This window comes from Felis catus, chromosome A1 (assembly GCF_018350175.1).
Source record: "Felis catus isolate Fca126 chromosome A1, F.catus_Fca126_mat1.0, whole genome shotgun sequence".
In the NCBI taxonomy this organism is placed as follows: domain Eukaryota; kingdom Metazoa; phylum Chordata; class Mammalia; order Carnivora; family Felidae; genus Felis; species Felis catus.
The window spans coordinates 1,758,089-1,977,637 of record NC_058368.1 but is presented as its reverse complement, the minus strand read 5'-3'; the positions used below and the strand labels follow the sequence as shown (position 1 = coordinate 1,977,637).

General features: G+C 41.4%; 3 protein-coding genes and 1 long non-coding RNA gene across 15 annotated transcripts; 2 read left to right on the top strand and 2 right to left on the bottom strand.

Moving 5' to 3' along the window:
* The first annotated feature begins 42,552 nt into the window (after positions 1-42,552).
* XPO4 (exportin 4) lies at positions 42,553-158,815 on the top strand. 6 transcript variants are annotated; one of them, XM_019817077.3, is made up of 24 exons: positions 42,668-42,920; positions 45,537-45,580; positions 71,823-71,928; positions 77,296-77,437; positions 82,175-82,313; positions 92,548-92,664; positions 93,404-93,557; positions 114,444-114,556; positions 119,572-119,729; positions 119,980-120,154; positions 131,715-131,891; positions 132,511-132,653; positions 133,169-133,314; positions 134,118-134,295; positions 139,992-140,151; positions 140,631-140,800; positions 142,438-142,612; positions 145,190-145,483; positions 146,546-146,726; positions 148,137-148,255; positions 149,756-149,886; positions 150,433-150,550; positions 150,980-151,072; positions 154,113-158,815. In XM_019817077.3, exons 3-24 carry the CDS (start codon positions 71,835-71,837, stop codon positions 154,308-154,310), a joined length of 3,375 nt encoding a protein of 1,124 aa, XP_019672636.1. In that variant the 5' UTR covers positions 42,668-42,920; positions 45,537-45,580; positions 71,823-71,834; the 3' UTR covers positions 154,311-158,815. The 6 variants fall into 6 exon arrangements, with proteins under 6 accessions (XP_019672530.1, XP_023105206.1, XP_003980302.1 ...); XM_006927154.4 differs by lacking the exon at positions 45,537-45,580 and adding an exon at positions 77,029-77,185 and having other exon boundaries at positions 42,903-42,920; XM_019816971.3 differs by lacking the exons at positions 45,537-45,580; positions 114,444-114,556 and adding an exon at positions 93,991-94,003 and having other exon boundaries at positions 42,553-42,920; positions 93,404-93,582.
* A 4,574-nt stretch (positions 158,816-163,389) lies between these two features.
* On the top strand, positions 163,390-205,451 carry EEF1AKMT1 (EEF1A lysine methyltransferase 1). Of its 7 annotated transcripts, none has more exons than XM_045039144.1 (5): positions 163,390-163,527; positions 177,003-177,165; positions 180,996-181,078; positions 185,763-186,043; positions 188,103-188,388. In XM_045039144.1, the coding sequence occupies exons 2-5, from the start codon at positions 177,022-177,024 to the stop codon at positions 188,243-188,245; spliced, it is 651 nt and encodes a 216-aa protein (XP_044895079.1). In that variant the 5' UTR covers positions 163,390-163,527; positions 177,003-177,021; the 3' UTR covers positions 188,246-188,388. The 7 variants fall into 7 exon arrangements, with proteins under 7 accessions (XP_044895079.1, XP_044895204.1, XP_044895095.1 ...); XM_045039269.1 differs by having other exon boundaries at positions 163,464-163,566; XM_045039160.1 differs by lacking the exons at positions 163,390-163,527; positions 188,103-188,388 and adding exons at positions 164,224-165,745; positions 192,912-198,158.
* Positions 166,685-187,742, bottom strand: LOC109494068. The gene is made up of 4 exons (XR_006586640.1): positions 186,537-187,742; positions 180,529-181,243; positions 170,526-170,644; positions 166,685-167,559 (listed from the first exon to the last, which is right to left on the bottom strand). It is a non-coding gene; the product is annotated as an uncharacterized LOC109494068 (long non-coding RNA).
* IL17D (interleukin 17D) lies at positions 194,298-212,662 on the bottom strand. Its single transcript, XM_023249208.2, has 3 exons — positions 212,356-212,662; positions 211,710-212,005; positions 194,298-194,616 (listed from the first exon to the last, which is right to left on the bottom strand). Exons 1-3 carry the CDS (start codon positions 212,368-212,370, stop codon positions 194,298-194,300), a joined length of 630 nt encoding a protein of 209 aa, XP_023104976.1. The 5' UTR covers positions 212,371-212,662.
* Positions 212,663-219,549: the final 6,887 nt, after the last annotated feature.

The following is a 219,549-nucleotide window of genomic DNA, read 5'->3' as shown; positions in this document are numbered from 1 at the left end:
GTAATCCTCCAGAACCGTGTGAAGTAATGAGAAGTAATGAGAAGCATGTGAGAAATACATAAACCTACTGAGGAGTGAAAACGGAACCCCTAAACAAACTACTATGAAAGAACTTAATCTAGCATAGATGTCTTAAATTAGTGGTACATAGAGGATTTTAAAACAGCAATTTTTAACAATACCAATGGACAAAGAACGTACTTGCAACAATGCTAATGGAAGAAAACACCCCCTACCTCTCTAATGACTGCAGATAAACACAGCGTGCGTTTATTTTTGCAAAACCTTATGATTTTTAGGCTAGGTTCCATTTATAACATTCAGAGGCCTGAAAGTATCCGTGCTTAAAAACTAGTTATAAAAATTATGTAATTCGAGGATAACATTGTTATCTTAAGTCTCAGGGAATATTGTAACTTGCTTACATGTATTCCTGGATTGGAGTGGAAATATCTAAATGATCTTCCGCTTGGAAATAAATGGCCATGGAGAAAGGTTTCTTAGCTGTACAGTGTCAGATAAAGAGCAATTTGGCAATATACTGCTTCCTGGTGCCATTTTTAACATTTTTCTTTATTTTTATTTTTGAGAGAGAGAATGAGTGGGGGAGAGGGATACAGGGAGACAGAGAGACAGAGACAGAGAGAGACAGAGAGAATCTTAAGCAAGCTCTATGCTCAGCATGGAGCCCAATGGGGGCTTGATCCCATAACCCTGGGATCATGACCTGAGCCAGATTCGAGAGTCAGATGCTCAACTGACTGAGCCACCCAGGTGACCTCCTGGTGCCATTTTTATACAACGCGGCAACAACCTTGCAGGAAGATAAATAGTTTAATACTAAAACATTTAACTTCTTCGTTAATCGTGTTTTTTCTTTTGCTGTTGATATTTCATTGAGTGACCCTGTTAGTATTGGTGAAAATGCTAATTGTAACTTACGGAAAGTTATTTTTTAAGAAGAAATTTAAGCCATTACAATGACAAGTTCCAAGAAAATGTTCTAAATAAATAAATAAATAAACAAAATGTCATTGCCGTGCCTCAGCTCACCTAGGCTTCCTCCTGTTCTAGGGCTTTCCTAATTTCGTGTTTTACATTTAGGTTCACGATTTTTTGTGAAAATATTCTTTGTGAAGGGTGTAAGGTGTGTGTCTAGAGATTCTGCCTGCAGATGTCCAGTGGTTCCAGCACCATTTGTTGAAAAGATTATCTCTGATCCAATCATCTTTGTTAAAGATCAGTTTACGATATCTATGGATTTATTTCCAAGGTGCCTATCTTTTTACATTGATCTGTTTGTCCACTTTTTTGCCAGTATCATACAGCTTTGATTACTGTAGCTTTATAATAAGTCCTAAATTCAGGTCGGGTCAGTCCTCCAAATTTGTTATTCCCCTTCAACATTGAGTTGCCTATTCTGGGTCTTTTACCTCTCTATGTAAACTTTAGAATCAGCTTTAAAATACCCACAAAATAACTTGCTGGGATTTTGATTTGGATCGTGTAGGTCCTCTAGATTAAGTTGAGAAGAACTGACACCTTGGTAACATTGTCTTCCTATTCACGAACATGGAATATTTCTCCATGTATTTAGTTCTTTCATCAGACCTGTGTAGTTTTCCTCTGCAGCTCTTGTATATGTTTTGTTAGATTTATACTTATGTACTTCATTTTTTGTGGTTCTATCGTAAATAGTAATGTGTTTTTAAATTACAAATTACAGTTTACAAATTATGCTTGTTCATTGCTGGCATATAAGAAAGTCACTGACTTCTTTTGAGATATAATTGATATATATGCATATATATAATTGACATTTATACATTGTATTCATTTTAGGTTACAACATAATGATTTGATATAGGTATATATTGGGAAATGATTAACACAAAAAGTTTTGTTAATATCCATTACTACACGTAGTTACAAATGTTTTTCCTTGTGATGAGAACTTTTAAGATCTATTGTCTTAACAGCTTTAGAATATTCAATATAGTATTGTTAACTATAGTCACCATGATGTACATTACATCCCCAAGACTTATGTATGTTACAACTGGGAGGTTTTTACCTTTTGCTCACCTTTACTCATTGACTTTTGCATATTAACCTCGTATTCTGCAAACTTCTGTAATTACCATTAGTTCCACGAGTATTTGTATAGATTTTTTTTCAGATTCTCTACATAGACCATTGTGTCATCTGTGAACAAATACATTTTTTTTTCTTCCCAATCAGTATAAATGTATTTCCTTTTCTCATCTTTTTGAATTAGCTAGAAATTTTAGTATGATGTTGATAACCAATGGTGAGAAGAGATACCCTTGACTTGTTCCTGATCTTAGTGGGAAAGTTTTGAGTTTCTTACCATTAAATATGATGTTAACTGTAGGTTTTTCATAGATTTTCTTTATCAAGTTGAGGAAGTTCCCTTCTATACCAATTTTGCTGAGTGTTGTTGTTGTTTTTATCGTGAATGGGTTTTAGATTTTGTCAAGTGGGTTTTTTTTTTTTTGCATCTATTAATATGATCATGTGATTTTTCTTTCTTAGCCTGTTTGTGTGATAGACTACTTTAATTGATTTTTGAATGTTGAAAAGGTCTTGCCTACCTGGAATAAATCACACTTAGTTGTGATGTATAATTTTTTATACATCGTTTGATTTAATATGCTAATACTTGTTGAGAATTTTTGCATCTGTGTTCATGAGAGATGCTGGCCTGTGTTTTCTTTTCTTGTAATGTTGTTGTCTTATTTTGGTATTAGGGCAATGCTGGCCTCATACAATAAGTTAGGAAATTTTCCTTGGTTTCTATCTTCTGGAAGAGATTCTAGAGAATTGGTATAATTTCTTCCTTAAATGTTTGGTAGAATTTACCAGTGAACCCCTGTGGCCTGGTGCTTTCATTTTTGAAGCTTAACTATTGATTCGATTTCTTTAATAGATATAGACCTATTCAGATTATCAATTACTTCTTATGTGAGTTTTGGCAGATTGTGTCTTTCAAGGAAATGGTCCATTTCATTTAGGTTACCAAATGTATTCTTTTAATGTCCACCCTCTATTGATGTCCCCTCTTGCATTTCTGATATTGGCAATTTATGTTCTCTCTCTTTTTGTCTTAATTACTCTAGCTGGAAGCAAACTGATTTTATTAATTTTTTTTTCAAATAACCAGCATTTGGTTTTGATTTTCTCTTCTGATTTTCTATTTTCAATCTCACTGATTTCTGCTCTATCTGGTACTTATCACTTATTTTCTTCTGCTTACTTTGGACTTAATTGCCCTTCTCTTTCTAGTTGCCTAAGGTTAGGTTGTTGGTGTTATACTTTTTTCTTTTCTAGTTGACACATTCAATACTACACATTTTCCTTTTGCAGCCTCCCACAAATTTTGATAAGTTGTATTTTCATTTTCATTTACTTCAAAATATGTTTATATTTCTGTTGAGATTTCTTCTTTGATGTATATGTTATTTAGAAGTGTTCTGCCTTATTTCCAAGTATTTTGGCATTTTCCAGCTATCTTTGTGTTACTGATTTCTAGTTTAATTCCATTGTGGTCTGAGAGTTATGATTTCTATCTATTATTTTAAATGTATAAAAGTCTGTTTTATGGCCCAGATTGTGGTCTATTTTGATGAATGTTTCATGCTAAAATAAAGAGAATTGGCTGAAGGTTTACATTAAAAGCTACCCACATCATGTTTCCAACTACCCTTCCCCCAAATGGAAAATGTCAGAAAATTATTCTCTGAGTATGACAAGCTGGAACGTTGTGAGGTTACAAGGCGTGGTTTTGGACAGAACCATGGGACCGTCCACAGTAGGATGAAATGGATGTATGTCCTGTTCTCATTCGGTTCTCCAAATACTGGCCACGAGGCCATTGTCCTCTGGGCAGGAAATTGGTGGTCTTCTCCAGGTCCTCTGAACAGCCTGGAAGGAGAGACTTGAAAATATTTATATCAAGATTCTCCAACCAGAAAGCCAAGCCAGATTACAAGGAAGCTTCACCACACAGAGCTTCCAGTCAGCATTTTAGTGTTTAGCTCTCAGGTACGAACCTTTGAAGAATAATGTGAGCCTGAGGAAAGCTTATAACTTGGAAGACGCAGACAAAAACACACAGATGAAAAGGCAGCCTAAATAAGAGCTTGTGTGAAGAGAAAAAATTTTCAATAAACTATCACTAGTATTTTCAAAATGATGAGAAAAGATCTTGCAACCTTGAAATAAAAACATCATACTATATTTTTTAAAAAATTCAGAGAATAAAAGAGACCTTTTTGGAATAAAAAAAAAAATAAGAATGATAGCAAAAATTTCAAACTCAGTAGAAAGTTTGAACAATAAAGTCAAGGAACTCTTCCAGGAAAAAAAAAAAAAGAGCCCAAAAATGAGGAAATGGAAAATAAGAGTGAAACATAAGGGATTGGAGGATAAGTCCATGTCTAATTTCTGGATCATAGGAGTTCAGAAAGAGGAAAAAAAATGTTTTTAATGGAACTGAGGAACTCCTCAGTGCAATAATTTAGGAAATTTTCCTAGAGCTAAACAATATGCTTCTAGATTTAGAGGACCTGAAGTGCACAGAACAATGGATAAAAAAGATCTATACAAATGTACATCTCAAAATTTCAGAATATTTGGAACAAAGTGGAAATTCTACAAGCTTTCAGAAAGAAAAAATAGTTCATATACAAAGGATCAAGACTCAGAATGGCTTTGGGGTGCCTGGGTGGCTCAGTTGGTTAAACATCCCACTTTGGCTCAGGTCATGATATCACAGCTCTTGAGTTGAGTCCCACGTTGGGCTGTATGTTGACAGCTCAGAGCCTGAAGCCTGCTTCAGATTCTGTATCTCCCTATCTCTGCCCCTCCCTCACTCGCACTCTGACTCTCTCTCTCAAAGTAAATAAACATTTTTTTTTAATTAAAATAAATAAATAAATAAAAAGAATCAGGGGCACCTGGGTGGCTCAGTCGGTTGGGAATCCAACTTCGGCTCAGGTCATGATCTTGTGAGATGGAGCCCCACATCGAGCTCTGTGCTGACAGTTCAGAGCCTGGAGCCTGCTTTGGATTCTGTGTCTCCCTCTCTTTCTGCCCCTTCCCCACTCACAGTCTGTCTCTCTCTGTTTCTCAAAAATGAATAAACATTAAAAAAAAAAAAAAAAGAATCAGAATGACTTTGACCATAACAACAATTCTAGACATTAGAGAATAATGGAACAAGGTCTTCAACATTTGTAAATTAATTGTTTCCCATTTTAAATTTTATACCCAGATTATTAATCTAGTGTGAGGGTAGAATAAAGACAGTTCAGATAGTCAAGCATTCAAAAGGGGAGGGGCCAAGATGGTGGAGCAGCATGGAAATTCACTGCTTCTTTCATCCCTGAAATGCAGCTAGATCGGCACCAAACCATTTGCATACATAGAAAATTGATCTGAGGACTAACACAACAGTCTGCATAACTTAAGCCACAACTCAGGTATATGCAGAGGAAAGGTGAACTGGGGGAGAGAGAAGCCACAGAGGGTAGGAGACTGTTTTTGTTTGTGGAGAGAGGATGGAGACAGGAGGGGAGAGTTCAGGAAGAGCACTCCCCCCAAAAGCAGTCGGAGAGAAAAAGAATGGAAACACCCACAAGGAACTGAACAAGAAAGGGCGAAAGGAGAAGGGAGAAGGTTTCATTACCATTAGAACTCTATAAACAGATGAGCACAGAGTTGGAAACTCCTAGCTCTGTTGGGAAGGGTGAATCCCCAGGAGAAGACAGCGAGGTCCTCGGGGTCCTCGGGACACACGGTGAGAGGCAGTTCCCTTGCCAGGAGGACATTTGGTAAAGCTATACATTTTACCCACACGAAAAGGTCCCAGCAGACTCCAGATTACAGCCATGTTTTCTGGTGTTGGAACAAAGATGCAAGGATGTGGTGAAGCCTGGTGCCAGGTGTGTATTGTGATTTTCCATAGTCCCTGAACTGCTGCTGCTGCACAATCACACAAAATTTTTCTGAGGCGGGCTGGCACCCAGCCACAGTCTCTGGGCCCCTGCCGTGGCATGGTTGCATGAGCGCTCCCAGAATGGTCTGGCACCCAGTCATTGCTCAGGGAGACCATCCCCCAGATGGTTGTAGTAGGTTCAGCCGGAGGGCCTTCAGAAGTGAGGGGTTTGGAAAGAGAGCCCCATCTGAGATAAAATTTGGGAGGGAGGTGCCACTTGGCTAGCTGACCGTTTGGTTGTGGACAGTATAGAATCGGGGAGAAGATGGAGAAGCTGAAGACAAAGGAAGGGTGCTTGATTGCTGGCCAGGAGAGCAGAGTTCTGATACTACAGACTGGGTAGCTGGGTGCCGCCATTTCCACCTCCCCTGCACATGTGCATACAAGCACATGCGCACCACGCTGATCCACCCCAGTAAGCTATACAGTGCCACCTAGTGGAGAACGGAGCCATTACACCAAGCCCTGTACAACTGCGCCAATCAAACCCTAAAGGACGACCACAAGTCTCCTTCATAGTTTGTGAAGTGCTTCATAGTTTGTCTCCTAGGGGAATCTGGATGTAATTTCAATCATATTTCATTCTGTTCAATCGTCCATATATTCTTTCTTTTTTCTCTTTTCTCGTTCTTGGATACAGAAAGAGAAAAAACATTTTCTGTTTCTATAAAAAAGATTTTTCCTCATTTTTCTAACATATTTTAAAATATTTTTGTAAATTTTTTAGTCTATTTTACTTTCTTCATTTAATTTTGTTCTATTTTATTGTATGCTTTTAAAAAATTTTTTAATATTTACTTACTTTACTTTTCTCCCCCCCCCCTTTTTTTCTTTTCATTTCTTTCCCTTTCTTCTCTATTCTATCAAGCGTCTTTCAACAAGCAGACTAAAACACACCTTGGATCTTGATTCCTTCATTTGAATGTTTTTGTGTTGTTTTTAATTTTTAAAATTTTACTTTTTATTCTATTCTTTTTCTTCCTCCAAAATGATGAAATGAAGGAATTTACCCCAAAAGAAAGAACAGGAAGAAATGACAGTCAGTGACTTAATCAACACAGATACAAGCAAGATGCCTGAGCCAGAATTTAGAGTCACAGTAATAACATTATTAGCTGGGGTCGAAAACAGGCATAGAATCCCTTTCTGAGGAGATAAAAGAAGTAAAATCTAGTCAGGATGAAATTAAAAATGCAATAACGGAGATGCAATCTCACATGGATGCCATGGCGGCAAGGATGGATGAAGCAGAGCAGCAAATCAGCGATATAGAGGACAAACTTATGCAGAATAATGAAGCAGAAAAAAAGAGAGAGACTAAGGCAAAAGAGCAGATCTAAGAATTAGAGAACTCAGTGACTCATTAAAAAGGAACAACATCCAAATCATAGGGGTCCCAGAAAACGGAGAGAGAAAAAAGGGTAGAAGATTTATGTGAATAAATCATAGTGGGAAACTTTCCTAACCTGGGGTAAGACACAGACATCAAAATCCAGGAAGCACAGAGAACCCCCATTAGATTCAACAAAAACTGACCATCAACAAGGCATATCACAGTCAAAATCACAAAATACACAGACAAGGAAAGAATTATGAAAGCAGCAAGGGAAAAAAAACCTCCTTAACCTATAAGGGAAGACAGATCAGGCTCAGAGCAGACCTATCCACAGAAACTTGGCAGACCAGAAAGGAGTGGCAAGATGTATTCAATGTACTCAATCAGAAAAATATGCAGCCAAGAATTCTTTATCCAGCAAGGCTGTCATTCACAATAAAAGGAGAGATAAAGAGTTTCCCAGACAAATAAAAGTAAAGGAGTTCATATCCACTAAACCAGCCCTGCAAGAAATTTTAAAGGGGACACTCTTTAAGGGAGAAAAGATGAAACAAAACAAAAAAGACTAAAGCAACAAGGACTAGAAAGGACCAGAGAACACCACTAGAAACTCCAACTCTACAGGCAACACAATGGCAATAAGTTCATATATTTCAGTACTCACTCTAAATGTCAGTGGACTAAACACTCCAATCAAAAGACAAAGGTAGGGGCGCCTGGGTGGCTCAGTCGGTTGGGCAACCGACTTCACCTCAGGTCATGATCTCATGGTCTGTGGGTTTGAGCCCCATGTAGGGCTCTGTGCTGAGAGCTCAGAGCCTGGAGCCTGCTTCAGATTCTGTGTCTCCCTTTCTCTCTCCTTCCCCACTCTTGTGTTCTATCTATCAAAAATAAACATTTTAAATTTTTTGAAAAAAGACATAGGGTAATAGAATGGATAAGAAAACAAGATCCATCTATATGCTGTTTACAGGAGACCCATTTTAGACCTAAAGACACCTTCAGATTGAAAGTAAGGGGGTGGAGAACCATCTATCATGCTAATGGTTGCCAAAAGAAAGCTGGAGTAGCCATACTTATATCAGACAATCTAGATTTTAAAATAAAGACTGTAACAAGAGGTGAAGAAGGGCATTGTATCATAATTAAGGGGTCTATCCACCAAGAAGATCTAACAATTGTAAACATTTATGCCCCCAACATGTAGCACCCAAATATAGAAATCAATTAATTACAAACATAAAGAAACTCATTGATAATAATACCATAATAGTAGGGGACTTCAACACCCCACTTACAGCATGGACAGATTATCTAAGCAGAAAATCAACCAGGAAACACTGGCTTTAAATGACACACTGGACCAGATGGACTTAACAGATATATTCACAACATTTCGTCCTAGGGAAGCAGAATACACATTCTTCTCAAGTTCACATGGAACATTCTCCAGAATAGATCACATACTGGGACACAAATCAGCCTTCAACAAGTACAAAAAATTGAGATCATACTGTGCATATTTTCAGACAACAACACTATGAAACTTGAAATCAACCACAAGAAAAAATTTGGAAAGACAACAAATACTTGGAGACTAAAGAACATCCTACTAAAGAATGAATGGATTAACCAGGAAGTTAAAGAGAAAATTAAAAAGTACATGGAAGCCATTGAAAATGAAAACATGACAACTTAAAACCCCTGGGATGCAGCAAAGGTGGTCATAGAGGGAAGTATATAGCAATTGAGGTCTTCCTAAATAAGGAAGAAAGGTCTCAGGCACACAACCTAACCTTACACCTAAAAGAGCTGGGGAAAAAAACACAGCAAATAAAACCCCAAACCAGCAGAAGACCAGAAATAATAAAGATTAGAGTGGAACTCAATGCTATCAAAATAAAAAACAAACAAACAAACAAAACACAGTAGAACAGATCAATGAAACCAGGAGCTGGTTCTTTGAAATAATTAACAAAATTGATAACTCCCAGCCAGATTGACTAAAAAGAAAAAGGAAAGGACCCAAATAAATAAAATCAAGAATGAAAGAGTAGAGATCACAACCAAAACTGCAAAATACAAACAGTAATAAGAGAATTTTATGAGCAATTATATGCCAATAAATAGGGCAATCTGGAAATGGACAAATTCCTAGATACACATACCAAAACTGAACCAAGAAGAAATAGAAAATTTGAACAGACCCATAACCAGTAAAGAAATTGAATTAGTAATCAAAAATCTCCCAAAAAACAAGAGTCCAGGCCCGGATGGCTTTCCAGGGGAATTCTATCAAATATTTAAAGAAGAGTTAACACCTATTCTTTTGAAGCTGTTCCAAAACATAGAAATGGAAGGAAAACTTCAAAACTCATTCTATGAGGCCAGCATTACTTTGATTCCAAAACTAGACAATGACCCCACTAAAAAGGAGATCTACAGAACCATTTCCCTGTTGAACATGGATGCAAAAATCCTCGACAAGATACTAGCCAACCGCATCCAAGAATACATTAAAATATTTATTCACCATGATTGAGTGGAATACCTGGGATGAAGGCTGGTTCAACATCCACAAATCAATCAATGTGATACATCACATTAATAAAAGAAAAGACAAGAACCACATGATCCTCTCAATAGATGCAGAGAAAGCATTTGACAAAATACAGCATCTTTTCTTGATAAAATCCTCAAGAAAGTAGGGATAAAAGGATCATACCTCAAGATCATAAAAGCCATATACAAGAGACCCACTGCTAATATCATCCTCAATGAAGAAAAACTGAGAGCTTTCCCCCTAAGATCAGGAACACGACAGGGATGTCCACTCTCACCACTGTTATTCAACCTTATATTGGAAATCCTAGCCTCAGGAATCAGACAACACAAAGGAATAAAAGGCATCCAAATCTGCAAAGAGGAATTCAAACTTTCACTCTTTGCAGACAATATGATACTCCATATGAAAAACCCAAAAGATTCCACCAAAAAACTGCTAGAACTGATCCAGGAATTCAGCAAAATGACAGGATAGAATATCAATGCACAGAAATCGGTTGCATTTCTATATACCAATAATTAAACAACAGGAAGAGAAATCAAAGACTTGATCCCATTTACAGTTGCACTAAAACCCATAAAATACCTAGGAATAAACCTAACCAAAGAGATGAAAAATTTATACACTGAAAACTATAGAAAGCTTATGAAAGAAATCAAAGAAGACACAAAACAATGGAAAAATATTTCATGCTCATGGATTGGAAGAACAAATATTGTTAAAATGTTGATACTACCCAAAGCAATCTACATGGGTTTTAAAATTTTTTTTTAACATTTATTTATTATTGAGAAACAGAGAGAGATAGAGCATGAGCATGGGAGGGACAGAGAGAAGGGGAGACAGAATCTGAAGCAGATTCCAGGTTCTGAACTGTCAGCGCAGAGCCCAACGTGGGGCTCTAACTCACGAATCATGAGATCATGACCTGAGCTGAAGTCAGATGCTTAACTGACTAAGCCACCCAGGCACCCTCAGCAATCTACATATTTAATGCAATCCCAATCAAAATAACACCAGCATTCTTCACAGAGCTAGAACAAACAATTTTTAAATGTGTATGGAATCATAAAAGACCCTGAATAGCCAAAGCAATGCTGAAAAAAAAAAAAAAACAAAGCTGGAGGCTTCACAATCCCAGATTTTAAGATGTATTATAAAGCTGTAATCATCAAGACAGTATGGTAATGGTGCAAAAACAGACACATAGATCAATGGAACAGAATAGAGAACCCAGAAATGGACCCATAAACGTATGGCCAACTAACCTTTGGCAAAGCAGGAAAGAATGTCCAATGGAATAAAGACAGTGTCTTCAGCAAATGGTGCTGGGAAAACTGGACAGTGACATGCAGAAGAATGAACCTGGACCACTTTCTTACACCATACACAAAAATAAACTCAAAATGGATAAAAGACCTAAGTGTAAGAGAAGAAGCCGTCAAAATCCTACAGGAAAAAGCAAGCAAAAACCTGTTTGACCTCAGTCACAACAACATCTTAATACATCTCCAGAGGGGAAAAAGCAAAAATGAACTATTGGGACCTCACCAAGATAAAAAAACTTCTGCACACAAAAGGAAACAATCAACAAAACTAAAAGGCAACTAAAGGAATGAGAGAAGATATTTGCACAGGACATATCAGATAAAGAGTTAGTATTCAAAATCTATAAAGAACTTACCAAACTCAACACCCAAAAAACAAATAATCCAGGGAAAAAATGGACAAAAGACATGAATAGACACTTTTCCAAAGAAGACATTCAGATGGCTAACAGACACATGGAAAGAAGAGTTAATACCTATTCTTCTCAAGCTATTCCAAAAAATAGAAGAGGAAGGAATGATTTTATTCTTCATGGCCAGCATTACCCTCATACCAAAACCGGACAAAGCTAATACAAAAAATAAAATACAGGCCAATAGCCCTGATGAACATAGAAGTAAAAATTCTCAACAAAATATTAGCAAGCTGAATTCAACAATAAATCAAAAGGAACAGTCATCATGACCAAGTGCGTTTTTTAGTCCAAGGATTCAAGGATGGTTCAACATCTAGAAATCAATCACCATTATACATCAAGTTAACAAAATAAAGGACGAAAATCATATGATAACAGTGGGTGCAGAAAAATCATTTGACAAGATTCAACATATATTCATGATAAAAAAAAAACTCTCAACAAAGTGTATATAGAGGGAACATACATAATATAGAGGGAACATACATATATAGAGGGAACATGCATAATAAGGGCCATATATGAAAAACTCACAGCTAACATCATATTCAACAGAAAAGCCAAAAGCTTTTCCTCTAAGATGAGGATCAAGACAAGGATGCCCATTCTCACCACTTTATTACACATGGGACTGGAAGTCCTGGCCACAGCAATCAGACAAGAAAAAGAAATAAAAGGCATCCGAATTGGTAAGCAAGAAGTAAAACTTTCACTTGACATGAAACTATATATAGAAAACCCTAATGACTCTAGCAAATAACTACTAATACTGATAAATGAATTCAGTAAGGTCACAGGATACAAAACCAATATACAGAAATCTGTTGTGTTTCTATACACTAATAATGAAGCAGCAGAAACAAAGTAATAAAGTAATCCCATTTACAATTGTACCCAAAATAATAAAATACCTAGGAATAAACTTAACCAAGGAGGTGAAAAACCTGTACTCTGGAAACTATAAGATTGTTGAAAGAAATTGAAGATGTCACAAGTAAATGGAAAGATATACCATGCTGTTGGATTGGAAGAATTAATATTGCTAAAATGCCCATACTACCCCAATCAACCTATGGATTCACTGCAATCCCTATCAAATAATCAGTAGTATTTTTCACAGATCTAGAATAAAGAATCCTAAAATTTGTATGGAATCACAATAGACTTTTAATAATCAAAAAAATCTTGAGAAAGAAGGACAAATTTGGAGGTATCACACTCCCAGATTTCAAACTACTACAAAGCTATAGTAAACAAAACAGTATGTTACCGAAACAAAAATAGACACATAGATTAGTAGAACAGAATAGAAAGCCCAGAAATAAACCCACAGTTATACAGCCAATCAATTTATGGCAAAGGAGGCACAAATGTGGGAAAGACAGTCTCTTCAATAAATGGTTCTGGGAAAACTGGACAGCCACATGTGAAGGAATAAAACTTGACCACTTTATCACACTATATACAAAAATAAACTCAAAATGGATTGAAGACCTAAATGTATGACCCCACACCATAAAACTCCTGAAAGAAAACATAGGCAATAACTGTTGGACATAGGTCTTAACAATATTGGGGTGCCGGGGTGGTGTAGTCAGTTGAGCCTGTGACTTTGGCTCAGGTCATGATCTCATGGTTTGTGAGTTCAAGCCCTGTGCTGGGCTCTGTGTTGACAGGTTGGAGCCTGGTGCCTGCTTCAGCCCCTTCCCCACTCGTGCTCTGTCTCTCTCTCTCTCTCTCTCTCTCTCTCTCTCTCTCAAAAATAAATAAACATTAAAAAAATTTTTTAAACAATATTTTTTTGGATCTGTCTTCTCAGGCAAAGACAACGAAAGCAAAAATAAACAATCAGGACTACATTAAACTAAAAAACGTTAACACAGCAAAGGAAACCCTCAACAAAAAGGCAACCTACTGAATGGGAGAAGACATTTGCAAATGATATATCTGATAATGGGTTGATATCCAATATATATAAAGAACCCGTATGACTCAACGACAAAAACAAACAATCCAACTTTTTAAAAAATGGGCAGAGGGCCTGTATAGGCACTTCTCCAAAGAAGACATACAGATGGCCAATAGATACATGAAAAGATTGAAAAGATGCTCAACATCACTAATTATCAGAGAAATGCAAATCAAAACCACAACAAGATGGCACCTCACAGCTGTCAGAACGGCTTGTATCAAAGAGACGAGAAATAACAAGGTGGACAAGAATGTGGAGAAAAGGGAAGGCTCGTGCACTGTTGGAGGGAATGTGACTTGGTATAGACACGGTAGAAAACAGTATGGAGTTTCTTCAAATAACTAAAAGTAGAAATGCTGTATGATCCAGCAATTTCACTTTTGGGTATTTACCCGAAGAAAACAAAAACACTCATTCAAAAAGATATATTCACCCCTACGTTCATTGCGGCATTATTTACAGTAGCCAAAATACGGAGGCAGTCAGAAGGATGAACAAACAAGACATACAGATCTGTATATGGTATACAGATACAAAGGAATATTATTCAGGCCTTAAAAAGAACCCATTCTGACACATGCTATGAAAATAGATGGAATGGGAACACATTATGCCAAAAGACAAACACTGTGTGATTCCACCGATGTAGGTTACCTATGGTAGCCAAAATCACGGAGACATAAAGTAGAGTGGTGGTTGCCAGGGACTAGAGCGAGGGGACATGGGGAGCTGTCCCTCCCTGGGTACAGAGTTTCAGTTTGGAAAGATGAAAAATTCTGAAGATGGATGGTGATGATGGTTGCATAACCACGTGGGTACACGTAAGAGGACTGAACCGTATGCTTACAAATGACTAAGGTGGTGAACTTTATATTATGTGTGTCTTACGACAAGTAGAAATAAAATAAATAAATAACCCTCCAGGGGACACGGGTCTGGAGGAGGACTTGAGGCCACCTGCTTATGGGCCACGCTCGTCAGGAGCCTTCAGTGGGGTCCGGTCATCCCGGGTCAATGTGTCAGCGTTGCTGGTTTCTGGCGTCTGACACTGAAGGGTCACGTCTTTCTGAGCTGCTCAGTCCCACGCCCAGGCCCCTTCAGAAGCTCAGACCACATTTGTGCAAGAGCCACGCAAGGGAAGTGTCTCACACCACTGCTCATGAATGGGGACCCATCTGCTGTGACTTCATCAGGATTAGTGGGCAGCAAGGGCAAGAAAAGTGAGCAGAGAAGATATGCACGGGTGAGAGTGTGCTTTACGCTCAGGCAAAGGCTATCTCAGTCTGTTTACCTTCTTGTTTTTCCCAGTCAGGCAGTGCCTATTCTGACTGCAATACCGGAAAAGTCTCTCTACCTCCTCGCTTCGATCTTAGCATCCAACTGTCCAGCCATCCTTCCTCAGTCTCTCCTTGTGTCCTCTCCTCCTTCTTTGGGGTTGATCTCAAGAGAGCAGCCTGTGCTTAACTGTGTGTCCTGAGAGGCAATTATTAAGGCTGTGTCTGTGTACAATAAAGAAGGCAGCATTTTCCTTTTCTAAACAAAATTATTGTGAAAGACGTTGGAACCAGGATATTTTGACTCAGATCTCAGATCTGCCACTTACTCTGATGCTAAGGGAATCACTCTATTATCAGAATTTTCTGTTAGCATTTCTGTTCATTTTATTGCTTCTTTAAAATATCATTTTAAGGATATTCGTGTTTTCAGTTCAGTTTAACAAGCGCTTCATGATCACCTACTATGTGACTGGCATCACCCAAGGGAAGATGTCCTCCCTTCCTTTCTTCATTCATACAATAAATATTTTCTTGTGTGCCTTCTATGTGCCAGAAAGAATGCTATATATTGAGGACACCCATGAAGAAGGCAGATGTGCTTCTTGTCCCCCAGGATGCACAGTGGAGTGAAACATTTAGAAAATCACAATGGGACAGTCTAAAAGGTGTGACGGGGCGGTACAGGCTGCTGTGGGAGCACCAACAAGAGGTACCTGGCACCTGAGCCAGACTGGAGAGGTGAGAGAAGGCAGCTCAGCAGAAGTGATGCCCGCGCTGAGACCTACTAACAACTAGATGATCAGGTAAGGGGGGCACGACAGGTGGGAGGCATTACGGCGGATTATAGCTGGAGCTCTAGGGTGCCAACGGAGATTTAAGGCCAGAGACGTAGGCAGGCCCGGACCCTGCAGGGCGGTATGAGTTTTGTTAAGGGAACTGGGCAGGGTTCGCCAACACTGGTTTGTGTTGCAACTCAAGAACTCTACCAGATTCAGACTGAGTCATGGATTCATACATCTCAAAGCCAGAGAGGAATTCCAGACATCGTTGGTTTGGAACGCAGCCTTTGGGCAGGTAGAAACGGAGGGGATGGCTCCAGCAGAGGAAACGTATGTAACCCGTCCCACGTCACAGTGAGTGAAGACAAAAACTCGGGCCCCAGTGGCTCAGGATGGAGTGCCTCCCCCCACCGCCACCATTTATTTATCACATGTGTTTTCCAGGACAATACCTTGCTCTGACAGAGAATCATTTTAGTAGAGATAGTAATACAGAATTTAAGCATTATTTTCAACTGAAAATAATAGGAGAAAAAAACCACATTCGCTGGTAAGAGAGAGAAAGTGCCAAATAGTACTTATTTGGAACAACATTTAGAACAATATTTAGAACAACACTTTGGAATTTTTTTTACGCACTACCCACCCTCCGCACCATGTTAAAAAGATAGTTCTAATCTTTCTTAACTTTCCTTTTTTTTTTTTTTTTTGAAATTAATGCCTCCTCATAACCAAAAGATTCTTTTCTTGCGTTGAACCACCCAAAGAAAGTTACCTTCAAAGGACTTCAGCAGCTTATGCACCGCGAAGGAACCAAAGGCCCGGGGTGGGTCCATCTAGAAAAGCCCGGGCTGGGAGCCACCTTGTGGTCAGAGTAGTGCAGAACATGGCTGTTTAACGAGGCAAACGTTTTTGGTTTAAAAAAGGAACAGGCTGTAAAGCTAAAGCATTTTTCAAAGTAATAAAAATGTTCAAAGGAGTTGTGTGGTTTATAGCAACTCCCAGGACACCCTTTTTCAGACAGAATTAATCTCCAGTCTCTGTTGAGTGCAAGCAGTATGGATTTCTGCTAAGAGCATTGTATGACTGAACAACTCGTGACTTAGGCCAGAGCAGTAGTTCTCAGAGTGGGGTCTGTGGGACTCAGGAGGTCCACGAAGTCACCTTCTCTGACTACATTTCAACTATGTCATCAAAAAAAAAAACATATCACAACAGGTTGAAAGTGGAGGAAGAGGGGCGCCTGGATGGCTCAGTTGGTTAAACGTCCAACATCAGCTCAGGGCATGATCTTGCGATTCGGAGTTCGAGCCCTGTGTCAGGCTCCATGCTGACAGCTCAGAGCTCAGAACCTGGAGCCTGCTTTGGATTCTGTGTCTCCCTCTCTCTCTGCCCCTCCCCTGCTCACACTCTATCTCTCTCTCTCTCAAAAATGAATAAACTTAAAAAAAAATTTTTTTTTAAGAAAGTGGAAGAAGAAATAAGAATCCCGCTGTCTTCAATTAAAGCAGATATTTCAAGAGATTTGCAAAATGTAAAACAATGATACGCCATCACCATAACTTTTGAGGGTTTTTTTTCTTGGAAAAGATAATTATTTTGCAAAAAGCATGTTGTTTATGGTAACACGTAATTACTTTTCAATTAACAAATACTTTTTAAATTTCTAAGTTTTAATTTCTACATGATAAACATTGATAGACATAACCCTGCTGCACTCCCTCACTCCACACCCACAAAGTTCTATGGGGTCTTCGCCAATGGTTAAGAGCGTCAAGGGGTCGTGAGCACAAAAAGTTGGAGACCAGCTGGAATAGAGCAACAGGTCGTCCTGAGCATTCAAAACACCACAGAACGTGGACGGGTGAGTGACTCTTAACCGCATAAGGGTGGAGAATCAGGTTAACTTGCACTGGTCTTTCCATCAACCTCTGCTTGAAGGCCCAACATCTCCTGCTTGTGAGGTTGTAGGAGACACCTTCTGTGTCCCTCTAGATGTTTGCCCTTCACTGTCTCTGGTGCCTTCGGGCAGGCGCTTCCCCTGCACCGCCACCAGGAGACGGGCTGTGTGTGGACTCCACGGCCCCATGTGGCGCCACCAATGGCCCTCACCTCACACCAGCACCCTGGGACTTCTGGCCCCCGCACTGGGAACCCAGGAGGGCAAGGAAGTTGAAGCCTGTGGGGTCAGCCTTGGACCAATGAGATTTGGGAGCAAGCAGACGTGTCTCTCTCCTCCCTGCCTGCCACGGGCCGTGCTGAGGCCCAGCCTTCTCTGCAGCCCCCCCAGGAGCCGGAGCAGTGAGGTAGGTGCGCTGGGGGCCAGTGGCGACTAGCTCCTTGGCCCTTGCGGTCAAGGTCTCTCTCAAAACTGTAATTCTGTGAAGCGAGGCCCGGGCAGAGTTGGCCGTTTCCCCATATTCTCAGCATCCACCAAATGATCTTCAAAAGAGAGCGGCACTTCTCGTGAGTTATTTTGCCATTTCATTGGACTCGGAGCCACAAGATGAAGTCAAAGCAGCCGCTGCCAGCACCGCAGTCTCCCGAGAACGAAAGCCTCAGGGTTTCCCAAAGTGACGTTCTTTTCTACTATGCAAAATGTTATTATTTACCGCGCAGGGTGTTCAGGCTCTCTCAAAGCTCTCAAGATACAGGGGCGCCTGGGTGGCCCCGTCAGTCAAGCGTCCGACTCTTGGTTTCAGCTCAGGTCATGATCTTGTGCCTTGGTGGGTTTGAGCCCCTCATTGGGCTCTGTGCTGGCAGCATGGAGCCTGCTTGGGATTCTCCCTCTCTTCTCTCTCTGCCCCTCCCCCACTCGCATTGTCCCTTTCTCCCTCAAAATAAATACATAAACTTAAAAAAAAAAACTCTCAAAATATATAGTCTGTATGTCTGTATCCTTAAAGGAATTTGTGTAAAATTGTTGTATTGACTCAAGTTCATCTACTACACGTTACATAATAAAGGAGAAATCAGGAATTCCCTCTTTTTGAGTTTTTACTTATCCCATTCAAATTTTTTGAAACCTTGAGATGTAACTTACATAATTGTCATGTCATAAAATTCACACTTAAAAAATATAGCACTGAGTGCTTTTTTTTTTTTTTTAATTTTTTTTTTCAATGTTTATTTATTTTTGGGACAGAGAGAGACAGAGCATGAACGGGGGAGGGGCAGAGAGAGAGGGAGACACAGAATCGGAAACAGGCTCCAGGCTCTGAGCCATCAGCCCAGAGCCTGACGCGGGGCTCGAACTCACGGACCGCGAGATCGTGACCTGGCTGAAGTCGGACGCTTAACCGACTATGCCACCCAGGCGCCCCCACTGAGTGCTTTTAAGTAAGTGTTTCTACTGTGCAACCATTACCCCAATCCAGTGTTAGGATATTTCCGTTACCCTAATGAGATCCTTCACACCCATTCACCATTATCCAACCCCAACCCCACCCCCAGGAAACCACTGATCTACTTTCTGTCCCTATGGTTCACCCTTTCCAGACATTGAAATAAAATCATACAACATGTGGCCCTTTGTGACTGGCTTCTTCCGCTCAGCCTAACATTGTCAAGGTCCATCCGTGTCGTCTATGTCACAGTATCGCCTTCCTTTTTACTGCCCAACAGTATTCCATTGTGTGAGGATATCACATTTTGTCCCCTCACCAGCTGACGGATATTTGCGGGGTTTTTTCCTGCTCTTTTTGGCTATTGGGCATAATGCTGGCTGAATATTCGCATGTGAGTCTGTGTGCGGATGTACGATTTCATCTCTCCTGGGAGTGAAACCGCTGGGTCGTTTGGCGGGTTTATGTTTAGCCTTCTAAGAAAGTGCCCAACCGTTCTCCAAAGTGGCTGCATGTGTCATTATTTTTAGCTAATCGCCTTCGTAGTCTTACTGCCGTCCTCACAGCCTCCTCAACTTTACGAATCAGGATGCTGTGTTCAATAGCAAGCAACCTGGCCAATTTTCAGTGCAAATCGCAGTCTTGCCAGGAAAACAGAGGTGAGCTGAAGAAGCTGCGGCCGGCTTGCATGACAAAGGGGACGTGGTATTTACTGTCTCACGAGGGGTTCGAGAAGGGAGAAGGGAAGTGTCATTCAGAACGACGCCACCACCGGCCGGTGTTTCTTGCTTTCTCCTCCCCAGCCCTTTCACCTCCAGGCCGGCCGCAGTCCAGGGAAGGGTCGGTTCCCATGAGCACCGAGGACAGCTGCGGGGGCTGTGGCCGCCAGAAGAGCTGTCTCTTAAGACTCTTCAAGGTCACTTCCAGGTCTGTGTCTTGGATGCTTGCCTCAGCACCAATGAGCCTACTCCCCCCTGTGGTTGGAGAGCCTGCGTCCCTTACCGATGCCCCAAGGAGTAGAGTGCCCTTCTGGCTGACTCAGGTCGGCCTCTCCCGGTCCAACTGCCGTGTGCCAACGCACCCCCTTCAGTAAACGGTGACTCCCTGGTGGGCTCAGCCATCCAAGACCGTTTGCTGGACAGCCTTGCTCAGTCCTCAACAGGCCCACTTTTTCTTGGAAAATAATTCATTCCTCTCCCCCTTCTCCGTCTTCCTGCTCCTCCTCCCTCCTCTGTTTCCCCTCTCTGCACTCCCCCCCCTTCCCCACTTCCTTCTCTCTTTCAACAAACCTGCACAGAGCACCCACCAGTGACAGGCCTTGTGCAGGAGACAAGAAAAGAAAATAATTAAGGCACGGTCCTGCCATCAGGGAGTTCACACTGTAGAGAAGACAAACACATAGACAGCTACTCTTTTTTAATGTAATAAATTCTGGGATTAAGATAATCAGTCCAGGGGCGCCTGGATGGCCCAGTTGGTTAAGCCTCAGACTCTTGGTTTTGGCTCAGGTCATGATCTCACGGTTCGTGAGTTCCAGCCCCACATCGGGCTCTGCACGGATAGTGTGGAGGCTGCTTGGGATTCTCTCTCTCTTTGTCTCTTTCAAAATAAATAAATAAACATTAAAAAATAAATAGATAAAATAAAAGAACCAGGCTTTTATGGAGAGAATGAAAAACATTTTTAACATTTTGTGATTTGCCTTTTAATTTTTATTGGAAGAATAAGTGAATAATTTTTTAGTATACAAAAATTTTAGATTTTTTATAAAGTCAAATGTGACATTATTTCCTCTGAGATGTTTAAATGTGTGTTCTCATCTATCCAGAAATTGGCTATTAATCTTTTTTCATTCTAGTGTTGCTTTATTTTCATGTTTACATTTCACTCATTAATCATCTGAAACATATTCTCATGTATGATGTGAGAAGACACTCCGACTTAAATTTTTTCTAAGAGCTTATGTGTTTAGTATGCAATGAACACCTACAAAGTGACAAGAATAATTGGGACACCTGGGTGGCTCAGTCGGTTGAGTGTCCGACTTCAGCTCAGGTCATGATCTCACCATTCGTGGGTTCGAGCCCCGCATCAGGTTCTGTGCTGACAGCTCAGAGTCTGGAGCCCACTTTGGATTCTGTGTCTCCTTCTCTCTCTTCCCCTCCCCCACTCATGCTTTGTCTCACTCTGTTTCTCAAAAATAAATAAATGTAAGAAAAAAATTAAAAAAAAAAAGAATAATAACAGCATCCTGATATGAAAAATGGGTGAGGATTATGAACAGGAAGTTCACAGAAGGGAAACAAGGCACCAATAATGTATGACAGATACTTCACCTAATCTCCACCATTAGGTGAACAAATGCAAATTAAAATACTGAGGTACCATTTTCACCTAACACTATGGCAAAGACTAAAAACGATGACGTTCTGATATGGTTACATTGAAATGGACACTCCTGTGCTGTTGATGAAAATAAACATGGTTACAACTCTTCTAGAGAATGATTTGGCGATCATTTCTAAGGAATCAATGAAAACTGAGGACAAACATTTATGCACACAAGTATTTATTTTAACACTTTTATAATAGTATTTTTTTTTAATTTTTTTTCAACTTTTTTTTAATTTATTTTTGGGACAGAGAGAGACAGAGCATGAACGGGGGAGGGGCAGAGAGAGAGGGAGACACAGAATCGGAAACAGGCTCCAGGCTCCGAGCCATCAGCCCAGAGCCCGACGCGGGGCTTGAACTCCCAGACCGCGAGATCGTGACCTGGCTGAAGTCAGACGCTTAACCGACTGCTCCACCCAGGCGCCCCTATAACAGTATTTTTAAAAAGCAATTTTATGTCCAGTAATATGATGACAATGAACAATATTATGATCTAATTCTACTGCCATATTGACATTTTATGAATCTTTAGGTATCTTGTTTCCAAAGAGGTTTTTTTTTAATTTTTGCTTAAAGTCTCTTTTTTTTAATGTTTATTTTTGAGAGAGAGAGAGAGAGAGAGAGAGACAGCACAAACAGGGGAGGGGCAGAGAGAGAGGGAGACAGGCTCCAGGCTCTGAGCTGTCAGCACAGAGCCCGATGTGGGACTCGAACTCACTAACTGTGAGATCATGACCTGAGCCGAAGTCGGGTGTCTAACCGACGGAGCCATCCAGGCACCCCTATTTTCCAAAGAGTTTTTAATGGCAAGCTAAATAATCAATATATAATGTTAAGTTTAAAAATGCTATATGTATTTATTTATATGTAAAATAAAGCTATATGTATACTGTGATCTCAGTTATGGAAAGTAGAGAGAAAAAGAAAGTGAAATATATCAAAATTCTAAATGTCTGAAAAGAAATACGACAAAGTTAAAAAATGGTTGCCTTTTTGGGGTGGTGTAATCGTGGGTGCTTTTTTGTTCCTTCTTCTTTATATTTTCTATATATTTCTAAATTTTCTGCAATGAAAGTATGACGCTTTATATAATTATAAGAAGGTAAAAATGTGGGGCGCCTGGGTGGCTTGGTCGTTGAAGTGGCCGACTCTTGATTTCAGCTCAGATCATCGTCTCTCCGTTCAGATCATGATCTCTCCGTGAGATCTAGCCCCGAGTCTGTGCCGTGCTGCCAGTATGGAGCCTGCTTGGGATTCTCTCTTTCCATGTCTCTCTCTGCCCAGCTCACACTTGCTCACCCTCTCTCAAAATAAATAAAAGGGGCTGGGCTCTAAGGTCACTAGGTTACTTTGAGCTATAATTCACAGTGTATTCTTTTTTTTTTTAAGTAAGCTTTACACCCAATGTGGGGCTCAAACTCACGACCCTGAGATCAAGAGTCACATGCTCCACCGACTAAGACATCCAGGCGTCCCCAGAGTACATTCTTATCACTAGGTTTTTTTGACCTCCCCCCCTCCCCCCGATTATAACTGAGTATATTACAAGTTTGCAGTGTTGTTCTGGGATGTCATTGCCTCAGATTTCTAGATCTTGGACAAGACTTCGATGCTGTCTGTAGAACTTAAGTGCAAGATTGCGATCTTTTAAGAAGTTTGTCAATGCTGCCAGAAGACGAATCCTTAAGATAGTAATACGAGTAGAAGATGATAAAGTTTTACTTATAAATGTGACATTCCCGGTAATATAACAGTTAATGCAGCCATGAATCATCCAAGAGACGTCTTGATTTTACTACATTATAATAACACGTGTAATAATTTCTTTAAGACAAGGAGATCAACCCAGTCTGCTCAGAATGATAAACAACTAGGTAACACTAGTGCATTTGGATGTGTGGCCACGTGCCTGTCACGCCCAAAGTCTCGTCCTTTGTTCCCTCCTGGGGAGAAGGTGTCCAGAAGCAGGGAATGGGGTGTCTTACCTCTGGGCCTGCCGTCTGCTCCAGGGAAGGGTAGGAGGTCCCCCAGCTGGCGAGGGAACTGTCTGGGGCATAGTCTCTGGCACTTAGCTGCGGGGCAGACATTCCCTTCTCTGGGCCACTGTGGGAAGAAGTGGTTGAGGCCCTGGGCTGACTCCCCAGAGTGGCTCTTGCGTAAGTCAAAGCAGGGCATTCGGTCAGGTCCTGGTGGGTTTCAGGTGCAAAGCCCCTCAAGTTCTTGCCTATTGTCCCTCACAGCGATGCCGCTCTTCGCCACCACATTCAAGAGAGTGGGGGCCCCTTCTGGAACAAGTGTCCAGGTTTGTGTCCCAGGCCTTTGGTGACCCAGCCCAGCGATTCCTGATTTGTTCCTTCTCTCTCTCCAGCTGTCCCATCCTTTTGTATCTTCCTACACAAAAGGCCCTTTCTTTGTCTTCTTTCACAGCAGTCTTGTAGATGATCCCTTAAAACCAGAACCCAAATCTCCTACAATCCCCTGCCATGTCCCCGCCATGGGTTCCTCTCTCCTCCTGAGCAAAGATGGCTCAGTCCTGTGGGCACATCCTTTGTGATAGGTTGGTACTTACTGCTACTCAACCCAAGGTTACAGCCTAGCGTGAAGGCACAAGCACCCTCTGTGCCTGTCCGGTGGTTCCCTACTGAAGCCCGGGGGGCCCAGCTCACCGCCGAAGACTGGTCTGTAGCTCCCACTGCTCAGGCCACTGGAAAGGTTGGCTGTTCTCCCACAGGCTCTTAAGTAGAAAACAGAAGTAAGGGTAACAGAAAACAAATACTTTCTAAAAAACAGAAAAAGGCGTATCTTTGTACACAAATCTTTTTCTGCATCTCTAATTATACCCTTAAGAACATTTTTAAGGCCCTTGGCACATATTTTCAACTTGACTTTCCAGAGGGATTGTGCCGATTTATACTCCCATGAGAGTGTTGACTCGATAATATCTCTTGTGAATGTTGTCTTTATCTTACTCTTTAAATATTTCATTTCTGGATTTTGAATATACACAACATGTATATACATGAATATATACAACACGATGTTTCATGTAGGCTTTTGTTTTTCATTCTGGAATTGCGGCTGACGCCCAAAGCCATGCACAAAGGATGCTAAGAACTCCACATTCTATGTTCAGGGAGACTTCGAGACCCCTCTGGACTTCCTGAGAAATGCCAGGGGACAGCCCACCCCATCACCAGTCAGCTCTCCAAACCCTCTCACTTCCCCAGTCAGGATAAAGCTTTTTACTCACTCGTTGGACTTTGGCTCAGCCGGAGTCGTTGCTCATCAGGAAACTGTGTCATCTAAGCAGGGAAGGACACCAGGGAGGGGATGAAGGGTGAAAGAGGGAAGGCAAGAAGCAGTTCACAGTAATCACGTGGCTAGATTTCTGCCCTTCCGTGAAGTAAGATTGTGTGAGTTGAGTGGATGCCGTGGGTGAGAGCCGTACCTGACAAGCCGAGCCAAGAAGGCCACCCGTTGAGCCAGGTGTAGCAGGTGTGGAGGGCCAAGGGGAGCAGAAGCCTGTACAACAGGCCAGATAGGAGCTGGACCTCCCAAGTCAGGGTCTTGTCCAGATTCACTGCTCCTGGCGTGTGAATCTCCCTCCACAGGTCCCCTCCCATCTCCCACGGAAGCGCCAGCCTTGGGGGACAACCTCACAGAGCTCATGTCAATCAGGACTGGCTAGAGAGACAGGGATGACCAACCGAAGGAGGAACTTAGCAGGAGATAACCAAGTGAAACCCCAGGGCCCCTCACCTGCATAAGCCCATTTCAGCTTTAGTACTCAAGTGTCTCCAACGTTTCATACATTTTTATAAGCTTTAGCCCTAAATCCTGGGTCTGCACCTGACAGGCAGTCACATAAGGAGACCTCTGTCTCTTACACTCTTTTTTCTTTCTCCAGCATCAAAGATGCCAGGAAGGAGGAAAAGGTGGGGAGGTTGATTTACCCACCACCCATTTCAGGTTCCAAGGCATTTGTGCAGCCTGCATTGAAAGTAAAGAATCCGCCCAAAATGTCTTCAAGGGAATAGCTACCTGGTGGGAAGGGTAACTTGATTTTGGAAAAAACTGCTGGGGGAGAGGGATATATACTATATTTTATGTTACATTCTAATGGATTTAAATGAACTAGATTCAAAAGTTACGAAAAGTTATAGGGGCGCCTGGGTGGCTCAGTCGGTTAAGCGGCCGACTTCGACTCAGGTCACGATCTCGCGGTTCGTGGGTTCGAGCCCCGCGTCGGGCTCTGTGCTGACCACTCAGAGCCTGGAGCCTGCTTCGGATTCTGTGTCTCCCTCTCTCTCTGCCCCCACCTGCCACTCACACTCCATCTCTCTCTCCTTCAAAAATAAACAAACATTTAAAAAATTAAAAAAATGTTAAGTTATGAAAAGGTGTTTAACTGTGGTTCTCAAACTATGTGTTGAGGTACCCTGTGCACAGTCAATGCACAAGGGCAGTAAGAGATGTTCTAATCTTTTTCCCTTTAATTCACAAATTGATAGGAAAACAGAAGTAACCATTCTACTAACTCCGGGGAGCTCATAGTTTCAACATCAGATCACACTACTTTCCTTGCAATGACATATTTCTTTGCAAAGCTGGGATTTTGTGGGTGCCATAAAAAGCAAGTACCTTGTGAAGATCACTGCGGAATGGGAAAGGAGTGGCAACGGCATCTGGTCTCGTTCCGGGATTCGCGGAGTTGTGCAGTGCCCAAGAAGCACACACATCCGATTGGCAATTGCGGTCACTTAAGGATAAAATAAAAATTGCATTTTTTCTTTCAGTTTAAATGAATTTTTTTTTCAAACGACTACTAGGTTTTTGGGACACAAATACTAAGTTGCTTAGAACTAACTATATAATAAATGGAAGTCTCAGGTGGTGGTTTTGGCATCGGAGCCCTGAGAAAATATTCCTGCGACACTAGAATACGCAGACCAGAATGTTCAGTAGTAAGTAGGTCTCCCTCTCTGCCAGTAAGTTCCCACCCAGGGAGGCAACTACAGACACTTATTTCTTGTATGTCCTAGAGATATTTAATGCACATAATAGTAGCTAACATTTATTTAAATTTCACTTTGTGTCAAGCACTCTTCTAAGCTTTGCATGTTTTAATGAACTGAATCCTCTAGGATACAGATGCTGTGATTACTCCTGTTTTATAGACGAGGACACTGACACTCGGAGGTTAATTAACTGCCCAAATCCACACTCTCAATCATGCCTTCAGGGTCAGAGCTCTTAGATTTACTCTATATTACCTTTGGGCCAGCTTTAGATATTTAGGATTTTATTTTATTTTTTTTAATTTTTTTTTCAACGTTTATTTTATTTTTGGGACAGAGAGAGACAGAGCATGAACGGGGGAAGGGCAGAGAGAGAGGGAGACACAGAATCGGAAGCAGGCTCCAGGCTCTGAGCCATCAGCTCAGAGCCTGACGCGGGGCTCGAACTCACGGACCGCGAGATCGTGACCTGGCTGAAGTCGGACGCTTAACCGACTGCGCCACCCAGGCGCCCCTAGGATTTTATTTTTAAGTAATCTCTATACCCAACATGGATGAGACCCAACCCTGAGATCAAGGGACACATGCTCTACTGACTAAGCTAGCCAGGCACCCCATGTATATTATCTTTATATATATATATATATATATATATATATACACACACATATATATGTGTATATATGTATGTATGTACATATATATACATATATATATAATTGTTAAAAAGTGTCAATTTGATAGGAAAAAAATACCAGTTGTCTGAATATTAGTGAAGGCAAGCATTTTTTGTACATATGTTTACTGGTCATTTATATTTATTCTTTCCATGACTTTCCTTTTATATGAACCTCTTTAAGCTTTCAAAATGTCACTTCTTCCTAGGATGTCTCTAAAAAACTTAATGGGTTAATTATTTTTGAAGTAACCATTCAGACAGAAAGGCCAATTATTGTGCTAACTGGAATCTTCTGCTCTTCTAAATTTCAGCAGGTCAGATTCATTTTTTAAAATTACAAGCTTACTTTCAGCACCTGGGTAGCTCAGTGGGTTGAGCATCCAACCCTTTGGCTCAGGTCATGATTTCATGGTTTGTGAGTTTGGGTCCCGCTGTCAGGCTCCATGCTGACAGTGCGGAGCCTGCTTGGGATTCTCTCTCTTCCCTCTCTCCTCTCTTTCTCTCTCTCTCTCAAAAGAAATAAACTTTAAAAAAATAAAAAAATAAAATTAGAAGTTTACTTTGTAGGGACACCTGGTTGGCTCAGTAGGTTGAGCTTGTGGCTCTTGATCTTGGGGTCATGAGTTCGAGTCCCACGTTGGGTATAGAGATTACTGTAAAAAATAAAATCCCAAAAAAATGGTTTTAAAAAAAGTTTACTTTCTAGAGACCTAATCTTGCATCTTCCTTCATCACTTCTAGGTTAAAATGGTTATTTGAGAAAAATAAAGAGAACAATCTAACTCATAAAAGAAACCTCAAAACGTTTGTGTCTGACAATCGATGATTGCGAATGCTACAGAAATCACTTAATGCTACCTGTTTCTCTTTTTTTTTTTTAAGTATGTATGTGTGTATGTATTTAGAGAGAGTTTATACCAAATAAATACAAATTGATAACTGCTGCAAGTCTTTTTTCTTCACGATAATAGTTTACGTTATGTGATCACAGCTGAAACAAAAACAGATATTAAGATAATAAGAATACATGTGGAAATACTCTTAGGCAAATATATTTAGTGGTTTGATTTCCTTTAGAATAGAGTACAGAATATACTGATAATGATATACTTGTCTGTGCCTAAACTAGTAGACAATTTATCCTGAATTCTATTCATTATTTTAGCCGATACTTAGGGGTACTCAGTCCCTACTAAGTACCATAGCTTCTCGGAGTTCCAAATCAAACCAACAAACAGCAGAGGGAGCTGGTGAAGTACTTTTGCAAGTGAGATCTGTTGTTCACTCCAAGGGTCCATAAAATTTCTTGGCAAGCTATTTTCATGGAGAGGAAAATAAGAATTCTTTGTCAAATCACCTGTGAATTGCAATGTTTTCTTTTAGGTTTTTCCTTCTATATTTATACATTCCAGGAAGGTGCTGTTGAAGCTACATAGTCAGAAACAGGTTTCTATAATGTTAAGGCAAATCTGCAGTATATGCAACCCCCCCCCCCAAAAAAAACCTGGAGAATCATTGAGGGACCCTTGAATGGCATGACTTACTCTGTTCTTGAGCCATTAGGGACACCTAATATTTGTTCATTCCATACTGAGTCAACAAAAATATACTGAGCAGCATTATGTCCAATGTAGGTATTGAGCATCACTTTATACAGATTGATTGAATGCTTAAAATCAAAGCTTGAATGTAAAATCCCTGGGCATTTCTACATAAACTTATCATGAGTCTTTGCAGAACAACACAATAAGGCAGGTAGGATTATCTGATTCCATTCATAAGCTCTAAGGTCTTTACTTTCATCAAAGTGGAAATTAGTAGGGGCACCTGGCTGGCTCAGTTGATACAGCATGTAACTCTTGATATCAGGGTTGTAAGTTCAAGCCCTGTGCTGGGTGTAGAGATTATTTAAAATAATTTTTGGGGGGGGGGCGCCTGGGTGGCTCAGTCGGTTGAGTGACCGACTTCGGCTCAGGTCATGATCTCACAGTTTGTGAGTTTGAGCCCCGCGTCAGGCTCTGTGCTGACAGCTTGGAGCCTGAAGCCTGCTTCTGATTCTGGGTCTCCCTCTCTCTCTGCCCCTCCCCCTCTCATGCTCTGTCTCTCTCTGTCTCAGAAATAAACATTAAAAAAATTAAAAATATACATATTTTTAAACATTGACATTTGTAGTAAGTAATACCTTCCAGATTTAGATGAATTTAGAACTCTGAAGAGAGAATTACTTTAAGATTACAGAAAGAACACAGTTTTACTTCAGATATGACTCTTTCTTTCTTTTAAGTAAATGTGTAAGGAGGACTGGTTGGGGCAGTCTTTGACAAGAAGTGGGCTTGAGCTTTGTTGGAAGATAAATAGAAGGAAAATCATTGCAGGAGACAGGATCCTATTACAGGTGAGGCGACAGTCAGAGGGCAGAGGCCCAAATGCAGCTGCTGTGGCTGTTCTCTAAGACAGGGGAACCAGCCTGGCTGAGGTAGATTATGACTTCTGTAGTTCAAAAACAAGCAAACCAGCTCTTGCCAAATACTATGTTCCTTTGCCCTAGCGTCAGAGGATGCTATTCCAAAGAGATGCATCCTCTAAAGCAGCGGTTCTCAAAGTTTTTGTTTTGGAACGCCTCCACATTCTTTATTATTATTATTATTATTATTATTTACATTTATTTATTTTTGAAAGACAGAGTGAGACAGAGCACGAGCAGGAGAGGGGCAGAGAGAGAGGGAGACACAGAATCCGAAGCGGGCTCCAGGCTCCGAGGCATCAGCACAGAGCCCGACGCGGGGCTCGAGCTCACGGACAGTGAGATCATGACCTGAGCTGAAGTCAGACACTCAACCGACTGAGTCACCCAGGCGCCCCTAACGCCTCCACAGTCTTAAAAAAAGTATTCACAAGGGACCCACTGAAAGCTAAGAGGCCCTCTCTCCACTGAAGAGATTGCTTACAGAAGCTGAGGGGTTTTCCCCACTCTCCCGCAGGCTGTCCATCAGAAAACTGATAACAACTGCTCTGTGTTCCTGTTGTTCAAAGAACCCTGTCTTTGTTCCAGGTCCTTCTCAGTGCCTAGGTGACCCGGAGGCTTTATGGACCAGGATATTTTAGGACGCTTGGCAAAAAAGGTGCCATCAATAACAATACGTTCTACTCAGGCCCACGGGGTCCAGGTGCCAGTGTTCGTATTACGCACTTGGGGCAGAAGGTGCTTTCTGGGCCACGCCGCGTGACGACAGCATGCTGGAGGCCGCAGAACCACCTGAGGCGTCTCTAGGGGCAGCCACCTACTGCGGCGGCTGCTCGAAGAAGACGCACTGCTCGTGTGTACACGAATCTGAGGACGAGGCCAGAGCACCAAGAGCATGAACAGAAGCTGCGGGAAGAACTTCAGAAATTAATCCCACTTTTCTGTGACCATCCACGGGTTTAAATGTTAAGAATTAGGGCAAAGCAACATCACTGCAGATTCTCCCTTACAGGGAAGTGACAGTCCCCACAGACATCTGACAGCGATATAGGCCTGCACTCGCCCACTGGTTTATCAAAATCCAGCCCGGTCATTCCTCTCAGCTCTTGCGGCCACGGAGCACGGTCCCCTTTGTGGGGAGGGCAGAGACAGAGTCACAAGAGACTTGTCGCTCTCAGACAACCCAACCTTATCCCAGGCGAGCTTCCTCCTTTCTCCAGCCCTCCACAACATCCAGGGACTGGCCTGTGTCACCTCCTCACAGAAGAAATTGTGTCCCTATCAGGGGCGCCTGGGTGGCTCCGTTGGTTAAGCGTCTGACTCTTGGTTTCGGCTCAGGTCACGAAATCGCGGCTTCGTGGGTTTGAGCCCCGCATCAGGCTCTGTGCTGGCCGTGCGGAGCCCGCTTGGGATTCTCTCTCTCCCTCTCTCCCACTTGTGCCGTCTGTCTCTCTCAAAATAAACAAATAAGCTTTAAAAAAAAAAAAAGAAAAGAAAGCATGTCACTATCATCCTCTGCCCGCTGGCGAGCAGCTCTGGCTTGGATTCTTCTCGACAACCAGAGGAAATCGCAGGATTTCATCCCCTTGATGTGACTCAAAAAGGCTTAGCAGGCTTGCTTGAGAGGAATTTCCAGGCCAAGAACAAGCCGTCCTTTTGCCCACCCCTCTTCCAAACCCTCTCACGCTCCACAACCGCCAATGGCCCAGGATCTGGATTCTGACACGCTGCAGCATCCGCTGACACCCCCTCTCTCAACGGCACCTTTCCAGTCTTGCCACAGACGCTCCGTTTCAGCAGCTCAGGGCTGTTTAGAAGTCATTCCGTTTTCCAGGTCGGGATGCTCCTGTTGGGGAACGTCATCAAAGAGACACGACTGCCAATTGACCTATGAGCTGGGCCCAGGCATCCCTCCTCCCTCCTCCCCTGCCCTTGGAATGTGGGTTCCACTTGCTTTTCCCACCCCCAGAGGCTGCTCCAGGGATATAGCCTTGAAATGATTTGGTGCCGAGAACAACTGCACCATATACCTGACAGAGCACTTAGAAATTTTTTTTAAATGTCTATTTATTTTGAGAAAGAGAGAGAGGGTATGTGTGAGAGAGAGCAGAGGAGGGCAGAGAGAGTGGGAGACAGAGAATCCCAAGCAGGCTCCAAGCAGTCAGCATAGAGCCCGACGTGGGGCTCGATCTCACAAAGCGAGAGATCCTGACCTGCGCTGATACCGAAAGTCCTTCTAGGGGCACCTGGGTGGCTCAGTCGGTTGAGAGACCGACTTCGGCTCAGGTCATGATCTCATGGTTTGTGAGTTCGAGCCCCGTGTCGGGCTCTGTGCTGACAGCTCAGAGCCTGGAGTCTGCTTCTGATTCTGTGTCTCCCTCTCTCTCTGCCCCTCCCTCACTCATGCTCTGTCTCTGTCTGTCTCAGAAATAAATAAACATTAAAAAAAAATAAAAATAAATAAACAGCTCAGTGAGTTGGCTTCTCAAAAAGCAAAAAAAAAAAAAAAAAAAAAGTCCTTCTAAATACTTTTAAGATTTGGCAGGTGGGTATGGAGATCCATGTGTCTTGCTGCTGCCCAAGACAAGCCTTGAATGTAAGTTCCCTTTGCTATTATTAAAAGTGCTACCAGCTCAGGTCATGATCTCACGGTTTGTGAGTTCAAGCCCCATGTCAGGATCTGTACTGACAGCTTGGAGCCTGGAGCTTGCTTCTGATTCTGTCTCCTGTTCTCTCTGCCCCTCACCTGGTCTCTCTCTCTTTCTCTCTCAAAAATAAATAAACATTAAAAAAAAAAAAAACCCTATCTACCAACCCTGAAGTGGCCTCCTTTTTCTTCAGTCTCTCCCTGCCCTCTGCTTATGGGGACCAGTTTCCATCTATATCAGGAAAGCTCCTGAGAGTGCTGCGAACCCAACAGCCCCCTGCCCTTGCATGGCCTGGCTGTAGCATCATGCACTTGAACTGCGCAGCAAACCCCACGTCAGCTAGTAACCTCTTAGACTTGAGTCTGCCATCATGTCACAAAGCAGTTCTAGGAGGGGTCTCTTGCAGCAGGTGGGTTCATTTGGAGCCCGTGAGAGTCTGTGAATAACTCATGTCTTCAGGTTGGTGATAGGGTTAGTCCCAGAAAGTTCTCTGGAAAAATATAAAAGGTCTTTATCACAATCTCAGAAAGTTTTGATTTGATGGATGCTTTCTTCTTCCCCTTCCCCTTCCCCTTCCCCTCCCTTCCCTATTCTTCCTCTTCTTCTTCCTCTTCTCCTTCTTCTTCTTCTTTTTTAAACTAAGTAAACTCTACCCCCAGCCTGGGGCTCGAAGTCACACACCCAAGATCAAGAGTTCCATGCCCTAGGGACTGCCCTAGCCAGACACCCCTAATTGACGGCTTCTAATATTGAGCTCTACATACAAGCAATGTGGAGTGTTCTATCCGGTTATTGGTTAGAAGCATTTTTCTTAATAGGGGAGTCACTAAGTTTTTATATAAGTGAAGAAAAAAAGAAAAAGAAAAATAAACTACAAAATTATTGTACTACAGAGGTCAACGGCAGGAGAAAAGTCCTGATTTTGCATTCTACAAGTTAAGTTGGTTCAAAAGTAAATTTCGGGATGGTAGGTAGTGACCCGAGGAGGGATACAGCCGCTCTCCAGATACTTCTTGCTGATTACTCACATGCACACACACCAAAAATGCGCTGTATCTTAGTAAAGTATTTAATATTTGAGAACTCCAAATATTAACATTTCACAGACACATGATATATGCAGAAATACGCTTTGTGTGGAAAAGAAATATTTTAAAGAGATGTTCCCCTTTGGTCTATCATGTTTTTATTTCTGGGGAAATATATTAGGTTCCTATAAATTTGGTACTGTAACTCTTCTGGTTCTGTACTGCTGCCTTCAAAGTTTTCAGAAATTTGAGTTATAAGATCCCTTAACATTTTCTGGATCAAATATCTTCTATATCAAAGGGAATCATTTTTATTAAGTGTTCTCATTTAATTTGGACTTTACAGATAGATACCTGCTAAAAGAGATTTTGTTCTTCTCTTGATTCTCAAGTAAAATAGTATAATCCCTCTGTTGCATAATTCATGTAATTCATCTATATTTCTTTTTTTAAAGTAATCTCTATGCCCAATGTGGGGCTCAAACTCACGACCCCAAAATCAAGAGTCACACGTTTTACTGACTGTGCCAGCCAGGTGCCCCAATTCATGTGTATTTCTCATCAGGGCTTTTTTTCTTTTCTTTTAAATTTACATCCAAATTAGCATATAGTGCAACAATGATTTCAGGAATAGATTCCTTAATGCCCCTCACCCATTTAGCCCATCCCCCTCCCACAAACTCTCCAGGAACCCTCTGTTTGTTCTCCATATTTAAGTCTCTTCTGTTTTGTCCCCCTCCCTGTTTTTATATTATTTTTGCTTCCCTTCCCTGCGTTGATCTGTTCTGGGTCTTAAAGTCCTCATATGACTGAAGTCATATGATATCTGTCTTTCTCTAATTTCACTTAGCATAATACCCTCTAGTTCCATCCACATAGTTGCAAATGGCAAGACTTTCTGATTGCCGAGTAATACTCCATTGTATATACATACCACATCTTCTTTATCCATTCATCCATCGATGGACATTTGGGCTCTTTCCATCGTTAGGACTTTCATATATAGTAGGGCACAGTGCTATCCTAATGATATGCCTCTTCACTGTGAATGGATTACTTACTGCTACTTGTTAGTGACTTACACCAACAGGGCATTCTCTGGTTTTTAGTTAGGTCAGTAATGGCTGTACGGACATCCGTCAGAATTCCTGGCTCTATGCCCCTATGACCTACAGCGCTGCATTTGCAAAACAAATAGCTGGATCTACAGCTACATCTACACGGTGGCTCTTCGTAGAGTGAGGCCAACTTACATAAGCCGTTTGGCACCTGATGTGGCGATGTGCACAGCAATGGGACAGGGACGGGTGACAGTTATGTGATGATGAGAGTTGGCAGCTGGTCCAGAGTGGTCTTCCCAAGATTCTCTTTCATTTGGAAACACTTTAAGTGTTCAATTCCTTTATTTTTCATGACAGCATATTAGACTATAATTTTTGTCTTATTTTAATCATTGGAAAATGCATTTTAATTTTAAAAAGTTAAAGGGCACCTGGGTGGCTCAGTCGGTTAAGCATCCGACTCTTGGTTTTAGCTAAGGTCATGATCTCACGATTCAGTTAGTGAAATCGAGCCCTACAAGAAGAGCCTGCTTGGGGCTATCTCTCTCCCTCTCTCTTTGCCCCTCTCCCACTCTCTCTCTCTTTCTCTCTCTCTCTCTCAAAAATAAACATAAAAAAAATTTTAAGTTAAAATTATGCTCCCCTCAATAATCTGAACATTAAAAAAATCAAGCATTAAACCAATTAAAATGAAAGGGAAAAAAACTTAATGATGATTCCAAAGAGTTTTGTACATGTGAATTATATTTATTGGTATCTACTATGTAAAGAAATTAAAATTGGCAAATTAAAGAAATAATAATTTATTTAAATGAACAATAGTAAATCCATTACAAGGTCACATTACACATTTTTTGTGAAAAATAAGTATTTTAAGACAAAAATTCAGTGAGATAAGTGGCATTGTTTTTACATTTTTGCAGTTTTCTTTAATGTTTGTCTTAATGGAAGACAACTACATTCTCATATGTGTCTTCATACTCAATACATGGGGACATCATGTATCATGCAGCCTTTGGAAAACCCCACTGTCCACACTGAAAGAAAGAGAGTAAAAAGGCAAATAATATCTTAGTTTTATTATGAAAATAATTTTCCAATTATTTTATTTAAGCAAAGTCATCAAATTTCACATGAAAAATGGGATGTTTATATTGATTTTTTATTTTTTAATTGATTTTTTTAATGTTTATTTTTGAGTGACAGAGAGAGACAGAGCATGAGCAGGGGAAGGTCAGAGAGGGAGACACAGAATTGGAAACAGGCTCCAGGCTCTGAGCTGTCAGCAGAGTCCGACATGAGGCTTGAACTCACAGACTGTGAGATCATGACCTGAGCTGAGGTAGGACACTCAACTGACTGAGTCACCTAGGCGCCCTATATTGGTCTTTTAAAAAAGAAATTGGGGTGCCTGGGTGGTTCAGTCGGTTAAGCGTCTCACATCAGCTCAGGTCATGATCTCGCGGTTCCTGGGTTCAAGTCCCACATTGAGCTCTGTGCTGACAGCTCAGAGCCTGGAGCCTCCTTCAGATTCTGTGTCTCCCTCTTTCTCTGCCCCTCCCCTCTCATGCTCTATCTCTCTCAAAAATAAACAGTAAACATTAAAAAAAAACCTTTAAAAAGAAAAAGAAAAAAATTTAATTGTGGAAAAAAAACACTACAGTAACATAAAATTTATCCTTTTAGCCATTCTTAAGTATTCAGTTCACTAGTGTTAAGTATATTAACAGTGTTGTGCAACAGGTCTCTAGAACTTTTCAATCTTAAAAAACAGAAACTCTATGCCCTAACCATCAGGCAATCATCATTCTACTTTCTATTTCTATGAGTTTTTCTGTTTTAAGTACCTCTTATAAGTGGAATCAAACAGAATTTGTCTTTTTTTTAAACTGGCTTATCTCACTTGGCATAGTCTTCAAAGTTCATCCATGTTATACCATGTGTCAGAATTTGCTTCCCTTTAAAGGCTGATTGATATTCTATTTTATGTCTGTGCTACATTTTGTTTAGCCATGCATCCACTTTCTTCTAAGAGTTTTATACATTTGGTCTTCAATCCATTTTAATTTTTGTTTATAGTGTAAGAAAGGGTCCCCCAGCTTTATTGAGATATAATTTACATATAACGCTGTGCAAGTGTACAACATGGTGATTTACATATATATTGCAAAAGGATTACCACAATAAAGTTACATAACACATCTATCCCTCACATACTTATAATCTGTGTGTGCATGTGTGTGCCTGTCCAACTTCCTTTTTTTTTTTTTTTTTTTTGCATGTTTCTCCAGTTTATCCAACTCCATTTGCTGAAAATACTATCCTTTCCGCATTGAATGGTCTTGGTACTCTTGTCAAAAATCATTTGTGCATATGAAAGCTCATTTCTAGCCTTTCTGTTCTATTGTGTTGGTCTATGTGTCTTTATGCCAGTACCACACTGTTTTGATTACTGTAGCTTTGTGATAAGTTTTTAAATCAGGAGTGTGAGTCCCTCAACTTTGCTCTTCTTTTTCCAGATTGTTTTGGCCATTTGGGGTCCCTTGAGATTCCAAATGAATTTTAGGATGGATTTTTCTATTTCTGCAAAAAAAAAAATCCCATTGAGATTTTCATAGGGATTGCATTAAATCTGTACATCACTTTGGGTATTACTGACACTTTAACAATAATAGATCTTCCAATCCATGAACATGGGCAGTCTTTCCATTTATCTGTGTCTTCTTTGCTTTCTTTCAGCAATGTTTTGTAGTTTTCAGAGTATAATCTTTAATTTCCTTGTTTAAGTTTATTCCTAATTATTTTATTCTTTTTGATGTTACTGTAAATGAAGTTGTTTTCTTAATTTCCTTTTCAGGTAGTTCTTTATTAGTACATAGAAATGCAACTGATTTAACTTCTAGTACTATGTTGGGCAGCAATAGTGAGAGTTGGCGTATAGTTGGATCCTGGTTTTTTGTTGTTGCTCGTTTGTTTTTAATTCATTCAGCCAATCTGTGTCTTTTGATTGGGGAGTTTTATTCACTTATATTTAAAGCAATTACTGGAGCGCCTGGGTGGCTCAGTCGGTTAAGCGTCCGACTTTGACTCAGGTCATGATCTCAGTTTGTGAGTTCAAGCCCTGTGTCGGGCTTTGTGCTGACAGCTCGGAGCCTGGATTCTGTGTCTCCTTCTCTCTCTGCCCCTCCCCCACTTGTGCTCTGTCTCTCTCTATCAAAAATAAATAAATAAAAATAAAGTAATTACTGATGGGGAAGAACTTACTATTGCCATCTGAAAATAGTTTTGACCTATAGAGCCTCTGAAAGGATCTTAGGGACCAACTGATATTCTGGAACCTACTAGGTGTCCCCAGGCCACACTTTTGAGAACAGCTGGTATTTCATCTGTGTGCTTATGTAGACAAGATGGTTATGACTTGACAAATGGTTTTGCAAAAACACACGATGGGCCCTTGGCAAACACAAAAACAAAACAATATGCATGTTTCATTTATCGTGAAAAGGTTAAAAAATGCAAACACTATATTACGGATTGTATAGACATAAGGAATCTGATAGTGGTCCTACATTACTTTGCCATATTTCGTGATTTTATCTGAAAGACTCAGATAATGTACTAAGCTGCAACAAGTCAACTTTTTCACAGAGGGTATAAATTTGAAGTTACTGAATATCTGAGCACTCAGTACTGCACTATCAATGGATACAGCAAATTTCAAGACATTTCTAAAATAAGCTTTTAAAAAGGAAAATCTTCAGACTTTCTATAGGCAGTTTTACTCTACTTCTTATATATTTCAAGTATGACATAGATTTTTAATACAGTCTTTACAGTATACATAACTGGAAAAGCTGGCATGATAGCTTGAAATTTATCTCCTTAAGCTATAATAATTCCAAGTGACTTAGTCTTTACCTGGAAGTAATAGCCTAGAGTTAAAAGCATGGAGTATGGGGCTAGGAAGGCTGGGCCCAAATCCCAGTTCTACCATTTCTGAGACAAGTACTTAAGTTGCTATATGCCTCAATTTCCTCAATTTGGGATAATAGCATAATTATATTGGGAGGATGGAATTAGTTAATAGATAAAAACAACTTAGTGTCCTTCGTGTGGTAATTGTGTGTAAACATTAACTATCATTTGGTAGTATTCTCAAATTGATTGGAATGTTCACTATTTTGCAATATGCAAATTCTTATATTTAAATAATCCATGTGCTGATCTGATTCTCAGACACCAACTGTGTCCTACCATTCAATTCTGACACTAACTACTCTACAAATGAAGGGCTCGGTCCCACAAGACTGCTTCCACTTTAGATGCCTGTTTTGGAATGCCTGGATGGCTCAGTCAGTTAAGCATCTGACTCTTGATTTTGGCTCAGGTTTGATCTCCCAGTTTATGCGTTCAAGCCCCATGTTAGGCTCTGCGCTGACCGTGCGGAGCCTGCTTGGGATTGTCTCCCTCTCTCTCTGCTCCTTCTCTGCTCTCTCTTCAAAATAAATAAACTTTTAAAAAATCGTAGATGGCTGTTTTAAGTGTTAGGAACAACCCATACTTCTGACCCACTGGCTATAAATCAGGGATTGCCACGACCCCCTGCTCACATTTGATCATTTGCTAGAATGGCTCATAGACCTCGGGAAAACACTTTCCTTACATTTTCCAGCTTATTATAAAGGATACAAAAAACCAGCCAGATGAAGAGGTACATGGGACAAGGTCCGGAAGGGTACCAAGCCCAGGAATCTCAGTCTCAGTCTCTCTGCAGGTGGACACATTCACCAACTTGGAAGCTTAGCAAATCTCATTATTGAAGTTGTTAACATCTCCAGCACCCCTTCTCCTCCCTGGAGGTTGGAGAGTGGGTCCCAAAACAAAGGAACCAAAGGTTTCTACCCTTTGCCCTTTCAGGAGACCAGCCCCATCACGGGCCATCTGGGGGCCCCACCCTGCTACCTCATTAGCATAAACTCGGTGTGATTGGAAAAATCATCATTGTTATGATTAACGAAAAACACTCCTATCACTCAGGAAATCCAAGGGTTTTAGGAGCTTTCAGATTGCCAGGAACGAGGAAAAAAGACCAAGTGTATTTTTTATTGTACCAGACTTGGAAAGGAGAGAAAGTTGTTATTTTAAATACATAGTCATATCTTTTCAAGTAGCCCTCAAATTCTTCAGAAGCAAATACCAGGACTTCAATTTCAATTGTCCTACAATATCAAGCATGGTGCGAGGTAAGTACTCAATGGTCACTGTACTACCTTGCATTCATAGAATGCTTCGTAGCTCTACAAAGTCGTCTCATATGAATTATCTTCTTTGAATCTTACACACTTGTGATGGTCAACATTTTACAGATGATCAAACTGAGGTCCTGAGATGTTACGTTACTCACCCCATAACATCTTTTAGAAGAAGCAGAGATACAATACAAACTCAGTTCTTCTGATTTAAATTCTAGCCTTGTCCACTTCACCACAAAAGATATTAACCTGTAAGATAGGTGACTGTTCTATCTAACTTGGTCCTAAAATCATCTAATTTCTCTGGGTCTTATTTTCTCCATCTGAGAAATGGGATTAAAGGATTTTCATTTCCATATCTTAAGATTCTATAATCTCTAAATTCCCTTCTACTTTTATTTTAAAAAAAATTTTTTTTTTCAACGTTTATTTTTTGGGACAGAGAGAGACAGAGCATGAACGGGGGAGGGGCAGAGAGAGAGGGAGACACAGAATCGGAAACAGGCTCCAGGCTCTGAGCCATCAGCCCAGAGCCCCACGAGGGGCTCGAACTCACGGACTGCGAGATTGTGACCTGGCTGAAGTCGGACGCTTAACCGACTGCGCCACCCAGGCGCCCCCCCCCTTCTACTTTTAAAATATCATTACCTGTGATCCACAACAGTTGCTTTTTCTTTTGCACTGGAATGTCAACAGTGGAGATAATCAGCAAATGTATTTTCACTTAACAATGTTCTTAGAGGGGCACCTGGGTGGCTCAGTCGGTTAAGCGTCCGATTTCAGCTCAGGTCATGATCTCGAGGTTCACGAGTTCAAGCCCCACATCGGGCTCTGTGCTGACAGCTCGGAGCCTGGAGCCTGCTTTGGATTCTGTGTCTCCCTCTCTCTCTGCCCCTCCTCCAACCACACCCTGTCTCTCTTTCAAAAATAAATGAACATAAAAAAAAAAAAACCCACAATGTTCCTAGAAAGCCACTAATTTAGGAAAGATATAACATTTAGTGACATTGGCTATATGACAAATCCCACTGGTTTTCATTAAAAAAAACCAAACATCTATGTTTCTAAAGAAGAAAAGTATGTAATATACTTTACTAATTAATTTTGGTGAGAAATAAGAAGGAATAATTTTGACTCCCATGACATCGTATGTGTTAAAGAAGTACTCTAAAAGTAGACGGTATGTATTTGTAAAATGTTCTTGATTTCAGGAATATTTCAGCCAGGTATCTACCTTTTCTTAGACAATTAACATTTCTCTCTTAGAAATTATTGGAATTTGCACAACTTCCTTCTATTCTACTCCAGGATAGGAAGAACATGTGGGTAGGCTGGAATACCACTTCTTAACCCTCCCCAGGAGAGTGTTATTGTTGAATAAATCAAGAAATAATAGTCAGGTATTGGAGGGGAGGCTAAATTAGTAGGTAAATTCTGTTTGCCAACATTGAGATTTCACACCTTCATTGTTCACCCTACCCTAAAATTCAAGGCTCCCAGTTAATGTGAGATGTCTATAACTCACTTTATAAAGCCTCTAAATTCAAGAAACTTAATTTGAAAAGAAGCATACTCAACACATTTGATAAAATACTTTTTCTTCTTTCCCTCTTAAAAAAGTATTTAGATGAAACGTTCTTATGTAATTACACAAATCTTTTGAACACAAGGCCCAATCTGAAGCATTATAGGCCTCAAACATTTAATGTCATAAGCTATTCATTCGACTACACTTTTGCAGATACCACTGATCAGCAGTAATTACTCTTTGTTGCAGCTACATCATTTTGCAGATTGCTATCCTCAGTCTAATATTTATTCAGTGCCTACTATATGTCAGGCACTATGCTAATTGTTTAGTTTCACACAATTCTTAAAAAAGGTCACTTACTGCACTTTGGTTCACTTTACCCTTTTGTAATGAAATAAAAGGTACTTTGTTACTCAAGCGGTGTAAACCTTGTTCCTTCACTTTTTCAAGTTGTAGAGACATCAAATACAAGACACAGCCTGATCTTCAATGGAGAAAATAATGCCTTTCTGTTGCAGTGACATTAAAACACACACACACACACACACACACACACACACACACACACCTCAAAAGTATGGCTTACTTATAACTAGGAAGAATAAATACAGATTTCAGCAGAGCAAATTTAACAAACACTGAAATGCATCGGACTTTCTGCGTAGCCCCAGGAAGCCGACCAGCACCAAAAGGCATGTTATAGGAAAGCAGACGTCAGCTCAAAACAACCCCCCTCGTCCAAACAACTTTTCTAACAGTTAAAGCTGGTTTGAATACTGAAATAGCTGCTTCAGGAAGGACTGCCTGCCTGGAATGCTGCTGTAAAGGAGACGGCGGCACTGGAGGGAAAGTCGGATCCCTATACACTCTAAAGAACCTGTCAACATGGATTCCAAAATTAGCATTACTGTGATGAATTCCTTAAACCCGACAAAACAGGCGGCAATGAGTTCTTTCTGAATTCAAGAAGTCTGGCAGTCAAGGTTAGGGTTCCTGCCTTTTCTCTCTCCAGTCTGATACAGCCCTTGGGAAGAGCTCGCAATGATCTGCCGGCTAAAGACATTCGGACGAGCCTCCTGCGGGACCTCCATTAGGAGAGTGAACCGTTCTATCCTGGAATGCTCCTTTTTATCGCAAGGAGGGACAGAGACTTGGGGCGCCGAGGACAGTGATGTTCTGAAAGGAGGCACACTCTCGGGAGAGGAAATGGGGAGAGCGGTTCCGAGTGAGGTCCTACCCAGCGTGGAGCGTGGAAAGGGAAGGAGGGGCCGGGGTGCACACGGTGAGGGTCAGAGAACAGAGAGCCGAGCGGCGTCCAGGGCAGTGCCCGGTGACGGGGCGGGGTGCGCGCACCGCGGAGGGAACCGAGCGGGTCACGGGCACGAGGGCTGAAGTGGCCGAGAGGCCGGGGCGCCGGACAGCACGCATGCGCGGGTCCGGAGCCCCGGGGGCCCGCCCCGCGCGGCCGTCGCCGCCCGGGCCGACCGCCCAGGCCTCGCCCGGTACGGGACGGCGGGCGCGCCCCCAGCCCTAACGAGGTGGCCCGCCTCACGCTCCTCGCCTTCCCACGGCCCCAAACCCGGCGGCCAGGTCAGGCCCGCGGGGGCCGCGACGCCGGCGTCAACCGCGGCTGCGACGGCCTCTGGGAGCGCGTGAGGCTCCGGGGTCGCTGCGGCGATTGGCCGGCCGCGGCGCCCGCTCCCATAATGCAGCGCATGGCGCGTCATTGAAGAGAGACCATGATGGCGGCGGCGCTGGGGCCCCCAGAAGTGATCGCTCAGCTGGAGAACGCGGCCAAAGTTCTGATGGTGAGTACACCGCGACCCCCGTACGCCAGCATCTGCGGGCCTCTGGCTGGCCTTGCCGTGCCAGGCCTTCCCGCCCGCTGGGCCGGCGACCGGCCGGGGCCTCCAGGGAGCCCTGGAGGTGGCGGTGGCGGTGGCGTGGCGCAGGATTCTCCATCCTACTTTCCTCTTGCCTTCGTTCCCCCCGCTTCCCGGGGCTGTCCTCGTGGCCCAGGTGTCTGGCACCCCAGCCGGGCGACGGAACGTGGTGCCGTAGGAAAGAGGGTTTCCTGTGCCACGGTCTTCACCGTACGCCCTGCCCCGCAGACTGGGTCGAGAGCGAGGCGCGGGGAGCGAGGTCCGGGTCATCCCCGCAGGGCTTTGGTCGGGGGCAGTGCGTACGCCGCTGGGGAGTTGGTGCCACAAAGGAAGGGATAGCCCAGCCCAGGTGCTCTTGGCAACGCTGGTTTCCTCCGAGCCTTCGGGTCCTCAAGCTCTTTCTCTGACCTGCCACCTCTGGGGTAACCGCAGCCGCCAGCACGTGGGAGGACGGGGAGGGAGGGAGGGGAATCTTTGGGACCAAGGTCATTGGGGCAAAACTTTATTAAGTACCAAGCTCCCTGTGGGTCGCACGTTGAGGAGAGCTGAATCTAAGGTGCTCGTTGACTTCGTTCTTACAGTGTACAGTGAACAGCTTGATGAGTAGGTTATTTACCCAGGGCGTTTGAGGAGGCTGAGTAAAGGGATTTAAAGAAAATAATCCACGCAGGGAGTAGAAGTAAGGATAAACCATATTCAGTTACTCGTAAACTGCGTATGCATTTTTTGGCTCGGTTTTGTTTTTGTAAGTTTTGATCTCCGCGTTTGTAGATGTTTGTTGGAAGTTAGAGGCTCAGTAAATTGCTTGAATTGATCCAGCCTTTCCAAGAATCTAACACAGCCAGATTCGTTGTTTTTTTGAACATTTTTCCTTTCGGTTTAGTGCTTGGATTATGTGTTCGAACATCACATTTAAAAGTGTTTGAACTAATTCTAGCATAGTTTCTAGTTGGATTTATAAAGTTTTGTTTCACACGCAACACCAGATAGCGCATGAAATTTAGCTAACGAAATTGAGAAGTCTAATGAAAGTAGGATATATTTGCTTCATTATGAGCAAAGCTAAGTGAATCTTTTAGTCACAGAACTGAGTAGATAAAGTTTTCAGACTCTTGTAAGTTAAGTCCAGAAAAAAACTAGCTAGTATTCCCCCTTAATACAAGGTTCTTAAAATCCCTGACGTGGTGTTTCCTGAAACATCTGAAAAAATTTCTAAGAGCCAGGGACTCTATTTGTATTAGGCTCTGGAAGGAGTATGTGACCCCCAAAAGCATTGCTTTAGTTCTTACATTGATAAGATAAAATTAGTGTCTTTCATCACTGGCCTGAATATTAATTAGCATTTGTGTTTGCTAGTACCTGTCCTCTTCCTTGGCAAAGCTAGTTTTATCATCTGTAACGGAGTAGCTGAGAAGAATAGTAATAAGTACTGTTTATTGAGTGCATACTATATGCCAGATACTGTGTTTGATGCTTTACATACTCTATTAATCCTGGCAACAGCTTTACAGGGTTGAGAGAGAAAGTTTAAGTGGCACAGGTTACATAATAACTGAGTTGATGATTTAGGTTCAGAACTCAGATCTGTCTGGCTCTAAAGTTGGGGCTGTTTCCACTCTATCTCACCACTTCTTATATATGTTGTGTAGATACCTGTTTACATACTTTTTAATCTTTCCAGAGTAAAGTACTGAAAAAAAAGTTATTAAAATTAGGAAATTTGTTTTGGGAAGCTTCCACTTACTATTCACAAATGTGTAAGTAACAATTATGGCGTTATTTCTCAACACGAAAGCTGTATTCCAGTTTATTACTAGTAATAACAGTTCACTTTATTAAGTGCTTACTGTGTGCGAGGCACTATGCCAAGCGCTCTACGTACGTTAACTTTAATCGTTACTAACTATGAGGTGGTTATTATTACTTTCATTTTCCTTTTATAGATTAAGAGGCTCAAACATGCTAAGTAATTTACCCAAATTTTCGAGGAAAGTGGTAGAGTGGGAACTTTAACTCAAGTCTGTCTGTTACCAGTTTGTGGTTCTTAATCTAAAGGGAAGTGGGACTAGAAAGCTAATATATTAATTCATTTGGGAATAGTTAAGATTGTTAAATCCTCAACTGTTAAGCATGAAGATACCTTTTAAAAGGGTGAATGGTTTTAGCATTTATCCATCTGAAGAAATATCGCTTATAGGAAATTGCTATATATTTTAGTTGTTACTATGTTTTGGGATTCAAAGTAATTAGTGATGTCTTTCACAATCACTTTGCTTAGTTTTTTCATTTGGTAGTCCATAGACTTCTTTTATGAAAATTGGCATCGAATTTTAGTTTGCAGAAGAATCTCAAGACATCTTTATTTAGTACACAGGTCTTAGAGAGTCCACAATGGCTATCAGAAGGAAATTAAAACAAATTTTTTGATGCAAACATACGTTTTTGGTAATAGGGTTTATAGATTTTTATCAGCTTTTCTAAGGAAGTAGAGACCCTGAGCAATAAGCACCTAGTCTAAGCATTCTCCCTTCCATTCTACAGATGGGGAAACTGAGGTTCAAAGAGGTAGAAGTGACTTGCCAAAGGTAGGTCACAGAACAAATTAGTGATAAGAGTGATTCAGAACCTAGATCACTCCTGTTCCAGAGCTTAAAATTTTTTTTTTTACTCAATCATGTTGCTTCTTAAAGTCAACGTATTTATAATACCATAAATGTTACATTTATTGCTTGGTGGGAAATTTTGAAATGTGTTTTTGGATATTGCAGTTGCTTCTTTGTAAACATCTATATTCAGTCCTAATTAGGTTATTGGATAAGCTGCCAAATCGTGTATTAGACCTTTAGAGGGAAAAATGCATTCATTGATCTTATAGATCTCACCATAAAGAGTGATTTTCCTCTGTCTCAAATAGTGATAGGGAGCATTTTCTATAGATTCTTGTAAATACTGCTTAATCTTCTGATTCAAGCGAGGTTACTTGCTAGAAAATAAATTTGAAGGTGAACAAACTAGAATGAGGATGGACTTTTGTAGGTTAGTAACTGTGCAGGTGAAGTTATTCTGAAAACATTGTGCAAATGGAAAGTTATGTAAGTAGGTGCTGAACGTTTCTTCCCCAAAAAAGATTTCAGTTACCAGCTTTTTGTTTAAGATACCCAACCCTGAATTTTTGAGAGGATATTAAATGCATACTAGAGTAAGTAATGTGGATCATACTTCTGTGCTAATAACATTCTTATCAGTAAGAGTCTTATCTCTGACTGCATGAATTTAGCAGGTTACATTGCAGACCTGAAAATGTGATGTTGTAGACACATTTTCTGTTATTTAAAATTATAACAGCAGTACTGGAACATATTATTTTAAAATATAGCAACAGCACACAAATACACAGAATAACGAGTCTCTTCTTCCTTTCCCCACTCTCAGTCTGCCTCCTTAAGCAGTCCATATTAAATTTGAATATACCTTTTTTCCTGTGCTTTTATAATACCCATTATATAGTTTTTCCTTTTTTATGTTAATGAGAATGCTATAAATATTCTTAATTTTAGAAATCTTGGAGATGCCTTCTGAATAGTAAAAAATTCAAGCTGCGCAGAAGGGTGTATAGGGGAACGTAAAAGTTCCCTAAGCTCCTGTTCCATCTCTTCAGACAGTTCTGTTTCTTGGGTGCATATATTAGAAATCTCTGAGCATAGGGACACCTGGGTGGCTCAGTCGGTTGGGCGCCCGACTTCGGCTCAGGTCATGATCTCGCAGTTGGTGGTTCGAGTCCCGCGTCGGGTTCTGTGCTGACAGCTCAGAGCCTGGAGCCTGCTTCGGATTCTGTGTCTCCCTGTCTCTCTGCTCCTACCCCGATCACGCTCTGTATCTCTCTCTCCAAAATAAATAAACATTAAAAAAAATTAAAAAATAATCTCTAGGCATATAAGAGCGTAGTCATGTTTATTTTTTATTTTTTTGTTTCTTTTTCAACATGTAAATATTTATTTGTGGGTAATCGTAAATCAATGGGACCAGCACAAGACTGACACAGCCTCTATAATGCTGATAGCAATTTTACGTTTGTAGATGCATCCAGCACGCAGGATGTGTAGAACTGGTAGGCCCCAGGGTTAACAGAATCACATCTAAACCTTGTAGCTAGGACCAAGGGGTGACAGGGACCATGTTCTGAGGCTGCATAACTCTTCCCTCCCACCTCTCCCCGAAGAAGGACACATATCATTTTTTAAATGTATTTTTAAAAAACGGATTGGGGTGCCTGGGGGGTGCAGTTGGTTGAGCGTCCAGCTCTTGTTTTTGGCTCAGGTCATGATCTCACGGTTCATGAGATTGAGCCCTGTGTTGGGTTCTGTGCTGACAGTCAGTGAATCCTGCTTGGGGTTCTCTCTCTCTCTCTCTCTCTCTCTCTCTGTGCCCCTCTATGCTCATGCGTGCATTAGTGCGCTCTCTCTCAAAATAAAAAAAGTATTTTTTTTTTACATCAGTGAAAATTGTACAATCCATATGTTCCTGTGCTTTTCTCTGTTCACTTCATTGTAAATGAATTTTAAAGGAAGTTTGTTTCCGTTTTGTGTGTGCGCATGAACAGATATAAAATGTAGGGTGTGTTTTGATTTTAGAGACATCCTAATGGAAAATGTATTCTTTTAATATTAGTATCACATTCATTTGAATAATAAACCCGAAGAGTGCTTTATTTGTTTATATTCTTGAATTTCCTTGGTTTTGTTTTCCTGGCTCACTTGAGCTCTTAGGGATTGCCCTTAGCGAGTCTGCATAGCGCTGACATAAGAAAGTATGGAGTACATATGTTAACTGATACTTCATAGAAAAATAATTTACTATATCTTTTTTAAACCAAAATGGATTTAATAAATATAAATGCAGCTTTCATTAGAGATTCATGACTGGTTTTCATGGTTTTTATTGTGGTGGAATCTAGTTAGTATTTTGAAAGCATCTACAAAATTGTAGTGCGATACCAAAAATTCTTATCTGATTCTCACATCAATCCTGTGAAGGAAATAGAAGAGATATGAAGCTTAATAAAGAAAATCTGAGATTCAGAGATGGTAAGTGATTTGCCTGTGGTCACAGAGCTACTTTGGATCTGGAATTAAGTCTCTGGCCACTCACCCATTCTGGAGCATTTCTTCAGTATGTGTTTGCTAGGCATAATGCTCTGTGTGCTAAGGAGATAGGAGAAAGACCTGTCTAGAAAGGAGCGTATAGTGTAATGAGGGAGAAAGGCAAAACGATCAGCAGCTGATAAGTAACGTAATGAAAGGCTAAATAGTGCTCTGTGAGAGTACAGAGGAGGGACAGCTGTCTCAGACTGAGGTGGGGACCTTGGGAAGGGCTCTTGGAACAGGTAATCCTTAAGCTGAGTTGTCAATGGCCGACAGTTTGGAAGTTTCCAGTTGGATAGTGGTATCTCAGGTAGAGGGATACATTTGCATGAAGGTCTGACAGAACCAAATGCCGTACTTCGGGAATATTTGAACATTTGTTTAACAGTTGGTGTTTCCTGAGCCCATCCTGTGTATCAGGTACAGTGCTTTTATTTTTTTCTGATCAGTGATGCACATGTCATAAATTTAAGAATTTTGATTGTAGCATTTACTTTTTTTATTGGAAAGATGCTTTATATTGAGTAAGCATTTTTATTTATTTCAGTTTTGTCTGCTGTGGCACTGGATATTAGAATACTGGCACTAGTATAATTCTTTTTTAATATTAAATATAATTTATTGTCAGATTGGTTTCCGTACAAAACCCAGTGCTCATCCCATCACCCACTAATATAATTCTTTTTTTTTAAAAAAAAACTAGTTAGTGGGGAATTTTTATTTAAAATTCAATTAAGTGTGTATTTTGCAGTTGGATTTGTGTTAAACCCCACTAATTGGAACATAGCCAGTGATCTGGAGAAATGTGAAAAGACCTTTGAAATCATAGATACCCCAAAGGCAGTTGATAAAGTTTAACAGCATTTTATGTAAAACTTAATAAACTAGGAATTGGGGGAAAAAAGTACAATAAAAATAGTGGTGATATTCTTTTTTTTAGAGGTTTTTTTTTTTTTTTTTAAATGTTTATTTTTTGAGAGAGAGACAGTGCGAGCTGGGGAGGGGCAGAGAGAGAGGGACACACAGAATTCGAAGCGGTCTAACTGCTCATGAACCGTGAGATTATGACCTGAGCAGAAGTTGGACACTTAACTGACTGAGCCACCCAGGCACCCCATGTATGCTAAACTTTTAAGAATGGCTGTCTAGAGAATGGGATTGGAAGTGGCAAGAGTCCTTTCTATGTTTCCATATAGGTTGAATTTTTTACAATATAAAACATTGAATCACATATAATTAATGTCATTCTGATAAGATTGAATATTGCATGTGTTTTTAAAATCTGTGACTGCCTTCTTGACTGTTCATTTTTTATCTCAAAGAAAATAAAAGCTGTATCATGGCTCAAGGTGAATAAAATTTGATTTATAAGTCAGGCCATCCCATTTCTGCAGATGTGTTTAATGGGTGCTAGTTAAGCATAATCTTGCTAGCAAATAAAATTGGGCTTTGAAACACAAGTTCGGAAATAAAATCATTAAGAATTTCAGGACGGTGACAGCTGAGTGTCACATTAAGCCAGGGGCCCTGTTGAGGGTTGGACCCTGTGAGACTGCACAGGTCACACATCCAGGAAGCTGGCCTTTGGCTATAGCATGCTGGGCTTCAGGCCATCACATTTGATACTTTCCTTCCAGGCCCTTAAGTGTATGTCTTCTCTTGGCTTGGAACACCCTTCTCCTTTTTCTGCCTAGTTAACGTTTAATTCTTCAGATCTTAATGTAGTTGTTTATTTTATCAAAGTAGCCTGACCACTCTTAGGGTACATTATTTTTTCATAGCTTCATCCACTTTAGTGATATTTATTACACCTGCCATTTTATGCTATTTATTTGATTATACAATTGACTACTGGATTGTAAGCTTCACGAGGACAGGGCTTCTGTTTGTTTTTGCTTATCATTGACTCATGGTTGTGTCTGAACCACATTGCCTGGCATATAGTGAGCATTTGGTAATAGTTTATGGGCTGAAATAATATGAACAGACTGCTGTAGGGGAAGGCAGATAACATAGTAGTAGGTTTCAGAGGCAGATTACCCAGGTTTGAATTGAGGTTTTATTAGTGCTTGCTCTTTGCAAGGCTCTGAGTAAGTTTTGTCTTTTTGGCTTCTTAGAAACCTTCTGCTTTTTCTCTGCATCAGCCATACTTGTTCTCTTTCAGTCTTTCTCCTGTTCTTCATTCTGCCTCAGGACCTTTCATATATCTTTCCCTCTGCCTAGAATATTCTTCACTTTCATCTAAGCCTTCAGGTCTCTCCATGGTCACTTTTCCAGGAAGGCCTTCTTCAGCTTCCCTGAAAGGTGAGACTTACATGTCCTACTCTTAGATAACTGTGTAGTTCTTTCATAACACCTAGCACATTTGAGATTTTACACTTATTTGTGCGATTAACAAATAAATGTTGGTCTCCTTTGCTAGACTCTAATATGTGTTAGCTTGTTTGCACATAGTATTTGCTCAGTAATATTTGTTGAATGAAAAAAGTGTGTACAAATAAATGAGGAAGGGAGTACTTTGTGATGAGCCTAGGGAAGCAGGCAAGGGGCTGAGTTATCTTAAGGCCTTATTTGCCAAAATAATTCAGCTTGAATGTCCCCAGTAGTGTGACTTGTCAGATCTGTGGTTCCATATGTGAAAATCTGACTGAGGGAAGCAATGTGAGGTAGGAAGACCAGTTAGGAGGCTGTTAAAATTGTGCAGCAAAGAGATGATGAGATTATAAGCAAAAAGCTGGGAGGAGGGGTGGGGGACATTAATATTCTAATATTAAAAAAAGTGTTTAACGCCACAGTGACTCTTATGGTAAAGGAGAGTGAATATATATTTCAGGGAAGCTGGGAGTATCCTGCAATAGCTTATAGAAGCCCCAAATTTCTCAACTTTTTCCTTAGAAGTTAACAGAAATTTCATTGTGATTCATAATGTCTCTGTTTTAATATAAAATTATTTGACCTCACTCTGGATAAAATTAATAATGTTAGAAAGCTGGTCTGTCTTTATTCTGTGGTTTGTGGCTGGGCTAGAGGACTAATTAGATAACAGTAGTAGTGTGATAGTAAGCTACTTGGATGAGATATTAGGAAAGTCACCCTGTTGCTTTATTAGACACATGAGAAATTGTTGAAATTTAGAAATTGAGTATAACACAGCAGCTCTGGAGCCAGACTGTTTGGATTCTTCTTGGCTCTAACCTCCAAGTAGCTGTGCGACATCTGGCACGTCAGTTAACCTCTGTGGATCTGTTTCTTCGTCTCTACAATAGAAAAATCGTAATATCTATCTCGTGCAGTTAATGTGAGAATTAAACGATTTCATTTACATTAAAAGGAAGTGTTTAGGGTAGTGCCTGGCACATGTACTTTAATGTATCGGATAGCATTGCATCAAAGCACATGAGTCAAGGTAAGCTTGTAAGTTAGCACTCGGGAAATAGTTGTTCAGTTGATTAAATTTCTTCTAGAGTAGTGCCGGCAGAACTTCCTGGGTTGATGGAAATGTTTTGTACCTGCACTCTCCAGTACAGTAGCGGCTAGTGACATGTGGCCATTGAGCACTCGAAATGGGACTAGTGGCATGGAGGAGCTAAAATTTTAATTCATGTCATAGCCACATGTGGTGGATAGTGACCTCCATATTGGGCAGCACACGTCTAGAGTGTGGCCCTGTGTCTCTTTGCGTTCTTCTGATTGGTAAATACCGATTCCAGATTTCATGTAATTCTCATAGGTTCTGTCATTACTTCTGGTTATGGCATTGCCACTGTTAAAATGCAGTAGGTGCTGATGCTAGATGTCAGATGCTGTATCTTTAACGGGTTTTACCTTGTAGTTCTGATCCTTGCTCTAGAATCATCAAAACAGATACTTTTGCAAACGTTGGTGGCACAGAACATTGATGAAGAGAAGGTGACCGTGTTCCTTTGCATCATAATTATAACTTTTTTAGGTTTGTAAACGCTAATTAGAATGATCAAGACAGTGAATTTTTCATCACCTTTGTATACACACCTGCCTTGTTACACTTGCCCACTTAACAAACTCCATCAAGCAATTTTTTATGCAGACCTCGTTAAAGAGTAAGAATAAAAAAAAGTGTCACATATCCTCTGAGCAGAACAAGTTGATCCATGTTCTCATTACAGAGTATTGGGTAATGAGGTGATTCTTGTGTAATGACTGACGGGATGAGGATACTATCATTTCCTTCTTGTTCTTGGAAGTATATAGTTCATTCATTGATTCTTGTGTTCTCTAGAAAACTAGGACAAGGTTTCTCATCTTTGCCACTGTTGACGTTTTGGGCTGGATAATTCTTGCTGTGGTCTGCTGTGTGCATCAGGTATTTTTAGCAGCATCCTTAACCCTGGTTCACTAGTTGCCAGTAGCACTTCCCAGTTGTGACAACAAAAGTGTCTCTAGACATTGCCAGACATCCCCTGGGGGATCAAAATTGCCTCAGTTGAGAACCAGTGGTCTGGAACATTGTCATCTATAGACACAGGGTCTGAGATTTTTTTTTTTTTAAGTTTATATGTTTATTTTGAGAGTGCATACAAAGGGGCAGGGAGGGCAGAGAGAGAGAGGGAGGGAGGGAGGGAGGGAGGGAGGGAGAGAGAGAGAGAGAGAGAGAGAGAGAGAGAGAGAGAATCCCAAGCAGGCTCTGCGCTCTCAGCACAGAGTATGATGTGGGGCTTGGTCCTGTGAACCCTGAGATCATGACCTGAGCCGAGATCAAGTCCAGACGTTTAACCGACTGAGCCATCCAGGTGCTTCTGAGATTACATTTATATGATCGATTTTATCATCATTAATGGAGTCTGTCCATTAGAATTTTCTGCAGTGATAGGATTTTCTATATCTGTGTTGTCTAACGTGATAACCATTAGTAACACTTGGCTATTAAACACTAGAAATGTGGCCAGTGCACCTGAGGAATTAAATTTTTAATTTAATTTAATTTAAACTAATTGAAACAACTGAATGTGGCCAGTGGCTCCTGTGTTGTGCACATCTAGAGTGCTGTTCTTTTGTCTTTGTGCATCATCTTCTGATTCACCTCATAATTGTGTCTTGTCAGTTTTCTTCTCTTTCTCATTATGGGAGGAAAAGAAAGAATTCTGAAATCTCAGCACTATTCAGCGAAACCTAAAATAAAATAAAGACTATTAAAATGCTGTTTCCAGGTTTCTTTTATACCTTTCTTGAAAGGTCATGCTTTACTCTGAGCAAGGTAGTAAAAAAAAAAAAAAAAAGAAAAAAAAGAGGCTAATATAATAGTGTTGATTTATTTTGCTATTGCATTACTTTTTTTTTAATTTGCTATTTATTTGCTATTTATTTGCTATTGCATTACTTTTCTAGGCGATTTAATCATTTCTTTCTTTTAAATTTTGTTCTTATTTTAGCCTTAACATAGTTGGGAATAATTGATGAGTTCTGATGACATAGTCCTTAGAATGGTGAAAGGACAAAATATTTCAAGATATTTAAAAATATGATTGCTGGGGCGCCTGGGTGGCTCAGTCGGTTAAGCATCCAACTTCGGCTCAGGTCATGATCTCGCATCTTGTGATTCAAGCCCCACGTTGGGCCCTGGGCTGACAGCTCAGAGCGTAAAGCCTGCTTTGGATTCTGTGTCCCCCTCCCTCTCTTCCCCTCCCCTGCTCTCTTTCTCTCTCTCAAAAATAAACATTTAAAAAAAGTAATAAAAATAAGATGGCTAAGATCCCATTATGAATCTTAGAAAAGGGTTTAGTAGGTTCATAAGTGACTTCAAATTAGAATGAGTTTATTCTAATTTTTAAAAAGTAAATTTTCTATTTATTCTTTGAAATACCTCTAAGAGGGGCGCCTGGGTGGCTCCATCAGTTAAGCTTCTGACTCTTGATTTCAGCTAGGTCGTGATCTCACAGTGTGTAAATTTGAGCCCTGCATGGAGCTCTGTGCTGACAGTGTGGAGCCCGCTTGGGATTCTGTCAGTCCCTCTCTCTCTGCCTCTCTCCCACTCACACAGACTCTGTCTCTTTCAAAATAAATAAACTAAAAAAAAAAAAAAATTTTTTTTAATACTGTTAAGAAGAAACAAAAATTACAAAATAGCCAGCATTACAAATAGTTCTTAAAAAAAAAAAAAAAACCAAAAACTTGCTTATTAGGGGCTCCTGAGTGGCTCCATAGGTTAAGCCTCCAGCTCTTTTTTTTTTTTTTTTAATTTTTTGTAAGTGGTTATTTATTTTTGAGAGAGAGAGACAGAGTGTAAGCGGGGGAGGGGAAGAGAGAGAGGGAGACACAGGAAGCAGGTTCTAGGCTCTGAGCTGTCAGCACAGGGCCTGACGTGGGGCTCGAACCCATAAACCGTTAGGTCCCGACCTGAGCTGAAGTCAGATGCTACACTTAACTGGCTGAGCCACCCAGGGACCCAACTCTCGAGGTCAGCTCAGATCAGGATGTCACTGTTTGTGAGATCCAGTCCTGCATCGGGCCCTGCACTGGCAGCACGGGGCCTGCTTGGGACTCTCTCTCCCTCTCTCTCCGCCCCCTCCTGCCCTCTCGCGGTCTTTCTCAAAAAAAAAAAAAAAAAAAAAAAAAAAAAATTTTTTTTTTAATAAAAAATAATTTAAAAAGAGTGTTCTTTAAACAAAAAAATGAGTCCACAGGACCCTGATGGTATACTAACACTTGTGGATAGTTTAAGGGAATGCCTTTATTGTCTCCACGTTAGTGTGATGTTTGTTATGGTTTTTTTGTGAATTCTTTTTATCTGGTTAAGGAAGTTTCCACTTATTCCTACTTTGTGAAAAGCTTAGCCATGGGTCTTATTAAACATGTTTCTGCATTTTTTGTGATGACATATCTTTCTCTTTTAGTATGTTAATGTGGTAAAAGACATCAGTTTTCTAATGTTAACCCAGATTTGTAGTCCTGGGATAAAGTAACTTGGTCACAGTGTACATTATTATTTTTATTTTTTTAAAATTCCATTGTTGTATTTAGTATGTGAACTCTCAAGATTTTTCCATCTCTGTTCATGGGTAAGGTTTGCCTGTAAGTTTCACGTTGTTCTCATCTGATTTTGGTTATCTGCATATTTATGATGATATGCTAACTAGAATGGGTCAAAGAGTGTTCTGTCTTTTGTATTCTCTGGACATTTGTGTTGTAGGATTGGAATGATTTATTCCCTGCTGTTTGGTAAAATCATCTGGATCAGGAACTTAAAGGAAAAACTATTTTAAACTGATTTGATTTAATAGTTGCAGGACTGTTCAAGTTTTCTATTCTTTTCTTTCTTTTTTTTTTTTTTTAATGTTTACTTATTCTCAAGAGAGAGAGACAGAAAGAGACAGAGTGTGAGTGGGGGAGGGCCACAGAATCGGAAGCAGGCTCCAGGCTCTGAGCTGTCAGCACAGAGCCCGACGCGGGGCTCAAACTCACGAACTGTGAGGTCATGACCTGAGCCGAAGTCAGACGCTTAACTGACTGAGCCACCCAGGTGCCCCTCAAGTTTTCTATTCTCAAGTTCATTTTGTTATATTTTTCTAGGAATTTGTCCATATCACATATGTTTTTATGTTTATCACTATACAGTTTGTTATTTTTTCACTATCTCTTTATTGTTCAAGACCCAGGTAGTTACAAGCTTTTTTAATATTGCCTGTTTATAAATTGTGTTCTCCCTCCCTTGATTAATCTTGTTTTATTAATTTTATTAGTCATTCCACAGAAGCAACTTTTGTTTGCTTTATTTTTTATTTTTTATTTTTGCTTTTTTATCTTTATTGTACATATTGTATATATAATTTCTGTTTCATCATTTTCTACTCTCTAATATTTCCTTCATTCTGTTTTCTTTGAGTGGGTTCTGCTATGGTTTCTAAGTTCTTACATTGGAGGTTTAGCTTGTTGGTTTTAACCTTCTTAATTTCCAGTGCAAGCATTTAAAGCTATGCATTTTCCTCTTGCACTCAACGTGCATATCACAGATTTTTGCTACACCATATTTTGGGTCAAGGGTGGCTCAGTGGGTTAAGCATTTATTTACTCTTGATTTTGGCTCAGGCCATGATCTCACGGTTTCATGAGTTTGAGCCCCGCATCAGGCTCCGTGCTGACAGGACAGAGCCTGTTTGGGATTCTTTCTGTCCCTCTGTCTCTGCTCCTCCTCTGCTCACGCTGTCTCTGTCTTTCTCAAAAATAAATAAATAAACTTAACAACAACGAAGTATTTTTGGGGTCATTTTTAATGTTTTCCATTATTGTTTTTTTCATCTTTGAATTTTTCTAGTTTTTGTTTTTAGTCAGGTTCTAACTTAATTGCTTTGTGAGAACATGTTACGTATGTATCAGTTACTTAAAATTTGTTAGAATATGCCTTATGGCCTAGAATATTCTCAGTTTTTGTTCAGCATATATTTGAAAAGAATGTGTGATATCCAGTTAAACATGCAAGTTATGTATGTCCCTTAAATTAAGCTTGTTACATCTTTTTGTCTCCATAAGCTGGCAGTTACCAAGAGAGACATTAGTGGATTTGTTGGTAGTCCTCTCATTTTTGCTTAATTGATATTTGAGACTGTGTATTATTTACATACTACTTCAGTGAACCCTTTAATGATTATTAGATGACCCACTTCTCTTTAGTAACATTTTATCTTAAATTCTTTTTTTTTCTTTTATTTTTTTAACATTTATTTTTGAGAGACAGAGACAGACAGAGCAGGAGCAGGGGAGGGGCAGAGAGAGGGGGAGGCACAGAATCTGAAGCAGGCTTCAGGCTCTGAGCTGTCAGCACAGAGCCCTACATGGGGCTCGAACCCACGAACCATGGAGATCATGACCTGAGCTGAAGTCGGACCCTTAACCGACTGAGCTACCCAGGCACCCCTCTTAAATTCTGGGTTTTTTTTTCCTGCTGTTATCATAGTTATATCAATTTCATTAACTTCTCTTGATTAGAATTTGCTTGGTACGTCTTTTTCCAGCCTTGATTTTCAGCCTTTTTATGCCTTTGGTTTTTTTGTATGCATGAAGTTGGATTTTTTTTATCCAGCCTGACAATCTCAGTTTTTTAGCTACAGTTTAGTTTATCATATTTATTTGTGATTACTGATAAATTACATATTTTTGTTGTCTTTGTGTGTGTGTGGTTCTTCCTTTGCCTTCTTTGAGAATTCGATGATCTTTTGTTCCTCCTTCCATCGTTTGGGTGTCTAATGTGCATGTTCTTTATTTTCTATTTTTATTCTTTTATTGACCATGGCAGACGTTTTAGCATGTGTACTCCATTTAAAGTTAATCTGTATATACTGTCTCAGAACAGTGCAAGAACTTACCACCTCTCCTGACTTACATGGTATATATTTTCCAGAATCTTAATCATCTTTTTTTAATTAAGTTTATTTATTTTGAGAGAGAGAGAGAGAGAGAGAGAGAGAGACAGCGACAGCATGAGTGGGGGAGGGGCAGAGAGAGAGAGAGAGAGAGGGAGAAAGAGAATCCCAAGCAGCATCCACACTGCTAGCACAGAGCCCAGTGTGGGTCTGGAACTCAGGAACTGCAAGGTCATGACCCAAGCTGAAATCAAGAATCGGACGCTTAACCGACTGAACCACCTGGGTGCCCCTTAATCACCTGCTTTAATTTCACAAATTAATCACTTAAACAATATCAGTATTTGCTTAGATTTATTCACATAGTTAATTTGTCTATAATCCTTTGCATTTAAGGCTTTCCATCCGGTATCATTTTCCTTCTTCAGAATTTCCTAAAGGAAGTGTGTTTCGGTAGTAAAAGTTTTTATTTGGAGGAACATATCTTCAATTATATTTTAATCCTTGAAAGATGTTTCCTGGATCTACATTTCTAAGGTAATAGTTACTTTCCAGCAGTACTCTGAAAATGTTATTTTGTTTTCTCTCTAGTCTGGTTTCCCCTTAGGAAGTTGTACTTTTAGTCAGTTACTTCTTTGAAGGTAATCTTTTTTTCCTTTGGCTGCTTTTAAGATCTTTTGATTTTTGAACTCTTCAGTTTCACTGTGGTATCAGTAATACGATTTCTTTTTTATTCTGTTTGAATTCATTGGGTTTTTAGTGTTTCTCATCGGTTTTGGAATTTTACAAACTTACAAATTTGGAATATTTCCTGGCATTTTCCTTTCTAATCTTTATTTTTCAAAGTTGTTGCCGGATGCTGTATCAGTCAAGATCTTGGCAGAGGAACACTCAAAGGGATAATTGAGGAGAGTTAGTGAAGGGACTGTTGACAAAGGTTGGGGAGGATGCGGTGTAGGGGAACCACAGAGGATGGAGAAGTCATTGTTGGGGCCTGAATGGGCAGGGAGGGAGAGTGGAGAATCTGAGAGAGCTATAGCTGTAGGAGAGAGCAGCCTGACAGGCTTTTGGTGGAGGAAAGGAGCAGTTGGGGCTGCGGCAAGGAAGCCTGGAAGATACAGTTTCTATAGGTTAGCTTCCTGGGGCTTTCACCTTCACTTTGTTGTCCAAGACTCTTAGTATTTGTGCCTTTCTGCATTCTTCATAATTTTTTGTCTTTTCAGTTTTCTCCTCAGTGTGTTTAATCTGCCTTTTAATCTCTCCATGGAGGTTTTGCCATTTTGGGGGGCATATTAATGTACAATAACATTCACAGATCTTGGGTGTCCAGTTTGACAAGTTTGGACAGTTGTGTGTATATCCCTGTAGCTACCCTCTAAAGAAGATTTATGTCTATAAATACTTAAGTTTCTTTTGTTATGTTGATCCTAAGAGATCTGTTGTGTTATCTTGCTGCTTTTACTACTTTTAAGTATAGTAAAACCTTGGTTGGTGAGCATAATTCATTCTGGAAACATGCTTGTAATCCAGCAAATTTCCCCATAAGAAATAATGGAAACTCAGATGATTCGTTCCACAACCCCGAAATATTCACATAAAAGTGATTGCAATACTATAATATAATACAAAATAATAAAGACAGTACAAAATATAGGGGCGCCTGAGTGGCTCAGTCAGTTGAGCGTCCAACTTTGGCTCAGGTCGTGATCTCGCAGTCCATGAATTCAGGCCCCGCGTCAGGCTCTGTGCTGACAGCTCGGAGCCTGGAGCCTGCTTTGAATTCTGGGTCTCCCTCTCTCTCTGCTCCTCCCCCACTCATTCTCTGTCTCTGTCCCTGTCTCTGTCAAAAATAAATAAACATTAAAAAACATTAAAAAGAAAGTACAAAATATAAAGAAAAACAAATTAGCCCGCACTTACCTTTGAAAACCTTCGTGGCTGGTGTGAAGGAGACAAGGGAGGAGGGTTATTGTGTAGGACGACTTTGACTATCACTACCAGAATCACTGCTATCTGTTGGCTCAGTGGAATCTTTTTCTGCACGGGGCATTGTATACACTCGCATGGATGTTGACTACAGCACAGTACTAATGCACTCTTGTCATGTACTGTATTTAACGTAACTGGCAATAAGGCAGCAGAGGAAAGGGTCTATATCGCGCTTGACCTAGAATGAAGCAAAGCATCCCTAAGCTTTCTCTTGTCTGGAAAAGCAAAGGACTGTTTATAGGTGCTTTGAAGTGACAAAAAATAGACTAGTGCCAGTTGTGGGCGCCTTCCAAGCGTTCTGAAAAATCACTGATTTCTGCCAAACACCGACGCCTGAGACCTACATCCGAGCGTGGGAGGTGATCGCCCACAATCCCATAGTGAGAGACAGACAGACAGACAGAGAGAACCATTGACTCAGTATTGATATGTGACATTCGGCATCACATACTATTAGCCCTGCAAGATATGGCTTGTTTATCAAGTTAAGGTTTTTTAGAAATGTTTGCTCACCTTGGGGAACACTCAGAGAGCAAGTTACTCACAATCCAAGGTTTTATTTACTGTACTTTCACATTGTTGTACAACCATCACTGCTGTCTCCAAAATTTTCCCATTATTCCATGCTAAAACTGTATAACTCGTTAAATAATAACTCCTTATTTCTGCCCCCGCCCCACCCTAGGTAACCGCTTTTTACATTCTTTTTCTAGTTTATTTTAGGTACCTCATGTAAGTGGAACCCTGTGGCATTTATCTTATGTCTGGCTTATTTGCCTTACAAAATGTGTCCAATTCATACCTGTGGCAGCATGTTTCAAAAATTCATTCTTTCTTAAGGCTGGATATATGCCATTGTTTGTGTATATTTATTACCTTTTGTTCGTTCGTCAATGGGTGTGGTTGTTCCATCTTTTTGGCTATTGGGAATAACACTGCTATGGATATTGGTGTGTGGTCTCTTTGAGCCCTGTTTTCAGTTCTTTTGAGTATCTTCCTAGATGTGGAGGGCTGTCTTGTGTGATAATTCTGTGTTTAATTTTGTGAGGAACTGTCATACTATCTCTCACAGTGGCTGCATTAAAAAAAAAATCTGCATGTTTTGCATTACCACTAATAATGGGCAAGGGTTCCGATTTCTCCACATCTTTGCTAACAACTGTTATTTCCTTTTCTTTCTTTTCTATGTTAGTCATTCTCCTAGTAGATGTAAAGTAGAATGTCACTAGTTTTGATTTGCATTTCCCTAATGATTAGTGTGATGCTGGGAAGGAATCTTTATATTTGCTTACTGACCATTTGTATGTCTTCTTTGAAGGAATGTATATTCAAGTCCTTGCCCTTTTTAAATTGGGTTTTTTGTTTTGCTGCTGAGTTTTAGGAATCTTTATAGATTCTGGCTATTAATCTCTTATCAGATACATGATTGGTAAAAAAATTTTCCCATTCTGTGAATTGACTTTTAAAAAAAATTGTTTTTTTAACATTTATTTATTTTCGAGAGACAGAGAGAGATAGAGAACGAGCAGGGGAGGAACAGAGAGAGAGGGAGACACAGAATCCGAAGCAGGCTCCAGGCTTTGAGCTGTGGTCACAGAGCCCGATATGGGGCTCGAACCCACGAACTGTGAGGTCATGACCTGAGCTGAAGTCAGTCGCCCAACCAACTGAGCCACCCAGTCACCCCTCTGTGAATTGACTTTTTATTCTGCTGATAGTATCATTTGATATGTAAAAGATTTTATTTGATTAAGTCTGCTTCATACGTATTTAGGTTTTTTAAACATTTTGTATCATGTTTCTGAATATTTGTGAGTTTTGTTGATTTGATTCTTTAATGTGTGGTTCTGCAGACCCATGGTAGCTTGTTTCTTCATGTGTTTAAACATTTTTGAATATTAGCTCTTGGAAGTGTTTCTGGAAAAGTCTGAAGCCTGGATTATGGTGCATTACTCCAGGTGCCTTAGGTGCATGACCAACATAGGACTACTTTAAGTTTATTGGCTTGAAGTTTTGGGACCACATGGGTCCTGTTGAGATGAGGCCGGAAACCTATTTGAAGGCCTGTTCTTGGTTATCAATTGTCTGAAGTAAGGTTCCTTCTCATCTGTCATTAAGATCCAAACTAGCAAGTTGCTCTCTCCCTCTCTTCCTCCCTTTCTCCCTGTTTTTGTTTTTTAATGCTTTATGCTTACACTGAGGACCCCAGCTTTATGTGGAGGGGTGTCCTATTAGATCCCCACCTTAGGAGGGCCCTGACCATATATCTTATGTCTTCTGTACTGCTCGGGTAGCCATCAGAATGGAAACTCAAGGTCACCTGAAGTTGACAAATGTCTCTAGGGTAAATGCATGAGTGCCATTTTTTATCTTTGGATTCCTGCTTTGGTTTTTCTTTGTTTTTTGTTTTTTGTTTTTTTAGCTTCTGAGGATTCCTTAATTTCTTGTAAGCTCAGCAATACATTTAAAAATGTAGAAGTATTTTATCCACATTATTTGATTTGATTTTAGCAGAAGAGTTGTTCTGGGCATCCAGTCAGGAGAGCTGTGAGGAATGGCTCATTTTAAAAAATGCACAAGTATGAGAACAGTACAGGTCATAACCATGATCTCATCTCCTGGGCTAGCAAATGTGAATGTAACCATTTTGCGTACAGACTTAAAAATAATCTATTGAAGCTGCCTTTGGGTCCCTTTTATAAGATTTTTTTTTAATATTTATTTTTGAGAGAAAGACCTGGGGAGGGGTAGAGACCGAGGAAGATCTCAGGCGGGCTCTGTGCTGACGGCAGAGAGTGAGCGCCACGCGAGGCTCAGACTCATGAACCGTGAGATCACGACCTGAGCCAAAGTCAGACACTTAACTGAACCATTCAGATGCCCTGGATCCCTTTTAGGTACCATTCTCCAGACTCTGCTTCTTCATCTCTAAAGAGAAGCATGCTTTTAAAATGTTGATCCTTGGGGCGCCCAGCTGGCTCAGTTGGTGGCGCACGCAACTCTTGATCTCAGGGTTGTGAGTTTGAGCCCCACTTTGGTTGTAGAGATTGCTAAAAAATAAATCTTTAAGACATTTTTTCAAAGGGGCACCTGAATGCCTCAGTCGGCTAAGCATCTGACTTCGGCTCAGATCATGATCTCACAGTTCGTGAATTCGAGCCCCGTGTCGGGCTGTGTGTTGACAGCTCGGAGCCTGGAGCCTGCTTCGGATTCTGTGTCTCCCTCTCTCTCTGCCCCTCCCCTGCTTGTGTGCTCGTGTACCCCCCCCCCCTTCTCTCTCTCAAAAATAAATAAACATTTTAAAAAGTAATAAAAAAAAAACAGTAAAGTAAAATTGTTTTTCCTTACCTTCCATGTGTTTACACTTTGTCCACAAAGAAAAATAAAAATACCATACTTTTGCGTTTTTGAAGTTTTACCTAGATGATATGTTGTATAGGTTCAGTCATTTGCTTCACTCAGAATAATTTTCAGTTTAGCCACTTTGGTAAATGTCGCTGTAGTTTGGTCTTTAACTGTATGACTGTACTACGATATATTCCCTATTGATGGAATTCAAATTGCTACTCTTTTTTATTTGTCTGTTATGGTAGTGCTGAGGAACATCTTTATGTGAGCTTTCTTTGTGTGGGGGAGAGGTGCTCTAGAGAATAAATGCCTAGAAGAGGACTTGGGCATACCTTGCTGTTCAGGGCCATCAACTTTTTCTAGGTAGTTCCAATATTCCAAATTAATGTTCCATTTTTACATTGGAAAAATGCAGGCTTACAGCTATCTACAGTACTCCCAAACTTCTTAAACTCTTGTTTTTGTACTAATTTTTTTTTAATCTACATCATTTTTCATTCCCCCTCAGAAACGGTAGCTTACTGTTTTAATTGCATTTCAGTGGTTTCTAGTGAGGTTGAGTATGTTCTTAGGCTTATTAGCCATTTTTACTTTCTTCTCTGTGACTTGTCTAGCCTGTAGTTCATTGGCCATTTTTCTATTACATTGTGTAATTGGTTGGATTGGATTAGGCAGCACGTAACCCCAAAGTCCAGTAACATTGTCTTTTTGAAAAGGATGATTTTTTCTCACCTAAAGTGTGGAGATAAAGTGATCCGACGATGGTCTGATGGCTTCCAGGATAGCACCAGGGGCTCATGCTCCTGCCGCTGCTTTCTTCTTTCCGTTTCTGTGTTTACAGTTCGTAGCTGGTGTCTTCCTGTGGTCCGAGATGGTCAGTAGAGCTACAGCCACCATATCCATTTCCAGGGGGTAGGAAAGAAGATCCATGGGCAAGAGAAAAATGTGTTTCCGCTGAATCAGCTGCCTTTAGGAAGTCCTGCCCCAAGCTTTGTTGATGTCTTATTGGCCAGCACTTAGTCCCTAGTCCCGCAGGGCACTAAGAAGTGTTATTCAGCGAGGCGCGGTGCCTCATACTCAAGTTCTTGACTGAGGAAGAAGAGGGGGAGCTGTCAGTTTCTGCTGTAAGTTGTCTTTTGTGGGAGTTTTTATATTCTGAGTATTAGTCTTTTGTTAATTATATTCAGTGCAGTTATTACTGCCTCCTAATCTGTGTCGTCTTTCCACTTCCAGTTAATGTTGAGAAGGTTATACTTTTAATATAGTCAAATAAAAAGGATTTGTGCCTTTTATTGTTCAAAAAGTTCTTCCGCACTCTGACATACTCTCCTATGTTTTCTTCTTAATATTCTGTTAAAAACTTTAAAAAGTTTTTGCTTTTCATCTTTCAGTCTTCCATTCCCCTAGAATTTATTATATGTATGATATGAATTAAATATCTGACCTTTTGTTTTTGCTTATAAATAGCCAACTTTCTGGTGCCGTTTGTTGTACAGTCTAACGTTTCCTCACTATTTTGTCATATGTCCTGGGTCTGTTCCTGGGAAGTCTCTCTGCCCCCTTGTTTGTTTCTCCTGTTCCAATACTACTTTTAAAAAAATTATTACTGTGCCTTTGTAAGTGTTTATATCTGGCTCTGTAAGACTCGTATTCTTTCTTTTTTTAAAGTTTTTGTCTAAATTCCAGTCAGTTAACATACAGTGGAATTTTAAGTTCAGGTGTACAGTCAGTGATTCAGCACTTCCTTATCACAAGTATTCATTACAAGTGTGCTCCTTAATTTCCATCACCTATTTAACCCGTCCCTCCACCCTCCTCTCTTATTCTTTCCTCAGGTTTTTAATAGTTTTTTTCGAACCTAAAATTACTCATTTTATTCATTTATGACCTATAATACCTATAATATATTAGTAGTTTCAGATGTACAGTATAGTGACTCAGTATTTGTATATATTGTGAAATGATCACAATTAATGCCTGTTACCGTACGTAGCTACTGAATCTGTTTCTTATGATGACAACTATTAAGGTCTACTGTCTTCGTAACTTTCAAATACACGGTATGTTATTATGAATTGTAGTTACCATGCTATACATAACATCCTCTTGACTTATTTATTTTATACGTGGAAGTTTGTACCTTTTGACCCTCTTCACTCTATCATCCCCCTCTTCCTTAGAACCCCCAGTCTGTTCTCTGTATCTAGGAGGAGCTTGGGGTGGGTCATGTTTTTTTTTGTTTTTGTTAGATTCCACATGGAAGTGAGATCTTTATAAGTGAGTATCTTTCTCTCTTTCACTTATTTCACTTAGTATAATGCTCTCAACATCCTTTTTTCTTACTTAATTTAACTCTTTTTGACCTTTTTCTTACATGTCTTAGGACCACCTTGTCACCTTCTGAAATGAACCTTATTGGGATTTAAAGTGGAATTGTATCAATTATTGTAGGTTAATTTGGGGAGACCCATATGTGTATTTTTAACTGCGGTTCTCATACCATTATGAGATGCATTCATTAGCATCATCAGCTGCTAGGGACCCTGACTTGCCTGGAGGTGTCTTTGCCTGGAAATTTCCTAACTATTGTGCTGCAGAGATGGGATTAGAAACCAGGTCGTTTTGATTTCGGTATCTTGTTCTTTTAATTAAAGGGGACCGTAAGATTGTTTGGAGGGATTTTTAAGGTAGGGTAAACCTGTTTGTAAGCAGAAAGCAGGGCGCCATTACTAAGTATAACTTTAAGAGAAGCTAAAGAGAGTGAGGGGGCGCATGGATGGAGTGACTCTTGATTTCTTCTTAGGTCAAGGACTTGGTCTTCATGGGTTTGAGCCCCGTGTCAGGCCCCGCCCGCACTGACAGCGTGGATGGAGTCTGCTTGGGATTCTCTCTCCCCTTTCTCCCTCTCTCGCTCTAACCCTCATGCTCTCTCTCAAAAGTAAATAAACTTAAAAAAAGAAAGAGAGTGAGAAGAGATGAGGGAAGAAATGGGGTTGTATGTGAGGGGGAGCCAGGAGGGCAGGGATGGGAGGAGGATTTCGAGTTCAGAGAAGGTTGAGGGGAAGGGAGTATTTTGTTAAGAAATTGGAGAAGGGGATAGGAGAACCTTCCTTTTGAAGAGGAAGTCACATAAAGGAGCTAATCATGCAAGAAGGCTTTCACTTTGGGAAAGTAAAAATAAGGTCATTTTGTGAGAGACTGGAGTAAGGGGTGTCATGAGATGAGAGGTTTGAGAGGAAAATAGATTTGAAAAGACAGCTTTTGGGGATATGCTGTGAAATTGCAAGAGATTAATTAATTAGGGCACATCTTTCAAATTTGTTTAGCTGAAAAGGTCCAGTAACTGGAACTTACTCTTTGTGGAATACTATGAAATACTGCTATGATACATTAAAAAAAATTTTTTTTTAATCTTTATTATTGAGAGAGAGGGGAGCAGAACGTAAGCAGGGGCAGAACAGAGAGAGAGGGGAAGACACAGAACCTGAAGCAGGCTCCAGGCTCTGAACTGTCAGCACAGAGCCTGATGTGGGGCTCAAACTCAAGAACTGCGTGATCAAACTCATTAACTGTGGGATCACGACCTGACCTGAGCTGAAGTCGGACGCTTGACTGACTGAGCCCCCCAGGTGCCCCTGGTATGAAACATTTAAAGTAATAAAATATATCATTTTGTGTTACGGATTTAAATTTAGGTAGGAGCAGTGTTAAGTTCCAAAGGTTTAAAAGGAAAGGTTATAGAGAGGAAACTAAAAATTGAACAATTCGTGATTTTTTTTTCATGTTTATTCATTTTTGAAAGACAGAGAGAGACAGAGCACAAGCAGGGGTGGGGCAGAGAGAGAGGGGGACACAGAATCAAAGCAGGTTCCAGACCCTGAGCTGTCAGCACAGAGCCTGATGCGGGGCTCAAACTCATGAACCGTGAGATCATGACCTGAGCCAAAGTCGGACGCTCAACCGACTGAGCCATCCAGGCGCCCCAAAATTGAACAATTCTTAACTTAAAATTTTCCGTGAATGAGTCAAAAACTACTGGCAAACATGTTTTTGGGTAGTACATCTGTGATTTTCTAATTTGAACATTAAACCATGCTCTCTCTCTAAAAGATGAGGGAGCCTGCTGGAAGCTGGAGGGTGCTGGGTCCCTGGGTAGTGCATGGAATTCTAGTTTTCCTTCCTCCTTTCTCTGTATATTGGGCTCAGAGATTTCACTGTGTCTCTATGTGAATATGGACAGTTAGCATTTACCAACATGTATCTGTCTACTTTCTCTTGTTTTAAAAAAAGAAAAAAATCTTTAAAAAATGGGGTTATAGGAGGTCAGCAAAGTTTGAGACGTTTGGGTGGGTTCAGTGGGCATTTTGACAACGTGGCTTCTCCTTCGGCATGTTTAATTGTCATGTTTAATGGACATCCTTGCAGTTGAAGATGACACTTTTAAAATAGAATTCTCTCCTGATGATGACTTAAGCCCTGCCACTCGCAGGGAGAATCAGCAGAACCTGTAGGATCTTATTTGGAATTGACCTTCTCTTGTAATTGTGTTCCTGTTTATTTTTCCGTTTGCTTTTTGTTTCACCGGAAAGGAAAGATGCTCAGTTTTAAACGTTGAAAGTGTACAAGTGGCTTTGTTACAATACTAAATGTGTACACACGCACACAAAAAGGAAAGATGGGCGAGCGATTAGAGCGAGGAAAATTTTTATTATGAGTTGTGTGGCATGGACTTCCAAGTTTGTTTTCTACTTTTGTAGCTTGTTTCCTATCTACAAGTCGTGCCTGATTTTTCAGTCTGACTTTCATATCCTTTTTTCATGGTCCTGTAAACGATATTTATAGTAAGCCTAGAATATTGTTTGAATTTCTTTGCGAGTTATCCAACAGAAATTAGCCTACTCAACCATGTCTCCTCGTTAGTAATACTTAAGAGAGTCAGATCAGGGGCTTTGGTGTTACACAGACTTAAGACCAAATTCTGCCTTTGATACTGTGATCTTGGGTATGTGACAGTCGGTGAATCTGAGTTTCGCCATATGTAAAAGAGAGGCAATGATTCGTACAGGGATGTTGCGGTGATTAAATGAGACAGCGTATGCAATTTAGCACTCTGCATGAGGACTAAGTGGTGCTGTTGTTGTTCGTCTTAATAAAAGTTCTCGTAGCTCTCCAGAGAAAGAAAGAGTCTATAGGTCTCACAGGATTTGGCACGTGGAATTTCTGACGTTTTGAGGACAGGTTTGCATGATGGGAGAAGCTAGAATGCGGTTTGATAGACTCATAATTATTTGTGTGATTTGATTAACGTATGTCTTTTGTAAGACTCAGAATTCCATAAGGGCGGAGATGGTTCTCTCTACTTTGATATCCTTAGCTTCTGACATGCTGCTTAGATTATAGTCAGCCCTCAGTAAACAAATTATTTGGTACTTCTGGTTCTCCTGATGCCCCCCCCCCAAAAAAAACCCCTCATATTAAATATGTCATTTAATCTATTTTTCAGTGAATCTTGAGCTCCAGCTTCAGATGCCCCTAGCTGTGCACCACCAATGGTGTTTCTTGAGGATTTTTTGTAAATTGAAGGGGGTCCGGCCAGGCTGGTGGAACAGCATGGGCTGTGCCAGAAACACCAGCATGTTGGGCTAGGGCTTTGTGAGCTTCAGATCTCCTGCTGGTGCGACTCCTTAGAAACACTTCTCGGGGCGCCTGGGTGGCTCAGTGGGTTAGGCATCCTACTCTTGACCTCGCCTCACGGTTCTTGAGATGGAGCCCTGCATCGGGCTCTGCACTGACAGCATGAAGCCTGCTTGAGTTTCGCTCTCCCTTTCTCTCTGCCGCACCGCCCCCCCCCCCAATAAATAAACAAACTTAAAAATAAAAAACACCTTTCAGTTTCTTCCTGTTACTGCCTTTCTTTTCCTGAAGACACCTGGAATTGCTCATCTGTTGTTTCCTGTCTTCCATCAGGCACTCTGCTTCCGCCTGATTCCAGCTCTTCTGATTCATTTGACTGTACCTTTGAAGTGTGAGCTCTTTTCAATCTTTTGCTATTAGGGACAACGAAAGGACATAAACAGGCAATACAAAAAGGCTTTTTTACTATTATTATATCTTTACTGAAACTTCTCAAGCTATGTAAAACACTAATGTCTGTATCGGGTCTTAGAGGAGGACGTTTACGAGGGATTTTCTTCCTTTCTATCCCCTTGCTTTAAGCATAATAAGTCTTACATGATCCTGAACCACCTAAGTGTAGTTTCTGTTGAAGAGTTAGGGCCCTGAGGTCAGTTTCCACCTCTGCTTCCTCCCTGACCTTTAGCAGATTGATCACTCCATTCCTCATCTGTAAAATGGGAATAATAATAGTTTCTACCTCATAAGGTTATTAGGATTAATGAGGTTATATATCTGTGTGCCTATCCATCTGTTGAAAATAATGCCTCGTAACACTAAGTACTCAGTGAATGTTAGTTTTGGTGGTGCTGCCTCTCTTTTGGTATGTGCAAGGCTCTAGGAATTTAGAGATGAGTAAAGTAAGGTTTCTGGTATCAGAAAAATCATAGTGAAAAAGAGAAAGGGGCAAGCAAATACATACAGTACATTATGGTAAGTTGGGTTGGTAGAGATACATGTCTAGTGCATTGCCCGAGGTGAGATGGAGACGTTTGTGTTCAGGCCGACGGGGAGAAGGTCAGGAAAGGCTGACGAAGGAGAGGCTGAAGCAGTTTGAAGGATGAGTTCTGATTTCTGAGCAGGAAGGAGTTCCACAGGTAGAGGTATAGGTATATAAGTCAGTACTAAGCAGGGAATTTTGTGGGAAAGATGCATGTTTTTGACGTAGAAGCTGAGCCTGTTAAGTCTTTGGGGCTGGGAATCTTTTCTTTTTCTTTTTAAACAAAAAATCTTCTCAGAACTCGCTGATGCACATAATTTACTATTTGCAAACCATTGCCAAGTCATTCATTTTCAAAAAGAATTAAAAGTTTTGGTTTTGGGAAACTAAAGTGAATACCGTGTTGCCATCTAATGAATCAATGGATGATTTTATTGTTTGTATGATCATGTTCAACCAGGTGGTTAATATAAACCAACTTTTACATTATACTTCGTTACTAACGAAATCTAATGATATTTTATAAGTGAAATATTCTGTTATATTAAAGTTATCTTGAGGCCTGTATTTTATGAACTATGTGAATATCAGGATGTCCAAAGATCATTAGCTTTAAGAACTATTTTTGTTTGCAGAATAACTGGCATAATTAATGACTTGCAAAATTACGTATGTGTACTCCCTTTCAAGGGTGATGAGAAGAAAGAATATATAAATCAGAATCACCTGGGTCATCCATACTCGTTGCCTTATATTCGTAGCAGTATAACATGTTGTAATAGTGTTTACTGATATGCTGGTTTTGGGGGTATAGTCAGATATTAATGATGAAATATCATGTAAAAACACAAACTTGTTGAGTTAAGGAAAATGGTGAGAATGAAGAATTTGCAAATGGAAGGACAAAAATATTTATATTTAGCATAGTTAGTTGTTCATAGTAACACTTTTTCAAAAAATGTACTAAAGAACTTAACACAATTTGGGGCACCTGGGTGGCTCAGTTGGTCATGCGTCCGACTTTGGCTCAGGTCTTGATCTCATGGCTCGTGAGTTCGAGCCCCACGTCAGGCTCTGTGCTGGCAGCTCAGAACCTGGAGCCTGTTTCAGATTCTGTGTCTCCCTCTCTCTCTGCTCTTCTCTTGCTCATTCTCTCTCTCTCAAAAATAAATAAACATTAAAAATAAAAAGAATTTAACACAGTTCTTTATAATGAAAATATTTTCGTTTTTATCTAGAGAGCTGTAGAGGGTGCTGTATCATTAGGAATAGTAGTCTGGACTGGTTTTGGCTAATTATAAGAATACCTTTAGGCCAGGCTATCAAATTTGGTTTTATTATTATTTTATTTTAACTAAAATTATAGTGACTAATGTTGCATAATTGATACAGCTTAAGATGATGATACATAATTGATACAGTTTATAGTTTATATTAATATATGGTTTATAATGTACTTGGTTTCAATAATATAGTTTATAATGTACTTTGTTGCAAAATGTTTTTTATCTTTCAGATTGTTTAAATATAGTTGAAATTTTGATTTCCCCATTTCATATTGGTCACAGTAGCGAAGGTTTATTTTCCTACCTCTCCTCTCTCAAATTGAGAATTCTGCTATTTAATTGGTAGGCTGCATAAGCAATCTCTTCTCTTCAGATGGGTCTCAGTGAGTCAAAGATAAGGAAGCCATGCAATGAGACTATGTATTTTAGGTGGCTATATTTTAGGTTCAGAAGAATATTATCTTTAGAGGAAAGATTGTTAGAACAAAATGGAATTTAAAAACCTGGCAGACTTTAGAAGTTGTTTTTGTTAAGCCAGAAGTCTGACTTTTCCACGGATTCATTTATTCAGATAGGAGTTTTATAACTTCCAACTCCACTGTTCTGTACTTTTTCTGGTTTAATGGTGATTTTAGGAAACTTGAAGTAGAATTAATTATCTGATAATATTTTTATTGTAAAGCATTGCTGTGAGAAATCAATTTTTAGTGACTTTGGATTTGGTTGCACCAGTGCTGGAAAATTTAGAGATAATTTTCACTTAGTCAAGTTAGATGAAGTGGTATATTTTGGAATAAAACGCAATAAGTTAGCTGTGTTTAAAAGATACAGAAAATGTTATATAAGCATCTGTCTTCTAAAATGTAGGCAACTTTGAAACCTTGCCAGGAATTTCTTCCTTTTTCCTGAAACCGTATTTTAAATATTTATTACGAAGTTTTATACTTCAGTTTCTGTAAAATAACAAGCAGGAATTTGACGTCCCAGTGCCCCCGCCCCCCGAAAGTGAAAGTGTTTTCTCTTATTGCGGGTAGAAGGTTTGCTGTTGTTCAAGCTGTCTTATTAAACAGGTGTACTCTGTTTTTTGTTTTGTTTTGCTCCTCGTTTTAACCCTCAAGGCGCCACCTTCCATGGTTAATAACGAACAACGCCAGCATGCAGAGCACATATTCTTATCGTTTAGGAAATCAAAGTCACCATTTGCAGTTTGCAAGCATATTTTGGGTAAGTATTCACTTTTAAAATATTTTTGCAGAATCAAATATAGTCTTTCTATCCTGGATGTTAGATATTTTAAATGCCTTTTAAAACAAGCAGGTGTGTGTAATTACAATTTTCCATTAATAGTCATTCTGTTGAAGTGGCTTTAAAGATAGTCCATAAAGCCAGATAGAAGACTGTTTCTACTTTGACTTTTTTTTCCCCCAACTATGGTAATTTATAAATACAGCAAGTTACTAAATATAGTAAATATGTATAATTTATTACTGACCAAAACATGAAATCTGTTAATGGTGGGGGGAAAATCTAATATTTTTTCAGTTCTCAAGAGTGCTATCACTTGTTATAGGAAATGCACTATAATATATCTTACTCTAGTGTTTTGAAATTATGATTGTTTTTGGAGGTTTCAACAATTTTTCTTTCGTGCAAAAAATTTTTTTAACCATATAGTTTGTATTCAGCTTGCTTAGCAAATATTAGTTCTATGTAGATGATCGCTGTGTATTGTAAAATGAAACATTAATTTTTACTCTTGTAAAAATATTTTACAAGTACCTTTTATCTGACATGCGTACAGAAACAATCTCTTTCCTTTAAAAGTAATCACAAAAGTTGTAACTCTTGTCCAGAGATGACATTTTCTAAGTGCACACAGACACAGACACAGACACAGACACACAGTCTTCTGTCTCTTACGTATTTTTCAGTCATAGTAAGAGAGATTTCATTGGTTATTGTTATTTTAAAACTTAATTGTTTATTAACTCTTTCTTAATTGGAGCCATTTTTTGTAACCCACACTTGAGCCTCTGAAAGGCTATTTGAGTTATTCTTGACCATAAAATTGGTTAGTTGCATATTAGGAACTAAAATATCTGACCTTTTATTCTTATGCTTTTAGTAAGACTTATCTGTTAGCCACCAGCACTCTCTGGTTTCCAGATTGAAATAGCCTGCAATTAAATTTAAATGTTAAAAATGCTTTCCGTATAAGGGCTTATGAGTGCGTTGTTAGGTTGGAATAGAGAGAGCACTGCTGTAGGACCTGTGAGGTCTATTCTCCATGGTATCAACTTGAGGAAGTCACTTAGCCTCTCGGAGCCTGTTTTCATCTATGAAATGGGAACAGTGGTACCATTTTCCTTAATGGGCTTCGTTGACTTAAGTTGTCGTGAGGCACAAATGTAGTAGCCACATATAAAACCACTCTGTGAACGGTAATGCGAGGAGCCCCGTTACCTGATTTCAGATGGCGTTTTAAAAATAAGATAACCTTCACAAAGTGCTCTGTTCTGTTTGCAAGGAGCTCGCAGAGGTGGTTGAAGGTGGCCCTGTCTCATTCAGGAGTCAGGTTTTTCACTAGAGGAGCAGTCAGTTTTAATAACCACCTTTTAAATTCTACATGAGGCAGTTTTTATTGATTTTATTTTTTTAGTGGTCAGGTGTCATACTTGGGTGAACTTGTTTCTGGCACTAAGAAAACCTGCTATCATGCCTGTGGAGAATATTTAATTCAGAGTTAAATCACAAGAAGTAAAGCTAAACATCAGCGTTAAGAATTCAAGGGAGCTTTCGTCTTCACTGCCTTGAAATTGTTCAGCGTTAGTAGTTTAGGAAACCATTGTGTTAAACTAGTCGCCTAACATAATTCGAGTCTGGTTTTTATCGCATACGCCTTAAGTACGTTAATTAGGATCCATCAGTTTCATCGGATTTTCTATTGTAATGCAGTTGTCATTCAGTACTAGTTGGGAAATAGTTGATCTAAGTTGTAAGTATGTTATTAGAGTGTATTTGTTTATACGACTCTTTCCTTTTTAGAGTATGTATATTTTATGAAGTACTGTTGCTTTGTTACGATTTGAGCTTGTCTGGAATACGTTTGTTTTCCTGATAAAAATGTCTAAAGAATAGTATTGCTAGTTCTGGCTGTGCTTTTAAAACCAGTTTGGGTTTTGAGATATTAACTATTTAAAAGGTTGAGTGCATGTATTGTAATCTAATCATTAATGTACTGCAAAGCCCTGTGTTACATTAATGTTTACATCTAAACTTCACAGAAAATCTTTCAATTCCTTACTCAGTTGCCACCAGCACAGAAGGGTTAATTCCTCTAAGAAGACTTCTCATACAAGTGGCAGTCAATCGCAATTCAGAATTTTCACATTCTTAGCTAGGGATAATATGTCATTTTTATACAGTGTCTGGGTGATATATTCTAATAAAGGGGAGACTTTCTCTTTGATGCTTCCCTGTTCTGGCCTCTTAAAATTCTTCCTTCCCACTTCTGACCTAAGTTTTTATTACGTTTCTAGTTTTCCTCATTTCCTTCTCTTCTTATCCTTTTGTTGTCATTCTGGGTGTGCTTTTTCCACTCTGTGTGTGCGCGCGCGCGCATTTGCGTGTGCATGTTGCACGCCCCGGCGCGTTTTGTCAGAAGGGTACTTTTGGATTTCTGCACCTCAGACAGAAGAAGTCTTTGGCATTCAGGAAGGTGTTACTTTGGTTTGGTCAAATGTGCGTTCACAAATCCTGTGAGTTCTGTTCTTGTTAAAGATACACCCCGACCAGCGCTTCCAGAACTAACTTTGTAGCATTCTTCTGTCCTTCTCCCAGGGAGAAACGGGTTTCTTCAATTTCTTGTCTCAGAAGTGGTTGGAGCAAAACAAAGCGAAACTGAGACTTCTTACCAGTTGGGGTGCCTGTGTACACGTGTGTATCCACGTGCTCTGGAGCCTGTGCTTTGGACAGAAGTCTTTGATGCCAGAGAGGTGGTCGTGGTAGCTGAACATCTGGGCCTTGACTACTGTGGTTTTAGTTTTCTTTTAAAAATATTTTTTGACCAGAATGTGGTGCTCTGCTTCTCATTGTTTCCTTCACTTCAATTTTTGTCTTCATGGCCCTGTGTGGGTTCAGATGGCTGACGTGATAGAAATGAATTTTGTTTACATAATTATTAAAGTTACCGTGGTAAAAAGGGGCAACTTGCTGCCGAAGTGGCCTAAAATAATTTATTCTCTAGACAATGCCCTGGTCAGTGGAGAACAACTGAAAAGTATCAGAAATTCTAGATGACTTGGGAGTTCCTCGTGAAGACCTTGCCATTTCAAGCATCTTTGGAGCAGAGAGCAAGGATCAGGCTCATCTATCTATCCACGTGAAGGCCCAATCTTCTGCTGGTAGCTTCGAGAGTTCCATGGAGCACCTTTTGCACATTTATATCGTGTTGAAGTGCGGTTTATGAAGGCTAGTGACAGTTTCGTGAGAAGGTGTAGTGCGATCCATTAGGTTAGGAGAATTCCTTCCTTGAAATTTGGAATTTCAGGTTCCTCCATTCTTAGAGAAGCTTCTTACCGGAGTAGGAATGTAGAGATGCCCAAACAGAGGCATCTAAGAAAGAGTCACCTCGGAAACTGTTGAATGTCTGTCATTCACCTTCTGCAGTTAACTCCCTCCCTCGTCCCTTGCAAAAAGGAGGGGGAGGCAGGAAAAACAGCTTGGCTGTAAGCACAGGTAGTTAGAAATAAGCATGTTTTGTTGCTTCTGGAAACAGAAGGAGCTCGTTTGGTCTTCTCTTCCTTGGCACGTGCGTTTCGGGGTGGCTTAGTGTCGCTCCAGGAACATTCACCGGCCACGTGATCCTGAATTCTTTTCTCTTAGTCCCCTGGTGCGTCAACACTTTCTTCAGCCTTAAAAGGCAGGAATTGAATTAGGTGACCTTTGGAGTTCTATGTCCAAAATTCTGTGAGTCCCTAAGATTTTGCTTCTTTGTTAAAATCCATAACTAAGGATCTGGGGTTTCTTGTCCTTAAGATTTTTACTATGGCAATAGAAAGTGAAGTTAGGCAATCAACCATCGTTTACTTTATAGAAGAGGTTTATAATAAGAGATTACTTGAATCACCTTTATGAAGCAGTACCGTATTTCTCCTTACATGATCTAAATAGATATAGCTAGTTTCTGTTTCAGTTCCTCTTACACTTACTTTTTTTTTTTCCTCCTGGAACTTTAAACACATCTTTTTATGATAGGTTTACGTTTTTGGAAGCTGTTGCTTTCTTTACTGATAATATTTTAAGGTTTCTAAATTTTTGTGAGTTCTGATGATCATCTCACTTAGAATTCATGTTAAGAAAGCAAGGAATAATCAAACTTTTTTAAAAAGGTCCAAATTGGGTCCTCTTTTTGGTTTTGTTATGTTCAAAACTCCTATTTGGTAGTCTAAATTGATGGAATTTATATAGGGTGTACCTTTTTTTCACCCATTTTTATAGCGTATTGTGTCAAGATCACTCAAGATTTTTAAATGACCTGAGCTTGAGTAGGAGAGAAAATGATGTGCCTCCCTATGTCTTCATGCTCTTCTGATAAATTCTTGAAGGTGCCATTCTATGCCTAGAGTTAATTTCTCAGGGCTCTCGGATACTCATGTCTAGTGATCTTGGCAAATAACCTGCAATCTAATCATAAACTTTCATGGATTTCACATGATGGTTATTTTTCAGAACTTCAGAAAATTTCTACTTTTTCTTGACTTCATTTTGACTGTTTCTCCCTTTTGATAATGCTGTTTGGAAACTGATTGTAGTGGTATTGGTGAATAAAAGAAAAAATAGAAAATTAAAATATTTCTTAGGTGTGTTAATTTTCTGTTTTTTCTTTCCCTCCTGATTCAGTTTTTAGTTCAGATACTATAACTTGCTAGTTAAGGCTGGGGTTTTCTAAGTGTAGCTTTGGAATTTTACTCAGTTTGATCAGTATTGCAATCAGAAAATTCACAAGAACTTCTCACCTTGGGTAAATGTGACTCCCATTTTTTTTTTTTTTTTTTTTTAGCATTTTGAGAAAAATAACCTGAATGTGATTGTGTTTATTTCTGAACTTGCTATTGGGGATGGGCCATCCTGCTGAAAGCTTAATTTCTTAACAAATATTTTAACAGCATGGCTCACCACAAATAGTAACGTTCAAAGACGAGTTTATTAAGATATTTTGCAAACGCAAAGCTCTATTTTGCACAGGGTGAGAATCTCTTAGGAAATTTTCTGATTGCTTTATATTTTTATTTTTATTTTTTTTAAAGCTGTGTTATTTTTTAGTTCTTCATGCTTTGGAAGTAACAGTTGAAGAGAGGTGAGGAAAGTTTGTGAAAATTGTGATCGGTGATTAGCTGCCACCTGCCTGGGGTGTCTTCTGAGAGGAACTAACCTCTTTGTGGTGCTAGAGCAAAAGGTCACTGGATTAAAAAAAGAACAGGTAACCATCTTATTCCTTGTCTGAAAAGTTCCGTTTTTAAATTAATAAATGCAAACTGTTCGAAGAAGGAGGGATCGCTGTTTAAAGAAAGTTTCCGATTTTCTCCTCAGAAACAAGTAAAGTGGACTATGTCCTCTTTCAAGCTGCCACAGCCATAATGGAAGCAGTTGTCCGAGAGTGGATTCTCTTGGAAAAAGGTAGCATCGAGTCACTGCGAACATTCCTTTTAACGTATGTCTTACAAAGGCCTAAGTAAGTACATGGCGGAGGCGCTGCTCAAATACCTGCGCTGCCCTTGTCTTGTCTTGTCTCGTCCCCTCCCTTCCCTTCCCTTCCCTTCCCTTCCCTTCCCTTCCCTTCCCTTCCCTTCCCTTCCCTTCCCTTCCCTTCCCTTCCCTTCCCTTCCCTTCTCTCTTTTCCTTTTCTTTCTTTCTTTCGTTCGTTCGTTCTTTCTTTCTTTCTTTCTTTCTTTCTTTCTTTCTTTCTTTCTTTCCCTTTTTCCTTTGTGTTTTTAACGATAGATGTTTATGGTTAAGCTCTGCTTGGGTTCATATTTTAAAAACTCACACACACACGTGGTTGTGGGTTGTTATACTGCTTAATGAAATACGACTTTGTATTTAAGCTTATGATACAGGGTTTTGTTTCTTGGAAAAGATGGTGCTGGATATTAAGGGTTTTTTGTGGACGTTTAGTTCCAAAGAAAGTTGATCTTGGACTCCATGGAAAGTCCTTTGTACATAGTCGTTCTTCTTTCGGTGTTTGGTAGCATCGTAAGACATAGGTGAGTATTCCAGGACACGGGTGCAAAGGGTGGTCAGGTGCCATTAAAACACCAAGTGTTACACATACATGTGCACGGAAATGCACGTTAGGAAGGTTGTAGAAGAGAAAGCACCAAATTTGTTCAATACTTTCTTTTGGAAAATGGATCAGTTTTAAGAAGTAGGGTAAAAGTGAGTTTTCTTTTTGTGTTATGTTCGTTGTATTGTTTGACCATTTTACAAGATTTGTACATTCATTGCTTGTGTGATTTTTTTTTTTTTGGTAAATCCCTCAAATACCAAGTCGTCTTTTAGGAAGAGGCACTGCACACCGCACGTTTGCCATTTGTGCAGTTGAACAGTTGAATCCTTTTTCCATACACGTACACTTTCAAATTCAGTGAACAAATGCTCTCTAATTGGAACTCCTGGTAACTAGGCATGTCGATTAATGGTGATCAATATGCATGAAGCTTTAAACATAATTTAGAGCACACCTTTCTTTCCACGGATTGTTCACTCGCGGTCTTCTGAGCTCATAATATTTAACAATAATTACTGGCGTGAATTTAGCATGCAGGTAAGTGCCAGTTGCTTTGCCTAAAGAAAAATGCTTAAGAGAAAAAAGGCAAGATTTCCTTAGCCTATAAACAAACGTTACAGGTGTAATGGGTAATACTTTCTGTAGATGACTGGATAGAGATGTATGTAAAGGGAGGGTTTGGCTTGTTTTTTCTGGTTTTAATAGAATAAGGGGAAATTGTCCCAATTTCAAACCTTTGTCTTCTCCTTCATGCTGATTTTCTTTATTTAAATTTTAATTTGTTGTTTGATGAGGCCATTTGGGTGTGCTCCTGGAGCTGCTCATTGGTCCCAGTTTTTCTCCACCCTCCCCAAGTTGGAACTGCTGAACTCTGGAGAGTTTGATAGACTTAAATGTGTGGTAGATTTTGATTGTGTGTGTGCGCGTGCGTGCGTGCATGCACACATGCACGTGATCTCTTCTATTATCCAAAACAATCTCATTCTTCAGTAATTTTCATTAGTTCAGAAGCTATTTTAGAGTTGATTGTAAGGTTCCACACTGAAATAGTTCACTTACGTATTTCCCCCCAAACACTAAAAAAAAAACAACTTTAAGCAAAGTTGAAAGAATAATACAATGAACACACACACACTCTTTTCCTAGTGGAGCCTCAGTTAACATTTTGTCACATGTGATTTCTCTCACATATATGCATTTTCCCCTGAATCACCTGAAAGTATGCTGCAGAAATTAGGATACTTCATCCTTTTTTTTTTTTTTAATTTTTAATGTTTATTTATTTATTTATTTTTTTTCAACGTTTATTTATTTTTGGGACAGAGAGAGGCAGAGCATGAACGGGGGAGGGGCAAAGAGAGAGGGAGACACAGAATCGGAAACAGGCTCCAGGCTCTGAGCCATCAGCCCAGAGCCCGACGCGGGGCTCGAACTCACGGACCGCGAGATCGTGACCTGGCTGAAGTCGGATGCTTAACCGACTGCGCCACCCAGGCGCCCCATTGTTTATTTATTTTTGAGAGAGAAAGTGTGAGCAGGGGAGGGGCAGAGAGAGAGGGAGACACAGAATCTGAAACAGGCTCTAGGCTCTGAGCTGTCAGCACAGAGCCCGAGGTGGAGCTTGAACTCACCAGCCATGGTATCATGACCTGAGCCGAAGTCACAGGCTTAACCGACTGAGCCACCCAGGTGCCCTCAATACTCTTGATATCATTGGCATATTAAATTAACCTAATATAATTTTGATCCTATATTCTCATTTTCCCAGTTGTCTGAATAATGCTATTGATATCCTTTCCTCCTTTATAAGTTATTTGTTTGATCCAGGATTTAACCGCAGATTATACATTGTATTTAGTCACTTTACTCTGTTTTAATCTAGAACAGTTCTGTCTTTTTTTGTCTTTCATGACACAGACATTTTTATCTTGTAGAATTTCCTACAGTATGGACCAGAGTCAAGTGAAAACTGTTGGTATACCGCATAGGTAGAATACATACATAGTAGAATGCATACATAGTGTTGTATACTTCTCGTTTGGTACACAGAACTTTCTCTTTTCTAGTTTTTTCCTCCTAATTGAGATAGCATTTTCACAGAGTGAAATGCCAGGCGCACCTGACAGTATAGCAGGGCGGTTGAGAATCTACTGCTGCCACTGTGTGCACGGGCAGATTGCTTGCCCTCTCTGTGCATTAGTTTTTAAAATTATTAGTATTCAGTTAGCTATTAGAGTTAATAATAGTATTGTACTCAAAAGGTAGTTGTGAGGGTTGAATGTATTAACTTTTGTGAAGTTCGTTTATAGCCTTGCATAACATAAACACCAACCAATGTGAGCTATTATTTATTTTCCTAGTAATTTATAATTCTTGCCAATGGAGGTCGTTAAAACTAGCTTTATGTACACTTCCTAGTAGGAGTCGGTGTATTTGAAATTATCATGTCCCCCGAAATGTACAAAAACTCCTTTTGGTTAACTCACATTCCTCCTGTTCTTCCCGTACAATCTCTGCATTTATTTGCTTATGAGTGCTTCAGGTGTGTCTTGAAGGAATATTTTTCACTTCAGTCTTGACATGGGCATGTATGTTTGTATGTCTAATAGATGCCTGTCATGTGTCGGGGGAGCCCTCCTTAGTAACGGCCCACCATGTTCAGGGAGCTTCAGGGAGTCCCCTCTGGAGAAAGGGACATCACAGTCTTAGCAGAGGACACAGACGTTCAGAGGTCTGTGCATGGCGCCAGGGACTGAGAGAAGCTCAGCGTGTCTGCAGTTTTGAGCGAATGTGGAAGGCGGGGATCAGAGAGGGCAGGACCGTGACAGACTGTTGAAGTGGGTGACCGTATCAGTTATGTCCCAATGGGGACACTTTGCAGGGGATAAGACAACAGGCAGATTGGTAGTGTCCAAAGGGGGCTGGGTTGGGTCTCACTGCTTGTAAGCCATGTTAAGGAATTGGGGGTTTATTCCAAAGGGCACATGGTTGGTGTATCCTTGTGGCATTCTAGAAGCCGGATTATAAAGTTATGTTATCTGAGCCTTACCTTTAAGCAAAGGTTGTGACAGGACAGCTAAATCTCCGTGCCCTGGCTGGTGGTCTAGTCTACTTTGTGTACTTTGTAGAATTCCTTCACTTGGGATCACTGCTTCTGCCATCCCACTGAAGAGCACAGTTTAGATAAGGAATTTTAGAACTTTTTTTTTTTTTTAATTTTTTTTCAACGTTTATTTATTTTTTGGGACAGAGAGAGACAGAGCATGAACGGGGGAGGGGCAGAGAGAGAGGGAGACACAGAATCGGAAACAGGCTCCAGGCTCTGAGCCATCAGCCCAGAGCCCGACGCGGGGCTCGAACTCATGGACCGCGAGATCGTGACCTGGTTGAAGTCGGACGCTTAACCGACTGTGCCACCCAGGCGCCCCAAGGAATTTTAGAACTTTAAAAAAATTTTTTTCTAATGTTTATTTGTGAGACAGTGCGAGTGGGGGAGGGGCAGAGAGAAAGGGAGACACAGGATTTGAAGCAGGCTCCAGGCTCTGAGCTGTCAGCACAGAGCCCGACTCGGGGCTCGAACTCACGGACCGCGAGATCATGACCTGAGCCGAAGTCGGCCGCTTAACCGACTGAGCCACCCAGGCACTCCAAAATGTTTTTTAAAAATGTGTGTGTGTCCATAATATATTTTGGGTAGCTAGCCTGTTGCCTTTTCACATTAAAGGGAGTGGGTTTAAGATTATACTACTGGTTGGAGATGGATATTAGATCAGAATTTCTTTTTATTGGTAGAATCATAATCTGGCTCTCAGTGAACTGACTTAGATCTCTTGAACACTGCCTGAAGCAGCTAACGTTTATGTAGCACTTAGTATGCACTGGGCACAGTTTGAAGAACATTTGATCCTAGTCACAACCCTGTTAATGTTACCCCCATTTCACAGATGAGGAAACTTAAGGCTCTGAAACTGTCTTGCGTACCCGGGTCACCAAGCCCATAAGTGATGAAGCATGGATTCAAGTCGAGATCTCCTGGCTCCGGAGACAGGGCATAACCAGTAGGCTGTGCTACCCTCCGATGTGAGCCGTGTGATTAGTAGCGTCAGGCGTAGGGAGAAACTTGGGACTATTTTTATATTGGGATCATGTAAAGGTGTTCACAATGATCTTTCTGTTTTACAGCCTCCAAAAGTATGTTCGGGAACAGATTCTGTTAGCAGTAGCAGTAATTGTAAAACGAGGATCCTTAGATAAATCAATCGACTGCAAAAGCATTTTCCATGAAGTCAGCCAGTTGATAAGTAGTGGCAATCCCACTGTGGTAAGTGTGCTATCTGTATTTATAAACGGTTAAAATTTTTATTCTGTAGTTTGCAAATAATACAGCAATACTAACGTCTACATTAAAGAAAAAGTGCACAGTCTGAGAATCGAGCAGTTTTCATTCGTTCGTGTTTTCTTTTAGTCCCTTTTTATATGTTCACATACTCTAGATGTAATGGACTTTGTTTTTTCGTTTGATTCTGTTTTTCCATGTTGCCAGTGTTCACAGGCATCGTTAGAATGGTGTAAAATACTGTAAGCTAACACACCGTAATATATGCAGCCATTTCTTTTCCTCCATTTTAACAAGCCTTCGACAACTGCTAGTGATAATAGAGATGTTTGAATAAAGTGACACGTAACGTAACGGATTATTTCACGTTGCTACAGTAATGGGCCAAGGGATACTTGGACTACCTACCAGGTGTTAAGTAAACGAATTTGGGAACCATTGTCCGTGGTGGAATTACTCCGGAGAGCCCGTTTCCCCCCCTTTCAATCTCCTGTCTGCCTTTTGAGAACTAGTCGTGCCTAGGAGAGTGACTGGTGGTAGTCCCTCTTCAGAGTTGGAGCTGGTGTTGAGTGATCAGCTGTGGTCCTGGGGAGAACTGTGGGCTGTTAATCAGCTGAAGGATATTGTGGGATTGGAAATGGTAATACCTGGCTGTCCTGATTTTCAGGTATTAAGTCTTTAAATGTTTTGGGTAGTTTTTTTTCATTCTCCCAGTTTCTCTTCTTTAATCATTTGGAAGATACCTGTGTGCGACTGTGCACCTTACAACCCTTTATGAATTACTTTACATCTTTCAGTGGCCCCTCAGTGAGCGGTGTGAGTTTAATAATTAACTTGACAGTTTGAGGATAGGTTGCGGGTACATTTTTGGAGGAGCCCACGCAGCGTCCCTTCATTTCCATAGTGTGCTGGTCCTCCTGCCCCGCACACCTGTACCACGGGCAGACCCGCACTCTCCCCTTTCTCTAGCCATCTGCCCTCCAGTCTGGCTGATGTAGGAGGGTCTCACCCGAGGGACCACAGAAGCGAGTTGTCAGGATTTTGGACCTTCCTCTACATACCCAAAGTACGTTTTGTTTTTCCTTTGGAATATGCCAGGGGTCATATATCTATTCTTTTTTTCCTTATCATCTTTATTGAGGAATAATTTACATGTATTACCATATCCATTGAAGATGTACGTTTCTAGGAGTCAAGATACAGAACATTTCTTTCTTTAAAAAAAAAAAATTATGTAATTTTACTCTCTCATATCTAACGTGGGGCTCGAGCCGACAACCCTGAGACCGGAGACCCAGTCACATGCTCCCCCAGCTGAGCCAGCTGGGCGCCCCAGAGCATTTCTATTCCTGTTTTGATTTTTAATTGTACGGATACTGTGTTGTTTGCCATTTTGGTGGCAGATTTCTTCAAGAGTACTGCTCTCCGATAGAATTTTCTGTTTTGATGTAAATGTTCTAGATCTGTACTCCAATATGTCACCACTGTGCCAGGCACGTGTGGCTTTTGAGCATTTGAAATGTGGCTGGTGTGACTGAGGAACTGAATGTTTAATTTTAATTTCTTTTTTAACTGAAATTCAAACAGCCATACATAGCTGGTGGCAACCATATTGGACAGTGCAGTTCTAGGCGCTTTGATGCTCTGAAGGTCTGATTGTTATGTCTGTTTGGTTTCTGTTTTTGTCTTTTTCACTTAATCTTAGTATTTAGTTGTTTGCATAAACTAACAACTTTAAAAACGTGCCTGTTTTGGGGCTCCTGGCTGGCTCAGTGGGGCAAGTGACTCCTGATCTTGGGGTTGTGAGTTTGAGACCACGTTGGGTGTGAAGATTACTTAAAAACTTAAAAAAGAAAGAAAGTAAAAACGTGCATGTTTGAATCATTGCGTTTTAGGAGTCATTTTGGCTTTGTTTTGTGTAGTGAGAAGCTCCCTTGAAAATAGTCCTCAAGGTTCCATTTAAAATTTTTAGATAAAAGTGATTGGGAAGCTACTTTTTACTTCTGTTAATCTTGTGTTAGTAGGCATGGTATCCGTTTCTGATGAAGAGCTTTGCTCTTGACATGCTGATGCCTCAGGGTTGCCTACGTCAGTTGCATAATGGCAATCTTGTCATTTGCATGGATTTTTGTTAGCATTTGTTGCCTGATTAATGGCCATGGCCAATGGTGGCTGTCGTTGATGCTTGAAGGAAAAGCAAGTGGACATAAGTAGCCAGAAGTAGTAGGGAAAAGGTTTGGAACTGAGGCTGCTACTGAGAGATGTTATCCTAGCCCCTTACTGTTCTGAATCAAGTTACTCTTCCTATTTTAGATTCTACTTAAGGACACACTGTTTCATTTGCCAATCTGCAGTAAAGGAGTTTGCTTCTTTGTGGCTGACCAGGATTTAAACTTTAGGAACTTAACTAGTAATTCTGAGATCTATATGTTTATGACTAACGCTCTTTCCCTGGTTAGTTTGGCGATCACATCAGCTGGGATTTCAGCGTTAAGGAAGAATTTCTGTGGCTTGTCCTCATCCCCCACAAGTAGCTTTATGGCTCCGGACGCAGAAGGCAAAGGATCAAGAGTCCCTTGCCTCGCAGGAATGAACACATTCTCAGGAATTGTGTTCTTCCCTTTCTTTCCCCTTGGGTAGTTTGACCCACCACAGAAAGTATTCCCAGTGCAACCTGGCATTTTGATCTTTTTGAGTCACTGAAATAACTGATGTTTTGACAATGATAGAACAGATGTAACTCTTGAGTTAGAAAAGATTTTGTTCTGTTCACAGTGCATACACTCTGAGAATAGTGGATAAATTTAATATCCTCATGAAATATTCCAAAACAGAAAGTTTTTTTTTGTTTTAAGTTGAATTTCTACTAGCAGGGTTAAGAACTTTTATAGTTGTAGAGAATGTGTAGTGGGAGATAGAATTTAATTTCAAGATTGCTGGATGAATTTACATCGGGGAGCACGCTGAAACATTTAACTAGAAAAGTACTTTCACGTTGACACAGCAGGTGAAATGCCCGTGTGGCAAAAGGCCACCGCGTGGCCGTCCCCACTTGTCCTTGCCCAGCAGCTTGAAACTAGCTCATTCGGCAGATCTAAAACAATGAGGTTACGGACCAGTAAAACATTTTGCTATGTATACTTCTCTGTTTTCTTCTGAGACCATTAAGTTTGTGGGAATGCTTTAAGAATGTACTTAAGATTTTCTTAGTCTCAGAGACATGAATACCAGTGGGAGAACATTTGATTTAAAAGAGTTTGAGAGAGAGTTGGAGGGGCAGAGAGAGAGAGAGGGAGAGGGAAAATGAGAGAGAGAGAGAGAGAGAGAGAGAATGAAGGAATGAATGAATGAATGAATGAATGAATGAGAATGAATTCCAAGCAGGCTCTGCACTGTCAGCACAGAGCTGGATGTGGGGCTCAAAGTCACAAACCATGAAATCTTAACTGACTGAACCATCCAGGTGCCCCTGAAATTTTCTTTATACGGGTGATTTTAAGAGAAGAGATTTTAAGAAGAGATACATGACTGATGGTTTTCGACAGATGACAGGGTTGACCTTATGAATTACTAAGTTAAGTAAGTAACTTTCCCATCATACCTCTTCTAGAATAATGCTCCCATCAACCTTCATTGGTCAGAAACTGTTTGTAGTCTGGCTCCCCCTCTTCCCTTTCTAAGAGTATATTTTTTTTGGTGGTCCATCCCCTTGTACTAGCGTAAAGTACATGTTCAAATAAGTTTAGGGGCAGTAGAGTATAATAGAACACCGATTCTGATTTTGGATTCACATTTAGGCGTAAATCCCATCCATCTCTGCCATTTACTACCTTACTAACTTGTACAAATTATTTACCATCTCTAGGCTCTGCTTTACTAATACTGTTTGTAAAATAAATTTAATAATGTCCATGTCTGGGGCTCCCCAGATGAGGCAAGGCAATGTTAAGTGCATTTAGTGAGCATTCAGTGAGCGTGCGTTTCACCTCTGTGGCAGCCTAACACCCTTTGGCTTATAGAACTTCGGGACGCACGCTACATTACGTCACTTCTTTTTCTGTCAGGTAATATTTTAAGTATTAAAATCAGAAGAAAGTGTTCATGCTTTTATTCATGAGTGGAAAGTGCATTTTTTAAAAATACATGTAACCAACATAATAACTTTTCGTTTAAATGCTTTAAGTTTCTTACAGTGTTTGTTCTTATAGTTTTATGGGAAAATACTGATTCATAAAGCATTTCCTAAGGAGGTTATATTTTTAAATACGGTACATTTTCCAGGTATCATGATATATTTTCAGAGTAATTGTGTTTGTGCAATTATTAAATAATAGTTTCGTGCGTGTCTTTGTGGACAGGCTGTTTTCCTTCTGTGGTTATAAAAGTTGCTGTGGTTACCTCGTCATACTTTGTACTAATGTCAGACCCACTCTACTAATTTGAGAGGGATAGAAATGGAGACTTTACTTCCTAAAAAAATTAGCTAAATTTTTTATTTTAAATTAACATTTAAGCTGAGTTTTTCCACCTATTTCACGTTTATTTCCTTTGAAAGTACTAGGCGTATATTAAATCACTTTTAAAGCTCTTTAATTTAGTATTTAAGCCTCTTGTCTTCCTCTTTCCTGTGCTAGAGAGAAGTGGGTGAGAAATTCACTTGTCTACAGCAGTGCTGCCCCTGGATGTGATAGCCAACCTAATCTCTCTTATCACAAGTCTCATTGATGTTTGCTTAGAAGAGCAGCTGGAAGTCTGCTTTATGTATGGCAACCTTTCATAAAGTTTATTCTTGGTAATAAATCTCCTGGGGTAAGAGCCAGGCTATTATAAGAGACAGTCCTCTCTCTGAACAAGAGTATTTTATTTTGTCAGCTGGAGTTAGTGTTTGAATATCTTGTGCTTGTGACAGTAAGCTGATGAGTAAGGCAGGCCGTTTCTGAAGGGTATTTTTTTCACTGCCATGAAATTAATGGCTTTCACTAGAAATGAGAATGCTGCTATAGGACTTGTAATGCGAAGACAACGGTTACGTTAGTGAATTGTGAATTTCCAGTACTTAAGTGAAAGAAAACATACTAAAACTCATTTATAACTTTGAGAGCTCATTGAATGTCTTCTATTTGTTTTACATATTTAAATTTTCATTTTGAAATTCGCAAGTGCTAAAAGAATAGCGAACACATCATGGATTCGTTTTCCACTTTCCTTTTGTTAATAGATTCATTAATCCAACGAAGATTTACTGAGCATCTACTACGTTGCTTTAGTGGTGCTTCAGTTACGACTTTCTTTTTTTTTTTAATCGTAGGTTTTCTTGTGACTTTGATTTCGTAGAATGTAGATAATCAAGAGGTGGGACCAAAAAAACCAAAAAAGGTGTTTTTTATGATAATGATAAAAATACTGTTGTTTTACCTTCTCATGTCATAAGCTGCTACACATATATAATACTTTTACCTGCATTATCTAATGGGAAGCTTTGGACAATCATATGAATTAGGTGGGGCAGAGGGTGTTAACCCCCCTTATAGATGAGAAAACTGAGGCCAGGACAGATGAAGCGGTTTGCTCCCAGTTACTTGAGGTGGTAAATTTTGCACCATTAGAACCCATATTTTCTGACTCCTTTGTCAAAACAGTAAGAGCCTTGGACTAAGCCTCCAGAAAGTCATGTAGAGTCTTTTAATTTAGAATTTCTTCTGGACATAGTTGTAGTACATTTTCTTACTTGGTTTCTAACATGTTGAAACGACGATGATCAGTTCGGGACTGCTCGTTAGTGCTGGTCAGATTGCCGGCCGCAGTGAGTGGTGGACACCAGCAAAGAAACCGGAGCAAACACGAAACAAAACGCACTGACTCCGGTGCACTTTGTCAGGGGGCGTGAAGCCTCATACACTTTAGTAGATAGATTCCAAGTCGTTCCTTGATTACAACATCATATAATAATTGCCTTAGAAATAATAATTTTGGGAAAATTTACATGGAGGAAGTTGCATTAAAAATGTTTGCCGGGGGGCGCCTGGGTGGCTCAGTTGATTGAGCGTCCGACTTCGGCTCAGGTCATGATCTCACAGCTGGTGAGTTCAAGCCCCGCGTTGGGCTCTGTGTTGACAACTCAGAGCCTGGAGCCTGCTTTCGATTCTGTCTCCCTCCCCCTCTGCCCCTAACCCACTCGCATTCTGTCTCTGTCTCTCCCAAAAATAAATAAACTTTAAAAAAATTTGTTTAAAAAAATGTTTGTTGGCTGTATTTGGAAAATTAACAGATATTAACTTAATTCTCTATAATCTGGGATAAATGAAGCATTGCTATGTTAACCTCTTGCACTTCGGAGATTTGTACTAATGGTATTTTATACTGGTCTCATCGCTGTTTGCTTTGGTATGACAGTCTTAGTATACTCCTCGTCAATCAGCTTTGATCTGATTTCATTGAAATTCACCACTCTAAATTATTCACAACAGCTTTTGTTTCTGACCCTCTTAAGTATCAGAGTCTCTGTCTCAAGCACAGAAAGAATGTCTAACCCTGAATATGACAGAGTGCAGAGAGGCAGCACTTGAGGGTACTGATCAGTAGAGGGGGAGTTAAGAGGGAATGCACTTGGGATGACCATTGAGACCGAAAAGTCTGAAGGGAGCAGACAGGGACCTTCTACAAGGGTAAGAAAAACAAAAATTTGTGATCTCTCAGAGGCAGATTTGATGCCCCCCCCCCCCCCCCCGCCCTTTCCTCTGTTTCTTTGTCCTGAGAAGGAGCTGTCCTCGTTTTTTCCCATAGGATTTCAGTTTTGGCTTGCTTCCCTAGCTGTCTTCATTACAGTGCAATGCACCTACTGTGAAGGTAACTTGACTGTAATGAGACTTGATTGATAATCAAACACTGAAAATGAGGAACCATATTGGGAATTGAGTCCTGGGCACTGTGATATGTGGTCTGTGAATAGGGAGAAATACTGTGTTGACATGTGTGGGAGTGCTTCGTTCTCAGTGCTTAGTTATCCATCGTTCTCCAGGAATCTCTGTTAATTTGGCCCCATTGAGCCGTAGTGCTATGGGATATTGAATGTTTATGATGCTAATCTCAAATCCTTACAGGACTTCCAAATTAAGGAGCAGTAAAACAAATCTTTTAATGATGAGACTGTCTTACTGAATTATGGTTCTTTGAAAGCTGGTAATTTTAGGTACGTTAACACCAGAATATTTGGTTTCTGGTATACTTGTAACCATGCTGCATAATTTGTTTTTATGTATTTCTTATGTCTTTGGCAGTAATTTGAAAAGAACTTACTTTTAAAAATTTGTCTTTTTATTTCAAAAGTATAAAGTGGAAAACAATACATACGGGTTGCTAGAAATGGCATATAAATGATGTATACCTATGTATTAAAAATTAGAAAGCTGTGAACAAATGTTTACAGTAATAATCTCAGGATGATAGGATTGTGGGCAGCTTCCTTTGTACTTTCCTGTACTTTCTAGTTTTTCTAAGATTAAGATCTTTTTATGGGAAAAAGTTAAAAACAAAATATTCTTATGTTCGGAGAACTGAGTCTATATATAGTAAGACTGTTTTATTCTTAATTATCATGTGTTAAGAATATACTTTCTTTTATGGGTGAATTTTACGTCATCAGTGGGAAAGTTTGCTGTCTTGGAGAGATGGTCTTTATTGCCACTCACGAAGCCTTCCCATCCCACTGAGGGCTCCTTGTTTGTGTCATGAGGTTGTAGTTACAAGAGACTTATTTTTAAAACGTCTTCCTTTTTCTGAGCAGCATTAACCCCAGAAAGTCCTCAGCTCTCATTGCTCCCGCCCTTTTTCTTCACTCATTTTTCCTATCTTGACTTAAAACACACGCGTGTATTCTTAGGAAGTGTTTATTTGACATAAAAATGAAGCTTCATCGTGAGCATGTATTTCACTAATTAGAGTTGTGTTATTGAAAATTTGAATGTGGTCATAGTTTAAAAATATGCCATTTGTGGTGAATAGAGGTTGACACTAACAGTTTGTGGTAAATTACTTGTGGAAAATTACACAGATAATAATAATCTATTTGTGAGAGTGATAAGTTTGTGTTTACTGAGAGCTTCTGGGTTCATAATATTCTATTCGCTGAAGTCTGACTTAGAAAGGAGAGAAAAGCCAAGGCTGAAAGATAGAAAATATAGGATGTTGTAAAATGTTTCCAGAATCAGGATCCATGTAATCCATTGTGTTAGATCTCTCTGTGTGCTAATTTTTTGCTTTGAATTTTATTAATTTGAATTTAATACCTACTTTCCCCCACTAAAGCCTAGGTATGTTTAAAAATCTTAAGTTTTTAAAATGTTCCTAGTTGGTCCCAGTGTTATTTAAATGTATCTGTGAGGTTTTGATTGTTGGTACTTTAATCGTCAATCACCATTTTAAAAGAAAGCCATATTTTTTTTTTTTCAACGTTTTTTTTTTTATTTTTTTATTTTTGGGACAGAGAGAGACAGAGCATGAACAGGGGAGGGGCAGAGAGAGAGGGAGACACAGAATCGGAAACAGGCTCCAGGCTCTGAGCCATCAGGGGAGGGGCAGAGAGAGAGGGAGACACAGAATCGGAAACAGGCTCCAGGCTCTGAGCCATCAGCCCAGAGCCCGACGTGGGGCTCGAACTCACGGACCGCGAGATCGTGACCTGGCTGAAGTCGGACGCCTAACCGACTGCGCCACCCAGGCGCCCCAAGAAAGCCATATTTTAAGCTACAATTTTTTTTTAACTAAAAAAAGAAAAAAGAGGGAAGGTACAAGATGAATTTCTAAGATCCCTTTAATGTGTAGAATGAAGTGAGTATGTGACAGACTGTGTTCTCTATAAGAGGCTCTTTAGTGCTTGGTTTCTCAGACCAGGTTTCTTCCTCATATGCCTGGGGCCATGCAGAGGCAGGTAAGCTTGTACACTTCTCCTGATGATTTGGGGAAGGGAGGACGTTTTTATAATAAAAGAAATGTATATCTTGAAGTAAAGTTACAAAGAGAGAGAGTGTGTGTGTGTGTTTAAACTAAACTGGGCGTATTAAGAGTACTTTTACCATTGTTGAAGGCAGCTTGGTCTATACCCGAGATTCCCGAGGGAATTTGCATATATTCTCTATTATTAAGCTTCCCTAGTGTGAAAAAGTCTAAAAACTGCTTGAATGTATGAGCTAGTGTGCCATCCATAAATATTAGTTATACAGACATGCATGTTTATTTTAGTTGAGATAAAGAGGCAGATAGGAATTTAATTCTTTTTACAGTTTTTAGAAGAAAGTCTCAGACATGTACAAAAATAGACATAGAGTATATTGGTCATCCATGTAATCATCCTTCATTCAGCGTTAGCAAATGTCAACTCATGCCATTAGGAATTTAATTTTATGTATATTTGCTAAGATTTGCCAAGATAAGCATCTGTAAGGTCAAGGTACTGACATCAGAAGCATTTCTGAACAAAGATGTTGCAGTTGGTGGGCGGGTAGAACTGTGTTCAGCTGTTGTATAAGCTCGCATAAATAGTATCATCTTGACTTTAATCTTTCGGTTGTTCCGAGGTAGTGTGCATATTTCTGTTTAACCCCTGGAAACTTGCCAAAATAATTTGTATCCTCTCCATCCTTGGCACCTTGACTCTAAATCTAAATAGTCTATGAATAAAAGCAACAAGTTGATATTAGGAGCCTGTTGGATAGAGCCATTAAGAACGACCATCTTCAGTTTTCATTTAAAAAACTTTTGTGAACTATTCCATTTAATGTTCTGGATGCTATAAAATCTGTTGCATTTTTCATCTATGCACTTTATAGACATGAGAACATAGACAGACCTGGATTCAAATCTCAGCTGGCCTTAATTACTTACCTCTCCAAATCTTACTTGTTCAACTGTAAATGGGGATATGGATTGTTGTGTGAAGTGAATGAAGTGATACATTCACCATTGATAATCTTGAAATGTCATTTGCACTCCATGATTGAATACATGTATGTCCCGAGTTCAAGTCATAGATGGATTTGTATAACTGAAGTTGATTACTAGGCTACTTAGAAAGAAGAGCTATCTTTACTTTGTCATGTCTAGTTTTGTGACTGGTAGGTGTAAGATCTAAAGATAGAAAATGTTCTTTAAACAAATGCTGTATTGAAGCAAAACATTGGGAGAAAATAATGCCTTACAGTTGTTTCTTATCAAATAATTACAGCAAACTTTGGCCTGTTCTATTCTAACTGCACTATTGAGCGAATTCTCAAGTTCAAGTAAAACTAGCAACATTGGACTCAGTATGGAATTCCATGGCAACTGCAAAAGAGTTTTTCAGGTATTGGTATTTTTGTTTTTACGTTTTATTAGATTGTTAACACAGTCTTTTCCTAATGGAGTAAGAACACTTATTTTGTCTAGTTGAGTGATGGCCTCTACTTGAAGATTTGTGTTGCAATTTCATAGTATTTAGTAAAGGATAAAGGATGGGATAGGATAGAGACTTGGTGCACATAGCTAACAATTTAAGATTTCTTGTTAATTCTAGTCTTTAAACAAAACAAAAAGGAAATACCGCTCCAAACATCCTTAGATTAGTTACGCTGTTCTTACTGCGTTCAGATACAACTAATTCAATTGGTAGGACTCCGCTGGCCTTAAAATAGGCCTGGCAGAATGCCAACGAGGGCCATGTAGTTAAAATGTTATTGCAGATGGTGTGGGCTCTTTGTCTCATATGTATTGTTTGGCTCTGAAGTAAAGTTATGTGAAGGCATTGGCTTAAATCCGAGGGCTCTGCACCAAAGCAACTGACCCCCTCCAGCTCTGTAGTAGCTGTCAAAGACTCGACTTCTCGAGCATTTGTATTATAGTAGATGCGTTCCGACCGGTGTCACTGGGAAGCATACTGTGCTATAAATTATGAGCAGGCCTAAAAATGGAAAATTTTCTTAAGGAGGTAGTGGTTTCCATCGGAAATTTTAGGGGTTTTGTTTATTTTGTTTTATGGTTCTTAAATGGGAATACATTTTGAATAAGCTTTTGATCGAAAAATACGTGTGATTTATTTATTACAGGAAGAAGACCTTCGTCAGATCTTCATGCTAACAGTTGAAGTTCTTCAGGAATTCAGCAGGCGGGAAAACCTCAATGCTCAGATGTCTTCGGTATTTCAGCGTTACCTTGCCCTCGCCAATCAAGTCTTGAGCTGGAACTTTCTTCCTCCAAATTATATCCTTTTAACAACTGAATTGTGGTGATTTTCATAGATTACTTAATTATGGCTAAAAATGTTTTATCTTTGCAGGTTTGTAAAGCACATTGTTGAAAGAAAATACGCTTTTTTTAGAAATGGAATTTAGTTTTTTTCTTTTTATAATATACAATGTAGTGGACGACTTACAAGATTTAAAATTTCATTCACAACTTTATAGAAAAGAGTTCAATAAATGAAAGCATTTAGTGGATAGTGGGGCTATTGCTAACTAAGGAATAGCAGTGTTTCTTAGGAAGGAAAAGGAAAAAGGTGGGAAGCGCATTTCTATCAAGAAACTGAATCATTTTCTCTGTGTAACATGTAATTATGTTGGATTTTTTTGGCTGACCTTAAAGACTAATTTTTCATGCTCTAATTTGATTTTTATGGTTGACGGTATTATTCAAGTGTGGATAACAAGGTAAGTAATACAGTTATTCTTTGGTGACCTTTTTTAAAATAAAAATCTCAAACTTTTATTTCTAGCTAATTATTAGTAATATAAAATAAGTTTAAGTGAGTTGCATTGTAGGTACATATATCTGCTTTTTAAAAAATCAGTTATTGAAGTAGAGAAATTTGTATTTTATAAAGCAGGTTCTTAGTTTAAGGTTTATGATTTGCTTTCTAGAACATTTACTGCCTGTTGATAGATTGAAAGCAATACTACCTAGTGTCTCTTAATTTTTTCATAGCTGAATCAGACAAATTCTTAGCTGATGTTAGGCAGATTACTTAAAGTCTCTGAGTCTCAGTTATTCCAAATATAAAATGGGGATATGGATAGTTAAGTGAATTTAAGGTAGTAATACATTTAAAACTCTCAGGAGTTAGCTACTATTCATTGAGCTTGTAATAGCTTCTTTGAATAAAGAAGTTCATCAGCTAGCTGTCTGCGTTATGCTCTTTTTTCTTGATCTGATATATAGGAAATCTAATCTGTTGTATGTGTCTTTAATCAGTCTCCTCCTGGGGACCTGGATGAGGGGGAGAGGGAATCTGTTTAGGAGAAAAAAGGCGATAAGCAAACAGGAAATACGTATTCAGCCGTATCAGAGATTTAGGATGAGACCCCTTTATCCCAACAGAGCCGAGGGTTGTTACATTCACATACATAGAGATCACCAAATGTTTTTGGCTGGTAAAATTTTAAATTTTAAAGGGGTCAGGTAGGGTGAAGTACAGTGTTTTCTTCTATTTTCAAGTTAACACATTCATGTAGTAGAAAACTAACTATGTGTTGTATACAGGGTGTTGAGTCTGTGACTTAGACCCTGAGTTCTCCAGTTTTCTTTCCCCAAGGCAGTCCTAGTGAGCTGCTGCTTTATGGGGCAGAGCTCACAGTGACGGTAATTACTTTCCCTTTTTATCCTTGCTCTTTAATCATTTTTCTACAAGTAATTTATTTTATGTCTTCAGTATATTCTTTTTGGGGTTGTTAAAAGGCACATATTTTAAGTTTGCTTTTTTAAAAATTTCCCCTTTGAGTGTTGCAGTGTAAGTTTTGCTCCAGTTTTTGTTAGTAAGAAAAGGAAAGATGTTGAAAAACTTAGAGACAGATTTAAAAAGTAACAGACCATATGGAGCTATCAAAACATTAATTATAAATGTAGGGAAAATCAACAAAAGTTACACTGCATATATTGGAGCCAATTTTAAAGTCTCTGCGTTAGGGGGAAATGTAGTTGGCTGAAGAGTGACTGTTTTGTAGAGGGAAACAGTGCTCTGGGAGTTTGGAAACAAAGTTTGTCTAAAGATACACACACATAAAATATTTTTATAAAGTATTTAGATAAAGCTTTGGAAAACCTGTCATCTGAAAATAATAAGCACAGCTACAGTGTTCCCAAAGGAAATAATTCCTTGTTTAAAGAAAAGTAAGTCTCCATCTTGACCTTTGGATATTCTACTTCGTGACTTACAAATGAATTCTTTCGTGAGCGTAGTTCGCATAGTCGCCATTTGTTGGCTCCCTAGTCCTTCCTTTAAGTGGGTTAGCTTTAAGTGTAGGAGAAAGAGCATGGCAGTGGAGTTAAACTAAGCTACATTTTCAGTGCTAATTAAACGGAATCCAATTCTGATATAATTTCTAATTTTGGGAATTTCTTGGTGATCTATTCAGTCAGTGGGGAGGGAATTGGATATTAAGCTTTGTACCTTTAAGAGGGCCTATAGAACAAGTTTAACCTAGTTATATGTATTAAGTGGATGGCTTTTTACAAATGATTTATCTTTTAAGATAGATGAGTAGCAAGTGGACCTTGTAAAATATGTATCTTGTAGCATATATATATATTAAAAACAATTTTTTTTAATGTTTATTTTTGAAGGAAAGAGAGAGCATGAGTGGGGGGAGGGCGGAGAGAGAGGGAGACGCAGAATCTGAAGCAGGCTCCAGGCTTCATGCTGTCAGCACAGAGCCTGATGTGGGGCTCAAATTCACGGACCGTGAGATCATGACCTGAGCTGAAGTTGTATGCTTAACAAACCGAGCCACCCAGGTGCCCCTGTATCAAATATATTTGATCATTTGCAATGATATCATGTTAAATGAGGCTGTATTAAATTGTCAGTATCAATCCTTATTCATAATTTTTTATAATTTGCTTCTCTTTTGCATCTTTTTATTTTGATGTAATTCTAAACATTCAGAGATAACTGTAAGAGTAATTCAAAGAATTGCTGTATGCCCTACTACCAAGATTCACCAGTTGAAAACATTTTGTCCCTTTCTTTTTCTCTCTTTCTGTCTCTATATATACATAATTTTTTGTCGTAAAGATATGCCACATTTTTTATTTATCCATTGATCAACTTATTGACGGGTGGTTTCAACTCTTTGGTTACTGTGAATAATGCTGCTGCTGTGAGCATTCATTGTAAGTTTATGTTTGGACTTATGTTTTCATTTCTGTGAGATATACCTAGGAGTAGAATTGCTGGGTCATATGGAAACTCTGTGTTTAACCTTTTGAGGAATTGCCAAGCTGTTTTCTGGAGTAGCTGTACCATTTTACATTCCCACCAGCAGTATATGAGTGTTCCAGATTCTCTACATCCTGGCTAAGACTTCGTAATCTGTGTGTCATAGCCATCCTATTTCGTACGAAGCAGGATCTCATTGTGTTTTGATTTGCGTTACCCTGATGGTTAATTTATTAAACATTTTATGTAGGTATAGGCCATTGTTTATCTTCTTTGGAAAACTGCTATTCAGATCCTTTGTCTATACTTTAATTGGTTTGTCTGTTTAAAATTGAGTTGTAATAGTTCTTTTATGTTCTGGATACAAGTCTCTTAAATACACGATTTTCACGTATTTCCTCCATTTCTGTAAGTCGCATTTTACTTTTTTATGTTGTCCTTTGAAACACAGAAAATTTGCATTTTGATGATGTCCAATTTATTTTTTCATTTGTTGTCATATCTCAGAAATCATTGCTTTATCCAAGGTCATGAAAATTTATGCCTGTGTTTTCTTCTAAGACTGGCTTCTTACATATAAGCTCTTATATTGAAGACTTTGATCTGTTTTGGGTTAAGTTTTATGGGTGATGTGAGATAGTGGTCCAGCTTTATTCTTTTGCATGTGGATATCAGGTATCCCAACAGATGTTTGACCATTGATTAGAAAGGTAGAAGAGGTGGGATGCGGGGAGGGGGGGGCGGGATCAGTTAGTTAAGCGTCCCACTTTGGCTCAGGGTATGATCTCACAGTTCATGAGTTTGAGCCCTGCGTCAGGCTCTGCTCACAGCTTAGAGCCTGGAGCCTGCTTTGGATTCTGTGTCTCCCTCTCTCTGCCCCTCCCCTGCTCATGCTCTTTCTTGCTCTCAAAAATAAATAAAACATTTAATAAATAAATAAATAAATGTGGAAGAGGCTGGGGAAGTAGGAAGTACCTGATATATGTCATGGTGGTGAATGATTACTGTGTCTGTTAATGTGTGATTTAGTTGCCCTAACATCAGTTTCTAATTTGGAATACCAAAAGAATTGATAGGAGAAATTATTCATATGAATAAATGATCTATAGGGTTAGATATGCATGCTCAGCCTACCAATTTTATATTTAGTAGGTATTACATAAATATTTGTTGATAAATGAAAGGACATGCTTATAACCTGAAATATATATTAGGTTGCTTGGGAGGAAATTTTGAGTAACTGACTGCTGAAGCTTTTGGAAATTTCTTACAGAGAAATGTGTAAATTATGACCTAAAAATGTTATTGTGAAGCCAGTGGACACTGACTCAACAGTGGAGCTAAGATGTGCAGAGAGATATTAATGAAAAGAATACACGGATTGAATATTGAGATATTTATTAGTATTTAAGACTGTTAGTCCTGTCATAATTAATTTGCAGTGATCTTGGGTCAAGATTAATGTGCATACAGTGTTTCGCTAAAGAAATCCTAACTCTACAGCAGGGGTTCTCAGTTGGGGTGATTTTGCATACTTGGGACATTTGGCCATGTCTGGAGACATATTTGGTTATCACAACTAGGGGAGTGCTACTTAGGCAACTGGTGAGTAGAGGCCGGGGGTATCACTAGACACCCTAGAATGCACAGGACAGTTCCCACGAGAAGCAGTTACTGTGCCCAAAAGGTCAATAGTGACCCATACAAAAACTTTTATGTGAATGTACTTAGCAGTATTATTTATAATGGGCAACAAGTGGAAGTGAGCCAAGTAGCCATCAGCTGATGAATGGATAAATGTGGTTTACTCACATAGCAGAATATTATTCATCAATAAAAAGGAAGGCTGGTACTGATACATGCAACAAAATGGATACATCTTGGAAACATCATACATCTTAAGTGAAAGAATTCATTCACAAAAGACTGCATGTTGTAGAATTCCATTCGTAGGAAATGTTCAGAGTAGGCAGGTCTGTGGAGACAGACAGATGAGTAGTTACCTAGGGCCAGGAGGTTGGAGGAAGTAGGAGATGATGGCTTAAGTGCATAGAGCTCCATTTTGGAGATGAAAGTGTTCTAAAATTATATCATGGTGACAGTCGTATAACTTGAAAAACCGTTGAGTTGTACAGTCAATGAGTAAATTGTGTAGTATGTGCATAAAGTCTCAAGTCTTTAAAAATATCAGTCATGTCAAGGGTTAGAAATCGTGCCATATGGATCAACTGCCTGTTGTCAGGGTAAGTTATAGAGGAAGATTAAGGGTGAGGATAAAGTTTTGGGAGATATTCCTGTTATGGAGCCACTGAAGTAAAGGGAGTGAGAAAGATCAAAGAGAAGCAGAGAAGATCAGTGGTAGCATCTTTGGCTCCAACAGTAGTAAGAACCAGGAAGAAGCAAAAGAGATTGAGCAGGGCAGTGGGCAGTTTAGATAAGCAGAGGGGATAACCAGGTGAGTAGTCTGGGAAGCAAAGATACGTGGGCGTTTCAAAAAATAAAGGTAATAGACATACTCTGATACTGACAGGGAAGACGTAGATTGGGTATCAGGACATAGATAGTCATGTGAAGAGCTGTTTATGCATTGCGCAAAAGCCATTTCAGTGAATGAGTAGTGATTGGTCATTGATGAGGTAGAAAGTGTAGATATTCCATAGACCATGAACTGTGAGGAATGGAATGAGGATTTGAGACACATGAACCTTTCGTTTGGGTTTGTACTTTGTACTTTGGAGAGATGAACCTATTTATTGCCGAAGGGAAAGAAGTCAGAATTGAAGCAATAAAATGCGATCTTACACGTACTAGATAAGCCAATGATGTGGATTTTTAGATAGCCTAGGATGCAGTTCAGGTAGTGAGGAAGATAGTAAGCTTTAGGATGCATGGCATGCCTGCCACCTAGACCCAAGTTTCTTAGCTCTCAAATGCTGTTTTGATCAGCTTTGTCCAGGTTTGTTCAGAAGTAGGGAGCAAAGTGGTAGACATCAGTATCTGATAGAGTCAAAAAAAAATTTTTTTTAATGTTTATTTATTTTTGAGATAATGTGAGAGAGTGTAAGCAACAGAGGGCAGACAGAGGGAGACACAGAATCTGAAGTGGGCTCCAGGCTCCGAGCTGTCAGCCCACAGCCCGATGCGGGGCTCCAACTCACGAACTGTGAGATCATGACCTGAGCCGAAGTCGGACGCTTAACCGACTGAGCCCCTCAGGCGCCCCACTGATAGAGTTTTTAAGTGTGTGTGTGTGTGTGTGTGTGTGTGTGTGTGTGTGTGTGTGTGTGTGTGTCTGTGTGTCTGTGTGTGTGAGAGAGAGAGAGGGAGGGAGAGAGAGGATGTATAAAGCCATTACGAAGTTTCTTCTTCAATTCTTTTTTTTTTTTTTTTTTTAGTTCTTCCCCAAACTGTTCTCTATACTGGTATTATACACTTTAAAAGGAAAGTCGATCTGTAAAGTCATTAACCAGTGTATGAAGTAGTTGTATTATCCTTCCAGGTATATTTCTGCTTTATAAGAAACATATCCAGGAGGAACCAGCCAGAAGAATTTCTGACTTCAGGCCATTAGAAGGAAAGGTTATGTCGAGAGTAGTCCTTCAATCTTAGGTTACGATTGATTATGCTAAATTATGTGTTCACTATACTGTAATATTTTGAAAAATATTTTGTAGTTGAACTTTGAACTTGGTAGTTCTTATATCTGTTTTCTTGCCTGTGATATCCCCCTAATGACTTGCAGTTATTATCCCATTATACATACTGTAGTTACATATAACTACCAGAGACAGTAGGGCCTTTGGCTGTAGGAGACAGTTAACAAAACTGATTTTTGATGTCAACCTGCAGGTGGTTGGAGAGTGAACAAGAGGATGCCCGCTAAGTTCTTTGCTTCTGCATGAACAGGGCTGTGCAGTTTTATTTTCTCTTCGTGAGCCCATGGATTTTTCACTTACTACTTTATGTAGTTCGAATCCATACAGGAGCAGGGAGGAATGGATTGAGCAGTAGAAGAAGTCTCCCCAAGAGGAAGCTTAACTTTTTAACTCTCTTAATTGCTTAGTAGTTTAAGGCCACAGGCAACTTAACAGTCGAACCCTGTGTGCCAAGAGCAGGGTCTTTGGTGCCCCTTTGGCTCAGTAAGTTAGATCATTTATGTAGGTGTCTGTTGGGCAGATCTGACTTAATTCCTTTAAATGCAGGATTTCTCATTAGAAAATGACTTTCTTTAAAATTACTTAATTATTTATAAAGGAATCCATTGAGTTCTTAATTCCGTGAACTGTCTAGGTTATCAGTTCCATAAATTCTTAATGAATGCCGCTACTTACATGGTAATCCTGTGCTGTGCTCTGAAGTATCGAGTTTAAGATTGTATTATTTGCAGAATGATATTGATGGGAAGATGGTAAAAGAGCTCCACTAAATCCATGTTTTTCCCATGTGTTAGGTTTGAGTGAGTAGTGAATACTCAAGAATTACAATTGTATATAGGGTTTTTGTTTATTAATATCTACAGTAAATTCTTGAAGGCCTTTCTATGCATTTTAATTTTGATGGGAGGGTTTTTTCATTGGTTTTAGAAAGCTGTGGTTTAGAGAGAGCATTAAGACCATGTGGGTTTAATCTTTTTATCGGTTAAGTAAACTGCTTTTGCCATGGGTAGAACTGTACTTTCTACCCTGATCATTTGTCTTTTAGCAGATTTGACCATTATTTGCACTGGGAAAAAAAGTGTGTGTGCGAATCTGTAACCAGTTAATGCAAAGTCACTGTTCTACTGACAGGGGGCTGATAGGGTGATCTTTATATATGAAGATTACACAACCACCCACCCTAGACAGTTCTGGTGGATATACCAGTGACTAATATTATTATTGTGATTCTGCAGCTCAGCCTTGAATCGGATTTTTAAGTTGCTTGTTAGAGGGAATTAGGCCTTTTCTCTCTCTTCACATCTGTTTTGATGGCTAATCCTACACTAGGATAGGTAAGTAACCAACATATTGGAATGGAATGCAAAAAAGAGCTAGATAACCTTTGAAAGTTCTCTGCCCTAACCACCAAAACATTTATCCACATCTAAACGTGTAGCATTAACTGTAAGAAAGTAATGGAAATGTAATCTAATTGGGGTAAACATGATATACTATAGTCTTTTGCATTTTTAATCTTAGGCGCGTGCGCTCTCTTTTTAACATTTATTTATTTTTGAGAGACAGAGTGTGAGAGGGGAAGGGACAGAGAGAGGGAGACAGAGAATTCAAAGCAGGCTCCAGGCTCTGAGCTGTCAACACAGAGCCTGACTTGGGGATTGAACCCATGAACCATGAGATCATGGCCTGAGCCGAAGTCAGACACTTAACCCACTGAGCCACCAAGGAGCCCCCAGGGTCTCTAGTTTTTAATGCACTGAGGATAGTAAATATTCCTCATTATATATCAATTTCCTTCACAAAAAAGAAGGAAGTGGGGAATTGTCATATATGGAAGACTTTAACATTTTAAACCCATGTTTATAAGTCATCTAAAATGTCTACTTGGTACATTATGTCTTGTGGTTTCATTAAAAGTATTCTTGGGGCACCAAGAATAGAACATATGACTTTTTTTTTTCCTTAAAAATAAAAAAAAGGTTTTTTTAAAATGTTTGTTTATTTTTGAGAGAGGCAGACAGAGAGATAGAGTGCTAGCAGGGTAGGTGCAGAGACAGGGAGACACAGAATCCGAAGCAGGCTCCAGTCTCTGAGTTGTCAGCACAGAGCCTGATGCGGAGCTTGAACCCACAAACTGCAAGATCATGACCTGAGCCGAAGTCAGAAGCTCAACTGACTGAGCCACACAGGTGCCCCCATGAGACTCTTGATCTTGGGTTTGTGGGTTAAAGCCCCACATTGGGTGTAGAGATTACTTAAAAATAAAATCATTAAAAAAACAAAGTCTTGGGGCGCCTGGGTGGCGCAGTCGGTTAAGCGTCCGACTTCAGCCAGGTCACGATCTCGCGGTCCGTGAGTTTGAGCCCCAACGTCAGGCTCTGGGCTGATGGCTCAGAGCCTGGAGCCTGTTTCCGATTCTGTGACTCCCTCTCTCTCTGCCCCTCCCCCGTTCATGCTCTGTCTCTCTCTGTCCCAAAAATAAATGAACATTGAAAAAAAAATTTTTTTTTTTTTAAAATAAAAAAACAAAGTCCTACAACTGTATTCTTAATTGAGGATTCATATTTAAAAACTTAAGTTTGGGGCGCCTGGGTGGCTCAGTCGGTTAAGCGGCCGACTTCGGCTCAGGTCATGATCTCGCGGTCCGTGAGTTCGAGCCCCGAGTCGGGCTCTGTGCTGACAGCTCAGAGCCTGGAGCCTGTTTCAGATTCTGTGTCTCTCTCTCTCTGACCCTCCCCTGTTCATGCTCTGTCTCAAAGATAAATAAACGTTAAAAAAATTTTTTTTAAAAGAAAATAAAAAAAATAAAAACTTAAGTTTGGAATTTTTTAGAAAAAGATACATGTGGACATAGCATACATTTTGAGACCTAAGATATATTGTTTTTTTAAAAGCATTGTGATATAATTCACATACCATACAAGTCACACATTTAAAATGTACAGTTAAGTGTTTTCTTTAAAGTTTACTCAGAGTTGTGCAACCATCACCACCGTTGATATAAGGAATATTTATCACTCCAATAAGAAACCCCATAGCATACCCTTTAACATTCCCACCCTGCATTCCCACTCACCTCCACTCCCTTTTAATAGCAACTGCTAATCCACATTCTGTCTCTATAGATAATTGTTATTCTGGATGTTTTATTTAAATGGAACCATACAGGGGTGCCTGGGTGGCTCAGTCTAATGTTAAGCATCTGACCTCAACTCAGGTCATGATCTTGAAGTTCATGGGTTTGAGCCCCACGTCAGGCTCTGTGCTGATGGCTCAGAACCTGGAGGCTGCTTCGGATTCTGTGTCTCTCTTTCTTTCTGTCCCTCCCCTGATCACGTGTTTGCTCTCGCTCTCTCTCTCATTCTCTCAAAAATAAATAAAACATTAAATAAATAAATAAATAAATAAATAAATAAATAAATAAATAAATGGAACCATACAATACGTGGGTTTTTTGTCACTTTTATGTGGCATGTTTTTGAGGTTTGCTCATGTTGTAGCATATATCCATATTCCATTCCTTTTTATTGCCAAGTAATATTCCACTGTGTGCATAGTACTGTGTTTTATTTCTCTGTTCATCTGATCAGTCGATAGTCATTTGAGTTCTTTCCATTGTTTTAAAATAATTTCCAGTACAGAATGCTGCTGCTGGGAACATCTTTTTCCATACTTGTGGATGTATGTTTCCATTTCTCTTGGGTGTATATGCAGGAGTGGAATTGCTAGGTCATATGATAACTGTTATTTAACATTTTGAGGAACTATCAGACTGTTTCCCACAATACCTACACTACTTTTGCATTAACATTGTAGTATATGAGTATTCCATTTTGTCTGCACCCTTACCAACATTTGTTTCTGTTTTTTTTGTTTATAACCATCTTGTTTCATACAAAGTGGTATCTTGTTGTGGCTAAGAATTGCCTTACCCTATTGATAAATGCTATTGAGCATCATTTCATTTGTTTTTTGTTTTTTGGTTTTTGGTTTTTTTGGTCATTTGTGTATCTTTAAAGAAATATCTGTTCAGATCCTTTGTTCATTTTTAAATTGAGTTAGTATTTTTTTTAATCTTTGAGTTGTAAGAGTCCTGTATATATTATTAAAATCTAAAGTAAGTCTCCTATTTTGTTGGTTGTCTTTTTTACTTTATTGGTAATGGCCTTTGAAACATAGAAATTTTTTAATTTTGATGATGTCTGATTTATCTGTTTTTCTTTTGTTTCTGCTTTTGGATATATTTATAAGACAGCTCTGTATATAACTTAAGGTCAGAAAGATTTTTTTTAATTTTATTTTTTTAAATTTATATCCAAATTAGCATACAGTGCAACAATGATTTCAGGAGTAGATTACTTAATTCCCCTTACCCATTTAGCCCATCCCCCTCCCCGCCCACTCCCTCCAGTGACCCTCTGTTTGCTCTCCATATTTATGAGTCTCTTTTGTTTTGTTCCCCTCCCTGTTTTGATATTATTTTTGTTTCCCTTCCCATATATTCATCTGTTTTGTCTCTTCTTGACATCTGTTAAGTCCTCATAGGAGTGAAGCCATATGATTTTTGCCTTTCTCTGACTAATTTCACTTAGCATAATACCCTCCAGTTCCATCCACGTAGTTGCAGATGGCAAGATTTCATTCTTTTTGAGTGCCGAGTAATACTCCATTGTGTGTACGTATGTATGTGTGTATATATATTATATATGTACAGTATGCTACATATATATTATATGTATGTACGTACGTACACATGTATATTTTATATATATTTACATACACACACACACACACACACACACCCCACATCTTCTTTATCCATTCATCCATCGATGGACATTTGGGCTCTTTCCTTACTTTGGCTATTGTCGATAGTGCTGCTATAAACACGGGGTGCCTGTGTCCCTTCGAAACAGCACACCTGTATCCCTTGGGTAAATACCTAGTAGTGCAACTGCTGGGTCGTAGGGTAGTTCGACTTTCAGCTTTTTGAGGAACCTCCATACTGTTTTCCAGAGCGGCTGCACCAGCTTGTATTCCCAAGAGAGATTTTTTTTTAATAGACTTTTTGAAGAGGAATTTTAGTTTCATAGCACTATTGAGCAGAAGGTACAGAGATTTCCCGTATCCTTCTTTCCCCTTAAGTTTTAGCAGTAATGGCTCCACGTGCATTTGCAGGTTTTTGTGTGAACAAAAATTTTCAGCTCCTTTATGTAAATGCCCAGGAGCACAATTGCTGGATTGTTTGGTAAGAGTATGTTTAGTTTTATACGAAACTGCCAAACTGACCTCAAAAGTGGCTGCACGGTTCTGCACTCCCACCAGCAAGGAATGAGTGTTCCTTCAGCCGCACGTCCTTGTAAGCATTTGGTGTTGTCTGTTCTAGATTTTGGCCAAAGGGGTAGGTTGTACTGGTATCTTACTGTTGTTTTAATTTGCATATATCCCTGGTGACCACGACATGGAGCATCTTTCCACGTGCTTACTGCCATCTGTATATCTTTGGTGACGTGTCTGGTAAGGTCTGGCCCGTTTTTTCAACCAGGCTGTTTTTCTTATTGTTGAACTTTAAAGGTTTTTGTGGGTTTGGGATAGTATAATAGTCTTTGACCAGAAATATCTTTTGCAAATATATTCGACTAATCTGTGGCTTACTGTCTTATTCTGTTAACATTTCCTTCACGGAGCAGAAGTTTTTAACTTTAATGAAATTCATTCTACCATTTTTTTCTGTCCTGGATCGTGACTTTGGTATTGTATCTAAAAGGGCATTGTCAAGTCATTGTTCGTCTAGATTTTCTCCTATATTCTAGGAGTTTTAGTTTTGTGTTTTACATTTCGGTCTGTGATGCGTTTTGAGTAAATTTTTTTTTTTAATTTTTTTTCAACATTTATTTATTTTTTTGAGAGAGAGAGAGAGAGACAGAGCATGAACGGGGGAGGGGCAGAGAGAGAGGGAGACACAGAATCGGAAACAGGCTCCAGGCTCTGAGCCATCAGCCCAGAGCCTGATGCGGGGCTCGAACTCACGGACCGCGAGATCGTGACCTGGCTGAAGTCGGACGCTTAACCGACTGTGCCACCCAGGCGCCCCTTGAGTAAATTTTTGTAAAGGGTGTAAGGTTTGTGTCTAAATTTGCTTTTGTTTTTTTGTTTTTTTTTTGCATTAAAGGTCCAGTTGTTCAAACGTTATTTGTTGAAAAGAGTGTCTTTACCCCATTGTATTACCTTTGCCCCTTTATTAAAGATTATTTGACTATATTTATGTGGGTCTGTTTCTAATCTCTTTATCTGTTCCATTTATCTATTTGTCCATTCTTTTTCCAATACCACACTGTCTTAATTATTGTAGCTTTGTAGTAAGTTGGATTGTGTCAATCCTCTGACTTTGTCCTTGTCCTTTATTTTTAGAATGCAGGAGCAAGGGAGAAGGGAGTTGGAGAGAGAGAGAGAGAGAGAGAGAGAGAGAGAGAGAATGAATATGAATGTCAAGCACACTTAGCATAGAACCCAATGTGGGGCTCGATCCCGTGACCCTGGGATCATGACCTGATCTGAAATTAAGAGTTGGGATGCTCAATCAACTGAGCCACTCAGGCGCCCTAACTTTATTCTTGTTCTTAAGGTCACAAAGGTTTAATCTTATATTTTCTTCTAAGAGTTTTATGGTTTTTTAGCCCATACAGTTAGGTCAGTCATACATTAGGTCTGTCATCATTTTAAGTTAGTTTTTGTATATGGTGAAAGGTGAAGATCCAGTTTCATTTTTTTGCTGAATATCCTGTTGTTCTTGTATCATTTGTTGAAAAAAAGTATTTTCCAGTTGTAAATGTGACAGTATGTTTCTGGCTCCTTATTTCTGTTCTGTTGGTCTTTATGTCTGTTACTGTGCCACTGCCACAGTGTCTTGATTATTATAGCTTTGTAGTAAGTTTTGAAATCAGGAAGTGTGAGTCCTCTAACTTTGTTCTTTTTTGAAGATTATTTTATCTTCTCTGTGTCCCTTGCATTTCCATATGAAATTTAGGATCGGTTTATCAATTTCTGCAGGAAAGGCAGCTGGGATTTTGATATAGGTATTGTGCTAAATCTGTAGATGAATTTTGGGAGTATTGTCATGTTAACATTGTTAAATTTTCTGGTCCGTGAACATGGGATATCTTTCCGTTTATTTAGATCTTTAACTTCTTCCAACAATATTTTATAGTTTTTGGAGTAGAACGTTTGGAATTCTTTTGTCAACTTCATTCATGTATATTTTATTCTTTTTAATTCAATTATAAATGGAGTTGATTTTAAAATTATTTTCATATTCATTGTTAGTACATAGGAATACAGTTTAAAATTTGTTTCTAATGTTTATTTGTTTATTTTTGAGAGAGAGAGAGAGAGAGAGTGAGCGAGCGAGCAGGGGAAGGGCAAGGAGAGAGGGAGACACAGAATCCGAAGCAGGCTCTAGGCTCTGAGCTGTCAGCACAGAGCCCGAAGCGAGGCTTGAACTCAAGGACCGCAAGATCATGACCTGAGCCGAAGTTGGACATTTAACCACTGAGCCACCCAGGCACCCCTAGAAATACATTTTTAATGTTAATCTTGTACTATGTAATGTTGCTGAATTTATTAGCTCAAATATTATGTTTAGTGGATTAAAAATAGTATTATATATACAGTGTCATCTACAAACCCTTATTTTTATTCAGGACTTATTATATTTAGGTTTTACATGTGTAGAAGGTGATTTATGAAAGTGTCCTCCACCCCAGGCTGGTGGAGCAACGTATACTAGGCTCCTGGGTTGTGGTAGATGTTAGAATCACCCCCTGCCCATTGAGCTAATCATAATTACTCAGCCATTGTGCCCCGATCTCAGTCTGCTGAAGGAAACTGAGACAGAATCCACCTGCTTTTCATTCTGTTGCAGATCACTCCTGTCCAAAGAAAGCGTCCCTAGTCCTGTGATCCTCTGTCATGGGATCATCCCAATTTAAAAACGGGCTCTACGGTCCTGGGTGGTTTGATTTCTGCCTCTTTCTCAAAACTCTTGTTTGCTCACTTGGTGAAGCTGTTCTCTCAGGCCGTTTCCTTTCTGCCATGGCACCTTCTCACATGGGTTTTTCTGCCTGGACCCCTCCCCTTCGCCTGATCACCTCCTAAGTGTGCCGCAGTTGTGTACCTTTAATCAGGTTTCTTTTGCTGTGGTTTCTCATATGCATGTTATATGTGATTTTCTCCCCTTGGCTCACTTCTCAGCTGTAAGTTTTCATTTGTAGCTTATTTGAGTAGATCTGTTTACTCATTTAGAAGTTCATGAGAACATGGGTCATGTTTTTTGTTCACTGTGTTGTTTCAGCACCTTGCACAGTCTGGCATGTAGTAATAGATGCTTAACAAATATATGTTATTTAATTATTGAGGTAAGGTGATTTGATTCTGAAGTGTTATTTCAGTTCTTGGATGTTTGTTTTTGCTGCTAAGATTATTTAGCTAGTAGTTCACCTGGTGTCCATAAATGCTTAAGGGTTTTGGCAACGCTAATCATAAATGACAGTATCATTTGTAATAAGAATGTTTGGCAGGTATGTTTGGTATGTTGGCTTTAATACTTCTTGTTTTAGTTTGGTTACACTGCCTTTTATTGATATTCTATTTTTGTGGATCTGATTTGGTTTTGATAAAAAAAAATTTCAACTCTGTCTCTTGGGTAAAGCTAACTGGATCATAAAATAGTAATGGGATATAGAAGCCTTCACCTCAATTAGGATTTCCAGTAAAGCCGATGTTACTATTTGCAGGGAAGGCTTGGGAAAACATTCAGGTGAGGTCAGTTCTCCTTTATTTCAAAGGACTTTTGGTTACTTGGACTGAATGCTGTCTTACTAAGCCTGGGCTCATTGGTTCTGTGTTGTGCCAGAAAGAGAAATAACCGTTTTTGTTGTTAGAAGAATTTATAGTGACAGAGGTTAAATATTTAAGAAGAAAAACTTGGCTTCCCTTTGCTTCTGAAGCTTGGTTTTACAAATGAGGTAGCTTAAAAAGAATATGGGAAGATGGAGAAATGAGAGTTTTTATTACTTTTGTAAAATGTTCATTGTTGCCACAGGATCTTCCTATATCATGAAGTATTTATCAGAATAGGCTGTGGGAATTTTCAGACCCTCTGCAGTTGCTTGAGGATGGTTCGCAGTTACTGTGTAACTCATCGACTTTTTACAGTCTGCTTCCGCCACAAGACGATACCCTTACTAAAGATGTTAGACCAACAAGAACTTATTTGCATACATAAGGACCCGTGTATTTCCAAAGATGACTTTTCTCCTCTCATATTAAGATATGTGCTTACTGATAATACCGTTTGTTGTTTCCAACCTCAAGACTTGTTGCTCGGGACTCCGGAGACTCTCCGTAGCAGGGTGGGATTCGATTCTGTCCTTCTGGCTCTTAGCCTAGTGTGTTTGTCTCCGGTCATATAGTTATAAAATAGGACAGGTGGTACATGTATATGCCTTTGAGTTCTTAGAATTTGCTGAGCTTTCCCTAAGAGAATTTTAGAGCTCGATAGGATCGTTGTGAAGAGAGGGTAGAGAACATAGAGTTAATACTTCACTGTTCTGAGGTGCAGTTGAATTTACATCTGACTACAGCCGATTTTCTAGAGGGTTAAGATAGTGTTGAGCTTAGATGACTGCTTGGGTTTTAGCACTTCAGAATTTGAACCCTTGCGGGCTTCTATTTGGTACAGTGACAGAGACATCGTTGTCCTGTAACTCGTGATTTTTGAATCTGGTGAAAGTATGGGAAGGTAAAGTAAGATTAGATGTGGATGACAGATTTTTGAAAAGACATAGGATCATTAAAAGACTAAAAGCAGCTCTCTGTATGGCTGTCTTACTGCATTTTATTTTCTTTGGTTACAAATGAATTATTCTGATACAAAATATAAATTATTGGGGCGCCTGGGTGGCTCAGTGGGTTAAGCGTCCGGCTTCGGCTCAGCTCATGATCTCGCAGTTCGTGAGTTCAAGCCAGATTCTGTGTCTCCCTCTCTCTCTCTGACTCTCCCCCATTCATACTCTCTCTCTGTCTCAAAAATAAAAATAAACGTTGAAAAAAATATTTTTTTTAATATAAATTACTTGAGTTCGGTATTTATTGTAGATAAATGTTTAAAGCCATAGCCCAAGAAGATTCTCGATTTAGAATCTGATGCAGATTTTGGTAAATGATAGCTATTTAACCAGTATCAATCTGTTGTGACTTATACGTCTTGTAAAACCTGACAGGCGTATAAAATGTATCATGAATGATTAATTAGTAAATAATCATTTCATTGTCAGACTTCTCTTTCATTAGTGACACATTTGGATAAAATAGATAAAGCAGTATAATGCTTAGATATTATGACACGTTAATGTAGTGGTATAAATCGAAACTTTTGAAAAGGAAACTGTTGTTTTTGAAAGAAACTTTTGCTTTACTTAAACTTGACATCATTTTTTAAATTGTTGTCTTAAGAATAGAAATGCTAGATAGATCTCTGAATTTTAGAGGTAGTCTTTGTTTTGTTTTTAAAGTAAGCTACACTATGAATTATCTGGAGAAGTGATATTTTGGGGTGTCATATATATATATATATAGATACATACATATACATACATATACATACGCATACACACACACACACACACGTACACACAGAAATAGTGAATTGGCAGTAACAAATTAAAAATTGAAATACCTGAATTTTTTACATTTTGAGTGTACAGATGTGGTCCAGATCTGTATATGACTGTTCTTTTCACACTGTGATGTGCTTCTCACTTTTTTTTTAAGTTGCAAAGTAATACTTGTACATCCATAGTAACAGTATTTCAAGTACTCGGAAGGACCCTCAGAGCCTCTCATTCAAAGGCAAGCACTTCAGCAGCTCACAGCACAGTCTGCCACCTAAAACATGTCTTTCTTGTCTGAATAGCTCTGTTCTTAAAAATTTGCTCCATCCATTATTATGACACTGCTTTGTTTTTGTTTTGTTTTGTTTTTCAAGTTTTTATTAAAATGCTTTTGGGAATGGTCACATGGATACATGTGGTTGTATCTTACTGTACCAACGGGAGTATATGTGCACTTTTATTATGATGAAACGGTGTTAGTGGCTGTGCCGGGCTGACTTAAAAGAGAAGGTAGTTAAGTTTGCAGTGTTGTAGAGCAATTCTTCAAAGAACAGTTAGGGTAACCTCTTAGCAAAGTGTGTTATAAATGAGCTTTCTAGTAGAAGGCAAATATCATGCCAGAGATAAAAGTCCCTTCTAGGTTTGGAGTTGGAAAACAAAACTCAAATGAAATTTAAAATAACTGGGGGGAAAGGTATTTCCTGACAGGTGTCAGATATTAACCTCACAGATCTCCATGTGCTGTTAGCAAAATGTAAGGAATTAACATCATTTAAAAAATACGCTGATTGTCAGCTTTTAGAGCAAATTTGGCCATACATACGAGGCACCAGGAAAAGTATGCTTAAAACAGACCAAGATCAGGGAAGCTGAAACCAGGATTTTTAAAAAATTAAATATTTGAAGATGATTTTGAACCCTATGTTTAGGTGAGCAATTGCAATTATGTCCATTTCATACCTGGAAAAAGCCCTCGCTTGAATGTATGTCTTTCCATTTTCTCTTAATATAAATCTTTGATATCCAAAAGAATTTATGGAGCATATACATTTTCTAAATCAAGGGTAGAAAAGAGAATTAAACAAGTATCTTGGTTTAGGTTTTGTTTCCTTTTGCAATACTTACTAATCTTTGAAGTTTTCACCTTCCACTCACTGAAGAACAGTGGCCAACCCCTTGTCGACTAGAACTGGCCTAGTTAGGATATGGGAGATTCTTTACCCTCTTGGAATGAGATTTGCCTTATTTCCAAGACTAGCAAACTCCGTAAGTATTGCTCCCTTTACTTTTGCCAGTATTCTCCCTCTGTGCTTAAACTGTCTGTGTAGCGTTCTTCGGGGTTATAGATTTTAACTTTCTCTGGCAGTTGACCAGCACCTGAAGTATTTGCCTTTCTTAGAGCAGCTTGCGTTTGCTGGCTGCCTGGGTGGCTGTATTGACAAGAAAATGGGCAAATGGTCTCCTTTGAGACTAACCACTTTACTATGGTTATGTGAATGTGTCTCATATCCCCCTAACTTGAAATCTATACCTTATGTAAGCATATAAATTATTAATAAATTGTTATTTTTCTCGGTGAAAATATTTAGTAAAATTATACACCTGTATTTAGTGTGTTAGATCTGGATATTCAGCAAAATAACAATTTGTTACCATTTTAATGTAAGATTGCAAACTCCTAAAAAATTGGAACTGGATTGTCACGATTTTCTTTATCCATCTCTGCTCAACATAGTACTTAGCATAAGTAATAAATATTTTCCATTAATGAACAGTATATATCAAAATCATTACCTTTTTATTAATAAAACGGGACATTGAAATTTAAGGGGAATAAAACTGGAAAAGATGAAGTGAAACCGGTTTTATGAAGCGCAAAGAATTTATTGCCTTACTCGGGTACTTTATTTCCTATGCTCAAGCCTCCTCCTTTTTTTATGCTCCAGCCTTTTATTGTGGAAAATTTCAAAGATGTACAAAAATAAATATCCAGCTTCAACAGCTTTAAATTCTTGTTTCATCTGTACTCTTCCGTCCTTAGATAATTGTGAAGCAAATCCTAGACATTATGTGGTTTCATCCACGAATATTTCATTTTGTTTCTCTAAAAGATAATCAAGCCTTTGTTCTTAGACATGTTAAATAAAATACGTAGTTTTCAGTCCGCATATTCTGAGTGCACAACACACTGTGAATAACGTGAGACCAAAATAGGTGCCTGGTGAGAAAGTGAAATCATTTTAATAACTATTGACACACTAAAGCTTAGCATTTGTGGGCTGATTTTTTTTTTCGTCTTTTCAAAACCCAGGCTTACTCCATTCCCAGTTCTAACAGTTCTTCTTGTGGCTTCCAACCTGTTCCCTGCACCTCCACAAGGTGGCAGATGAAGGAAGAGAAAAGTGAAACTTGAGTTTCGCTTTTACTCATCAGTCAGATGGAGTTGCAGAACGTTTTTGGAGCAGAAATATTTTTTCAGAAACAAGCAAGCAGACTTCTGAAACAATTCGCCGTTTCCCCCTTGCTCTACAGAGACAAAATATTAGATATTTCAAAAGAGAGTTAAGTAATAATCTTTTATAAAATAGTTTCCACAGCATTATCACGGTCTTTTAATATTCTCTGTTAATGATTTGGGCTTTAATGAAAATACAGCATTTGAACTTGTGTCTGATTTTTGGAAGCTGCAGTTTTGGATAACTGTTGGTGAAATTTCTCATTGAGTGATGCAAATGTTGCCTTAGTTGATGTACTTAGCTGGACATTTGTTACCAGTGCAGTGGCATAACTACTGTGTTTATGCCCAGACAGCTCTCCCTTTCCTTAAAACCTCAGTTCCTACATCAGTGTCGTTGAGTGAATTATGTTCGCGCACACTTAGAAATATGTGATGGTTACTGGTTAACTTCTATATGGCGAAGATGCTATTCTATTTGGGGTACGTTTGATGTTGAAACACTTGAGCACCAGCAAAGTGGCTTTTTAGTCCATGGGAATTGTAAATGAGCACCTGTAGAGTTGTCTGTAAATTAGGTATTTGTCTGAAAGTGGTGTTTGCATAATCTAATATGTGGGAGTTTTTCTGCTTCAGTATGCTATATATTCTTGTTCTTTTTTTGTTTCCTAAATAATATATTTCTTGTGGAAATGCTGTTTTTCCAGGTAGTCTATTGTGAGACTCATTTTGTATATGTGGTTTGAGCTGTTTTAAGATATTGGGGGGAAATGGTGGGATAAATATGCAGAAATTGATTTTCCTTTTTTGCTTGTATTTTGACATCTGTTTTACATGCATGTTTTTCCTTCTGTTGCCACCATTAGCATCTCTGATCATCGAAGTTTTTATATCCCTGCAGCATGACATGTAGTTCTGATGAAACTGTTACCTTATATTTCTGTAGAGTTCTTTCTTTCTTTTTTTTTTTTTTTTTTTTTTGAGCACTTAATGCCTTTTATTCCTAAGCTTCATGCATGAATTATGTAGCATATGTGAAGAGGCTTAAACTGTTTCCATTACATTCTTTCTGGATGGCTCCTGTTATATTTAGGATATACTTATACTTTAGACAAAGTAAGAATGTTATTGTTGTTGACCTTGACACCAGATAACTGGGCAGACATTATATAGCTATGTTTGAATCTTCACAAAATGTGCTGTTAAAGCCAACAGAGTCCTGGCGGGAGACTCTTCTGGATAGCAGAGTTATGGAGCTGTTTTTCACAGTAAGTCTTGCTTTTCATTTCTGGTGGTGAAGGCCAAGGAAGAGTGCCACTGAAAAGAGTACATGCTTCTGTGTTTGTCTTAAGTAAAACAGGACAGGTTGCTTTTCTCCTTTAAACCCTTCTCTCCTAATCGATACATCTGCTTAAACAGAAATTACAGAGAAATGTTCTTGGTAATTTATAAAAGTGTTATAGAAGTATGACTATCTTGGAGCTGATATTCTCAGACTTTTTGATCTCAGAAGACCTTTACATTCTTAAAAATTATTGAAGACCCCGAAGAGCTTTTGTTTATGGGGATATAACTACTAATATTTACCACATTAAAATTTTAAACGAAAAAGTTTAAAAAATGATTTGTTGATTCATGTAAAAGTAGCAATGGGAGGGGCATGTGGCTGGCTCAGTCAGTGGAGCATGTGATTCTTGATCTCAGGATTGTGGGTTCAGGCCCCCTGTTGGGTGGGGAGATTACTTAAAATCTTAGAAAAAAAAATAGTACTCAAACCATTACATATTAACGTAAATAACATTTTAATGAACAGATAGCTGTATTTTTGGAAAAAGAAAAGTTTACTGAAGAGTGGCGTTGTTTTATATTTTTGTAAAACTCTAATGTCATGCTTAACTGAAGACTGATTCTCAGATCTGCTTCCACATCCAGCTGGTTGTAATATTACAGGTCAAGTAACCTGGAGGAAACTCCACTGTATACATGTGTGACAGTGTGTTAGTACCAGTGTGGAAACAGTTTTGCCCTTACACACAACCTGACATGGTCTTAGCAATGTGTCAGGATCCCTGGACGACACTTGAAGAACTGCCATAACAGAGTAGAGTGTACTTTATGTGCTCATTTATCAGTCATGGGTCAAGGTAGTGTTTTTGAATAGCAATTTATTTCGATTATAACTTCACATGGTCTTGTTTATTATTTGCTAGAAAGAAGTAGGCTCGGGGCACCTGGGTGGCTCAGTCTTAAGCGGCCGACTTGGGCTCAGGTCACGATCTCGCGGTTCCTGAGTTCGAGCCCCACGTCGGGCTCTGTGCTGACAGCTTAGAGCCTGGAGCCTGCTTCGGATTCTGTGTCTCCCCCTTCCTCTGCCCTTCCCCTACTCACGCTCTGTCTCTATCAAAAAATTTTAAAAAAGAAGTAGGCTGTACGTTCCCATGTTTGTTCATGAGGGTCCCCACCGTAATAGTCAAAGGCTGGTGAAAGAAATGTGTGTGTGGAGGGGAGAGGGATGTTGATTTCCTGTTAATAGCCTAAGCACACAAGTTAGATGTAATGACTGGGGCAAAAGTCCAATAAAGACCAGTTAAGAAGAAAAAAATGGAAGCTGTTTTAATCCCAACCATTTTAGTTTCTCACCTTTTTATTCGTTTGAAAAATATTATTTACTATCCTTACAACTGCCTTCCCTTCTCGATTGAACCATTTAAAATATTGTAGTTCTATGGTACGTATTTTAAAATACCTAGAATAAGGTTGTTCGTCCATGGTTGTATACATAAAAATGTTTTCTATAGAAATGCTGGGACTTCATTACCTTGCAGTATATTCTGTAAATCGGAGCAATGGTGACCGAAAGCATATCAGTATCAAAGAGGCAGTTGTAACTAAATTAACAGGTTCTGGCGCTGCCGTATCTGACAGAAATTGTTTCGATACGTATCCGAGTTCACTTCTTTGTGTTGTTCGTTTGACTGAAAGAAGAGCCCATTCCAGCAGTTTTTGAAAAGGTGCAAAACTTGCTGGCGGTACTGGAAACAGCTACCCCGAATCCGAGCAGCTGTCTAGACAAAGCAGACAGCTGTTCCTGTCAGCTGTGAACCACCACACGCAGATGGCTTCTCAGCCTGAAAGTTAACCCTTTTTGCATTGTCATTTTAGCAGTTTTGTGCCTGGGGCCTGGTACTTTCGTTTGAGGAGTTGATAAGCAACTTTAGTTTGTAAATTGTTACAGAGATGACAGTGGGGCTAATCTTTTTATTTCGTTCGGGTTTTGTTAAACTTATTTTCAATCGTGAGTTCGTCACCGAACAGAAAGCAGTGTTCCATTGGTTATCCTCGTTTCTCTAGATTTGAGTATATAGACATAAATACACTATTGAACGGAATTAAAAGTTTAAATATGTTGGTCACATCTGAATCGAGAAACACTCGAGGTGACATTCTGCCCCTCGGAAGTTTACAGATGTTTCAGTTTTTCTTTCTTCCACAAGGTATTGGAAAAACCACTCTGGTTAGTTTTTCCTCCTACCTTCTTGGCTGATCCTTCTTGACCTCATTTATGCTCTCTGTTTTTCTCTGCTCATTGCCAAACTGCTAGTGTTCTGTCTCAGTTCTCAACCCTGCCGACTGTATACACTCTCCTCGGACTGTCTCTTCCACACGTAGGACTTCAAGTGCCACTTCTGCACCGATGACTCCTAAATCTATATTCAGCACAGGCTGCTCCAAAGTTCCAGAGCCTTATAATCCAAGTGCTTACTGGATGTTTTAATTTGGAAGGCCTACAAACATCTCAGATTCAGCATGTTCCAGTAGAATTTATCGTCTTACTGACTTGCTTCTGTTTATTCTTGTCTTGCTTCACCATTCACCTCTGTGGGTGTTCTGTTAGACTTTGCCTTTCCTTAGCCCTCTGCTTTCCCTACTCAGGTGATGAATTCAGTTTTTAATTTGTGTCACATGGTTCCGTTGCGGAAGAACTCCTTTGTAAGGCTGACATTGGAAGAAGGGCAGGAGTCTACTGTATTATGCAAGAACTAATCATTATGTATCATGAGTTTTATATGGTTCACATTTCAGAGAACATAAATTAAGTTTGAACAGTACATGCAGGCTCTGTGGTAGTTCTTTATTTTTATTTGATTGTATTACATCATCAGATTAGCCATTTCACTCATCATTTCTTTTGATTCCTCACTTCTGGACCAGTAATGAATAACCATTTGGCTCTCTATTGGTAGAAAAGAAACCCTCTATTGTCCCAGATTGCATTGTATCCATTGGTTGAATGTACCCCTGGATAACATGCTTAAATGTTGATTAGGTTAAACAGCATGATGAAATTGAGTTATACTTTTCAGATAAGGAACTTAAAAATGAGTTGTGTTCAAAAGTTCATGAACTGGACAATGTAGATTATATGAATTTGTGCATTATACTTTTACTACATAAAACTTAAAATGTAATAGAACATATTTCGGGAAACATTTGTGTTATTCTAGACCAGGCATTGGCAGACTTTTTCTGTAAAGGCCAGGTAGTAAACATTAGGCTTTGCTGGTCACCTGTTCTCTGAGGCAGCTGTTCAGCTCTGCCTTTGTAGTACAGAAGCCTTTTGTAGTGCAGAAGCAGCATAGCTGATACCTAAACAAACAAGCGGGGCAGTGTTCCTGCAAAACTTTTGTAACAGCCATCAAAATGTGAATTTTGTTTAATTGTCATATGTCTTGAGATTTTGTTATTCTTTGGTTTTGTTCTTCCCAACCATATAAGTATGTAGAAACCATTCTACAGGCCATACAAACATGAGCAGGAGGCCAGATTCGGCCATCGGCTGTGGGTTTTCCAGCCCCTGTTGGAGACCAAAGAGGGTGGTGTATTTCAAGTGTCTCAATGAACTTTGTAACTCTTTAGTATTTTAAATATCTTAGAGCCTTAAGAAGTTCAAGGTTTAAAGAGTAATGGAATCAATCAGTGAATAAGGGTTTATTACCTGTTTGCTGTGTGCCTGGGTACCAAAAGTGTACCTGTGAATATTTATAAGAAATATTCTAACTGCAAGTAATTTATAAATGATTTCAGAGTTGAAGTGAACATAACTTGAAACAAATAGAGCACAAGTGTTTAAAATTTTGTGACATTCAGAAAGCAAAGAAATTTGTGTAAGAAAAGAAGGGCTGGAGAAGTCAAATGCTTGTGGAAAATAGAAGATGGTTGCCATCAATGTGGTTGGTGGATTAAGATTAAAAAATACCTATAAGTTCTTTTTTTTTTTCCCAAGTTTATTTATTTTTGAGAGCGAGCGAGAGCACACACGAGCAAGGGAGGGGCGCGGAGAGGGAGAGAGAGAGAGAATCCCAAACGGGCTCCCTGCTGTCAGCATAGAGCCCCGACGCAGGGCTCGATCTCAGGAACTGAGATCATGACCCAAGAGTCAACCACTCGGCCGACTGAGCCACCCGGATGCCCCTGTAATTTCTTTACTAAGTGTATTTTCCTTAATTATGATTAATTGTGTCAGATTTAAGCAATGAAACGTCCTTAAAATCTGAGAATATTAATAACAGTGTAAAATTAGGGAGCAGTAATTGATGTCCTTCAAACAGAATACCGTGTACGAGGTGTTTCACACCAGTGTTGCATCACTGATATAAAATCTAGATGAGGCTTAAAGTGGACTAAGTAAAATTAAAAAAACGTTTAGCCCTTACTCATAGCAGTGTGTACAGGATAAAATGAGATTCAGACAAATTGTGGCAATGTCAGAGTTAATGCAAGAGTGTGCTTATGTACTAGTTGAGTGAGTGAGTGTCTGGTGATGGAAAGGTAAATTGCTTTTCTAAGTGTACAACTGTTTACTTCTACTAAAGCAGCATCTATATACTCCTGATTGAACTTGTCTGCTAACTTTAGCAAGAAGCTGTAGCTAGGCATAGTTAGCATAATACAGATGACTGTCGTCGTTGCTGTTTTTAGAAGAAGGCAGTATGTCTGACTGGCTGGCATCTGTTTCTCTCTTTGTCATAACATCCTGGAGACAGTTCAATTTTCAAAATGTAGGTAGCCCTCAGTTAAAAATTACTCGATATGTTTAAAAAATCATGGCCTGTAATGTAAAGTGGACTGAGGGGCAATTTTCAAATTTAGTTAGGTTCAGGAATTAATTTTCTAGAAATAACTAGCTACAGTGAATTTTTCTCTTACCTCATTCGGCATGATAGACACGTGACCCTTACAAAAGAAGAATTTATTTTTATGGATTAGTAATTCTTTCTAACAGGTACATCGAAAAATCAGAGAAGATTCAGATATGGCACAAGATTCTCTTCAGTGCCTTGCCCAGTTAGCTTCTCTTCATGGACCCATCTTCCCCGATGAAGGCTCACAAGTTGATTATCTAGCACACTTCATTGAGGGATTACTGAATACTATCAATGGGTAGGTATACTTGCCCTTTATAACTGAAAAAAGAGCTTTCAGTTTTTTCTTTATGTTTAACCGTAGAGGAGAAAAAGAAACTAGTGATTTTCCCTGTTTATATTTTAAAGTGTAGTTATGCGGGTAATTTGAAATTAATACACAGAGACATGCCTTGAAAAACAAATAGGTGATAATATTTGCATGTTTGGAGATGAGTTTGGGGTACTTTTCTTCTGCCACTTAATAATACTCATTACTTGATTTGTAGAATTGAAATAGAAGATTCCGAAGCTGTGGGAATCTCCAGCATTATCAGCAACCTGATAACTGTGTTCCCTCGAAATGTTTTAACTGCCATTCCAAATGAACTTTTCTCGTCCTTTGTTAACTGTCTCACACACCTCACTTGTTCTTTTGGGCGAAGTGCTGCATTGGAAGAAGTGGTGAGTGACTGTTTTAAAATAAATTGTGTCTGTTTTTTACAAGGAAATTTGCAATGCCTCTGCAACATTTCTCGTGACAAGTAATGAAGCAAATGCTAGCTATTGTTAAAATTGCATTTTTGTTTACATGTCAAAATTATTTGGCAATCTGTGTTTAGAAATGTTACTTTAAAATTTTCTGTGGATTAAAATCACTTTTGTAGATTAAATTTATTGGTGTCAAGATTTTAACTTTGAGATAATTTAGTGTCTGAATATAGGAAATGGAATGAAACGTTTGTATTAAGGATTATGTTGAAACCCCATTTTAACAGTGAAAACTTTAAAGGGCGCTGCTAACATTGTAGTGTGGTTGTGATTATAATTTTATATTGTTTTGAGAATTTAAAAATTTTGGACTTATCTGGAAATTATGTAGATAAAATTTGGTTCACTTGATTGTAATCATGCTGGTTTTGATTAGGCTGTGTGCTCTTTTAATTTTTTTGGTTTAATAGTGTATCTTGGTGGCACTTAATTTTCATTAAATTAAGACCAGTAACAGTACGAAAGCTGTTTTTTGGTACAAGTTTTCAAATGTATATTTTCCAGATATAAAACTTAATTTAGGAAACATGTACTAAAACTCCTTGACGACACAGCTGTGTTTGTAAGTTACCGTGAATAACTACATTAATCATGGGAAATAATTTTTTCCTCCATAGTGGTTCTTAAATTGTTGAAATGAATTTTTCTTTTTATGAATCAATATGTGAATTTCTTTCAAAGACTGTAAGAGTAAAAAGAATATTTGTCAGTATCTGTTAGAATTGGTATTAGACACGAAATCCTGTGTTTTGTTGGGGGTGTGGCAACGTCCGTGCATTTTCATATCCCTTTAGAGGTGTTCAGAAGACAGAACTCGGGAATGATTTATGTACTTGGACACTTCAGCGGTTTGATGTGGAAAGGAACCAGGTCAGGCAGATAATTTGTGTGTTTGAAAAAATGTAGTTAGTAGAGGAGTAGAAGTTTAAAGGCATTGTATGTGAAATTTGAATTTCTCAGGAGGAAAAATTATGTTCTATGCATGGAAATATAGGTCAATTTTAAGTATTTCAGCTTTATTCGAAACCCTTTCAGGTTGTTACAAATTCTGAGTCAACTCAGGTTTCATTTAACATGGTCTCATTGTGCTTTCTCCCCCTTGGTTTGTTTTCTCTTCTAAACCAGATAGATGAAACAGTATGTTGATCACATATTTAGAAACATAGCTATATTTTAGTTTCTGTTTGTGGGTTAAGGAAGTTTCTAAACATTCTATAGAAGAATTGCTAGAAGATATATATCATTCTTGTTTTGCAGATTTTAAGTTTAGAATTCATTTATTTTGACCAGGAGACTGACAACTTGGAAAACAATGTTTCTGTCAAGGTTGGTTGAGAAATTTTAGAAAGTGGCAAGCATAGATACTCGTTCAGAGTAGGTGTATTTGTGCTTGTTTCACAAGAAGGTGTGCTGCAGAAGTGTTCCTTTCATTTCTTTTATTAATTTCTTCTAATTGATCTGCTTGTGACATTTAAAAATGGTTTTAAAAGACTTGGTTACCTGTTTCAAAAGGCAGAGGGGGAAGATTGGTCCGAAGCTTGGTATTGCTCGGAGCAGCCAGGTAGGCGAGGTTTGGTGAAGCTGGGGGGCGGCCGAAAGGGAGGCCCCTGCACCATGAGTTGCCAGAAGGCTAAACAAATCCTCCTAAATGTCATCTCAGCCTCGTGCGGTTTTCATGTATCTTGTGTGTGCTGGGGGAGGGGAGGCTGGGGAATGTGCAGCTAATACCAAACTACGCGAACAAATCTTGCCAAACCAGAGTGGAAGTTCTGGGACGCGGGTCACATCATTTTTGTTTCCTTAGGTACCCGGTGATTGGAGTACTGGTCCCTAATACATAGTCGTTGACCTCAGGTGGAAAAATACATAAGTAAATGATCTTTTAAGTAAAACTAGAAAAACTGAGACAAAAAGAACTGCTTTGAGAGTCAGTGATTCAGAAAGAAAGGTCATGAACTTTGAAAGGAGACTGTATAGTCATGAGCCAAGTAATTATAAACTACAGAATCTTGGACGAATTGCTTAACCTTTTTTGAGCATGTTGATATAGGTAGGATAATTATTTTCTTCTAATGATCTATGGGGTGGGTTAACAATATGAAAGTTCCTGTACGGTATGCACATTAAAATGTGGAATAATAATGGTAAAAATGAACCTTCATAATAATAGCATTTATTGAGAACCTACCTATATTGTGAACACTGTCTTACCAAGTAAGACAAGTTTTTGAGTTTTGTTGTTTTGTGCAGGCTGTAATAGTTTTAATATTACTTTTCTTCATAATTTTAATTTTGTGAAATGTTCTGCTTTTCTCTAATAGTGAAGGAGGTTTTTCCCCAGTAGGAAAACAGATTCAGCATATACACTTTTGTCTCATTGTGAGAACATTTTTTCAGAACTATACTTACTTAGGAATACATATAGATTGTCTCCCTTTTTTGAAATTTGTGTCTCTGGTGGTGATGATGTGGCCGCAGCGAGAAAAAAATATATAGACGTGGGAGGAAAAATTCTTGATACTAATGTGCATTTCATGAAGTATGTCCTTACTTGGTGGCTTTAGCCTGTGGGTGAAGACAGTTATTTATGCTCCTCAACTGGCAAGTAAACCGAAAGTCTGTGCTCAAAAAGAGTAATTCCAGTCTTCAGCCAAGTTGTTCTGTTGGCCGTTAAAATTTCCTGGTGTTACTTGAGGCTTCCTGAGGCCAAGAATTTTTTCACTGCACCCCAGAAATCAAATTATTGTCTATTGCTGTACTGAAGAGGTGAAAAGGACTATAGACATGGAACCGTTGCCTTTAAAGTTAAAATTCGAACACAGTAGTTGTTGATATCATATCGATTGTTTCATCAAATGTTAATACTACTGGTACATCCATTGGAATCAGCTCAGTGAAATCGAACTCTATGAGTTGAACTCTATACTCGGTTTATACTCGGTTGGTTTCTTTTGTCAGAGAAAATCTTAAGTTCAGCCTCCAGTAGGTTCATCACTGGAGCCGCAGAACTTGTTGAGTTAATTGAGCAGAGCTTCCAAGCACGATACTTAAACTTGGAGTGCATGTGAAATGTATGTGTGTCTGGCTGTGCACAGGTGTGTGAGGGTGGGTATGTAAAGGAGGTGGTGGTAGGTAAACCTGGCAGAGAAAAACCTTTCGGTACATCTGTAGCCTAATCTCAAGACGTGTGGGACAAAGCAGTGGAGAAAAAGATACTTGTAGGAAGTTCAGTACAGAGTGTAATGTGGTAGAATTCAACATTCTTCATTCAAAATCTAGTTTCCCTGCCCAGTGGACAGTTACTTTGTGGGGAGGAGATGCAGTGAAAAGGAGTACACGGAAGCCACATTATAAGTTGGAAGCAGGAAGCATAAATTTGGGACTGTTTCCGTGATAAGAGAGAAAGCTATTAGTCACTTTTTGGGGGAGGGCAGGAGGGCATGGTGAGGCCAGCACGATATTCGGACGTAGTCAGCCTCTCCCCTAACCTCGCAAGAGGATGGGGCCATTTGGAAAGCCATCCCAGCCCCCCACACAGTGGCCCTGATGGCCAGGAAAGAAGAAATGAATAAATTGGTGATACTGTTGAGAGCAAGACGGCTGTCCAGCTCCTGTTATGCGCATTCATTTCATCTGCTTGAAATGGTTAAGAGAGGGAATTAGATGAGGTGCATTAAACCTTGCACGTTTAAAGGACAGTACACTTCTTTTTCATACTAACAGTAGCTTTCCCTCTGTTAGGACATTTGGAAGAAAATTGGCTACAATTACATCTTAAATAAAGATTCTTATTAAAACAAGTCTTTACAAAACAATTTCATTGTTGCATTTAATCCTGGTTGGATCCTAATTTTACCAATGGAGTGTTTCCTGACTTGTCTATGAGTCACCTCTGGTTTTCTCAATTTGCTATGCTAATCCTAGCACAGATCCAGTGTTTATATTTTACAGCATTCTTGCACTTGAGATAGACTATGTAGATGGTTGAGAATAAAGCTTACTTACTGTCATAACTATTACTCCATTTAGTATCCTTTGTATTGTTTCAAACAATAATGCAGCATTAGGAGCATAAACAGATCTGATGTGCCAGGAGTTCAAAAGTGAACGCCAGAGTGAGGTAGAAAAAAGGGATTGCCCTTCTACCCCTTGTAAGCCAGGCGAGTCCCTGAGACGTCGGCCTGCTAGGATTATTGCTGGATTAATTCAATTCCATACATACTTATTGAACACCTGCCATGTGCCAGTCACGGTGCTTGATGCATATACATTGTTCAGCATTAAAATTTGGAAATTCATAGGCGCTTCCAAAAGGAAGAAAGTTTATTGATCGAGGAGTTTAATGTTCAAAAACTCTTTCTGCAAACTGCAGCTTGGACTCTTGGTGGTTTTGTGGGGGCAGACTTTTTTAAGTGATCTATCTATAGGATTCTTCTAACAGCTGCAGTACTTGCCCACTAAATCAATTCCTCTTGAGGGATTTTAGAAGCCAGGAATACTGTCAGCTGCATAGGTATTCTGAAGTTAAATTATTTCTGTGCCTTTAGGACTGGCTAGGAAAAAAAAAAAAAAAGAATGAATTAATTCCTTTTGCAGTTAACATTCAAAGACTTCCTATTTTTTTTTTTTAAATTTTTTTTTTCAACGTTTATTTATTTTTGGGACAGAGAGAGACAGAGCATGAACGGGCGAGGGGCAGAGAGAGAGGGAGACACAGAATCGGAAACAGGCTCCAGGCTCTGAGCCATCAGCCCAGAGCCCGACGCGGGGCTCGAACTCACAGACCGCGAGATCGTGACCTGGCTGAAGTCGGACGCTTAACCGACTGCGCCACCCAGGCGCCCCAAGACTTCCTAATTTTTAATAGAATTCATGAAGCCTCATTTGTGACAATTCTGTGGGGTTTTTTTTTTTCCAATAATTGCCTTAAATACTAGTACCCCAGGAAAAGAATCTACTTCCAGCAGATGAGTAACAACATAAACTAATACAGCTCTTTCAGTCTTTAATCTTTCGTATGTCCTTTCTTTTTAATGTTTTACCCTCTGCAGTGCATGTATTATTTGATCTGTCACGGAACCTGGGAGGTTGTACCAATGCCTGTATGTTTTAAACTTACTGTGAAATACTTCATATAAAGTAAAAAAAAAAAATTCATATGTGTATAAAAGTTGTAAAGAATAATAAAATGAACAACTGTATACCAACCATCCATATTAAGAAACCGTATATTGATAGAACCCCTTTTTTAACCTTTACATTTATCTGGAGTTTTCTTGCCCCCTTCTTTTATTGAAGACCCATTTTTGTCACATCAGTTATTTCTGCAAAATGATTTTTTTTTTATCATGTTTGCAAACGAACACTGCTAGTGAACTTCCTGGTCAATGTTCCTGGCACTTTTTTCCTGGCCTCTATAATCTCTGATTGTTTAATTTGTTTTCAGTCCCAGGTCCTTGAAAGAGAAATTATAGTAGCAGCAGCCTCAGGCTGGAAATACGGAATGCAAAGTCTTATCAGGTTAAGGAACTTCTTAAAGATTATTCCTTAGAAATAAAATTTTCTACGTGAGAGTGAATTGTCCGTGCCCATCTTACTGGATTTTTTATGTCTGAATCATTCGCTTCTCTTTTTATTAACTCATGTAATTTACGTTTACATATGAAGAAAATACTGATGATCAAAGAAAGAACTTTTCAATTTCGTGAAAAAGATGTGGCGTTCTCATGTTGCTTATTTGTTGTTCAGAGAAAACAGATCTAGTATAGTGGCATGGATCATACCGAGTACCTGACAGTAACCATAATCCTGTTGTAGCTAGGAGTAGATTTGCAGTTGTTTGCAATGTAACAATAAAATTTAGAACTACTCGAGCATGAGATGTATTTTCAGTACAAGAGTTATCTTACACACTTTTAGGATGTCTCATTTTAGGAATAAACACATACATTATTTTTTAGAACAGTTTTAGATTCTCAGTGAAATTGAATGAAAATACGGAGTTCCCATATCCCATCCTTCACCCTCCTCCACCCCTACAAATGCACACAACCTCCCCTCCTGTAAACCTCCCCCACCAGTGTGGTAAACATCTGTTACAGTTGAGGAACCAGGACTGACACATCCTTATCCCCCAAAGTCCATAATGTACTTTAGAGTTCACTCTTGGTGTTATGTATTTTGTGGATGTTGAGAAATGTGTAATGACATGTATTCACTCTTACAGAATCATAGACAATAGTTTCATGGCTCTAACAATCCTTCGTGTTCTACCTATTCATCCCTCCTTCCCCCACCCCTAGAAACCACTGATCTTTTACTACCTCCATAGTTTTGCCTTTTCCAGAATGTCATATAGTTGGAATCAAGTAATCATGTTAGATTTTAACTTCTGAAATTCAGTGTTAAAGGGGGAGCAGATTCACATATACATATATTTTTTAGAGAGCCTCATTTGGTAACATTTTCGTAAATGAAATTAACCACTGTTTTTTTATATTCATAGTTACCAGTCATAAAAGCAGTTTTTCTGTGGCTGACGGGCTGCAGATTCACTCCTCTGTACCCTTCTAAGTTAAATATGGGCGTTGAAATGTAAGTGCTGTTATCGTAGTTTGATTACCTTCTGCACCCTCCATCCCCAAATGGAGTAAAGTGGGGTCAAGTAGTCTCATAAGCTCTAAGCCCCTTTCCAAAGCCTTTCTGGCAGCAGGCCTGACAATACTTAGGGCATGAGCACAGAGAGTCTAGCTTGGACTCCTTCGTCATCCCTGTGCACGTGCTCTGGCTTGGCTGCTGGGTGTTGGCCAGAGTGGTCATGGAGCAGGGCCAAGGTATTATGTATGAAAAAGCACTTGGTCAGGTTTCAGTTCTCCATGATTAGACTGAAAGATTTAGTTGCCAATTGTCATCAACCAGATTTCTCACACTTTGCCTGATGAGTTACGTGTTGATATCCAAAAGGAACCAGAAGGCTCTAGAAGTTTTGGGTTCTTATTTTAAATCACCATCTAGTGAATAGAGTCTCTTAACAGTCTGTGATCTTCTGCCTTGTCTAATATCAGGGCTTTATAGGAGGGATTATTGCTCTTTCAATAATAAAAAGGCTTGAAAGGCTTTTACATTTTATTTATAGTTTTCTATATACAAATAATTAAAATATGATAGCGTGCATTATATATGTACTAAAGAACAGCAAAGATAGTTTTTAGAAAATGTCCCGCTTCTTCCTTTTGAGGTACTAGAGGTCAGAGGATGCTGTTCCGTAAGTTCCTCTTAAGATATGTTACCAGTCTGTTTATTTTGGCAAGATAAACTGTTAAGACTTAACAAATGATGTCTGCAAAGCACGTGCTTTGTTAAGTATATAAACAGGCCACAGATGTTTCTTTGGGAAGAAACTATTTTACTCATCTCTGTATTCCAATGCTCCGCTCTCAGCATTCAATATATTTTTGTTGAAGGCGTAAAACCACCCTTTTTTCTCGGTGCTAATAATCCATCGAGCACTCTGCATGGTCATTTTAGCTGTGTTTCTTCATTTTATATATCTTTTTTAGTCCTCAGACCACCAGAGATAATTTTATTATGTCATATTTGATACAGATAAAAAATAAAACATGATGTTCTGAAACATTATGAAATCACCGTGAGTGAACCCGTGACTCAACCCAGTAGCATTACCAGTACCGCATTGATGGTACCAGTGTGTTCATCCTAATCCTGGGGCCCCAGCTGCTCCCCTCTTCCATCCCTGCAAGAGAAGTGACCACTGTTCTGAATGTTGTCTATTCTCTTGCTTTAAAATTTTGGGAGTGCCTGGGTGGCTCAATCGGTTGAGTGTCCATCTTCAGCTCAGGTCATGGTCTTACTGTTGGTGGGTTTGAGCCCCGCATCGGGCTCTGTGCTGACGGTTCAGAGCCTGGAGCCTGCTTCTGATTCTGTTTCTCCCTCCCTCTCTGCTCTTCCCCCACTCACGCTCTGTCTCTCTCTCAAAAATAGATAAACATTAAAAAAAATTTTTTAAATAAAGATTTTGATCACTTCTATGTACAGGATGTATCGTTGTGTGAGTGTTATACCACAGTTTTTCTCTGTTCTGCTGTAAGTGAACTTTGGAGTTTCCCTTTTTTTTACCATTACAAACAGCATTACAGTAAACATTCTTCTGCATGTTTACTAGTATATACTTGGGAGAGGTTTTCTAAGGTACCTCCAAGTGGAATTTTTGGATGCTGGGATATGTAAATGTTCAGTTTTACAAGATAGTTTCAAATTGATTGCTGAACTGATGGGACCCACTACATGTTCAGCAGTGGTGTGTGCGAGTTCCCATTGATCCATGTCTTCACCATCATAGTTTTGCCAAACTTGTAAGTATATGATACGGTCTTGATTTGCTTTCCTGGGTGCTGATAATATTGAACATCTTTATATAAATATATGATTCCCATGGTTAGTCTTATGAAATGTTTGTTCAGTCCATTGCCCATTTCCCTATCAGGTTGTCTTTTTTCTTACTGCCCTTTTTTTTTTTTTTTTTTTAATGTTTATTTATTTTTAAGAGAGAGATACAGAGTGCAAGCAGGGGAGGGGGGCAGAGAGAGAGAGAGAGAGAGAGAAACACAGAATCTGAAGCAGGCTCCAGGCTCTGAGCTGTCAGCACCCGACATGAGGCTCGAGTTTACAAACTGCGAGATCGTGACCTGAGCCAAAGTCAGACGCTTAACCGACTGAGCCACCCAGGTGCCCCTTTCTTACTCCTTTGTAGACATTTTTCATATATTCTGTACACTAATTTTTTTTGTCAGTTACTTGTTGCAGATTTATCCTCCCGGTTTTGTGGCTCTTCTTTTCACTTTATGGTACCTTTTTTCTTATTCCTAACTTGGGTTAATGTTAGATTTACAGAAAATTGCAAAGAGTACTTTTTACCTAATTTCTTCTATCATTACCATGTTATATTATCACGGTACATTTGTCAAAACTAAGAAATTAACATTAGATGCATTGTTATTAACTAAACATTTAGTCTTTATTTGGATTTCATCAAATTTCTACCAGTTATTTTTCCTTTCTGGGATCTAATCCTGGACACCATATTGCATGTAGACTTTATGGTATTGTTTGATGAACAAATGTTCTTCATCTTAGTGGAGTTGAACTTACTGTCATTTCTTTTATTAGGAGTGTCTGGTTGGCTCAGTCAGTAGAGTTTGTGGCTCTTGGTCTCGGGGTAGTAAGTTTGAGCCCCATACTGGGTGTCGAGATTACTTAAAAAAAAAAAATGATTTGCATTATTAGTTCCTTGTTTCAGACACCTATCCTTCCTGTGTTTTCTTCTAAATGTTTTTAAAGTTTGCCTTTCATGATTTTACCATCTTAGAATTTAATTTTGAATATGGTATCAAATAAGGATTCAGTTTCCTTTTTGTTCTCATGGATAACGGATTTGTCCAGCAATATTTATTTATGTCTGTTTTTCCCCCGTTTTATTGAGAAATAATTGACATACATTCCCTTGTAAGTTTAAGGTGTATAGCATGATGGTTTGATTTACATATATGTGAAATGGTTGCCACAACAGGTTTATTAGTTAATATCTATCATCTCATAGAGATACAATAAAAAGACAATTTTCTCCTTGTGGTGAGAACTCTTCAGATCTCAAATAACTTTCCTGTGTATCACACAGCAATGTTAACTGTAGTCATCATGTTGTACATTACTTCTCTAGTACTTATGTATCTTATAACTCAAAGTTTGTACGTTTTGACCACCTTCCTCTAACCATTTACACACACACACACACACACACCCGCTGCCCCACATCTGCTAACCACAAATCTGATATCTTTTTCTGAGTTTGGTGGGGTTTTGTTTTTTTGTGTTTTGTGGGTTTTTTGGTTCTACATTTACATGAGATCATGTAGTATTCGTCTTTTTCTGACTTATTTCACTTGGCATAGTACTTCAGGGTCTATCCATGTTGTCACAAATGGTAGATTTTCCTCATTTTTTTTAAGTGGCTGGAAAATATTCCATTGTGTATCTATACCGTAATTTCTTTATTCATCTGTCGATGGACACGTAGGTTGTTTCCATGTCTTGTCTGTCATAAATAATGGTGCTATTAACATGGGGTTGCAGATTATCTTTTTAAGTTTTTATTTCCTTTGGATATATTCCCAGAAGTAGAATTGCTGGATCATATGGTAATTCTATTAATTTTTTGAGGATTCTGTATACTGATTTCCATAGTGGCTGTAGCAATTTATGATCCCACCAACAGTGCATAAAAAGTTCTCTTTTCTCCTAATCCATGTCATCATTTATATCATTTATTATTTTTTAAATCTTTTTTTGAAAAAGCTTATCCATTTATTTTGAGAGTGAGAGCGCGTGTGGGAGGGGCAGAGAGAAAGAATCCCAGGCAGGCTCTAATGGAGTGAGATCTTTGCTCCAATTTTAACCTCATTGTTGGTATATAGGAAACGTCACAATGGGGTTTTTTGTTTGTTTGTTTTTAATATCTGGCCACCTTACCTAATAACTATTCTAATAGTTCTAAGTTTAATCTCCTTGGATTTCTTTTTCTGAATATCACCTGCAAATAATCATCTTTTTTTTTTTTTTTTTTTTTTTTTTTGCTTTTCTTTCCAGTTTTTTGCACTTACTCCTTTTCCTTGCTGTATCAGCTAGGCCCTCCAGGTGTTAAATAATAATTTTATTAGGACTGCCTAGTTTACTCTTAAGAATGTCACCATTTAGGGGTGCCTGGGAAGCCCAGTCAGTTAAGTGTTGGACTTTGGCTCAGGTCATGATCTCACAGTTCATGAGTTTGAGCCCTGTGTCAGGCTCTGTGCTGACAGCTGACAGCCTGGAGCCTGCTTCAGATTCTGTCTCTGGTTCTCTCTGCCCCTCCCCTGCTCACCCTATGTGTTTGTCTCTCTCTCTCTCAAATATAAACAAACATTAAAAAATTTTTTTTAAGTTTTAAGTCATTTTGTGAAAAATTTACAAAAGAATGAAGGGGAAAATGAAAAGAATGTCATAAGATAATTTAATAAGGATTTAATATCTATGAAGTTCTCCCTACATATTCTTAAATATGCTGATTAGACCAGTCTGTTTTCATCATTCTTCACTTTTTCTAAAATCATTTAACAGTGTATAGTAAGTACACAGTATTTTTATTCTTTCTTAAAAAGTAAACATTAATTTCTGTTTGCTTAAGCATTATTTAGATTAAGTTAGAAAGATTTTAGAAGGTTTAATAAAAAGCTTACACATTTTTACTGCAATGTTTGATTAATTTTAGAATGTGCTCAGTCAGTGAGATTATTGAATAATTGGGAACCTTTGCTAAAGGAAAAACTCATAAAACTATTTATATGTATAACTGTGTAACTCTTGTTATAATTCCCATCTTCTTTCTCCAGCCATTTGTTTTATGAGTGTTCTTTCCTCTTAGCTTGATAAAGATGACATGGTGTACATGGAAGCCTATGACAAATTGCTGGAATCCTGGCTAACTTTGGTCCAAGACGACAAACATTTCCACAAAGGCTTTTTTACCCAACATGCAGTTCAAGTTTTCAATTCCTATATTCAGTGCCACCTCGCTGCTCCAGATGGCACGAGGAATTTGGTAAGCTTCAAGCTGGATTGTAAGTAAAAATGCATTTCATCGTAGCTCTATTTCGTCTCATTTATCCTATTATACATTGCATAATACTAGAAATTTAGGGGGACCATCCTCAGAAGATTCGCGGAGAGCATTAGAGAGCAAAAGTAACCCTGTTGTCTAAATGAGTTCATATTTGTGGGTGCTGCTTGTAGTTACCCCGTTTCTCTTCAGTTTTCAGTTATCCACCTATGTCTTCCTAGTTGTTGAGTGATATAAATGACTTCTTGCATACAAAGCTCCATGGATCTTAAAGATGTCAGATCTTTTCAGTGACAGAAGTTAAATTCTCAGGGGTGGGAGGTGGGTTGTGAATGCAGTTTGCTGTGTTTACATATGTGCACCATGGGGTGATACCTTCTATTTCTTGCTCTTCTGTGCCCCCCCCCCCCCCCCCCGCCACCTCCTTCTTTTGGAATGACCAGCACTGTCATTCCAGCAGGCTCTAGACCACTGGGTTGGCTCCGTCCAGCTCTCCTCCTTGTGTGAAGTGCTGAAGTTATTTTACAGTGCAACAGAAATGCATGATTTGTTGCACAAAGGAGTGCAGCTCCTCACTCTTTATTTCTCTCATTGATAATAGACTGCCAATGGTGTGGCCTCTCGTGAGGAAGAAGAAATAAGTGAACTTCAAGAGGATGATCGAGACCAGTTTTCAGATCAACTAGCCAGTGTAGGAATGCTAGGAAGGATTGCTGCAGAACACTGTATACCTCTTCTGACAAGGTACACACAGTCCAAAGAAACCCCATGGAGCAAATACTCTCTATTCACAATTCCCTGGAGAGCACTTAAAGTGTTTAAAGACTTTAAACACCCCCACCCCGTATCCCAGCACACTGGAACAAACGGACAGAAACATACTCATGGTTGCATTCCTTGGCTTGTACATTTGGAGCCCAGGCACCACAGCATAGATGGCAGAGAGATTGTGGAAAACATGGTATGAGAATGATTTGACCCATGTCAATAAAAACTTGGAATGACCAGTTTTCGAATGCCTGTTGTAAGCCTTGATTGTTTGTAAAGCAATGTTTTAATTCTATGTCATAAAGAATAAATCACAATTCCTATACTGCTATGAGAACAGCTGTGTACTACAATAAATATTTTCATATATGTGCTTTTGTGCTAACATCTTAATTTATGTTGTCTCATAAATGGAAATTATGTATACAGTTTGTTCTAGATCTTTGCGTATTGAACTTTATGAAACTTTGGGTTTTTTCCCCCCTTTTCAGCCTATTAGAAGAAAGAGTAACGAGGCTCCACGGTCAGTTACAGCGGCATCAGCAGCAGTTACTTGCTTCACCTGGTTCGAGCACTCTAGACAACAAAATGCTTGATGATCTGTATGAAGATATTCACTGGCTTATTTTAGTTACAGGTTGGTTGGTTGTTGCCTTCTGAAGTGTAATCGCCAACTGAGCAGTTTAAAGTTCTTATGTGTTAGAAGAAGCTTCATATGTTAAAAATAAGTTCCGTACATAGTGTTGGATGAAATTTGAATACAGATGCTGTATATCACAGAGCTAGGGATGCATTTTGTAAAAATATTGGCTGACATGCATATTTAGTGTCTGTTGCATACCAAATGTCTTATGTGGAATTCATTGCAGCCCAGTGACTTAGTACTGTTGTCAGGTTTCATTATTGTTACTATCCTCATCTCGCAAATGAAGAAGCTGAGAGAGAGTTTTAAGAACGTAGCCTGTGGTCACACTGCTATTAATTTCCGGAACCAGAATGCAAATCTAGGCAGTCTGACTTGTAGGGTCTTCTTTTATAACCATACTGTCAATGTTTCTGTGTTTTTAATAATCAAGAAAAAAAAATCTTAATTTTGGAAAAGGCACTCCCAAATATTGCCTTTGATATAGATAATAGAATTCCTGTTAATTTTACTGAATATAGTACTAAAAGTTATTAAAAGATAGTAGATTAAAAAGCCTACCTATCAGTATGAATTATAAAATTGGTGAATAAAATATTTGTCCTTTGTATTTTGAGAGTTCATTATCTGAGAAATAGTTTCTACTCATCAAACTTGAAATTAACATTAACATTTATAATTTACTTTTACATCAACTTAATATGTATGTAAATCAGATAAAACTGAGAACATTTATAGTGCAACTTGATAAATGTAGATTTGTTAAGTGTTCGTTTTTAATTTTTTTTAAACTGAAGGCTACCTCTTAGCTGATGATACTCAGGGAGAGACTCCGCTAATACCTCCAGAAATAATGGAATATTCCATTAAGCATTCATCTGAAGTTGACATTAATACAACACTTCAAATTTTGGGATCTCCAGGAGAAAAGGCTTCTTCCATCCCAGGGTACAACAGAACAGATTCTGTGATTAGGTAATATGAACTCTATAGCTGTGCTCTTGTAATTGATAATGTTTTAAATAAATTCTGAGTTGATGGGTAGATGACTCCTGTGTTGGCCACATTGTAAATCTGATACGTGAAAGAAAATAAAACTTGGAGAAGCCTTGAAATAAACAAGGATGGCAAGTACTCGGTATATTTAAGCAGTGCCACTCTGGTGAGAATTGACAGCTATATCCTGTACTGAGGAAAACACTTGTCAAATTATTCTGGATACAGTGTAAGTTTGAAGGGACATGTCCCTTGGCCATCAGAAAGCAGTGCTGATGTGGCACAGGTGCCCTAAATGAGTGAATCAAAGTCTGTGAGCCTCCTAGACACCAGGTGAACATTGGCAAGTTTTTATTGTTCATAAAGCTAAAACTACATTTCAGTGGCTTTCTGAAGGAAAACTATGATTCTTACCTTATAAAATTGAAGTATTTGTTCTGAATATGTGAAACTTGAGTGTCCTGTCAGGTAAAGTTAGAAGACAATTGTGTGCCTCAAATGAGAATTCACTTTGATCTTCCTAGGAGTAGTGCCAAAATTTTCATTAATTCTTAATGGTGAAATTAAGGAAGGATAAACCTAGACCGAATATCCTCCTACAAGTGGATTTAAAACCAACATTTGAAATTTCAGTATCTTTAAAGTTAAGTTGCAGGCAGATACACCAATAATGAAATAACACTGGTTTTTGTCAATTGCAGAATCAGTAACTCAAGCAGGGTGCTGTCCCCTTCATCTTTTTAATTTAATTCAAAAATACATGGATATCATTTATACCTGTGCAGTAGAAAACAGGATTTTTTTTTTTTAATGAACTATCAAGGAAATGTTTAGGAATTTATTTCCTTTATTGTTTTATTTTCTTGTTTGAAATAAAATACCAATGCTCTATTTTTGCAAAATTTTTATCTCTTCTTTTGGGGATTACTATAGGCGCTAGGTTAATTGCTTGTGAAAATCATTGCTTTTGCTTTGGTTTGATTCATGGTGAATGTTAATTTCAAAGGCAGCTCATTTCAGAGGGCTGTCATATTATATTCTTTGTCATATTTCTTGCCTGGGCAGTACCATCAGGTATGCTTTCCTTGTATTTTCAGTGCTTTTTCAATTTTTGCCAGTCTAAGGTATCAGTGTGGGAGCAAAATATTTTTGTATCTGAGAGCACAGACTATGGAGGGTTGGAAAACAAACCAAAAAAAAAAACCAAAAACCAAAAAAACACCCTATTTTTTTTTTAAGTCCAAAGAATTAATGTGAAATTGAAAGGCGTATGAGAGAAACATTCCTTGTTTGTAAAAAAAGTTCACATTTCTTGAAGAATTTATCCTCTGACAAATAATTAATTGAGTACCAGGTACTGTTGTAGGCATTTGGGATACATCAGTGAGCAAAGCAGACAAAAATCAATCCCCCTTTAAAGCTCCTTGTAGGAGAAAGATAATGAATGGATGAGAGGAAGGAAGGAAGGAAGGAAGGAAGGAAGGAAGGAAGGAAGGAAGGAAGGAAGGAAGGAAGGAAGGAAGGAAGGAAAAACAGTGTTAGAAGACTACGTGCTCTAGATAAGAAACTGAATAGGGTGAGGGGATTTGGAGCACAGATTCGGGGACTGTGTGTAATTTTAAGTAGTGTAATCAGTAACAGACTTCATTTGGAAGGTGACTTGTCAGCAAAGACTTGAGGTTGGTGAGGGAGGCCGTGAAGGCCTGGGAAGAGTATTCCAGGCAGAGCGAACAGGGAATGCTAAGGCCCTGTGGCACGTCTGGCATATTCAGGCAATAGTAAGAACTGCCATTGTGGGTTGAGCAGAATGAGGTGGAATTTTGTCAGGAGATCAAGATAGAAGGGAAAACAGAGGGATATCAGATCAAGGCTTTAGCCTTTGCTCTGAATGAAGTAGGGTGCTGTCGTAAGGTTTGAGCAGAACTGTGCAAAAAGATTCCTCTGCTGCACTGAGAGTAAACTATGAGGACAAAAATGGAAGCAGGGAGACCAATGAAGAGGCTAGTTGTAGTAATCCAAGAGAAAGATGATAGTGGTCTGAATCAGAGAGATAATAGCAGATGTGAGAAACTAACAAGCTCTGACTCATTTTGCAGACTTTTGGTTTATGAATGCAAAGGTAATTCAAGATTAATTTGTAGAGTATGGGAAACTGTGAGTGCTGTCTGAAATAGGAAGTATGTTTAGATACCATACTTAAGAAATTAAAGTAGGATTAGAAATTGGAAATATCGGGGGGCCTGGGTGACTCGGTCGGTTAGGCATCCAACTTCGGCTCAGGTCATGATCTTACGGTCTGTGGGTTCAGGCCCCACATCGGGCTCTGTGCTCACAGCTCGGAGCCCAGAGCCTGCTTCGGATTCTGTGTCTCCCTCTCTCTCTCTGCCCCTCCCCTGCTCACACTCTGTCTCTCTGTCTCTCAAAAATGAATAAATATTAAAAAAAAAAAAAGAAATTGGAATTATCAACAATTAAAAAATGTTTTGTAACATGTGTGTGTCAACTACACTTTAATGACAAAAATGTTTTGAGTTGTTCCTTCACCTCCCCCGTATGCCAGGATCTGAGGATACAACAGGAGTCTGATAAGAGGGATAGAGGAGCGCCTGGGTTTACCTAACCTGTTGGCAGGGGAAGGATCAGGGGGTGCTTTGGAGAGATTTATTTATTTAGGCAGATAGTTGAGGGATGCGTAGGAGTTTGCAACATGCAGCAAAAGGTGAAGAAGATTCCAGGCAGCGGCAACAGCAGAGGCCGAGGCCTGGGAGGAGAGCATGGCCTAAAGCAAGAGGAAGTGTGGTGTGGCTCACATGTGAACGTGGAGGGGAGAGACGTTTCCGGAGGTGGAGAAGTAGGGTTGGCATTGGGGATGGGGCGACTGAGGTAGGAGTGAAAGTGGTGAAGAACGTCGGAAACGGGCAGGTGGACCGGTCAGACGGTGGTAGCAGGATTGTACCGTGGAAGGTGGGTTCAAAGGGCGACCAGGCAGGTGAGGAAGCGTTTCCACTGGTAAAAGTGGGGGTGGAAAGAGTCAGGTGGCTGTGAGAGGTTCTGTCAGAGGCGGCCCCGTGGGATTTTGCTCGCCCAACGGGCTGTGGCAGTGAGGCCGCAGGAGCCCGCGCTGCTTTACGTTGCTCCTGCTTTGCCAGAGAAAGGCAAGGCTCTTGCTCGTTCTGAGTCTTAACGTGACGGAGAGGCAGGTGCGTCAAAGCGTGCGGTGCCAGATAAAGCGACGGTTCCGAATTGAGTGTGTGGTGTCGGGAGTGAATGACCGAGTAGCGGATGACAGGGACTTTACAGGTCAGGAGCTTTTCAGCCCTTTGCATTACGGGACTCAAGAAATCAAATTGTCAGCTAAGAGATGATTAAAAATAGTTTTTGATAGTAGATCTTCGTGATGTTTTGCATAAAACTAGGTTCAGATAATTGAGGAACCCTGTTATTTTAAAACTGCTTTTTCCATTTATGTGAATAGGTTTTCTCAGTGTTTCTATAAAAATGAAAAAGGAATCAAATCAAATTATACTCAACTCTGTCTCATTCTAAGAATAAGGAATTTATATATATATATATATTTTTTAATGGCTGCTAATTTTTTTTAAATAATTTATTTTTTAATTAGCCATTTTTTTTTCACAGATGCATGAACTAATTTGGAAAAACAAAATCCTGGTACATTAATCTCATTCACAAATGCATAGAATTTTAGTTTTATGTTTAATAAATTTTTTTAACTTTCTTAAATGTTTATTTTTTTGTGAAAAAGAGAGAGAGACAGAAGGAGCGTGAGCAGGGGAGGGGCAGAGAGAGAGAGGGAGACGCAGACTCTGAAGTAAGGTCCAGGCTCTGAGCTGTCAGCACAGCCTGACGCAGGGCTCAAACTCACAAACCGCAAGATCATGACCCGAGCCCAAGTCAGACATTTAACTGACCGAGCCACCGAGGCACCCCTATGTTTAATAATTTAAATTTGTGTTATACTTCGCTCAATTGTATACTAATAAGTCCAAAACACATTTTAGAACCAAGTCTTATGGTCACTGGGAATTTTTTAAAATGACTTTTCAATAACTAGACATTTGTTTCAGAGATGGATGTGGTATGATCAATAAAAATGACTATAAAAATGTATTACAATAAGATAACCTGTGGGGAAAAGAAATAAAAATTTAAGGAGAAAAAGAATGTATTAAGTTTCCAACTGTTAAAGAAAAACTTGTTTTTCAAATGGATGATGGTGGGTACCAAAACACTGATAATTAAATTCCTGTGCACAAATTTACAAAGTTACTGTAATTATTTAATTCAAATTCTGTTAGGCTGCAGATTATATCATTTCAAACTATTCTTACGGGAAAAATCTGATACTTTAACTTAAATGTAATGTGAGGTCCTGGAGTATTTTCGTTCATATCCACCCTAAAATAATTTTTGAAAATTTGAGCACTGGTAGGTAGTATAGGGAGTAGGTGTTATATAGGGAAAAAGGATGTTCTGGGGGTAGAAACTTAAAAACCTGTGTGGTTCAAGGGGAGAAATTATTTCAAAAGGATAGGGCGATAAATAGTATCTAGTACTTTCGAGATATACAGTTGGACAAAGAACTGAAATGTAAGATTTCATTACAGGGAGATACTTTTAGTCATCTTGAGAACAGTAAAGAGAAGTAGCAGAAGCCAAGGTTCAGGTGATTAGGATCCCGGTCTTGGCAGGACATCTATAAAATGATGTTAAGATGGATCCTTTCAATTACATCCTCAGCTTCTTTGCCTTTTAGCTCAAGTCAAGCTAAATATGTATCACTTCGGGTTCTCTTCTCTCCTACTCCCACCCCCGGAAGAAGACTTTCTAACTTCTCAGCATATCATGCTGTTATTAACACCACACAGCCGTATGAATTATGTAGTGTAGGAGAGGACAGTATGCACGCTTACGTGGATAACTTTTTTAGCAAGACTTGCATTTTAAAATACCAGTAAGGGGGCGCCTGGGTGGCGCAGTCGGTTGGGCGTCCGACTTCAGCCAGGTCACGATCTCGCGGTCCGTGAGTTCGAGCCCCGCGTCAGGCTCTGGGCTGATGGCTCGGAGCCTGGAGCCTGTTTCCGATTCTGTGTCTCCCTCTCTCTCTGCCCCTCCCCCGTTCATGCTCTGTCTCTCTCTGTCCCAAAAATAAATAAACGTTGAAAAAAAATAAAATAAAATACCAGTAAGAATCAAGTTTGTTAGGAAGTATATAGGAGTGTCCAATTTAGAGGCAAGATTTAATGTTCAGAGCATTCTGGGTAAGTTAGTTACCAGACCCTCCACCATAAAATAACAAATGTATCAAAATAAACAGTGCTAACCGTGGAGTGAAGTAGTGAGGAAGGGCTGCAGAATGTAGCCTTTACTCTGAACTTTTACTTGTATGTATCTGTCCAATGTGAAAAATCTCTGTGGATGGTAATGCTGAGACTTCCACAGAAGGATGTCTCTACCCATGACTGAGTCTTGTTTCCTGCTTCTGAAGGGTCAGCAATGAACGGGGACTTTCATCCTGCTGATGAAAATTTCAAGTTATAGCCTGGCCTAAATTCAGAGAGTTGAAAACAGAACAAAAAGGACTTTTCAGAAGCAAATATTATTAGACGGCCAAATAAATGGAAGAATAAACGACTTCTTTTTTATGCCTACAGGCTATTATCTGCTGTTCTCAGAGTTTCAGAGGTTGAATCTCGAGCAATAAGAGCAGACCTCACTCACCTCCTAAGCCCTCAAATGGGCAAAGACATTGTTTGGTTCCTAAAGCGCTGGGCAAAGACTTACCTCCTGGTGGATGAGAAACTATACGATCAGGTCAGAATATAAAACTGGCTTTGTTTGGATTTATGAATTCGACACTTGTGGAAATGAGAATATTTTTCTTGGTGATTTTCTCATCGAGATGTAACTAAGAGCTGAACATCTTCCACATTGAAGAGAACTGTATGAACGATGTACGATTTTAATAACTTTCCTTAGAGCACATCGTTTGATTCAGCTTATTTTGACCATATTAATTTATAGATTACTAGTGGGAATGGATTAATTTACGTTCTTTGTGTTTGGTATGAACACCATGTTAGTGTGTTAATGAGAGTAAAGTTAACTCACATTGGAAGATGTCCGTGGATTGAGGAGGTTTTATTTTGGACTCCCAGAAATGAATGCGTTTATAAAATTGATGCAAAGTAAACGGTACTCCAGATTTAGATGCTAACTTCAGTTTGATTTTTCTGTGCACTTCTTTTTAAGCTGATCTTTCTGACCTTAAAATTTTTGTTTTCTCCTTTAAGATAAGTCTGCCATTCAGTACAGCATTTGGAGCAGATACAGAAGGTTCTCAGTGGATTATTGGCTACCTCTTACAAAAAGTCATCAGTAACCTCTCAGTGTGGAGTAGTGAGCAGGACCTTGCAAATGACACTGTGCAGCTCCTTGTCACTTTGGTGGAAAGAAGAGAAAGGTAAGGTGATAATTGGAGGCTGATTTTGTGTGTGTGTGTGTGTGTGTGTGTGTGTGTGTGTGTGTGTGTGTGTGGTCTTTCAAGTGGCAAACAGTTACATGGTCCTAAATGCAAATAGACCCTGCATTTGGGAGCAATGTGTTTAAAAAAAAAAAAAAAGACACAGTCAATATCATATTATTGCTATGAATGTAAATAGAGCTTTCTCATGGTACAGTTGAGGATTGCTTTGGCTATTCAAGGATTGGCATCAAAGACTCTTATGAGAAACATGTGTTTAGTAATTTATAGTTTTAAAAACATTTTAATACACTTTAGTAGTCTCATTTAATTTTTTCAGATATCCTATTATTCTGTTTTAAAGATGAGAAAAACTTGGGGCGCCTGGGTGCCTCAGTCGGTTAAGCGTCTGACTCTTGATTTTGGTTCAGGTCATGATCTCATGGTTCATGAGTTCGGGTCCCACATTGGGCTCCACGTTGATAGCACAGAGCCTGCTTAGGATTCTCTCTGTGTCCACCTGCCCCTCCCCTGCTTGTTTTCTCTTTCTCTCTCTCTCTCTCTCTCTCTCTCTCTCTCTCTCTCTCTCTCTCAAAATAAATAAACCTAAAAAACAATAAAAATAAAGGTGAGAAAAACTTGATAATTTAATAATTTTGCAAATTAAGAGTTTTAGTGTTTTCTACAACAAACTCTGGAAATTTTTCCTCCTCTATCCCTCCCTCTGTGTGTGTGTGTCTCTCTCTCTCTCTCTGTCTCTCTCCCCCCATCCCCTCTTTCTTTTTTGTTATTTTTGACAGAGAGAGAGAGAGAGAGAGAGAGAGACCACAAACTGGAGAGGGACAGAGAGGGAGGTAGGGAGACACAGAATCTGAAGCAGGCTCCAGGCTCTGAGTTGTCAGCACAGAGCCCAGTGTGGGGCTTGAACTCACGAACTGTGAGATCATGACCTGAGCCAAAGTCAGACGCTTAACCAACTGAGCCACCCAGGTACCCCAAACATTTTTCTTACTATATAGGAATGTGATTGTTATTACTCTTAGCATTGACTGTTATTTATTGAGTTCTTGTAACTTACTGTACTGTTTCAAGCATTTCATATATAGTATTTTATTTAATTTTATTGTAACTATTTAGTTATAGTGTACATATCAGCCATGAGAGTTAACGCTGTTATTACTGTTGTTACCCTGTTTTACGGATCTGGTAACTAAATAAGAGAGTAAATAAATTTTACATTGTCAAACAACTAATGGGATTTGAGCACAGACTTGTGTGACTCCAAAATTTATATCAGTTTACTATATACTGTACTTTAAAAACTAATTAGGGGCGCCTGGGTGGCTCAGTCGGTTAAGCGGCCGACTTCGGCTCAGGTCATGATCTCGCAGTTCATGAGTTCGGGCCCCGTGTCGGGCTCTGTGCTGACGGCTCGGAGCCTGGAGCCTGTTTCGGATTCTGTGTCTCCCTTTCTCTGCCCCTCCCCCGTTCATGCTCCGTCTCTCTCTGTCTCAAAAATAAACGTTAAAAAAAATTTTTTTTAAACTAATTAAATTCAGTTACCTTCCATTTTTGTTTACTCGGTATACACGCAGTGTAAAGTAATACGTCTTTTGTTTTGTTACTTCGGCTTCTAGAGCAAACTTAGTGATTCAGTGTGAAAACTGGTGGAACTTAGCCAAGCAGTTTGCAAGTCGAAGCCCACCTCTGAACTTCCTGTCAAGTCCCGTGCAGAGGACACTGATGAAGGCTCTTGTCTTGGGTGGTTTTGCACATATGGACACAGAAACCAAACAGCAGTATTGGACAGAGGTAATAGTTTCCTTTATTTGGATCGGCCTTCTTATGTTTTACCCTATGTGGTGGCATAAAATACTCTGTGGAGACAGAAACATTTCAGTCATACCTTCTCTAATGTTTTTCCCTTTATAATGGAATAGGTTGAAGCTTATTATTTTACAAATACCATCTTATAATTTGCCCATATCTGCATATGTGATGACTTTGTCAAACGTTCTGTAGTATGGGCACATTTTTGCCCACAACTCAAATGAGAGCCTAAAGAATCAGTGAAATATCCGCTTCTGTTGAATGAGGAGGTGCAAATTATTATTATTAGTTTGCTAAGGCTGCTGTAACAAAGTGCCACAAACTTAGTGGAGCAAACAACAGAAATGTATTGTCTTGGAGTTGTGTAGACCAGAATCCAACGTCTAGGTGTTGGTAGGTTGGTTCCTTTTGAAGGCTATCAAGGAGAATCTGTTCCAGGCTTCTTGCCAAATTGCTGGTGGTTGACAGGTAGGCTTTAGTGTTCTTAGGCTGTAGAAGCATCAGCGTAATCTCATCTTCACATGATATTCTCCATGTGTGCATTTCGGTGTAAAGATACCAGTCGTTGGATTAGCGGCCCACCCTAATTAACTCAATTTAATTATGTGTGCAACAACCCTGTTTCCAAATAAGGCCACATTCTCAGGTACTAGAGATTTGGACTTCAACATATCAGTTGCGGGGGTGGGGGGGGATGCATAATCAACCAATAACCACTGTGAACACATTGCATTATGTAAGTTAGCTTTAAGTCAGGAACCAAGAGGTATCAGTATAGGTGGCTGGCCTATAATCCTTGTGACTAGAGTGCTCTTAATGTCTGAGAAGGGACACAGTAACAGAATTTGGCAGTCATCTGTGACTTCAGACCAAAAGAAAACCAGGCTGACCATATATTTCTAGTTTAAACAATTGTATTATCATATGTATAGCTTTAGAATTAAGATATCTTCATGAATATGCATGTTCACTCAGGACAGGACTGATTTTCTGAAGTTATGCTCTATGCCAAGAGAAATTTGGAAAGGAGAAAAACAGTCCAGAGCTGAATGTAGAACAGTGTTTGGCAAATTGGAGCCCACGGACCAAAATCGGCCTGCTGTCTCTCTCTCTAAGTAAAGTTTTATGGAAACACAGTCATGTTCAATTGTCTGTATTTTATCTATGGCTGCTTCTGTACTAAATTGTAATTGGATAGTTGGGCCAGAGTTGACATATTCTTCAAAGTTGATACTTACTCTCTGACCCTTTGGAGACTTAAATTTCATCTTTTTGAGGGGGGAGGTTAATCCACTGGAAAGAGATGATGATAGTGACAGAATTCTGTGAATGGCATTGACTAAGTCATGTTCCGTGATTTGTGGTTTTTGGAACCTAAATTACTTTAGAAAGTGAGGTGATAGCATGTGCTGATTTGCTTTTCCATAAATAATACTTTTTCCACTTTCATGGGGTAATTGACATGCATCACTACGCAAGTTCAAAACGTGTACAGCATAGCGGTTTGACTTACATATATTATGAAGTGATTACTGCAAGAACTTCAGTCAACATCCACGATCTCATATAAGTACAATGAAAAGAAACAACAAAAGAAAATTCTTTTCTTGTGATGAGAACTCTGAGGATCTACTCTTTTAACAATTTTCCTATCTGTCACACAGCAGTGTTTACCTATAGTCACCATGTTATACGTGACACTCCCAGTACTTAATTTATCTTACAACTGGAAGTTCAAATCCCCCTTTTCCCACCTCCCCCCACCCCCACCGTAGCAACTACAGATCTTTTTCTGAGAGTTGGGATTTTTTGTTTGTTTTGTTATTTTATTATTTTATTGTATTAAAATTCCTCATCTAAGTAAGATCATATGGTATTTGTCTTTCTTTGTCAGACTTACTTAACGTGTACCCTCAAGGTTCATCCGTGTGGTCACAAATGGTAGGATTTCCTCATTTTGTACGGCTAACTGTATGATTGCATATGTATCACAACTCCTTCCATTCATCCATGGATGGACGTTCAGGTTTTTTTCATGTCTCGGCCATTGCAAATAATGCTTCAGTGAACATGGGGGTGCAGACGTCTGATTAAGTGCTGTCTTGGTTTCCTTTGGATATATTCCCAGCAGTGGAATTACTGGGTCATATGGTAACTCTGTTTTAATTTTTTGATGGTCCTCCTCACTGTTTTCCTTAGCGGCTGCCCCAGTTGACAACCTCCACTAACAGTGCACAGGGGTCCCCTTTTCTCCACATCCTTGCCAGCCTTTCTGTCTCGTCTTTTTGATGGTGGTCATTCTAAAAGACCTGAGGTGATGTCGCCTTGTGGTTTTGATTTCCGTTTCCCTAAGGACCAGTGTACTGTGTGTTCGTTCTTTCTGTAGGTTAGAAGTTACGCGTCCCCTCGTGATGGGGAACATAGCCTGTAGTTCCGATCATTGTTTGCGGTGCTTTCAGAAATGTTTTAGAAGGGACATCTCCAGGTTGAGGGAGTAAAGCTGAAAGAAAGGGATCGTGGGAATTAAACTTTTAGAAGAATGATGCTTTAACTTGACAGGTCCTTCAGCCACTTCAGCAGCGATTCTTAAGAGTGATAAATCAAGAAAACTTTCAGCAGATGTGCCAGCAGGAGGAAGTCAAGCAGGAGATCACGGCCACGCTGGAGGCCCTGTGTGGCATTGCGGAGGCTACCCAGATTGACAACGTAGCAATTCTTTTTAATTTTTTGATGGACTTCCTTACCAATTGCATTGGATTGATGGAAGTTTACAAAAATACCCCAGAGACCGTCAATCTCATAATAGAAGTTTTTGTGGAAGTTGCACATAAACAGATATGCTATCTTGGAGAGGTAAGCACTTTCTAATTTTTCCTCTTTCGGATTAGAACTCCTGAAAGTATAACAAAGTAACAGACACTTTCCTTTAAATTCTGTGAATGTTATCCAAAGGAGTTTTCAAAAAGACTTCAGAACTTTTCAAAAGAACTCAAAATCCAGGGGAAGGCTTATTGAAGGAAAGTCAGTTCTGACCTAAAACTGTTGGTAAAACCAGTAATTTCTTTGAGATATAGTATTTTATTCAGTCAAAACCATTCAGATGAGGCGTGTTTGATAAGACAAACAGAAAAATTTAACCAATTTCTGTCTGTTGAAACTCTTGAGGCTCAAAATTTTAAGTGACAGTTTGTATCTTTGCTTTATAAATCAAATGGATAATTTAGACAAGCTAAATTCTTTTATAATCAGTAACCACAGGTACACTTTTTACCCTGTTTAGAAATCATTTAGAAAGCTGTTTTAAAACTGCCCTAAAGGAATATATTTGTATTTGTCTGTGGATTAGCATAAATCTTGTTTTAAATCATTTCATGTGGGTTCCTGAGTTGTAAATCTTTGTTGTTGTTGCTGTTAGATCAAAGGCACTTGCTCAAAAGTAAGGTTATTTTATAAATGTTACAAATGTAGCCATAGATGCATGACTGAGAGGGCAGGCCGTTGCCATTCTGATATTTAAGACCATGGTTTGGTACACTTTGCTTTTGCAAGTTAAACAGTTTTAAATCTGAAAATAATAAATAGTGTACACAGAGGTAAATAGCAGAAGTAAAACAGTTCTGTTGCCAAAATCTTATTATCTCTCTAGTACGTATTATCAAGTGAACAAAAAAAATGGATGTCAAATTTTGTTAGAAAACTGCTAATTTTTAAAACATAACTGCAATCTTTAATGCATGCTGTTTCATTTTTTTGTTTTATAAGAGTTATAAGAGTTTAATGTTTTATAAGAGTTTCAAACAAGTGTTTGAGCTACTGTTGGGATCCAGACTAAATTTATTAGATTATAATTTCAAGTTTCTTTTAGGGTTGATATTTTTTCCCAACTAAGTATGATTTATGCACGTTCTCTTACAGTCCAAAGCTATGAACCTGTATGAAGCCTGCCTTACTTTGCTGCAAGTATATTCTAAGAATAACTTGGGGCGGCAAAGAATAGATGTTACAGCAGAGGAAGAACAGTACCAAGACCTGCTTCTCATCATGGAACTTCTCACTAACCTTCTGTCAAAAGAATTCATAGATTTTAGCGATACAGGTAAGGTGAGGTGTGAGGGTTTTAAATTTTGTTTTACTTATCTTTTTTGTAAAGCAAAGGAAGATAAAACTAAGTAAATAAATAAAGGGGGGGGTCGCCTCGGTTGCTCAGTCAGTTAAGCGTCCGGCTCCCACCTTTATGAGACAGACCCCACATAGGTTTCCACTCCCAGCGCATGCCGGCTTTTGGGATTCTCTCTCTCTCTCTCTCTCTCTCTCTCTCTCTCTCTCTCTCTCTCTCTCTTTCTCTGCTCATGCACAGTCACACACTCTCTCCTCTTTCTCAAAATAAATAAACGTTAAAAAGTTTAAATGTTATCATTTAAAAGTCATTTTTAATGTAATGAGTCAGAAGTATTCATTAAAAGGGCGTCTGGGTGGCTCAGTCAGTTAAGCTTCTGACTTCCGCTCAGGTCGTGATCTCACGGTTTGTGAGTTCGAGCCCCGCTTCGGGCTCTGTGCTAATAGCTCAGAGCCTGGAGCCTGTTTCTAATTCTGTGTGTCACTCTCTCTGCCTTCCCCCACTCACGCTCTGTCTCTGTCCCTCAAAAATAAATAAACATTGAAAAAAAAATTTTTTTTAACTATTCATTAAAAATTTTCATTGCTTCAGGGCACCTGGGTGGCTCAGTTGGTTAAGTGTCTGACTTGGGCTCAGGTCATGATCTCATGGTTTGTGAGTTCGAGCCCTGCATCAGGCTCTGTGCTGACCGCTCAGAGCCTGGAGCCTGCTTCAGTTTCTGTGTTTCCTCCTCTCTCTGCCCCTCCCCTGCTCATACTCTGTCTCCCTCTGTCTCTCAATAATAAATAAATGTTAAAAAAAATTTTTTTTTAATTCCATTGTTTCATTAATGATTGCAGTGAACTGTTTTTCATTAGGCTTTGGGTTTGATAGATGTTTGTGGATTTTCCTCATTTACCTATTTAGGTCTTAGGAGGATTCTTAATTTGTATGCATTTTATATGGATTAAGGATAATAAGCCTTTTTAATATTGGTAGTTATTTGTTAACTACCATCTTCTGTAACATTTTAATTTCTGTTTCCCCCCATTCCTCTTCAGCATAGAAAAATTTCACACACCTAATAGATAAAATAAATATTACTGTGGAAATTATTTAACTCACAGTATAACTTCCTTGTGAGTAGATTCGATTCTACTTTTTAAAACATGAAGCGTTAGTTTCCATCACTGTAGAATAATAATGTGAACACGGAATACTGCATCAGAGACCCTGACAAATGAAATACAAAGGGATGACCCAGGGCCAGATTGATCAGCTGTCCACTCATAGATATATTTTGGCTTAGGGGTTTTCATCTTTTGTTACTTTCTCACAAAGATGGGAATACGTGTAACTCTGTAGGTTTATTGATGTTGCAATTCTAAGACTACCTTTTTGTCTTAACAGATGAGGTGTTCAGAGGACATGAGCCAGGGCAGGCGGCAAACAGGTCTGTGTCCGCGGCTGATGTTGTTCTGTATGGAGTGAACCTCATTCTGCCCCTGATGTCACAAGATCTTTTGAAGGTAATTGAAGACAGTGAATGTGAAAACCCCAACCGTCTGCTCGGAGTTCAAAGATGTTGTAGACAAGAATACACCTCTGATTTAATTAAGGAGGTATAAGTACCTGCTTGTCTGTTAAGTACACACGAAAATCAGAGGCTCTGGTTCCCATTGTGTGTCATTTATACTCACACATGCAGCTCAGTACGTGGTTCGTGCCCTCATTTAATCCTGCCCCAGAGTCCTGTCTTCACTGATAATTAGCGACAGAAAAAAAACTGGTTCTTTTAGAAACTGAATTCTGATGTTAGCAGTTTTGATTCCCTCATTTGTCATTGAGCAAATTAAGTTATATGTTTAGGTGTATTTGTATTCCACTCGTGCTTTTGAACGTCATTCTCTGATTTTAAGGATTGAGCAGCAGAAGGCGTTTTCCAGCAACCCCATGTAGAAATGGGATGGTAAGAAACCAAGACTAGCGGTTTTTAAATTTGTGTGCATTCTGGCGACGTCCTGTCTCGGGGTCATCAGTCAGTATTGAGGGTGGGGTGGTGACGAGGCTGCCCTTTCTTCCTCCTTTGGTACCGCAGAAGAAGGGAGTCTCTTTCGTGAGTTGTCACGGAGGGTGAGGGTGGGGACAAAGACATGGCTGGGAAGGAAGAGGGAGGTGTGTGCGTGCGCATGTGTGTGGAACACGAACGAGGTAGAGTGGGAGAGGGAAAGAGAGGTCGGTCGTGGGAAGGAAGAAAATAGCGGTTGAGAAGTGGTTAGAAGTCGCATTGAGGAGTAGGAGGTGCTGTCAGATTCCCACAGAGTAGGCGGGGACCACATGTGTCTCTCCTTGAGCAGTGTCTTTGGGAGATGATTGGTGACCCGTGAGCTGAGTGTTCATGTGGCCACCAGTCGGATGGGGAAGTTTCCTAAGCTCTGTATATTGCTTTCTTTTAGGGTTTTTTGGTTTGGTTGTGAGGGGTGGGGGGGGGTTCTCATCAAATAAACCATTACACATTTAGATGTGTATTTTCTTAAGAATTGCTAAACTGTAGATTGCCTACTTTTTACTTCAGTTTTCCAGGACTGTCCAACCAACTTTTAGAAGTGTGAAGAAGTGAATACTCTATTTCATGCATAATCCTAATCTGTATTACCTTCTTGTATTTTTCTAACATGCTGGAAATCAAATAAACACATTTGCAAAAGGGTTTTAATTATAGGTCATTTGATTGTTTGAAATTTGGCTGCTTTGTCTACTTTTTCAAGGTAAACAAGACTATCTGGAATTGGCGATAGCTGTTATTAACTGTCCAGAAGATAATTGCTTCTACTGTACATTATTTTCATGTTACTAAAATATTTCCTTTATTGAAACATTTTTATATTTAATTAGATCTTTATGTTTTCTATACATCTTGATTCTTTTAGAGAAATTATATTTACAAGTTTATTGGTTATTTTATTGCATTAATGAAAATAGAAATTAGATATCATTAAGCATCTAAATATTTAATATTTCTTTTTCAGTTTCCAACCCTTTGTAATCAGTACTACAAATTAATCACATTTATCTGTGAGATTTTTCCTGAAAAAATACCACAGCTTCCTGAAGATCTTTTTAAAAGTCTGATGTACTCTCTAGAACTAGGCATGACATCATATCCTTTAAATGAACATCATTATCATTTATCCCTTGGGGGGAAAAAAAAATCTCCCAAAGTTTTAAAAACTTGTATTTTTAAATTTTCCTTTGTGTTTAGTTTTATTTCATAAGAAAGCTGTCGTCTAACAGCCCTAATTCTGTGTTTCTCTTATTAGTTCACCTCATCTTGTCCTCCGTTCACAGATCAATCCCAAAGGCTTTTGGTGCCTGGTCCGAAAGTCACTCTTTCATTAAGAGCCCCAATTAGTAATGTCGTCGACTGTTGTTGAGTCTCTGATCTCAGCTGCCCGGTAGTAGAGAATACTAAGGCTTTTTATCAGTTGTGTGCTCATGATCAGAAACACATCAGAAATCTACAGTCCGAGACCCTCTCCGAAACACTGGAAACCTTTTGTCGTGTAGCTCGCAACCCTGGAAAGACATATTGCACACTAGGGTACTCACTTAACTGTGGTCATTCCTAGAATTTGGTAATAGCCATGATTTTTTAATCTTTTATAAGTTAAATACACCTAGTCTGTTCCTTGACCTTCATGATCAGAATGAGTTCGGAAGTTTGCCAGCTTTGCCTGGAAGCTTTGACGCCATTAGCTGAGCAGTGTGCAAAAGCACAGGAAACAGATTCACCACTTTTTCTAGCAACACGGCACTTTCTAAAGGTAAGATAGATGTTCGGCTGGCATGTCGCGAAGCTGTCTGCTTTAGTACAGTTCGTGCCTGCAAATCTTCATTCGAATGAGGCAACGCTTACGTCATTCGGAGGGCAGGAAAGAATTACTTTCTGTTCATTGTGCTTTTCTGGAGACCAGTTCCCTGGACACCTTATTCTCCGCTTGTGTGTTCTTGAAACCTGACGTGGCAAATGTAACAGTCTGGTCATTTATGATGGCACATGTCACAGCAAGGAATAACCTCTGTTGTTATAAATCCTTGGGTCTTTAAAAAGCTGTTTTCTTCCATTTTCAGATTTATTTAATAAATAAGAGCAACTACCACCCCTCTTTGTCTTTTTTGGATTAGACACAGGATGGGAGATTGTACGATCATCATGTATTTTTATTTAGAGGTTTTGTATTATGTCCTTTCAGCTGGTTTTTGATATGCTGGTTTTGCAAAAGCACAACACAGAGATGACCACTGCAGCCGGTGAAGCTTTCTACACGTTGGTGTGCTTGCATCAGGTACTGGGCACAAGTCTCTTCGTTGGGTCTCTTCCCTTTTTTTTTTTTTTTCCAGCAAGGAGATTGTTTGTGCAGATAGTGGGCCTTTGATACTCCCAGTTCTTAGAGAATCTGTGACTCAGTGCTTCAATTGCTTTCAGTGAGGGCGTATTTCTTCATTTCCACATTAGCTCTTCTGACAAGCTGTTTGTCAGTGAATAAGCACTTACTTTCCCTTCTCCCCTGTTCTGAATCATCCTTTGCATTGATCACTGCCCTAAAGCTTGTCCTTGTAAACAAGTGTGCTTGGAACCAAGAATTAACATGAAAGAATAGTAGAGGCACAGTTTCTGTCCTTGAGGAACTCACAGTTTTGTAAGGGAGACCAGACGAAGAAGACTGGGGACCCAGAGGATCTGCCTTGAGAAAGTGCGGAAATCAACAGTGTATTATTTCCTGTCATGGTAGGGAAAGTGTGTTGCTTCATATTATACTACGGAAAGGAGTGTATTGTTTCAATTTATTTTGTTGAGCCTTTAAAGACTCGGAAGCACGCACTCGTTGTTTGGGGTTAACGTTATGGGAGAAAAGTTAACGCTAGCTCACCTGTCCCTTCCCTATTCTGGTAGAGTAGGTGCCCGTGAAGTGTATGAGAAGAACCATATTAGATCATCAGCTGCCCCAGTTTCCCAACACTCCTTTCCCCAATTTTTGGTCTCCCCACCCCCTAGCACATGCACACATCCCAGCATGACTAAGCAATTGACTTTTGTTAAAAGCTTTGCCTTTTTTTCCCCTTAAAGTATATAGAGTCCATTGCATTTGCTGTGAGTGGCACTCAGGGCTTGATTTTATTTACCTTTTTGAAGAAAGATAGGATTTTGAGGCCTTTTCATACAACTTAAAGATTCCCTTTGTGTAGACTTCCTATACCATCTACGCTCCAAGCTGAAGGTACTCTGGGGCTTGAGTTCTTGCTGTCCTCTCTGCACATGGTGCCCATCTCAGGTCTGTGGGCTTTCTGTGTCATTTTACTTCCTTGTTGCTTGCTTGGAAGATAGATGTCTTGTCCCCATATGTATAAGCCATTGCATTCCAGATGCCTTTAAACAACAACAACAACATATTCACACATTGTAAAAAAGGGAGCAAGGCGTTAGGTTTGGCTAGCATGAGATCTGCTGGTCTGGTTCCAGAGGGACCACCATGTCTTTTGAATAGGGAAATGATTTGGAGTTTATACTTACTCTTCTGTGAGTAGGTATGTCTCTTGGATAGGGCATTTAGGGTGGCCACCCTGGTTCCCGGCTTGTGTTGTGGGTCAGGGATTGCGTCCAGTGCCTTACTCTTCTTTTCCAAATGCAATTAATATTTCATTTCACCCTTTGGTCCATTATGATATCCCAAGAAGCTAATGAAAAATAGTGTCAGACCAGTTTTTGTTGTTTGTTCGTTTGTTTTTTAAGAGAGCTTATCTTAGAAAGCTGTTTTGGTTGAATGTTCCTTAACCCCACACTCTCTCTTCTGTATAAGGCTTTATTATAAGGGGCATTAAAAGTAGAAGCACTACATATCTCTCCCCCCCCCCCATGTTCCTATATTTATTAGGTTCCTTTTCCTGCCCTTTCTCCCAGAGCCACTGAGTCCAGTACTGGTTTGGAGGTACGTCTGCACCTTCACCTTGAGAAAGGACTGAAATATACCCCTCCCCTTGTGTCACCCCCTCCCAGACAGCTCCTGTCTGCCTTGTACGGGTCTGCTGTCCTCAGAGCTGTGTGGACAGGGTGCCTATAGAAAGCCCTGGGAAATGCTTGAGAGTCAGGTTGCAGACTTAGACTATGCATAAAATGCAAAATAAATATGAATAATGTGGTTGAAAAATAGAGAGGAGACAACAAACTTGGTAATCACATGGCTTCAGGAGCCAAGCAGCCTGGATTCTTGCTTAAAAGCAGTGTGATCTTGGGCTGCCTGGGTGGCTCAGTTGGTTATGTGTCTCAGTCTTGATTTTGGCTCAGGTCATAATCTCACAGTCATGGGATCAAGCCCCGTGTCGGGCTCTGCCCTGAGTGTGGGGCTTGTTTGGGATTCTCTCTCTCCCTCTCTGTCTCTCTGCCCCTCCCTGACATGCTTATTTTCTCAAAGTAAATAAATAAAGATTAAAAAAAAGCAAGTGTGATCTTAGACATGTTAATTTCACTATGTGTACGTACTTCCATCTGTGAATCAGGAGAATAACAGTACTTTTTGTACTGCTGTTCATAGGATTGTTATAAAAAGTGAGTTACTAATGTAAAAGGCTGGAACAGTACTTTTACAGTAGAGTGAACTTTCAGTGAATATTAATCAGTAAAAAGAGCTATTGTGGGGGCGCCTGGGTGGCTCAGTTGGTTGAGCATCCAACTTCGGCTCAGGTCATGATCTTGCGGTTCGTGAGTTCGAGCCCCGCGTCGGGCTTTGTGCTGACAGCTCGGAGCCTGGAGCCTGCTTCAGATTCTGTGTCCCCCGCCCCGTCTCTCTCTGCCCCACCCCTGCTTGTGCTCTGTCTCTCTCTGTCTTTCAAAAATGAATAAACAGGGGCGCCTGGGTGGCTCAGTCGGCTAAGCGTCCGACTTCAGCTCAGGTCACGATCTCACGGTCCGTGAGTTCGAGCCCCGCGTCGGGCTCTGGGCTGATGGCTCAGAGCCTGGAGCCTGCTTCCGATTCTGTGTCCTCCTCTCTCTCTGCCCCTCCCCCATTCGTGTTCTGTCTCTGTCTCAAAAATAAATAAACGTTAAAAAAAAATTTAACAAAAATGAATAAACATAAAGAAATATTTTTTTAATTAAAAAAAAAGAGCTATTGTGATCATTTCACAGTGTATTTAGATGTGGGATGATTGTGTCGTACACCCAAAACTAATAGAATATTATATGACAATTGCACTTTAATGCAAAAGAAGAAGAGCCGTTGTCAGACCCTGCCTTTCAGAAATCCCACAAGGTAGTACCTGATATCATCTACTTGTGTGACATTTGAGGAAGCTAAATGTTCTTACGTATACACTTTGTCTCTTCAATAGGCTGAATATTCCGAGTTGGTTGAAACATTACTGTCAAGTCAGCAAGACCCGGTTATTTACCAGAGATTAGCAGATGCCTTCAACAAGCTCACCGCAAGCAGCACTCCTCCGACGCTGGACCGGAAGCAGAAGATGGCCTTCCTAAAGAGTTTAGAAGAGTTTATGGCAAATGTTGGTGGCCTCCTTTGTGTAAAATAAACAACAAAACTTTATGCTTAATTTAGATCCTTTCTGCAAAGTGCACTGAATTGCTAAAAGCTGACTTGAGTCTTGTCCTGTTCTTCAGTTCTTTGGCCGTTTTGGATCTTGGAGAGCCTGAAAGTTTGATATGTAATGCAGTGAAACAGGAGAGGTCACCTTTGAATCAGCTTCCGCTGTTGGGTGTTAGCCACAGTCTGTCATATGTGTCTTGTAGATTTTGAATGGTGATCTAAGATTTTCAATTCCATATGTGTGCAAACAGATATGGGCACCATGAAATGCACATTCAGTGCCTTTCCCCCTTATCAAAACGTTAGGTGGCTAGCCAAAGTGTAGACTTTCTGTTAAATTAAATATATTAGATGGACATGTGCTCGGCATTGTTTCTCAAAATGTTGTCCATAGACCACCTGCATCATTGGAGGAGCTGGTTGAAAAGGTAGATTCTTGGGCCCAACTGCAGACCCTCAGAGTCAGAATTTCTGTTTGTTGGGCCTTGGACTCTTCATTTTAACACACTCCTCCCCTCTGCCACCCCACAAGTTTTGAATCAATGCAAAAGACAGTGGAATCTCTTCCGAGGTTTTGTGCTTTCAAACTTTTCCTCCCTTTGATGATTCGGTTTGTAATTCAGCGGGAAGAAGAAACATCAGGTGTTTGCTGGCTTCTTGTGTCACACACTCTGGCTCTCTGTTGTTTGTAACATCAGCCTGGTGTTGCAGGCTTTGTGTGATACAGGCCTCCAGTCACACTCTGATGCCTGAACTTGAGGGGGAAAATGGGTGTATATTTTTGTTCCATAAAAAGAACTTTAGGAACTGTAGCCATTTCATTGCCTTAATTTTAAGAAGAAAATACAAAAAAGAGCAGATTTGTTTTAGTAAGAAATCAAGTCTTGATGCTTCAGAGTTGGTTTAGGGTGTTAGCTGCTATGAATCTGGTGCCCTTTTGATCGTGTATTTATGTTGGGTTTATGAGTGAAATGAAAGTCTCATTCGTATGTAGTCTAACTTTTTGGGTATGTTTCTCTTCAGCCACGTAGCCCATGGCTAATAATCTATTTCTGAATGGCTTGCTTAAGCAATAACTATTTTAAAGGATGTGAATTACTGATTCATACAGACTATTCTACGTTGGGGCATTAGGGGCAATAATTACGCTAGAGTGGACATTCTCCTCATTTCACAGGAGCCATGTACATTTAATTTAAGAGATTAAAAACTTCCTGTTTAGATCCTCTAGTTTGATTTTTCTAATCAGGACTTTTGTACTGCTGCCATGCTCCCCTTAGTTCTGTGTGCCAGCTTAAATTATGGAAATGAAAGCTAATTTATAAACTGCCGGCGTATGAAGCTCTGCCCACTGCAATGTCAAAATCCCACAGCACAGTGACGGGAATCGGGCACAGTCTCGCTCTGAAACTGCTTCCAGGGGGTGGGCTTTCTCCTGCTGTGTCCTTGACACCTACAGGCTCAACTGTCCTTCGGACGTAGTCTTCATATCTGAATTGCATATAGTATATGCATCTTCACACGTGATGCTGTGCAGAACTTTGTATAACTCCGTGCTACTCACAGTTAACAAAACTGGAGCATCTAAATTACATCCAACCTGTGCATGTGATGTTAGACACGAGTGAATGCAAAGCCTAAGGCCGTAACTTTTTGAGGAACGTCACTCTTAATTCGATTATTGTTGACTAATAACTGAGGTGGAGCAAAAACATCTTAAAAGACAGCTAGGAAAAAACTAAGATCGCTCTTCATGAAATACACGTATTTTTAAGAACACTTTGAACAAGTGCATTTATTTTTAGGTTTCTTCTTTTTTTCCCTTAACTTGTGGCAATATTCTTTCTTGGTGTTTTACGTTTCCCAGCTCCCTCATGCTTTCTTAAGAGTTGTGAGCAGTGTGTATCTGTGTGTTCGATAAGAATAGTCCCTTTGCCAAAGGACACTGAAATACACAACTGACTGGGTAGGTCTGCCATGACAAAACTCTGATCAAATTATTATTATAAATAAAGATGAGTAGGAAAGAAATACCTTGGTAAATAAAAAGGTGTCCGTATTTAATAACTTCTTCCTAGACAGAAATGTATTTGCTAAATTTGCCCAGATTTTATTATAGTCCTGCAATTTCATTAGATCAGTTTCAGTTAAAGTGAGATTTACTTCAGATTGGACCAAATAATGTTTCCAGTGTCCCCTGAACGTTGAGTAGTGGCAAACTGGAGGAAAAAGCAACCACCATTTTCTAGGTAACGGGGATGCCACTTTAATTGCAATGGCTAAGACTTCTTTTCAGGGTGTTTGTGTTAACGTTTGCCTTACTGAATATTTGTTTAGTGTTTGGGTCTTTTGTTTTACTCTGTCCAGTTTCATCTTTGGCTATGTTTATTGACGCTAGTTTTTGGGGGTTTTGTTTTAATGTTCTTGGCCCAGTGGATGTAAAGAGCACTGGCTTAATTCTAGTAAATTGACTTCTACTATTAAAACTAAGTTGTTAAAAAGAGTTCTAAAAACAAAAACATTATTTGTGCCCCCCTTTTTATATGTTAAAGGGACACTGTCAAGGATATGATTTTTAGAATTTTGTGTTTTATAAAGTTTCTTTTGTTCATGTATAGCATCCTTTAACTTCTCGTTTCAATTCATTCTTTATTTGACTTATTTCTTTTATTTTCCTTGCCCATTTGTTTTCCCAAAGGCACAATCTCTACAGAATCCCAGGGCACAATCACTAAGGACTTGGTCCATACACAATTTCTATCCATATAACAGCACCTGTAACTGTCTTCTTGTAGCTCTGTTAAAAGCATTGGTTTGCTTTTACAGTTCATCTGGACGGGTGACTGCCTGGGTCAAACTGCTTGGCAGTGTTTGACTGCGTCCTTCTCAACACAGTTATCTGGGTCTTTTCTGCCTTGTTGCCTCTTAATCTGTTCGAAGACAGGGGGGCATGTTAATATCACTGCATTGAGTTTTTTGTCGGGTTTAAAGTGTGACAGCTTACGTTAAAAAAAAAAACAGAACACTTTGCAATATTTTTCAAAGAATTTAGCCTTCATTGTAAGCCATGTTTCTAATTACATTACTCTGTTCAGATATGATGGTTACTACCTTTTTCAGTTTTCACTTCAAAACCAAGCATCTCTATAATTTGCCCCCAGTCGGCAATATTTAACACTCCCCTTGCTGTCTTTGATTGAACTTTCTCTTTTCCCAAGATGTCAAGTCTTTGTCTCTCTAATAGCACCATGTATCCCATTTCTGTTTATATTGGTATGAATCTCTCAAGTATTGAAGGTAACTAGCTTTCAGTTTCAAGGATTTCAAGTTCGAGTGTCCTACTATTCAGTGTCAGTTGAACCCCTAAAAGACTCTTGTCTGTTACAGTTCCACTTGTTTCTGTTTGCCACGTACCGTTAGAAGCGGTTGTCATTAAACCTTACCAAGTTAGCTATGTCTGACGGATAATTATCATATTGGTTCCTGAATAAAATATTAGCTGTTAGGCAGAAGCAACCTCAGTACTTCTTAGAGTTTTTGCTTTTGTTTTTAACCAGAGAATAAGGAACTGATTGGATGTAAGTTTTTAACCTAATTTTCTATAAATTCTTCTACAAAACAGCATAGCTGATTTGAGGATATAATAATGTTTTAAATTGTTTTAAAATGTAAATGGATATTCTCTGATTTGGTAAAATGCTACATTTAAGGATTCGTTAAAAATTGGTTCTCTAAAATTAACAAATGTCCACGTTTGGTGTATTGCTGAGCTCAAATTGATTTGAAGTGCCCTGGTTCAGGCTGAACTTGAAATATTTAGGTTTAGATGTGAGAAGTGTGAGCTATTCCTGACTGGTTCTAATGGGAACGCGTGACGAACTTCACCAGAGGATCTGTTTGGTCCACGTGAAGCTACAGACTTCATAATGGCCGTCCGTTCTGTGTTAAGGAGGGTGGATGAAGGGATCTGTTTCTGGCCGGCAGCGCGCTCTACTTTGGAAAGACAAACTCTGTAAGACGGCTTTGGTGGTGACTGGGAGGTGCAGTTTACGCCCGAGACTCCTGAGCTGCACCCGAAACCATCTTCCTCCACCCATCCACTGGGGTTTTACTCCTCCCTTATTCCCAGCCCTTCTCACCGGGGGAGAGATTTAGTTTTCTCCTTTTCAGTCTTAGCTACTAGGAGTTGTCAGGTATGTACTGATAGCTCATTTTCCTGGCCTGAAATGAAAAATACTGTGTCCGCACTATGGACCTGATGGGGATCTGACCTCAAGTGTGTTCTGAGCCCAGGCTTCCTGGAGTGGTGTCTTATACCACATAAAATTATGACACGTTGCAAGTACTGGGATTGTGATTTGGTTCTCTGTACAAAGAAAGAAGCTCCATGCAGTGAGTTTGTGGTTTAATGGTCACAAAATGTTAGCACTGCTACCATTCAGCACATGTACAATTTTTTAAATTTATAAATATTAAAATTTTAAACTTACACTAAGACTTTTCAGTTTTTTTGAGAGACCCAGGGATGAGAGTATACTGTTTAAATATTTACCTCTATTAACATTACTAATGAAGGTATAAAGTTGCATTTAATTTTTCAAAAGATGCTACAATATGATTTTAGGAAATAAATCAAGGCTATGTATTGAGCCAGTTACAAGCTGAATATCAAATTGATAAAATTTTATTTGTATTTTTTAAATCCATAAATGGGAGTTAAAAATGTGTCTTTTCACTAAATATTTTTATTACATTTTTGTTTTGACCATGTGTGATTTGTTCATGGGTATTTAGCTAGGCTATTTTATGAAGCTTATTGAAATGGTGCTAGTTCATTTACAATCATAGGATGATTGACAGTGGGGACGTTACACAGTCATAAAATAATTTTAAATAAGAAACATGGGATGAGACATATCTGTATAGATAAAGATTTGCATTACCTTCTGGGAAAATAACCCAACCTTAATAGAGTATTCAGGATTCCGAAAGAAAAGGTTTTGTTTATATTCTGTAATATTGAACATATTTATTTTTATCTCACCTCCTGGCTTTAGAAACATTTTCAGAGTGACTAGTTAAATCACTGGACTTGGGCATATTTGTAGTAAATATTTTTAGTAGTTCGGGTCTTTCTTTTCGGCCTTTTCAGGGAAAGTAGAGAATTGCCATCCTGCTCTGTGTTAGACTTACACACTCGCACCTTTCACCCAATCTTAAATCTTGTAAACATGTGCAGTGGAAAAGTAATTTTTTTAAGAAAAGGAAATGCATTTTGAAATATATTTATTTTAAACTTGATTTTGCTTTGAATATTCATTGACTTATAATGGTATTTCTTAGGTTATGTTGAAATGTAATTCCACTCCAAGGGTAGATAAGAAAAAGCAGGTTGTTTAAGAGGTACAGTAGGTAGAGTGCATGTTGAGTATTTGTTTCCCCTCTTACATTCGGGGGGGACCTCAAGCACAGGCTGATCACCTGTCTCTTGAAGAGAGCCATAAATGATTTTAAAGGCCCCAAATATAAAAATTAGTATTTGTAAATAGTCATCTTTAATGGTTCTCTCTAAAAATAGTCATTTTATGTTGAGTGGCTTGTGAATAATGCCTTTGGTGCATTGATTAGGTTGACATTTTTGTTTGTGTTTTAAGCGTCACATCCCAGATGGAGTCTTGTGCGTTCTTTGTCATTTCAAATGGCAGTTCAGTTTGACTCTCTTTTTGAAACTAAGTGGAAGCAAAGGCATGTTGGGTGAAACTAATGAGAAAGTCTTCTGCTCAGAAGTCCCATACAGTACTAATAGCAGTGCACTGCCTTAGTTCTAGCCCATGAACCAACCTCCTTCCTGGGAAGTTATTTTTAACATCTAGCATGACAGTGAACTGAGGTAAGTCTCTGAGGATTCCTGGAGTCAAAGAATGAAAAAACTGAAGCAAAGGACAGTTAAATAGGGGTGTGCTAATAAATATTTTTATTTCCACGGTAGTTAGCGGTTTTAAGTTTTGATAGTGTTCATTTTGGCTTACTTTGCTGCCAGGGTTAGTCTTCTAATATCCTGAGATCTTAGGCTGCAATATTCATTTGCACCCCTTCTTATAACTGCATTGCCCTGGATAGTCCTTTCTGAGGACTGACCTGGTAAAGCCATATGAACTGGTACAGTACAGGGGAGAGGTAGAGAGCCCTAAATCCAATTCTTAATATATCCTCTATATCATAGGACCATAAATGTTCATTCTTCCTAAATGGAAAATTTTAAACATGGTCATTGGATATAATAATAGATGCTCAATAGATTGCATTATATTTAAAGATTGTTTCTAAGAACACATTTTGATCCATCAACGTGTTCTAATATAAAGTCCAATACCTGGTAGCCATTAATTACTTTTAAGTACTGTAGTATCTAAACATCAATAAAATGTGACCTAGCCACAACCACCATGTTAGTATTGGAATAGAGTTCACCATATTAGTTTTTCTTCTTTTCTATACGAGAAAATTGATCTATTTAAGTTGGTGGTTTCAGTTTCTGTTGAATATTCACCTCGTAATTCTACAACAACAAAATCGTAACAGTGATTCCCAAAGTAGGTTTCATGAATCACTAATTTTTTTTTAAAGTTTATTTATTTTGAGAGAGTGCAAGCAGGGGGAGGGGCAGAGAGAGGAGAAGAATCCCAAGCAGTCTCCCTGCTGTCAGTGCAGAGCCCAATGTGGGACTCGAACTCACAAAACAGATCGTGACCTTAGCCAAAATCAAGAGTTGGATGCTTAACTGACTGAGCCACCCAGGTGCCCCAATCACTAATTCTTTATAACTTAGCTGTTACTAAATAAATTGGAGAAATGAAACAAGGTTTTGTTTTGTTTTGTTTTGTTTTGTTTTCCTGTGTGAAGTTAAAGCTTTACTACACTAATGCACATCAGAAAACTCTAGAAGATCTTTTCAAAATTTATTTATTTTGGAGAGAGCACCAACAAGGCAGGGGCAGAGAAAAGAAGAGAATCCCAACCAAGCAGGCTCCGTACTGTCAGTGCAGAGCAAGACTTGGGGTTTGAACTCACAAAACTGAGATGACAGCCTGAGCCGAAATCAAGAGTCAGTCACCCAACCAACTGACCCTCCCCCCCCCCCCCGGGGGTCCCCAGGAGCTCTAGAAGATCTTAATGAGATTTTCATCAGCTTATTTAATGGTTTCTTCTCAAAGCATCTTACGGGACTAGAATTCTAGGGAACATCCTTTGCAACATGCTTAGGCTAATTTGAGTAATTTGGTAATACAGTACTTGGAGAATGGAAGAAAAACACCAGAATCTGTTCTTGTAATTATAGGTAATTTCTAGTTATTTTTTAGAAAAGGAAAAACTTGAGTGTAAGTTCATCTTTTAAGAAACCTTTTCAGGGTAATCTTTGTTCCTTTTATGCACCATTTCTGAAGAGTAGTGAGATGAACAAAAATAATTTTTTTAATAAACAAAGGAGTAATTCCTGAATTGAAATTGATTTGAAAGCATCTTTCAAGTCTAACTTGACAAATAATCTTCACTTTACTTCAATACCAGTCAAATTGCTTTTGATGTTTTACACTTTTCTATGATTTTAATAACCATTAAATTACAATGAAAATGTTTCACCAGGAGAATTCTAATCTTCATGTATTAGTGAGACATGCTGTCTGGCCAGTCAGCACTCTTGGTGGAAGTATAATTATACGAACTTTCTGACATCTAGGTCATTTTAATTATAAAAATAACATGACATACACATTACATGAAGGTAACTATTGTGTCTCACATGATATGAAAGCAATTGAAACTTTGAACGCTTAAAAAGATGTTTCAAGCCAAAACTCATTAGCATAAACTTTTCTGTTAATTTAGAAGCCAAGGCAGTCTTGTATATATGGAACACTACCTCTGTAAAAATATACTGCCATAAAAGTTGGTTATTAATTATTTCTTGGTTCATGTTATTATTGATTTCCTTTAGTTTTACATTTTTCTTTCCAGCTCTTTTGCTAAGTTACATCTGATTTTGAAGTATTTAGTAGATTTGTCATCAGTTCAAAACTTTCAAAGTAAAAAAACAAAACAAAACAAAACATGGGTTGTTACAGACCCGGAAACTATATTTAAAATAGAAAGCATGGTACTCACAAAGTTGTAAACCTCTTTCACGAACTACCAAATGGCATCGTTTGGCAGCTCAGCAGTTCATTTATATCCTCACCTTGTCCCAGAAAGGATTTAAAGGTATTTGGGAGAATATATAAAACTTAGCAAGATAATAAAATTAATAAAGAAAATGAAGGCAAGGAAGGTAGGAACATAATATAGATTGCCTTGGGGAATGAAAATAAATCTGACGACTCGGTAACAGCGAAGGTGAAGGGGAACATTTCCTACATTAAGTTCTTGTTATGTGGTAGGTACTGTGCTAGAGGTCTTAACGTATGTTGAATGAAAGAGTAATGGCAAGTCAGCTGACCAAATAGTATCCATCGTTTTCGTGGAGAATGTTGTTGCCTCATAATTGCGTTGTTTGCCAAATTAGTAGCTGGTCTTATTTCAGCATGAAGACCTCTACCTTGCATCATCTGTTTACCGATCAGATCGTGCACTCATTTACATCTCTTCCATTTTTTGCAGCTAACCCCCAAATGAAAAATGCATATAACTAGACTTACATTAACCACATTAAGTTTGGATAGGCAAATCATAGGAGCAAAGTGCAGGGTTTGAGAGTCTTCCTGCATATAAACCCTCAATTTAATGTCTTAATTCCTCTAAGACCGAGTAAACTAAATAGACAAAGGCCTAAATTTAATGTTTGCGAAACATACCAGTTTCAAGTGCAAATAGCTACTTGGAATACGTTTAATTGGAAGGGAATCTAATTAAAACCTTATTATTATTATTATTATTTTTTTAATTGCCACTATTCTTGGAGGTCATTTATAAGATAGAGACAAGAGGGGACAACTCCTATCAACAGCACGCCCTTACACTCTGTTAAAGGCAGGACTGGAACGCCTGGAGGAAACTGCGTTCCGGGGTCTTCCGGAAGCGCCCTCCGGCCGGAGGGTGTGCGCATGCGCGGACGCGGCGCGGGCCCGCGCGGGCCGGCTTCGACCCCTGTCGCACCTGAGGGTGACTGCGCACGCGTGGCTACTGAGTGGACGAACCTGGGCGCGAAGGTGGGGTCGCTTCCGCGCTGGTCTGCGGCTTCGGAGTCGGTTGTGGTTTCTTTTTTCCGTTCGTCACCCTTTCGCCAGTGCAGTGGGGGCGGAGGGATTCAGTTAATGTCTGGGGACGGAGGGCGAGCTGCAGCCGAGCCGAGAGGGAGCGCGGTCCCTGCGCCGCGTGACCTGGCCTCGTGGGCTGGGGCCCGTGAGGAGCGGCCCAACCTGGGCTTAGGCGGCCCGGGTGCGGAGGAGAAAACTTAACCCCCAGGCCAGGGCAGTAAGAGAACTCCGCTCCGGTCAGAAGTGGGATTGGGCCCACTACCCTGTGCTTCTTTGACCAGGACGTTCGAGCCCCCACACCTGTCTGCCGGGGTCTTAGGAGGCAGGGCCTCTCTGCCGGGCGCGGGGTGTAGAGTGGAGAGGCGAGACCTCAGCCCCCGAGGGGCTGGCGGGGACACGCGACACTTGGCAGTGCACGAGGGCAGTAGCGTCTTAGTGGTACAGTATGATCGAAGTAAAGGACCTGCCTGGGGCCGGGGACACTTCCGGGGTGGGGAGGGGATGATGTGTAAGACCGGAAGGGTATCTTGATCGGGGTTGAGGTCACGTGGAGGTATACGTCGCAGTTCATCGCACTGTACACTTGGGGACTGTATGTGTTTCGCCCTGGGTAAATTTAACCTCACTTTTTTGAAGTTAATTTTTTAAATAACAGGATAAATAGAATTTTAGAAAACGAGAGGAAAGGAAGCATTTTAGGCAGGGAAAACTACATATGCAAAGATAAAAAGAAAATGAAAGATTATGGCCCTTTTCTGACAGTAAATCGGATTCCGGGTAGAATCATAGGGCAATATGCAAAATATATGTAGGGAACATCTAGATTATTCTTACCTGTTCGCAGAGGGAGCCTCACAGACTACCTCAGATTTCCCCTCTCTCCCACCGCACCCCCCAGTTAAGTGCCTGGGATGAATTCTAAGTTAATGCTCACCCCACTGGATCACACCTACTTGACTAAAATAACTTGCAGAAGGCAATAGGATACTGTGTGAATTTATACAGTGGGGGAGGGAGTGGCTTGCTTTAAGTAAAACTGATATATAGCAATTGTAGAATTGTATACATTTGAAATGTAATTGAATTTGCATATTGCTCTTTAGGATTACACTAGTTATATTGAGTTAAGTACTGTTTAAAGCAATAGAAAGCAACCACAGTACACTAGGAGCCTGCTAATCCCTACTGATGCTGCACGTTAATGTGTCCGGCCCTTTGCTCATGCTGTTCCCTCTGTAATCCTCACTCTTCATCTTTTCTTCTCCCTCAAGGCCAGGTTAAAATGCCACCTGCTGTTTCACTTCTGTTTTCTGCCGGTACATGCTCTCCGTTCTGATCCCATGGCACTAAATAGTGCTTTTCTAATAGAAGGCTCACCACATTATCACAATCATTTGTGTGTTTCTCAGCCGTGGCACTGGAGGCGTTTGGGGCCAGACAGTTGCTTGTTGCGGAGGACCGTCTCGTAAATGGTATTTGCCAGCGTTCCTGGACTCTACCCGCTAGATGCCCGTAGCATCCTTCCCAGTTCTGACAACCAGAAACGTCTCCAGACTTGGCCGAATGTTCCCTTTCTGGGGCAGGTGGTTGCAAAATCTCCTGTAAGAACCACGGTTCTCACGTTTGAGCCATGTGAGGCTCAGCATCCGTTCAATAATAAGATGACACAGCACTCCCCAATGCTTTTGGACATGAAAATCTCTTTACATCAATTTCATAAACCCACTTAGAAAATTTGTAGACAACATTAAAGATAGGATGAAGTAGTGACTTGAGTAAAAAAATTAGTGTATTGAAACTGAAGTTCTTTTAGTCTGTAGCAATGTTTGTTACATAAGCAAATTTCAGTTTTTCCCATTTAACAAGTGATACAATCTTGAACTCACTTTGATAATGTAGAAAACCATCTATGATTGCTAAAGTTTGCAGCCCCTTCATTCTCCACATGTTCCTCCATTGATCTTATCATCATCCAACTCATACTTTATATTTCTATTGCATATAGTCTGTGCCTCACTAGAATATAATCTCCCAAGAGGACTGGGATTTTGATTTCCATCACCAAGAACAGTGCTTCGTACAAGGCAGTTCCTCAATAAATGATTACCAAATGAACGGATTTGATCAGCTTTAAGATAAAATTTTATTTTGAGACAAAATTCATGCTAAGGTATGGATTGAAGTGTAATTGCCTTTTACCGCCATGAAAGTAGACAGTTCTCTTAAACTCCTTTTTGGAGTTTGTTACTTTGCACATAATGTCACCGTTTTCTTTTTATGGTTTTCATGTTTTATTTCTTTTTTTTTTTAATTTTTTTTTTAACGTTTATTTATTTTTGAGACAGAGCATGAACGGGGGAGGGTCAAAGAGAGAGGGAGACACAGAATCTGAAACAGGCTCCAGGCTCTGAGCTGTCAGCACAGAGCCCGTTGCAGGGCTCGAACTCACGGACCGCGAGATCATGACCTGTGCCAAAGTCGGCTGCTTAACCGACTGAGCCACCCAGGCGCCCCTCATGTTTTATTTCCAAATGATTAGCTAACAGATTTCAAGCTGCAGTTTGAAAGCCCTCTCCACATATGCAGCTGTGGAAAGTGCTTAGTACTAATAAATAAAAATTCAAATATTCCTGTCTATGACAAGCATATACATATGTACATGTGCCTATATGGATGCACACACATATCTGTACATACATACAGTAACACGTACATACTTTTCTTTTTCATTTACCTCTTCTAGTCAGTATCATGGTACAGCTTTGATCAGAAACTGGTTGTACACTTCAACTCTGCCAGGAGACGTTGGATTTTAATAGTTGCCCAATTCTTTTCCTGAATGAAAGGAACTCTTAATCCTGAAATACCAAACCAAAATGAGACCTTTCAGTAGGTTGCAGATCAGTTTGCTATGTTTTCTTAGTCTTTCTCAGTTAGGCATGCACACACACACCAATCTTTGGAATTTCCACCTGGAAATTCTCCAGCCTGAGAGCTCCTGGTATGCTTTTCTAAAAATTTATTCTTTGTGCTTTTCGCAGTAAACTAAAATTACTAATTTAAAGCCTTCATACCATTCCTCAGTGGGACTTTTGCAGACACTTCAATGTTGATTTAAGTTATTTTTATTCTAAATTAAAACCTCAGAGGTAAATAATTCATCCTGCTTTTGATTCTTCCACAACTACAGAATTTAACACATTCTCAAATTCAGTATAAACAAAACTAAAACAACAAAATTCAAATTAACAGTACATTGCAGACATTGTTTTATTGCTGAATTAGTAGGCCATTCTTTTGAAATTACGCCTAATTTACTTCAAACTGTGTAACGCATCAGTTCTCTTACCAACCACTTGATGCAGATGCTGTTTCTTCTACCTTGAATGCTCTTTCTCCTTTCTTTGCCAATGGGAGAACTTCTTCTTTAGATCCTAGCTTAAATATGACTTCTTCAGGGAAACGAGACAACAGAGCCATGACAACAATCTAATTACCTTGCTTAACAGTCCGTTGATATCCACTCTAATGACATTTTCCCCCAATATTTTTATTGTGGTAATATACACGTAACATCAAATTTACCATCTTAACCATTTTTAAGTGTACAGTTCAGTAGTGTTAATAATTCACACTGTTGCACAACCATTGCCACCGTCCATCTCTAGAACACTTTTCATCTTGTAAAACTAAAACTATATACACGTTAAACAACTTCCTATTCTTCCCACCCCTTAGCCCCTGGCAACTGCCATTCTACTTTCTGTCTTTGTGAATGTGATGACCCTGGGTACCTCATATCAGTGGAATCATAGAGTATTTGTCTTTTGTTACTGACTTTTTTCACTTAGCATAATGTCCTCAACGTTCATCCATGTTGTAGCTATGTATCAGAATTTTCTTCCTTTTGGAGTCTGAATGATATTCCTTTGTATGTCCATTTGTCTGTTGATAGACATTTGGGTATCAATCAGTCTCTTAAATCTGGAGAACAAAAAGTAGAGTTATAAATTGAAGTTACAGTAATACTAGCATTTATAATTGCCCACATTTACCTTTCCTGAGATCCTGAGATCTTTTTTTTTCTACATATGACTCTACACTGTCTAGTGTCCTTTCATTTCTTTCTTTTTTTTTTTTTTAAGTCTATTATTTTGAGAAAGGAAGAGTGCAAGTGGGGGAGAGGCAGAGAGGGAGGGAGAGAGAGAGAATCCCAAACAGGCTCCACACTGACAGTGCAGAGCCTAGTACTTGGCTCAAACTTATGAACTGTGAGATCATGACCTGAGCCAAAATCAAGGGTCAGATGCTTAAGTGACTGAATCACCCAGGCATGCCTAGTGTGCTTTTATTCTGACCTGCCGGACTCACTTTACCAATTTTTGCAAAGCAGGTCTAGTGGTAACAAACTTCCAGCTTTTCTTTATCTGTGAATGTCTTAATTTCTTCCTCACGTTTGAAGGACATTTTCATCAGATATAGGGTTGCTGGTTGATTTTTTTTTTTTTTTTCTGTTCAGCATTTTGAGTGTATCAGTCTACTGCTATCTAGCCTCCAAAATTTGATGAAAAATCTACTGATGATCTTATTGGTGAGCCCTTTTATGCGACAATATGTGACAAGTCACCTCTCTTGGTGCTTTCAAGGTTCTGTCTTTGGTTTTAATAGTGATTATAATGTGTGTTGGTGTGGGTGTTTTCAGTTTATCATACTAAAGTTCATTATACTTCTTACGTGTTTATAGTTCTATCTTTCACCTAATTTGGGAAGTTTTCAGCCATTCTTTATTTTTTTTTTCAACGTTTTTTTATTTATTTTTGGGACAGAGAGAGACAGAGCATGAACGGGGGAGGGGCAGAGAGAGAGGGAGACACAGAATCAGAAACAGGCTCCAGGCTCCGAGCCATCAGCCCAGAGCCCGACGCGGGGCTCGAACTCACGGACCGCGAGATCGTGACCTGGCTGAAGTCGGACGCTTAACCGACTGCGCCACCCAGGCGCCCCAGCCATTCTTTCTTTAAAGAATTGCTCTGTCCCTTTCTCTTCTCTTTCTGAGACTCCCACAATGTGTATTTTGGTCCACTTGATACAATGGCCTTAGGTTCTGTTCATTCTGTCTTTTCAGCAAACTCAGTAATTCCAATTATCTTCAAGTTTGCTGATTTTCTGCCCACTGTAATCTGCTTTTGAATTCCTCTAGTGAATTTTTCATTTCAGTAATTGTAATTCCCAGCTCTGGAATTCCCTTTTGATACCTTTTTATGTTTTCTATCTCCGTTGATATTTCCATTTTGTTCATACATCATTTTCTTAGTTTTTCCCATATCTTCATTTAATTCTTTCAGCATCTTTCAGACAGTAAGTCTACCATCTGATCTTTCTCAGGGGTGATTTCTGTTGTTTTCCTGTGAATGGGCCACATTTTCCATTTTCTTTGTATGCCTTGTAATTTTTTGGTTGAAAACTGGATATTTGAATCTAATAATGTGGGAACTCTGGAAATCAGATTCTCCCCCTTCCCAAGGATTTGCTGTTTTTGTTGTTTTGTTTATTATTTTTGTTTTTTGATTGTTGTAGGGCTGTCTGTGCTGAGTGTCAGCCTGAGGTGTAAACTTATCTCAGTTCTTTTCTGAGCCTCCACCTCTTCCTGGGCATGTACAGTGACCTAAATTCCCCTGTATATGCAGTTGCTTTGTGTAATGATCTAGTCCTTAAATGTCTGGCTCCCAAAAGGAGAAAAAGAGAAAAATAAAGCAAGGAAAGAAGTGTTGGCCCTTTAAATCCCCTGAAAGTTGCTTCAGCTGGAGGTGGAAGTAATGACAACAGTGGGAGCGTTGTGGTAATGGCTGCCTGACTCTGTGTCCCCGCCTCCACGATCAGAAGCAGCAGTTAGTGATCAGAACACAGATCCCCAGTATTTGCAGGACAGAGCCCTTACTGCATACCTTGGCTCCCACAAGTTGCGTACCAACTGCTCCGGGAACTTTTGAAATTGTGTGTTCTTCGGTTTTGTATTTGTTTATTTGGTGTCAGTTAATTACAGGGCCAAACTAGTGGCCAAAGTTGCTTACCCCTTTGCTGCAAACCAGCTCTCATGGGCACATCAAAGTCATATCACGAAGCTCCCAACCGCAAACTGTAGAATGTGTGTTTTTACTTTGCGCCCAATAGGGGACATCCCCACCCAGTTCCTTCCCAGTCATCTTAGCAGTAAAGACAGAGTTCCAGGTCTCTGTCTGCTTCCTTCTCCCCACATATGACAGGTTTCGTGTGGCCCTTCATGGGGCACTGTGCCTCTCATTTCTAGGGGAACTGTGAATAATATTAAACGCTTGATAGCATATCCTCTCTCAGCTCTGTATATTAAGACTGAACACAAAGTAGAATCATGTGCATAGCTACCTGACACAGGAATAAGCAGTGGGGGATGGGTAGCCACTGCTGAGCTATGTGCCAAGATTAACTCAAATTAACTGGAAGTTGTGTCTTTTGGACGAAACTGCAAGCCTTTGAAGAGATTTTAGAGTTCTAAAATAGCTACATCAGGGCACCTGGGTGTCTCAGTAAGCTGAGTATCCAACTCTTCATTTCAGCTTGGGTCATGATCTCACAGTCATGAGATTGAGCACCATGTCAGGCTCTGCACTGAGCTTGGAGCCTGCTTGGGAATCTCTCTCTCTCTCTCTCTCTCTCTCTCTCTCTCTCTCTCTCTCTCTCTCTCTCTCTGTCTCTCTGCCTGCCCCTTCCTGCTCACGCTTTCTCTGTGTGTCAAAATAAATGAACATTTAAAAAATATTCTTTCAAACATTGAAACACATCAGACAGATTGGGCCAGTACAGTTGTCTAGGTGTGGAGACAGTCCCCCAGAATCCCCTAGTAGCACGCTCTTCTTCACCATTCCTCCCCGCGGATACCACTCAGACAGTGCCAACCCCCAGAACAGCCTCACCTCTTTGTGACTTTATTCTGAGGCTGTGAAATGATGGAAGTGCTGCACGGATGGCTCACTGCATTGCCGCCTGCGGTTGGTACAGTGATCCCATTTCATCGAGTCCGAGATGCCGTGGACTATAAGAATACCACCACTTTAAGAAAACGTGCCCACAATAAACTTCTACACCGTTATTTTAAAGTTACGTCCTGCTTTTAGAGTTGTTAGAATGAGAAAAAAAAAATAGGTCAAGGATACTTGGACCTCTGTTAGTTTTATAACTTCCTGTGAATCTATAAATATTTCAAAATATAAAGTTTAGAAATTAGAATTGGGTCGGAAAGTAGGAATAGTCTTTTTTCAATTAATTTTTTTTAACGTTTATTTACTTTTGAGCAAAAGCACATGCGTGCATGCACTAGTGGGGGAGGGTCAGAGAGAGAAAGGGAGACACAGAATCCGAAGCAGGCCCCAGGCTCTGAGCTGCCAGCACAGAGCCCGACACGGGGCTCGAACTCACGAATGGTGAGATCATGACCTGAGCCAAAGTCAGAGGCTTAACCGACTGAGCCACCAGGTGCCCCTCCCCGCCAAGTAGGAATATTCTTATATCCAGACTATCTGATTCTTTTCAAAAGGAGATTATACCAATTTAAATTATTACCTGAATTAGAGTACCAATATCCTTACATTCTCCTCAGCATTGCCATTCTTTTTTACTTGTTTTATCGGTCTACTCTGATTTTGGCCATTTGTTTCTCACACTGGAGATATAGAAGCTAATCAAAATATTGATAAGTGGTTTAGTGCTATGATTTGTTTGATGTATATATAAACAAAGCTTTAGTCAGAAAACAAAGGTAAAACTGTACATAGATGTTCATACTACCTTATTTATAGTAACCAAAAAGTGGAAGCAATCTTAATATCCTTTAATGAATGAATGTTTAAATAAATTTTAGAGGGGCGCCTGGGTGGCACGGTCAGTTAAGTGTCCCACTTCAGCTCAGGTCACAATCTCACCATGCGTGAGTTTGAGCCCCGTGTCAGGCTCTGTGCCAACAGCTCAGAGCCTGGAGCCTGCTTCAGATTCTGTGTCTCCCTCTCTCTCTCTCTGCCCCTCCCCCAGCTCATGCTCTGTCTGTCTGCCTCTCTCAAAATAAAAACATAAAAAAATGTTTTTTAAATAAATAAATTTTAGAAGCAGCACATCAGTTTCTATTTTAAGTAAACACACACATACACACACTCTATTTAGGATATATTGAATCTGTTGATCAATTTGGGAACAATTGATACCTTAATAATACTGGTTCATCTAGTTCATGAGCATGGTATACCTTTCCTTTTATTTAGGTCTTTTCTAATTTCTTTCAGCAATGCTTTGGAATTTTCAGTATTGAGATCTTAAAGTCTTTTTTTTTTATAATGTTTACTTATTTTTGAGAGAGAGAGAGAGATAGAGCGAGTGGGGGAGGGGCAGAGAGAGAGAGAGGAGGACACAGAATCCGAGGACACAGAATCTGAAGCAGGCTCCAGGCTCCAAGCTGTCAGCACAGAGACCTATGCGGGGCTCGAACTCTGAACTTCAAGATCATGATCTGAGTCAAAGTCCTGCACTTAACCGACTGAGCCACCCAGGTGCCCCTACCCCCACCCCTTTTTTTAATGTTCATTTTTGCAAGAGAGAGGGAGCGAAATTAAGAGGCAGACACATAACCAACCGAGCCACCCAGGTGCTTCAAGATCTTACAGCCTTTATGTTAAATATATTCAAAGCATTTTTATGCTATTTAATGGAAAATTGCTTTTAAGTTTAATTTCTATTTATTTGCTGCTAGAATACAAAAATGTAATTTATTTTTCTGTATTGACCTTGTACTCTGAAACTTCAATAAACTCATTCTAGTAGTTTTTGTTGGTGAAGTTGGTTATGCTTCCTTAAAATTTTCTAAAAATAAACTTTACAGAGGCTCCTGGGTGGCTCAGTTGGTTAAGTGTCTGACTTTGGCTCAGGTCATGATCTCATGGTTCATGAGTTCAAGCCCTGTGCTGACTGACAGCTCAGAGCCTGGAGCCTGCTTTGGATTCTGTGTCTCCTTCTCCCTCTCTCTCTCTACCCCTCCCAACCCCCCTCTCTCTCTTAAAAATAAACATTAAAACAAATTTTTTTAATAAACTTTATTTTAGAATAGTTTTAGATTCACAGAAAAATTATGAAGATAGAGTGTTGTTCCTATATACCTATACTCCGTTTCCCCTATTAACATCTTCTGTTAGTATGGTACATTAGTCACAATTAACGAACAATATTGCTACACTATTGTTAACCAAAGTCCATACTTTGTTCAGATGTCCTTGGTTTTTATGCAATACTCCTTTTCTGTTCTAGGACCTCATACTGTCTTACCGATAGTCATCGTATTTCCTTAGGCTCCTCTTAGCAGTGACAGTTTCTCATTTTCGTCTTGTTTTTGATGACCGAACAGTTTTGGCAAATACTGGTCAGATATTTTGTAGAATGTCTCTTAATTGTGGTTGTGTCTGAGTTTTGGTCATGCTTACACTGGGATTATGTTTTTTGAGGGGAAGACCATGGAAATGAAGCGCTGTTTTCATCACTACATATCAAGGGTACATGCCATTGACATGAATTATCCCCACTGATGTTGACCTGGTCACATGGATGAGACCATTATTTCCTTAAGATTTTCTCTGTGAATAATCATATCTCCAAATATGGACATTTCTTCCTTTGCAGTCTTTATGCTTGCTTTTTTTTGGTCTTTCTGTTTGTTTTGTTTTTTGTTTGTTTGTTTTTGCCTTCTTGCATTAACTGGAAAGGCCAGGATAATGTTAAATGCATGTGGTGACAGTGAACATCCTTCCCTTGTTCCTGAGCGTAGAAAGCATTCAGTGTTTCACCACTAAGAAAGTATGAGGCGTATGTTTTTTTTCAGTGCCCATTTTCAGATTGAGGTTCCCTATTATAGCTAGTTTGCTCAGAGTTTTTAACATGAATGGATGTTGAATTTTGTCAGATTCTTTTGTAGTATCCATGCAAATGATCATGTGGCTTTTCTCTTTTATACTGTTAAACCAGGAGTCAGCAAACTTTCTGTAAAGGACCAGATAATAAATATTTTAGGCTTATCATTAAAAACAACTGTAGGCAAGGGGCACCTGGGTGGCTCAGTAGGTTAAGCATCTGACTTCGGCTCTGGTTGTGATCTCGTGGTTTGTGAGTTCAAACTTTAAAAGGACAACAACTGTAAGCAATATGTAAACAGAAGGGTGTGGCTGTTTTCCAATACATTTGTTGGCAAAAACAAGGCACAGGCTTGATTTGGCCTGCAGGCCATAGTTTCCTGTAGCTAAGATTGTTTGACCAACCTTGAGTCAGGCTTCTGAACCTTCTAGGCCCATCTGTGTACTTTGTAAAATCTAGTTTTAGCAAGAACCTTGCTAAATCAGTTTACCCAGAAACCCACCACCACCACTTACCACCAATGCCCCCAACCCCCTTTGATATCTGATCACACTCAAAATCTGATGGGGAGTTGAGCCCAGTTATATACTGACACGTGTTCATGTTAGATTTAATTTGGCTTCGTTAAACAAGTTGGGAAGGATCCCTTTCTCCTCTGTCTTCTGGGTGATAAAATTATCAACATTTCTTTATATGTTTGATAGAACTCATCAGTGACTCTTCTCAGCCTGGAGCCTTCTACGTAGGAAGGTTTTAGTAACAAAATTAGCCTATCTTTGAATGTAAGCCTATATGTTCCTTAAACGAATAGTTTAATTTTACTTGTTTTTGAACTTTATAAATCTATCATAGTGTATATACCTTGTGTTTTGCTCCTTCTCTTCCTAGAGGGGAAACTGCTTGTTCATAGAACGCTTATTTATATTTCTAGCTTAATTTGTGTGACCAGATATTTTATCAGTTAACTTTTACAGGTAAGTCTTTGATGAAGAAAGGAAAGGGAATCAACAGACTATTAGCACATGAAAATACACTGTCAGTAGTTGGTATATACAGGGTTTTTTTGGTCTTGGTTTTGGTTTTTTGGTTGTTTTTAGGAATGGCTGGCTCTTTGATTTTGAAAAGGAGAAAAAAAGCATCAAGCAGTTATTTCTCATTTGAAATGGCTGCTCAGCATCTTTTAAACTCTCTTCCTAAGCATCGGGATTCGCCAGGTTCAAATGGTGTTTTACCAGCTGCCCTCGGTAGGTGGCGCAGGCGGAAGGCCAAGACTGTCCATCAGCTACACCCCCAGAGGTCTTGGAGGAGGAAGGGAGCAACGTGACGAATTTTCTTGAGCAGTCTCTGCTGAAAAGTGTAGACTTTGATGTAAAATGTGACACAAAGCAAATGGAGTGTTGTTGTTACGCTCTTAGATAACTTTTTTTTTTTTTTTTTAATTTATTTTTGGGAGAGAGAGAGACAGAGCATGAACGGGGGAGGGGCAGAGAGAGAGGGAGACACAGAATCAGAAACAGGCTCCAGGCTCCGAGCCATCAGCCCGGAGCCTGACGCGGGGCTCAAACTCATGGACCGCGAGATCGTGACCTGGGTGAAGTCGGATGCTTAACCGACTGCGCCACCCAGGCGCCCCAGATAACTTTTGACTTAAAAATGTGTTTGGCAGGGGCCCCTGGGTGGCTCCGTCAGTTAAGCATCAGACTCTTGATCGCAGGTCATGATCTCACAGTTAATGAGTTTGAGCCCCACGTTGGGTTCTGTGCTAACAGCACAGAGCCTGCTTGGCATTCTCTGTGTCTCCCTCTCTTTCTGCCTTTCCCCTGCTCGCTCTCTCTCTCTCTCTCTCTCTCTCTCAATAAATAAACTAAAAAAAATGTATTGACCTGTGTAGTAAGCAATATGACCTCAGTCAAAGGGAAGTTTGGCCTTTGTCATGGCTCTTGGGATGTAACCTTTAAACACTTAAACTTTCCCAAGTGATAGGAAGGTCTTTGTTATTCATGGAGGTCCCTCAGGTCACATCCAGCCATCCTGGTTGGGGGGCTGGAGGCTGACTTCAGCCGGGTGGGCAATAGTTCAGGTGGGCAATAGTTCGGTCACTCAGGCCAGCATGACAAAGCCTTAATCAAAGCCTGCAGAGCTTCCTTGGCTGGCAGGACTCTGCGTATTGGCCCACATCCCTGCTGGGAGGGTGATGCTTCCTGAGGGCCACGGGAGCTTCCTGTTTGGAACTCTCCTGGACCCTGCCCTACGCACCTCTTCCTTTGGCTGGCTCTAATTTGTATCCTTCCCTGTAATAAATGCAACTGTGAGTATAATTGCTTTCAGTGAGTGCTGAGTCTTTTTTGCAAATTAGTGGATGTGAGGGTGGTTTGGGGAACCCCCTGAACTTGGAGAGGTCAGGAGTCCTGGGGCAGAATTTGCTGTCCAGACCAAGCTTGTGGCTTAACCTAGCAGTCTGGCTAACTCCAGTGGTACCACAAGAAGTGACTGGCCTGGCCATCCGTTCCTGCAAGACATCTTCCTTTTCTCCCTCCTTGTGTTTTACTTCTTCCCTTTCTCTGTCATTCCTTTAAATTTCCATACTTCTTTCCATACTAATTTCAGTTACCCTGTCAATGACACCCCTGAGCCTTAGATCACCTGAACAGTGACACTCGTGGGTGGAAAGATCTCTGATTCAGAGAGTCCACAGTGAATGTCTGCACATGGCCATTGCAGTGCCTGAAAAAAACCAAATATGTCTTTAGATATTTATGGTAAAAAAATTCATTCTGCAAGGAGTCTTAAAAATGGGAGAATCTCATTTGTAAAAATGATACACGTAAAGGAAAAGCCTGTATTTGTTAAGCTGTGGTTTAGTAGGAGACCTCTGTGGATGTTTGATCTCAGAAATTTAAAATATGAGTTTCCCTTATAAAACCCACTCCCAGGGGCACTTGGATGGCTCAGTTGGTTGGGCATCCGAGTCTTGATTTCAGGTCAGGTCATGATCTCACAGTTCTTAGATGTGGGTCTGAGCCCCACATCAGGCTCCATGCTGAATGTGGGAGCCTGCTTGGGATTTCTCTCTCCGTCTCTCTCTGGCCCTCCTCTGCTCTCTCTCTAAAATTAAAAAAAAAAAAATTTTTTTTTAATTAATGAAAAACAAACAAAAACCTCACTTCCAGTTTGGATCCTTGCTGTGAGATAAAAAATTTCTAAATTGCTATTTTTGTAAGTTTATTTATTTTGAGAGAGAGAGAGAATGTCGTGTGCAAATGGGGGAGAGGCAGACAGAGGGAGAGACGGAGAACCCCAAGCAAGCTCCGCACTGTCAGCTCACAGAGGCTCACAGAGCCTGACGATGCAGGGCTCCGGGCCCACAAACCGTAAGATCATGACCTGAGCCAAAATCAAGAGTCAGAGGCTTCAATGACTGAACCACCCAGGTGTCCCTCTAAATCGCTATTTGATGAGAAGGGAAAAAAAATACCCGCACAACATCTTTGTTCATTTATTTGCAGGTTACAGACGATTCGTGAAATGAGTGACTCTGAGGATGATGATGTCCCCCAGCTGTCTTCCCACGCCTTAGCAGCCCTCCAGGAATTTTATTCTGAGCAGAAGCAACAAAGCGACCCAGGCGGGGATGATAAATATAATATTGGAATAATAGAAGAGAACTGGGTAAGTGCATTCCACATGTCTCAGGAAATGTGGGTGAGCTGCTTGCCAATTCTGCACCTGTCCATCCGGTCTGGTGTTTGTCTGTGTCCCGCCTCACACCCACGTCTGCCTCACCTGCCCCTCAGGAGCTGATGTCCTGTGTGCGCTGCTAAGACAGAAAGCAGTCCCCAAACATTGAAGACTGTTTAATTTTTTTTTTTTAATGTTTATTTTTGACAGAGAGACAGAGCATGAACGGGGGAGGGGCAGAGAGAGAGAGGGAGACACAGACTCCAAAGCAGGCTCCAGGCTCTGAGCTGTCAGCACAGAGCCCAACGCGGGGCTCAAACTCCCGGACCGTGAGATCATGACCTGAGCCGAAGTGGGATGCTCAACCGACTGAGCCACCCAGGCGCCCCCATTTAAGACTGTTTAAATGCGGATTTTCCTGGTTCTGACGGTCAGGCTGGTTGGTGGTCAGACAAGGGGACTTTTCAGACAGGGGGACAACATGTCACTTGTGACCAACACAAACTTGTGCTTCCTTCTGTGCACAGACACTTGCGGTTGGTTTTTCTGGTGCCCATTATCCTTGTGGAGGGGGTAAAATATAATACTGCGGTAAATGGGGTAACTAATTTAAACGTGCAATGAAACTCATTTAAATGTGCAATGAAAAAAGATGAAAGGGAGTTCTGAAAAAGATATTAATAGGTTCTGGTGCATAGTATGTATTTAAATTATATTTTTATGGTATAAATAAAAATGGGAATTAAAAATGGGAATTAATTAAATGAGTGGAGGGAAACTAACCTAAGCTAGAACCTAGAAGTGTAAGCTTTTGAAGGAGACCGTTTGAAGGAGATACACAAAGCTTGGGCTTTTTGTCTGTGCCTGCCCCTCGGTAGTGGGCTTGTCTCTGTCCATCACTTCCCACCTAGAAGGAATCTCTCACACTCTTTTTTTTTTTTTTCAACATCCTTTTACATTTTGTGTCGAGTTTGGATCTCTTAAGTTGTATTAAATTCTCCTATTTACCATCTGTTTGAAACTGACTCGATAAAAATGTTTCTTTACATTTACACTAAATTTTCCACCTACACAAAAGCCTCTTTTTAACAGTTCCCCTTCTTTACATGCTTTTGCCTTGTAGCTGGATGCTTTTGTAGGTGGTGAGTATCAGAAACCTGAAGGACCGCATTATTCTTTCTCCCTCTCCCTCTGCTTAATGTTTTAAATATTATGTGCTTTTTTTTTTCTGATTCTAAAAGTAATCCATGGTTGTTGTAGAAAAATGTAAAAACATGAACACAAAAATAAGTTATTCCTAATCCCACTACTTAGAATTAAGTATTTTTATAATTTTGATACTTTCTTTTGTTTTGTTTTGTGTATAAAATTGAGGAAATCTCCTAGGAAGCAAAAAGAGAAAGAGAGAATGATGCAAGTGCTGGAAAGAAAACATTTTGTACAACTAGAGGATGAATCCAGGAGGCTCAGTATTTAACTAATGGATGGAATTCTAGAAAACTAGAACAGAAAATAAAGGGGAGAGGAAATCTTCAAAGGGGAACATTAGAAAATTTCCCAGACCTGAAGATTCTCACGAAGATGCATGGTTACAGGACTCTGAAAATTCTGTATGCAGGTGACAAGGTCTTAGAACCTTCCAGAGGAAAAGCAGGTCACCTACAAAGTCTCAGGATGAGTCACACCACACTTCTCAGTAGCTTTGTTAGAAACTAGAAAAAAGTGGGGCAGTGTCTTCGGTATTGGGAGTAGAATTTTGTTCAGCCCAGGTTTCAGCATACTCAAATGTGCAGGATAAAATAAAAACATTTTAGATACAGCAAATCTCATGGTATTGGCCTCCGGGACACTGCTTCTCTGAAGCTGCCAGAGTATATTGGAAGATTTAGAGGTTGGCTCAGAGAAACAAGCAAATGATACATTTATTAAGTCTAGGAAGAATAAAAGGTTCCATCCTAGAAGGAAATGTGTCATTTGGCCCCACAATGAACACTGGCAATGATTTTAACCAGAAACAGGTTACAACCATATGGGGAGCATGAGGGACAGAGAAGTGTGTGCATGACAGAGCAATATCCTCATCTGTCATAATATAATACATTGTATAAAGTGGAAAAATCAAGAGATAGCATTTAGGGGTGCCTCGCTGGCTCAGTTGGGAAAGTGTGCAACTCTCAGTCTTGGGGTCGTGAGTTCATGCCCCACATTGGGCGTAGAGATCACTCAAAAAATAAACTTTTAAAAAGAGCATTTAAAGCATAATATTTGGAAATATGGAGACAGATGATCAAAGGAAGAGTTGGAAAGGTGCTTCTGAGGAGTGGAACTCACTGGTGGGGAGACGTGGGGCAGGGACTGTTGTTTTTCTTTGTAAGCCTAGTAGTGCATTTGACTTTGAAAGCCATGTTTATGCAACACATTGATTAAAAGGAAGATTTTTATTTTTTAGAAGGGTATGAGGAGAGCCAAAACATACACCTGTGCCCTGACAAGGCTGGAGTGAGGGAGAAGGGCAGCTTGGTAGCCAACTGTCGAAAACTCTACCCAGATCAAGTGAAGTAGAACACCACCACCCCCCACCCCCACACCATGTACACGTGTGCTAGGGCTTTCCTCCAGCTTCCTAAGCAAAGAGGGCCGGGGCTTGGCATTTTCCTGCAGCTGAGAATGTTTAGACGTGAATTCATATTCACATATATCCAAATGAATATGTACATTCTGTCTTCAGAAACATTTATCTGCCTTGGTGTTTTCTAGGTAAACAGTCACACAATGTGCAAATGTTAGCAGTTTTACTTCTTTTTTGACTGTCACTCGCTTATTTCCTCTCTTGCATTAATGCAATGGCTGGATCTTGCAGTAGAATGTTGAATGAGAATATTGAAAGCAGACATTCTTGCCTTCTTTCTTATCTTATGGGGAAAAATAGATCTTTCATTTTTGTAAGGCTGTTGGTTTTTTCTCGATGCCTTGTATCAGTTTAAAGAAGTTCCTTACTATTCCTGCTTTTCTAAGAGGTTTTTTTTTTTAATCATGTGGTGTTGAACTTTGTTAAATGTTTTTTTTTTTGCACTTGTTGAAATGATCATATGTTTTGGAAATGTTTTTAAAACTGGATTTAAGAGCCATCAGCGGACACTGGCCGCACACACTTGCCTCCTCCCACCACTGGCTCCTGGCACGGCCATTCCAGAGGGAGGCCTGCTGGAGAAATGGGCCTATTCCATTGCAGGAGAATCCACTTTTCCCCTTTAAAATTTAATTTAGAAACGTGAGTGGATGATTAAGGATCACTAAAAAGTTGAAAGAAAATCGGTAACCAGCGTGAAGAGAAGGAGCAGGATGACAGCTTACCCCTAAGGGAAAAGACAAGTAACTCGGGAAGTCCTCATAAGGTAAAGAGAGGAGGCGGTGGAAAAGGACCACGGACTGGGTTTCGCTCCTCTCATCCCTGTGGTGGTATTTCACACGTTCTTCCATCCTCTATTTGTGGTTCTGCTAGTGGGTAGTTGATCCTAGAGGCTTAATCAGACTCAGGTTCAGTTTTTGGGGGCAAGAGTCACACAAAGGCGGGAGTATGTTCTTCCACCAGCAGAAACGTTGACCGTTGTCTCCTTCTGTGGTGTCAGCAGCCGCTGGTGCTCAATGCCTAGATTCCAGTAATTAGGGCCTTCTGTTACTTTAAAATAATTCCAAAGAATAGTTAGTTTTAAAAAGAAAAAAACACTTGAAATGTATGCACATTGGAGTGGTAGACGTAAATTAAAAGGACGGAATGTATGGCAGTTCTCAACTGATTTCAAGTCATTGCTCTGTTACAGCAGTTGAGCCAGTTTTGGTACAGCCAGGAGACCGCTTTGCGACTTGCCAAGGAAGCCATTGCAGCCGCGGGAGAATGTGGCAGGTAAGGTCTAGATTTTGTTTCTCTTTTGTCTTCTTATCTAAATTGATACTGAATACGTCCTTCCAAAATGAGCAATGGTTTATAAGAAGTGGGAACCGTAGCTGTAGTCCGTGGTTTGCAGGACATGATAAATTGAGAACTGCTCCAGTGCTGAAAACTCAGTTCCTAAACAGGAATACAGAAATCCGTTCATTGTAAGATACCCTACCTCTTCTTTATTTTAACATTTTCTAATCTGTTTCTTACCTTTATATTCCTAAAGTTTGTTTTCCTTTTAAAAAGAAAAAAAATTGTTTTTTTAATGTTTATTTATTTTTGAGAGAGAGAGCGAGAGCATGCGCTCACGCGAGCTGGGGAGGGGCAGGAAGAGAGAGGGAGACAGAGGATCCAAATCAGGCTCCGCGCTGTCAGCGCGCAGAGCCCGATGACACGGGGCTCGGACTCAGCAACTGTAAGATCATGACCTGAGCTGCAGTCGGTCACTTACCCAACTGAGCCACCCCGGTACCCCTAAAAGAAAAAAAATCTTAATGTTTGACTTCTGAAGTTTTAAAAATAAAGGTTTTCTTTTTTGTCACTTCAGTTTTTATCAAAATTTTCACATGCATATAATTTAACGTCAAATGGTCCTACCAGGCTTGTTCAGAAACCATATCCACGTTGCTCATTTGCCCCTTGTGCACTCCCCTCCCCTTCCCTGCTCCCTTTCAGGGACGCTTTTGGCATTTACAACCATATTTCTAAATATATGTTTATATTGGCACTTCTTGACCTGTTGCTTGTAGACGTTATTTCTTTGTCATAGACTCTAAGTCTAAAGTACTCTCTTGTCCAGCAAGAGAGCGGATGCAGGATTAAAAGCGAGAGATGACTATTGTCCGGGAAAGGACAAGAGCCCTGAATAAGGGTCCTCGCTCCGTTTTTATTAGGATCAGAAGGCTTACAAACATGGTGGTGGACGTGCACAGAGACAATGAATCTGTGAACATTAACTCATGGACGCGAGGGAAAGGGGGTCTTGAAGATATTCGGGTTTAGGGGTTTGGGTTAATGCAAAACAAAATCCTGGGGGCCGGCCAGCGGAAGGTTGTTTACAGCGGACATGAGGCCCCACCTCTGTTTATTTTAGCTAGCCTAGGGGCTGAGACAGGTAGAGCAAGTAACCTCAGGGTTAACAAGGCACCTTTCTTTTGTGAATCAGCTCCTCACCTGCAGCCTGCAGCCTAGCAGTCTATAGCCCTGTTTACCTGTTTACCTAACTTGGTCCTTCCTTCCTGTGAAGGCACCTTTCTGCTGTAGTACTAAATTGGGGGCACTTCCGCCCTGAATACCTAATCTCGCTTACGTCATATACCTTGGTATTGGGGGCCTTTGCCCCCCTCTCTGTTCTGGGGGCCTTTGCCCCCCCTCACTTTATTCTGGGGGCCTTAGCCCCTCTTCTCTATCCTTATTCACCTAATCTTGTTTACCCAAACTTGGGTGTGAACATCCTACGGCTTTGTAATTCTCTATGCCTTGTTAACGCATTGGTGCAAGCCCAGGGAAATTTCTAAGCTTACTCCCCACATTTCTTGACTTCTCACTATGGAGCGTGAGGATTTAGCTCTCTCTCATACTCCACAACTGCCACAAGTAGGCATGCTTTTTGTTCACACTCCTAATAGATTTATCCTAATCTTGGTTAGAACAGGGTTTATATTATGCCAGCATAAATGTTCTTCACAGTTGAACCTTATTCTTTTCCTTTTCTGTATAATTTTTCATTTTTCTGAAGAAAATAATTCTATTTTGTATGTATTTCTGTGTCCGTATCATAAATTAACTCTAAGACGCTCCATGAATCTCCTATCAGTAAATTCAGACGTGTTCCAACTCTGTGAAGGAAGCTACTCCCAAGGCTTTGCAAGCTGCTCTTATCTGGACTCGTTGATTTCTGGCTTTGCTACAGGTCTTACTTACCTTGGTGTTCCCTTCACCATCATGCGTCAGAGCCTTTTGCCTCTCTCTTGTTCTGGGTTCCTGTTTCCTGTACCCTAGTTCTTACTTTATAGCCTTACTTTGGTTGGTACATCCTTCAATAGCTTCCACAGAAAAGGTACATGGGAGGGAAGTGGTTAAACCTTTCGTGTCTAAAATACTTTTATTCTATCCTTCCCCTTGGTTGTGATAGTTTTGTTGGGTATCTCTTCCAGGTTTTGAGGGCATTGCTTCATTGCCTCCAGGTGCCCGTAGGTGCTGTTGAGAAACCAACGCCATTCTGATTTCTTACAGGAAAACCTGTGTTGTCCCATCCCTGCCCACTACAAGCTTAGGGTTTTCTCTTAATCCCAGGATTCGTTGGGTCTTGCTGTGGTGCTCTCATCTGTACTGCTTGGAGAACCTTTCATTCTTTTAACTCAGGTCCTTCAGTTTGGGGAAAGTTTTCTGTCACAGTCGCAGAGGGGCAGACACCTAGAGACTTGGGGTAGGGAAGAGAATCCCGGGAACGAGCTTCTTAAAGAGACCTTTCAATGAACCCTCCTATTTCTAGCCCCACCTTCACCCCCACTTCTTGAGTGACCTGGTCCTGCAGCTTCCGGAGCCTCTGAGGGCCCTCGGACGTAAACCAGGTTGCTTCTCAGCTTACCTATGACACCTAGTTTGGGATTTGGCTTTTTTGGGTCCACTGAGCCAAATACCAGCTATCCCTTTGCTTTTCTGCTTTTTTTTTTTTTTTTTTTTAAGTTTACTTCTTTATTTTGAGAGGGAGAGCGAGCAGGGGAGGGGCAGAGAGAGAGAATCCGACAGACTCGGCAGTGGCAGCCCAGAGCACAGCGCGGGGCTCGAACTCAGGAGCCACGAGATCACGACGGCAGCCGAAGTCTGACGCTTAACCTACCGAGTCACCCAGGCGCCCCTGATTTTCTGCCTCTTAAGGGGTTTTTGTCTTGTTGGCTGGTTGGTTTTTGTGGGGTTTTTGGTTTTTGTTTGTTTGTTTTGGTCTCCTCTTGAATCCTCTTTGCTCTTGGCGGTTTATGCTTAAACAACAAAACAAAAGAATTTTACTCATGTTTTATTTAGTAGGTTTTCATGAGGGAGCAAATGTAAATGAATGCGCGATGTCTGCTTCTTAAACTGGGAGTCCTAAGTTTTTTGGGTTTTTTTGTTTCTGCTGCTCTTTTTCTTTTAACATTATATAGAGATGCTTATTGGGTTCTTCTTAATGACAGTATTTACACATATTTTCTTTTTTTCCATTAATAAAGGGCTTTGGAAGAAATTTATTTTTTTCTGAAAAGCATCTTCAGTATTTTTTCGAGCTCTGTCGTAATATTCAAAATGAATAGTAATAGTGGCATTTATTGAGCCCTTACTGTGCGCCCTCTCCACTGTTTGCGTGCTCTCGGGGGACGTCCCATTTACGCCTCCATCATACTCCCCATCGTGAAGAGAGACTCCAGGGCTCGGTCGCATCCCCTGCGGAAGGTGACCTGCTGCTGCATGATAAAGGTCACTGCCTCCCCCAAGGTCATCGCCATCCCGCTCTCAGTCCCTGTTGCACCTCAGACCACTTTCCTTTTGCCCCAAGTACGTGCTTTGGAATTGCGTGCAGGTCTGTGGTGACAGACTCTCGGACTTTGTTTGTCTGAAACTATCTGTGGTTCACCCTCTTTCTCAGAAGATATTTGCCTGGGTCGTGGCCTGTTATCTTTGAGCACAGTGAGGACATCGTCCCACGTCCTCTGCCTGTCTCCTCACCAGAGCTCTGGCAGCACCTGGACTGGGGGCCCCGCTGGCCCTTGTGTCCCTGGGCTGGGACACGCATGTTTCCCATAGAAGTGTGTGTATCATCGCCAGAGTGTATCACACGCTTCAGTGCCCTGGGGCTGAGAAGCCTTTTTTGCCGGGCACGGGGACCCACCCGATCCGTGGAACATGGTTTCTGTTCAGAGATGCATCTGCTAGTTTTAAAGCAGCTTGTCTGTACTGTGATTGAATTTTAAGGTATCTTTGCAGAAAACTGGAGCTATTGAGGCATCATTTGGGATTTTTCTTCCTAGATTATGAATATTACAAAGTAACATCAGGGGCTCCTGGGTGGCTCAGTTGGTTGAACATCTGACTTCGGCTCAGGTCATGATCTCGCAGTTCATGAGTTTGAACCCCACATCGGGCTCTGTGCTGTCAGTGTGGAACCTGCTTTGGATCTTCTGTCCCCCTCCCTCTCTGCACTTGCCCTGCTCACTCTCTCTCTCCCTCTCTCTCTCTCTCTCTCTCAAAAATAAATACTTAAAAAAAATAAAATTTTTTTAAAAAGTAACTTCAAAAGAATTAATTTGAGACTAAAAGTATTTGAAATAAATGTTGAAATGAGGACCAACATGAAAATAATAAGCAAATTTAAGCCTTGGGCTTTCTAACTTTCTTGCTAATGTGTTCCTAATGTTTTACATTTTTTACTAGAAAAGCACATTTATTTATCCTTTCATACCTTATGAGTTGCAGGATTTTTAAACACTGTATTCCTTAAAAGCGAAACAGTATAGTTTTCTCTTGAAATTTACTGCCTTTACAGTAGCTTGCACTGTGATTCCCTTTGAAGAGCTGAACACAGGACCTATTTTTTTTAGTGAAGCAGTTGTTATTTAATTCCAGTAGCTCTCCATTAAAGATCTTCCATGAATTTGTTCCTTTTGTTTTCTAGAATAGCCTGTGTGAGCGCCCCCAGTGTTTACCAGAAACTGAGAGAGCTACACAGAGAAGACTTTTCTATATACATCTTTGAATATGACAAAAGATTTGCTATATACGGAGAGGAGTTTATCTTCTATGATTACAATAATCCATTGGATTTACCTGAAAAAGTTGCTGCACACAGTTTTGACATCGTAATAGCAGATCCCCCCTATCTCTCCGAGGAATGTCTCAGGAAAATGTCAGAAACTATCAAGTATCTGACTCGGGGCAAGATTCTGCTGTGCACAGGTAGGTGCCCGATTGCACGACTCACGAATGTTGACCAGGAGATATTCCAGTCTTAGGTTCCAGGAGTTGGAAGCAATCTTAGAACTCAAATCCTGAATCCACCACTCACTATGTGACCTCAAGCAAGTTACATAACCCGTCTCTCTGTGCCAGGTTTCCTTATCTGTAAACCGGGACTGGTAACACTACCCTCCTTTCAGCGTTATTGGAATTAAGTGACATGATACACACAGGGTGTGGTCTGGCACATGGTGAGTGTGCTCTGAGTGTTATTTTTACTCACCCTCATCAGGAATAGTAGCAGCGTTTGATCCAGCCTTACATGTGATGAGAGAAATGTGGAATTGATAACATTAAGCTGAATTGCCCAAGGTTACAGAGCTAGACAGTAGATTAAATTGATCTCACCAGCAGAAGAGTTTTCTTACTGGGGAGAGTGGCGTTCTTTCTTAAGGTGGACATGCGGAGCGTTGGCGGAGAACTAGAACGTTACCTCATGGTCTGTCTCCTTGGGGCGGCTGGCGTCCAGGGCTCCTCAGGCTGGGCCGAGCAGAGCTGCAGGGGGTCTCTTGTCCCTGAAGCTGGAGAATTGTCAAGAAGGTGACTCTGGTTGTCACAAGTAATATTTACCTAAGGGTTATCAATTCAACGGTTGTTTGCTAGCCCTTTGTGCCAGCTGCCAGGCGGGGGCCCCGGCTTCGTGGAGCCTACCTTTTAGTTTTAGAAGATAGGCGAAAAAACGTAACCGAACAGATGGGAGAGGTGATGACCAATTCTGAGAATGTAGTGAAAGAATCAGAAGGGCCTGGCAGGCACTGAGAACCATGAGGGGTGTCCTTCAGGCCAGGCAGGCAGGGGTTCTTGGAGGAGTAGCACTCCAGGGGAGACCTCGAGGGGTGGCCCCCAGGGCCTGTGGCCCCCTGGTTCTTAGAGGGATGCGGGGAGCCCTGCCCCATCGCGTGTGCAGGTAGCACGGCTGGAGTGGGGGGAGGGGGCGAGAGGGTCCCTTACAGGTGACAGCTGCCATTGTTGGGACTTTCATTGAAAGCTGTCGGCCCCCAACCGATGGGACCCAGTTTGCCTCAAGAAGTGCACTTTCACTCTGTGCTGGAAAGGATTTAGGGCACAGGTGGGAGCAGGCCCTATGAGGGCGTGTCCAGCTGAGACAGGCGTGGACAAGGTGTGGCAGTAAAAAGGCGGGCGGGGGTGGAGCCAGGTGAAGGCAGAAGAGTCCGCTATGCGCTATGCTCGGATGTGGAGGGAAGGGGAGAATCTGGGGCGAACCCTGGGTCTCCTGCCTGTGTGAGCTGCAGAAGCACTTTCTGCAGTGGGGTGTCTCGGGAGAGGTGCTCAGAGACACCCAGGGGCTGTGTCCACAGCGGTGGCCGTGGGCCAGGCCGTGGGTGGGACGTGGGGACCAGTCAGCCAGAAGCTGGTGTGAATGAGTTCCGATGAGTTTGCAAGATTAGATGTGAATGAGAGCGGGGTTCTTGACTCAAAGTTGGAAAACACTAGTTCCTAGTAATTATTTTTACTCTCCTTATGTTACTTTGTGGAATGTGCCTTTATTTCTAAATTTCTAAGTGTCTCAGTTTTGTAGAGGTAGGAAAACTATTTTTTAAATTATAAAGGAGGGGCGCCTGGGTGGCTCCGTCGGTTAAGCGACCAACTCTTGATTTCGGCTCAGGTCATGATCTCATGGTCGTGGGATCGAGCCCGGAGTCAGGCTCCGTGCCGAGCTGAGCGTGGAGACTGGGATTCTCTCTCTCCATCTCTCTCTGCCCCTCCCCCACTGGTGCATGTACACGCTCTGTCTCAAAAGAAACTTAAAAAACTTAAAGCAAAAAATAAATGTTAATTAAAAAGGAAAAAAGTAGGTAATTTGCAAATTTGTTGGAGAAAGTGAAAAAGGATATAAAGAATTGACCTTCCCCCATATTTATTGAGTGATATGATCATCTCATTACCTCGCCTATTCTAGTCTAGAACCCCTCACCACTCGTGGTGGCACAGTGGTTGGTATTTCAGGCTTCGAGTTCACTGGGTCTGTTCCCTTCAGGTGCCGTCATGGAAGAAGAGGCAGCGAAACTTCTTGGCGTGAAGATGTGCAAATTTATTCCAAAACACACCCGGACCTTGGGAAATGAGTTTCGCTGTTATGTGAATTATGATTCTGGACTAGACCGTGAAATCTCAGTGTAGATAGTAACATAACAGTAAAGGATCCTATGTGACGTTTCTCTCTCACTATTCCCTTGGTAGATTGAAAAGCTATCACTTCCTCCTGTCCCCTAGAACGGGGCTGGCTCTGGCCTGATTTCCAAAATAAAGAATACAGCGTCTCATCGTGACTTCCTTGTTGCCAGGGCTCGGGATGCCTTTGCCAACTTGAGTCTGTGGATTTGTCCTGGGAAGAAATCTTAGAACCTGTCTAAAATCCGCTCTCCTCACCTAAGTACAGGTTAAAGCCAAAGTACAGACAGCTTAGTGGCTTGGCCAAGGCCTGGATTAGGACCCAGGCCTCTGCCTCAGGCCGTCTGCCCCCTTAGCAGGCCCATTGTGGCTCTACCCAATGGGCTGCCGATTCTTCTCGGCAGCTTTCCTGGGGCATCACAGGACTTGTGAAGGGGACCGTCATCTGATCTGCCCCTGAAGGAGATACCACTTACCTCCGTGGAAGGAGGTGATAATTCTTGCAAGTAGTATTAATTCATAATCCTCGGAACTAGAGCCTTCTGGATTTTTCCTTCTTGTCCCTATTTATGGAGGGATGACAGGAGCGCAGCCCGGGTGCCGCACGCTCAGCACCCCCCCCTCCCCCGCACCCTCAGCTAAAGCCACGTCAGCTGCTCCGAGCTGCCTGAGAAAGTGCCATCAGCAAACCAAACACTACAGCAAAAAGGAGGTGAGAAGTCTGCTGGCCTCTGCTGTGCTGCAGAAACTGTTCATCACGCATCCGCATCGCAGAACATGCCTCTTCAGCTACCCAAAGGAATGATTTGCTGATGCCTGCAACTTGGATGGATTTCAAGGGCCTTGTGCTGAGTGAAGAAAGCCAGTCCCCAGAGGTTACCTCCTGTGTTTCCATTTATGTAACAACATTCTCGAATGGAGAGCAGATTGGTGGTCGGCAGAGGTTACGATGGGGGTAAGGGGTGGGGGTGGCCATAAAAGGGAGACCTTCATGGAACTGGTCTGCATCTTGACTGTGCAGCGGTGACACAAAACTCCGCAGACGGTGTCACGCAGAACACACGTGCACACACACGCGTACCACTGGTGAGCTCTGAGTCAGGTGTGTGGGCGGTACGGATGCCCATTCCCTGGCTGTGGTCCTGCGCTTATGTAAGATGTTACCACTGCGGAGAACTGGGGAAAGGACACACAAGACCTCTCTGTAGTAATTCTGCAATTTCCTGTGAAGTCAGAATCATTTGCAAATACAAACTTAAAAAATAACCCCTCTGGGAAAGGAATAACACTTCCCACCTCACGTGACTCGCTTTGCTATCGAAACGTGAAAGGCAGCAAAATGTGTCGCTGGCCGGCAGAGCTTTGTGTTCTCTCCGACCTGGTTTCCGGCAGTTTCCCCGACCGAAGCGCTCTGGCCCCAGGTCCTCGGTGGGGCGGTGGACCCGCAGTGCACGTGGAGGGGGAGCGGGAAATGTTGGCTCTTGAAAATCGGCGACGGGGGCATGGCTGCTCCCCGCGGGAAACCCCGCCTGTCCCAGAGAGCCTCGTGCGTGGGCGCCTGTGCCCAGGAAACGGGGGGAGGGGGGGGCTTGCCCCCGCTTGTTAACTTTTCAGTCCTCTATTGTTCTACTTTGGGATAAGTTTTCATTTACTTAAAAAAAATCACTTGGTATTTTTATGAGACATTTATATTTTTATCGGTGTATCGGCACCTGGCACATGTGAAGGGTTCAATAAATGTTCTTTAGAAAATAACCCCCACCTTATTATTTCCTCATGAGTCAGTTTAGTAAAAATTACCTAGGCCACCGACAAATAAATGTTAGTAACAAATCATGTATACAAACGTAATGTGTAACTTAGGAATTGGGGGCACATAGCAGCCTAGAAATAAGAATTTTAGCTTTACTAGAAGTCTAGCCTTTAGATGACGAAGAGAAACATTTTTTCACAGAGGGTGGGGGAGGGAAGGGACAAAGCTCAGCGCATTAAGCCTTCAATCACGTTGAATAACAGGCGGCCAACGCGTGTTTTATTGCTGCGGACCCCTTGCATGATTTCAATTTTAGGAAACCTGTGTTCACACGTGGCCGCTTCTGGATTTCATCAGAGGCCGGCGTCTCTACCTCTGGAGTCTTCGGAAACACGAGGCGGGTCTGCCGTGCCCCTGGCCTCTGGCTGGCACACACGGGGCACAGGAGCAGCGGGGTGGGAGGAAGGGGTGCCCGTGCTGCCCGGAGGCCTGGAAGTAAGCTTCCTGAATTCTTGGGAGCACCCTCGCCTCTCACACCCGACCAAAGCACTTCAAAAGCTGAAAAGGACACGTTTGTAAAGTCCTTTGCTAATTCAGAGATTTGCACGAGCCACGAAGTAACCATAGTAGGAGGGGAAAGAGGGAGGATGATAATATCCGGTCTGCTGACCGCCGTGAAGTCCGTACAGCTACTCAGCTGCGTGTTTGGGGGCGATGGGAACGCGGACAGCTGGAACCAACAAAACGCAGGAGTCACTTTTGAAGCCCCGTTTCAGACGGACACTTCACGCTCTTCCCTTTCTCAGAGCAGAAACCGGAGGCCAAGAATGACCCTTCTCTCCCCTTCGCCTTTGCTACAAGACATGCTGTAAACCGAGAAGTTTGGGTCATTGGCCCCTGCAAGCCGAGCTGCTGGCATTTGTGATGGGTGTCGATCGCTATTCCCAAATGGTTCGGTTTTTCTAAAACAAGCATACGGCGGAGATACTGTCGGTTGGTTGGAAAAAATCTTCAGGAACCAGCACGGCGTGTCCATTCCAAGGGTGGCCACGGAGCTCTTCAGTGACAGACAGAATCCCTTGACGGAACGTAGTCACCGTGGCACATTTGGAGAGGAGGGAAGAAGCTATGAAAGTCTCACGGACGGAGCCCGGGGCCATGAAGGCCCACATCCACCCAAGGCCCGCTGTGAACTGTGGGGAACAATAATCAGTGTCCTGGAGACCCGCAGGGGGAGGGGGAAGCTGCTCAGCTGAGGCCAGGGAATTTCCCTATTTGATAAAACAGTAATGACCTCTCTCCGCTCCAAGGAAAAGAAGGAAAAAACCCTTTAGTTCTACCAAGAACACAATTCTGTCCCAATAAACTCTTATTACTCACTGAAATATCTCCCCATCTCCCATCACCCCCCTCTTACTCCAACATATTTTTTTTTTCCAAATTTTTAATTCCCATTAGGTAACATTTCTATCTGGTCGCTGCTGCCTAGTGATAGATTTTGTAAACTTTTATACAAAAAGTCATTTTAAAAAATGTTTATTTTTGAGAGAGACAGAGCATGAGCGAGGGAGGAGCAGAGAGAGAGGGAGACATGGAATCCGAAGCAGGCTCCAAGGCTCCGAGCTATCAGCACAGAACCCGACGCGGGGCTTGAACTCATGAAGTGCGAGATCATGACCTGACCTGCAGTCAGACGCCTAACCAACTGAGCCACCCAGGAGCCTCACAAAAAGTCATTTTAATGATACATACTTGCTAAAGCAATAGGCATAACCTGGAGAAAGAACAGCTTGGTATTTTTTTAAAACATGGTCAAATCTTTTTTTTAATGTATTTACGTTGAGAGAGTGTGTGTGCATATGCGCGTGCATGGGGGAGGGGCAGAGAGAGAGAGAGAGAGAGAGAGAGAGAGAGAGAGAATCAAGCAGGCTCCACGCTCAGTGCCCAGCCCAATGTAGGGCTCAGTCTCACGACCATTAGATGGTGACCTCAGCCGAAATCAAGAGTCGGATGCTCAACCATCTGAGCCACCCAGGTTCCCCAACCTGGTACTTGTTTTTAATGTCACTTGTAAATCATTGAGGCCAATATGTTCTAATACCTCCTGTGTGCCAGGCACCGTACCAGGTGCTTTACAAATGGTGTTCCGTCCTCACAGTGACCAAGGAGGCGGCACCACCCATTATCAGTGGGAAAAATGGGGCTTAGATTCACCGGGCAGCGCTTCCTGTGAGGAGTGGCCCACAAACACCCAGCTGCTCAGAGAGCCAGTGCCGGTTATATTTTCGCTAGGGGCGGAGACTGTACCTGGCTTACAGGTATCTCCCAGGGGCTCAGTACCTGGAACACGGCAAGTGCTCGAGAAATATTAAGCGTATGAATATTCCATTCAGAGAAAAAATACAAAGAAAGGTTGCTTTTCTGGTTCTATAGAATGGAAAGCTAATTTCTTCCACTGGGAATGTGCTACCTTTTCACAAGCTAAGTTTAGGTAAGCTAACAATACAATAAAATCGTGATCTTTTCTCCAAATGTTTATTCTCCTCTGATGTTTGCACTATTTATATTTGAGGAGTAACTGGAAAACGTTACCCAGCAGTGGCAGTGACTGAACAATTACCCAAACCAGTGGTTTGAAAAGCACTTTTTAACTTACGAATTTGATGTTGTTGAGCTAGCAGTGAAAGTTTGCTCCAAACCTTCCGCTTTCTGGACAAGAACCTACTCCAGATATACTACCACTAGGGATACCTTGTTTTTTCCACACTCACCACCGCTTCAGAGGTGGAACGGAGAAGAAATTCCCAGACTGTCTAGAACTGTCCACAGCTAGCACTTTCAATTTTGAATTTCTGAATTTTTGGAAAATCTGGATTTTGCTCAGCAATGTGTTTTTCATGTACAACTTCTGTCATTATTTAGCACAAGTTGAAAGTTCTCTCCGTGAACCTTCCCTCCAGATCGAACTAAGGCTGATTCTCGGCAACTAGGAAGCTAAAGCTCTGGCATTCGTGCAGCCCCTGATGCTGGAGAGTGAAAGACACTTCGTGGTTTGGCTGGGGTGTCACGGAAGAGAAGACAGACGGACTTTGCAGGAGCAGTTGATCTTTCAAACACCAAATGAGACTTAATTTAAATCTCAACCACGGAATTAAGATAAAGTGAAGATTGTTAGCTTTTTCTGGAAACCAGCCGAGCCCCAAGAGAAACGCACGCGGCCAACGTACCCTTCATCCACCGTTGCTTTAATGATTTAAAAAGAAATTCTCGCTTTTACAAATAATGGTGTTCAACCTACAGAAGAGACTGTGGATTCAGCTCACATCGCAGGGTGTGAAAAAGAGGCCCCCAATACTGACTTCTGGGAATCGAAAGTTGGCCGGCTTCTCCCATTCGCTAGTTCCTGAGGCCCTGAAACTGAGACTTGGATTCTTGACACGTGGCAGAGATACCACATTCTACCTCTCGCCTCATCCCTCCACCTCTTACTTGGCCCCACTTGCTTTCAAAGCGAAAACAAATGTTCAGCTGTATGAATCTGCGGCCACATGTATGCTCCTGAACAAACCAAGTCTGAGATCCCTGGAACCCCTGGCCTGGGGGCGCGAGCAGAGCCCCGGGGCTTCCCTGTCCGGCGCAGGGCAGCCTGCGGAGACCTTCAGCCGAAGCGGGTCACGTTTAGCCCCGTCCGTTCTGGTGTGGTCAGCGACTGGGGCCTGGCCGAATCCGGGGACGGCCACCGCGCCAGCTAAAAAGTTTATCTGAAGATCCCAATCGTGCTTCTGAAAAAATCTTGCCAGAGCAAGTGAAAACGAAATGGTTAGAAAATACACGTGACGTAAAAAGTTCTTAATAGAATTGCTCAAAACTCCTTCTATAAAAATAGCTTTTCCTCCGTTGAAAGCAGTGGAATAAAAAGGTAGGTATGTATCCCACCTTTTTAAAGCAATTGCCTTCCGGAAGCACCACCTACCACCTGGCTCCGGAGGGTCACCCCCTCCCCCTGGAGGCCCTGACGGTGCGCGGCGCTGCGGGGAAGGCTCGGAGCCCGAGGGCCGCCGACTCACGTTTTCCCCTCCCGGCCTCCAGCCACCTTGGGCAGGTCCCGGCCGCACGCCGCCGCCGGCCTGACGTCGCGTCCCCGGTGACTTCCGGCAGCCGGAAGGAAAGCGGGGGTGGGAGGGCGGCCGGCCTGGGCCGAGGGCCCGCCCCGCGCAGGTGCGTCCCGTTGTCCCCTTCGCTCGCCGCGTCCTCGCTTTCTCGCCGACGACGCGGCTCCGGGGACGCGGGCCTCGGGCAGCAAGGGCCTCAGGGCCGGCCCGGCTTGTCGCCGGGGCCGAGCAGAAGCCTGGCGCCCTGCTTGTCCATGCTGGAGTTGACGGCGTCGGCCTCCTTCTCCTGCTCGGGGACGCAGGTGCAGCCCACGGGCACGGTGACGTACTCCTCGGTGTACACCCAGCGGCCGCCGGCGCAGGCCGAGGTCCGCCGCAGGATGACGGTGGGCATGTACACCGGGGCGCTCCGGAAACGTAGGTCCTCCTCCCCGAAGAGCCCGGTCAGGCAGCCCCTGCACAGGCAGTAGGCCTCGGGCAGGTACTTGGGGTACCTGGCAGGGTCGTAGGAAATTCTGCAGGGAAGAGGGCGCGGGCTCAGTTCGTGCCCTGGGGCAACGGAACACACGACGCGCGGAGAGAGGGCAGCCTCCAAAAGATTTCGGCCTCGGGACCGGTAAGCCCGGGGACCACTGGTTACTGGGGCAGGAAGAAAGGTGGGGCCGGAAGTTAATCTGGCAGGCGGTTAGCGTCCACGCGAGACCCCGATCTAACAGGTCAACCGTGTGAGTCCGCCGGCTGTCAAGCGGTGAAGACGGGGTTTATAGCTACTCTCAGGCCGTTCCTTGACAACGCTCTCAGAGTCTGCGCTAACATACATAGAAAAGGAAAATGTATATATTCACGCTAATGCCTGAAATTCATCACCAAAGTTACAGCCTGGCAGAGGCAGCAGGCGGCTTGAGAGAGGCCGGGGGGCCGGTGAGCCAGTGGGGTGCTCACTGACAGGTGACCGGTACACCCACCAGAACCTGAAACAGCCTCTGTGCCTCTGGCCACAACTTCCAGCCCTGAGCTTTAGAGCAGTGGTCCCCAAGGCCCCAGATCTGCCTCCCCTCCGGCCACCGGGCTCTGCAGCCCCAGGTGGCCTGCCCACACTGCCCCCTTCCGTCTCCAGGAAGGGGCCATCTCTGCAAGGAGCAGACACTGGCCACCCGGGCTCTGACAGAGCCATGGGCCTTTGCTCGAGACACCTGTCCAGAAGGTCACAGGGTAGGCCCTGTGTCCATCTGTCTGTCAGGGTCTGTGTGCCCTCCTCTGTTAAGGGGCCAAAGCCGCACTGGGGAGGGCAGCCTGGCCAGCCGGGAACATTGGGGAAATGAACGCCGGTTTAAATGTGATCATTTCCATCCTCTGCCAAGGCTCCCTACTTTCTGGTCAGACGCCAAAAACCAACGTCAACACCTACAAAACAGCCTGCTGCCACAATACCAGAGGAGTGTAGGGCTTGGTGGAGTCAGATGGCTCCCTGGGAGGAAAAAAAAAAAAAAGCACCTTCAGACAGAACTCTACCGCCCCCCCCCCCCCATCATCCCCTTCAGTGAGCCAAGAGGCCATCTGGTCACTAGTGGGGACTCAGGGCCCCTCCCTAATGTCCCCTCACACAGGGGATTGCTATGACCCCAAATTCTCACTTCCATTAATCTCCCCATTGAAAACATGTACAGTCCTCTTATGAATGTTTCTTCCTCTTCTGGAGCCGAGTCGTAGGGACCCTAAACTCTCAGAGTCAGAAGCCATGACTTCCAACCTCTCAAGCCACACGTTCGTAGACCTACAACATGCCGAGCCCAGGAGGCCCCCCAGGGTGCCGTGCCAAAGGGGCCTATGATCTAAGCTTTTAAATCTTAAAGGGGCCTGTGATCTTAAGCTTTTGAGGTGTGCCCAAAGGTTTTTACAGACAAGAACTCGAGGTGTATATGGTTTCTCATCCGGGTTTTGTTAACGCGTGCTCTGAGAGTGGAGTGTGGCTGCACAGGGAGGGACAGTGGCCCGAGCTGGCCCTCACCCTGCAGAGTTTGCACAGCTGTACGTCCTTCAGATGGAAACCCCTCTGGACTGGTTCTCCCATAGGTCCTCGCTGCTAATGACTCAAATTCATCCACAAAGTGAAGAAATTTCCGGCTAAGAAGTGTGTTTGGACCATCCAATTAAAGAACGGGGAGTAGGGGGCTTAGGAGAAGTGGGGGCGGGTGAGCGAGTAGTGGGATGTCCAAGAACAGAGCTGAGGGTTTCTTTCGGAAAGGAGCTAAAAGGTGGGCAGGCGGGCAGTGCTGGCTGTGAGTGGGGGCGTGGGGGGTGGAAGCCTGAATGGACTTGAAGCGTGGCAGTGCTGGGATCGTTAGACCGATTGGCCAAGAGGCTTCTCCATCGAGAAGCTCGTGTCGGTGAGGCAAGTGTTAACTCTCCGTCAGTGGCTGGATGAGGGTGGTTGGCTCCAGATGTGTCAGGAAAGGACATGGGTTTCTTTTTCTGTTTGGATCCAACATCTTTGGATGTTAGTGGACTGAAGCGTGATTGGGTGGGGAAGAGTCTAGAAGCGGTTATCTTCACACAGCGGCAAGTTTACTCGCCGCCGGCTACGTGCCATTTACACAGTCCGAAGGAACTCGGGGAGCCGTGCATCCCAGAGCGCAGAGCGGTGGGTGAGCTGGACGGCACCTGCTGCACGTAGACAGAAAGGAGGCCAGGGCGCCCAGGAACCGGCAGGGTGCCACGGAGCAGGAGGGTGACCGTCACACCAGAGGACCCAGGTCCACCTGCCACTGGAGCCTGCCAAGAGGGACATCTCCAGGTATGCGGCCACTGTTTGCATGTGGAGGATGAGGTCAGAGGAGAAGTCGGCAGTGACTCCAAGGCTCCCCTTTGGGGTGCCCAGAAGAACAGGAGCAGCATCGCGGGGAGCAAGGGGGCCTCAGACACAGGTGTCCCTGCTGGGGGCTTAGCGCTCGGTCACAGACCCCTTCCGCTTCCCTCTCGAACTACCCGGGCAGAGTCAGGGTGAGAGCTGATAAATCTGTTACACGCAAACAGGAGCAGGGCAGGGTGGGGCCGTCTGCACAATCGAGTGATCTCCGAGGCCCCGACACTGAAACCACACCGATCTTGTCTATTCATCCTTCCCTCCAACATGAACACAAAAATAGTAGCTGAAAAAGACTTTCTGAGCTTCTTATCGCTACTCTTTCCTGAGTTCTGCCATCAGGAGCTTTTGGAACGTGGTGAGCTCTCCCCTCGCGAGGACGGATGAAGCTGTCCACCGTAACGTTCCAGCTTTTTCAGCCTCCTCTGTGAAGCCTCATTCCCACCCCTCACTGGGGTACGCGGGTGAGCTATGGGGGTCCGTGTCGGGAAGAGTCCAAGCCCTTTGCCTTGCCTGCAGAGGCCTCCACCACGTGGTCCCCACACCTCTCCAGCCTTCGTGTCTCGTCCCTGGCGCGTCCCAGCCTCCGGTCATCCCCAAGCAGAGTGCCCCCTGCAAGTGCCGCAGCTAAGCGTTTGCTCGATGCCCTCGCCCCCAAACCAGTGTCGACTCAATGAAATCTTGCCATAATCAGGGTCCAATTCAGATCATTAAAAGTTTTCCAATTCCCTTAGTCAGTTAACCTCTTTATGCCCCACATCCTCCTAACACTGGGTGCCCGTGAGATAGAGCTTCACTTTCTCTACGCCTTCCCCTGGGAGGGAGGATCGGGGCCGTATTTCTACTCATCCTTGTGGCCTAGCATGAGAATAAGAGTTCGGTGGCTGGTGAGCTGGTGACAGTGGGTCTGGACCACACAGCTTCCTGTCCTTCATACCCTGAAGTCCATATGAGACCGTAACTTAAAGTTCAAAGGAAAAGGAATTTGTACCGCCTCCAGTCACCTTCAGCATTCAGTCAACACCTGAGTGCCAGTGACGTTTCGGATAGTGAGGATGTAGGTGAAACACATATCTACTGTACGTCCGGGGAGACAAATGCACACACACTTAGAGGGTGTATCCAGCCATGGCAGCGGGGGAGGCTTCCCAGCAAAGGTGGTTCCTGGATGGATTCGTCCAGATGAAGAGGGGAGAAAGGGTAGTTAGGGCACAGGGCAGAGCCTACAGTGGAGGGACTAAGTCGCTGTTAGGAACCACGGCCTAGACGGGGAACTACAAGATGGGCTGGAGCCATCTGTGGAGCCTGGGTCATTAGGAGGCCTCCAATTCACGGCCAAATTTGGATTGGACCCTGAAGGCAATGGGAAGGATGTTAAAAAAGGTAAGTGATCCAATCAGATGGGATTTCAGACAGATCTTTCAGACTATAGGGTAGAAGATGGTCTGGATTCCTTGAGAGAGATACTGGCTGAAGGTGGAGATTTTTAAATTATTAGCATATAGTTAATGGTGGTTAAGTAAGATCATTCAGGGGAGTGTATGGAGAGACAAAATGAAAGATAGGGAAAACCAAATTTTTTTTAGTTGTATAATTTTTTTTCAGTTTTTCAAAATTTTTTTACATTTATTTTTTTAAATTTATATCCAAGTTAGTGTATGGTGCAACAATGATTTCAGGAATAGATTCCTTAAGGCTCCTTACCCATTTAGCCTGTCCCCCCTCTCACAACCCTCTGTTTGTTCTCCATATTTAAGAGTCTCTTATGTTTTGTCCCCCTCCCTGTTTTGACATTATTTTTGCTTCCCTTCCCTGTGTTGGTCTGTGTCTTAAAGTCCTCATATGAGTGAAGTCATATGATATGTGTCTTTCTCTAATTTCGCTTAGCATAATACCCTCTAGTTCCATCCACATAGTTGCAAATGGCAAGATTTCATTCTTTTTGATTGCCGAGTAGGGGAAAGCCAGCTTTTAAGGGAGAAGATGTCTCATTGTCGAGATTGCCAGAATCAGGAGTGGCGTTCCCTGAGCCAAGGAAGGCAGATGCTTTAGAGGGGCTAGTCAAAAACTGGAGTTGATTGGGCTGGTTTACTGGAAATATAGGGACAGAGGAACACGTTAAATGGCACCGTGAGGATATGACCAACGACATACAGAATGTGGGAAACTCAGCACGTGTTTGTTCCAAGCGGGAAAGGGAGGAACCCAAAAGAGCATTGAGGAGAGTGGCCTAAGCCCCGGGCATGGGGGGTCGCTGGCCTGCTTTACACCTGCTGTCTCGGTGCAATCGTGAGTCGAGCAGCCTTCTACTTGCGGTGTCTCCTTTTGGGTGAAATATTATGGCTGCTTAAAAAACTTATCCAACCCAAACCGAGGGACATTCAACAAAACAACTGACCACACTCTTCAATGTCACAAGAGACAAAGACCCGAGGGACTGTTGCAGGCTGAAGGCCACTAAAGGGTCCGGACCACCAGAGGCAACGTGTGAGCCTGGGTTAGGTCCTGGAGCAGAAAGCGGGTATTGGTGGGCTGCCCTGAATAAGGTCTCCAGATTATAGTACTGTTATCAATGCATGTTTTCTGCTCTTGATAATTCTGCTGAGTTATGATGCTGACGTTTGGGGAATCTGGGTAAAGGGTACATGGGAATTCTTTGTACTGATTTCACAAATGTTTTTTGTTAGTTTGAAACTATTTCAAAACACAGACTTAAATAATATAACAGAAAAAATACAGAGAAAAAATTTCTAAGTTTAAAAATACTTATAATCGAGGGATTTTGACCTATTAGAAGATATCAGGGAAGTATTAACTTCCAGTGTGTTAATGGTACTGTGTGGTTTTATTTAACAGGGTCCTTATCTTTTCCAGATACACATGAAATACATGAGTGTTCACACACACACACACACACACACACACAAATAGTGCTAAATGCTTGTGAAGTTACACAGTGCCCTGGGAATTTGCCAAATGGAAGGTCTGTAGTGATTATTAATTCGGCAGAATTTTTAAGCTCCCAAGGTGGGCACTGGGAGAGGGTATGGCCCCTCCATGAATGCTCAAGCCAGCCCCCCAAAGCAACACAAAGCCCACAGACCACCCTGAACGTGCGGGTGGCTCAAGGGTACTGCGCCAGGGAAGTCCGAGCTGGCTTTAGAGAACAAGGAGGGCTGAGTTGGACGAGGGAGGGGGAGGAAGTGCTGAGCAACCCACCCCCAGGGCAGGAAAGCTGGAGACCAGGTGGGTGGGAATCTGCGAGCAGGTGGCTGCAGCTGGAGTGCATGCCTAAGTGTGCAGGGGGTGAAGATTTAATAAGAAATGTGACAGGGGTACAGGAGCCTTGAAGATCAGAGCAAAAAGTCTGATTTTACTTTCCAGACCACCAGAAGCCACACAAGGACCCGAAGCACGTAGAGACATGATCATTGGACGTTTAGAGAGATCATTCTGATAGTGGCATAGACCCAAGTCCAGGACAAAATCAAGGCTGGGGCAGCCTCTTCAGACTCAGTTTCCTCCTCTGGAATGCTCGTGTGACCTGGGGGCATCAAACATCCCTTTCGATTCCAAACAACTGGGATTTGTCTTTCTCTGCACCATAGCGCGCACGTACCGACCCATGTACCAACCCATGTACCGTCTGCTAATGACGGGAGAACTGACAGTCACCTGGTGCTGTGATGGTCAGACGGCTCATCTGACAAAATATCTACCCCACCCCTACCGGGCAAGTCCCCTCAGACTGAAATTTCCACTGTCACAGTAACACCTCTGGGCTAAGGCATTGTGACAGAGACATCTGCCTGCCCCCGCCTCTGCCTGGTACGTGGGACACAAAACATAGTAAGAAGGCGTAAGCACTGATGGTTTTCAAATCGTGGTTTTTATGACCAGGAGGTTTCTCTTAAAGTAGAAATGAGCTACCAAAGGAGGGGATACGATGCATATCGCGCCCCTGACACCCAGGATCGTAGGTATCGACGCCAGCAAGCACCGTGGAAGACAAAAAGCTCAAGACAGACACATTGTGAAGGGCACTAGTTGGGGGAGGGAAAAGAGGTCAGGAGAAAAGGTCTGGAAGCCTCAGATGGCCAGGGGACAGACACGAAGCCAAAACCTGTCACCCCAACCTCCTGCCTCAACACTGAGGAAATGACCAGCCTGGAGTGCTTCCTGGTTAAGGAAAGCCGCCACAAAAACGAGACAGAAGAAACTCCAACAGGGATCCTTTTCTCTTACCAAACATGGAAATGCAATCCAGCAAGAACCCCGCACGGCTGTCTTGCCTCCTCGTAAGCAATCATTCTTTTGTCTTCACATTTTCTGCATGCTGCTCCGTGGAAGCTTGGCACGGGAACATACTTGAAACAAATCAAGTTTTCCCCTCTGACGGGATCCAAAAGTGTCCCTGGGGCCACGTGTGAAGCTTGGCTTGAGCGAGTGACAGCTGGCCCAGCTTAATCCAAGAACAAAGGACAAGTCCTCCAGGGATGATTAGAGGTGATTGAAACTGAGCTTGGAGAGGAATGTAAGTGGCAGAGGAGACAGAAAAGAGCACTGCCCCTGGGACCCTGAACTCGGTAGGAAACAATTCGAAGCGGTGCCGCGAGGACTGCCACCGGGAGAACAATGAGTACATTCCAGCGGACAGAACCGCAGCCACGCGCTGCGCTCTATCTGATGCCCAAGTATAGCCGTGGGATTTACTGGCACAAACCGGCCGGCACGGCTCACCTTCCCGCTTTGCGAAACATAGACTTATTTTGATCTCAAAACAGCAGAGGCCCGGTATGATTGCTTCACAGCCATTCCAAGACCCCAAACCCAGGTACAAAGTGGGAGAAAAGGCCTTCTCCAGTTCAGACTGGAGACCCACAAGGGCTGAAAAGGTGTAAGTGCAAACGAAATTGCCTCAGGGGTCATGGTTTGCCAGATCGTAAGGTCAATGAGTTCAGCTCAATAGACTTTTTTAAGGGTGGGATGGAGTCAATACGAGACTTGAACCTAAAATTTCAGCCCATTTTAGTTACCGATGGTGACATTGGGCAAGTCATGGCCCCTGCCTGGTTCTTTGTGGTTGAGTGGATGGGTCTGATCCAGGCTACTTCCCCGAGCTTCTTGATGGCAGGACTATTAATGTGGTATTTTTTATCAATGTCTTCTGCTTAGAAAGGACACCGTAATCCATGGAGTTTCTGAGATACCAGAGAATTCCCCAAATTAATCTGGAAAGTCAGTGCAGTTCTAAGCAAAATCCCAGTAGATTTTTCTTAGAACTTGACAAGCTGATCCTAAAATTCGTAGAAAGAGAAAAAGTCCAAGAATACTCTAGACAATTTTGAAGAAGACGGAGGGGGACTCGCTCTACCAGATATCAAGACCTTCTGAAACCACAGTAATACAAAGACATCTGGCAGCCCTCAGGGAAAGCTGAGGATAAGCAACTTCCCTTCCTAAGAGCTAAGATTCCTCTGAAAAATACCCGTCTTTCTGCCCGGGAGATAGGCAATAAAGAGAAGGCAGAAGCAAGAATTTCCAAACCCTGGTTTTCGGACCACCTGCATAAGAACCACGTGGGAGTCTGTTAAAAACACAGATTCTCACACCTGACCCTTGAGTCAGGAGCTCCACATGCCGAGAAGCTGCCCAAGTGACTCGTCTTGCTCACTTGAAGTGGGGACACCGACCGTCAGCAAAGTCAGCAACATCCCCGGGAGGTGGTTAGCCATACGTAGATTGCGTTGACGGCAAACAACCGGATGATTGCTTTTTCCCAAATTTCATGATCCCACCAGTTGCAGGAGTCTAACTAATGCAGAAGGTCACTGTTCACCCAACAAGCAGTTGGCATTGTAGAGGATGGTGTGCAGATCTCACTTGCACTTCGCGGGAGACACACAAAAGAGCTTCCGGAACCAGTGATCACTGTTCCCCCACCCCAGAGATCTGCAATTCACGGCCCTGGCGTGGGGCCGGGGTGTTGGTAGTTTTTTAAAGCCCCCTAGATAATTCCAGAATGCAGCCCTGGCAGAGGCCATTACGTCTCCAGGTCTAAGAGAGATAATGAGTCACTGAGATGGGGTTTGTGTAACCTTCCAACCTTGCCTTTTCCCTTTGGAACCAGCCCCACAGCTGGGAGGGGGTGGTTATGAGACCATGGGGGAAAGAATGGTGCGTGACGAGGCCCAGAGCTGCTACGGGGGGTGGGGCTCTGTTCGCCCGCCAGAGAGGAGCCGGGGTCATGAGGACCACAAACAGATTCCCCCCACTGGAAAGCTGTGGCCAGCAGCCTGAGCTGCACCCCCGCCTCCATTCCCCGAGGCCTGAGAGGGCCAAGATCTTCGACGCATGCTGCCAAGGAGCTCTGGAAAATGTTCTTCTGGCCCCTCCAGGGAAACATCAGTTGTGCATTTCTCCTGAAAGAGGACATGGAAAAAATGGGCCCGGGAGAGCAAAGTCTGACCTGGCACCTGATGCCGGGAGTCAGAGCCCCAGCGGGCTTCACCTGGCCCTCTTCGCCGGCCAAGGAGAGTTAGGGGTCAGCCCTGCCCCTGTGTGGGGACTGAGGTTAACTTCGCTGTGATCCTGAACTTGGCGTCGGGGTCGGCCCTGAAGCCGAGCCAGCGAGGCAGGCTCCAGAACTGACCCGGCTCTCCTGCCAACCGGGCTGGCTCCGGGCTGCTGGGAACCTGGAAGGGCTCCGCCTGTCCGCCTTCTCCCTTTATTCAAGGAGGAAACTGAGGCACCCCCAGGGCGAGGGGCTTGTCCAAAGTCTTCTGCTCACCTAGCTCAGCCCCTCGCACTGCCCTGCCCGCACAGGCCAGCTGCAGCTGCGCGAGTCTGCTCTGCAGAGGGGAGAGGAGGGGGGTAGTCGGTCAACTAAATCTACAACCAGAAAATCCACGGACGCCACGTAAAATCTGCCCATCCGGGCGATCAGGGAAGCCTGGAGAGACAGTGATGGCTCGGAAAAGAATGCGGAAGACAATTTAGAGAAAAAGCTTTCCCAGAGGAAGGGGGAGAAAGGGAAATGAGAATGAGGGCCAGAACTGCTCAAAGGGTTTCATTCTTTTGTCACGGCAGATGCCACACATTCAGTGCAGCTGGGAAATATCTCTTCAAAGGAAAAACATAGCTCATGCCCACGGGGTGGCTTAACTATCTGCAGAATTTGGGTTCAAAGCCATCTTTGATGTGTCCGTCCTTGGGGCAGGCGAAGCTCCTGCGTGCAGAAGGGTGGCGCCCACCTTGATCTGAAACGAACCAGCTGTTGCCATTCATTGGTTACGAGGAATAACTTGTATCAAAACATTAGCTTAGACTCTATTTAATTCTGGAAGAGTCCTCAAGTAGATCACTCTCTTTGACCTCATTAATTTGGTGAGCAGGGTACCGTCCTTCAAAATCTTCATGTGTCATTTCTGGAAGACAGACACCGTAAGGAATTTCACTTCGTGGTATGTGTGTTCCTTCCAGGACTTGGCTCAATGTTTCTGTTGGTATTAACGGTACAGACATTTTATTCAGGTGAGGAAATTTGGAAGAGGTGACGATGGGATGAAATATTATCATCATCCCTGGCTGCTCTCAGAATGCCAGAGCAAAGCCCGGGCAGTTGAAGAAAATAACTATCAAAGCAAAACCACGAGCGCATCTATTTTCAGAAAGAGAGACTTTAATCCCATGACAATGCTCCGTGACAATGCTCTTATTTTTACCCTGGGAAGCAGTGATAGGTGCAGTAGAGCCTGCAGTATTGAGTAGCTCGGAGAAAAAAAATCTACGCGGTACTGAGGCGAATCAAAGGTCACATCCATAAAGAGCTTTTTTGGGGGGGAAACACCAACATTTCTTCAACGAGGTGCTGCGGCTCCTTCTCTACAACACGGGGCTTGCTGAGCAGGGCACCCCCTCCCCCCGCCGCCTTGCCCGCTGTGACTGGAGACCCCCCACCGGGCAGGAGGGGGGGGCGCTGCTCTTGCCCTGTCCCCCCTCCTCCCCGCCCCTTCCCCGGCCCTTCCGGTCGTGCGCCCAGCGGCACCTGTGCCCACGCACCACGTACAGATACCCCTCGGAGGCAGACAGGCTTTTCTAGTTGGTTCTTAAGCCATTCGAATAACCGGAAGATTTGGAGCAGGGACGCTGGAAAAAGTGAACTTGTTGAGGGGAAACGTTACGACCGAGACAGGACGCCCCCAGTTCCAAAGATCGCCCGGGACAGGCCTCCCCAAGAAGCCAGGTCCCGGGCGCGGGAGCCGGCGGGTCGGCACGGCGCCGCCCCCTGTCGGTCACGGTGGGCGCGGCGGCACCGCCGAGGTCCCGGGCCGTGGCCCCTCCCTCCCCGTGGGGACCCTCTTAGTGCCGGGACCCAGACGTGCGAGTGCCCCAGGGGAGAGGGGCATTTGAGAGAAAGATGACATTTTAAAAGGGGGCTGGCTGCAGCGGGGATAACTTCAACATTACACTCCCAACTTTTCTCTCTTTCTCTAGTTAACGTTGATTCCTTTCACGCTTGTAAAAGCGACACGATGAGGGGAAAGTGGTGTGAAAGGCGGTGCCCGGTGCAGGCAGGAGGCCAGCGGCAGGGACTGCGCTCCGAGCACCGCCCGGGCTCGCCAGGATTTGGAGTGGACGCCAGCGCTGCTGCCGTGGCCGCCCCGGGAGACGGGACGGTTGGGGTTGGCTGGCCCGACGGTCCGCAGCGGGGGAGGCGGAAATACGCTTCCCGTCCCAACCCTTCCCGACGAAAATCCTTCCCAAGTGCGGCATTGCTAAACATCCGACGGTCGCCCGACCGGAACGTGAAGGTCGTCCCGGAAATGGGCATCGCCGGTCTGGCCCAGGGGGCGGTGGTCACCTCGCCCGACCCACGCGTGAGCCGGAAGCTGTTGCCGCTGCCGTGCCCCTCTTCCTGAAAGTCACCTGCTGAAAGTTCTGGAACTAGGGAGTGGGGCCAACTTGGGTTCTGCACGGGCACGGGAAAATACCAGCCTCGCCCCTCCGGCGCGGGTGCCGTGGGACTCTCCTTTGGCTGTTCCCCCACCTCCACGGCCCCTGCCACCCGCGGGAAGGATCTGCCCCCTGGGGGGTCTCACCGCGTCTTCCAGCTCCAGGGTGGTGGCTGCCTGTGTCTTTCTTTTTCTTTCTTCTTCTTCTTTTTTAATATTTATTTATTTTTGAGAGAGAGAGAGAGAGACAGAGAGAGACAGAGCATGAACGGGGGAGGGGCAGAGAGAGAGAGAGGGAGACACAGAATCCGAAGCAGGCTCCGGGCTCCGAGCTGTCGGCACAGAGCCCGACGCAGGGCTCGAACCCACAAACTGGGAGATCATGACCTGCAGCTTAACAGACTGAGCCACCTAGGCGCCCCATGTGGGCTGTTTCTAAGTCACTCGCTCCCCCCCAACCCCCCCCCCCCAGTGTCCTGTTCTCTCTCTTCTTTCCTACTCCCCCTGTTTCTTCTTTCCGTTTCTTCCTTGCCCTTCCTCTGATCCTGGAGTTATTGTCAAATAAATTTAGGTGCAGTCTCTTGAATTCCCAGGAGGAAAAGAGTTATATAGAAAAGTAGTAAAGCTTAAAATTAAATTGTTGTGCATGACTCCTATCCTAGAGAAAAGCTATCTTTAGACCACGACCCAAAATTGAAAAATATAAACAACTTAAAAATTATTTCGAGTGTCGGTGGGTGTTTATCTTTGAGGTTTCAACGTAAATGAGTGATGTGTACCTTAAACCTTAATAAACCTCAATGTTCTTCCAATACATTTCTTACTATGTCAATTTGGCTTTGAAAAAAAAGCTTAATGAGCAATCACATGGATTTTATTTTTGGCATTTTGTTTCTAAAGCTTAAGAGAAACAAACATGATGCCACAAAGTAAATGAGAAAATATTTTTATATTCTGGAAGTTGAATGCTCCTTTTCTTACTAGCATACGGATGGGAAGCATGGGCTCAATGGAATCAGAGGTCCGGGTTAGGCCCTGGCTCTACCATTTAATGCCTGTCCCCTGGGCCGATTTCATGCCCTGTCCAGGCCTGGGTCCTCGGACGTAGCACAGCCCAGCTGTGGGGGCACCAGGGCTCCACCGGATCTGCGGGGCCTCCCCTGGAAGCCCTACGGCCTGTCAGGGCAGTTCTTTTCAGACCAGTGCTCTCCCCACATCCAAGGCCGTTGTTACCTGCTGAATTTTGTTTCTTCACTATCTGCTTTTTCCTCACAGTTGGAGAATTTCCCTTTCTTCTCTCAATTTAAAAATTAAGATGTTTTTGAAATAAAAAATACATGCACATGGCAGAAAATTTGAAGGTAACAAAGGAGTGAAAAGTAAGAGTCCTTCCTACTCTCTGTCCCCAGTTTCCAGGCTCCCCCCCCAAAAGGCACCACGATAACCAGGCTCCAAAGGGGCCCCAGTGTGTGTGTGTGTGTGTGTGTGTGTGTGTGTGTGTGTGTGTACATTTTCAAGTACCACTTTATATATGCATATGTTATGTAACAGCTTGTCTTCTAGCACACAAACGCAGGCAGCCTGCTGTCCTCACTACACTGCACGTTGCCATATCCGCCTGTGGGCAGTGATGGGCTGCTCGCCTCAGGCGGGTGTGCAGCCACCCCATTCCTCTCTCGGGCTGTTTTTACGGCATTTTGTCCAACTAGTTGCCTTTTGGGGGATGTTGGGATGGAACTGCTGGGTCGAATTTGAAGTGTGGATAGCTAATACCCGCTTGTCCCGATTCGTATCCTCTGCGGTATGAGAATGCCTTCCCCCGCCTTGCCAAGAGAGCCTGACGGGCACCCCCAAAATAAATAAAGGTTTCTCAGCATTGTTTTGATATGTATTTCACTTACGGTGCCTGAAATCGGGCATCTCTTGGCGTTCCACACGACTGCCATTCGATCCTCCTTCCCCAGGAACGGGCCACAGCTCCTGTTCCTTGTTCCAGTACACATTTTTGCCACTGGTTTACAGGAACTCTTTAGGAAAGGAGCCCTTTGGGACGTGGGTTACGTCTCCCAGTTTGCCTCTGTATCTTTCTAATTTTATTTTACTTTTTATTTGCCAAGAAGAAATGGCGTATAATCGTGTAACTGAATTTATCGGTCTTGTCTTTTACGGCTTTGGGGGTCTGTGAGCTACTCTCTAACGCTCCACTCCAAGGCTGTAAATATAACTGACCATGTTTTTTATGTGTTTGTGGTTGTATTTTTACATTTAAATCTTTGAATCATTTGGAATTTATTTGTACACGGAAGTGAGATAGAACCGTGTTTTTTCCAGCTGGTCACTCAGTTGTCCCAACACCATTTATGGGATGATCCATCCCCGCTAAAAGTAAAAAGCCACCTTATAATCCAGATTTCTGTTTTAAACTCTATCGTATCCACCTAAGTGGTCCTTTCTGTGCCTTTCAATATTTCTGACCGACAGTCCGTTTCCCCGTCCATCCTCCTTAAGAGTTCTGACTGTTTCTAGCCTTAAATACCACTTCCAATTCCAAGCTCACGGCTGCACGGGGGAGCGCACTCTTCCCCCAGGTTACACAGGCACCACGACACCACGAGGAAACCGATCCCATCCTTCCACACACCTTCTACACGCAAGAGCTTTGGAGCTTCCGTGCACTGCTTTTCCCAGGCTCCCAGGGACTCAGGAGGCCGTGGGAAGTGGTCAGAGGCCAGGAGGGCAGAGCCGGCTCCCGGCGGGAGAAGGCCGGGCCTGCGTCAGCACCCAGCAACGTGCAGTCCTGACCAGTGCCCATCCCTCGAAGACTGTCCTTCCTTCCGAGGGGGAGAGCCTCCGTTTGCTCACCGGGGGAGCAACTGCGTCGCCGTCGCTAACAGTAACACAGATAACGCAGATGATGCCACCAGCCACCTGATGCAGACGTAACCCCCGCTCCCCGGCTCCGCACAGCACAAAGGCTCCACGAGCAGACCTGGGCAGCCTAGGCCAGGACCGCTCCATGCCGTGCGTTGCTCTTGTCCGTGACCTCCCTTAGCCATTCCCTCCTCCCTGCGGCTCCTGGATCTTTCCTAGGGGACACAACACAGGTGTCAGTCCCCAGGAAAGGTGGTAAGGACGACTCAATTTAACGTACTATGCAGAATTCTAGGGCTGACAACGCCTGACCCGTGCTCCAGCCCCGATCTCTCCTTTGGCCTGCCACCTGCGGGCCACATGGTCATTCACGCATCTGCTCCTCTCGGGCACATAAAACTCAACGGGCCTAGTGCTGAATTTACTTCCTTCCAAAAAATGCTCCTCATTCACTTTTTCCATTTTGCTTAAATACCATCAACAGTCCAAGCCAGCAATGTGGGACGTGCCCAACAGGAGGTCTTGAAAAATCACTGCTGTGTGTTACGCTTCTGCCTTTCGGCCCGCAGCCTAGTCTGGGAGGCATCTATTTGCCAGGAGAGATTAGAATTCATTGTAGAAAAATGCAGAGGTAGCACTTCTGTCTGGAAAAGCCAAGCTGTTGTTTTGAGAGATCTTCCAAGTTTCTTTACTGCTATTTAGCATATCAAAGGTATAACATGAGCTTGGAGGAAGAAGGATGATATAAAAGTCCACCCTTTTGGGCTGTGGGAATGGCGGGAAGAAAGACGGAAAGCAAGAGAATGAAGCCACCATAATGAATGGTTCAACATGTGTGTCCTGAGGGCATCAGGTGAATGAAGAGATGATGAAGGCAGGAGGTGGGGTTCTGGGCCCACCGTCCATGGTGGGAGGGAGCTCAGCCACAAGGGAACTCGGTTCTTTGCCCAGTAGCCAGGAGAAGGTAGGCCCACTGACCAGCAGGTGGAGGCTTGGAGAGGCCTAGATTGGTTTCAGACAAAATCATTACATTTTCTCTGCACATCTTTTTATTTTTTAAAGGTTTCTTATTTATTTTTGAGAGAGAGTGTGAGCAGGGGAGGGCAGAGTGAGAGGGGGACAAAGGACCGGAGGTGGGCCAGACAGCAGAGAGCCCGATGTGGGGCTTGAACTCACCAACCATGAGATCATGACTCGAGCCAAAGTCCCACGTTCAACCGACTGAGCCACCCAGGCAGCCCTCATCTATCTATCTATCTATCTATCTATCTATCTATCTATCTATCTATCTATCTTTATTTATTTAGAGAGGGGAGTTGGGGCAGAGAAAGAGAGAGGGAGAGAGGGGATTCCAAGCAGTCTCTACTCTGTCAGCATGGAGCCTGATGGGGGCTCCATCCCATGAACCCTGAGACCATGACCTGAGCCGAAATCAAGAGCCGGATGCTTAACCGGTGGAGCCACCCAGGCGCCTCTCTCTGCACATCTTAATAGCTGTGTGGACTAGAGCCCGGAGGCATTACGCTTGTTCTACCCTTTCCTTCCCCCTCACTCCCACGTATGATCAGCATCCATCAAGTCCTGTCACTTTCACTTCTGTAAGTGATATCTTTCAGATGGATCCCAGTCTCCTTTTCTCCCCTGCCACCGCCTGAGTTCAAACCCTAACTGCCTTTTGCCGGAAGTACTGCGCTGCGATAGTCCGGCGTCTCCCCCTCCCATCCCTCCCTCATCAGGGAGGGCTTCCCAAAACACAAGGCGGTCACACGACCTCCCTGATCAAAACACACCCTACAGGATGCATTTCGGACCCGCGGCGTTGCTCCAAAGGCCGAACCTAGCTCCCGCTCCCTCTGCAGCCACTGCCGGCCACGCACAAGCACACCCGCCCTCGCGCTTCTTCAGGCTCTTCCCCCTTCCCATCAGCCACTGCTTCCCTCGGGACCACCCTTGTCCTCGCTCTTTCACTGAGGCCTCTGCCACGTGTGGCGGTGTCCAGCTGGCTGTGAGCCCCTCGACGGCGACGACAGTCCGCCGAAACAGCGGGGAAGAGGACAGTCGTAAGCGCGCGCTGGACACACTCCGGCCTCACTACTCCCTGCTCAGGCCCCAGGGCACCCTGGCCTGCCTCGCGCGCTGCTCCTTTCTTCCGAGATGACCCCTCTACCAGGCCAATCTCGGAATCACGTCCACTCTCCGGCATCCATTTCCAACGCCACTTCGATCCCCCGCACCGCTCGACACGGTCCCACTCCGCGGCTTTCGCGTCAAGTCACGTGCTGCCTCGCACGACGGTTTCTTTCCCAATTATCCCCACTCCTCCCTTCGACCACACTCTCAGAGGATGGGCCCCCGACGGTTCAACGCCCAGCAGCGCCTGGACCGCCACGGGCACTCCAGAGACGTCTGTGGCCTGCCACGCCAGGACTTCCACGCAAGCGCCTCCCGTGCGAAGCGCTGGAAAACTTCATGAAGAACCACCTGGCTCGGTCCTCCGCGTAGCCCATCGAACTACACACCCGGCCAAGAACAGGTACTCAAGAAACATCCGTTCCACACCCTACAGCGAAACGGTGAAGAGCGGGAAGCACGTTTCCTCCCAGGGAGGCGACAGGGCTTCTGTGGGCACGAACCGCTCCCCACCCAGGTTCTGCACCTGCTCCGCCCCTCCCCCCCCACCTGCCCTTCGTCGCCCCGTCCGCCCCGCCCCGTCCCCCCCCCCCTCCCGGACCCACCTAGCGCCCTCCGCCCCACCCGCCGCCTCCCGCCGGCCCCGCCCCGCCCCACCTGCCCGCCTCCCGCGCGCCCCGCTCGCCCCGCCCCTCTCGCCACCCCGCTCGCCTGGCCCCCGCCCCGCCCCGCCCCGCCCCGCGCGGCCCCACCTGCCCCCGCCCCGCCCCGCCCGGGCCCCGCCGCTCACCTGTAGGCCCACGGCGACACGCTGCGCAGGTTGGTGGGCGGCCGGAAGCGCCGGTCGCCGGGCCTGCCCCCTGCCGGGCAGCTCGCGTTGCGCGCCTGCTCGCGCGGCCCCAGCTGCAGCGTGTGGTGGAAGGCGCCCAGCACGCCGGCCGCCAGCCGCCCGTACAGCTGCTCCAGGAGCTCCTCGGGCCGCTCGGCGCAGCCCCGCGGCCGCGCCGGGCGTCTGCTCGCCCTCAGGGCGCCCGCGGCCCGGCCCGGCGCCAGCGCCAGCAGAACGCCGACCGCCAGCATCCAGACCTGCGAGACAGGCCGCCGCTCAGCGCCCGCGCCCCGCCGCGGTCTGGGAGCCGGTGGGCGCCCCCGCCCCCCCACCCCTCCGCCCCCGTCGCGCCGCGGACCGTGAGGCCCGCCCGGAGGATGGGTGCTGACCAGACGGGCCCCCGAGCGCCGCCCCCGCCCGCCCGCCGCCCCAGGGGGCCCCGGGGCCCTGCCCAGCGCCGGCCCGCGCGCCCCGGGCCGCCGCCGCCGCCGCCGCCCCGAGCCGGGGGCCGCGCGGGGGGCGGCTGCGGGGTGCGCGTGTGCGTGTGCCTGCCGGGCTGCTGCGCGCTGGGCTGCGAGTGCCTCTGACGGCCGCCCGCGCCGCTTACCCCCGCGCGCGCCATCCCCCCGCGGCGGCGACGACCTCGACGCTCCGCTCGCCGCGCCCGGCCGGCCAGCGACGCCGCAGCCCGCCGCCCTCAGACTCACGCCCCCACACCCTCGTCATCCGCCCGCCTCCCTCCCGCGGGGGCCGCGCGGCCGAGGAGGGGCCGGCGCGGGGTCCGGGGTGCGGGCCGCCCCCCGAACCGGACTCGGCGGCAGGAAGTCCCCCTCGGGCGTCTCCTCCCCCGCGTCGGCAGGCGCGCGGGGACGGGCGGGCGGCACGAGGTCGGCGGACCGGGGACCGCGGCGGGGCCGCTCCGCGCGCGTCGGGGACTGGCGCGCGCTCGCCCCTGCTGGACTGCGCGAGCCCGCGAGCCCGGGACCCCCCGCCCCCGGCCCCGGCCGTCTGGAGGACGGCGGCGCCGACTCGCACCGGGCGACTGTCGCGGCTCCCGAGGCCCGGGACGTGTGCTGCGCGGCGGCCGGGGAGGAGAGGCCGGGGTGGCCGGCCCGCGAGGAAGGAAGGACCCGGCCTGCAAGCCCCCGCGGCTCGAAAGTGGGTTAGGGGAGAAAGGTTGCGGCTCAGGGCAAAAAGATTCTTCTCGCAATGAAAGCTCTCCGAGAACAGAACGGGCCATCTGGAAAAGGAATGAGCTGAGACCTAGAAGGATTCTCCTCTTGAGGACGACTTCCTCTTCCGAGACTCCGTAGTTCTAAGAAATAACTATGTTAGCGATCAAAAAGTCTCCTTTTCACAGGGTGAGAGGCCGTATTGCCTTTCCCGTCAACACTCATGAAATGAACCTTCTGTGCCTCTTCTAGCAACTCTAAAATCAAAGCACTAAATCTGTAACCCAACTTGTGTTTTTACATCTGTGAGTGGGCATCCCCTGGTCTGTTACGCTGTTGGCGAACTCCTACTCCGTGATACCTGTGAGTGCAAGTGGTCTTGTAAAATAAGCCTAATAGTCTGTGAATACATTAAGACAAAAGTATTTAAATGAGGGAACTAGATACTCCAAGAACACAAGAAAACTTGCTCGTTTGTTCATTCTACAAAATGATGCTTTTTAGGTGGCAGGCTAATGAGGCAACGGCCGTGTTACAGAAGTCCTTCGCAAATGAAAACAAAAAGACTGATACCAGCCGAGAGTGTAGAAGAGAGGTCATTTATGGCTCCCTAAAGGGTCTGCAGCTTTGGTATTTGACTACCCTGGTTGTCTACGAGGTAATTTGTCCACTTGATTCCACTACGTTTCAGTTATGCTGTGTAGAAAAACAACCCTTTTACATGCCTTGGACGTTGTGTAACTGAAGAGTTTCGGAATTACTGCTAAGAATCCCACTGAAATCTCCATTTTAAGCAATTTAAGCCATTTACAGCCCTTGGTGAGTAAACATTTGAGGTTATAAAACACTTTTTTTCCTGACTGGCAGATAAACTGTTCGTGTTCTCTGTTACCTTTTCTGGTAAAATGGGAATAAAGATCTGTACTCAAATGCTGCTTATTTTGTATTTGCTAAAAAATGTGGGAGGCCTCTAGGAGAGAGAGAGAGAGACCATCATCACAATAGTTTCCTGGAAACGCTCACTGTGTCTCATTAGACATCCTTTCATGTGTAAGGTGACACAACTTAATTGTGCCAGACCGTTAATTCTGTGTATTGCTCAATAAAATGCCTTCTATTCTTTGATGACATCTCAACCTCTCTTCTCCTCCCCTGATTACTTCGGAATGAGAAAATATTTACTTCCCAAGTGTTTCACCTGAAAACACCTACTCGATAGGACATAAGATCCATCTTTGCGAGACTAGACAGTTGAGAGAACGTAGCAAGGGGTGCAAAGTGTTTCGTCTGGCGTTTCGTCGGTCGTCCTCAAGTCTGTGTGTATGCACGTGTGAGATAGACATGTTGACTAAATCCAGGGGCGCCAGGGTGGCTCAGTCGGCTAAGCCTGCGACTTCGGCTCAGGTCACGACCTTGCAGTTCGTGAGTTTGAGCCCCGCGTTGGACTCTGTTGCTGACAGCTCGGAGCCTGGGGCCCGCTTCAGGTTCTGTATCTCCCCCACTCACACTGTTTCTCTCTCTCAAAAGTAAACATTAAAAAAAAAAAAAAAAAAAAAAAACTAAAAACAACAACAAAAAGGCTATGATCTTCCTGTGGCATGCCGGGACTCTGTCACACCATAAGGAAGCCAGTCTTAAATTTTTAATCCAAATTTAAGAAAAGTGAGAAAAAGGCAACAAAATGCTCAAAACCAAGTTCCTCACGTTCCCTTAAAAATGAATGCCTCTCTGGTGCTCTTTACTGAAGATGTCACCTTCCTTCTAGTCACAGGTGATTTCATTTTCAGCTCCTCCCTCTTACCCCTCGTTCACTCAGCCACTCCAGCACCAGCCACAACTTCCAAGAGACCCAAGCTGTTGAGAAAAACTTTCAGGCACCATGATTCCAAGAGCCAGCGTGAGGTTGGCCGCGCCCATGCTTAGCTTCGTGGGTTACTGATGTACCTACCTCCCCAAGCTTTCTTCCCTCCTTCAAAGGACTGTCACATTTTCCCACCAGTGGTTCTCTTTATTGCTGCCATCTTGGTTAGCCCCTGGATCTTCCGGTACTTCTGCTCATCATTCCTGGCATCTCTGACATCCACACAGTTGATTCTAAATGACTACCTTCAGTCCGATGATCTTTTCTCCCGTTACCTCTCAACTATCGTATTGTCATACTCCAGGTATCATCATTACCAACAACTGTACCACATGCCAACGTACGGTTTCAAATACCTACTCCTTGACACTTCCTTTCTCCACTCCTGTAATTCGTTCATCTCATCAGGTCTTGTATCTACCCTCTAACTACCTACCTACCTCACCACTTTTCTAAGCATCCCATTCTTGAGACCTTCCCTCCTTGTCTAGAGTTCATGGTTCAGCACTATTACCACACCGTTGCAAACACAATCCCTTGCTCTTTTCCTCTTAATATTTGCTCACAATAATCCCAACTCCATTGAAATCCTACAACTTGGTTGACTAGACTCAATTCTAATTTCTGATCACAAATCTCAGATTAGCATTCAACACACACATGTATTACATTTTTCCAGTTCTATTCCCTTTTACTAAGATCACTCACATTTCCTCTCTCTCAAATCTCTGCTACCCATTTCCCTCCTCACCAAATGTCGCACACGCACAGATGAGACCTATTATTCTACCAGCAAATATACTGACCTACTCGCATTCACTTTCATATATCCTGCCTTCCTTCCTGATATGTTTCATAAACCCTCGACCCCAGTTCTCACTCTATCAGCCATCTAATTTGCTTTCTTTTATAACAAAATATTCTGAGCTGTCTTTATTTTCTGGCTCCAAAACCCCACTTCCCATTTTCTGCTCAACTTACTCCAGTTGGGTATTTATCTCCAATGCTTCATTGCGATAAGTTTTAACAAGGTTGAAATGCTACAATAATTGCCAGTCAATTGTGTTTATCCAATTATTAGATTTTTTTGCACCCTTTTACATACTTGAGCACTGCCTTAGTCCTTATTTCTTTGGGTTAATGTTTATATATCTTTTTCCATCTTTTCACTTTCAACCTATCTGAGCCCTTATATTTAAAATGTGTCTCTTGTGGGGCGCCTGGGTGGCTTAGTTAAGCATCGGACTTTGGCTCAGGTCATGATCTTGAGGTTCATCATGAGCCCAAGTCCTGCGTTGGGCTCTGTGCTGACAGCTCAGAGCCTAGAGCCTGCTTCAGATTCTCCCTTCCTCGCTCTCTGCCCCTCCCCCACTCACACTGTCTCTCTCTCTCTCAAAAATAAATAAAACATTAAAAAATAAAATAAAATGTGTCTCTTGTAAGTAACATGTAGTTGGGTCTTTTAAAAAATGTTTTAAAAAAAGTTTTTATTTATTTACTTAGGGAGAGATTGAGAACAAGAAGGGGAGAAACAGAATCTCGAGCAGGCTCTGCACTGATTTGGGGCTCGAACTCATGAACTGTGAGATCTGTGACCTGAGACAAAATCAAGAGTTAGATGCTTAATCGACTGGGCCACCCAGCCACCCCAGGGCGTTATTTTTTACTCTGGTCTGATAAGCTTTGTCATTTAATTGGAAAGTGTAATCTTACATTTACTGTATTTAATAATGTAACAATTACTAGTATAATTAGCATTTACTAATTATATAATTAACAAAATTGGGTTTATTTTTTTGTAATTACTAATATTGTGTAAATTCTAATATAATTGGGTTTAATCCTGTTACTTGTTTTCTATTTGTCCATCTGTTCTTTATTCCTTTATTTTTCCTTTCCTGCCTTTTTTGGATGAATCAAGTACTTTTATTATGTTTTATCTTTCATTAGCTTAAAAAACTTCTATTATGAAATAATTTCAGGTTTATAGAAAAGTTGTAAGAATAGTACAAATAACTCTATATACCCTTCACTCAAATCTGTTATTAACATCTTCCCACATTTATCATTGTATTTTTTTCTGATATCAGGACCCTTTGTTCCAAAATACTTTAGTGTGTATTTCTAAGGAAGAAGGGCATTCAGTTATATAACCACAGTGCAATTATCAAAACCAGGAAATTTTATGCTTAATAGTCATATTATCTAATAGACCTATTCCTATATAACCAACTGTCCCTACAGTGTCCTTTAGAGCAAATCTCCCCCAGTCCAGGATCTGAATGAAGACCATGCAGTACATTTTGTTGACACGTCTGTCTCCTTTAATCTGGAGCAGTTTCTTTGACATTCTTGTCTTTCATGATCTTAACATTTTTGAAAAGTTCAGGCCAGTGATGTTGGGGATGTTCCTCAATTTGGGATACTTCCTCATGAGTAGGTTCAGGTTAGGTGTTTTGGGGAAGAATATCAAGTAAGAAATCTTGGTCACTCTCAGCATCACATCAGGAGACACATGGTTTTAATTCATCCCATTATTAGTGGTATTAATTTTGGTCACAAGTTGAGGGTGTCCACCAAATTTATCCAAAATTAGGATTTTTCCCTCTTGTAATTAATGAGTAATTTGTGGGGAAATATTTTGAGGCCGTGTAAATATACTGTTCTCATCAAACTTTCCTCCACTTGCTTTAGAACAACTGATTATTGAATCAGTTACTATTGTGGTGGTTGTGAGATGGTGATTTTTATCATTCTTTCTATATTTCTTGTTCTATTTTTAAACATAAATTCTTGTATTTCAGTTGTTATTCTAGAGACTTCAATACGTATCTTTGATTTATTACAGTTTGCCACTATCTGAACAATATAGTAACCTCAGAGCAATCTGATGAATATTTCCTCCTAATCTTTGGGAAACTATTGTCTTTTTTTTCTCTATATATGTTAAAACCCCACAAATCATTGATATTGTTGTTTTAGATAGTCACTATTTGGTGCTTTTCATGCTTCTTTCTAGGATAATTTTCCTTTAGCCTGTAGAAATAAAGTGTTTCTTATATAGGTCTAGTCTTACGGCAATTTTCTCAGATTTTGTTTGAAAGATATATTCACTGCAAGAGGATTCTAGGTTGGCAGAGTTTTTTCTTTCAGCACTTTATTTATTTTTTAAAATTTTTATTTACTTATGTATGTGTGAGAGAGAGATACAGTGTGAGGAGGGGAGGGCCAGAAAGAGGGGGAGAGAGAATCCCAAGCAGGCTCCAAGCTGTCAGTGGAGAGCCCAACGCCGGGCTTGAACTCACGAACCGCAGGATCACGGCCTGAGCTGAAATCAAGAGTCAAAGGCTTAACTGAGCCACCCCGGCACCCCTTCTTTCAGCACCTTAAAGATGTCATTCTTCTTGTCTTCTGATTCCATAATTTCTATGGAAAAGTCAGTCTTAAGTCGTATTATTGTTCCTCTAAGATAGTGTGCCCTCTTTTTTTCTATTTTAAAGCATTTCTTTATCTTTGGTTTTAAGCATCGAGTGTATCTCTAGGGTGCAGTTTTCTTTTCGAATCTACTCATTGTGTTCACTGAGCTCCCTACACCTGTGAGTCGATGCCTTTCGTCAATTTGAGATAATTCTAGACGCTACCTCTTCAAACGTGTCTCCTCTGTGTGCTTTCCTCTCTCTCTGAGATCCCTATTCTGCTTAAACTTCTGACCATGTTCAAAATATCTCTTATCATCTGCTTTATTCTTTCCAGCTTACTTCACTCGTGCTTCAATTTTGATATTTTCTAACGACCTTTTCACGAATCCTGACTTCTGTTGTGTCCGTCATATTGTTAAATGCATCCAAATAAGATAATCTCAAATATGATATCTTTCAATTTTAGGGTCTTCGTTTTTCTCTTGTTCCTAGATTCCAGCATCCTGTTGAAATTCTCTACCTTTTCATTCATTTTGTCCATCTTTCCTCTGTTTTAATATGCTAATCATAGTTATTTTAAAGCAAATCTGATAGATCCATTATCTGGATTATCTAAGGGTCTGGTTGTATTTATGTTTTATGTTTGTTGGCCATTTTCTTGCTCTTTGCTTTTTACTGGATGCCTAATGTTATATATAAGAACACAGAGGCTGCAAATGATACTGTTACCAGAGAAACTTCTTTCTTCAGCTAGTCAGAGATGATTTGGGACTAATGATGTCAGTCCAGTCAGGGACTGAGCTGGGGCTAGAGTCGGGTTGCAGTTTTTGTAAATCAGTCCACCCTTGGTTCCTGTCTGTCCTTCTGGGCTTTTGACTGAGAGCCTGGCAGATCTGTCTCCTCAGCTGTGAAAGAGAGCAAGAGAGTCAAGTCAGCCCCCACCGGAGGTTCTGAATTTAGATCACTAGCCTCCTGCCCCATAGCTTCACAAAACAGCAAATGTCTTAAGGGTAGACAAACTGTGTATTTGTGGAAAGCCCTTCTTTATCGCAGGATTTTGTGTCCTAAGGACCCTAAGGTTGTGGGAGATTTAACTTTAAATGTTCTTAGGCTTTTGTTTATTAAAAAAAAATTTTTTTTAATGTTTATTTAACTTTGAGAGAGTGACAGAGCAGGAGTCGGGGAGAAGCAGAGAGAGAGGGAGACCCAGAATCCGAAGCAGGCTCCAGGCTCTGAGCCCGATGCGGAACTCGAACCCATGAACCGTGAGATCATGACCTGAGCCAAAGTTGGCCGCTGACCAACTGAGCCACCCAGGGGCCCCTAAATCTCCTTAGGCTTTTATATTT

What these genes read in the sequence shown, in the direction of transcription:
- XPO4 (XM_003980253.6), top strand. Translation starts at nt 42,852, where the DNA reads ATGATGGCGGCGGCGCTGGGGCCCCCAGAAGTGATCGCTCAGCTGGAG. An exon ending in CTGGCTTATTTTAGTTACAG is followed by an intron (nt 133,315 to 134,117) that starts GTTGGTTGGTTG and finishes TTTAAACTGAAG; the next exon opens with GCTACCTCTTAGCTGATGAT. An exon ending in CTAGAACTAGGCATGACATC is followed by an intron (nt 149,887 to 150,432) that starts ATATCCTTTAAA and finishes CTTCATGATCAG; the next exon opens with AATGAGTTCGGAAGTTTGCC.
- EEF1AKMT1 (XM_045039082.1), top strand. An exon ending in GAATAATAGAAGAGAACTGG is followed by an intron (nt 177,166 to 180,995) that starts GTAAGTGCATTC and finishes GCTCTGTTACAG; the next exon opens with CAGTTGAGCCAGTTTTGGTA. An exon ending in CAAGATTCTGCTGTGCACAG is followed by an intron (nt 186,044 to 188,102) that starts GTAGGTGCCCGA and finishes TGTTCCCTTCAG; the next exon opens with GTGCCGTCATGGAAGAAGAG.
- IL17D (XM_023249208.2), bottom strand. An exon ending in GTGTCGCCGTGGGCCTACAG is followed by an intron (nt 194,617 to 211,709) that starts GTGAGCGGCGGG and finishes TCTTCCCTGCAG; the next exon opens with AATTTCCTACGACCCTGCCA.